Source organism: Xiphophorus hellerii, chromosome 22 (genome assembly GCF_003331165.1).
Source record: "Xiphophorus hellerii strain 12219 chromosome 22, Xiphophorus_hellerii-4.1, whole genome shotgun sequence".
Taxonomy (NCBI): domain Eukaryota; kingdom Metazoa; phylum Chordata; class Actinopteri; order Cyprinodontiformes; family Poeciliidae; genus Xiphophorus; species Xiphophorus hellerii.
Window position 1 is genome coordinate 15,545,078 of NC_045693.1, and position 202,155 is coordinate 15,747,232.

The window sequence follows — 202,155 nt, forward strand, 5'->3', positions numbered from 1 at the left end:
TCTGGCCACCTCACCATTATGATTAATGCCATGTATCCGAGTAGGAACCGGGGAAAATTAGACTATTTTATTGTAGCACTGAACCATGCAATATCACAATAAGTCGGAACATAATAAAGGTTGGCTTAGAATTAAGAAACAAAAAGTCTAAGCTCAGATCTTGATTTCATTGAGATTCTGTGGTGTGAACTGAAACAGTTTGTATCCAAGAAACCCTTCACACATTTCACAGCTGAAATTGAGGAGTGGGGTAAACTTTCCTCAGTTGTCAGAGATTAGCAGATGGACACAAGAAGCATCTCACTGAAATGTTTCAAAAGGGTTAAGACAACATATGGGTAGAGGAGTACTTTGTTGATATTTGTTATTTATTGGGTTAAAAGATTGATCTACAAGTGAAATTAAAGCACTTACTTTTCCAGAGAGAAATAAAAATATTAGACATAAATATTTGAACATTTCTTAATAAAGAATTAACATTTATTGAGGCGTCCTTCTTTTCCTCCCTTTGAAAGTATGCACATCATACTTTCAAAAAATATATATTTTTAAACTAATATTTGTTTTTGCGGGGTTTGTATGCATTGTGAAAGATTATTTGCCAAAATGGCAGAGGTTATTTTTTAAACACTTTTCATCACCATGATAATCAACATCCCAATAATAAAAACAAACTGAGATGCCATGTTGTCCCGCCCACTTTGCCTCGTTCTATTGGTTCGTTTCATAATCAATCAATTGTGAGTCACTTAGGTGTTGCTCAGCCCCCTTTGACAGGTAAAAGATGTCGCCAACCAGCACACAACGGCGACGCTCACCGATCAGTATATTTTGCTCCGTTTTGTGATTAGGTTTTGCAGTCATAAGTGATGTTGCTCGGTTCTAAAGGCAGTTTCGCCCTAAACGGCTACAACAGAAGGACCGAGTCGAAGCCAGTGTTGGATGTAGCCTAGCAGCAGCCCGTGAAGGGAAGCCATTGTTTGAGTTGTTGGCTAACATGGCAACGGAAGCTAACGCCTGTAGCATCGACGGCTAGATGGGACTTACTGGTAAGTGGGGTTGAATGATAATGTTTATTTAAATTCGGGGTTAAAAGTAACCAAGTGAAAAATCTGCATGTTTAAAAAATGCCCGTGTGAAAATGTTTCTATTGACGCCGAGTTCTGAAATAACAATGACACGGTTTGAACTCCATTCATCTCCATTTTTTTTTTTTACTGCTAGCAACATTTTTATGTTCTCCTCCTACCTAGCATGTGGTTTCTGCTTTTGTACTGCGACCAAGCCCTGTGTTTTCGTTGTGTCGTCGATAAATGCCGCTTTCGCAAATAACGGATGTAGTTGTTTGTAAGTTGACCAACGTTGCTCTTTAGACAGTGGGCCTGTTTCAGCTCAACAGCCACCGTGACATATCTGAGGCCTGTCCCACCACAGAGACTATCTAGCAGAAAGTTATTCTACAGTGTTTGGTTTCATTTGTTTCTCTACAGGAAGAATGTGCTCTAATCACTGAAAAAAAAAATATCTTTTTTTTCTTACAAGTTTTTAAATCACGTTGCCTTAAAAGTTAAAAGGGCTCCAAAATTAAGATATTTTGTGTGTTTTTACAGGACATGATGGCATTTCTTTTGTGTAATTCTTTCTGCTGCCGTTTTAAAGTCCCAAAGCTATATTTATGTACTTTTTAAAAGTGTAACTGTTAACTTTTTGTACTTAATGTTGTATAGTACTTCAAAACCTCTCAGGCATGGTAAAATGTTGTATTTCAGTATTATTGCTTAATGTTACCATCAGTTGAAATTAACCCCTTTTTCCTTAGCCACTCATTTAGGTATGCATATCTTTCCACCACTGCAATATTCTCACTAAGCGTTTTAGCACTTTTAGTGAGAGTGCCAAAACTCACTCTTATGTCTAGATCTTGTCACCAAAATCTAGACATGATGTGGGCAATAAGGACAGTCAGGCACCACACAACTGACCAACTATGTTATTGACATACAGAATTTAAAAGCATGGTACATGATGTATAACGGCCTACTAAATCTGGCTTCCAAGCAACACCTTGATACTGATATTATGACAGTTCTGATTCAATACACTATGCCGTTTTAATGAGTAAATACTTAATGAAATTGACATCAGACTTGTATAGGGCTTTTCAACTCTCATAGGGTGCTTTACAATGGAATGAGTCATTCTCATTCACACACACATTCATACACTGACGATGGACGCTACTGGATTGTAGCCACAGCGGCCCTGGTGCAGTCTGACAGAAGCGAGGCTGCCATATCGTGCCATTGATATGGCATTGAACCAATGAATGGGTGCTAAATTATTTCATAGCACACATTTAAAAGTTTTAATGTTTAATAAGGAATGAGGGATGATTATTTTTCCAACATTTATCTGTCATTAATTGGTGCCTCTCTACTTTTAGGTTTATTGCATCTGGACGGTTATTTTGCAAGACATGTTGGACCAAGATAATATACTTCATTTAAAAATGTAATCATCATTCTGCCTTCAAATGAGTTGAACATGTGTATTTCTAATTTCAAATGTTAACATTTTGTTTGACGCAAACTAAATGGAACGTGTGGGTGTTCTGGTCTACTGTCCTTACAGTTTATATCATGTAGTACATTGTTTAATTCAAGAGACACGCAATAATCTGTCAGAGGGTTAGGTGAGCCATTGGACACCTTATACCACCAACGAGCTTCTGTAGCACACCTGATCTTCTTGAATTTTGGCCAAAGACATTAATACTTTCCTGAAGGTTTAATGAGAAATTTGCATCTTGTTGCATCCAGAGGTGGCATGTCTCAATTACTCAACAGTTGAACAACAGTTTAAATTTCTCTATTCTACAAATGACTCTTGAGTGATTCTTTTTTCTTTTTTACTTAATTACGTATCCTTTGGTAAGTGTTTAAAGCATTAAATGAAGGACCTAAACTATAAATGAATCGAGAAAACCTCCGCTGAATGAGCTTGGGTACAGAGATGCATAGGCTTTAAGCAGGTTTACGGCTCTCCTTGAAGTCTGTTGTATTGATTTCTAAGTGAATGACACATTCTTTAGCATACACAAGCTTATGTGGATAAACTTCTTAAATTTTAATTGTTAAATGACATTACCCATTTAAAAGGAAAAAAAACCGCAAATATGCTGCAAGTGTCCTGAGTGGTTACAAATAATCCAAGTGAAATCGGATTTCACTTGGATTATGTCAGTTCAGTATAATATTTTTATACTGAACAGAAATGTGTCGGACTAAAAGAAGTGAACATTTTCATTTGCATCATTGGTCAAATGATATTACTGGAAAATTGGCCCTTTTTTTTTTTTTTTTTTTAATTACTGACTAATTGGTGTGTCGCTTTCTGCCAGGTTAATTTAGAACCTTTTGGAGCGATTAATTGGACACTCGCACTTAATAAAATCACAGACCTCCCTGCACACTGTGACAGATGTTTGTTGTTTGTTGCCTCTACTCGCAGCTGAGGTCGTCCTTCATGATGCGTGTCTGTAACGAGTGGAGTGAGCAGTCCCCCTCTCCGTCACCGTGGGTTAGCCTCACTGCTCCATCAACCCTCTGAAGTGCGTCTGCCATTCCCACGATGACCAACAGGAAGGAGCCCCCCTTCTTTAATGACGACAGCGTGGGAGCTTTTCAGTATAAGCTTCCCTTCTATGACACTATGGAGCTTTTCATAGAAACCCTGACGGGAACTTGTTTTGAGCTGCGCGTCTTGCCTTTTGAAGCTGTCGTTTCAGTCAAAGCGAAGATCCAGAGGCTGGAAGGTACAAAGCTCACAAAAAGAAAATTTGCTTTTCAGAAAATTATATTCTTGCAAGTATAAATTATAGTTCTTAGATCATCTATTTTAAAACTGACATAATGAAAAGAACCCAGGTGTTCCATTGAATATATATTTTCCTTGCTTTTTTTGCGATGTTAAATTGGATCGGAGTTATGTGAAATGGTTCTTCAGTTTCATCTGAAATGTAATGTGTAGTTTGACAATTTATTGGCTTGAGATAAAGTCAGGTTTCAACCTCTCAAAAGTAGTCTAAGGTACTTTTTTCCCTTCCATGTTTTGTACATTTGCTTCTCTTACACACACCTTCTCAGGTTTGAACAGGTTTTGTATTTTAATGCACTGCAAGTTGTGTGAGCACATTGTGGTCCACCAATGTACCAATAGGTCTCTGTCATTATGGCTCACATGTCTCAATTAAAAATCTAACATAAATGTTTGCCTCTCAATTCTCTGAAAAAGCAGGGGGTGCTTTTATTGAATAAAAAGGAAATTGCAACATAAAAAAGCATTTTAATTAAATATCTAAATTACATTTGTTTGGTCTATTTAGGCTGTTTTAGAAATCTATTGAATTTGTGTGTTGATTATTTTAACCTGTAAAGGTTGTTGTAGTACATCGCCTTCTTTCTTGACTCCTCCCAAACCGTCTTTAGTTTTAGTAAAGAAAAAGTACAACGTTCTCTGTGTGTGAGCTTTAAGATGTCTCTCACAGCTCATGCTGCTCAGCAATGAAGCAACCACTGTTCACTCCCTGAGACTGAGTCTTACCCCCAGCATGGAGTCAGGAGTTCATCCACACAGTGGGCTTCCCGATCATGCACACACTCGATCTCATTTCAAGCTGTGTGTTCTGTGGACTCTCAGCTTGTAGATAATTATTATATTTTTAGTTTTTAAGTGTGCCGAGCCACCCTGATTAAAAGCTTAATTTTTACAGATATGTTTTTTTTTTTTTTTTTAAATTACATAACTAACTTTTCAGTTGTGAATGGTTATAGTAGGGGATCATTTTTGTTTACATGTTGGCTTTTTCAGCAGCTGCCATATTTTGTCTTTAGGGGGCAGGCATGAGTCATGTATCATTACGTCTGAAGGCCTTCCTCCATTAGTCAAACTAGCAAATGAAACATGAACCGATCCTTGTGAACTTTGGTTGTTTTCTCTCCTCCCCTCTCTCTGACTGTATAAAGGTATCCCTGTTGCACAGCAGCATCTTATCTGGAACAATGTTGAGCTGGATGATGATCATCGTCTACATGATTATGGGTAAATCAACACTTCCTGTCATTTGGAGCCCTGGCGCCTGTGCCAAAACTTCCTAATCTCTGTACAGTTAGTCATTTGCAAGATGTTTTTTTTTTTTTTTTAAAGCTTTTGTGCTGTTATGGGTGGAGTGTGAGTCTTCATAGTTTCACACATAAATAATCCAGAGCTGTAGAGCAGCCCCATATGAGGACGTTTGGAGAACTTGCTCTTCCACTTTGATCATTTTGCAGCATGCAACCTTCAGTTCTCTGCTGGGTGCAGCTGATTGTATTGTTATGCGTGCCACTTAATTTTCCACATGAACAGCCTGCTGTGGAATCTTACCAGGCTCCTTTATCACACTGCAGCATGCATTTAGGTTTCCAGGAGTAGAATAGAGCATCTACCCCTGTAAAATTCCCACCTAGGTTTCTCTAGATCTTATCCCACCTCTTGGAATTTCTGCTTTGAGTCAGAGCATTTGGTGCAAATGTGTGGAATTTTTTTGTAGACATATTAAATCTGGCATCTACTGTTGCAGAATTGCAGAGGGCTGCACACTGAAGCTTGTTTTGGCCATGAGGGGAGGCCCAATTAACACCAGGAGGGGTATGGCATTTAAAAAGAAATCTTAACTATTTGATAAATGACTTGTATTGAGTAGACGTGCTCCTATTTTTAATCCTTCTCCTCTTGTTTCTTTTGTCAGTAACTTTGGAGGATCCTATCAAGGAAGTGGCTGACTTGATGGAGAGCACAAAGGAGGACGGTTGGGACAAAAACCAAACAAATAAGCAGGTCACGTTTGTTGTGTATCGCGAGGGCGACCAACTGAGCTTCTTCCGAGTCGTTGACAGGGGAGACGGGACCCTGACTCCCCTCTCCGAGTCTCTAAGGTTGGTTTTATTGTTTCAGTGCCATTTGAGATGCTCATTAAATAGTTGACTGAAACTCAATGTTGATTACAGTTATAAAGACTCTACTCTGTAGGAAGGTCAGTGGAGTACAAGAGTTAAAAATATCAATTTACATGGATCGGGATTTTTAGCTGCTTTTGCTGCTAACTTGGTTAAACATGAATGAGTGCAGTGTTTTAATAAAATAAAAACACTGCACCTAACTTCTTGAAACAGACAAAAGAACATTGGTTTTATAGAAATGGCAGTTCACCACTACATCTTCAGTGGCCTTCACATACCTTTGCATATAAAGGTGTTTCAGCTATATGCAAAATGTTACTTTTAATTGCATTCCAGGACCCTGCGACAAGACACCCAGAGATCCTCTACGGTAAAGATGCCACACCGGGAGCTTAAAGCAGCCGAAATAGGGCTATTGCAGTAACCACATGCTTAAACAAGAGAAAAACAAGCAGGTGTTTTTAGTTTGATATTATTAGATAACTTACTGGAAGTGCTTTTTGCTTGCCATGTGTTTCAGTGGTGGCTCAGTGTACAATGTGTACGCTGAGGAGGATGGAGAGAGTTCAGCAGCTGCACAGCATTGCCTGGAGAACTCAATCACCATGACCAAAATGAAGCTGCTTAAAGCCAAGATGGAGGACATGAACCTTAATAAAAAGGTCAGAAAACCTATCTAAATGTTAATATTTGTATTTCTCTAATGCATCTTTTAGGTGTGGAAATATCATACTTTTTATTTATTTCTGATTGTAAAATGTTAAAGTAAGCAGATTTATCAAGAGAACTTCAAATATAAAAGTTCTGCTGTGACTATATATGTGATGGTGCTTTTGGACATTTTTGGTTTACTGTTGTAAATTTTGTTCATTATTTGTCAATTTTTATAAGAAGGAAACTGAATTATTTACATTGTTACCGCTTTAAGCTTTGCAGTAATTAAGCAGCGATAGAAATCTGCTGACATCATGATAGAAGCATAGATCCTCACAGAGAGAACCTGAGCTTCAGTAGCATTTCCATGTAGTGCAGGATGTCAAACTGTGTAATTAATTGACTTTTAACGATCATCTGCTAACATTTCGAAATGCGTCTTTCTCTGTGTTCTTCCAGAAGTCTGCTAAAGTAACGCCGCTGGCGCCTGCTCATCCACATCCTGGCACCAGCTCTCTTGGACCTCCCAGCACACAACATCTTCATCGCCTCTTTCGCTCCCTCCCACAGATCAACCAGCCTTGGCAGACAAATGCCCCACTGCCTCCAATTGCTGACACCTCTCCTCCCCCTGCTGCTGCAACCTCTGCCCACGTCACCGTCCACAGACGCTCTCCTCCTTTTTCTTCGTCTTCATGTTACATGCTTCAGGAGGAGGAACCCTGGGAGGCGTGCCCGCCGTTTGCAAAAATCCGCCCTCCTCCGAAAGTGTCTCGAATGGATATTGGCAGCAGATTGATGAAAGACTGCGTTTACCCTCAGCTCCCTCCGCTCTGCACTAGAGGGGCTAGCGAATCCCCTTTTGACCCCGTTGAGCCGTCGGTGGAGGCAGTCGGGCTGAGTATACTGGAGGAGCCGGTTGGACTTGTGATACCAGCACAGCCTGGGGCGTCGTTCGGAGAACTCTCTGACCCTCTGAGCTTGGATATGTCCATTCAGCATGAAGGAGGTCACCAGACCATTGATGTGGGGGCTCAGCACCAGCTGCCGCATTCCCCCTCCCCTCTCTGCCCCTGGACTCTTGGCACAAGCGACGCACTCACCAGCAGAGCTGATGGAACCCAGCTTGGCACATCGGTACATATCAGCCCCCCCTCTCCGTTACCTGCCTCTCCCTCGTCTTCAGCAACCAGACTCCTCTCTCAGCCTTTTGACTCAACACTTTGCATACAGTCCAACCTACAAGCACAATCCTCGCCGAAGTCGGGCAGCACATCCCCTCATCCTCCAGCCTCCCTAGCAACTCATCCAGCACGCCTTCGCGGCGTTAAAGTAGAGTCACCTGGCAAACGACCAGAGCTCATTTCTAAGAGGGAAGCAAGAGGCATCACTAAGATGGTAAACCAAGCCTGTAAGGAGCCACTAGGGTCTCTGAACAACTCGGAGCTCTTTGCGTCGCTCTCCACCAGAGCTCCAGACAGCAGCAGCAGAGACGGCCTTGCAGAGAGTCTGGGCTTTGCACTGGCCTTACCTCCTGCAGCCACTGCCTCAGGACAGAGCGGCCTTGGCTCCAGGCTGCCATCCATCCCTACCAACAAGTTTCTTCAGGAAGACCTCTTTAGACCAATGTCGCCACTGCGCCGAGCTGCAGCTTCTTATAGGGTGAGCTCACACAATCATCAGTAGCCGTGCAGCTTTTTTTTTAAAGTTTATTTTAAAAGATGTGTTTTAACTGTTCTCTTAACTTTGTTTATTTGCCTTTTTTTATGGTGTAAGTGGTAACATTTGGATAAAATGGCTCAGTCCCCTGACCCCCCACCTGCCCACCCCCTTGTAGAAAAGTGTTTTCATGAGTTATGGAGATAAATTTGGAGCTGCACAATATATAAAGCCAAAATTGTCATCAAATTATCAAAGGGGGCAAAGTCGAAATCTCAAAGGGCTGCTCGGGGTAGTATTTAGTAGAATATTGTAAATCACGGTCAACACATCTCACTTCGTATCCAGTTGGATTCATCTAAATGCTAAAAATCATGAAAAAAGGGAGAAAAAGAAACTAAATGAAGTGTTGGTTATTTTCAATCAATGTAACAATATTCAATAATGTAATTCTAATTGAATGTTTTGCTAATATCATACAGCATGAGATAAATGACAATAATAGAAGCGATCAAATCACAAAAATTTTAAATTGTGTATTTGTGTATATTTTTTATTTGTGCATATTTTGTCCTTGTTGCTTTGTTTTCAGACCAGTAACTGTCTTGCATCAGCTGGAGGAGTCATGAGTTCATTTGGGACATTAGGTAAGGTAGAATTTCTTCACTTGTGGAAAAATGTGCGAGCAGCCACTTAGCTCTTGGAGACTCCCAGAAAAAACAAAGTCATTGTTACTAAGTCATATCTTGTACCGTGTTTTTAATCCTGCCATGTTTTTAATTAAAATAATAGATTTCTTTTCTTTTTAACTCTGAATTGTTACTCTGATTTTGTGCATGATTTCCTTAATTTTACATTCATAATGTAGGGCTTGTGTACAGATGCTCCAGTCCGAGTTCTATGGCCAAATAGATTTTCCCATTTTTGTTGCAGCACTGATTTAGGTTGGGTCTAATTTCGCTAAGAACAATAGACTGTATTAAATATATTTTTCTGGCCTTCATCCTGTATGCAGCTCAACATTTTTTCATTGAAAGCAGAGGAAACATTCAATCCTGTATGGTGTGTTTACTATTTTCCAATGCCTGTCATGGAGTGTTTCCTAACCTAAGACAGAATGTTCTGCAATTGATCATTAAGTAAATGCAGTGTTATTAACTCTTAAAATCAGTCCCCTTGTGTCCTCTACAATAGGCACTTGGCGTTAACTGAGATTTCCAAAACCCTGCTGAAATTGCACGTTCCATGACAGATGATTGAAAGCTCGGGATAAAACGGTGCATCTTTTCTGTATCGCATTCAGCCTTCATGCTGTCAGCTCAAGGCAGCTAAGGATCAGTTCACTGTTTCAACAGTTTGATGAAATGCCTCCGAGGCAGGTACAAATTGACTTCCTGTAGCAGAATGCTCATTTTCATTCCTAGAAAAAGTCAGATGCGGAGCAGGCTGCCAAACTACAGCTTTGTTGGAGGAGCCTGAATGAACATATGGTTTTTCACAACTTTTGTTCTGCTTGACTTTATTTAAACTCGTAGTTAAAAAAAATATTTGGAGTCTTCTCCACTGTGGAAGAAGTTGGTGAGCTGGTGTCCTGGCAGTTTCTCTGTGTACATAGAAGGACTGAATAATAAAATTGAGTCTGCTGAAAAGCAAAATGTGAAACCTAACCTTTGGTGCTGCAGTTGTTCAAAGAAGGGTGGTTGCAAAAGCAACATGACGAACAGGTGAAAATTCAGAAAAATAAAAATCTGCCCTTCATCTGGCTCGCCCGCAACCTTGCTGTGCTTTCTTTGATAAAAGAGCTTCCAGTTTTATTTGTATTTACCAAAATCCCAGCAGCTTCCGCAAATATTTTCCCTGGTAAATTCTCATTTTTTATTTACTTTAGTCTGTCGGGTTTCTTTGGTTTGTGTGAATTTTTAAGTGCATTTTTATGTTTCCAAACTGAGACAAAGATATTATGAAAATGTTTAAGAATATGGCTAAATATAGTTTCACTTACAACTAATGCATTACAATGCAAGCTTTATTTGCATTGTAAATAAAGCTAATGACACAAACAGTTTCAGTCTGTTTTAGTGTGGTCTAAAACAGACTGAAACTAAAATGTTAGCACTTGACATACAAAGGAAAACATTAAACAGAAATAGTCTGGTGTAATAAAGTGATGTATTTTGATGAAATGTGTTTTATTTTAAGGTTTTTGAGGATTGATAATAAGTAGATATTTAGTTTACCCTAAAAGACAAGGGGATAAATGATCAAAACAAAGCAATCTGTAATGAGAATTTTTTTTCCAAAATACCCTGAGATGAATGTATTGCAGTTATCAGTTTTTAGTTTGTGTTGTCTTCAACTATTCTTCCTGTTTACAGCTGAAGGAAACTGCTGCTTTCATTTCTCACGATGCCTGAAAGCTCTGAAGAGACAGATATGCCTATTGTTGTTTTTATCAGTCACTTTTTGCATCATTTTACTGCGACAGATCTAGCAGGTGCTCATTTAAAGGCGGAGTGATTTTTGATTGTGCAAATTAAAGCCAAAACAATTTGCAAACATGTCATTGTCAACAAGGAAGCACTTCAAATTTTATGTTCATCTGCATGCGTTTAAAAAATCGCTCTAAAATTGAATCAGCTCCTACTAGTTGAATCGCAGTATTTAACAAATGCTGTTAAGCTCCATCATTTCAAGCTGTGCATGATTGTAGACTTTACGTGAAGTAATTTATAAAAAAGACCACACGGTCGAGACTTTATCGCATTTCATTTTTTGAGGTGGTTCATTTTACTCTGACGTGTACCTAACATGCTAACTTTGCTCTCAGGCACTCCAACGTACCACCTACCTCCAGTCAAGGCCCCCACTGGCTCCAAGAAAAAGAGCTCGAAGCACTGCTTCCTTTGCGGCAAAAAAACTGGACTAGCCACCAGTTACGAATGCAGGTAAACGCCCCAGATCCATTTCTGTTTTCAATTTAAACACTTGCTGTCTGACTGTAAATCTTTCTCTTTCACCCTTGCCCTTGAGGCACACCCTTTTTGTACAAAGCTGTCCTTCCCTTGTTCACTTCGATTTGCTGCCATGTCGAAGGAAAATGGACTTTTTGTTTTAAAAGTTATTGGTTTTGTCATTTCTTAGCATCAATTCATATATCTCACCTTTTGTTTCAGCAACTTGCAAACATTGTGTACCCAGTTGTGTTCAGGAACACATCTGGTGCGTTTCTGGGTGCACAATAAGAATGGTGCTTATTCTCATTTGTAAAAACACAGAATAGCGTAGATTCAAACAAGCAGCAGTGGAATTTGATTTAAAAAACGAATAAAATATTGAAACAAATATTGGATTAAAGGGATTTTGTTTTTAATTTTTTATTGTGGTTGTGTTTAAGCTTATTTCCATGACGGAAATTAAACCCACAAAAAAAAAAAGAAAACATGGAAAAAAAACACCCAGGACAAAAGCAGTTTTAGAAAAGTCTGATTAAATTTGTTTTCATAAAGTAATGTACATCTAAAAAAATATTATGTTGCAGAAAATCGCAGCATTTCTTACCAGTCATCTCAGAAAGTGAAACTCATGTTATTTAGAATCATCACACTGTGACATGTTCCAGGCCTGTGTTTCATGTATGGCTTAAAGATAATGACAACAAAAAATTCTAAGTAATTACTGGAAAAAAGAAAATTATTGGAAACTCATGGTGTCACAAACTAATCAACTAACTAACTCAAACATCTGCAAAGGTTTCCTGAGCCGGTCTCTCACTCTGAGTCAGTCTGGCTTCACAATCAGGGTGAAGACTGCTGACTGACGTTCAGAAGACCTTCATTACTGTGCCATTTGGCTCAAGCAGAGGAAAAATAAATTAATTACATTAGCTAAACATGCAGGATTGTTTGGAGAGTGGAACTATTCGTTTAATGAGATCTGGGGACATCGACAGACATCTCTACTGAAAGAAAACACAAACAGCTGCAGTTACCTTGGCTGATCTGGCTTAAACCCTTAAAATGAACTAAAGTTCCTACTACATATATATATATATATATATATATATATATATATATATATATATATATATATATATATATTCCACCAGAAAATGGATTCAAGTGAAAGTGCTTCTCCTTATGATAGTTTTTTTATTTTTACTACTGAAAGCCTGAAGTTTCATACTTTCAATATTTAAAGTTTTTATGGTCCTAAAATATTTTCCATTTTGTGTAGATAAAGGTGTACCTTGCAAAAAAACAGTACATTAAATTAAGAAGAAACAACAAGAAAACAAAAGTTAAAAGCAAATTTTTTGCATATTCATTGTAATATCTTTATTCTTCTAGGTGTGGAAACAATTTCTGTGCCACTCACCGTTACGCCGAGACACATGACTGCTCTTATGACTACAAGACTGCTGGGCGACGGTTTCTGCAAGAGACCAACCCTCTTATCAGTGCTCCCAAGCTGCCTAAGATCTAAACTGCAGAGCCCGCCACCACTTACAGGGGACAAACAGAAGGACAACTCTGACAAACCGAGAGGGAGAAAATGTACTGCAAAGGCATTTTAAAGAGAAACACTTACACCACTGTGTGCTTTTTTTTTTATTATTATTATTTTACTCTGCCAAGGTTACTTAAAATTTTAATAAATACTATGTATAATCAAGTGTGGAACACTCAAGAGTGGACTGAAATGACACAGAACTAATTATCACCTCTTGACAATGTGAAAATATGTCTTTTGTATTTCTTACTTAGTTTATTCCTTTTTGTCTTTAAAATAAACTGCATGTATGTAGGTAGGTTTTCCTCTATATCTGCTGCACGTTTTGTTATTTTATTATTTTATTTCCCGATAGGACCGCTGTTGACTTCCTTTGACAAGTCTTAAAACAGATGCACTTTAGAACTATATTTCTACATCTAACTTTACTTCTTAGTGGGGAAAGCTGCGTACATTTCTGTGCTTGTCTCTTGAAGTGTTGTTATCCAGATTTTTATATTCTGTACATCTAAATGTCTTTTCTTAACTGGGCACATAAATGCATCATTTATATATATATTTTTTTCTTTTGAAAAAAAAAAAAACCAGTCCACCCACTTATTGATAAAATACTCTAATATTTATTAATTAATGCTACTTATTTAAATAAAGGCTGTTTTTGAAATGGTAAGTATGCAATGTATGTAAGTGTGAATGTCAGTAATGTGTCCACTTATTGATTAAGCTGTAGTAGAATGGGGTAGGTTATGGTCTTTGTGTCTACAGTAAGGTGGCTGCCATTAAAAAAAAAGTTTAAATTTTTTTTTTTTTTAATTGCTTCGCTGTTGCAAAAAAAACAAGCTAAATGCTGGTTAAGTATCCACAGGGGTTTGATCTAATAAAGTTTCCTTCTGTTTAAATTTCTGGTCTTTAGTTTCTACAACCTTCTATACTTAAACTTCAAACATAATTTATGGTAAAGGAAATACCGATTTCCTGCACTTACGGAAAGCTCTATAAATTCTTTTGATTTCCTTGAAGTGCTCTTAAGAATCGCAGTTTCTGTTCCTCATTACGGGCACGCTGAATTTCTTTGACCTGTGTCACTTCCCATCGTCACAAGTTTTCCATTAACAGCCAGGATGAGAAATGATTTCAGCCAGTCTTTCCGCATTAAGACCCCTTTTTGGTCCCTTGACTAGTCTCTTAGCAACAAGCTCAGCATACCAATAAACCTATTAAACACTGAAACTCCCACTTTGCCAATTTAAGCCAGAGGACATCGTCCTCGTTAATGCCGGGTCACCACTTAATGATGGGAAGCTTATGATCTTCTTACTATCTCCATCTAATTTATGGTAAGCAGCAAGAAGTGTGTCAACCAGTAAATGTTTTGGCCTCTTTAGTAAAGTGTCTGTTTCAGACTTGAAGACTTTTTTTTTCCTAACGTAGTCAGAGTCCTTTAAATTTGGCTCTTGTAGAATGTGGAATTCTTAGAAGTGTTGTTCACATTTATAAGAACTTCTTTCAATTTATATTGCCAGGAGGGCAGATGAATATCCATCCCTCTGCATACAAAGAAAACTGCATACATCCAACCCGTCAGTGAATATGAAACCACTTTGAACACCCTTATGTAGATTTTTTAAAAATCCAGTGAGAGCACCTCTTATTATTCTCTGGACGCAGTTCCTGTGCGTCAGACAAACCCTGACCGGAGATGCTTCTCAGTGTTTTTATCCCCACTTTCCTCCTCCATGTTGTCTGGCTTTGATCCACTGTAATTGGACCATGCAGATCTGCCTGGGACGCTGCTTGTTTTCCCTTCGATAATAAATGCGTCTTAACATGGCAAAGGGCACCTTTTTCTTATTCAAAGGAATTCAACCTCAGCTGAGTGGTTAAAGTAAATCTATTTTCAACTCTTGAGAGTTTCCTTCCAGTCATGCTGAATGTATGAGAAATCATTTAGCATTTTAAGGAAAACACTCAAGTGCAAATAACTCACTCAGATTCTATGAAGTTCATTTATGATTTACAATTTCCACAAATAAAGCTGTCTATGTATGGTTCGGGTTGGGGTGAAGATGATTCGGTAAACATTAGAATGCCAACACATCTGGCAACATGTGGGAAATATGCAGCATGTCAGGAGCGTCACTGTCACGAGAGGATTGTTTTTGTTCCTGTGCCACAGGGAGCAATCAGAATACATGACAGCTTGGTCTGAGTTTTTGATGTGGTTTGCCACTCTCTGCGTCGCACAAAAACAGACCAGTCAAATGTCTGTCATCTGCTCTGGGATTTTCCCGGCCTGTCTTTTGCAGCTCTGCCAAGTGCAGCAATGCTACATTTTTTGCACAGACTGAAAACGGTGGTCGGTTTTCTAAACACGGCTTTCAAGTAAAAGACGTCTCACTCTGTGATGGGTGTAGTGGCTAATTTTCAGAAACAGAAACATGAGTGATTAGGTTCTTAAGCAGCAGGGTTAGTGATTTCCCATTTAATAATTAGACCAACAGAAAAAAATGCATTACTTAAAATTACAAAAAATGATTATTTTCCTTTTTCATCTTTGATAATTGTAAAGTGTGATGTACATACATCTATTCAATCCACCTCTTTGTTAAGTTACCTTTCTCTTCAATTACAGCTGAAATTCTCTTGAAATATGGCTCAATGAAACGTGACATATTCATATTGTCAGTCTGGACAAGAAACCGAAGAAGTCTTGCATAAACATCTCAAGTTTTTTACAGCCTCCGTTTTTTTCTAGGGTTTCCCTGCATTTAACTCCATCTAACTTCTCATAAAATCTGACCAGCTTCCTTGTTTCTGATGAAAAAAAGCATTCCCACAGCATGATGCTGCCACCACTATTTTTCATAGGCATGTTTTGCCTAGGGTGTTAGTTTTCTCACTCACAGAGCATTTTGTATGTATTGTCAAAGAAATGTATTTTGGTCAATTGACCAGACCAATGTCTTTCTCATCCATGTGTTTATTGCTTGCTTCATGTGTTGTTTCAAACTACCATAAATGTAACATTTACAAAGGGGTTTTTGTAAATGTAGTTATCCTTGTCATGCAAAATAATATTGAGATTGCACAGCAGAGAAAATTGATGCTTGAATGTAGATACTGATATGTGAGCTGATAAACTCAGTGAGATTAGAGGAGCTCTAATCAGCATGATGAATGAGTCGACTGACATTGAGGAATATTGCTTAACGTGATGTACTTGAACTAAATTGGATTAATGACCTGATTAATTTCTTAAGTAGGGGTGCACCAATTTATCAGCCAGCCGATTTCTTAATTTTGAGAGATCTGTGATCAGCAGAAACTTAGATGTGAAGACGATCTTATCCCCCAATCTTATTTACCTCAGCAAAGATCTAAAAATCACCCACTGTCCGTTCCTGCTCTCCTGTGAGAGAAGTTTGACTGATGATGAGGCCAGGTCATGTCTACACATTTGCAGCTAACAATAGTCTGTTGCCAACTCAGCAACTTTCTTGCTATGTATAGTGACATTTCAGACAAAAGAAATTGGTCTCTGCCGTACGGAAGAGGATTAGGGCCACCGAAAAAATAAAAATAATAATTCTGAGTTTAAAGTCAGAATTCTGAGATTAAAGGCAGAATTCTGAGTTTAAAGTCAGAATTCTGAGATTAAAGGCAGAATTCTGAGATTAAAGTCAGAATTCTGCCTTTAAACTCAGAATTCTGAGATTAAAGTCAGAATTCTGAGATTAAAGTCAGAATTCTGAGTTTAAAGGCAGAATTCTGAGATTAAAGTCAGAATTCTGAGATTAAAGTCAGAATTCTGAGTTTAAAGGCAGAATTCTGAGATTAAAGTCAGAATTCTGAGATTAAAGTCAGAATTCTGAGTTTAAAGGCAGAATTCTGAGATTAAAGTCAGAATTCTGAGTTTAAAGGCAGAATTCTGAGATTAAAGTCAGAATTCTGAGTTTAAAGGCAGAATTCTGAGTTTAAAGGCAGAATTCTGAGATTAAAGTCAGAATTCTGAGTTTAAAGGCAGAATTCTGAGATTAAAGGCAGAATTCTGAGATTAAAGTCAGAATTCTGAGTTTAAAGGCAGAATTCTGAGATTAAAGGCAGAATTCTGAGATTAAAGTCAGAATTCTGAGTTTAAAGTCAGAATTCTGAGATTAAAGTCAGAATTCTGAGATTAAAGTCAGAATTCTGAGATTAAAGTCAGAATTCTGAGATTAAAGTCAGAATTCTGGGTTTAAAGTCAGAATTCTGAGATTAAAGTCAGAATTCTGAGATTTTTTTTTCTTCCGGTGGCCCTAATCCTCTTCCGTACTGCCGAAATCAGAATTGACAGGTCAGTTTTTTTAAAGATCGGTCAGAAAACTGCAATCGGTGCACCTCTATTTCTAAGTACTAGTTATTATTCTGAATACTCTGTAGTTTGTGGTTGCAACAGCAAAAAGTGTTTTTTAATACTTTTTGCACAGTAAAAAACTAATCTAGTACACCAAATAGAGCCTTAAAATTCTTCACTTTAGTTTTGTTGGTGTTGTCAAAATGAAGAATGGCTTTAGGCATAAACCAACACACTTCACAAACTAACGTAATTATTCAAGAATATGACAAAATAAGAAACCTTTATTTCTGCTGTAACTTTTGCTTCTATCTCCTATAAATTTAAACACTTTGAAAAAAAAAAAGGCAACATGGTGCTGAGCCTGTATAGATGTTAGAGTGAGAAACAAGTGGTCAGCGTTACCAGTCTGACAGGACCAACCAGCAGGGTAAGAAAGCAGGAAATACCCACACGTGGAACATCAGAAGGGTTCCAGTCACATAACGTCACCAGCCTCACCTTTAACCTTTATAACCTGACAAACCTGGTGATCTCTTGGAATGAACTCATCTCCTTCTCCACCGTGGACTCTTAATTTGTTTGTTCTCTCCGATGAGGCCTGTTGCCTTTGCTGGAGTTGGCATGTTAGACTCTTGCTCTTACACCATCCACTCCTTCCAGATAAACACACGCCCTGGTTTAATCATTCTCAGTCATAATACATAACAAATTTGTAAAGCTTAGGGGTTAGGAGGGTCGTTACTGTTGCATTTGCCTGTGAGAAGAGCTTGTTTCCGCCCGGAGAAGCCGCTTTTCTGTCGGCTGAATGTCGCAAAAGGCTGCTTTAGTATCACAGGGAACAGCTGCTCGTCCCTTGTGTGCCTCTCTCACATTTAACACATGAGCCCTAATCCTCTGTGGCTTCAGAGAGTGACAGCCTGCTGTATCTCTCGGACGCAGAGACACATGCATGACAATTTCGTGGACTCACTCCTGAGGAGCCCACTTTGTCCGGCCAGAGCACAGAGGCTCCGTTGTGCGACCCCCAGGGACCGCGCAGCAGCCAGAGCATCAGTAATAAGCCCCAACACAATGACAGGTTTCACAGAGACAGAGCCGTGGCTCTGAGTCAACACAGGAGACGTGAGCCTCTGCCAGCATGCCGCTGTCTGAGCGGGGGGCTTTCTTGGTGTGGAGTTGCAGGACATGCGGTGATTCACTTGAGCGAGGAAAAGTCGCACAATAAACAGCGGGCCATTCATGGCCTGAGTTACTGAGTGTACTGTATAATAGTTCATCAAACGATCTGAAATTAAACAGCTCTTTGTGGATTTCTTTTTCTTTCTTTTTTTTTCTTCTGCTGTCCTCTGAGCAAATTCATTTTACTGGCGGTGAATTAGGTCTGTTACTGATCTCATTCTCAGTCATAATACATTGTAAAGCTTAGCTTAAAGACAGTAATCGACTTTGTTTTTTGTTTTTTTTTTCTCATGGTTTTTCCATCTCACAAACAGAAACTTTAACACACAAAAAAATATGTATGGTTTTATTAATAACAATCCTCCAAAAATGTGGCATGTGAAACATGGTGGTGGCAGCATCATGCTTTGGGAATGCCTTTCTTCAGCAGGGACGGAGACGTTGTTCTTTTCCACCGTTTCTCACCCCCTTGCTGTGTCAGGATAAGAGACTGGATTATTGTAAAGATTTGATTTAATCTTCGTTTAAAATATAAAATACGAAGAATCACATTGAAGGGGCACTTTTTTCACTACAAAGTAAGTATAGATGAACAGACCAATGAACGCCTAATGTTTTAGAGTCTGGGTGGGAAAATGTTTTTTTTTTGTGAGCTCATGCTGGTGACATGAAAATCATGAAACTTTAATGTGGTGACAGTCTTTAGTCAGAGGCTTCTTTAGATGTGTGGCGTGATTGACTGCTGCTGGAGATCCATTCTGCCCACATCACCACCAACAACATCCTGAACATAAAATACCTTTCAAACAAATTAAGGAATTTAAAATACATTTTGGTTTCATTTCATTTTATTTATGTAGTTTTAGAAAGTGGGATCAGCAAATGTCCTCCAGATATAAAAACTGATTAGTTCCAGTGTACCATTTACTGGATCTATCACGCATCCGTCTTGTTTGCCATCCTAATCTGCCTCATCATCACCCTCAGCTTCATCCCTCCCCTGAACACGCACACACGCCGGCGCGGTGCGCCCTCGTGCGCCGCCTGCCCTTTAAATGTTCCTATTGCCGATTTCTTTGCGGATGTTTTCTCCGTCCCTCTTCCACCCCATCTTCAACGCGGAAGTCAGTTACGCACCGCCTCACACAGCTGCTAAACTAAACAAATCGTCGTCACTCAGTAGCCCAACGCATCGGTGAGTCTCTTTGTGTGTGTTTTATGGTTTTGAATATGAACTGAGGCTTTGTCCAGTGACTGCGTGTCCGCTGCGCCCCTGAGCTTGATTAAATCCACCCGGAGGCGGCTGAGCTGAGCTGAGCTGAGATCCGTCTGCCTGTCGGTGGTCCGCGGGGTTCGGGGATGTGATGAGTGTATCACGGCTTGTTAAGGGCGCACAGACAGTCGGTCTCCGCAGCCTGTTGTCGTTAAGGTAGGAAAATTCAATTTAACAGGACCGCTCTGCAGCAGCGTCGCTCTTTGTGTCAGTTCGCATGTCTGTCCCTAACGAATTTACGAGCGGAGTTTGTTCATTTAGCGTGCGGTGGTTGAGCCACGACACAAAGACATCTTTTTTTCTTCTTTTGTTTTCTGTAACCACTCGAGATCATCGAGATTTCGACATGGTTTATGGTGGCATTGTTAAGCAGCCTGCTGTCTGTGTTTGGAGTCAATACTGTCATAGCGTGCGTTTCTGTGGAAATTTATTATATTACAGAGTCTGAGCTGAGGATCAGTTGTTCTCAGTGTACTTGCTATTCACATGGACTGTTTCCCCCTTTTAGTAAAAATAATTAGTTAAATATCTAATGAGGCGCACTCGCCACCCCAGTGTTGTCTCATTATGGACCATAATAAAGCTTGAGAAGCGCCCTGCATAGCTACACTGTTGCAACATAATGCAGCCATTGAAAACAAAAGGCTATGAGCTGGGATTCCAGTTTTTTTTCCCCTCTCTGCTTGAATCCAGTAGCGGCACAATAACAGGATATCGGACACAATTTGACTTTCTTGAGTGGTGCATAAATGGGAACTAGTGCTGGCTTTAATTTAAGATTGCTTCTTGTTCCTGTTGTCTCTCTCTCTCTCTCTCTTGTGGTTGCAGAATCAGCTTAGGAGATGCGGCGAATCAACCATTTGCCCCTAGGTTTGAATTTTATTTAGATCAGAAAGTGATGGATTTGATAAAATTAGCAATCTTTTTCAGTATTTGACTGATCTGAACAAATCAACAAAAACAACAGTCAGATTCGGATCCCTGGCTTATCTGGTTGATTGGTGGATCTGTAATAATCTACCATTGGCCTGTTCCTTCATCTCACACAGCTTGTGCTCCCTGTACTGCATATTCATGTTGCATTAAGCATTTTTGAAGCGCTGTTGTACTGTAATGCTATGTTCTCTCACTTCCTTTTTTGTACATTACTATTGCATGCATTCACTTTGCTGCTGGTGGTGCAAACCTTTTTTTTTTCCCTTTTTTCTTCTATCAAAAGTGGCATACCATGGCCTGCAGCCAGAAACCGATTCCTAAAATACAGCCTGTGCTGTGATGCCGGGCTTGGCGTAGAGGGAGGACTAGCTGTGTTTGTGTTACATCACTGTAGCCTTCAGTGACGCCTCTTCCAGTGGTATAAAATACCGAGTGCTCGTTGCAGTTCGACAGCTCAATGTCCTGTTGTGTGCATGAGTTTACTCAAGGATGAGAAAAAGCTTTTTTTTTTTTTCTTTTATTTATAATTCCGCCACCTCGTTTGGTGCACAAAATGAAGATCAGTTGCTTTTTCATAAACACTCACGATTTTGACATGAAAAGGCTGTTTCAACAAAAGCGATAGGCAGTTTCCTTTTTTTGCCGTTTGAGCCTGAAGCTTATTTTTCTGCGACAAACATAATTAGGAAGGCATTTATTCTCAAAAAAGGAGATTATGGTGTCACATTTATGAGCAACTTTTGTTTTTCTTTGTCATCTTTAAATGTGCGGATACTCGATGTGATTACAGCAACTAAACATGCAGACCATAAGATATTTCTGGGACTCTAGTTAGTAAGATGATCCATCAAGATACCTTCTTGTCTCACGTGATAAAAGCCCAACTAGTTTTATCTCTCCAGAAGCTAAGCATTACAGGTTGCAGTGACGGAGACTTACAGTGTCATTTATAACCTTTAAATATTTCAGATTTTGTCCTGGTGCAGCTACAGATATGGGTTTATTTCCCTCCTCTTTATTTCTGAGATTAAATTACCCATGAGCTGACTCTTTTTACTATTTTTGTTACAACTGAAGGTAGTAGGTTGCACTGGATTTTATTTAGCTGTATCTGAGTACGGGAGGATAAATACAAATGGATGCCACACTTTTCAGATATTGATCTGTAAAAAGTTTGGATTACTTGTCATGTAAATCAAATGGATGGCTGTGTTTGTAACATGACAAAATAGGAAAAGAGTGCAAAAGTAGACAATCTTTTTAAAGGAGCCATCTAGAAAATCTTTTATTAGGACTAAATAATGCACATTAATATATTCTTCCCCTGGTTCCTAACTTTTTCCTTTTTTTTCTTACCCTATTGCTTTGTCTTGACTGCGATGGTGATGATGAGATTTCACCTGTTGCGGCCATCACCGCGCCGTCATGTGGTGTCGTCTATTTCTAGACGACGTGAGCCGTCGGCAGTCTCTGAAGTCATCAGTCGCTGTGACAAACCAGCCGCAGAGAGAAAAAGCGAACATAAAGCCGTAGTTAAGATTCTAGGCAGGAGGGAAAGGTGGCTGTTGCTGTTAAGCTTTTCAAACCGCAAGGAAGGAATCTGCAGTCATAATGGACTGTGTCATTATCAGCTGGAAAATAAACTCGTCGTGTCTGTGTTCAAGTAAGGCTTGTGAGGAAAGTAATTTCAAAATTGTTTTATAGTCTGCTCTGGTTTTTACTCTGAAGCTTTTATTGAGTTTTGGCCAGATGGTTTGAAGGATCCCATGTTTTTTTTTTTTTTTTTTTTTACTCATCACTAATTTACTTTTGGTGTTTTTGTTTTTTTGAAACAATGAAGGAGTCAGAGTATATAATTTTTTCCTAAACTGACAAAGACGGAGCAGAGCTTATTTTTTGGGCTGCACATTTCTTGGTCTTTTTCCTTGATGTTGTTTCAAGTAAATGAACACATTAGTTTTAACTGCTTTAAGTTAAATCCACCATGTCAGAACACGCTCACACTTCCTTTTTCTCCTCTGCTTCAAATTCACTTGGATGGAAGGTGTAATAATGTTGCAGGTAATTGCACCACATAGCTACTGCAATGATAAAAACCTTTACCAATCAAGAATATATATATTTTTCTTATTGTGTTTGCGCTTCTATAATTAAGATTGTGACGTTTCGGAAGCCCACCTGCAGTTTCGCAGCGTGTTAAGCTGCTCTAAGTCCCTGTCGCCTCGCTCTCTGCTTGTTCACTTGTAAAATAATATTGACTAGATTCTCCAAGGCGACAGGAAATTGATGGTGCCAACAAAAGTCAGTTTTCTTGCATGTCTCATTCTGCTTTGTGTGTGTGTTTCCTGGATGTAGCTTTTCCTGGACTCTTGGGTCTCAGTCAGTAGTCGGAATAAGAGCCAGTTTTTCACTTTTAATTTTAACACCTTGTTTTCCTTGAGTTATTTGGACACGCTACAGTCCTGGTTTAAAGAAGAAAAAATTATACCCCCTTAATTTTTATTAGAGGAAAAATAAGTAAAATACAATAAATCCGACGATGCATACAAGAAATCCATGTGTGTGGTTTTGCACACTTGAAGTCAGACGTTTGTACTTGGTAAAGACCAGATAATTTAGTTCTCAAAATCCCAAAACTGTCATGGGGTGTATTTTCTTTTTACAAAGACTGTACTTTAAGGTACTCTATATATATCTGGCTGTCAAAATTGTACTACTTACTATGCAGACTTGGTGGACCTGTTTAACACAAAGTCTGCCATCTGATCCCATTACGGTAGGGCCATGTCTCCTGCTCGTCTTGTAGCATCAGTGTCTTGCTTGGCTGTAACATAATGACACGATAAAGCAGCCAGAGCGCTCCTCTCTTCTGGTCTGCTGTTCTCCCGTGTCTCTTCCTAGCCGGGTAAGGAATGAGAGCATCGATCTGATCTAATGAGTCCTAATCTCCAATGGATGATGCCATCCCTCCTGCAAATTAAACTTCAGAGTAACGCTAATGGATTCGGTTAAAAACATAAGTAATGCGGTGAAAGGTCAATGTTTTCACCGATATATTGTAGAGGATCTTAAGTAGTTTTTTGCGTTCCGACTTGCAGCGTGTGCATGCTGTTGCAGGTATTTGCGCGCTGCTTGGTTGCAATCAAATTGTAAAGTGTGTGATAAAGGTGAAGGGATGTTGAACTGCTACCATACATCAGTTGAGGACAGGTGCTGGCTCAGCTGAAAAAATCATGGAGTGGCACTGCCGCAATGGAAGTACAACATTGATGTTGTCATTAGAGCTTCCATGCTCACCCAAGGCTTGTGTTTGCTGATAACAGTGGGCCAGAAAGAGGGCATGGAGGTACCCAGTGGTATATAATGGCATTTGTTTATTAAGCTTTTTCTTTTAAAGAGATTTGTCTCTTTAGCTGTGAATTTCAGTGTATCTTACTGGTATTTTATGTGACAGACCAGAACAAAGTAGCACAAAATGTTTTTACCGATACAAATAAGAAATCCAATGCAGTTCCTTTAGACTATTTATCAGGAACACAGCCAAGAGTTTGGGAATATGATTTTAGAAAATCATGAACTGAATTGGTAAATGCCTATCATAAATGCTCATCACCATCTCTCTCTGTGCCTGACACTCTGTGACATTTAGCTGTGATCTGGGTCAGATGTGGATATTGTTGGTCAGCAAGCTGAATATTTTTGTTGGTATGTAAATTGTGAAGTTGGAATACAATTGTTACTTTTGAAACAGTCCATTGCATTGTCAGTATTGCGCTCAATCATACTGCGATGAGGATAAATTGTGCACTCTTTGCCGGGAGGCCTATAGTAACTCTGAAAGAGCTGTAGAGCTCCAAAGCACAGAAAGGAAAATCTGCTGACTTTGCACAAATTTGTTCTCTAGGAAGAGTGGCAAGGAAAAAGCAGCTGACCACAAACCATGGCAGGAGGCACAACCCACATGTTGATGTTTTGGTCAGATTCAACCAAATTAAACATTATAGCCAGCATGCAAAATGCTTTGTGTAGTGGACTCACCATACTCACCATGAAACATCTTGATGGGAATCATGTATTTCAGGCCAGATGAGGAAGATGGTCAGAGTTGATAGGAAAATATACCCATATTATTTCACTGTAAAAAAGAAAAGAACATTTATAGTTCCAATCCTGCTTATAGTTCAACATTGCTTTGTATTTATTTGTCACGCAGCAATAAAATACATTGAAATTTGTTGTTGTTATGACAAAATGTGAATGTACGGTTGCAAGGTGCTTTATGTCCTCTCTGTGTTTGTGTCTAAAGATTTTTTTAAGGATATTGTTGTTTTTAGATTACGCAGCAAAGAGTAAGTCAGACATTAGACATTTGAGATGTGCTTTGGTTATAAAAGAGACTGCATTTCAATTACCATTTCATTGGTACTTTTACTGAAGTGTACAATGGCTGGTTGGAGAATATTTGCTGGTGGGGGGAGAGAACTCTTTAAAAAAAACTTGCTGTAAAGAAAAAAAAAAAACAAGCACAATTTCCTTACAGCAGACCTGAAACAATGATGAAAAATGAAAGAATATATGGTACTTTTTGACAACGTATGCTAAAGAGCAGAGGCAGAAGGTGAAGATGCCTCTGAGCAGACATGGCAGCAGTGTGAGGAAGCATCAACCCAGCTGCTTCTGCAACACCAGCCGCCTGTGAGTTACTAAAGAGGAACAATGGTTGCTTAATTAGGGTGTCTTGTTACTGTCAATAAGGTACAAGCCATGTGTGAAAACATCTAAATAAACGCCCCTAAACTAAGGACAACAAAACTTTAATTCCTAATAAAATTTCTAGTTATTTTTAGAAATTTTTATTCAGATCTGCTAATGTGGAAGTTTTGAAGTAAACCTATCAGAGACATAGATGAGAACAAAAGGTTTATTATTCAGGGGTTTTTTTTTTTTTTTTTTGCTAGGCATTAAAGAATACAAAGTCCAAACTGCATGTGAGGAGCTTACAAAGCTGGGAATTTCTTTAATTGCTAACTTCTCTTCTTGCTTTGTGGCCTGTCATGAGGGTAGCGGTGTTGACGTTTTTATTATTTGCAGAACGAGAACTTGGTTGGCCTAATCTTAGTTGTTTGAATGTCACAAGGTGCTTGGAAAGTCCGATGTCATCTGAACCACCGGTCTGCTACAGGAAGAACCACCTGCAACATTCCTCTCTTCTCTGTGTGTCAGTGGTTCTGGAGAACACGAATCTTGTGATGGTTAGAATCTGATTGCAGCCAGGGAACGACCTCCCTCATCGACGCAGCCCCGACCGTAGGGCTCCAGTCAGATTGACTTTCCTCACTAACTAAGTAATCAATCCATTAAATTGAATTTGGAAGCCTGTAGCCTAAAATGTTATGGTGTTCAGTCAAGAGTAATCAGCACATTGTAAAGAGAAAGTCACTGTAGGGTCAACAGGTGTTACATTCCTGACAAGTGCCGGTTACTGAATCTCAAAGCCAAACTTATTTTTAATGCTCTGTTTTGGCTGAAGTTACAGGCATTTTAAATGTTTTGCTTTATAATAGCAATTTGCTCCAAAAATATCTGCACAACTGCCTGGAGCCGATATATTTCTGGTAGATCATTCGATTATAATGAAATAACAGTGTTGCCGTTTTATTTTGTTGTAACTGTAACTTAATGAACATGTATTTATTTATTTATTCATTTATTTATTTTTGTTTCAACATTTCAACTGTGTTCACTTTTGTAGCTCCTTATAGCTGTATTCACTACTATGGCTAAAACTGAGAAACATGCAACAACGTCTCAAGGGAAAATAGTTAGCACAGACAGCTAAGAAAAAAGCTAAAAGTGGCCAATGTTGGTCTGAAGCAAGTGGCTCATCAACTTTGATATTGATGAGCCACAGTGCTTGCTCAAGTCCCAATGTTGTCTATATAATCCATCCATGTTTTTACTTGTGAGCTTAGCTGCACTACAACAATGACCAAACATTATCAATAGGACACCACAAGCAGGCTCCTTAAGCCTGTCTTCATTTACTTTCCCACATCATCGTGATGTTTTGCCCCCAAACAGAGCAGATTTATTTATTTTTATTGGACACCAGCAGACTCGTTTTGTGTGTTTGACAAAAGGACGCACTAAAAGTGAAAACTAAGTAAATAATTGATACAGAATAAACATAAAAGACCTGTCAAGATTAAATATAAGAACATTTTGGAGTATCTGGGAAGTATGTGGATAAAATGCTGACTACAACGTGGAAATGACCCAATTTACAAGGTCCCTGCCTAGGTTCACTACATAGTCGCATTTAGCTTACAGAAAGAGCGCCAAGCTGGCAGATATGCAAAGTAAACTGCCAAACAACATGTAGGTTTAAGACGGACATGTCCTCACCCCAACAGACGCACAAAGATGAGGGCTACCTGCAGGATGTTTTGGCACAAAATAAATTTTTTTCTCCACAATTTTGTTAGTCATAAATGGGGTTAAATAATAATAATAAAACCCAATAGCTAAAATATATTTATACTTTTTGATTTTTGTAGAGTCAGATGAAATGTCATCACTCGTATTTAGAACTGTTATTCTTTGTAAGTAAGGTGTTGCTAAAAAGACTTCTTACCAAAACAACTTTTAAGCCTACCTTTCTTTTGAAAAACGTTCAAATTCATGTTCAGAAATGCATTCTTGATCCCATAGGGAAATTCAATTGGGTTTTTTGTTGATTAATTTGTGATTTATATATTTAATATTCATGGTTTTATTTTTATTTATTTATTTTTTAATTTTTGTCATCCTGTTTGTTTTTAGTTGAGGCATGTTGTTTGTGCTGAGAAAAATGGGGAAAACTGGGTTTTCCAAAGACAAAGTCACATAACATATTTTTTTAACTTCCTCTTTAAAATTTTTAGTCATTCATGTGCAATTTACTTGTCTGTTTGTATACAATGCATGTATAATCAACTTCAAATGAACAAGAAAATCCCAACAGCCAAACAAGGCACTGGCATTTCATTATAAATTTCAAATGAGTTTTTATTACTAATGGCTTCTCAAGCTTATGACTATTGCTGCTGGTGTTTGCAGAGCCAGTGGCTGCTTTTGCTGCCTGTAATTTAAATTTGCGCACATTCATCACTTAATTCTCATCATAATACATTCCAAGCAGAATGAGACAGTTACAGTGGCAAAAATAAACCTTCAATCCCCGCTCTGCTTATGAACAGAAATGTATTTCTTTGATTAATTAAATTCTTGGTCTGTTTTGGTTATTATTAGTTATTTAAATTCATTCTGCTCAAGCCTTTATAAATTGCTTTCGAAATTTGGCTTATTAGATTTGTGAAAACTTTTTCGTGTTTCATGTTATGCAGCTGACTTACCACTCGGCAGTCAAAGCGTTTCTGACTGGTTTTTATGTGGTTCTGTTTTATCACCTGTGCCTGCTGGTCTACTGCAAATCTTTTTTCGTGTAGATATTTACGGGTTTGTTATACGTTGAACTCTTATACTTCTGATCACTTCATTATAAGATGAGAAATATTTTAAAGTGGCTGATATGTTAAACATTTGAGCCAAAATAAATAGAAGATGCGGAGAAATGAACCCTGCAGAGTTATTGGTCCGTGTACGTAAAGGTGAGCGCACAAAAAAACCCCAAAAACATTCCCGGTGCAAACATTTTATGCTGAGGAAACTGACATTTAGGAAAACCAGAAGAGAGTTCACTGGCTGGTTCCAGTTTAGTGCAAATTCACACTTAACTAGATGTCTTTTAAGGGTCACTGTACAGGGATTAAACCCGATATAATGTACATTTATTTTTCAACATGGGAAAAAAAAATGTAAACTAAAAGATAATTTAGATCATATCTGAGTAAATCCTTCTGATTGTAAGTAAAGTTTATAAAGCACCTTTCACAGACACAGTCACAAAATGCTGTACAACATAAATCACTTCAATTGTGGATGTATATTTAATTATCATTAGCATATTCATTACATTATTTCATTATATTTTCATTGGGCTTGCTGCAAGCTTTTTACTTTCTCTTATCAGGCCTCATATAAACTTATATCTCAAGACAGCCAGTCTCAATAAAGCTAGAGAAATCAGACCTTGCTTGTAATGCGGCCCATCAAGACTACCTCTTTCATCAGTGTCGCATTAAAAGCACTGCAAAGTTGATAAAAGTACTGTCTAATCTTAAAAAAAACATTCAGTCATGTAAAAAGAAAAAAAATCACAAGGCTTGAGCTAATATTTTGACTTTGCTTCATGTCTGATGGTCAAAGTGAAAAGTTAGAAATCAGTTATCGTTTTTTTCCCTATGTCCTCTCGCCGCTCCCAAATCGGGTTTCTGTAATTAATTCAGTTTGTGCGTCACGTTTTAATGTCAGCTGAAAACAATCATTAGAAACCATGTAATCATCAAAAAAGCAATTATTCTTAACATTATTTAGCTATTTTCTGTTTTGCAAGTATAATTTTCAGTAGGAGAATAAATTCAATGTGTTTTCATGGCGCTTGTGAAATTGCAAAACAATTGTGATTATAATTTGTTGTTTGTTATCCTGCAGGTTTACTGCTCAAATAAACTTATGTGGAGGAGAAATGCATACAGAATTGGTCCGCGCAGGAAAAACAACATAAGCCTTTAGTAGTTATTGTTAAATTTAAAGTGACCAATTGTGTTTGACAAATCAAATATTCCTCACATAGAAATGTGCGTGTAGCACACTAATTGCATGGAGTACACACAAAGCAGGCATCTAGATTTTATTCTGAAGATACAAGTATTGTCAGCTGTTTGGATTGAATTAAAGAAAATATATTTCAAACAGCATAAAAGCTGTGGGAAAAGCCTCTGACAAAGAGAGTTGGTAGTGTGCTGCTTTCAGCCTGGAACCTGAGTAACCTCAGCTGGGTCGTTTGAGTAAATGTCTGTTATGTTGACCTGAAACAATAGATGACCTCAGGAAACGACGCTGATGTTCTATTCATCTGAATATTTTTCATTAGACGCAAAAGCTTGTCCTAAAACTCCATAGCTCACTTCTAAATGGAGTAAGAATTACATTCTCTAAACAATTAGATGTGAAATCCAAAGAGAAGTCCAAAACAATTGTCTGGCAGCAGACTATCATGTGACTTTACCATACTGTAAATAGGAACAATGTAGTTGCTTTATAAACCACAGTGTTTTAACAAATATTACAGTTTGACTTCATTTGTTGGTAATACCTGCTTAGAAAAATAAGGGATAAACAAAGTAACATGTCAGCTGTTATTTCATGAACTGAAAATTAAAAACATGAGGTTAAAGTATTTTTTATTAGTGTTAATTAAAGATCAAGCCTTACTCTCTGTTGTAGTGAGTAAGTACTTAAAGTACTCAAAGCGTTTAAGTACTCTTGCTTGCAGTGTTCAACAGTGTTCAGTCGTCAGAGAAAAATAATGTGCAGGAAGGGCGTCCTCAAACAGAATCACAGGAAAATTCAATAACAAGGCCAATTTTTGACCCTAGGCCACAGGAACCTTTTTTTTTTTTTAGCAAAGGATCGTTCCATTACAACTAATGTTTACCTTCTCTTCTAATCAGCGTTCTGATTTGTCTGCACCCTTCTCCATTAGACTAACTAGCCACTTCTCCGACTGTGACATGGTGACTCAGCTGTGTTTTGCTACTGGATCGAGTACCGGCCTCTCAGACTGTCTCGGTGCCTGGTTTCCTGACATTCAGCACACACACACACACACACACACGCACACGCCCACACAGCGGTTCACTTTTGTTTTGTGCTTCTTCGTGGAGCAGTGCGATGGGCTCCAGCTGCCCACCGGTCCGTAACTCCTTCACAGAATTGGATTGTGACGTGAAGCAGGGAGAAGACAAACACAAGCCAGGAGGACAGACACACTTAGCTCTTGCTGCTGAAGTCAAAACAATTTTTAAGAGTGAAAATGGGTTTTGGTTTCTCCTTCAGTGGTGACTTTGTTGTTTCATTTCCTCATTCCTACGCAAAAGCAGAGCCCCTTTTTTTATTCACTTGAATGTTGATCAAAAAGAAAGACGCAGTGGTGGTTCTGAATCTATCAAAGTGTTCACGTATTCAGCAAAAAATACTGCTTATTTATTTACTTTAATCTTTGGTTAACTTCATCCTGTTTGGTTGGGTTTTTTTCCAGCAGCAATTGTTGTGCAAGTTTTCAAGGAATCAAACAGGAAGGCACCAAATGAATGCCTCATTGCTTTTCAGTGAAATTTGACATCCTACACCATAACCTCCATGACTCACTGAAACAGCATGTTCCCTGGAAAAAAAAAAAAAGAAAAGTAATAATTCAAATTCATGAACACGAACTGGAAGAACAATAGATGCGAAAGTACCAGGAAGAAAGATTTGGGATTTTTGCAAGGTCAAAGTTATTCAGCAAGTTGTCTTGAGATTAGAAATGCTTGAGAAGGCTCTCATTAGGATAGAGGTGTGTAGAATAATAAACAATTTTGTTTTTTTTTAACAAAAGTACATTCAAGTGGAAATGCAGATACGCCGATAAATTTTCATATTTCATTAAAACAAGGGAAATTCTGCCATTTCCAGCTTTAAAGGAACTTAAAGTATTCATACTAAATTGTATTATTATATCTGATAAACCAACACATGTTATGCATAATTATATTCTGCAATTGTACTTACTGCTGCAAGTCTTTTAAGTTTGCCTCTATCAGTTTTACACATCTGGAGATTTTTACCAATTCATCTTTTGAGAAGCAAAATCAGAAAAATCATCTTGGATCGGTAGTTTGACAATTTTGTTGCCCCTTATTCTCCATTGCATTTAGGCAGGACGCTGACAGGTACAACCTGCTGTGTTCTGAATGATCTGTTATTTGTACCTTTAGAGTCAATCTGCTGCTGAAAGGTGAATCATTCTCTACTCTCTCAGCAGGTTTCTGCCAAGATAGCCCCATGTTTTCTCCATCCTTCTTCTGATCAGCTTACCGGTTCCCGCAAAAGAAACAAATCCCTGAAACCTGAGACTGCCACCACCATGTTTCGTGTTGTAGTCACGTTTATTGGCAGAGTTTGTTTTCCAGCCACATTCAGAATTTTGTCTGTAGGTCAAAAAGCTCATTTTTCAACTCATGACAAGCAGAGAACCTTCTTTTACCTTTGCTTGGTCTCCTACATGTTTTGTGGCAAACTACAAGACAGACTTCTGTCTTCCTACCACTTGTGTTGTACTCTTTCCATTTACAGGCAATGAATTGAACAGTGCTCTGTAATATGGTCAAAAGATATGGTTTTATAACCTAATCATTATGCTGTTTGTTCACTAATGTTCCCTTTCAAAACCCCTCAGGTTTTCACAGGACAGCTTTATTTATCATTTACCATGTATAAATAAGGTTACTTCTGAAGGCAGTTAGTTGTTAATTTTATGAAGGCATTACAAAATCAAGGAAGTTGCTGACCATACTTACGAGAGTTTTACAAAGAAAAATGTCTTGGGAGTTTTTGGAACCAGACCATAGGTAAGATCTGATTCATGTCAGTCAATTGGGGGGGAAATTTCCCCTTTTTCTATTTGGTGAGACTGAGAAATGACCATTTAGAGTTTCACTTTGAAGTGATGACTTGTGATGCTTCTTACTTACAGTAAATACTCTCGCATTTTCTCACACTGACTTTAAATTAGGGATCAACAGTCATATTTTGCTTATGTTTTTTCTTTTTGTTTTTTGGTACTGTCCATCTTAGACCTTCATTTAAAGGTCTAAGTTGACTCAAGCATCAGATCCTAGATAGATATGAATATAATTTCAATTCGGCAAATGCGCGTTGCATTTATAAAAGCTTCCACTTGTTGATCTTTATGCTCCTCAGATTAAGCAGCAGCATTGCTTTTCAAGTGTTTAGGCCAAACCTTTGCTTCTTTTCTTTTTATAGCAGTGCTGCATGAAAACCCTCTCCAAACGGTCTCTGCTGTTTGACTCGCCGAAGCTGCACCTGTTCGCTCTCTGTTGCTCTATCAGGATATCAGCCTTGGCTAAACTCCCAACATGTAAATGCGAATCTGTACTTGTGGTTTTAGAGTTACGTCTGTACCTTTGGGAGATCGTGCTAACAGGTTACCAAGCTGTGTAACAATGTGCTGCATTAAGACGCCTCTAGCTGAATTCATGCACTTTGTTACTGTGAGTTGCTGTTTAAATCTGCCTGCATGCACTCTGGAGCTCTTGCTTCCTCTATTCTACTTCTCCCTTCACAGCATTTACTGGTACTTTGAGATTACCAAAGCGGCCTGCTCGGTTAGTCGGTTTATCTACAGAAGCAGTGACGAAGTGTTAAGCCATTTTAGTTCCTGTCTTCGTACTGAAGAATTATGTGTTTGCTTTATTTTCCTCTTTTCATTTGCTTACAAATATTTTATTCTGCTTTTCCGGTGGAATTACTATTCATCCTGCTTGTGGTACATCCAGAGTCTGCTTGCTTTTCTTTTCTTGTCAGGCAGCTTGTGCACAAAAAGATGCGAACGTCTTTGTGTCATAAAATTCTCTTTGAGTCTTGAAGCGACTGTTTTTCCTTCTAACTGGGGCTTTTTTTTAATCAGTCTCAAGTGACGGCAGCTTTTTTTTTTTTTTTTTTTTTAAAGATAGAACAGCCCTTTATGCAGCTGGTTGAGCTGTTGCATAGTCTGCTGCTGGAGTCTTCTGTCAGAAACATGTTATTTGAATGCTGCAATTATCTCTAATGAAGAATAAATTGTCATCAGATTTGATTGAATCAGATTTGCTTTAATCTTTGTGAATTAGTTTCAAACTCTAATTGGCTTTTGTTGGATGAAAGCAGTAAATGGCAACAATGCACTTTTGTGGGGGACTTTGTTTGCAACAATGCACACTAAAACAAATTTAACTTTGGCCTTTGGGCAATGTACTTACAGGCGAAACTAATATAATCTGCTCCTGGCATTGTTTCTTTTCAGCTGCTGAAAGTACCAATACAATAAAGCCATCAGGCAGTCTCCCTGCAGGCTCTCTACGTTCTTTTTGTTTGTGTTTTGTTTGCTGTCTTGAAATTTAAGGGCACCACTGCACTGCTTAGTGGACGATTCCATCTTTTCTTTTGAACATTTAGAGAGTCCCCTCCTCTCCACTAATGTTTCTAGGAGTTGATTCGCACTTGACCCCTCACTGCCAGTGAGTGAAATATATTCTAATACATTAGATTTGAATCATATCTTGTATTTTCATAAGTGGTGGGAAGTCATAGAAAAATAATACAGGTGTACCCCAAGGCTGAGTACCTAGTCCACTTTTTTTAAAAAAGGAATTGCCTTTTTGTGTCCTGGTGCTGCTGCTTGGACAGACTTTTTTGCTCGTTTCAACACCGTCATGTCTATATTTGGAGTCCTTTGTGGCATTCTTTGATAAATCTTGTTTCATTTTAATTATGAACAGCATAAGGGGACATCATGTAGCTCAGGGACAGAGCAGTTGCATCATACATAGCGCCTGCTGTCCTTCATTCAGTTGTCCCTGGTTCAGTGGTCTTGGTCCATTTACTGCATGTCTTCCCCTTCTCTCTCCTTCCTCCTCTCCAGCTACTGTTGAATAAAGGCCCTAAAAACCTTAAAAAACAACAAAAATGACAGTATATTGAACCCAAATTTTCTCTCCCTTATCAATGGGTATGATATGTCAATTACAGAATATTTGCCTTTGTGCTGTAGTTCATTACCTAGCAAGTTTCTAGTGCCACACATTGAAAAATCTGCTCTCCAAAAATAAAATTGGCCACTTTCACTTGTCAGCACGAAATGTAGATTTTAGTTACCAAGATCAGAAAGCTCATGTAGAGTGTTGGTTGCACTGGGATGATGGAAAAACAATTGGACTGAGGAAATTATAGGTTATTTGTTAGACATATTTTCCCTGCTGAGCTTCATTCTGGAGCAGTGTTTAATGCTGTTGCCTTGCAGCAAGAAGGTCTCATATTTTAATTCAGAACTGTTTGGTTAATTGGTCTATGTAAATTGCTGTGCAAGTATGAGTGTGTGTGTATGGTTGTTTTTCTGTGATGGACTGGTGACCTGTCCAGGGGAGATCTTGTCTCTCTCCTAATGACAGCTAGAGATGGGCATCGTCCCCTGTTTGATCCCTGCAATAATAGGCATGCATAGACAGCGCATGGACGAGTAATTATTACCGACATATTTAAGAGTAAGATTGCCATGTGTTGTTTTTTTCTTAAAATTGCGCAACCCGGGCATGCCGTGGTGGCGTAGTGGTTAGTGCGACCCGTATTTGGAGGCCTTGAGTCCGGCCGTCGCGGGTTCGACTCCCGGACCCGACGACATTTGCCGCATGTCTTCCCCCCTCTCCTTCCCCGTTTCCTGTCAGCCTACTATCATATACACTAGAGCCCACAAAAAAAGACCCCCTGGAGCAGTTAAAAAATAAAAAATAAAAAATTACGCAACCCTATGTTTAAACATTAACACAATTTTGTCTGTGCTTTTCCTCAAGAGCCTGCCCTTTGAGTACTGTAATGATTTAAATCTAAAGATTATTGGGCAAATGATCAAACCAGTCTTTCTCATTCAAAACATAAAAAATAAAACATGCACTTGATAGTGTAATAATTGTAATAGGTCTCATTCAAAGGCAACTGAATGCCTCTATGTTTGCCTTTATGATTAGAAGTGAATTGATTCACATTACATTTTAGAAAATTACATAAATACAGACTAGACTTGAGTTATAGGTTTCACAAGAGAACATTAATGAAATGGTTTTACATGACTACTATAATTTTTAATTTTGGTTTTTAACTGGAATTGAAAGTCTCTGTTCTTTAAATTTGTAGCCATTTTTCTGGCAGTACAGAAAATAGCTTGTTCTTTAATTATTTGGATTTTGGTTTAAGTCAATAGTTTTGTCTCCAAGTCTTTCACAAACCTTAAAATCAATAGAATAGAATAAAAATCTATTGTCCCACAATGGGGAAATTCACATTTGTATGCTATTGGTACATATTTCAATAAAATAAAATATTTTTTTTGTAAATAAAAGTTACAATGTGGACACCTGCAGCTTATTGACAGGTGTTTGCTCAATAGATTAAATGTGATGTGGATAATGTGGCATGTGGACATCTTCAAAAATGCAGTAATTTTAAAGTTTAGAAACACTAGAAGTTTGACCAAGAAGACTTTGTCAAACTTATATATTTGGTAAGGACCCAAATATATAATCCCACATTTTTGTTTTTATTTTTCTCTGACCCGTCTCTTGCACAGATAAACTGGTGCTTCCCAGTCTCCAACATTCATAAGAAACTGGGTTTATCAGATCAACTAGGCAACATAGTTTCAGAACTATTTAAAATCCAGAGTTAGTTTTGTTTCTGAGATAAGCTGAGCAAAAAAAAAAGAAAAGAAGCTGCAAAAACATTGAGGTTCAGCATTAATAAAAAGTCATAATAGCACTCAAACAAAATGGATTGCTATCTCTTATCTGCTGTTTATTTTGATTTCACCCATAACCATGATCAATATGCTGCATGGGGTTGTGCTCGGTGCCTCTTCTTTCACTGAATTTATAAATGCTTTCTCTGATTCATTTTTAAACATGAGTCTTTGCAACAAAACGTGCCTCCTTGAGATTAACAGCTTCCCACAACAAACTTGGAAGCCATTTACATGGCAAATGATGTTCTGAGGCACATCATTAAGAAAACATTTCTGTCCCGCAATCGCAAACATAGCCATGGGGAATTCATAAAGCCCTATTGAGACTTAAGTTGACCTGTAATTGTTGGTTCTGGGCAACTTGGCAACACTCCAGCTGTTTGGTGTGAAACAAAGGTTGAAAACATGGAAATGCACTTCATAACCACTGCTAAGTGCAATGAAGGATCTGTAATGCGGTGAGACTTTTACTTTTCTAAACCCCTTTGGGAGCATTATTAGAGTGCATGGCGTCATCATCTCTTTAAAAAACACAGGGAGATTTAACCTACGAATCTGTTGGGTTCAACTAGGAAACTGAAAATTGATCATTAACAATTTTAAGCCGATAGTAAACTGATACATATGGCCAGATAAACGTGGAAAAGATGCTAGAGCAAACATTTTTATCGTTGTCTTGATCCTGCAGCTCTAAATCCAATAACGCTAGGTTGATGGGGGTAGTTTCTTAAGATGACAGGGGTTTTTTTCTCCTGATAAAAATACATTTAATTTGGGTAAATTTGTTTGAGCTCTTGTAGCGTATGATGCTGCAACAAAAGATTGATCTTGAATTGAACTTTTAACACAGGGCGTAAGTGTGCAAAGTTCTTTACGTATGCTTTTATCAGGCCCGACTTGCTTTTTTTTTTCTTTTTATCTTTATGCCTGAAGTCTCAGATAATATTTAGGCTCCATGGTGGCACAGCTGGTGGAACTGTTACCTTGCAGCAAGGAGGTCCTGGGTTTGAATCCCAGCCTGAAATCTTTCTCCATGGTTCTCTCTGGGTATTTTTTGGATGAATGTTTGGCATATAAATTGGGTATGAGATAATGGCTAGATGTATGATGGGCTTTGTTTTCATATGATCAACTCCTAGAACATTCAACTCTCTAGAAACCCAAATACTTAGAAAGACTTGATTTGAGTTTTCTTGAAAATAGGTCATGAATGTCAAGCAAATTGTCACAAAGACAATTGAGGGCAAGAAGCTGACACATTATGAGATTACACACTGCTGCAGATAAACAACACAGACATGATAACACTTTAAACATTATGGTAATTTCTGATTTCATTTGACTATGAATGCTTAAGAGATCATAGAACATCACTGACTGTTGTCCACCAGTTTGGTAAACTATTGTATCTTTAGTCTTATGAAAATGTAATTTTTGATGACAGATTTGGTTTGACTTGAATGCGTTGTTGTTGTTGAGTCTCTGTTAATCTTTGTGTCTAATCAGAGTCTGATTCCTGGGATGGCATTGAGCTGAAAATTAGCTGCCAGATCAGCTACGCCGCCAGCAGTATGATGAAAGATATGACAAAAAATTGTTTCATCTTGGTTGTAACTATCTTCTCTCAGTGACAAAACAACAAAAAACTGTCTCAAAATGACAGCTGTAAGAAATTATTTAACGTTTCTTTGTTTCTCACAAATCTGTTTAAAAATCTGTTTAAATCAAAACATTTTTTGTAAGTTTCCTGACTAACCCACCGAACCGTTGGGGAGACGCCTCACCTGTGTCTGTACAGCAGTGATATTAGGACTGATTGATACGCAGCAGAGGTTTTCCGGCTGGATGCGCCTCAGAACTAGAGAACAGACCCTCACCCGTATCTTGGATCTTATCTGACAGCATGATCTCAGAGGAGGTCTCTTGGCAAACGGCGAAACAGCAGAGTTCAGCTGAGCAGAACCTGGAGGTGTCCTGGATGTGATTTACCTGCCCCGGGAGAGGACAAGATGGAAGGAAAGCCAAAATTGTCTTTGGTTAGATAAATGTCCTCCAGCTGGACAATGGGAGCTAATAGTTTTTTTTTTCCTTTCTTCTTTTTTTTTTTTTTTTACATTTCATCTCTGTCGATCATCTCTATTTTCCTGTCTGCAGGCACAATTTAAAAACAAAACCAAACCCAAATGTACAAGACATGAATAATGGTCGTTCATCTAAAGATGAATGGAGCTGCCTGAGAACACAATCGATCTATGTAGAGTTACTGATGCAGCACCTCTGGTCACATTTGAGTGGATTGACTTCTTGTAAAGAAAATGATTTAAAAAAAACCTCTTCACTTTATTCTTGAAAGTAATCCTCATGGGTACCTTCACAGCTTTTGCGGGCTTAGGGTTATTATTGCCTTAATAAAAAGGTATTTTGATTGATGATTTGCACTGCTTTTTTTTCTTCAGTGTAGATCTGAAAAAAAAATCCACTTAATAATTAACAGCAGTGTTAACTAAAGGCATCCCAAGTATGCTAGAGCAAATCTTTATCAACATTCTTACAAAATTTGTCCTATTTATAATCTACCGAGAAACAAACTAAAATAGTTTTGTAACTATTCTGGGCTATAATTTCTCTGAAGAGTGTGTTTCATCAATTACTAAAGAGAATTGTTAGTTTGTTAAACTTCTGAGACTGATTATGCCTGCTAGAGTTATGCTCCATGTGTAGAGCACACTTTTAATTTCTCTCTACTCTTTAAGCTTTTGGGGTGGAACAAAATTAATAAACACTGATGAAAATAGGTTCATGGAGACATTTACTGCCAGGTTTGTGAACAGCTGGTGGCTGATTATAAACACCAGCTTAACTCTTGAGTGTAACAAGCCTAAAGGTACTTCTGTCTGGTGAAAGCCGTCGTTCCTGTAAAATACCAACAGGCCGGTAAGAACAGAAACCGCAGGAGGTCAGAGAAAGGTGGAGGTGCTGCTGCGATCGTAGCTTGTCATTTTGTGGCTGTGAACTGTGACTGGCAGACAGCCTGGAGGACACACATACACACCCCCACCCCCACACACCTTGATGGTACATCCACAGTACTACCTGGCAGCTTGACAGAATGAGTTTAGCTTTATTAATCCTAAAAATATATCTGCTAACTAAGTGCTCTATGTGGTAACGTCTTTGTTTTGTTCAACATCCACAAATCTCTCCTTGTTATTGTTCGGCAAAGTGGCTAGACTTAAAACAAAATGCAAACACACAATTCAAATTAGGAGCTCGCTCAGTAGAATGGTGCTTTTGCCTCACAGCAATAAGGATCCCGGGTTTAAATCTGGGCTTGATTGTTGCTCGTGTGCATTCTTTGGTTTTCTCTTTTTTGTCCTGTTTTCACACAGAAGACATGTGCGATACATAACGGGTAACAATTAATTGCCTTAGATGTGAGTGTGTATGGTTATGGGTCAGCATGTTAGCCTTGTGATGGGCTAAAACAACCCACCATCCTGAATGTGATGAAGTGAGGTGCAAAAAAATTTATAGAAATGAAGTTGCTGATGCAGCAGCTCTCTGCTAATCACAGTGGTGCATGTCAGCTTTTCCATCTGCCTGCAAAAACTTGTGAGTGAACCACAGCTGTGGGAGTGCAATTTAGATCGCGACTGAGAAAATTGTGATTTACTTTGCTCATCTCTTTCATTTACTTTGTATCACAGCTCAGGTAATGACAAAAAATGCTGCTTTTTGTAAGCATTGCAAACCTTTTGTGTCAGGAACCTAGCAGGAAGTGTAATGATGCTGCTCCAAGAAAAAATCTCTGGGGGGTTCTAATATTGTCCTCAGCCTGATTTTATGAACTGTAACTTGTTGGTGTTGCAGAATATGTTTCTGTTTATCATCACACTGACCTTCAGCCATATCTCAGCATTTTACATCGGTACGTTTTGGCTTAAGAGAAGATAAGCTTAAAGGTTTTGCTTTTAGTATATAGCATTATCCTTTCTCCTAATCATCTGGTTTGCTGATCCTGTGTTCTTATTCCATTTATTTTTGCCCTATTTTGGCCCCCTCATACCTGTAATTAAACATTTCCGTGGACAAAACACACAAACACACCCTTACACACCCCTACACACACACGCCCACCCGCATCCACAGATGTTTAGATTCACCTGTTCAGAGACACACTCTATATTTGGCCGCTGTTGTCACTAAATAGATCTTGTATTAATAGGTACCATTTACTTTTCAGTGTCATATGAGCATAATGGGTTTTCTTTTGTAAATTTTCTTTCTTCAGGTGTAGAATCAGACTTCCTGGGTGTTTTCTAGCTCTCCTTCACTCCTTATTTCCTTCCTTCCCTGTTAACTTTTCCCCCGCCTCTCCATTTCATTTTTCCCCTTTTCCCTTTCTTTTCTATCTCCATCTCCATTGCAGTGGAAATGAATTTGTAATATTTTTTTATACATATATTAAGCGGAGTGTAATATCAAAAACCCTAATTTTCCTCTTGTGAAAGTATGTTTATAAGAACTCTGATTGCTGAACAGGAAATGGGGGGGGGGGTAATTAAAAATGACATTTGTTTTATACATAATATTTTCCATTTATTGTAATAGGATTATGTTTTATCAGAGAAAAACGTACCATAACAACACAAAAGTTTTGATATTTATCAGCTGTGTGTCGGATTTGTACCATCCTTGAACTATAGTTCGGTGGTTCTGCAGAAGGATCACAGAATAACCCCTAAGCTGCACTTGGGACACTCCTGATTAAACTTGTTTTTTGTACCACCTTCAGTGAGACATTAACCTTTATTCACCTGAATATAAATGTAAAATATGTAAATGTATACCCTTATGCAAGTCTTGACCTATGTACAATACATGAATACTAGCTTGCATTACTGTAGAGATCTCATAGGGTAATAATAACAGCAAGTTAACATTTATTTCAAATGAAAATTTCAAAGGCAGCATAATTATTACAACACAAACGACTTTTATAAAAGTTGTGATTCTGGCCTAAATGTTATTTTTTTTCTGCTTAAAGTGTCGTTCTCTTCTGTCTTGTTCATAATCATCACCGGCAGTAATTCCTCTTACCACTGAGATTTTGTGTTGGAGTTTCTTAATAAAACTACGAACCCTTCGCCTGCCAGCTGCTGCACATGAAGCCGACAGAGCCGCTGTTGGCGAGTTCATTTCTACTCTACATATTGATGAGGACTTGCCAGAGACAGAGGAGTGATGAGCTGAAGTGAGAGATCTAGCTTTCAGCCCGGGTCCTCGCTGAACCCGTGTGGCATTCTCAATCCAAAAGCCCACGCAGACACCCCCACACCCACCACCAACCCCCCTGCCTGCTGCCATCAACGCTGGTTTAATTTTACTGACCTCCCATCTGTCCGCTTGCTTTTTGCTTTCTTAATCCTGTCATTTTCACGTGCTGAAGCTCGAGGGTCCGCTTGGCAGACTGGCCCATATACGAGCACTTTCACAGACACACAACACAGTCGGGCACTTGTTGTGAGAAGAAGTAAAGCCTAATTGCTGTCAGTGGCAGTACAGATGGCTGCATTAAAGAAAAGCTAAAATGGACGATCAGTGTAACTCACGACGATGGTTTTATGATGCTGCTGCTGCTGAAAATACCCAAATATGAACCTCACTCGCTACTGCTGTCTGCTGTGGAAATCCTGCCTCTGATTCCACTCCTACACAGCTCTTTCTCAATCTTTTCAGGGATCAGCTCTTCAATTATTTACTACACTAGTTTTTTCCCTGTATTTTCGAACCATGTGTAGAGAAATCCAGGAGAGGATGCTGTGGCAGTGGTGAAGTGTTAAGAAAGCTCAGGTAGTTTTTAAGAGCAGCTCATCTGCATTGATGTCTATGGTGTCCCTCATCTTCCTCTTGACAATACTTCATAGATACCCTGTTAGGTTTAATGACCAATCAAGTTCAGTGATAACATGGTCATTAAAGCAGCTACTTTAGGAGGGAGTGGGCAACTACCGAGTCCTGTTGGAAAATTAAAAAAAGCATCTCCTAAAGCTTGTCATCTAGAATGAAGGGCGCTAAAACTGCTGCGATGACACCAACACCATCCAGATATCATCACTGACTGTGGAAGCTTCAGACTTGCATTAAAGCAATCTGGATTCTTCCTCCTGACTTTGGGATTTTGATTTCCAAATGATACTGAATCTTTCATCTGAAAATAGGACTGAACAACAATTTAGTTCTTTTGTTTTTCTTAGCACCGCTTTGACTTTCCGTGGCTGAAGGGTTTAACTGAATGATTGAGATAAGCTCCATTTCCATTGATCATAGAATTGAGCAAACTGGAATAACGAAAATAAATCCACTTTTAATGAAAATACGGCAATTTAAACACCTCATGTTTTGTGCACTGGGATGAGGTGGTTTTTCAACCGTATCGAATTTAGTGTATTTTTGAAAAACTGCGTTGGAAAAACTTTTTCGCATCACACGAGTCGTGATCAACAACCGGATGTTGTTGTTGGCTGAGTTAACTTATTCATGTTTGATTTCAGTTGTGCTTCTTATTTAATGGAAACGCCACAATTGCCAAATTGTTTATTTATTTTACATTAGCGTCTTATCGATAAAGTTCTGCGCACATTTTTAATGGAAGTGCAGATTCAGGTGGCCAGGTCATGTACCACATTACCTGGCCACCATCTTATAAGTGTTCCCCAAAGTCTTCAGTGGGTTTTGTGTTACAATAATATGAATCCTGCATCTACCTGGCCTTAAGTTAGCCTAATATTTTCTACCACTCTTCTTCCTTCCACTCAACATTCCATCATTTTGTTTAGTAAAGAACTTTGTCAGCTTTCAGCTTCTTTAATAATGAACTTTTGTGGCTTACCTCCTCCTTTAGGATGTCGATGACTGTCTGCTGGACAGCTGTCAAGTCGGCCTTAATCGTTGTGCTTGTTTAGAAAATAAAATGTCTGTATTAATATTTTTTATTAGTTTTATATGCTGTTATAATTTTACAAGAAATAGAATTTTGTGGGGTTTTTTTAAATGATCTGTTAAGTCTAAGGAAATTAAAAGAAATAAACCCTTGTATTTCCTTCTGTGTATCAAATTAATATAATGTAATACCTTTTGCAGCTAATTAACTGAAAGAAGTTATATCTAGAAATACAGATTATATAAATGCATTTTACATGGAGGCATATTTAAAAATATAAGTCAGAGTAGATGATAAACATTGCTGAATAAATAACATAAATGACCTGTTGGTTGACACAGTTTCATATTCATTCTTCGTGAAAACTCAACAATTTTCTCTGGCTAGTGTCGCACTCCGTTGAGCTGGATGTCACACTTTGATCCTGTGCTCAAGGCAAGCGTATAACTGAACCAGAGCTTGATTTCAATGTGGAGAAGCATAACACTGGTGGAGAAAACAGTTTCTGTTGAGTGGGATGTTCAGAGTTAAGCATGAAATGGCCAAATGTAATGGACTCTGTACCTCTACCAGAGGAGCACATCTCTGTGGCTAAGCCTGTGATGGGATCTGTTTTACTCATTTTTAACTCATGAATAGAAAATGTGAATACATCAAGCATGCAGAAACAAAGAACAATCAGAGATTCTTGACAGTTTCCCACGTCTGCCTTCTTGCAACAATGTGCAATGTTTTTTGGAACAAATCTTGATGCGGTTTCTCTTCCCTGCAGGAAGGATCGGGCGAGGTGTTGCAGTTAGAACCACCATGCGCTTTGCTCTGGAAGCAGCACAGGACGTGTGTTTGTGAGCAACCCTGGTTGGCCCCCGCTGGGATGAACATGCCACTGCACCAAATCTCCGTCATCCCACGGGATGTCACCTCCTCGCGGATGTCGGGCAGTGGGAAAGCGAAAGACAAGGACAAGCAGGTACGGGGAGAGAAGCATGAATCATCTCAAAGCTGTGCTGCATCATGAGAAACGTTCGTCATGCAGAGTTAGTCGATGGCAGCGATTGTGATCTCTGTGCTGAAAGGGGAACATCTCTGAGTAAACATTGTGTACAGTGAGAATAAAAAAACAAATACAACACGATGAACAGACAGGATCCAAATTAATTCAAGCTTTTCCCATCACATAACGTCTACAGATGAGTGTCAGAGTGTGATAAGGCGCTCTTCCCCCAAAGCAACTCGCAAATTAATATTCATCTTGCGAAACCGGAACAGTTACAGAATTTTGAGATAACATTAATTAAGCAGTTTTATTAAAGATTTATGCAACTTCAAAATAAGAAAAGAGGCACAACTAACCAAATTGGCTTTTCTCTTGTTAATTTTACTCTGAGATTATGTGACTGTTCGACTTGTCCAAAAATCTGGCTGGATGTGCAGATGATGCATTGGGGTAGTGAGTCATGTCTCCTCCGTAATGGCAGTTTGGTGAAAAGGTAGTAAATAACTCCAGTGGACGGGATCCAAAGCTATATTTTTCAGTGCTGCTTGTGGCTCGGTGGTGAATAAATATTTTAGTAAGCTGACGGCAAATGATCTCAGCTGAGATGATTTAAAATAAAAACGTAGCAAAAAGGAGGAAGCACCATGCTAATGTCGGTAGTTTTTGATCCACATACATACATTTTTTGTGGCATACTTTACTTTTTGAAAAACATTTTTTTCATACTATGGCATTCTTTTTGGCTTATTTAATGTTAATTTACATGATAGCTGTATGCAAAAAAGGCAAAACGTTGCCTGCGATAAGGGAGAAAGAGGTGATTTAATTCTGTATAACTGAAGTCAGGAGACAGTTCTCCCATTTGTTCTGTTATCGTATTGTGGCAAAATAAAAATTTCAGAGCCGGCGATTACAATTTCAGCAAGTGTTCCCTTCCTTTGGGCTTGGCTGAGAGTTTTCATCTAATGAGCGTAGTCAAAGTCTGGGCAGCCTTTCCCTCTGTGTCTCTAAAATCACCTGTCGGCTCTCTGCTGTTGCATTTTAATGACGGCACTACATGCTGGAGCTTTGTTCAGTAGCGTTGCCTGTTAGGCGAGTTTGAAGTGGGAAAGTAAGATCTCTGGGATAGAAACGGTTTCCTCCTTCATCTGTTGAGCTTTTGCTTTTGATGTAAAATTTAAAACACAGTCCAGGGTTCCGTGGGGTTCTTGAAGAAAAATATTTGATTCTGGATTTATTCCCTATTCTGTTTTTTTTTTATTTTTTTTAAAGTTATCAATTCTTAATTTTTAAATAATAAACTTATATGCATATTTTATTCATCCTTTATCTGTCACCTTTCTTTTCATTTTTTTTGGTTGGAGTTACAAAATGAAAGAAACCACAGATGAACAATAATAATTGGAAAAAAAACTTAAAGGGACATGAATATAAATTAATTAAATTAATTAAACACCTCCATGACAGAAGCCATCATGGTAGGCATCGTTCATCGCCTATACCCAGGATTATGTTTTGTGTTATAACAATCCTCTCTTCCCATCAGTTGGAGTTAAAATTCTCCTTCACCTCATCTTTGAATCTTATGTAAACTTACTTTGTAAGATCTCCTTCAATCATTTTCATAGCATTTCCGAACTTCGGTCCGCTCTCACCCGAGCAGTTCCAGAAAAACTGATCCATGCCTTGTCGCTTCCAGACTGGATTACTGTAATGCTCCATTCATTTGGATCTGTTACAAGAGTTTTCAGAAGCTGCAATATCTCCAACAGTCTGCAGCTAGGATGCTGATGAGAGTGTGAAAATACACTTTTCTCACTCATTAATGCATGCATGAAAATGCCCTTGCTTGCCTCGAAGACTCGCTCCACAAACCACAGCTCGCTCCCTCTGCTCCGCTCCTCTCCACTCACTCCCACTTGCTTCAAAAACCAGAATCCAATTGAGCGCCACTCGGGACAGAGCTTTCTGTGCCGATGCTCCTCGTCTGTGGAAAGTCCTTCTTGATGCTTTGAGGCCACAGCAACCCACAGACGGCATTAAAAAGCAAACAGACATTTCCTTTTAGTGAAGCATTCCAAACTGTTGTCAGAAACCACTTTTAAAATTATTTCTATTTTAATAATTGTCTTCAAACTCATGTAAGCAGTCATTATTATATCAACTACAGTATATTAGTCAGCCCGGTGGTTCTGTCACTGAAGTCAGGCATCATTGAAATTATGCTTCAGTTTCAATCTTGTCTCAAAGTGATCATTAAAACAAAATAATCAACAAAAACCATATTCATAAGTATTTTACCACATTCTTATTTGCAGAAATGTCTTTAGGTTCATAGAATGTTAGCAAACATCTTGGCACATATTTTAATAATTGCTATTTTAATACTGACCATAATAACTAGGGGTATAGTTATTTCTGTCACTAGAAAAACCTAGTAAGTTTTTGTGCTAAGAAATTTAGCACATGACAGAGTTTCGTATTAAGTGTTTTTAAAACTACAGCTAGCTAGGTGTGTTTAAAAAGGATATTAGATGGTTTATTTTTGTGTAGAATCTCATCCTGGCCTCTGCATACTTGGATGTTTTTTTGTTTTTTTGTGTAGCCCCAATCCAGATAGTTAACTGGATTGGGGCTGTTAGACTCTGAGATCAGCCACGGAAAGGTTACTCTAATGTCTTAGGAAATAAAAGTGACTGTCAGTGTTTCTCTTCCTGGCAGAGATTTACTGCTCTCCTTCAATTTACCAAAAGTGTAAAGGTCCAGCTCTGGGCCTCTGCTTGGCATCACATCCTCTATTTGCACGTCTCCTGGTGGCTTAGCCTCTGATTATAATTCCTACAGAGGAAATAAATGAATGAAGAGCAGCAATTTCTTCACTCCCTGTGGAACTATCAGCGGCTTGTAAAAAGAAGAAAGCAAGAAGAGAAAGGAAGATGAGTGTCAACCCAGAATACTGATTAGCTTGAAGGTCTTGGCAGGCTGTGTGTGCGTGGGTGTAGGTGTGTGCACCCACAGTTTAGTCACAAGACTCAAATCCATCCGGCCTTCTTATACAACACAACTGGTACTTTGATGCCTGGAGGGAGGGATAAAAAATGGGAAACTTTCCTGCCTTCGGAGTCTGAAGCTGGTCTTTTAGAAAAGAAAAACGTATATGTAACCATTCCTGACCTCCTGTTGGCCCCTTCATCAGCTCTACTTAAGATAGTTTGTTGAAAATTTACCCTCAGTGACTCAGTTTACTTGTCCTCCAATTGAGAACTCATGTTTGGGTTGATAAATCATCAGTTTTAAGTTTTGAAAGGAGAAGCAAAGTTCCCTGACATTTCTCATTCTTTGCAGCTAGCGCGGTCAGACTTATTTGAGTCTGTGGGTTTCGATAAGGCACGCAGTGAATGGATTGTGCATGACGTGATGGTAAAGTAAGCTCTGACAGAAGCTGGAAGGTGGAAAGGGTGAAATGTAAACATGCAGCAGGAGGCCGCTCGTAGAGCTGTCATTTCTTACGGTTGTGGAGACGCTTTAGTCCAGAATGGTTATGTCCTGCTGCGGTCTGCTCCGAGGTGGAAAATATGACGGCTAATTTGGTCAGTAATGAAATTCTGAATGTTTAAAATGCTTGCTCATGGAATTTGGAAAAAACAATGCATTTCTTCAACTTCAATTAATTGTATTAAAAAATAAGTTGATACATAATTGTTTAACCAAACAGTTGTTAATCTAAATGTAAGCAAAATACATTCCATTAAGGCTGCCTACAATTTCCAGCTCATTGTTTTTGCTTTGTGGTTTTGTAAAGTGGAGGAATTTTTTTTCTAAATCTTAAAGAAAAAAAAAAACCATCAGATGATGCATTAAAACAATGCATAACATTACTATGTCTATTTTATTTAGCGGTGTAACACTTTATTCAGTTATAAGCCTAACCTTCCAGACGAAGGTTCATGGATGGCCTCAGGACAACATGTGATCCAAGAATGAAGTCTGGATCAGATCCAATAACAATATTGGCTCCCATTACCGCAGGTCTTTTGACTTCCTCTGCGGCATTGCTCATTAAACAGTAATTTACATGATGGCCATGGATTATGCCCAGTGAATCGAAGAGCGAGCATCAGAGGATGCAGCTGTGTCTTTTTTTTTCTGCTATACACACTTATTTACATCTGGCACTGGCAGCATATTTAGCAGTTTATCTCTCTAACTCTGTGCACTCGCTTGGCAAAGTGGTGCACGATGCCAAAACTTTTGAAGCCGCATGCATTTTTAATGAGCACAGGGGAGAGCTCTGGAGGTTTCATCTCTCAGTAAGTGAGTTTCTCAGTCAAGGACAGGGAAGACTGCCTGTTTGTCTTCTGATGTTTATCGGTTTGATAACATCCGATGCCACCGACTTGCCGGGCCACTGATTGAGCATTGCTGGACGAGATCAAAAACCCGTCGGCTGCCAATAAAAAAACTTTTAACATCGCCTGTGGGCTAGATGAAGGACCTTTTTCATGTGTCTCTCTTTGTGTAGTTAATGAACTACGTGGTTTCTGAGATAGGTTGGAAGGGCTTTAGCTGAGATGACGGAGCTGTTAAATGTGTCTGGAAAATACTGTTTGCTTAAACGATGCAAATGTTAAAAAAGATATATGCAAACGCATGTTTTTTTTATTTATTATTTTGTATCCCTACAGGCGAAAATACCAATCCCATCCAGTTTGCTATGCCTTCAGGTTTGCAAGTGGAAATATCAGAATAATTACCTTGAAAGCCCTAAGACCCGTTTATAAACTAGGTGTGAAATGCTCACTTATCAGGAAGAGAAGTGTTGACGGTAAATGTTGTGTGACTGGAGTACTTTAGGAGTAAACTAAATTCCACCAGTGTCTAACTTGAAAATGTGATTGGCTAAAGGTGCTCTTCAAAAGTAAAGTACCTTCAAATTATCTCTCACATATGCCTACACGGCACACGCGTGTGCAATCTTGTTGGCATTTCTGTTGCACAAATGTAATCACGTGTGAACTCAATTTCACTCCTCTCTCACTCGCACAGAGGAATCTTCACACTGTGACACAGTTGAGTTTGTTGTGCCGGAGATGTTGTGAGTGTAAACAGGTGCAGCAGCCGGTGCACGAAGCAGAATCTGGAGAGCGGAGATAACGCTTTGGCAGAATGGGGCTGCCTTTATTCTGGCTGCTGTTTTCATAAGGATGAGGATGTTGTGTGTCAGTAAACTAACCTACTTTACATTTTACACCCAGTAAATCTGAACACCTACATACCGGCATCTAAACTGTTACTGAAAACAATCGTCTCATTCGTAGAGTGAATGTTTCAGGTTGTTCGTGAGTTTGATAGTTTAACCTTTAGAACTGAGGCCATTGGTTTCGATATTAAAGATCTACGCCAGAACCCAATGTTTAGTGTTAAAACAGAGTAACTAAATGTAGAGATGTCCCGATACTTAGCTAAAAACAATAACATTCACTCACCTTTCGCTTTATTAGTAGAACCTTTATTAGCAATGCAGTAGACCCCATTTTGCCTTGAAGATGTTCTTAATTCTTCATGGCATAGGTGTCAAACATTTGTCTGAAATTTTGGTCCATGTTATGTGAAATGCAAGGTGAAATAATCAAATAAGTGTGTTCACACCAGCCCTATTTGGTCGCTTATTGAAACACTAGTTCGATTGTCTAGAAAGTCAGGAGTAAACGAGTTCCTCAGAGGGTTTGGTTTGTTTGACACGGTGCTGTGTGAAAGTGAAAATGAAAATGCTGCAATTTTGGTCCTCAATTGAACAAAATCTACCAGACTATCAGGTGTGAAGATGACGCCCCTTCATGGACACGTCAGTGGGAGGTGGTCACTTTGGGTGTGCTTTGTGATGATTACATTTACCTTCTCACAGCCATTCACATCGCCTAGCTGTGGGATGAGGTGAGCTGCTGCTGACCACATGCACGCAAACACTGTTTGTAACCTCCTGTCTTTGATGTTGGACCAACAAAGTGAATGCTGAGATGTGCATTGTGTAACGCGTTGGTTTTCATCAGATAACTCTTGTTTTGAACCCACCATGGCTCAGCAAACAGAAAATCTGGAAGTTTAGTCGCAATATGAAGGTTGCAGATCTTTTGATCGAATCTTCACAAGTCATAGTGTCTAGATTGAAGTCCGGAGACTATGGAGGCCATTCTAGGAGAGCAAACTCATTGTCAGGTTGGAAAAAGTTTTGTTTTGTTTTGAGGTTTGTCACAAGCTGCATTGTCTTGTTAGAGGTAAGTGTTATAAGATGGATACTCTGTGATGAGGGAAATGACATGAGCAACAACTATACTAGTTTGTACAAAGAGGTTCAGTGTGGGTCATGAAAATATTCTCCACATCATCATACCACCATCACCATTAACAAAACCACTTTGTTTTGTTAATGTTTTTTTTTTTTAAATGGGTGCTTAAAGTGATACTTGATGGTTTGGTGGCATAAAATCACAGATGGCAAAAGAACAAATGCTGGAAGTTGAATTTAGTTAGAAACTTTAATACCATTTAAAACGACTTAAACTGGGGACACAATAAGTGCTATATTTTATGCATGATTTATTATAGTATATTTTCATAAAATAAGAATCTCCTCATAAGATAATTGTCTTCAGGATTTAGTTTTTTTTTCTAGTCAGTAATAAAATACAGTGGGTTATCACTGGTGTATTAAAGTTTGAAAAGAGCTTGGTGTTTTTGATAAGGTTACCTCTGGTCAGGGTTATATTGTAGACTTACTTTGTTTCTATTGCAATACTTCATAAATTGTCTGGATTTCAACTTGGATAATGAAAAGGAATAAGATGTAACTCTGAAGCATCTTTGCATCAGTTTTTATAGCAAACATGTGAATATGACAAAACAAATGGCACATCACAGATTTTCCTGGCACGGTGCATTCTGCATCCATAATATCCTAAAACTAAAAGCAGCGTTGACTGAAACAAGCTAATAACTTTTTGTTTGCATCCATTGAAGGTTTTCTGCTCTGTATTCACTGCACATACTTCACCTGCTGCTAGCATTCCCCTGAATCTTTCTTTCTTTCTGCACACACACGTTTAATGAAGTGGGTTTTAAGGGCTGCTACACGCTTACAAAAGCCAGCAGCTGGTGTTGGTCTGGCTGTCTGTGTAAGATTTGCATAAGTCTCCCAGGAGCCACTTGATGGTTAAGTGCAGAAAATGTAATTAAACGTGGAGTAGACGACATGACAGTCAGGCCTTTGAGGGCCTTGAGTGCTGTGAGGAAGGACTCGGCCTCACCTTGTTAAATATATTGTTCCTTAACCCCCCAGGATGGGTTCATGGAGTGTTTTATGTTCTTACAGTAGCTGTGACACTCTTTGTTATACTAAGTTTTACATGGTTGAGTAAATTTAATCTGTAGAGGCCTAAAAAAAAGAAAGGAGGAATGGGACGATAAGAGCTAATATTGACATGTTCCTTTGCTGATCAGGTTGATGGTTCTAAGCATGCTGGGAAAATGCTGGATATTAATCAAGTTTCCTTTTAGTTCTTTTACTGCTTTCCATTAAATTGATCAGTCTCAGCTCTCATTAGCAGGAACAAAAGCTTTCACTCACATATGAGCCGTCTTAAATAATCCAATAAAATAAGCTAATATAGAAAGTGAATGTTTCTACAATTTAAAATATAAAAATCAGATTAACATTTTTGCCAGTTCTAATGATTCCTATCTTCTTGCCACATGATTGTTTATTTGAGAGGGATGACCGACCTTTCCTGACCTGCAGTCACAAATTGAATCTCTGCTGTGACTTTATGCAGCTGGATAAAATGAGGCTAAGCCTGAGCTTTTCTTCAATCAAAACTGCAGGTGCAGAAGATATGAAACAAGATGTGAATGTGTGGAAAAGCACCATGTGTCCACTGTTTAAGCATTGCAAAGGATCTGTGATGCTGTGGGCCATTTTTCTCTTTCAAAAGTCCTGGGAAACTTGTAAAAGTGCATGGCCATGATGAGATTTTTGAAATACAAAAAGATTTGAAATAAAAATTTGGTGGACTAAAAAATGGGTTATTTTGAGGGTTTTTTTGTCGTGGGATATTAATCCAAAACATAGTCAAATGTACATAAAATGATTAATGTCTCTCAAAATCAGTCCCATTTCAGTCCTCTGACCTGAATCAATAGAAAACGTTTGGGATGAGCTGAGGAGATGAAAGTACAGAGGCTGGTCTAAGAGGTTGGCCAAACATCTCCTCTCCATATGCTCCAACACTGTGAAATGTTATAGTTGATTAATACTTGTCCTGTTGGCAAAGTACAATGTGACAATATGCTACTGCTATAAAAGAGAAGTTTATGTTGAGGCTTTTTACCCAGCTTTATGAGGGCTGGGTAAAAAGCCCTCATAAAGCTTTTTACCCAGAAAAAAGAAATGCACACATTTCTGCACACAGACATGTGTGCAGAAATGTCTTCAGTCTGACGCATCCTACAGAAGAGAACAGTAAAAGTGTCCAAATCTCAGGAGGAAACCCATTTACTTTGCATTTTCACACTTTGAATACAATCATGTGAGGGTGACTCAGGGTGTTGTTGTACCAGAACCAGAAGGAAATATATCAAAACACAGACCAACTCATTTTCAGGCAGGAGGCCTGAAGTTGGAACATGAAAAGGATTAAATGCCACATCTCCCACCTCATCAAAGCGACGCTGCCTCAGCCTCAGCTTCACTTTTGCTTTCAACATTTTTTTTTTGTTTCCTCTCATCACTGGATGATGGCATTCTGAGTTCTTGTAATATGCTGACTAGACTGTCATGAGTTGCTTGGCTCCGAACACCCCGAGAGCCCAAATTTCTCTCTTCCAGGAAACGCTTCAGATGCTTCCCTCCCTGCAGTGCGTTGTCTCACTTTTGTGACACTCGGTGGCAGGTAGATGCATCAGCTGCATCTGGAGCTGCACATCCCAGGTGGAAAACAAATATGCAGTGAGAGCACAGGCACATAACAAGTCTCTTGTGCATTGAGTGAAAGAGATACATGGCAATCAGCCGTGCCAGTTAGACATGATTCTAAGACAACTAATTCGGGTGGAGTTGTTGGTATTTGTTATTTACGATATTTTTCAACAGGATTCGTTACATTTCAGTCTCTTACATTCTGCGTTCAGTTAAATGTCCTCCACTTCCTGTCTTTTGAAGAATGTTAATCTTTCCTCTCCTTCTTTCCTTTCTTTCCTCAGTTGTACTCGCGATCCAGCTTTTAGTTGAGTGTGGTAGATCTTCGCCTGTGCACTCATTTCTGTGACCACGTTGCGAACATTTCCCCCCGGCTGTCAGGTGTGGAATGGCTGCAGTTAGACACAATAGCTAGTTGTTAAATTTTAATTGTAGACTACTTGTAGTAGCACACAAACGCACTAGTATTTATTTTTATCCAATAGACCATGGGTCTCCTTTTGTGATTTATGAAACACTTGCTTTTAAGACTTTTGTTTTATTCTAGATCCTTTATAACATGCAAAAGATACAAGCATTTTCAGACCTCTTGAACCTGTTTACATAATTTACTATTACAACCACAGTGCTTTAAGGATTTGATATAATAGACTAATATGAAACAGTGATAAAAGTGTGGTTTGTATTTCCATTGTGCCTTTTTGGGGAAAAGAGAAGCATCCTAAAGTTACAGGTCAGTAGTTCTCCGGGACTAGAGTTGAGCTTCACTGATCTAAATTATTCTATTTTACCTCTGGCTGCATGTTTGGAGTCAAAATGCCGTTTGAATGTGAAACTCCAACCTAGCCTTAAGTCAGTTCTTGCTTCGAACGTGTAGCATTCAAGTGTTTAGCTCCATCCATTTTCCTTCCAACTCTGAGCTTTTCTGTCACTGCTAGAAACCTGCTGCCATCATTGAAATGTTGCTGTGTTCACTATAATTAGAATGATCTAAATAAATATCCTTTAAATCTAACAACGCGCCAGCCATGTTTTTCTTGGACAATACCAATTTCTTCTAATGCTTAGAATGTGTAATGAAGTAGGCTGCAGATTGAAGATGGTAGAAAATAAATAACAGAATTTCCCCTCATTGTATTCCCACAAATACAACCTTTATTCAACCCAGGGTGGTCAAGAATACATGCTGTTCATTGATGTGTGCATAGACTGAAAATGCTGGAGGCTTTTTTTTTTTTAGCTCTGTTGCTTTTAAATAGAGAGGGGAAAAAAATCCAATTTAATCGTTTTTGACCTGTCGATCACTAGTCAGAGATTAAGGCAAAAGTAGTAAGTTCTGATTTCTGGGCAACTTATCTATTTAAATTCTCTCCTCTCTTTCTCAAAATTAAATATAAATTCAGTTTATGTGCACCTAAATCTCTTAGGCTTGTAAACGTAATGGACAGTGACAAATTATCTCATGTAAGACTGATCAGAGGCTTCTGTCCAGGAAATTGTGCGTCGCTCTCATCTTCTCCTTCCTTAACTTGCAGAACGTGCAGCAGCATGAGTGCACTGGTACCCTCGGCCTCCTAATGAGCTTTTCATTCAGCGCTGTAGAGGACTGTGGACCTGCGTTGACATTCACCTCCATCAACCAGAAAATGAGCATCGATGAGGCACGCCCAGCAGACACTGAGAAGGGCCAGGTGAGAGGGAAAAAAAACAGATGAGGTTAAAAAAAAAGGCATGCTATAAACACCACGAAGGAAATGAGACGAGAGTCTGTTGTTGCTGTAGAAACAGACCGTTGGCAGCGCTGAGGCAATACTAGTGGAATGAGGGAGATAGTTGGCTCCTAAACGCAGACATGCTGCAGCTTTGCTCCTGGCAGGGTCGTCAGAAGCTGCAGGATCGCTTTGGTTTTCCACTTTGCCACATCAGTGAGTATTCATGTAGTGTGCCTTCCGAGGACTGGTCCAATGTTTCAGAGCTCTGGACCTTTTTTTTTTTTTCTTTCTTAGAAATAAAAGCTTCTTAAAGCAAAAAAAAAAAAAAAAAAAGTCTTCTCAGGTGAATCCTATTTGTAAGACCAGGAACTGTGAGTACCTGCTGCCTGGTCTCTGTCATTTTGATTGATGTGTTTGTTGGAATCCACAATACTTTCCAAACAGGCCAGAGATGGCGGCCAGGGCTGTCATGTTATCCTTTGCTTCAGGTGTGACGGCTATCACCCTGCCCTTTGCATGCGTGCAGCATAAACAAATCTTCAAGGCTGTGGCCTTTGTCGACCTTGTTAATAAATTACAATGGGACCGCAAGAAAATCTCAGGCTGGCGAGACAAGATGGGCTGAAACCAGCAGAGAGGGTCTGTATAGGAACCAGATTCTTTGGATTTTACTGAGCTGCTGCCAAAAACAATGTTTTTATTTAAGCATCACATGACTTCCTCTGCAAGTTATGAAGAAATATACTTTCTCCTTTCATTGTGGACAACAAATGCTATCAAGAAACAACTACCTACTTTCTGCACTTGTATACTACATGTCTTTGCTACTATATTTGCTGTGTTAAGGCCTCACTTTCAGTTCCAACTTAGAAAATAGGTGGAACTATATTTATTGAAACAGAGTAACTCATTTTCAAGTGATTTTCACCTCAGGGGCCTGTAGCAGCAGTTATACTAATCTTTCCTAGGGACTATGTTGTGATGAATAACAGAGTTGTTGGACAACTGCATGGTAAGTGCACACTTAAAAATGTTCTTTGTGATTTTAGTTTACAAATAATTTAGAGATCATTTCAAAGCATTTTCTCATGTTCGACAATATAGCCCTTTACCATGGACAAAGAACTGGGTTAGTTTACAAAGAAAGTGTCAGGTTTGCAATGGGGACTTGTTTTTGTGTTGGTTTATTGTTCTCTGTTTGATAGTACAAGTTAATACTGGAAAGATGGATGGTATTGTCATGCATTGTGCTGAATTGATTCAGATCTTGTTTTGTTGATTGGAACTAATTTGGGTCATTTGGAAATTATAAATCTGAATGAACTAACAGTTTATTTGTGGTTTTTCTCGAGGCTCCACTTTTATTCATTACTTACATGCCCTTTCTTAGGACTCGGTTTGAAATTACTCATCATGCAAGAAACAAAGCATTACTATAAAGTTAGATCTAAATTTTAACATCCATTAAATCAGGTCAAACCACATAGTGCAATACGATATCACTGGTCAATCTATCCGTCAAATTCTTATATTTTTTTTGTGTTGTATTTATATTTACTTATATTCTATATTCTTATTCCTTGTTTCTTGCATAATTTAAGGTTTTTCTTGCATAATTTAAGGTTTTGGTTACTCACATTTGGTGTGTACCTTAGTATTTAATTTGTATTTTGTATTCTTTTGCACTTTTGCTTACTGTGTGTTAACTTTGTTTTTTGCCTGGGAGCTGCAGGTAACTTCAATTTCCTGAGGGAGTCTTCCCAAAGGATCAATAAAGTACAAGTCTAAGTCTAAGTCTAAAGTCTAAATCTGCCCATTTCATTTTATTTGTAGTAATTGTGTCTTTAGTGGTGAATGTCAAGAGATGATTTCTCTGTATTCCCAGGACCACAACTAAAAAATGAGAAGGTGCGATTTAGTTTCTATGCTCCTCAACCATTGAACCAAATCCCTGAAAACCTGAGATGTACAGAAACTGCTTATTCAATTTAATCAGAAAACGTTGTTTTCCCACTAGGGAAAAAGATAAGTTCATACATTTTAACCTTTCTTTAGCATGTCTAGGCATTCTAGACAAAAAACTTTATCGCTATTATTCTTTTGATGTCCTTTTCATGTTAGTGTAATTTTCATTGACCTCTGTTGCTATATTTTCTTTTAAATAATTTGAAGTGACCTCATTTATTAATGGTACTCTACAGATAAACAAGCTTTCTGCTATTTTTTACAATGTTCAAGAGAAGGGAAGCCAAAGGATTTAAAGTAGACATCGCTGTGCTGTCTAAGTTAAAGACATGGTGACACATCTTATATTGCGTATCTGGATGCCGATCTTTCTGATGCTCCTATACATCACCCACAATCCTCCAGATTCTGCCGCTGTCCTTCCTCACAGGCCGGGCAGCGCCACTGGACAGACGGGCCCTTCTCACTTGGATCCTGTCAAAAGATAATGCTGCTGCTAATATTTGGTAAATCTCATGTTATTCCCAGGTAAGTTATTACGACTCCTGAATGTCAAAAACAAGCTTGTTTATCAGAGTGTACCAGATAGAATATCACTGCAGAGCGACTTAGCACAAAATGGCAGAGATAGTGGAGTTTTTTTCCCCTGTTTTTGAGCATGAAGCAGAACTGTCCTTGGTTGTCTTATCTGTAAAAGTCATTCCTGTTTACCATGTTATCCAGCTCTCCTACCGTATTATGGTTTTGGCTCAAGGCTGAGATAGAGGAGCAGACAGCTTCTGAGCCTCTAAGTTGTTGAGGGAGTGTTTGTTAAACTTATGTCACCTATGTAGTGAAACAGCAGTGGGCAGAAACAGAGTTTGAGCATTTTTGTCGATGTGGTCGGAGACCCATAGATGCCACAAATCTACTTCAGACCAGTAGCAGACACTCCAGGACCCCCACAGATGTTGTTTGCTCATGCTGTAGCCAGTGAAATAAATCCAAACTCATTAGTTGATCTAAGGCGAAGTGTTGGCTTCACTTTGTTGCCAAAGCACGTTTTGACTCGTGCTCTAGCCAGAGATCGAACCCCTAGTCTGCAGATTAGAGACCACCTTTAAGCAAAAGACACCCACCAAGAATTCACCCAGAAAGTTTGTCCATCTGCTTCCTTTTAGAGACCTGACCTCGGTCATGTTCCATGTGGAAATGATTCCACTTTCCTAATATTTGCCCGACTCAGACTGATGGCTAACTAAATATTAACTATTGGATGTGAGAGTGGAACAGTGATTGGATGGAGGCTTGAGTAAATACAAGGGTGGTGAAAATGTGGAAGATATTTAGAATAGGCTGGGAAATTGAGAAATTATGCTTTGGATAGCAGTGGAAATTGTATAAACCTGCTGGGATTCCAAGCTCATTTCCTTCCAGAAAATTGACTGAAAAATTCAGCCTCCTGTTCTGCACACATCTCTTCCATCTTTCCGTCAGCCTCCTCCTAACCCGAGGTGAGATTGATCATTTCGGCTTGATAATCACAGTTTGATCAACTCTGCAGGTTCATTTGAGTTGCAGTCCTTAGTCGTCTTAATGTGAGCTGTGGTGGTATGGAAGTACGCCTATTTGGTGTGTGGTATCATTGCTGTTTTGGTTGAACCAACCCACTGAGCGAGGAGGAGGAAGAGTGAAAGTTAATCAACTGCTTGCCATGTAAACAAAGCACAAAGCACTCAGATTCTTGACACAATCGTTTATTTCATCATTGCTGGGCCTTGTGGTGCCATAAAGATGAGATCCATAGAGATTCGGATCGTCCAGCTGCACCCCCTCACAGCTGCTATAAAGTAATGAGCAACAACCCCGGAAACTTCACAAATTTTAGGAGGGGGAATGATGATTTTTGAGAGATGAAGTCAGTTCAAAGGGAATGAATGCATAGAGACTGCTGTCGCAAGCTGTAGAGTCGTTGGCCACTAGTAAGTCTGTAGTATGTTCGTATCAGTCATGCTTTTTTTATAACGGCTTCTCTAATACTATTGAGTCATTTGGAACAAAGCATCTGATTAATTCTTGCTCCCAACACACAATCAATTCCAGATGCAAATACATTTTATAATAAGTTGAACAATCAACATGGCATAGGAAAGCATGAAAGCACAGGGGAAGAAACCCGACATCATCCTCGGGAAACGTTTTCCCCTGTAAACATCCACAGCAAAGCGAGATGTGTGTTGACGGAAGACTTTTTGAAGCAGAGTCGGATCTCTCTTTATAAATAAAGGATAAAGCTATGCTTGTCATCAGCGATGGGTTGATTGAAGGTTATAGCATTTTTCTGAAACCCAGTTGACCGAATGTTGGAATAAGAAACGTGTCCAGAAACATGAGGAGATCTTTTGTTAAAAATACCTTTAACGTCATTACAGGTATGTTATTCACAGCTCTGTTGTTGATCATTCACCCTGGCATCAAATGTAGAGTGAATTTTAAGTTCGAATCTGAGCTTTTTATGTAAATCAAAACTGAGGCTTTGTCCTTGTCAGTTTGCTCGAGCCATGTTCCTCTCAGGCAAACAGATTTAACTGCAGCCTCTGAGGGGACACTATGTCTACTCAGGGTAGAAAAAGCTGGAGAGAACCAAAAAAATAATACTAACGCGATTTCTCACCAGAATGTTAATACTGTTTTGTATCCTTGTTGTCCCTGAGACATAAATTATCCAGAGTAGGTTGCTATGTATTCTGTCTAGGTATATCTGTCTCGTTACCTCTGCTCCTTGGATGTCTCACTGTATAATTTAAATTCTCTTTATTTATTATGCTTGAATTTGTGTGTAAAATAATTAATTATTAGTTTAAATGAAGTTTAAATTCTGATTCCCTAAAACAAAAATAAGAGGGAAAACTGTCATGGACCCAAAACACAAGCATTTGTTTCTCTCTTTCTTAAAACAGTAATTTCAATCAAATAGATTTTTTTTCACCACTAGTTATTCTGAAAGCCTACCCTTAAACTGAATTTGCACCTTTGAACAAGAACTTTGAGAGTATCGGATCTGAATTGACCTGTGCAGTAATTGCTCAGTGTTCCTTTTGAGGTTGGGATTTGTTCATGACCGTGTCAGCAGGGGGCAGTTGAAAGCAGCTTTTTGTCTTTCTGTCTCTGCAGGACAGGTCAACTTGACATTGATGTGCAAGCCAATGTGATTTATGATGGGTGCAAATTGGATATAGTAGAAAAAAAATTTTTTCCCCCTTTTTTAAAAAAAAAAAAAGTTATTTTCAATGCCGAGACATAGATTAAATATAATTTCATCGCAATGATGGTTTTACAATGAATTGATATTTGTTTAACTTGCATACTTTCTGTAAGAAGTATGCAAGTTAAACAACGTCTAAGTGCAAATTTCTGTATTTATCTGGAAGGCAAAAGGTACTGGAGCTTAACCTAGCTCTTTTGGAGCAGTATAGGTGGAGCGATTCATTTCGCAAGCTTCATTCTTCATTGTACAGAATGGAAGAGGAAGAGGGTGTGTAAATCAAAGTTACTTGTGAGAAGTGGATTGAGCTGGTGTGCAGAACTTTAAACCGTCTTAATTCACCTGACAAGATGGAGTGAAACAAAAATTTGTGAGAAGTCTTTTGTTAAACCTTTCTGTAGTCAGATTCCCAATGTCTAAGGATGATGTGGTAGGAGTTAGAGGGATTATATATCCTTTCTCTTCGTATCATTAGCTACTGAATGAGGAAATGTGCACAGATTTCTGTCAAGCTGGATCAGAAGTACTCCATAATTCCATCCGTTGGCCACAGTAGAAGGCAGAAATTCAAGTTTTACATGAAGGGGGGAGGAAGAGTTGCAACCTCAGGTGCCTTCGTGTGCCAAGAGCCCCCCTGTGGAGAGGTGGTCTGCTGCAGGGAAGCTGCTTACGACTCCTACATCCTGTTTAGATCTGAAAACAGACGTAGTAAAAGAGCTGCTGCTCTGGTAGAAGAGGAAGCTAATGGCTTCAGAGGATTCGCACATTATAAACTCCCAAATTAGTATATGTACAGAGCAGGTCTTCTAAACCTGGCTGGGGTCAGTGATGAGGTGCCATCTGTTTCAGCAGCAGGTGAGGACTGCTGATGTCATAGTGAGTGGACCGCGGCCTGGAAGGGAACGAGGTGGATGCAGGAGGGTGGGGAGGGGGTGTAGTTGTTTCTGGTTTCTCTCTCTATATTGAGGTCAATCTTGCAGAGCTCAGAGCAGATGATGGATTTAATGGCCTTGGATAGAGCTGCTCTTCACTCCTTAAAGGGTTGAGACAGGCAATAAAAACCAGAGTTGGCCTTTGTAACACTCTTCAAGTCTGAAATTTGAAAAATAAATGATCATATAACCGGTTGTCCCTCTTTAGGCTCCTGTCTGTAGGAAAGACGAAATGGGCCTTTGCCTGCAGCATTATCAGTAAAAAAAAAAGAAAAAAGTATGCAAACAGTGATAACTGCAAAAGTTTTCATTATGCATGGAATATTTTAACACTTTATCACATTATGACCATAAACTTCAATGTGTTTGAAATGTGATTTTTATATGATAGAGCAGTGTTTCTCAATCCTGGTCCTCAGGGACGGATCTCTGCACATTATTCAGGTTTTTTATGAATAAAACCTGAATAATGTGGCATGAATCTTTTTCACTTTCTCTCCAATAAACCCAAATATTATTCATTGCATTGAGCTGCCACCAGAAGTCACTTAGTAGGTGTGTATAATTTAGGCCTTATCTAGTAACTCAGAAATTTTGCAAAAAGCATTTTGTACTGGATTTGCACCTCCTGTTCACATATAGATAGGAAATTTCTGGTTTGGAGAAACAACTTTTTAAAAACTCTGTCTGCTATTTGTAGACTGAATATCTACAGATAAATAAAAACAATGTGATTATTAATTGCACAACAAATGTCCTCTCACAGCGCTTTAGAGGACTAACTGGTCCAATCATATGTACAGACTTAAGTAAAGCACATATTGGGCCATGTTCCCTGCATCTGTGTTACATTGTTCCAATACTGCTTCCATTTAAGTCAAAATATAAAGTAAGGCATAACCTAGAGGAAAGTTTAAATGATGTCACACACGACCAAAGCTCTAATAAAAGGGATCAGGTCAAAGCACTTTCATGTGATTGACGGGCCCAGTCAACGTTTAAACCCAAATCCAATTGAGAATCTGCTGTAAAACTTCATTTTATTTTCTAAAGCTCTCCATCCAGTCTGCCTGAGCTTGCACTATTCTGCAAAAAGCAGTGAGTGAGAGTTTCAGTCACTTAGTCTGAAGTGGTAGAAAGATACTCTGTAATGCATGCAACACCTTTAAGATTTTTATTTGTAAAACAAAAATGTGAAAATTGTGTCTTTCAACGTCAGCTATGTTGACATATCACATTAAATCAAATGAATTTACAAGCCGGTTTGCACTTTTAACATAAAATGTTACATTAGTTCAAGGTGTATGAATGCTGTGGGGAGAAATTGTTCGTTAGTGGCCACTTTGTTTAATCTTTGCAGGGTTGCTCACTCACTTTTTCCCTTCCTAACCTGTTCGCAGTAATTGTTTGATCCTACAGACACGAGGTCAGCCGGGTCGAGACTGTGAATCATGATAAGCTCTGCCGTAGATGCTCTGTGCTGCCGTCTGCATCCCAATAGCCACTAATGACTCACCTCAGACACACTCATTCGCTTGCATATTGAGCAGAATTAATAAAATTTGCCGCCCTGCGTTGTAATGTGAGAAGGAATTAAAATTAAATTTGTGCTATATGATGATTATGTACTGATAACTTATCTCATCTTAAATGTATCACTTGCCTTAGGTGTTTGATGTTGAATACTGATGGAGCAATAAATGCCGCAGGAGCTTTTAGTCTCTTTTTTTTTTTTTTTTACTTTTTTTAAAGTCTTTATAAAACACAGATGCTGGCAAACAAAACTCAGCTCTATATATCTGCTGGAAAAAAAAAATTGCATTTCCGAATCCCTTTGGTTTGAAATTTTAACAGATTTTCATGCGACATGTGGTTATGAATGAATGCACAAATCAAACTGGGGAGTCATATTGATTCAGTAGAACGAGAGGTGTGTGTTAGTGCTGATGTATTTTGTCCACTCACAGCAGCCAAGTAAACTGTGAGTCATGCGCTGCAGAGAGGCACTAGGTAGATTTAGGATCCAAAATTGTTAAATTACCAGAAATAATTACTGGTCGACCTCAGATAGTTTTAGGAATCATCAGTATGACTCAGAGTGACTCCAGAGGCATAACGTGAGGTGAAGAAGAAACTCACAGGCAGAAATTTATGGTAAAATCATGTTAATCGCATACAATAGTGATGGGGAAGGTTACTGCAGCCCTAAGAGGCAGAGTAGCTTGAGTTCAGATGACTATTTGTTTGATGGAAAAAAAATAATCAAGTGCAGCAGAGGTGTTGTCATGATGTGGGTCTGACTCTGAATCATTAATCACCATTATATATATATATATACTGTATATATATACTGTATATATATATATATATATTTTATTGAGATATTTTGCAGGGTGGCTGAATATGAAACTAGTGCAACAATTGTGATCATAAGGAACTCTGTTGCACCATTACAGCTTGCAGTCAGATCTAATAATTTTAGAAAATACACACATGTTCAATGTTTAATGTTTTGCTTGTTTTTAATGGCTGCAGTGTTTTTCACACTTAGTCTCCAATATAGAGCAGCTGCTACAACACCGCAACCTTGTTTGTTATCATATTCCTATGAAGAACAATGTGTTCTGCTCTGTCCCACACAGTAGGCTGTTGATTAGTGAGCTAGACCTTTGTGTGCTTGGTCATAAAAATCTGCTGTCAGGAAGCCAGTGACGGACGTCACCAGTGACGTGTGGACATTACATTACAAACAAATTGTGCATTTTTATTTTTGGCAGACTGACATCAGATGGTTAAAAATAAGGATTAATATAAAAATAGCAAAAGCAGCTAATACATATCTAAGAATTAACACAAAAATTACTTATGTAGGAAAGTTTTATTTTATTGATTTAATTGATTAGGTTTTTTTTATTCACTGTTATTTTATTAACTTGAGTTAATGCTGATGTTGAGCCACCAAGTCTCTACCAGCTTTATATACCTAGAAACTGACATTTTAGTCAATTTCTATTTTCAAAGTGAATCATGTTCAGTCAAATTGGATGAAGTTGGCATCTATTTCCACAGATGCTTTGTTGGGTTTATGTCTGGGCTTTGACTGGTCCCCTCTTAATGCATGAATACTGCATTAATATTTCATTGTAGCTCTAGCTGTTTAGTGTTTGGTGCCTCTAAAACAATTTTTTTCCAGCATTTCCATGCGTTTAGTGTTTTCCCATCAGCTCTTAAAGAAAAACGTGATATCAAGCTGCTGCTACTTCTACTTTTCACTATAAGATGAAAAAAACTATCAGAGTGATGGACAGTGTTTATTTCTTACAAATATAACATTTTGATGGTCAAAATGTTTGGTTTTGGCTTTTTTTCAGCAATGTCTTCACTTTTCCATTGTTCCATATAGGCCACATTTGCTGCTTTCATGACTCGTAGTTGTTCTGTAGAAAGATTCTTTCTACTGAGCTGATAAGTGGAATCCACCTCATCATAAAACCCCCTCTTACATAATCTGATCTAGATACAATATGTTAAACCAGCGACATATAAATACTTCTTCAAGTCACTGTACACTTTTGGTTTCTGTTTGCCTGTGTGTCATAAGGAAACTAGTCTGTAAGTCACAAGCTTACTTTGTAAATTCAGAACAAAATTTGAGAGCATTCTGCGCCCTGCCTGACCCTGACCTCGCAGCCCGAACAGAAATAGCCCAAAAAGGGGACAAAGTTTTTTCCCCTCCACCTCTGTCTGACCACCCTGCTGATGGTCACATGTGCGTTCTCAGCAGGGGCCCCTTTCAGCTGTCCCCATCGGCTTTCACAGTCCGAGATAGATGTTCTGCATCGGGCGCCAGAATTGAAAAGGAGGAGGAAACGGCGAGCAGTGAGCAGTGGGTTGTAGCTGGAAATCAATAAAGCTACTATGCAGCCAGCAAGCTGTTATTTCAGGATGATGAATCGATGCTTTTGTGCTGAGGCCATGCTGTTACAGTGATGGCCTACTTAATGTTTTTGCCTCTTCATTTTAGACTCTGGATTATGTACTGTGAATAGCAGAAGCTCAGAATAGAAGAAAAGCAGAGCTCAAATCATATCACTGGACACGATTCATGCAGCAAATTATTCTTGGGTGATTTTTTTTTTCTTTATTCACTTCTTATTTTCACTCGTCTTTCTTTTGTCACGTTCGCTTAATTGGAGGTAGATTTGACTAATGCAGCAGGAATACAAGTTACAGAGCTGTAGTTATCATTATGCATGACTATATTTGTATATGAACTGAAAAGGCTATTACAGCTCAATTTCATGCCCAGCAGGATACCAGACACATCCCTCTCTTTATAGAAATCAGTCTGTCAGTCGCTCCTCTGCCCCTCTTCGTTTTATCCTAAAATTCTGTCTTTATCCCTCCATCCAGCTCTAAAACATTTCACCTTCTCTTCTGCTCGCTCTGGTTTTGCAAGGACATTTTAGACTGTCAAATGTGATTGGGTTGGGTGGAGTTATTATTATATTATCTAGCAACTGCCTCTTAATCAGTGATATATCGAGATTTTTATGTTTATCCCTTTAACCTTTTACATTTTGAAGTTTGTGGTTGTAGCATGTCAGTGTAATTTATTGGGTCTTTATGTGACAGACCAACACAAAGTAGTGTGACACGGGTCAAAAATTATACATAGTTCACATTTTACAAATAAAAAAGAAAAACATGCATTTCAGTTCAACCCTGTTTACTGTAGCATTCTTAAATACAATTAGAGATATGGTACCAAATAAGGAAATGGAGCCAATTTAATCTCAGGTATAAGTCCAGTCCTCAGTGGCTTTTTAGAAAACACTGGTGAACAAATAGCTTCAGGAAGACCACAGCAGGCAGGTCAGGAAGAAAGCAGGAAAGGAGTTAAACAGTTTCAAGCTCTGAACGTCTCGCTGAGCTCTGTGCAACTCTTTGGCTTGCATGCTAATTATTATTTGTGCTAAAAAAGGAACAACTAATCAACCTGAATACACCTGGAGAGCAATCCTGAAGGAAGAAAGCTTTTGGATGATGCAACAGAATTGAGCCTTAACTTTTTCTTAAGGCTAAATTATTTTTTTTATCATCTATTCATTATAGTCTTTTAAACTTTTTCTTTATCTGTAGGTTTCATTGACTGTCATTCAAGGACAGTCATTGAATTTTGATAGTGGAGGCTTGCTAGAGGTGCATGCATGGCTACAGATGAGTTGCTCATTTATTTAGGAGGTTCTGCTTACAGCACCACAATGACACAAACAAATACAACCAGTGTTGCATTAGGATGGCTTAAGCCCGGTGCACACTGTGTGATTTCCAAAACAGGATCTAAACATGTCTCGTTGCGTGGGATCGGTACAATGGTAATTCCTGTCATGCTACACAATGAACGATGCCTGACTGCACATCCGACACATCAGATATTAATCAAACAATAAATGTATGAGTAGGACTATGGGTTGTAATGTTCTCATTATTAGAGTAAAAAGAGGGAAAGGAGGGTGCCGTGGAAGCGATCCTGACAGGGCTTCCCCATTTTCCCAGAAAATAGGGTAGCTTGATATTTGTCTTAGGTCATCACTGGTCATGATTGGTAGTTGGTGCATCTATCACCACGAACAACCCACGACCATCCATTCAAACTCACAACCAGAGATTTCCGTTCAAGCCAAAAGGACTTGACTAAAATCAACAGTAATTGGTCTGTATGAGCTTGGCTTGAATTGAAGCGTGTTCATGTGTTGGAAAGGCCTGTCAAAGTTCAGAGAAGGCAAGCCTTTAAAACGGATGTTCACAAAAGCACTACAGTGAACCTGACAGGGCTTACGCTGTTATGTAAAGACAAAATTGTCAAACTTTTCAGTCATTAGATGTGCCAAGCTAGTAGATGCATAAATTTAAAAGCGGCTTTCCAAGCTACAAACTGAGGGACTTGCGTAACTTTTAAAACAGTTCTCAATTGAGTGCGTCTTTCCAATGGCCTGACAGAAAGTGAGTCATACCCATGGAAGCGTGTGGTTGTAACATGACAGCATGTGAAAAGATGAAGGGTTATAGATATGTGCATATAGCTCCGTAACTCCTGGTAGTTGCTCTTTTGTTCCTCAGAATGTCAAACATTGAATGACCATGTCGATGTGGAAATCTTAAACTTGTGCTTAATCTACAAGAGCGATTCAAGGGCAGGGAACCAACAAGAAGCTCCTCCAGCCTTTCTGTGAAGTGCATATCACGCCACATGTGAATATAGATCCAGTGTGTTGTGTTTATTGACTTTGATGCTACAGCAACAAAGGCTGTTCTCTATAATCCCACTCTCCCATTATCTTCATGTGAAAAGGCCCTTCTGACTGTTCTGCTGCTCTGAGAGAACATTTTTGTTTTTTCAAGTGAAATAGTCGTTAGCAAGCTGAGTCACCAGCTGGCAATCTTCTCTTTTGCTCTTTACTTTTGTCTGAAAAAGCCTGTTGACTGTTTTCAGGCTGCAGACACTGGTGTTGACATTTCTGCTGTAAATTTGAAGCATACCCCTCATCTTCAGAAACTGGTGTTTTTAAATGAAGTTGGCTACAGCAGCCTTTTGGCTACGAGATATCATCAGCCCTCCCGTTTGCTTGGTGTTGCCTCATAATTCATCCGAGTTATTGCCTGAATTTAATTTCACAGCACTCATCCACCAACTGCAGCTTGTAGTTTATTCAGTATTAAGCAGGAGAAAATGTCTGATCAGATATCGGGTTCTGTGGATGTTTTGCTTTGAGCAAATGCAAGCACAAACACATCTGTTGACAACTGGGCTTGTTTGTTGAGTGGAATATTGGTTAAATGAAAAATAAAGTTAGTTTGGGGCATCTCCTGGTGTGGCAGTAAAGTCAGCTCCACAAATAGAAAGACTATAGTCCTTCAGTCCTGAACTCTATTCCTGACCTTGAGACCTTTGCTGCATGTCTTCCCACCTTCTCTCTCTGCCCATGTCCAATCATGTACAATAAATAAAGCCACAAGCAAGAAAAGAAGAAGAAAACAATCTAGTTTGCTAAAACTGTTATATGCAGAGCCTTGTAAAAGTATTAAAGTAGCAGTATTATGTATTTCCTAGCACATAGTGCCATTTTATGGCTAGGTAGGTAACATGGTTTCTTGCCATGTAAGCATGTTACCTTCAGTTGTTATAAAAATGCTGATGAACTCAGCAGATTTGCAGTTTCACCACTTGTTTGCTAATTGCTGCTGCCGCCAACCTGGAGGAGCTTCGTGGAAATAGGCGTACTTTGTGAAAGCATGCGCTTAGACGCCACTGTAATGGCTGCAACGGGAGATTCTGGGATTTCTCAAACATACGTGAGAAAAGCAAACTCCAGGTATGTTTTTGATGAGGTAATAACATTGTAACATGATATAGGGCTCAAAAAAGTACATTTGACATAATAGCCACCCTTTAAATGAAGACCTGGACAGACTCCACAACATCAGAGAAATTAATATTTATTTGAAGATTCGAGATTCAATCTTCCTTCTAGTGAAGGCATTTCATAATAATGGGCAGAACTTCCTGTAAGTTTTGTAAATCACTTCCACTGTCGCACACCCACTTTATAGTTCTCCGAATCCACGCAAAAACATAAAAGTTCTGTCACACCAGCATATTTGCTGGAAGTGTGTTTTTGGTGACAAAAGTTGTTGAGAGAGCTCAATGAAAGTAACGTGTTGCTCATCTCAATATCCAATTAAAAGGATCCAAGATGTCTTTGGCATTAAGATAGGGAAAATGAGTTTTCTTCCAGCTCATTTCATACCAACCTCGCTTCAATTCATACCTGTCTAGTGAACTATCTTTATCTGTTTTGACAATTCATGATTTAAAGTGATTTTTCACAATATACCAAAAGGCTACTGTGAAGAAATTAGGTCATGTGACTCTAATAAGAATGTCTAGCATAAGGAAGTCATGTCGAGTTATTTTAGTGAAATCAGGGTCATAATCTGCAATGTTCAGGTAGTGCTGTACCTTTTAAACCTCAGAGACATGTTGAATGTTAAAGTTTTAACTTAAAATTATACATTATGCATCAGGTGCCTCTGGTTTACATTCAAAGTCTATGTGGAGGCGCATTGAGAGCCGTAGCCGTTTGGAGCATCTAGTGTGGCGCAATTTGAATCGTTTGACGCTTCAAGCGCGTTTGGTGTGAACGCACCATAAAAATATATTGATTTTATTTCAGTATTTACAGCTCAGGTTACTGGCTATATCATCATATCGGTCAATATCAATAATTATTCTTTTGTTGTTTAAAATATCTGAAATGCTGCCACACAGGTGGTGCTGCCACGACAGTTTTTATTTTATTTTTAAGCAGCATGGTGGTAAAACTAAAACTGCTACTGAGCAAGCTCAACAGGTTGTTGCTAGGTAATCAAAGAGTAAAGGAGTTAGTTGGTGCCACCACAATAGCTTAGCTGGCCATGAAAAATTTAGAGGTTAAATCTGCCTACATGGTTTTGGATCAGAGTTCAAAATTATTTAATATTCTATCAGATGTACTATCTATTAATATAGATCACCAATTAGAAATTATTTGATTTTGGTCAAGAAGGTGAGTAGGAAATAACAAAACGGCAGTGTATGAATACAAACTAGGGCACAGTTATGTACGTGCAACACCTGTTAAAGGTTTTTTATGTGTCCTTGGTTTCAGAAATGTCATACTAAACTACAAATCTTAAGCCACAGGTTTTCAAAGTTGAGTTTCAGGGGTCACATAAGGTAATCTGGCATTTGTGTATGTATGTGTATGTACAGAATGTAACCCAAACAGGAAATAATCAGGTGATTTAATGTGTCCAGCTTGTTTATTCTTTGTTTAATCACCTAAAATGTACCCGTTTTTTGTTTGTTTCTTCAGCGGAAAAATGTTTCTTTCCTGTAGACATGTTCTTTATTGGCTTCACCTTGTGAAACAATCTGGTGACTCACGACGATATAAAAAAGATGACTTGGTGTGTTTATTGGTGGACTTTGGCTTTAATGGCCTGCTGTGTCAGCATCAGACTGTCTTAGATACAGTACGTCCTTGGGCACAGCTGTGAGGAAGATGTGTGTAATGAATTGCCACCTCAGTCAGCCCCGCTGCACCTTGCAGGCTGTAGATTGGTGGGGGTGGGAGTAACGGCATCTGTGATTGGTGGGGATCCTTGGCAGTTTTTCCACATCTTTAGGTGGCTGACTCTTTTGTCTTAAATCAGCGGGGATTGATGGGGCGGCAGGTTGTGTTAATATGTGTGGTGGTACACGACGAGCTTAATCAGGGTTATCAAGAGGCTCTTTAAGGTCCAGCACAGTGCTCAGTAGACAGTCTATTTAAAACCATCTCCTCCCTCTCTTGAATGATTCAACAGCAGTATGCCCCTCCCCCCAACTCCCATCAAGATCAGCTGGAGGAAGGGGAGGCTCGGCCAATGAGATTACAGTAGCAAACCAACACGGGGTGTGCGTGCGTGTTTGTGTGTGTGTCTCTCTGCAGCTGAAGGGGGGACAAGCCTGGACAGGCAGCAGCAGATCAGTATTTATGTGTTTGAAAAGAAAAAATGTAGGGCAGCAGCTTGTTCTGCGTCCGTCTGCTGCGTCTCTTCCTATCTTTGCCTCCGCCTTTGTTTCTGCTCAGTGACTACTGACGCCGCAGCTTTACTTCCGTATTTGTAAAGGCTTGGCTCTCTCTGGAATTCATTCCTTTTCGATCTGGATTCACCTCAAGGATTTACTGAAGGGTCATGTAAACCCCCCTGATCTGCATTCGTCGGTGTGAGAGTGTGTGTGACTGTGTGTGTGTGAGAGAGAGGGTGAGGTTACTAGAAGATCCAACAATGAATTCCTGTTGGAAAATGAAGATTCAGGTATGTATATTTTTAAAATGCAGTTCCTTTTGCTGTGTCAGTGATCCTGATCCTGCTGTTGTTTGTGTCCCCCTCACCTCTTCTCGTATTAAAAGACGAGATGTAGAAATGAGGCAAAGGCTTATTGTAACTGGTTGTTATGGTGAGGCCTTCAGTCTCTGTGGATATAATGCTTCTGAGATGCATTATTATTCTTACTCCATGTCGGTCTATGACAGAAAGAAGCTAGTTAAGAGAGGCAAGGTGAGGAAAGATGGTGCATCTGTCCCTTTGTGGCAGTGTAGGTGCATCATTTTTCCCCCTCATCTTTTTGCCTTCTTCTTTCTTCTTCATGTGCATTTTAAATGCATGTTGTTTTGTACAGTCCAGAGAAGCATCTGCCACCTTTTCAGTGTGAAAGGTTGACCCACTTTCTGCTTTGCTGCTGCCCTTTGTTCCAAATGAGTGGGGGTTTGCAGATTGTTGCCCGAAGTAAAGCATAAAACATGAGAAACCCACAAAAACCTAATTGCCCCCAGTAGGAGAGTGGTCTGTTCCTTCCTCATCCGCCCTGGCATTGAACTGTGCTCGCCTGAGAATGTGCAGGGAAGCTGGAGCTCCAGCTGCAAACAGAAGCTCCAGACAAAACCAGCGACCTCTATGGCAGAGCAGCCAGACGTGTAAAAATACTGTGCGGCTCTCACTGCACAGCTTAGCATGTCGCATCATCTACTGATGAACCAAATCGCAGAGCTTTGTGTCAAATCTGCAGCTGTTTGGAGGGAGGGGGGATTAGGGAAGTCACATGTCAGGGGCAGAGATTAAAGCTGTTGGACAGAAGCAGCCGAGGAAGAGGAGATGACACCGGGCAGGAGGGCACGATGGAGTTTCGATGACTTCCAACTTTTCCATTTTGTCGTCCTGAAACTACAAAAGTTAATGTATTTTAAAAACCCAGACAAAGTAGTGCATGGTGACAAGAGAAAAGTGTGGTAATCATTGCCACAGATTTTTAGTTAGATTTAGATGTGAACTCTGATTGGGACATTATTATCTATTAATAATAAATGTTTAATGTCTGCTGGAAGACACTAAACGTACAAAGGTGTTCCAAAGGCCCCACCTTTGTCTGAGTTTCTAGTCTTCTGCAGCATAAAACCGGTTGTATTTAGGGATTGTCTTGTTTACCTCCTCCATCTTCCTGTCAGTGTTGACCAGTTTCCGTGTTTGTACAGCATTCCCACAGCATCCTGCACCCACCCTTATGTTTCACAATAGTGCTGTTAAAGCTGCTGTGCAGTCTGAGTATTCTCTTTCATGCTAGCCAGAAAGTTTAATTTTGCTCACATTTGACCAGTCTGTTGTCTACAACAGTTTGCTGTATCCCCTACATAGCTCTAGATGGGTCTTCCTTCCAGAATTGCATTTCATTAAGGTCAGATTTGTGGGGTGTCTGAATAATTTCTTGTTCAGAGATTCTTCCACGTAAGCAGCTTCTCCAGAATCAATTGGCCTCGTTTTTTTTGCTTTTAAAAATGGTGATCTTCTTGTCTATTCCCTAGGTTTAGATGCACAACCACATCGTCTTTATGTTGCTTAACTTAAATTTAAGACGTAACTAAACGTAACATTTAGTTACGTTTAAGGCCGTAACGTAACTAAATGTAAAAATGTCACAAGGCATGAATTATTTTGCAAGACACTGACTGAGTTTTGGTTTTGGTTGTTGTTCAGCTGATTGTTTCTAACTAACCTCAAAGGCCAGCATGTTTCCTAATAGTCATTTTCCTATACCATACATACATACTTGTTTTCAGGACTTAATTGACCCAAGACAAAGCATTCAGTTCAAAAGTTGTGATGACTTTTGGATTTGCCCAAATTAAGCAATAATTGCCTGCTTGGAAGTGAGTCCTTATTGACTTGACCTCCTGGTTTCTATTTTTATGTCTATGCTTTGTTGAGCCTCTGAAGGAATAATTTGATCACTGGGTAGAACAGCATTAATAACAATGATGCAGCCATTACTCGGTACTGTGCTGGGCTAATTATCTGTAGCCTGACTTTCTCATACAAGTCATAAATAACATGAGAGAGTGAAACTGACTGCAGTGCTAATGAGGAAATGCGACTTTACTGCAGATTTTGAAAACTCTTTCCACAGATCTCTGCATATTTATTCCTTTATGGGGGAGCAGATCTGCCCTCTTCCCCTGTCTCTCTTGTATCTCACTTCTCCTTTTATGTACCGTAAACCCCCTGAAAACTCACTCCTGATCTGTTACTGTGACTCTTATTGGTTGCTGAAGTAATTTTTGGTAATGCGTCCATGAGAGCCTTTCTGACAAATATCTGCTTTGACCTCAACCTGATGGTCACTGTCTCTGCTTTTCCACATCCTGTTTGGACATACTGATGTAATTATTCCTAAGATGAAGGGGATAATGTGTGGAGGAGGGGAAAAATGAGAAGAGGAGGAAGAGGAGAAGGTGGTAATGGGAAAACCACAAGGATACATCCTGTTGAGGATAACATAGACCTTCTTATTCGTATAGAAACATCTTTTCCCACATCTGTCTTTATCTAAGGATAGTGTGGTTTTATGATACCCACTTTATATGTCTCCTTTTGGGTTACAGATTGAATTTGTTAAGGGAAAATGCCATTTCAGAGAAGAAAAGCTCTTTCAACTAAAGTCAAGTTGCTCTGTAGAAAGCCAGCACTTTGGAGCATGTGTTTCATTTCCACTTCTGTCCCCACATCACGAACTCGCAGTTTATAAAGTCCGTTTCCTTTGTCTTCTGACACAGCAATGGTTTTTAAATTTTATTTTGTTTTAGATGTTTGTGGTCAGCCAAGCCCTGGTCGTCATAGCGCTGCATAGTTGAGATTTCTCATCTGGTTCTGTTCTGCTGCTCAGCTGCAAACTCACAGTTAGTCTGCATTTTCCTCCGAAGTGACTGCTGGACGACGGCGCAAACAGAAAGCCACAGAAAGGGCCCACTTCCCTTCCTGTAGGTGCTCTTTATTGTGGCTTGCCGGAATGTGTCACTCATGCTCAGGGAGGAAACAATGACTGCTGCGTTTGCTGGAATATCTCGTACCTCTGCATGTTGGTCCATGTCAGCTGTATTTTTCTGGCAAGCTGCATATTTAGGGAAGATTTTCTTTGCAAGTGGAGGGTTAGGGTAAGGGATGACCTAATTTTTAGATTTGTGTTAGACAGAAAGATCAGACACTAAGTACAGTCTGGTACAAATCATAAGCTTTACCCAGTTTCCCCTATCAGAGTAATGCCAGTTTTCAAAACCAAACGGCTGATTTCATTGGAAGAAAAGTAGACATGTTGGTTTCACTCCCTGGAGGGAAAGTAATGGAGGTTGGGTGTCACCTAAAACAAGCACAGCAGGAAATACGTTGACAGCATATTTAGTCACAGCTCACACCCTTCATAATGGTTTCATTAAGACCCTCAGGAAGGCAAATTCCCATTATGTAATTAATCATTTGGGACTAACTTTCAAAAAACTGTGGTATATTTTCCTTCCTATTCAGCTGTCATGTATTGATTTTGGCTTATCTTATCATCTTAAGTTTGAAAACACTGTTGTAGGTAATAACAAAACAAAACTTTCAGTCTTTTAGCTTTCATGTCTCCAAGAGGAGGATATTTTTTTTTTAACATTTTCATTTAAATATGCAAACAAATGATTTAAGTCATGGGCAGAGGTTCACCTTCCAGCTGGATGATGCTGGAAATACAGCCAGGAAGGGTTTATGTCCAAGTCTGTGCATGCGTTAGTGGCACAGTCAAAGTCTGGCCCTGCATTAGACCAAAAATCTGTGACTGGATCTGAAACTTGACGCTTTTCCACATGCAGCATTTCATGCACTTGTGAAAGAAGGACCGAGCATTAGATGAAACCAAAATCTAACTCCTGTGAAATATGGTGGTGGCAGCAGCATGCTGTGGGGAAGAGAAACTGCTAGAAGTGATAAATGACTCCAGCCTCCAGAGTAATGGAGGCTGGAGGTTGAGCAAACTATTGCCTTTGGACAGCTACTGTCCAATGGTTGAATAAACATTATTACGAGTGAAAATGGCCCAGTCAAAGTCCTATAAATATTTTAATTTTAGTATAATGCAGAGTATCTGACCTGAACTGTTTGCTGTTGGGCTTTATGTTCTATTCGTACCCACTCGTGTTTACAGTCTGCAGTTTGTCAGTTTAGCAAACAGCTGCTCGCATAAGGACATCATGCTAATAGGCATCTTACTTGTTCCAGCTGTCTAAGTTGAAATTGTAGTTAATGAAGCTTCTTGCTGAATAAATGTAAAACATCTTGCAAAAGCCTCTGAAAAATGTCTTTCCAGACAAAATACAGTGGTATATTTGTTCCCCTCTCTCTTCGTCTTATTAGGCTTTCAGAGAAAATACCACAGAACATCTCTCCGCCTGGAAAACAAGACGATTGTTATAATGTCTGCTAGGACTCAGTAGACGCAGCGTGTAGACATCGCTGCTGAATGTAGTTTTCAATTGGGATGGAGGCAATTTTAACAAAATTACTTTCTCACTCTTTTAACCCTTTGCTGCTGTTTTAATGCAGCAGAAACCGAGAGCTCACTGACTTATGTCTCTGTGGTGCTTTTCCTCCATGCTGGAAGCTTGTTGTAATATTAATACTCTGTTTACTACACATCACATAATTTCAATGTGACTGAGGAGGATGGAGGTGGTTCACTGGTGGAAGCTTCCATTGCACTGCAGCTACCAATGAGGAGTATCTGCTTATTTATAGCAAAAATTATTATGATTTCTGTGATTCTTCCCATCAAGACCACTTGCTCGGGTATAGAAACAACATTCAACAAGTCTTGGCACGTCCCAGTATGGGATGGGACACTCAGGAAAGATTAAGTCAGTCTAGGAAAACATCAACAGAAAACACAACAGCAATGTTGACATGAGTGAGAACACTGTTTTTATATAAATAAAAAGTCAGGTCTTAGGTGTTTCAGGAGTTGTTCTTCCTGTTTGTTCATTTTTATTAGATTATTTTGTCTAATTCTTTCATTTTTGTGTTGTAAAGCACTTTGAACTGACTTGTTGTTGAAATGTTCTATACAAATATACTTGATTGATTAATTCTTATTTTCTTTATAAAATTTATTTTAGAATATAGTTGATTTCCTGGTATAAAATCTGGTTTTAGACGTTTGTCCCTACTGTTAACAGCCTTCTGTAATTCTCAGGAAATCAGCAGTAAGCGGTAGCAGGATTTACTTCTGTAGATCTAAATTCATTTATTAAAATAGATGATTTACTTTTGTTTAAACTCTAACATCTTTTTGATTTTTGTTGATATTTTAGTCAGTTTTTACAATCGGCCATATGAAAACTGACATTTATGTTTATAGCCCTAATATCACACAAATATGTTCAGACTTCTGACAGTAAAGTAATGTTCACACTAAAACTTTAATTCTGTTTCATTTCATTTACAAAGCACCAAATTACAACACGTCAAATCAACACTGATAACTGATCCCACACATTTCTAGTTGTATGAAATCTAAACCCGTCCAAATTGTTCAAATCGATCCAGTTCATTCTAATGATGTGGTAACTTCCACGTCAAATTGAATACTTCACTATTGGATCACAATTAAAGTGCTTTACAGTCAAATTACTGTATAATGCCAGTTGGTCCAATTATATCAAGTTATTGACTTTGCAGCAATCTCACATCCTGGTCAAGCATGCATCGACAGTGGATAGAAAAAAACAGACTTTTATTAGGAGGAAACTTCCAGCAGAGCCAGACTCAGTATGAGGGTCTATCTGGGAAAATCAGCGCTCACCAACCTTGTCTCCAATGTCCAATATGGCTGCTTGCTTATAGATTGTACAATGATAAAGTAAACAAAATCTCCTGTAATCATTTACTGTCTACAACAGCATTGCACCTGTGGCCTTGTTATTTCACATTTACTTTAGCATATTCCCTTGCTGCTCTACATTTGACAGAGAAAACAGGATTAAGGTCAAGTATCATTACTTTTGTGTATATTTTTGTTGTGCTTTTCAAGGTTTGATTGCCATACTTTGGGAAACTGAATTCTGTGTCAAGTTAGTTATTGATTTTTCTGAACAAATTGTACCCTTGGAGAAGCCTCACTTTCCGTCTTCTGGAAATTAAATGGACCACATTGACAAAGTGAAGACAATGAAATGGAGTAGAGTCGCATAATTCTCAAGTACCATCAAAAAACATGTTGGAGCAGATTTATTCTCCGGAGCAAATTAGCAAACCAGAAGTTGTGCTTGTAGCAGGTATTGTTTTAGATAACTGGTCTTAAATGGGTTAATTCAAATCAAATTTGTTGACTTTGAGGTAGATTGGACCAGCATTAGAATACATGAGGAAGAATACATCCTATTTTTCACAATGCTAAAAACAAAAAAAAATGTTTAACCTAACATCTGTCCTCAGTCTGCCTCCTGACTACGGCACATCAAAAAACAATGATTTTTTTTTTTCCATAAAAGTTAACAGTAATACTTACAATCCTGTAATTTGTTGTCAGACCTTTCCAATTTCCTCTGAAAATAACATAGGACGATGGGTTATTGTGCACCCTTTAAATATAAAAAATAAGCAAGCAGGAAAGAAGAAAGTTTTGCAGTGATCCTCGTTTTTATTTGAAGAATTCTGGTCATTTTAGAGGAAATGGGTTGTTAATTTCCAGACAACTCATTTATTTAATGTTTGAAGTTAACCCACACAAATGTAGAACATATTTTTCACACTCTTTCGACCATTTTCCACAACAACATGAACAACCACTTCAAGCTCGAAACTTCAGACATGGGTTCTCAAATTTTTGGGTAAGGATGCCACTGACACTAAAGTGAGTCTTTAGACCACTGTCTTCACTTTGCATTCTTCATTTAATTAGTTTTCTTTATTTAGCTATGTAGACATCAGCTTGACATCTGAGCAAAGACTTTTTACTACTTTATAAAGCAAATCTGCTGCTGTCACATAACATAAGACATGTTTTGTATTTAATTATTTACAATATTTCCACGTAAACGTGTGGTCAATGTATTTACCAATAATGCCATAAAGAGGAACCAAGCAGGGCGAAACTCCAGCTTTTGTGGAGAGAGTATAAACATGCAGTTGTTCTTATTCCTTTTTAGGACATGGGAACATTTTCAGACAAAGTATGGAGAAAGAGATTTCACCAGAGACTTTACAAACAATGCTTATGTTTCCAGTTTTATGTAAAAATTCAAGTCTGAGTTGTTGTGAAGAGAAATGCACCATCGCACACTCCTGTTGCTTCAAAAATCATGGCAGAATATTGAATTTAATTGTTTACCTAAGAGAAATGTTGGTTTTCCCTATATAAAACTGTAATTTTGTCAACTATTTCATTATATGTAAACATCTTTTTTAGTAATCTGCTTGACTTCTCTAAATTTTACAAACATATCTGATTAAATGCTATAGCATTTAATCAAATGTCACCCCCATCATTAGGTGTATTTGGCAATAAATTTGAACATTAGCGTTGGGCCTAAGCTCATTTTACACTTTACACTCCCTGCCAGGAATAGTGCAGCCTAGCCCATGGGTCAGATTTCCACCTGCACTTGCTGGGATGTATCAGTGACGGCTTTATCCAATATAAAGGATGCCTGCTGCAAGTAAGACAGCAAGGTTGGGTTTTAGACATGATTTGTAATGCTGCATGCAATTTATCTAATTGGTGGTGGTCTTTTATTGTTACTGCAAGTACAGCATTATTCAAGGAAATGTTCTAGACTGATCCCAAGCTAAGTATTAATGCGGTGTTCAAATCTTGAAGGAATTTTATAGAGAAAAAATGAGCAGTGATCAGTTTTTAGTAACTGATCACTGCTTATTCCACACATTCTGTGCTACTAATGTGTGGAATATTGAGTTATTGAGGAGTTCAAGGTAAAGCATAGACGAGCAGATTTTTACCCCTTTAACACTTTAATTAACCTATTCCTAGCGTGGTAATGTTGAGAAAATGCTCCTACGGTGCTAATTTCTCTCAGCCAAGCTCTTGCATGCTCTTTCACGTGTCCAGTCTATTTTCATCTGAGCTTCGCGTCACGTAACTATGATTGATTACTGATTAAGAAATCATGCCCACCTTCACTGCCAATCCTGAATGAATCGGGACATGCCAGCAGCTGTTTATCCCAGCCTCTGATGCAAGCTGAGGACACAGAGTGGGAATCAGTAAAGCTTCGTAACGCATCTTGACAGCTTTGGAAGAATTTGCTTGTTCCGCTTCCTGGCTAATGATGCAAATAGTACGACGCCATTTGATTTGGAGTTTGGACGATATGTTATGCAATTGCTGTCCTTTAGTCTCGTGGCTTAATAAATTGATTTACGAACTTAAGAGACCAAGCAACCGAGATTCACTGGAACTCTGAGCTTTGATTGATGCGTCTTGAATCAGTCCTCCTTTATTTACTCTATAAAATGTGTTGCATCTGATGCATGAAGGCTGCTCCTTTAGCAGCACTTTTCATTAGAAATAAAATGTGCTTCATATGGTAATGTGATGCGTGTTCTTAGTTTTAAAAAAACGTGCATTCTGACCGACCAGCATTTATTCTTCATTTTGTTTTCAATGTGCTTTTATTTGTTCACTAAAATGCTTCTCTCCTCTTTTTTCTTTTTTTTTTTTTACAGAATGAAAAGCCTCTAGGTCATTCAGCTAGCAGATCCAGCAATATATCAAAGGTGAGTGATAACCATACAAATGAAAGAATCTATAAATTAAAGATGAAGGCAGATGGAAGGAGCTAACAGAGTGAAAACAGCTGATAAAATTCCTTATTTCACATCACATGGCCCTAGTCAGGTTCTCTTCTCTAAGCAGTAAATCTTTTTCTTTATCCCTTTTTTCTTCTTCTTTCCTCTCATGCCACTGTACCTAAAGCCGGTCTCCTGTATTGAGTGAGGTGCCACCGTGTCAGTCCACTCGTCCCTGAGCCTCTTAAGAGTATAAACGCTTTAGTTGGACTAATAGATGTCGGGAGTTATTTTGTCACCCGGGGACAGCTCCCAGCGGTTTTATTTGATTCACCAGCCACTCGCTCTTTAGACAAGAGGAAGGTGGCATTTAATGCACCCAAGTGGCAAATTTATTGCTCATTTTCAGGGTAATGGTTGTGGTTGGACATAAATACTGTCTTATAGGACAGCATTCAGCTTCATTAATAAGATGGGCTCCTTGTAAAAACTAAATAAATAAATAAGGTAAACTAATCACCTGTGTCAGAACTGTATTAAACGTAGCCATTTCCTATTTGATTGAGCACAATTTAGAATTAAAGTTGAATATAAAATTTCATGACAGAATAATGTTTCTTCCTGGTTTATTTTTTATTTAAGGAAAATACTTTTGTGGTCAATATCAAAGATCACTGGTGATATCACATACTCCTTTTGTTGTACTTGGAGATTTTGCTACCAATATTTGCAAGGTTAACACCAATTAACAAAAAGAGAACTTGAGAATATTTTGAAAAGGCCCACAGCTCAAATATTGTGGTGTCTTACAGCTGGCATTCTAATGCATTTAAATATAATTGAGAAGTAAATTTTCTTCTGTCACTCAAAAAGCGTAACTCATATGTTTAATAGTTTAATTCTGGTGTTTATCTCCAGCAGTCAGTTAACAGGAGGCGCCTTAGACCGGTCATCAGCAGGGGCTTCCTTACACTCAGAATTAAATATTTCACATGTTTATTTCTGTGAATTTAGATTATTGTTGTTTACAGTTACTGATGACCCAAAAAAGTTTGGCCTATATAAAGTATTTCTAAAGACATAAATGTGTTTAAAATATGCTATGACATAATCCCTGATGTGTAAAGCTGCTGAGTTGTCAGCCATTAACACCCACAACAAGGCGCGTAAGCCACAAAAGGTTGTTGTTAAACTGAAATGTTGTACCAGAGTATTATTCACTTAAAAGTTAAGTGGAAGGAAATGGTGTAAAAATGTAATTGACTCAAGATTGAGTGCACATACTTGGCAGTAAATTGCCAAACTTCTCAGCATGCCAACATGTCTGCATTAAGTGTTTATTATTTTTAACATTACCCATTAGTTTTAATGGGTAATGTTAAAAACTCATGCGAACACACTTTAAGTTCTTAATTTGCTGTAAGCCATATTCCACAACTTTAATAGTAATCAACACTTGAAATATATTCCCCAATAGATCACCCTCTGTATAATGAATATACACAATAAATAATTGTCACCTTTGTTTAAAAGAAAGAGTTTCTGTAATTTTTCCCTAGTCTTATTTCCATAAATCGATTTAATGATATCCTCACTTTGAGGACTCCTGTTCACTAATTCAGACCGCAATTTCCTTGGCTGTCCGTAAGCAGACACATTGTCATTGAATGCCCTACCTAGACCACCATTCCTCTGACAAATGTGTGTGTTAAATGAAGTGATAGACATGAAATATTAAGAATGCGCTTAAGTTTGACAGCTTTAATTAATATCCAGCAGTTGTGCTGCCAGATGGTGTTTCCTTCTCCCCCCTTCAGGGAAATGCGACTGACGGACAGGTTTTAAATCGGGATTAATTGTTCTCTGGATGGACGCGAGTGCTCATCTGTTTAAAAAAAAAAAGAAAAAAAGAGCGAGTCTGCTCGATGGAGAAAAGGTTGGACTAAATTGGAAATCCAGACATAGCAGTAACTCAATAAAAGTTTCAGCAGATGACGCCAACGGTCCAACTCGTTGCAGGATTATTATACATTTTCTGCAGCGGACTATCTTTTCAAAACAATGTCTCCTCCAAGCTGCTTCAAATGAGATCTGCAAGAGTAGAGAAGTGAGATTTTATTCATATATGCATTATATTTATAAATCTCCTCGCTCTCTGCTGTATTGGCAGGATGAGATGAAGGATTTTCATATTTTTGGCAGCGACTCAAATCTTCCCTTTGCAGCAAGAACACAAAATGTAGGCCAAGTTGATTTGTCTTGCAACACTGAATCACTGTGAAATACAGAACTGATTATGTGTTCTGTTAAATCACACATGTGCCTTATTCTGAGGTGCCACAGATGCAAGTTTTCATAAATAATCATTGCTGAATTTCAGCTTCTTTAACTCATGAGCTGGAAATAAGGACAGCTAAGTGTTGCTGAATTACCTCAAATGGCTCAGAATCAAACCAAATCACATTAGATTGTGTCAGATCAGCAAAAAAAGAGAAAAGAACGCTCTTTTATCTAAATGTTGACCTACTTAACTGATATGTCTCTGTATAAATAACTACAGCTTCAGCCTGGGAGGAGTATTTCATAACAGCTTGGCACAACGGTCCACTTTAGAGCATCTGAGAGCACACACAAAGAATTTATTCATGCTGTCGACGCATCCTGCTCCATTTTTGTGTTGATGACCTAACAAGATGCTTGTGATCCTTCCAACCAGGGGCTGCTTGACGTTTTCTGCGAAGTTTGCTGTGGTAATACGTTGAACCTGCAGATTTGCAGGCATGTGCAAAACTACCAGAGGAATACCTGTCAGGAGAAACATAAGAGACTCAGAAAATAGGAAAACATTTTAGCCAGAAGGTATATTCTTTCATAAGGGTGATATTGCCTCCATCAATGGACTTGTCACTGTGGGGGTATAAAGGTGCTGTAGATAGGACGGAAATGGATTGTCATACAGCCAATTATTGTTGCATTATTTGCTCAATTCGTGTTTATAAAGGTCGCCGGAAAGAAAATGATCAGAAAATTGTGAAAGTGGTCAGATTTGAGTGCGCTTATACGTTTAGAAGCACCTCTGGAGCATTATCTGAGCACATGGTGTGGGCTGAAGATTGCCCACCGATTTGGCATGAGTTGATTTTCCACCCGGCGAGGTCAGAAGGCTTAGCTGGAACCTTTTCTCTGTTTAGCACAGAGCCAGGAAACTGGCAATGCCTCCCACATGGTTTTGGGAACGAATTAAACTATTAACAGTCCTCATAAGCCCACAAAGCAGCCACTCAGGATTCATTGGACTGCCACTGACACTCGGTGACGCATCTGGAGCAGCTTTAAATTGAAGAGCTGCAGGTTTGTTCACAGAATAGGCTCGTTTGCATTAGCGTTCTGCACAGTGTTGTCTTCCAGATCTCCACAAGGCTCTTTCTCTTCAGTTTGGGATAGCGCTCTTACAGCAGGCACCATGTAAAGTAAATTGTTCCCCGCCCTCCACAAATCAGTTTTACTTTCTCCACCGCACTTTCGGCTCTTATTTGATTTCTTTTCTGATCAGGCAATTTTTGTTCCTCAGCGGAAAAAGCCAGCTGTGCTACGAAATTACTTTTGGAGGGTTATCAAAGAAAACGAACCAAACCTTGGTGAAAAAGAGTCTCCATCTATTAAACTAGTATTTACAACTGTTTTCACCAATTTAAAAAATGACAAATTGTGGTATGTTTTTGATGCTGGCTCTCATGTTGTATTCAGTTCGACTAGGAAATCAGAACTTTGATCTGAGTGGGGGAAACCCAGAAGGATTTGGTCATTTTTGTGGTGCTTATTACAGGGAGAAACCACCAGCAGAACCTTGGATGTAAGGGTGACTTCAATGACTCAGCTAAACACAGAAACACTGAACCAGGTGAACTTTCTACTGCAGAGGACAACTAAGTGCATGCAAAGTTAATGCCCGAAAAACACAGATCACACTCACAGGCAAATGAGTGCTTTCTATCAAAGTAAAAAAGTAGGAAGAAAACCAGACTAATGTCTCAAATAATTGCAAATAATACACAGATGGAAAGTGCTATGTGGAAAATCAATACATGGAGGCAATTTTATTAATTTTTAAGAAGCTAAAATATTCTCTCTTCTAATGGAGATCAAGCTGCCACAATTAAGGCTTGTCCAAATGTACAGCCGTTTTTGTAGCTCACACACACACAGGGCCTTTGCGGAGACAAAAACATAATTCAGTGTTAAGTGCCAAAGAAATAATTGGCCAATCAAACAAATCAGCCTTCGACACCGACTACTGCTGTTAAGTTGTCCAGATTATATGCCTAAATGTTTTTCAAGTGTCTCAGTGGGAAAGGAAAATGTTAGTACATCACTTCAATTTTAAGAAGTGGTCCAGAAAATATACCCCAGCCTGGGCTCCTGTCTGCCGTCTATGGAAAAGGTTACAGCTGTCCCGTGATTGAGTTTCACAGAGACCTACCTCAGGTTGAGTGATTACACAGCCCGGTGTGTAATCACTAGAGGCGGCTTCAATATTTAAACGTCTCTTCGCTTCATCTCAGGTATGAGCTGAAGGACTTTCCCACAATACACCAGATATATTGCTCATCACTCGGACTGCGGTGACGTTTTATTAATGTGTTTTTAGTCTGTGGTACTGCACCTATAAAGACGCTTAAACTATTTTGAGCTGCCAGATACAGTTCTGGTCTCCACAGACGATGAAAATGAAGATTTAAACACGGAATAAATGAACTGTTTACTCCGGTTTGCTTAATGTTTCAGCAGGGCCGTAATAAACTAGTTTCATGATGAATCTGCATGAAGGTCAGCGATGGATGTTAATCCAGCCTAATCAGCTGCTGGCTGTGGCTTCAGGCCACACAGACCTTCCATCACTACGTCCTGCTCGTGGCCAGATGATATTTGTTTGGTTATTTTAACCCCCGGGGAAGAAATGTTGTCAGCTTTTATCAGTGGCTGCTGTGGGGACCTTGAGTGTAGATAAACAGTTTTTAAAAACACAGATTAATGAAAAGAGATAAAAGTGATAGTGTTGAATGGCGGCCGGAGAGAGCAACTCTCCCACAAAGCCTTTTTCTGGCAACGTAATCTGGAAGAGTTAATGATTCTTCTTCCAAGCTTGCTTGATATCGAGTCTTATCAGTGGCTCTTATGTAATCGTGCTGACAGGCAGGACTGGAGAGATAACTTCTGCCTCAGCTTTCTCCTTGAGGAAATCATCAATAGGACTTTTAAATTGGTGTGATATGAAATTAATTTTGACGAGGCCAAGTTCACCCTGATATTTTTGTAATATCTTTTTTTTTTCTTTTTGTTTTTAATTCTGATTTTCATATCTTGTTTGTGTCATTTTCACATTGTTTTTTTAAGGTCTCTCATCCTTTGGTCCTATTAAATTTTCACTTTTAAAATGTGAGTAAATATGGTTGCAGCTCGCTTCAAACAAAGAACGTAAGAAACGATCAAAAAGCTTCCTAACATCAGGTTTTGAGAAACGAGGCAGGTGGTGACGCGTGGGGATTAAAAAGAAAATTGAGGAGGGAGATTAGAATAAAGTAATTGTTGCTTAGTGGACACAGTTTTATTAAAACACAGAATGTTTGAGGTAAAACAGCACGTTTTGAGATGATGTTTCATAAAAGCCTGGAGATTCAGACAGATGGCAGGCAGTTAATCATTAAAATCTCAGGAATATTCTCGCCACCCTGTTGTCTGACTGTTCAGAGTCGCTGCTGGTTATTTATTGGCCAGCATTCACGACTTTACTTGAGTGAATGATTAAAAGGAGCAAAGCTTTAAAAAATGCTAAACCTCCAGTAGCTTTCTGCAATCATAAAACCAAGGAATAACTTGGATAAATCATCTGTTTGTACCAGTGTGTCTTTTTTGTTTATTTGTTTTTGGCATTTTGTACTTCTAAACAATGCAAAGTGGAACATATTTTGTGAAGTGGAAGGAAAATAATGCTCAACTTTCCATATTTTTAGATTGTTGGTATTCAGCCCACATGATGCATTGTTTTGTAGAACCACCTGTTTCTTTTTTGCAATTACTGCTGCAAGTGTTTCAGGCTATACTTATCAGCTTTACACATCATGACTGTGAACTATTTGCCTTTTTCAGCAAAAAGGCTCAGATTTTGTCAGGTTTTATTGATTGCGTCTGTAAACATCCATTGTCGGCACTTGCCACAGCTTCTGGATTATATTTTGATCTGGACTTGGGGTTATTCTAACATGATGCATCCTTACACAGGCTAAAAGTTCATAGCTACTGTACTTGAAGGATTAAATTCAACCAAGTCTTCTGCAGCATCTTTTATTCTACAGGAATTTCCTGTATTTTGCTTTTCCTCTCCAAACAACTTCCACGCTCCTCAAAGCATCATGACTTCATTGTGGGGTTTTGCTTTCATGGTGATGTGAAGTTTTAGTTCTTTGTCACAGAAAGCACGAAGACCAAAGACAGATGCTTTGATCTGATCTTTCCACATTTTTGCTGCATTTTTGCACATTTTTGCTTACATGGGTTTTGACAAACTGCACACAGGACTTGTAGGTTTTTTTTTTACACCTGCACAGCATCTCTAACTGCAGTCATCATCGCAATATAAATGCATGTAATGGTACAAAAGGAATAAATAACTCCATTTGAATATTCAGCAATTCTAGTTTAATCTGTTTCTTTCCTAAAATTGTTCAGCCCTACTTTAATGATATTCTCATTCTTATCAGCTTTTCATGAAGGCAAGATTTGTAGTAGTTGTCTGATAGTTGTGTGTTCAGTTAGTTTAAATGCAAGGCCACAGCATTGCAAGTTTGCATTTTCATATGTTGGAATAAACAGAACTCTATGAAAAGGTTGAAATTTTGTTTTAGAATTTAAATTGCTTTAAGCTTCTTCTCAACTTTCTCTCCATCCTCTCGGTGGTTTGTTTGTGCAGTAATGTTCTCCAAACACTAAAGCTTTCTCAAAATCCTGGATTTATGAGATTACATATCACACTGGTGGACCATGTGTAAATAAAAATCTTTAAAATCCCAATAAGATAAATTTTTGTTTTATTTAACTTGACAAAATGAGAATAAGCTATGAATACTTTTACAACACACTGCGGTGTTATTAATAAGCTATCTTTATATCGTGATCTTTATACCTGAAATAGTTAAATATTAAAGCAGGAGGAACAAATTGATTGGGTGAAATGGTAACCTTGGAGGACAATAAAAGAAAACCGGAACAAAGAAAAGAGTTTGGCCTTTGGTGTGGAACTGAAAGCTTTTTTTTTTTTTTTTTAATTATAACTTTGCAGCATATGCACGCAGGGATTACACATGCTGAAGGGCGTAGCTGGACATCGAGTTTTCCATTGATCCATGTTGGGTAATGAGCTATAAATTTTACTTTAGCAGGAAATGAAGTCGATGGATAATTACTCTCGTGTTGAAATAGTCTTTATATTAGATACTGAAACTCCAAGACCACGGTTTACACTTTATATGTATCAATAAACACACAAGTGTTTAACTACTGTGAGAAACTGAAGCTAGAACTGAAAACAGAAGTGGTGAGAAAGCCTATTCATGGTACTTATACACCTGTATTGAGTTATGATAACCCAAATTTAAAAGATGTACAAGTTGCGTTGCTACAACTGTAAACTTTAATATATTTTGCTGCCATTTTATGTATTCTGTCTTGAACATCCAGTAGTACTGGTAAAGGATGCATCGTTTTTAATATTATTTTACAAATACAACCTGAAAATGATGCTCTGTGAGTAAAATTAAGGCCAGTTATATAATGGTATTTCAGATGTTCACTATGATGCATAGTGAACATCCTCTTTAAAGTTTTGACTCAGTTAGATTTGAATGCAAGTTCACGTCACCTCTTTGAAGTTTTATTTGTTAAAAGAAGTTAGGAAAACGTTTATCTGTTTGTTTATATCCCATTAAATTCCGTGAACATTTTTACTTTACAATATGTTACACAAGTATAAAAGCTTCAGGTCGTCATTTATACTTTCGTCCTACCTTCACCACCTGCAGTGTCGTCTTTCCTCAGCACTGCATGTGTTCATATCTCTCTGTCTCATCACCATCTCTTCTCGTGGTTGCCCCTTTTTTTTTCCCCACCTCCTCTGTTCTGTTCTCAGACAGGATATTCGTGCCACAACTTTAAAACCAATAGATTAACTGTCAGTGTTGGGAATTTCCTCCTCCCTCTCATCTTTTTATCCTCTGCATCAGTATTCAACATGCTTTGATTCCTTCTGTAAAAAAAAAAGAAAAAAGAAAAACTAAATCTAATTGAGAAGCCGACAGCCTGATTGTTGTCACCCCACAAGACAACTACAGTCATCACTAGAAATATAACTGGGTGCGACGTGCTAGGTTATTTCAAGTTTATGTAACAGTAGAGTGTTGATGCTCGCATGATTTCATTTTCTGTCTTGAACAGCCTTTTTCTTCTTCCCTGAATTTTTCCTGAATGTTTTTGTTCTCCAGGCGGGGAGCCCGACCTCAGTCAACGCCCCATGCAGTTTCTCAAGGACGTCCGTTTCCCCGTCCAGCCAGGACATCTGCAGGTACAAACTGCTTCAAATCTCTCCATTTACCCTTGACAGCTGTTTACACCAGAGTGCCATAAATTGAATCTATTTCTGTAAATGTTACCAGTGAAGTTTCCCATCAGTGGGCGATGTTGGCTTTCCCTGCACTTTTAAGCTACTTACTGTCACTGTGAGTCTTCCAAGGATTGCTTGCAAACGGCTGTAAAGTGTATTTTATCAGATCATCACTTACAGTTGGATTGCAATAAGTTAGAATATCATTGAAAATTTTATTTTAGGAATCTTGCTTAAAAAATTACATTTATGGACTCATTACGCAGAGTGAGTCTGTCAATTTTGATGATTGTGGTTTACAGCCAAATAAAATTCAGTGTTCAAAATTCAATCTCTTCAAATTACAGTGATGGGTCATAAAGAAGCATCCTGTTCAGACTGCTATATCCAACTATATTAATGGAAAATTTTGTTGAAAGAAAATCTGTGGTAGAAAAGGGTGTGTATATGCCACAAGTATATTTGCAGCCTTGACAGGATGTTTAAGCAAAGACCATTTAAGACAGCTGGTGCATTCCTTGAGCTAAGAGAAATCTTAACCAAAAACATTAGAAATGTTTTACCTGAGCTGAGGAGAAAAATGAATGTTGCTCAGTGGTCAGACTCCCTTCTCTTGATCATGATTATTAAATAAAGGGTTGCATTCATTTCACAGAAAGGTATATTCTATATAATACGAGTTTAGCTTTGGTGAATTGGTATGCTGAAGTAAATTAACTATTAGATGATATTCCAGTTTGAGATCAAACCTTGCATGTGTCAAAGCCAGCTAAAGTCAACCTCATCTTCCTTTTTGTTGTTTCTCCATTTTAAAGCACATGATTGTCCTTTCCATTTCTCTTTTTTGTCTTTTTCTCCACTTTCTAATCCCATTGTCTATCATATGATCCTCTTTCATAAACACACACACACGCATACACACAAACCTCCAACACTACAGCAGTCAGGATCAGGACACTCAGACACAGACTGCGGTGGTCCTGTTGAACTCCAACGGTAAAACGTCTGACGGTCTTTCAGTGACCACCGTCTGCGCAGACTCCCTGCACGGCTCCAAGTGCACCAAGCAGAGAGACTGGCTGTCTGTGCTGCGCCCCGCCTCCGTCAGCATTCGGCCTAAAAACTCCCTCAAGTTTTCTCTGTCTCTGAATGACGTGGGTCAGCGCGTGGACAGCCTTTGTCGTGGGCTGCACTTCATAGATCGCACATGCTCAGAGGGAGAGCTGGATGTGAAGCCTGAGCCTGAGCTCGCTCAGTGTCCCAACAGCAAGATCCTCAGAGACGACCCGGTCGCCACATCTAAGAGGGAGAGCAGGGATGCTCCACTTTCAACCCGCACCACCCTCCATCTTGTCCCCTCCCTCACTAACAACCACAAATACATGTTGGGCAACTCATCCGGTCCTGCTCCTCCTCTTCCTCACCCCAGCAGTCTCCTCCAGCCTCTTTCCACTCCAGGCTCAAACTTCCTTCGTCTCCTCCTTCCCTTCTCCCAATCTTCCACCTCCGCCAGCCTGCAGTGCTCTGAGCTGGGAAGCTACGCCTCCCACCTCCACATCACCAAGTCCTGCAGCATGCTGCTAGAAGGCACAGAGTCAGGCTTCCTCTCACAAGGAGATGACAGTGTGTTCGAAGTGGAGCATAGTAGATCACCTTCCAAAGGCGCGAGCCAGACGACGACCCCAGAGATAGTCTGCGTGTCTGGGACTCTTCTAGCCCCGCTGTGCTATATGGACGAGGACACGGACCTGGAATGCTGTTCGTCGCCTTTGACGGAGAAATCAGGGCCACTCTCACATTATTCTCTATCAGGGGACTGCTGCAGGTGGGTGATTGTCTGGATGGTCTACAGCCCTGAAACCCTCCATCGTACAGTTAATGTGGCGGTGCTCCCCAGAGACCTGTGGAGTAGTGGAGAGTTCCTCCTCCCGTAGTGTAGTCACCCAGCCCAGCAGTGTCTGTCATTCAAAACTCTGCTCAGAGTGGAACCGGTAATCAGAAGGGCCCAGCGTAGCTTTTCAGTGTTAGTAAAAAGTATTTCCCTTCCTCCAGGTTTCTTTTGTTTTTTGCCTTGTTTTGATTTCAAAATAGTTGAAATCATCTTTTGTTAAATTCTCCATTCAGTGAAGTTAACCACTTTTTATTTTTGGTTTAATTTCACTAGTCACATCCAGCCAGACCTGTAGAATCAAGCATTCATGTAAATAGGGTCCTTTGCAGGAGTTCTCAGCTCACCAGAATTACCATAAGAACACATTAATGACTCATCTAGGAGGTCAGAAAAGGAACCAAAACCAAATTTAAGGTACTGCAGACCTCATCTGATTCAGTTAATATCGGTGTTCAGCATTCAAGCATAATAAAGTTATCAAGAAGAGCACAAGATGTTCATATTATTAAATTATTCTGTGGTCTGATTAGATCATAATACTTGGCCGTCTTTGTCTTATTTCTTTTTCTTTTTAATCTAAGACATTTAAGAGTGACAAAACAAAAGAAAACTGTAAGGGAACAATTACTTTTTCACATCGCTGAACATAAACATCTCCTTCCCAACCACCATGATTATTTTGTGTGTAGAACAAGACATTGGTTGTGTTGTCATTTCATTCCATTTATTTTCACTACACTTTTGTCTCGAGACTCTTCCATGTATTTTTTCCCCCAGGTCTGCTGCCAAGCTGTGTTTTTAAGAGTTTTTCATTTAGACTAGATCGATGGTGGGGTAAAGTGTCTCTATAGTCTCAAGAAAAATGTGATTGATTTCGCTCAGACGTTTGGAGTTGAGAATAAGGGCTGGTGGGAATGCTTAGGGCAGCAGGTCAGTCCTGAAAATGTAATAGTTCTGACATGTGAAGTGTGTTTCTCTGGTAAGAAGTGGACAATAGGTCTATTTAACACAGGTCTTGGTTCACAAGGCTGGTTGTGTGCAGCCTTACAAGGAATGATTTGATTGAAGATCAGGCCACGGCTGCATGAAACCTGTTGATTGGTAGCAATAGATAATGATTAGTAGCCGAAAGCACGACACCGAGCCCCTCTGGGTTACACCATCCATTTGTCGATATGGTGACAGTTCACTGGACTGAAGAGATTTATGTCTTTAGCTCAGACAGACAACAATTATGTCTTTGTTGCCCCCTCAGCTGTGTCCTGTACCTGCGTTCCTCTTACTTCATTACGTTAAAGCAGAAAAGCAACATGAGCTTAGATGTGGGCACACACAGGTCAGAGATCAACAGAGATTATGGGCTTCAAATAGGCTGCGTAGCCTCTGACTGTACACACGTGTGCAAACACAAACACCCTGTGCCAGCCACTCTGTCAGGTGGCCTGGAACGTGAGCTAAGATCTGAGTTCACCTAAGGAAGTACGCAAACTTGTTTTTCCACTAATCATTAGCCAGGCCTTGATTAACAACACATTGCAGCGCTGGGAAAGCTCATAAGGATTGTTCCGCATCTTGCTGGACAACTAAAAACACATCAAAGATCATTTCCGTAATCTTTCCGTTAACATTTAAAAACAATTCATGTTGACTTTATTTTATATTTTACCAGTCTTTTGGTAGAAAATGTTACACTGCTTATAAAGTTGCTACTACAAAGAATAAAACGGTGTTTCTTCTAAGTGCATTATTTTATTGGCATTACATCTTCATTCAATCACTCAGTAGGTTTTGTATTCCTTTTTGCAATTATAATAGTACTAATATGTAATAAAAAAAGAGCTTGTTGTAATACAAATAAACACGGTCTTGCAGTGACATGGAACATCTTTATATGTAATTCAATCCAGAAAACACCTTCAGCATATAATATAACCGAGTTATAAGTTAAAGAAACGTGTTAATAGATATTTAATCTATAGTAAATTTCATAAAATCCATATTGAGCATGAAAATATGCCTTCACTTTTAGACCCTCTTTTCAAATATAGACTTGGTCCAACAGTTACAAAAGTTGGCAAAAATAATTAACCATCAAATATTCACAAATTAAACAGTGAAGTGGATTTTTGTTTAAAAGCGTAGCTATTATATTAACTCAGTTGAATATTTATTTTAGTTGATGGATATATGTAAAAAAAAAAATATATATATATATATTAGCATGTGACTGACCTACACATATACTCCTACATATTTGGTTCCAACAGTTTGCTAATTTGCAGTGTAAAGCTCCTTATACATATTAACTGCATATGGTGGGAAAACTACTAATCAGTTAAAAAGAAGAAAACACACATTTTTAATTTTAGCATCCAAGTTTAGTTATTTGATCTGTGTGTTAGTATGCACGTTGTATGCTCAAAGCTCAATATCTCAAAATCCTGAACGACAAAAAGTCTTTCTTGGTTGAAAAACAAATTTTAAAACACACTTGGTGATGAGAGCAGGAGAACGGGCAGGATTTTAAAGTGTCGTGCGAGAGACTGCAGCTCAGACATTTTGAATACCTCTGGAGAAAAGTATGAGGAAGCTGAATGAGGTTCCAAACAGGAAGAAAGCAAATGCCTCAGCAGGGACGTACTGTACTCTCGCAGGGCTTGTTTCTATCTTGGCTTGTAGTCCTTGTGATCTCCCGATTCTGTTTTCCTTCTCACATTTTCATGTTGACATACTTTGGCGTCGCCTCTAATGTAGTAAAATGACTGAGAAGGAAGGTGTACTGTGGCTACCCGAGTGATGCAAATTAAATTTCAACTTCCCCTGTTAAATTCTTCTGGAATGAACTGCTGGTGGCAAAAATGCTGTCAAATTTTTTGCAGGCTTTCCAAACTGGTTATGCTGGTGTTACAGATTCACATCCCCTTGGATGACAAAACAAGAATTGTTGATTTTTATCTTTAATGATGTCAACCTGTTTGCTGTTAGCTCGCAGTCCGCATTCCTGAGCAGTACTGTTTTTGTCTTTATTTTCTGAGCTCTTGCACTTAAAGTGGAGGTGTAGGGATTTCATTGGGATTGTTTTCCCTCCTACATTTAAAAAAAAAGAAAAATCTCTATCAGAATAATAATTTCTCATCTGTTCAATTCAAACACCAATTCTTCACACAAGCACCAACATGGTCCATTTCCCCGAGCTGATTTTTTTTTCTCTTTCCTTCAATAGGAATACAGTATGCGTAGGATGAGCGTCTGTAGTTCATCATCTTATCTGTGGAAAATGTAAAGAAAGCGGCCTAACCATAAGCATAAAAAAGGCCTTCGCTGGAGATGCTAATTGCACCTCCTCTCTGGTTTAATCCGTTGCTCCTTCCACCTCCTCCTCTGTGGTAAATGACCTATTTTTATCCGCCTTTGTTCACTTTCTTTTAATCTTGTGGCGCTTTGGCCAGATCAGGCCGGGCTGCAAATAAGCATCATCCTGCATGCTCTCTTCACTTCCTAGCATGTGTAGGCGCATGTTCTTCTTCTCCTGCTCTTATCCTCTTCCAAACTGCGTGATAAAGGCGATCCCATCTGAATGCCACTCTCCCACTGCAATCTCCACCTTCGCCGTTTGTTTGCTCCCTGCTCCGCAGAGAGGTGTCCCGCAGCTCCCTGCCGCAACACGCAGAGACGGCGACGCTCCCTCATACATAACTCAGAGGGAAATGAGGGCTCAGAAAATCGACTGATTTGTCTTGTGGGTGTTTGTTTTTGATCCGTTTCTCAATGAGGCCTCTGTGGACACGCGGGTCTTGTTATTCTCCATTAGAGCAGTATTTAACTTCTTCTGTTGCCTTTGAGACGTGTGACCGTCTTGCGTGGCCAGCAGCTGGTCCATGTCACAGTATTCGCGGATCTTATCGATTTTCTACTGTCTCGTCTTTGAAATGTTTAAGAAAATGGTTTGACAGAGATTATACGCTGCACTGATGAATCATTTTCCATCCATTTGATTGTTTATTGATACTTACGGCATTTTCAGACCCCGACTCACATGCGGAGGAGTGCATCATGTCTACAATCTTATCAGGCTGTGTCATCTGCACACACACAACACTGTAGTGAGAGAATTAAGCATGCCTCTTTAATATGGATGACTAATCCCTGAACCCTGATGTCCTCAGTAGTTTGGATTTTGGACTTGGAAAAACTTGGAACCATCTAAACAAAGACAAAATTGTTGATACCCTTAAATGAAAAACCCATAGATGTCACTGAAATAAGTAGTTGTGTATATATAGATTTTAAAATTAGAGAATCAACATTGAAAATCCAGCATTGCTTTTGAATCGTGGACCAAAAGAATATCATTAAAAACTAATGAATTTGGCCTGGACAAAAGTGATGGTCGCCTTAACATTCTGTTGCACAACCCTTTAAAGCAGTCATTCCTGTTATCAACATACATCCCGATAATCTGGACATGTCGGTCTGGCATTAAAATGTCACCTGACCACTTTATGTGGAGATAAAGCCATGCCAATGCCTGGGTTGTCAGATTAGAAATCAGCAGGACCGCTGGTGTTCCTGTAATATCGCAGATGCTTCCTGTCATTTAATTGCATCGCTGTCCAGATATAAACATGCATGAGTTTCATCTGAGTCACAACTTTATGAAGTTATGTCAGCCACCGACTTTTATAATCTTAAATTGGTTACTTAACAGATGTGATATGAGAGAAAAAGAAAACGAGATATTAACCCATAACACAGCAGGACAGAAACGCATTAAAAGCTGCACAAATGTGACTTGGCATTCCAGAGGCTTTGTGCTTTGAAAGAGTAATTGTATAATGAGCAGACTGCAGCAGTTTCAGTCGGGTCCAGAAACGACAGTATAACATTTTTTGAGAGAACGCCCCCCACTCCCCCCACCCACCCGACATCCACGTATCAATAAATCACAACTGTTGAAAAAACATTATCGCTGAGGATAAAGAGGGTTTTTATCTCAAAGATTCCTTCAAAAGAATACTTCATTTCAGATAGCTGCTTAGCAGCTCTCATTTTGACAACCGCTGTTTCTTGTTGATATGTATTTTCCCCCCCACTGAGTCATCCAGGTGAGGCTCTTCGTATCTCTGTGTTCAAAGTGTCAAAGCAATGCAGACACAAGTGTCTCAGGCTCTGGAGGTAGTCTGGAGGAAACATTCCTTAATACAGCTTTGTGTGTGTTTGCATCTGTATTTAACACTATCCACAGACAATTGGATCATTTAGGATACATGTTGGCACCAGATATAAACTGGGCCTGACTGTGTTTCCTGGTCCTGTGTGTTTTGGTCATTATACTGTAGAAGGAAACATGAGCTGAACTGAGCTTTCAGACAATAGGCAGCACATTTTGCTCCAGAATACCTCGATGGTCTTAAGAGTTTATTGTTCTCTCCACAGATTCAACCTGAAGACTGCTTCATGTTTCACTCTAGGGCCATTAGGTGAAGATGGAGCTGTGATTGGTCAAAAACCTCCAGTTTTGTCTCATATAGCCAAAGGACAGTATCCTAAAAGCTTTTTCACCTGCCATCATGCATTTTGCCCAATTACAGCATTTTTCCTTTCTGATTTGCTGTCCAGACTGTTGTTCCCCTTTTGTGTCCATTAAGTCCACTTTTTCTTAAACTAAAAAAGATGCAATATGACACTAATTAACTTTGATCCTGGAGTTTCCCTCTGATTTCTTGTTATTGGCTCTCTTGTTACCATTATTATTATTATTATTATTATTATTATTATTATTATTATTATCAATTTATTCAATTTGCCATCAATTTTCCTCTTGCGTCCATGCAGGTAGGTTGCTCAGCCGTAGTTACAGGAACATGTAGCTGTGTAGAGAAGGTCTTACATTCTTTCCCTTCAACAAACTAGTCAATAATTTGGTTTCTCAGCTCCTGAGACGGCGCTTTCCTGCGGTCTAACATGTTAAGTGTACCACAAACCAAAATGCCAGACCACACAAGTAGAGTGACTGACCGGTAGCAAGATTTAGTTTTTCATGCCCAATACATACTCAGCTTTGTTGGGGGGTTTTTTTAGCAAAAAAAAAGGTCAGATTTTCAAAATAAGCTTGTCAAATCAGTTTCTAAATTCTTCATAGCACTGGGTAAAAACATTGTACATGGTGAAATTTTGATATAAATGTAAAAAAAATATTGGGTTTGAGCCACAGAATTGATGTAAATGATAAATATGCATCATATTTCAGATGTAATCCAGATTAAGGAATATTCACTGAAAGTGTTTTCTGAATCAAACAAGTCTTCCTTGTTTAATCTTATTCATATGAGACATGCATTTGCTTCAGTGGGTTTTGTGACTGTATATTCACACTTGAGCTATACAGAAAGTGTACAAGTGAAGAGTCGGGCTGAACAGACATGCTACATGTTGGCACATCTTCTTCAATAGGAGTGATGCATGGCATTTCTTCAGTTCCCATGTCAGGTTTCACAGTCAGAAATATTCCAAAGAGTCAAACATGTCTTCTTTTTTTTTATGAGTGAAAAGTGTTTGACTTCTTTCAGGCCTCTGCCCAGCAGTGTGAAGCAACAGGTATTGGATTGGCAGTGCTGCATTAGTCAGTACATCCAGAAAAAACTCCAGTCAGTCCAATAACTTCTCAGACATGTTTAAAAAACAAAAACTTTAAATTGTGAAAATTGTAGCAGTCTATGTTTAGATGGCACTTGGCATATTTGAGTCTACCTTTTTGAATCATTCTCATTTCGATTCCTTGCCCTCTGCCTTCTTTTTGTCAGTTGACTTTCTTCCAGTTATGTGTTGACCGTATATGTTTGGTTTCTCACAGGATTTGTCACTGTGAAGGAGATGATGAGAGTCCTCTGATCACACCGTGCCACTGCACAGGGAGTCTGCGCTTCGTCCACCAGGGCTGTCTGCAGCAGTGGATCAAGAGCTCAGACACCCGCTGCTGTGAGCTCTGCAAATATGAGTTCATCATGGAGACAAAGCTCAAACCACTGCGCAAGGTGCGACTGACTGTGTTTGCATTAATTTAAGGAAGAGCCAACGGACCCTCACTCCATTTCTTTGATAAATTCACTCAGGGTTTTGTTCTGGCTCCATTTCCAAATGTTCTTACTAATTTGGCAAGCCATGAAGCTGAAAAACTGTCTCCAATCTGTCACACAGATAACACAACCATGACTGTGTGCTTTGAAGCAGGGCACTGTAAGAGAGGAAAATGATTCACTTGAAATGGCTTAGAGGAAGCATACATCTTTGAGAGGCTGTTATCAATTGCTGTGGCCTGAAGATAGCCGGACACTAATTAAAATTTTTCCACCCCTCATTAACTGCACAAAAGGCCTTAAACAAATGCTGCTCTTCTAATAGCTCCTCAACCCCATGGGTGATTGTTGACGTTTTTCACACACGAGCGTGTAGAGAAGATCACGATGAAATGGGAATGATGGTCACGGCATGAGGTGTCTTTTAACTGAGGATTTAGGTCGTGCTGCGACACGCTTTTAATGAAACCTACCCTGCAATTGGACAATTTCATGACTGGAGTAATGGATCTGGGCATTTTGAAAAAGCACAGCAGTTATTTGCAGCAATAATCTGATTGCACTTACAGTTTTTATTTTTAAATGGCTGGGCTCTTTTCCAGCGTTGTTAACAGAGCTGCCTGGCAAACAGCTGGCTGCTCCCCAGTATGCTGGGTTGCAGCGTGCCATTTTTCTTTCTGCATCTTATTAACCTCGCCAAGAAATGCCGTGTAGCTCAGGTCTTCCTCTCAGCAGCTGAATGTTTTACATCCAGTATTTATCGCCAAAAAGTGCCAAGTTTAAAAGAATGCATCTGCTTTCTGTCTGCATATTTTCCATCTGCTGCAGTGGGAGAAACTTCAGATGACGGCAAGCGAGAGAAGGAAGATCATGTGCTCAGTTACCTTCCACGTCATCGCAATCACCTGCGTGGTTTGGTCGCTCTACGTCCTCATCGACAGAACGGCGGAGGAAATTAAAAGCGGTAAGCAGAGTTGCAGATATACACACACACACATAAAAATACACACACTATAAAAACTTACCCTAATCTTCAATAAATGTCTGTGTTAGACCATGCACTGTGTTGAACGAACCATTCAGTAGTGATTTTCCATAATCTACAAATCACTCACTCATGCATTTACAAGACTAAAGATAGCATGAAAGTCTCCCTTGTGGTCAGAGCTTCGTATAATTCATGTGCAGAATCACAGCAGAGATAAAGATCTTTTTAGTGGTGATTGAAAACACATTTATTCATGTTTATTATGAGGCTCTTGAAGGAAAAATGCTTAACTGTTTAGGCAGAGTGCTGTTCAGATGTTTTTCTTGTAAGGGCAGTTCATCGTGAGCTGGGGTGAAAGGAAGAAACTGAGTCGGCAAAACATCCTCACAAGGACAAATGTGGCATGACTTGTGAGCATGTGGTTCTGAGCATTCATTACGCACCATCTGTGTGTGCCAGGGAAAATTACATCTGTCGTCGTGACACATGCATGTACATTACCAAAGCTGAACAAAGCAGCTGACCAACTATTCAGCCTACAACAAATGTAATAATCCATGTGGAAAAAACAAAACAAAAACATTTTGAGGAGGACGTGGGTCATTTTGATAGCTGCTGTTAGCTTTAGTTTAGCACTGGATCAAATCTGGCAACAGACAGCATCTGTAAATACAAAGAAATTCACTTATCTTTTAAATGGATATTTCTTACGGACATTGTTTTATCTAAAACTTGCTGTTGTATAAAACTGTCTAAACTAGTTGAGTGAAATGGGCTTTTTTTTTTGCCTTATTTATTTTTGCCCCATAATAACCACTTACCTCACCAAAATAGTGTCAAAAAATAAAGGGAATTTACTGTTGTTTAAAACTTAAGAAAATAAACCAGTTTGTTGAAGAAGTTGGTTGAAGTCATTTTGCTTTTTTCTTGACTTGCTTACCAAACAAGTGAAAAATGTATCTGTAAATTTTGATAACTAACATTAGCTGCAAATTAGCGTAACATGGAGTAATTGAAATTGACTAAATTCATTCAAATTTGCCACAATTAAAATTAATGTCTAATTAGCTTAGCACATGTCAGTAAGTGTAAAGTAGGCTTTTACAGTAGTAAAGAGAGCTTTTTAAGAGTAGCAATCTCCATGACCTTTAGTTTTTGCTCTTTTCTTCAGAATATGCACAGACACAATTGTGGTAACTTCTCAGCTAAAACATTTCTCTGAAAACATTTCTTTAAACTTTTTTTTATTAATTTCTTGATTTTAAAAAAAGAAAGATGGGTCCTATAATAACAATAAACCTGAATTTCTCTAGGGGCAGTGAAAAATTTTGCAAAAGGAAGTGAAATGGGTTTCGCAATTGTTTGAAACTGATCAAATAAAGTAGCAGGTCAGGACCTCCTCTACATGTTTGATATGCTGCTTCCTGCATCCATTCTGAGCAAATAGACAGCAGCACTCTGCTTAATTGACAGCACCATCAGGACTTAAAATGTAGATGGATGCATTAATGCAGAGCCATTATGGCTTTGGCTGGCTGTACGTCTCCTGTTACTCATCGCTCCATACAGCGTTTCTGAGACGGTGTACAGATGGAGCAGCAGGCTGTTTAAGCTCAACCTGATGAATCAGAAATGTCCGAGTCTCTGAGGACTGTCGGGTTCAGTCACCATGGTGATGTACAGTAATTTCTCACCAGCTCTGCTCCTCTGCTGCTGTTTTTATGCTTTAATTTGCTCAAAGCTGTGATGACCATTCTGATATGTCTGCATAGTTCAGCACCCTAAAACATTTGCTCATAATTTTAATTGATGCAACAGGTTTTGCCTGATGACACACTTTCTCAGATGTTACCACTGTACTGTTTGACCTAATATTAATTTTGGAAATCTGTTCTTGTGTTTTATAATACGTGACGCTCTCTTTACTCATGCAGCCCGAAGAATCCCAGGTAAACATTTCCACTTTGGCCTGTTGACTTTCAGAGTGTGTTTTTTGTTTTCCCCCCTTCCCGTCAACTTTTTGTCAATTATATCCAATTCTTTTCCAACTACACTTTACACCCTGTCCCTCCTCTTTCTACCCTTTTCTGTCTTAATTTTAGGGTAAGCAGCATCTCTCCGTAGCAGAATCTAGACAAAGTCGAAGGACACACTGATTTATCTTCTATGTTATACATTGTGACTAGAGGTTTTCATTAGAGCATACGAACGTAATTTCACTCAATAATTCTCTTTATTCACAAATTTTCATCAAGCAAGGTTTATAATAAAGTGCCTGACATTTCTTTTCAGCTTGAATCGTGCAGTTATCATGCTTGCCTTCTTACTGTGGGTTTGCATATTTAAACTTTTTAACATCAGAGTGAGAATCGGGTTTCTCCACACAAACATGGAATTGAGTTTGATTCCGCTTTGTTCTCAGTAAAGACATTTTAAAAAGAAATATATGAAGGCAAAATAGTTTGCTTGCAAATATGTATACCTTTTTTTGGAAGAGAGGAAAGTAAGGTAAATATTGCTTTTTAATTAACATATTTTATCAGCAAAGATGAGATTTAGTAACTCCATCTTGAAGCTGTACATCCTTGCTAGCTGTGCTGTAGGAGACCAATATTTCAGGTTCTCTGTTGTGTATTATTTTGACAAATATTTATGTTCTCCAATTTTGTAAAAACCCTAAGGCTGCATGTGGGAGTCAAATAAATAAGCAGAAATGCTGCAACTACCCCTAGGGCAAACAAAATGTATTTATAATGTAGGCTGTCTACAACAAATACTGTTCAGTCCTTTCACTCTATCCTCCTTATTTATTTTTTGGTATTTCATCCAAATAACACCCTTTTTTAGCTTTTAATATTAGAAATGAAGATAAGGATATGGAGTAGCATTCACAAATCCCAAATTTTATATTTGCAAAGTCAGATCTTTGCTAAAATTGGGTCAAGTTAGACACCCGGCTGTTCGACATTATATTTATGCTTTTGATTTTATCTGTCTTAGTGGTTGACTGAAACTCAAATCTGTTGAAACCTTATAATAAAATAAACATATGTATAACATCTCCTGTAGATTTTTTAGTATTTTTTTTCCCTTTAAGGGCATGCTGAGAAAATGATCAAGAGTTGTAAGATTTTACTAGTTCTTTATAAAACTCAGCCACTTGCATATATTTTCCTTAGATGTTTACAACTATAATGCAAAGCAAATGTATTGATTACTCTTGATCTTGTTCAATTTAACTTTTTGTTAGAATGCAACTGCAAATTTCAATACATGTTTTGGATACAATATGACAAACCAATGCAATGTAGTTTATAATTGTAAAGTTATAACTGCTTTTACATTTTATACAAAGAAAAATCTGAGGTGTGGCTTATATATATATATATAAAATCGCAATAATAAGTTTTATTGTGATAAAACTTAACATTTTATCACAATAACAGCTGTTAATCTTTTGGGGGTGTGTATTAAACATCTTTGCACATCCACATTTACTCTTCTTTGCAGAATAGTTCAAACTCAACCAGTTATAGTTTGAGAGCGTTTGTGAATATCAGCTTTCGATCATTTACACAGATTGTTGATTAAATTTAGTCCAGGGCCACTTTTAACCCATCAGCTCTGACCTACTTTGTCCTACTGGAAGGTGAACCTCCACCCTGTTCTTGAATCTTCGGCAGCCTCAGCAAGGTTTTGTTCCATGCTTGCCTTGTGTATTGCTCCATATGTCTTCCCATTTTGCTGACCAGTCCTCCCCACAGCATGATGCTGCCGTCATGTTTTAATGTCTGAATGGTGTGCTCAGGATGTTGGATTTCTATTTTGCTTGTTTGTGTCTGAGACAGTTTAGTTTTGGTCTCATCTAAACAGGCTGACTTGTTGCAAACTACAGAGGGTTTTTTTCTAATCCCTCCATATTTGTAGAGTGACTTATTGATGGTTATGCTCTTGGTTATGCTATACTTGATCTGGAGACCTTTGCAACTCCCTCAGAGTTACCTTGAGAATATTGGCAACTACTCATTAATGTTCTTTCTCTGAGAACATACTCAGAAAAAGTATATATAGATGCAAACTCTGTTGGATAACATTAAGGCTTTTATTTAGAGATTAAAAAAGGGCTGACTAGGTATACATGACACCTTTCTCGACTTTCCTTTCTAAAAGATTTTCTACTTTCCACTTTGTTGGTTTATTGTATATAATTTGACATGTGAAAGGTTGTTTAGTGAGGCTCTCTTTGCTACGTATAAGCTTGAATTAAATAATATAGTTCTGCTTTGTGCTTGACTTGTGCACATGATTCCCTTTTTTTTGTCTGGTTCTCTCATCCCCAGGTATCCTGGAATGGCCTTTCTGGACCAAGCTGGTGGTGGTGGCCATCGGCTTCACAGGCGGATTGGTTTTTATGTACGTCCAGTGCAAGGTCTACATCCATCTATGGAAGAGACTCAAGGCCTACAACCGTGTCATATACGTGCAGAACCGGCCGGACACGTGTAAAAAGTTGGTGCTGGAGAAGCCCCCACTCATGGAGCCGAGCCTGGAGAGCAAGGAGGCACTGGCCCCCACCCAGTCGGACACAAACTCCTCCCAGTACACAGAGACAGAAGAATACAGTATGGAGGTCCTCCACGTCTGACACAGAGTTCATTTCATAAGCCTCCCCACTTGTGCTTGCAGAAACTGGCGGGAGGGAAGAGTAGCGCTCGACGTTCCCCTTTCTCTGATGGTAGACCTGACCCACTGTCCTCTCCTGATTCCACCTGCACTCTCCATCCGCACTCTGACCTTTCCTTCCCCAGGACCGGACTGTTTGTACTGACTTCTATAAATGTCACACAAGGCCTGGAGCTTGGCACTCTACACGCACTGTTCGCGTTCCCTGTCGGTTGAGCAGATCAGAGACACAAAGACTCCCTGGAAGCTCATCTTCGATGCGTTTGGAGTTGGTTTTTACCTCCTGTAAGTGTTGGATCAGAACACCACCATACGTGTCTGGAGCGTTCCACATACTGCCATCTCTGCACCGGTTCAATTCTGACCGGGCCTCGGAAATGCATTTAAGCACTTTTTTGTTTTTCTTGAAGCTCTACAACAACTCCTCTCCTCCCTTTTAATTCTCCTCCCTTTTTATTCTTGGATTACCTAAATCTTTTTGTTTTGTTCATTGGGCAGAGCACAGAGAAACCTTTTCCTCAAATGCACATACTCCTACAGACTTCACTTTGATGGCAAAAAAAGGAAAGGTGGGTAAAAGGAGGGAAACCTGCTGAAGGAAATGGAAAGGGTTAACACCCCATTCCTCTGCCCCAACACATGAACTTTTTGAAGGCTTTGAGAATGTAATCTTTTCTAAAAATGATTAAAAACATTAATAAAATGTAAAAAAAATATTTTTTTTACTAGTAACTGGACATTGCAAGAATAATTTCCGTGTCTTGAGAAGGTAATGTGAGCCTGCATTACTTTTTCTTTTTGTTGTTTTTGGGGTTTAATATCTTGTGAATGACACAGTATTTACAGCGTAATATTCCATGTGCAGTTTTTAATGTGAGCTGATGTGTTTGCTTAGTCATGAGACATTACTACTTCATGCCTTGAGAAATGAACAGCTCACTGTTTTCAGTTTCCTATTTTGTTGCTCCCACAGTACAGCCCAGAATTAATTAAACCTTCACAGCCTGCTTTGATTAAGAACCCAGCAGATTGTTAATGTGGCTTTTTAACATTTGCCTCATTTTCGCCTCTGCAGGACAGGGCATTAAGATTCCACCCGTATCCGTTTTTACAGAGAGTTTTTAGAGGACTGGAGAAAATGGATAAATTGCTGTTGAGTTGTTTCCAGACACTCACATGCTCCATTTTGTCTTTTTATAGTATTATGTCACCAGACAGACGGCATTAAGCCTATGATTTCTGGGGGGGGGGGGGTTTCATCACATTACATCCATCTACATGTTATTTGGTATAAAGGTGATCCTTACTTTTATACTCTATTTTCCTCTGAAACAATCTTTACCTTTGCAGCCTGTGTTAATAATAAGAGTGTTAATAATGAGCTGGCTGTGTCGCCACCTGCTGGGGCGCAGCTGAAATTGCACTGTGAAACAGGCAGCTGTTGATTTCTCTAGGCTCCGTTTCTTTCATTTGTGGAAACTCAGCAATGCAAGATTTTACAGCCATTCAAACGACAAAGAACATTTTTAAAAACTGTCACTGATACCAGTGTGCTATCTGTGACCAATAAGGATGAGTTACTGCTCTGCAGCAGCAATAATTTAGAAGCACAGTTTTTTGGGTGGGGGGGGGTTTGTGAGAAAACATACTGTATTTATGTACAAGCCCATGGTGATTTAAGTTCTGTTTAAATAGAAAGCATGAGCCAGGGGAGCTGTCACCACCGCAAGTCAGGTTTGATTAAGAACCAGAAACGCTTCTCAGAATCTTCAATACCCAAAAGGCTCAGTGCAATTAGACAGGTTTAAGAAAGTGCAATTAAGTTTTTTTGTTGTTGTTCTTTTACTCTAAAGTAAAGGTGTTTAAAGGTCAGGGTGTCCTCTGGGTGGAAAACGAAATTCTTTATTTTTGTGCTTGTATTTATTTTGATCAGAAATAGGGTACACTTTGTCCATTTAAACCCACCCTTCTACTTCTAGTTTTTACGCAACTTGCGTCTATCCTCTTTTTCTCTCTCTTTTTTTTTTTTTTTTCTCCAGGCACGTACAAGAGAAAATCTTTTTGGCACTTGCGTTTTGCACAGTTTTCCATTCATATATTTAGTGATTTATTTTCTCTCTTTTTTTTAAAATCAGTTGTTAGAATTTGTTTTAAATATGCAACCAGAGCTAAAAGCCACAACATTTAACTTTTAGAAATGAAATCACCTCGGACTTAAGCTGCAGTTTCCCTGAGATAGAAGATTAAACGTCCACTTTGTGGTTTCCATTTACTTTTAACTCAGGAGCTGGCTCCTTTCATGAAGTTGATCATTTTAATGTAAATTTCTCTTTGATAGTTATTTGCTTTTGACTTAAATTGATTCAGTTTGTCAGATAAGCATGAAAAGCCAGAAGTTTTATTATTGCCACTTGACAAATTACTAGCCTATTGTTCATAATTCATGCCTGGGAAACTGAGCTTCATTCTTACCCTTTCAACCTGAATATTTTACTCTCAGCTTTCTTGTATTTTCCCTTGATGTTTTTTTTATCTTTTGTTGTTTTTTTTTCATAAAACTGGATCATGTCTGAGACTAGTGGAACTTGCATAAAAAGCTCCATTTGTTTACTACTGACTGGACTTGAACATATATGACTGTTTTCCTCTCCTGTCTTATATCATTCCACATGTTTTTGTCTGTGAATTTGCTTTGAGATAGTAACTGTAAAGAGTTTGGTAAAAGTGTGTAAGTTTTTAAGAGAAATCTTGATGTGTTTTCAGTTGATTTTCAATGTTTGAACAAATATGTAGAATTAAAAAGAACATCCAAATAAAAATTAAGTTGGGTCTTTTTCACTTGTGTGTTTTTGATTGTTCCTGTAAAGCTAACAGGATTTGTGAGACTCATACAAATGCTCGAAATGCTTACAATTTCACTTCATTTAGGTTTTTCAGTCAGAATTCAGCTAAATGTATAATGTTGGGGGCTGCACAGTGGCGCAGTTGGTAGCACTGTTGCCTTGCAGCAAGAAGGTCCTGGGTTCAATTCCCAGCCTGGGGTCTTTCTGCATGGAGTTTGCATGTTCTCCCTGTGCATGCATGGGTTCTCCCCGGGTACGCCGGCTTCCTCCCACAGCCCAAAAAAGGTAAATTGGTCTCTCTAAATTCTCCCTAGGTGCATGGTTGTTTGTCCTGTCTGTTTCTGTGTTGCCTGGCAACCTGTCCAGGGTGTACCCCACCTCTCACCTGGAACACTAGCTGGAGATAGGCACCAGCACCTCCTGACCCCACTAGGGACAAGGCTGTAAGAAAATGGATGGATGGATATAATGTTGGATTACATGCATTTAGTCCTTAATTAGCCCTTATGGGGGCAGAAAAAAATATTTTCTATTTTTTGTATTCCAATTTAATCTCATCACTGCCTTGTTGATTGCAACAACATTGACTGATGTTGCAGTCATTGGTGTGTAACACTGATTGCACAAAAGTAATCAATGTTGTTTTACAACAGAATATTTTTTGTAGAGTGTTTCAAATTCACCTAAATCCACTCCGCAGACAATTGGGTGCATGTATATCAGTGATGCTTGTTGATTCATAACCCAATTATTTCAGGGATTATATGTGGAGCACATTTCTGATATCTAGTAGGTTGGGGTTATTTTCAATTATGTCAATTCAATTTCTTAATGTATGTATTATGGGTCTTGCTGTATTCACACCTAATCTCTACCAAATTCAGAAATGTTGACACAAAATCCACATTATGCAAAATCAAGCAGTAAGTGGTTAAGCTTTATGGCAAAGAACTGCATTTAGGATTCAGTTGTGTGGAGTTTTTTTTCACTGAAATAAAAAATGTATGATTTGACAATGACAGATCAATTTATTTATATTTTATTTATAGATCACCAATGTACAACAGATGTTATGTAAATGTTACTGCATAACAAATGGGTCAAATTCAACCTTAGCTTACAGAAATATAAATCAAATCAATGTAATTCATACCAGTCCATTCATATGGACAGTTTTAAATACACAGATTCTAATATTCATACAATACAGTCATAATATTCATACAATACAGTCAAATTCTGTTGGTCATATTTTGCCAATGAAGTTATTTAAGGAAGCCCAGCAGATTGTACTGAGTTACTGAATTCCCTGCAAATAGGCATTATAATATGGTCTTAACTGTTTAGCCAAACTTCTTGGTGACATGGCCTCATTATCTTTAAATTTATAAAGAGTAAATTCAGAATACAAAACAAATAGGACTTTTTCCCCTGTGGGATGATTCACAATATAGGCAAACTGGATTCATAAAGGTAACACACAAAACCTGTGAAGTTTTATTTGAAGAGCACATACCTCCAAAAGTCACTAGACTGCATTATCTTTTTTTTAAATAGGGTTATGATACGGAAGTATGATTAGCAATCCATAACAGAGAGCTATGTTGAAAACAGAGATGAAATATCAGTTTATTTATAAAGTGATAAATATCAAAATAACAGCGATTAAAAACAGTTTTTATGGAATCCGTATTTCCATTGCGCACTCCTCTGATTGGTCAATTTGTTGCTACCTGCAAACGGCAGCTGAGTCTTCCCTTTATGTTTTTCTGTTTTATATCTGTAATCATGATCACAATGTAGATGAATCAAAATTACAAAATCAATATTTTCCATAGTTGCAGAAACCTTAGTGTCTTCTGCTCTTTAATATACAGAAAGACAATTTATGCATCAGACGAGTTTCACTCCTCAAACAGCAACACTGTTTGGGATTTTGTCTGGAGACATGTTGTAGTACGGCAGCTTCTTTTCCTCGTTCCTCCTTTTGATGCTCCTGGTTATCTCTGCCAGTTCCTTCCTGAATTTTCCCATGGCGTCCTTTACTGGCTTCTCTATAAAGTGTTCGTCTGGATACATACCCAGATACAGCTGCATAGAAAGAAACTTTATTTAGGCAAAAGGCACGCAGCAATAAACAAATCTATATTCTTTAATTCAACTTTAAATGTAGATTTTAGCTCTCCCGTCTATGCAGTTTAAATGGCAGCTTGTATTTTTTCTGCGAACCTCATTCTCCTGGTACTGGCTGAGGGCCCAGACGGCCCCCAGGTGCCAGCTGGACCGTCCACGATCAGGAAGGCTCTCAATGATCATTTTCACATCGACCTGCCCTTTCTCTTTCGGAGGGGGCTTCCGCATGGTAGAAGGGGCATTGGGGATCCAGGAGCACCAGTCATACTACACATTGCATACAAAGAAGCAAAATGTGTGGAAAATCAGGTTTTTTTTTTTTTTTGTGTCTATTTTGAAAAGTAAAAAGAGATTCTTCAACAACCCACCTGTCCAAAATTCACGGCAGCATGCTGGGATGAAGCAGTGAATATAATGACAGTCAGGTACTCTATCAGTTCGTCACATGTCTTCAGAGACTTTGGAAACTCTTTGCACAGATTGGAAACAAACAGAATTGAGAAAGCAGTCTTTACAAAACCACTCAATTATTTTGCAAGCTGTGCTGTGAAAAGACCCTTGCACAAATTATGATAAACTACCGGATGACGTTACAACACCAACATTCAGGGAATGTCACCACAAGTCAACTTTTCTGCTTCTCCGAGCTCTGCAACCGCTTGTTTGTGAAGTGAATGTACCACAGTGATCGAAGTCCTGCATCCCAAAGCTGCACACATCTTTGACGAAGGCCTGGATTTCCTCGTCTTCCTGCACTCTCTCATCACTGGTGTAGTAAATACGGATCACATCAGAGACAAAACTGCCAGGAAAGGTAATAGAGGAATAAATCGCATACCCAATGCATACACAATTCATCTTATGACTTATTTCTTCAAAGGGACTTTTGGACTGGAAAGAAAATTGTTTCTCACCTCTTAGTGGCTTCCCACACCTTGTAGCCATCATCCCTGTAGAAATAGGTGGGCAGCTCCTCCGTACTGTCCATGCCACGGCTCTTGATCATGTCAGGGAAGCAGAAAGACCTGAAGGTCAGCGTCTTCATGGCTTTCTGGACAAGCTGGATGTGACCACCTCCGCCGGTTGCATTGGCCTTGATAAAGCACATAAGAAAACATCTTATCCTTCAGCATAAATGGTTTTGATTTAAGAATTCATGAATACTGTTTCTTTTTGTTTCATGTACACTTTTGGCTCTAAACCAAAATATTCAGCTGAATCTGCTAAGCTAGTCTGATTTGAAAATATGGTGTTTATGTTGTCTTACAGACATTTTTCTGCAACTCGATCAGGATGATAGAGAAACATTTCTAAACACCTGGAATTTGTAAACAAATAATAAAGATTTAATATATTTGTCTATAAATAAAGTTTAGACTGGCCAATGTACTTTTTTTTCAGAAGACTTCAGATGTTGTGAAATATCTGAAGTAATAAGTTTATTTGATGAAATCCCACCAAAAAGAAGAAGAATGAAATTCCTGCAACTAAATTTCTAAAACTGATATATACTGTACATCCACAGTTTTTGCTGCACAGTATCTCTAACTCCCAGAGATTCGTAAGCTTATGTAAATCAGCTTAATAATAAAAGAAAACATAATAAATCTGCCATTCTTTCTTGTTTAGGTTGTCTTTCGGGAACTGTAAACTGTAATTTTTCTACTTTCCTCATGGTGTAAAGTTCATGACTTTAAAATATGTTGCCTGTGGCTAAGGACCACTTGTAAAAAAATTCAACACACTCTCCTTGGAAGGAGTGTGGTTTTAGTTCTCCGCACAGTTCTGGAAATAAACCACCTTCTTATTATTTTCTCTTGTTGCTTTTGGACAGATGTTGTGCTTATTCCACATTATTTCAATGTCCAGAAACCAACCTTGTCAAAGATCCCGCACTCACAGATGAGCTGCTCTCTGGCCTTTGTATTGATTGCGATAGTAAAACGAATGTGCGGGATGAGTAGCTGAGAACAAAAAGGAAAGCAACCAATCAATAAAAACAATCAATTTATCAATCAACAAATTATCCCTGGCAGTGCTTTACCTTAAATGCCGGGTGAACAGCTGGGAGCTGTCTGAACATGGCAATACCAAACACCTCTGTCATCAGATGTGTCCTGAGCAGGTGTGTGACGTTCTGGTGGTGCTGGAAGTCAGCTGATCGTACCCAGATCTTTGCCAGCAGCCAGTCATACTGACCATCAGTGGGAAGGAAGATTGGGTTTTCATCTGGATCCTGGCCAAGCTGAAAAAGACAAAGCCAGAGTTCAGATACAGAAAGGAATGAGCTGAAATAGTCCCGCTTACAGTGGCCCAAGCTCGCTATACCTGTATAGCTATAGGCAGAATCTTGTTCCGTAGGTTCTTGTACAGCAGACACATTGGAGCTGCCAGGTACTGCTGCGTATACGGGTCTGTGGGGTTTGCATTAATGCCCTCTAACATGTCGTAGTCCGCTATGAATATGTTACCTGCCTGGAAGCAGAAGACTGCTTTGAAGTGCATTTCAGCTGAGATGATCAAAAAGTTACAATTGTCAAAGAAAAGCCAAAAAGATGAATAAAACCAGAGAAATATCAACCTTAATTTCCTGCTCAAGGGTCAAATCCCGCTCAAGGCTGACAGAAACCATCTCATTAGTGACAGGGAACTTGTCAGGGAGTTTGGTGCATTTGCAAATCAACACTGGGTTGCAACCATTCAGAAACTGATACCCGAACATGAAGTCTTCTTTCCAATGTTCCATCACATACTCTGAAACGCAAGCAAACCAAATTAATTTTTAAACAGCTATTAAATATACTTTTCATGAAGCCCATATTGCTGTACTAAAATGTTTTCCTTGAGATGTCTAATGTTTTTTAATTGAGTGTAATCTGAAAATCATAATTAAAAGAAACAAATTAACTTCTCAATAATATTAAATTTTACTGAACTTTATATAAACATAATTAATCTTAAAATGACACATAGCCTCACAAGTGTTAGCATAGCATAGCTTGGCACAGCGTAGTGTACTGTACGGTTATAAAACATAACATAATGAATATAACTTCGTAAAAAATAGCATTATACAACATATATATATATATATATATATATATATATATATATATATATATATATATATATATATATATATATATAACTTGTATTTCACATTAAAGGCGTTGCAGGTTTTCTACGCACAGATGGATTATAAGTTAGCTGCTTTCTCTTTTGTAATCAAATTTGAGCTTTTCTCATATATATATATATATATATATATATATATATATATATATATATATATATATATATATATATATACAACATTATACAACATATAATGTAGTCAGAGGAGGGCAGAGTAGCTAAAAGTTGTGGTCATATAAGAGCATCATTGCTTAAATTTTTATTCAAGTAAGTTGTAACTTATGAAATAAATGCTTACAGCAGGTTGTTAGAACAGGTTAAAGTGCTTCCAGTGACAATATCTACTTTTACAATATTTTACCTCCACATTGTTCAGCAGGCTTAGTAGACAGAAAGCAACATTAAAACAACATAGCTTCCTTATTAACAACATGTCTCACTGTAACATAAACTCCTGCATTCCTGGTTAAAATATCATTGTTCTTCACTCACTCAGTTTGTGGTGGTCAGGGTAGTCTGACGTTTTACTCAAGTAGGAGTAGTATAATACAGTAAAACTACTATAAGTATTGTTTTTTTCTTTCTAAAAGCCACTTAAGATAGAGTAAGGTGGTGATGCTAACCCTTTTAATTTAGCCAAGCTTTGCCTATTTTTACGTAATAATTGTAGTCTTACATTACGCTACATAAAATCAAGACTCACAGCATAACATTAAACAAAGTACAACAAAGGTAACATAATAGAGCAAAACATATTAGAAAAGGCCTAAGGCCCATAAGCTAGCATAGCATGGCATTAAAAACGTAATGTAGTACTGCTTAGCATTAGTTAGCTTAGTATAGCAACACATTTGCTGTAATGTAACATATTATAACATTTTGTGGTGCATTAAAATCATGTAGAATTACATAAAACAACTTCACATGAAATGTTGCTTAACATAATATAACTGAAGTTATTGTAGCCTAGCATAACTTCAGGTAACATTATCTAAAACAATAGTTCCAATGTAGCTTAGCGTAGCATAACACTACTTAACATAAGACATAGCACATGGAGCACACCCTCATCGCAAGCCTGAATTGATAATATACTTTGAAAAAAAACAGTAGCATATTATAACACCATGCATATGTTAGCATAGCAAAGCATAGCTTATGTTAGCATTGCCCATAATATAACATTGTACAAAGTAGTGTAATAATTTTAATTAATGTGAAGTGGTTTAGTGTAGTGTAATGGAACATAACATAAACTAGAACATAGTATAATATAGAATAAACAGCCTAACATAAATAATTGTAATTTAGAATATACAACCTAACATAGGAGAGCATAACATATAGGGTAGCACAGATTAGCATAGCATGCAATTACAGAAACGAACAGAAAGTTTGTCTAACCTGAGATTGTGTTTTTGATTCTCACGAAGATTTTCTCAAAGTCAGCAAAGTCGCTCCATGAAGACTGAAACATGTTCATGAAGCTGTTCACACACAAGTTCTCTATTCTGAAAAGACATCAACAGGATTCTTAATTTATTGATATTTTTAAATCATTAAAATTAGTTTTACTTATACTTCCCAAAAAAATCTGACGGCTCAGATTTCTGTTATTTTGTCGATTAGAGGCTATGAGCATTTCTAGCAACGCATTTGAAATAACAAGGCAGCTCAACATTTCAACTTTTAATTTTACGAGATATTACACATTTTGCACAATATCCTTTTATACATTGGTTGTTTGTTATGATGCCTGTCAGCAAGTTCAAAAGTCTATCTGAAAGCACAGTGCAAATATCCCATGTGATAAACACACAATGGCACCACTGTTTCTTTTCCCCAAGGTAATTTATAATATAGAAGCATGCTCTGAGGCATCAGTTCTGCATCTGATTAAGGTTTCATGAAGGCCTTTCATTTAAAAAAACATCCACAATGCAAATGTAGGCTAAGTAAACCTCTTCATTGTACTGAGATAGACATAAACCCTATTGAAAAATGGTCCCTTTATGTAGTACACATGGCTCTACTTACGCCTTACTGTAGTTTAGAATAAAGTCCACTCCCTTTTCACTGTCAAACTGGATGTCTCGGGGGAGGTCCCTGTGTTTGTTAGCATCAATGCTCAGAGGGAATCCAGGCTGCCACTCTTTCCATCTACAAACAGAATAAATGTCATTAAAACAACCTGATCTCCTGCATGTTTTGAGTAAAGCAAACTTACCTGTAGGCTTTTCTTCTCTGATCCAGCTCTTTTTGTCTGTGCTGCTTTACTATACTGGTTTTATCATCCTGAGGCAGAAATGCTAGAAAAGATGCAAAGGCAAGATGAGGGCTTCAGCAGATGAGTGAGGCAGAGTTTTTTTAAGACAGACAGATAGGTAAATACCTCGTCCATCCCGCAGGACCACTTCCTTGTCGTCCACCAGCCAACGGAAACAGGGAAATTCCACATAATCTCCACATGGGGTCTTGATAGTGACGTACCTGCAGTACCAGTCATCCTGCATCCAATATTTCTTCTTCTCAATCTTCACCAGTACAATATCACCCAAGTGCTCACCAACTTTCACATCATATGAGTCAATCTGCAGTTTAAACAGAGGCTACTGTGAAAAACATGGAAATGAGCTCAATCACTCAGAATAAAGACAATCTCAAACCTGTTTTTTGAAAGCAGTGTGTGTCTAACATGTTCAACAACAGCTTGCATAGATCTAGACAAGTCCATGTAGTTTAGAAATGTCCAAGCCATTTGACTATATTTGTGTGTAGTACAGTGACATTCATGGATGAAATTACTTCTTCAAAATGTCTAGGCTCTCTTATCTTTTATCTAAACTATGAAACAACCATAACCCTAACACCCTGACCTATTTTTTTTCTTAGTTTACTCCTTTTACTGTGCACAAAACAGAATCCATTTTTTTAAAATTATTTTTATCTTTTTGTTTAATCGTTTTTGAGGAGTGTTGCTCCAGAAATGCTTGTCACAATACTATAGGATTGCTTCAGTTTAAATTTGAAAAAAGGGTTTCCGTAACTTGCTTTACTATAAATTTAATACAAAAAAAAAAATTCCTTATACATTTATCAATTTGTTCGGTAATTTGTCAAGTATTTTTTCTATTTTTTATTTCTTTTTGTTAGTCTAACCTGCTTCATTCTGATATAAGCCTAAACTTATTTTCCTGTCACTGTGCCAAGAAGCAATGCGTGACAATGCGACTTTAAGGTTTCCAATATTCAAGTCTGTTTTACTAAATTTAACAGTCTCAGCATTGATTTAGATTAGCCTCAGAAATTCAAAACGAACTAGACATAAAATGTCAAGATGAATTTTGGATTGAGAAGCACAGTTAATCTAAACCTAAAAAAGTTTCCCTTTATAGTCCCTGTTTTTGTTTCATATAGTTTTATTTCTGCTTCTGATGTTAAAAATATTTTTATGATAATGCATCTGGAGAAGAACCATAAAATTAAATTGGATTATAAAAAAAACTCTAGTGTTTAAAACATATTAAAAGTTAATAAGTAATTTTCCATCAAAACATGCTCCTTTTTAAATTGTAAACTGGTGCTATAAGACTAAGCAGAAGAGACGCATGACTGCAGGCCTTGCAATTTCCAGAAGTTCACAAATACTTCCTCAAATATCAAGTTTACTTTATTTTACAACTTCTCTGTTTTCCAACTACCTGGCCGCTCACGTTTAAAGCACGCGTTTGTACAGAACATCAAAAAAAAGAATAAAATTTGGCATCCGGCTCCCACTTTACAGTGACTCCACTTACCGCCCCCCTCTCGAAGTCGTTGTAGAGGGGTTTGTCCAGCAGTGTCCTCTCGCTGCATCCCTCTGTACCCACCAGCGTGATGTAGACATAATCATCCGTCCCTGCAAACCACTGGCTCCCCGTGGCAACAGTGACTGTGTACGACGGCATGGCAGGTCACAAAACGACAGGACCAAAAATGCTCAAATGCCGTCTAAAGGTGAAGAATCAGCAACTGTGTTACTCTGGAAAGGCTTTGGTTCAGATGCAGCTCTGCCTTTCACTGATGTAAACTCAAAAATGCTAAAGCAGTGTCTAATGAGCCCAAAAGAGGAAGGAGATTTATTACAGTGACCTAGTCATCAGTGTCTCCACCCTTAAACTGAACAAACCCTCCATGGGTTCTTATGCATTTTCCTAATGATATAAATATGTCATCAGCTTGGAAAAACAGTGAGGAAAGAAAAGGGTCTGCACAACTTCTGAAGGGGATTTTTCTATTTAGATTAATCATAAATATGGTGAGGCGAGGTGTCAGAAGTACAAAGACATCATTGTACATTTATCTGAGAGGGAAAAACAAACAAACACACAGGCTCTTTGGAGAACATAAGGAAGTGAAGGGGCAGAAAGCTAGAAACAAAACTTGGTGCCAGTTTGGGAAACATTCCAAGCTGGCACTAGATGGTGGGAGATAACCAAAAAAAATAATAATTAATAAAAATGATAAATGTTCTTTTTTTTCTCTACAAAGACAAAAATAAAACACAGCTATAGTTTTTAATCTGGATTTTACTCATAACAAGGAAATGAGTCTTCTGTCACACTCATTCATTTACCAGTCAAATTAGTGCATGTTGTCAAACAACAACAGGCAGTGTATTCCTGTTCCAGTAAAATAAATGCAAATGTTTCACACAGCCCTGCCGTAGTTTTAGCCATAAAACTGTGACATAAAGATTAGAGGAATCCTCTATAAGTCCGAAACCCAGTCAAATGGAAAACGGAGAAGGCGGAAGGTGCGGCATAAAGGAGATGGTGTTACACATCGTTTATTCAGCAACCCAAATGAAACTTTGAATAAATGCTGAGATTCAGACACTCGTAATTCTCAAAAATGTTTTATCTGCTTTATGCGACATCAAACAGACTGAAAAGCATCTCTACAGAACATACATGAATACCTGCACATTCAGAAACAGCAGCACCGTGAAAAGAGACATGGCAGCTATCAGAGGATGATAAGCTGCTCCAGACTTTATTCTGTTTCCTGGATGGCAGCTTCAAACTCTCAACAAAGTGTGAGATTACACGCCAGGGAAGTAAGGAACACTTACAATGAAAATGTATTTATATTGAAATAAAAATACTTATTGCACTTCATTATGTTGAATGTATGAATAATAAAGTCTCCCTTTGTTCAATTCATTTTAAAACAATATACTTTTCAATCATTTATGGGTGCTTACTAGAACTTTTTTCACTTTCTGTTACGCAACAACAAACGTCAACAACCTTCTACTGAGGTTTTATGTGACAAATCAACACAAAGTAGCACATGATTATGAAGCGAGACGAAAAAATGACAAATAGTTTTCCATTTATTTATTTTACAATGAATTACCTAAAATGTCTTTTGATTTCTAATTGAGGTCATGTGATGTGATCAGGGGGATCTCCCATGTAGTCCAAAACCTGGGCCTGATCTCTCTCATGTTTGCTATGTTGTGCATGGCTTATGGCCACAGTGAACTTATCTTCTTGTTCTATCTCAGGATTGGCTTTTCTTTGCCACTCTTCCGTAAAAGTCAAATATGTGGAACACACAACTAATAATTTTCCAACTACTAATAGTCTCAGGTGATTCTCTGATTAACACTTTCCTTTTTCTTCCTTCGTTTGCTGGATTTTACTTAGGGGAGGTCAGGCTAAAGAATCAAGGGCTGATTACACATTCATGGTGCTCTTGTCACATTTTTGTTTTAAAACCATGACACCGTTCTACAGGCATTTAAAATTTCGACACTACGTTGTGTTGTTCTATAACATAAAATCTCACTAAAATACATAAAGTTTTGTGGTTGTGACGTAACAATGTGGAAAAAACAAAGGGAAATAAATACTTTAGCAAGGCACTGTGCTTTATTGTTCATTTGCAGTTAATTATAAACATGATCAGTGATCACCTTTTAGGATGAACACAGTCCAACACAGAAGAGGTTATTTATATGGAGCCTTGTTAGAAATGTTTTATCAAATTATTTTCACTCGAAAGAAAACTGGAACATTTCCAGTTTTCAGGAAGTTAAGAGCTTAGTTTCTTCAATAGCCTTTTTCTTATATAAAGTCTATTTGGGCTCCCTAAAATTATTAAAGACAAAATAAAGAACAAAAAATAACCTGCTAAGGTACTGCTGTTAAGAGTTAAATAGTCTGCTTTTTTTTTCATTTGAACTTAAATCAAGCTGTAAATTTCTTCTTTTTTTTGTCAAAGAAATGTCATTATTACAAAGTAATAGCTAGTAAAAACCATCTCAGTTGACTGAAATCTAAGGTTAAGATTATTAAATAGCAAGTAGCTACAAAACAGTAGTAATAAGTTTTGTTTGGTTGTGTCTGATCAGGCCAAATCAAGCATGTAGTGTCTATGTATGAGGTTTGCAGTATGCAGGGCTGGATAACCATTTACATCTTGTTTCAATACTGCCACCCAGTGGCAACATGTTGCTAAAGCAATAAATAAAAAGCTTCAGTGCAATTTAAACCTGAGTTCCCTGTAAAACATTATGGTTGTGCATCAAGCGACATCATCACGGCTACAAGAGACTCACTCTTGACATTAAATGCATGTTAAGAAACATGAACACGTGTGTAGTGGTATATAAAACGGAAACAAAAATTGCTCCATTTAAGACCTGAAAATTAAATGGAAGGCTGTTTTGAGATAATATAATAATATCATGTGGCACGCACAAACAGTATTTATGCTGATTTGTACTGAGAAAGCAAAAAAAAAAAAACAGACAATTTTTTTCCAAAGTACTGCATTGCAAAACTAAAGACACCCTCAGTCAAGGATGTACAAAGAAAACGTAAATGTCACCATTTAGCAGCAGCTACCTCTTACATCAACTTGGTAAACTTAAAAAAAAGAAAAAAAAAGTGTAAGGATATAAATGAGCAGCTGTACAATGACAAACACTCATAAGAATTTAAAGAACAAAAGTAAATTCTTTCATTCAATAGAAAGAAAAAAAATATGTGCTTACAATTATTGAAGTTGTGATAAATGATTAAAATATGATTGCGTTTGCTAAACATTCCAGGGCTGCTTTGGTGCTGCTTGATCAGGAAATCGTAAGAATCTTTTAAAACAAAAATGTTGTCAGTAATGATGGAGATGAAGGGGAATTACAGCCTCCCGCTGTTCGACACTATAGTTCCCCTTTTTCTTTATTATTGACTCTCCTGGTTTGTTTGGGGAGCTGAACTACAATAAGATATTCTGAGTGAACTCGCTGATTGAGCGGTAACTCCATCAGGGAAACACCGAAGCTGATCGGGTCAATGATCTGATTGGTCAGGCTCAGGAGAAGACTAGTTCAGATGGAGGACTTGCTTCATGAACTCGTAGGTGGTGAAGGCCATGGCCTGTGACGGCACGCAGCGGATGTAGTTAAGAGAAAGGCCTCGGTATAGTCCTCTCTTGATACCATATGTGTTATACACGTATTTCAGAGTCTTGAAAGGCGATCTGTGCACATGCAAGACAAACAACACTGTTATTTTCGCAATCGGACCCAGATAAGAAATAAAACACAGAATCAAAGACAATTTTCTGTTTGCTATGAGAGCAAGTATTTCAAGTACGCAGGGCGTCATTTGGAGTCTTTAAAAATGTATTCTAAAACTAAATGAAACCTCTCAAGGCTAATAAAACTTTGATATTTCTGGAAATTCTGACAAAGAGAAGTAGTTAAAGGGAGAACAATGAGTTGTGTTGGGAAAAGTATTCAAGGAACCTTTTCAGGAATGAATGGTATGTTGCTGGAGCCTGACGACTCAGACTTAGATTTAAGTTTGTTTTATAACATAAAAAGTTCTCAAATATTTGGATACTCACACATCCCATCATGTTTCAACCACAAATTTTAACACATTTCACTTGGATTTTATGTGATGGACCAGCACAAAGTAAGGCTGCAAGATATTAGGTAAGTCAGATAGCCATATGATTTACGATATATTTTTAAAAACTAAACAACCCTAAGACAAAACATAGACTCCAGATAATGAGTAATCTGCGCAGCTATTTGGGAAAAACTTAATAAAGAAAAAAATTGCTGGTTTTGCATAAAAGCCTCTTCTTGACCATCTTTTCTTCTTATGACAATTGTCACCAACAAATCCATACAGTGATGTTATACAGCCCATCACAAAGTAGTGCATTAGTGAAAAGTGAAAACTCGGTGGAAGTACCTCCTGCAGCTTTTACAGTTGCATGTCCTTTTGGGATGTATCCCTATCAGCTCTGCAAATCTATGCACTGAAGTTTTTGCTTTTTCTACTGCGGAAAAGTTAATGCATAGATAAATTGGATGAATATACTTCAAAGTAAACCATTCAACTTTTCCTCAAGCTATATGTGTAGGGTTGTTGTTCTACTGGAAGGTGAACCTCTGGCCCAACCTCTACCAGATGTTCATTTAGAATTACCAACCAATACATTGTAGTTTTATGGCTTTCTTTTAACAATAACTATCTTCCTGACACACTTTCACAAAAGTCAGATTAGCGGAGTGCATTCTTAATGGTTGTACTTTCAACAAATTCACTCAACAACTTAAATGTCTTGGTAGGTCTCGAGTTTTGCCGCATTTGATTTTAGGATGATGGATTGAACAGAGCGCTGTGAGTTGTTCCATTGTGACATTCTTCAATAACCCAACCTTTGCTTTAAGCATTTCCTAACCTGACCTGTCTGGTGTGTTTCCTTGGTCTTCAAGAGGTCGCTTCTTCACTCTCTAAGTAAACTATGAGGCATTCACAGAACTGCTTAATTTATAGTAATTAAGTGACATCTAAAGGCAGCTGGTTGCGCTGGATTTTTTGTTAGAGGTATCATGAAAATGGGGCTAAATGCAAAAGAAAAGCCACACTTTTCATGTCCATATTTGTAAAAAATTTGCTTAAAAATATATGTTTCCATTAATTGAAAAAAAAAACACAATGTAGCTGAAACATGAAAATATGAGGGAAGAAAAAAATTAAATGGCTATGGATACTTTTGCAAATATTCATTAATTTAAAGAACTTAAGTAAACAAATTCTGTTTTAAGTGTAAATTTAGAATGAAAAATTCTAAGCAAATATTCTTGATTCAATATTCAACCATTTCCACAAAAGAAAAGTTATATCATCTCACTGTAAAACCAAACTATGACAAGTCAAACCAGCAGCGATACTCACCCACATTTATCTGAATCAGGAAGCACAGTTCCTAACTGCATCCTCCTCCTTGCCACATCCAAGGGGTAGCTGGCGAGGAAAGTCCCATTATAACACAGAAACCAGAAATTATGAATTAGAGTTATTAAAAATAGGAAACCGACCCGCGTTTGACTCAGTCGGAGCTTAAAAATCCAACACGTCCATTAAGAAAAGCACTTACGAGACAGTCTGAGCGAAGGCACCAGCAACCCCTCCACAGAGCAGGTTGATGTGGGCTTTCAGAACGAGCACATCTGGGTTGTCCGACGAGGGGCGGCCCAGCTGCTCCGGGAAGTGCTTTAAGCCTTGACTCTTCAGGGTGCCAAAGGTAAAGAAGGAGAGACCTTGGAGGATGCAGAGAGAAATAAGAGACTGGCTAAACACGTGGAGGACATTATGCATGACATTTGCAAGTACCTTTGAATAACAAAATAAATGCAGCAAAACTCACCTGCATAAGGCGCCATTCCAACAAGAGTTGGAGTCAGGCCTCTGTAAAATCCAGATGCGCCCTCCTGTGGAAAGGAGATGACAAGTAGACATAAAGTAAGCAGGAACTTACAATGTGATGTAACATTTTAGTTTAAGTTAGTAAAGTTCACCAACAGTAAATCACCTTTCGATAAATGGAGCGGAAAACATCAATAATTCCAGAGTAGCGTTGATCACCCTTCACCTGGAAGGCCAGCCGGGCTCGGACCACGTCCAGAGGGTAGGTGCATATCACCGCAGTCATGCCTGAAAACACATAAGCAAAGATCATGAGAGCACAGTAAAAAAAAAAAAAGAAAAGACAACAGTCTAACAACACTATCTGTGTCAGTAAAGCATGGGGCACCGTGATAAGAGGTCTATCAGTACCTGCCATAGATCCTGCCACAAGGCGATGGATGTGTCCAGAGATCCCAATCCGTTTATTCAGCAGCTATGAAGAGATTATTATCAACAATGCATCAAAATAATGCCTACACGGAAACGCATTCATAAACATAAAACGTAATGTTGAGCCAGAGAATTAATGATAAAATATTCACTTTACCTTTTTATATTTGTCAAAGGCCATGAACTGAATGGCTCCGTAAGGAAATATCCTGACCATCATTGCACCATTACCCCTGTACAGGCCCAGGATGCCTTCTTTCTTTGGCACAGCCATGAAAGTGGAAAACACCCCTAAAGAGAAAATTCACAAGATTCACTCTGGTGATAAACTAACTTGTTAGAGTTAATTTGTTTGTTTGGTAGTTAGTCAGTAATTTACCAAGATGTTTGTAATGGGGGTTCTGGCCCTGAAGAAGAATTTTGACTCTGTCTAGAGGGGCGATGGTAGTCTTCGCACAGCATCCTGCTACACCTGTAAACAGAACAATACTCATACATGAACATGTAAACAAAATGTTAGGCTTCATGCATAAAAATACAAACGTCTCAATTGCAGCTTGTGCAGCATATTTCATTTTTTTTCTGTGACATTGTGGTATTTTAATTAAAGTGAGAATCAAATTCAGGTCCATGAGTACATGTATGTTGAAAAGCCATTGAACATCACTATCCTGTGTACTGGTTATCCTTATTTATGAAAAAAGGGGAAAAAAATAAATATTCCATAGGGTCAAAGAGTTTGGTTACCAGCATATCAAAAGGATGAACTCTTTAACCAGCTGTCATTAAATTTATTATATAACAGACTCTTTTGGTCACAGTTTTCAGTTGTTTAATTATTATTAGTGATTTTATTTACCACACTCTTCTTTTTAATCATTGCATTTGTAATCATTTTGACAACCATGTAGGAAACTGGGACTTTTTCATCTGATAAACTCCAGATTCTAGGTTAATCTGCCTAGAATACATGGATCTACTCCCCTCCCCCCTTTAACCTATTGGATATTTGCATAAGCTTGGGATAATCACTATCCACTGGTAGCAGGACAGTCTCATCATATTCAGTGCTATTCTACTTTTACATTATCTGATATAGTTTTACAAATGAATATCCATTCCTGTATTACGTTACAGGTTGGTTTTTTTGTATGAAAGGGCAATAAAGCAATATAGGAAGTGATTAATACAAATGATACCATTTTGTATAAGATTGAACCCTCCCGAAACTGCCCTAAACGTGATTAGTAAGCTGATGTATCACATCATACCTCCAGCCACAAAGGAGCGAAGCCAGTAGTAATCTCTTTTAGCAGGTGTACTACTGCTGCTAGTAGGGGAAGGTGTGGAGACAGCAGCCTCCGATGTCATCCTCTCTGCTCAGGAATCTGACACATCCATGCCTGTCAAATTTAGTGAAAGCACTGTGAAATATAAACTATTGGATTTCAGACGAATCATAAAAACACATATCATAACTGCAAAATGATCTTAATCCACAAATAAACTTTTCACAACATATTAACTGAAACTCAAGCGAAACTAGATCTTCCTGAGTCATTTCATTTATCTTTGCCCAACGGTGAAAGCTGCTTTCACAGACCGAAACAGTCACTGGTTATAGGAAATGTGTGCAAGATCAGTGTCAGTGATTAGCGTCCACGCCCACATGAAGCTTCAGCTAAATGACAACACCACATGACAGCTGCAATAAAAAAAAAGATACTTACAAACTAATGGAAACAGGAAAGCAACCAGTCAAAGCAGCATCAATAGTGAAGTTTAACTATGTTTTTCAATGGAACAAGAACCTGCACCTTCACAGCTTCCCCCCCATCTTCTCCTGTACCCGTTGAGACAAAATGACTGAAGGGATAAAGATTGCTACGAGCTACTGAAAGGTTTGTGACGATTGCGTCGTAAGACACATGTGTGACTGAGACACGGTGTAGAGGCTCAAAATATGAGGAGTTGCAACATTTGTGCCCTTCGCCCTAAGAATAACGGCTACCGGACATAAACAGTCGCAGGATATTGACGCAAGATGATGTTTCCGGTTGGGAAACATCACATGGGAGGGACCATGGAGCCGTGTGAGCTCTAGGTCTAGGAGAGTCAAACTGTGCCTTTAATGACATGGTATTATTAATACTGACTATTTCTTTTGAATGTATTCATTGCTATTTTATTTAAACGATCACATATGTAAATATCTGCTTAAACAATGATGTGTTTCCCGGTACAAATTCAACAACACATCTATCAGTTTTTAAGTTTCTAATTTCCAAGATATGTATTCCAAATACTTAGATATCTGTTTAATACTTGAGCCGCTGCTTTGTACAGTTATTTAGTATAAAACCTGAAATTATACAGAATAATGGCTATGAGGAAAAATGCTTATGGAGCTGTCTTTTGTATGAAAAGCAAAAAAAATCAAAAATATGACAAAAAATAAGTATTTTGAAACTGTATCTCGTGGTTTTGTAATACACTATTTCAAAATAGTGTAACAATTCAGATTTTTTGTAACAATCAAAAAATCAATCAGCCTTTTAAAATCAGATTTTGCGTAAGCAGATTTTCTATTTGTAACAAAAATATGTAAAACTGTGACTCAAATCAAAACAAAAGCAATGTTCACCCTTTCGTTTTTAAAGTAGCTTTTCTTTAATTCATTTTTTAACCAATTGAGTGAATCATGTTCCAGCAGCTGACAGATACCTTGAGCAAAGTGGAGGATTGTTTTGTTTATTTTTTGTCCAGTTTTAATCATATCCTATTGACTGTTTGCTCTGCTATCGATAACGCTGACTTAATATGTCTTAATTTTAGAGTATCAACAATTCTGGCTCTTTCGGCAAGCTCCCCTAAAAGTTATTTTATGACCACACAACCTATTTATAACTAGGTTTTAAGAAAGCATTCATGCTCCCGGTGTGCTGAATTGATACACGTTTATGGCAGCAACTGTCATTTCCTTTTACCTGGTGTGAAACTCTAGAATCCAATCAACCATTCCTTGAGCTGGTGGTGGATTGCTGCAGGCACAGAACCCACCACACTGACACAGAACATCCAGGGGCGCTCCTGAAAATCCTTGTTGACTCAGTAGCCACATCGGTCATGGTGTTGTCTGTTGGAGCAGCAGCTTATCTAAAACTGAGCGGAAGCGGTTAGAAAAACCTCATAAGGAAGGGCTAACAATGTCTTCCACCCCATGCAAGAAGCTGTTACCAAAGTGGAGAGTGACAAACTGCTGCATCATCAGTGCACAAAGGAACGCTCCTTCCTCAAAACAGCTGTCAACCATAGATTCTGACAAACTTAAACTCAGTAAGTGTTTACATCCTTGCTTTTATTAGGATGTAATGGATGGATGGATAGATGTAATATTATATGAGAGTTTTTCCTCATGTAATATTACATCAGTATTTTTACAATTCTTGTAAATAGTTTATTGCTATTATTTATTTACAAATGTCCCTGCACATTTCATACATCGTTCTACTCTGTTGCTCTAATTCTTTGAATCTGAGGAAGCTATAAATGTTTAAAGGGGGAGTATTATGTAAAATCAATTCTTTTTGAGCTATATATTATGTAATAATGTTATTTCTTTATCAAAAACATACCTGGAGCGTTGCTTTGATTCTTTCATACATGTTTGAGGAATCCTTGAATCTCACGGCAGCCATCTGGGGTGCCTAAACGCTTGATCTCACAAATCTCCTCCTTGGAGCTTCCCCAAGTTTCCCCAAGTTCCTCAAAACTAGTGGCAGCAGCAATTAGCAAACATGTGTTGGAACTGTGAGTCTGCTGACCTTATGACAATACTACTGCTCTCAGTCCAGTTCTCCTACTATATGACACACATATAGGTCCTTTAATATTTTTTATGCTGTAAATTTGCACTTAATGTTCAGTACTGTATTAATTTATTTTTGTTATAAATATAAACTACAAACTACAACTATCTACTGACATTTTATGCGATAAGCTGAAACTGTGGAACGCAAGAAAAAAAAAACGTTTTACTAGCTGTGTCATAAACAGACACATTATGAGTAAAAACAAAAAAAAATGTTTCTAAAACTTTGCGAGGTTATTTGATTGACTGATTACTTTTGACACAGTCCTGCTGCGTTCACGTGTCTGTACTCCATTTCGGGTTTTCCAGTCCTCACGAAGAGCTCTCGGCCAGCTCAGAGACCGTGGGCTGCGTCTGGTGGAGGGAGAGTGAGCGGGGCTGCCCTGAATGGATTGACAGAAGAGGGATTTACATTTCAGCGTAGCGTCGTGCTCCGCAAAGACTTTTCACGGTTGCACGGCTGGAAAAGCGGCGGTTCTGTTCGGTGCCCGTCCCCGGCTTGTCGGTACTGGTATCATGTCCATGTGTCACCCCCGGGAGAGGATTGAACTTAGCAGCGGTCTATATTTACCGAGGAGGGAAACCAATACAAGGTCTCGCCGTCTCGCTGGAGCGCAGTATTATTAGCGGTCCAGGCAGTGCAACTGTCTCTCCCTCTCTCTCTCTTTCTGCGGTATGTAAAGCATTTCAGTCTGTAAACGTGTAAATAAAAACCCGCTCGGGTCAAAGTAGTAAGGGCTTTGGCAAAGCGAGGTTTCCAGACGCGCAGTGCTTCGTGTTATTTAAATGACAGCGGTCAAGTGCAAAATAATAATAAAGAGCGACGCTGAGGGCGGTTTTTACACAGTAATAACCCCCTCTTCCGCCAGCCAGGAAGACGAAAACAGGATCCGACCTCCGGACAGAGCCCTCTCTCCTCGACGGGCCTGCCCTTTAAAATGTTAAAGCCTCTCCATGTTTGTTTTATGGACTTTGTCTGATTATTTCTCGTCTTTTTTTTTTCCTGTTTACGGCTTTATTGACGTCAGCCACTTGGCAAATACACATTCGAGTGGCTATTTTAGGAGGGGCAAAAGTAAAAACAAATACAGTTGGATTTAAATAACTGATCTGTAAGAAGTTATTTCAGTTTTATAGCATTTAAACTTTGTGTGGCTATATTCTTATTTGTTTGTCCCTTCTATTTTTATAGGTGATGCTCTGCAACTGCCAGCTAACACTCATTATAATTTACAATTCGAGGATAAATCATAATAGAAGAAGATTTTAAGATTTTTTTTTTTTCTGAGCAAGAAATAAACAATTACCTGGCTCCCATGCTGGCTGCCAAAGGTCCTCTCCTTTACACCCTCAGCCATGCCTGCACCTACCAAGCCAACCAGGAGACAGACACCTGCTCAGAGAAAAAAAGCCCAGAGAGGGACCAGCTCTAGGGGCCAAACCTGTAACACACAGAAAACACCAGCAGAATCCACACGGTCAACTTCGAGAAGCAACCAGGCCAAATCAGGCCGGAGTCCACGTGGAAGCGGGAAGGATCTCAGGGGGTCCCCTGGCAGAGGTAGCCATGCCGGAAATGTAACGGGATCTACTAGACTTAGACGGTCGAGCACTGTGCCCGAAAACCCCCTCGGGCCGAGGAAGTCCCAACGGGGAACGCAAGTGTCTGTTGCTCCCTGCCAGTCACCGAAAGCATTCACAGGAGGGAAAAACAGCAGGAGGGGGAGCAGTGGGAGAAGAGCTGCATCCCGGCAACAAAACACAAGTAACAAGCCCTCAAGCATCAGCATCAACAATTCTCCTCCTGATGGAAAAAATGAGAAACCAGACAACAAAGAACCCCCCAGAATGTATCATGAGGCTGGCGTTGAAGCTGCGGCAAGTCTTGAGCCTAACGATGCCACAGAGGGCAGCTCTCTTGAAACTGACACACGTGGAGGCGATGTGAAGCACAGCTGTGACGGCCTTATAACTGAAGATGAAACGTCTTTCAGCAATAACAGTGAAGGGGACTTGAAGCCAGTTACTGAGGTCACAGCTTGTGACGACAGTGATGGACGGGTAGGTGATGGGAGTGGAGATCACACCTCTGGCTCGTCAGAATTAACAGGCAGTGGCTCCCTGGGGGCACAGGGCAGCAGTGAGAAAAATGACACTTCATCTGTCCATGGTAATGAGCTTGATCATCTTGACAGCAGTGGTATGCAAGATGAGGGGGGAGCTGTCCAACAAGAGGAGGGTGAAGAGCTGGCCATGAAAGCGAGTAGGACAGATGAGAAGGCGTTGGTTGTCACAGAGAGAGATGTTCAGAGTTTGGAAGCAAAAACGGAGGTTGAGAGACAAGACGAGACAATGAGAGTGAAGGAAGAAATCGCTGTGAAGCTGGGAAGTAGTGAGAGTGAAGACATTTGGGAAAAAGGCACCCAGACCAACACTCCAACATGTCAAATCCCAGATCCAACTCATTGGAACCCACTGACGGCCCAGTCAGAGTCACCTGTGCGTGTATTCTCCAACGCAGCTACCTCATATCCCACCAAAGCTCTCTCCAACTCAGATTTATGTGAGCTGGAGGTTGTGAACCAGGCAAAGACAGATTTTCAACCAACTGTTCATGGTGCTAAGCCTCAACTCGCAGGGTCTTCGACTAACTCTGATGCTGCTCTGAAGGTGCAGACTGTTATAGTGACTAGAAGTACTCCGGTTATCATCTGTCGGGACTCTCTGCAGCCAAGAAGTCTAGGGAAGTCTGATCTAAGAGAAACGCCCGTGGCTGGGTTAGAGAAGCAAGCTTGCACACCAGGAGAGACCAAAGATGAAGGTGAAATATATAAAGCGGCACAAAAAGAGAAGTCCTTTCCCTCCTTTATGCTACTTACTGAGGCAAACACCAAACCCCCCACAGGAAAACATGAACCAAACTTTGTTGTGGATGGCACCCAGGCAGCAATGTCAGAGGATGACCCTGTGCCAAAGATCTCGACTTCCTCCGTAGACAGCAGCTCCACTTTGTCCTGCTGCTCAGAAAGCACTCGTTCCTCGTTTTCCTTTGACACCGAGTCAGAGACCGGGTGCGGCGATACCAGCTTCTCCGCTCTGCCTGGATCTTGGGGGACAGAGGGGACGGGCTCGCGCGCCTACCCGACTCTGACATCAGAACGGAAGGAGAGGAAGAAGCGCAGCAGGTGTGGGGCGTGCGAGCCGTGCCTCAGGAAGATTAACTGCGGCCAGTGCAGCTGCTGCCTCAATCGCAGGACTGGCCACCAGATCTGCAAGCTTAGGAAGTGTGTGGAGCTGAAGAGGAGAAGATCTTCATCTGTAATCAGTCAACATGATGCACAGGTAAGACATATAAATTCTTTGTGACCCCGTGTGAATAACAAACTTTTGTTAGACAATGGATTTTATATTGGGAATAAAATGAATTTATGCAGATCTTCTGCGAACAGCTGATCGGAGGCAGTTTCTGCCCTGTGGCATTGATTCTTGTGATCTCTGAGGTCTCCTGCCCACTGATAACAGCGATGATTCCGAGTTACTAGAGACAAACAGTTGAAACAGAAGCTTTCACTTTCAGATAGCAAAATTTCTCAGTTGGTGCTTTCAGATAGCTTTGTGATGTTTTCCTGTTAAATGTTATGGTTCGTCACTGAGTGAAAGGGGAAGTATTGCCTGTGCATATGTGTGTGTTTGGAGAATAGAGATCCGACTGTTGGACGGGAAGCCACTGGCACATGACTGCCGGCAGTTTAGCACATGTTTAAAGTACAGCCCTGTTTCACATGCCTACGTGAATGGGTGTGTTTGTGTGTGTCCTCAGTGTTGCAGTCAAGAGAGTAACGTTCAGCAATGTGTGAGGACAGATAATAAAGCCTCCGAAAACAAAGCCACTCAAAACTGTTGTAGATAGATTATATAAAGAATTCAAACTTAAAGTGAGTGTACACTATTTATGAGCAGCATTTGTGTTTTGGATTTAGGCTGCCTGTCGGATGTTTCAGGCTTTTAAGGTTGACAGTCTTGATGAGATCAGGGCTTTGTGGCCATCTGCTGCAGGACTTATATTCTTACTGCTGAATATAGTTCTTAATGCCATTGCTTCCATGTTGTAGGTTGCTATGTCTCTGAACTTCATGTGTGTGTTATTGTTTGAATAAGTACCTAATGCAGATCTCTTCAAGATACATGAGAAGAATTGAATTCCACTGGCATAATCACACACTGATATACAGTATATCTCTACCCATAAGCAAGAAAATTTCTCCCTCTATCCCTCTATTTCACACCTTGCATGTCAAGTAATTCTACCTTGTTTTACTGGCATGTGTTCCAGGTTGTGTACATGTATCTGCTCTTACTGTAGAATACGTTTCTGTTTCTCTGGGTCAGTCATTTTGCTGATTTATGGAGTAAAAAGAAAAAAACTAATTTGTCATTTGACCAAAACAGTTCCAGCTAAAGTCCTGGCAAACTCCATACATTTGTGACTGAAATGTTTTTCTCTGACGTCATTCTTAAGCAAAGAATTGGCATGTAGACATCATCTAATGCGGTGACTATCAACGTCTTTATGGTAACACTTTAATAAATACAACATTTTAGGTACCACTCTACTGTCATACTAATACAGAATTACAGTAGCAGTTGGACATTTTCTGTTTGTTTTGTTTTATCACAAAAAGGAAAAGGAGAAAAACATCTTTGTCCAATTTACGCTGTGTGTTTGAACAAAAAATGTCAGAGTTTGAAACTGTAAAAACAAACAGGATGGTCGACTAAAACCAGAATTCCAGAAGGGATTTTCAAGCTGCAACCAGAAAACGGTTCTGTTCAGCTTGATGTCTCAGATCCTACTGCAGACTTCAGAAGTAAACAAAATTTAGCAAAAGTGCCTTTGTTGGCCAGTAGATTGGAGGACCCTACATTTTTAGGTTGTTAATATTTAGCTGTATTTTCCTTAACTAACCAAAATAACTTACCTGATAGGGACAGTAAATTCTACTTTTACATTCTCATTGATCAGAAGAAATTACTTTATTTGGCATCTTAACCTGCCTTAGCAATAACACAACACACAACCTACTTACTGTGAAAAGAAGACTGAGATTTCCAGGAAAGGAAGCAGTTGTAGGTAAATCACTCAGCATTACACTGTCTATATTAAACACAGCAGCATTTTCGTTTTCAGTCATTTCTTTGACCTCTGTCTCCTTTCTTGCAGACTGGCGCTGCCTACATTAAAAACGTTACCAGTTGCGTTTTAAATCATTTGCGTTTTTATTGCATCACTGTCGCCTTTCTTGTGGATTAATACGCAAACGTGACAAACAATTTTGAGTTTTCTCTCTCTCTTTCTGTCTGACTAACCCGGCTCCAGTTCAGGATGTTGAGTTGGCTGAAAAACACATCAATCAGTCAGTCAGTCAAAAACCCAAACAGTCCAGATGGTGCGTTACAAACCAAAAAGACACTCACGCAACAATGCATCCAATATCATTGACAGCCACTTGTCATCACAAAATTATGATATAACGACGTTTTTTTTTCTGACTGGTTAAAACCTGATGTTGGTTACAGGAAGATTTAAAGTCCAGTATTTGCTTATTATATTTTTGGAGGTTCATTTATCATATTTTACCTTAAGAGCAACAAAATTGTCCAAGATTTATTGTTTTCACTTGTAATAAGTCTTGTTTTGTTGCTTTTGAGAGAGTTCACAATATTTTTTTTCAATAACATTAGAACAACAGAACAGAAAAGAAATACATTAGTAAAAACGCAGCCTACATTTAGAATCTTACAAATGGAACAGCAGAAACTTTATTGAAAACTCAGAGTAACTAACCTCTAAACGAGTATGTGCACCGTTCAGTGTCTGTGTCTAAGAGGTGTGTTTGAGTGTGAAAGTCCACGTGTAAGCTGTATACAAGCGTGTACACGTGGACCTACTGAGTCATAAGAGTTGTAGCCGTGACAGTAGCAGATTAGGGCTGATTATATAACTACTACCTTTTTTGTTTGTGGGGACCTTTGTCCATGCTGTCAGAGTAAGACGGGGGTTTGGGAAGGAATGGTGATCCTGAGATTTGCTGATATATTCTATGGATTGCTCTGAATTGTGTATCAGTTTGTATGAGTAATCTACTGATTCAGTGACACACTAATCTGGTTGTGACTTTTAATACAGCACATTCATGCAGTGGTGTTAGTGTGCATGTTACTGTTAAAGGGCCCTCACACAGAGTCACGCTGAACTGCTGATCCAGTTTGATTCAGGCTGCACAGCCGGTTGTTGTTTTGCCCTGACTGACATCACATTAGCCTGTGTTTACACACAGGAAGGTCTGTGTCTGTGGCCTTAAAACTGGTTTTTGTTTGGTTCTGCACTTCTGCAGGGGTGGAGCCTGCTTCGAGAGCTGCCAGCTCCCACAGTCAGCCTCTCCGTCTGTATACTGTTGAACTGATCTCAAACTCCATCTTTCACCAAATCCTACTCAGAAAGCAGGTCGAGCAAGGTTAACTGTGTGCCTTTACAGCTACGTGAGTTCACTTAAGGTGCGTTAGTGTGAGTAAATCTGTCTATTTACTCATCGGCCAGTCCTGCTCATCAAGCTCACACACCCTTCCAGTGAATGTTTCAAGCTTCATAAAGGTGCAGAGGCCAAAGAAGACTTCATGTAGGGGCATGTAGATCCTGTTACTGGTTTTACCATTGTATAGCTTTGCTACCCGGTCATGAAATATTAAATGCAGGCTCAAAATACTTGCAAAACACAATTTAGATCTCAGAGCGAAGAGTGTGGCTTACTAGAAAATTATTTTTTGTGGGAAAATATTTTTCTTTTTTGTAAGTATCTTTTTATCTTCTACTTTGATCCTCACTGGTGGACTTGTCTTTTTATCGGCAAGGACAAGAATAGGATTCGTCCCTAAACACACATTTCCACACTTATAGGAACAGGATACTTCAAGTCCCAGAGTACCAAAGGCTGCTGTTTGCGTATCTGAGTAAAACAGTCCTGACATGTTTGGAGCTGTAGGCTACTTAAGCTGACTCAGTTTGTACAGACTCACAGTCAGCTCTCTCAAAAATTACATTTTCTATTTATTTTATTTTTTGTTCACTTGCTTCTCATATTTAATGAAAAGTGTAAATTACTATTATAATCAAAATGTTTACCCTTGTATATATTTTCATTTTTTTAGTGAATTGATTACATATAAATGAATTTGTTTTAGGACAAATTCTTTCATCCTCCTGGTTATATTTAAAAACATAACTTGGATGCTTCAACCTAGCATGAAAGCTCAATTCAGCTTCTCTTGCAAAGCCACTTATCTGTCACAGTTTCCACCCTCCTACTCTTGTTGCAGTGGTGCATTATAGCTAGAGGAGTGGTCCAGCAGTGACATCAGGTGTATCAGGAAAACACTCTTGTCTGGAGGCTCTTATTGCGAGAACATGCACTGTGCTGCACAGGTTTGTAACAGGTATTTAAAGTTGCGTCTGTAATTGAAGGTTATCCTTGCGCACAGCTGTGTATTTGTATTATCGCAAATATTTTTTACCTGCTTACAGTGCAGACCCCCCTTACATCAACTTGCTCATTGTTCCCAGATGGCAAAAGCTTAATGCAAAGTAAGAGCTGTTTGTCGTGGTTGCTCTGAAACCCTATTACCCCTCTTTTAATAGATAGTAGCAAAGGTCTGGAGTCCTTACAGTTTCTATGGCAACCTCTGTGTCTGCTTGCTGACATTTGACCTGCCATGATTGTCAGATGCATTATTCTCAGAGTCATAATGAGGATTAGTGGAGATAACCCATAGACGTACAGCTGTGGCTTTAAGGCTATAAACTCACTAACCCACATCCTGGTAATGAGGTTAACTTGCTCAGATCCTCCAGCTCTTAGTGGACCAGCTAGCTAAGGTTTTATTACACAAGAGATGACCCAGCTAAAGAATACATATGTTTCTCTTGGAAAGATACCTTTTCAGGAGTCGCATGTCTTTAGGTCTTTCAAATATGTACAGCATCATGCGAAAGGACTCATTTCCCTGTGAACGTTTTCCAGTTATTTTAAAAGGCTATTTTAATAGGTCGTTATGTGGCAGGCTAGTACAAAGTTGTGCATAATCTTAAAATGGAATGAAAGTGATATGTAATTTTAACAATAACAAAAAAAAAAGAAAATGAACTCTGAAAAATGTGGTGTGCATTTGATTTTTCAAAATCATCTTTCAGTGTAATTAAATTACAATTTAGTGGCTTGAGGCTGGATATTGCCTCAAGCCACTATATATATATATATATATACTGCTCAAAAAAATAAAGGGAACACTTTAATATATATACTATATATATATACATTACTATTTTTTTTTCTAATGTTTTCTATAATGACAAGTTGTTTACATTTTTTGACTCCCTAGAGTTACAAAAATGCTTAATTTTAATCTTTTTTGGTTTTCTATAAGTATTCAACAAATAATCTTTGGTGAATGACCTACCTATTTCATTAGTTGCAATGTTAATTAATTTCACTTGTAGCAATCTGTTTATTTAGCTCTAAGTCTTGTTACTTTGTAGAGTATTGTATTTTACACTGAAAAGCAGCAGAAGACTTTTGTCTCAACTCAGAGATGTTATGCTTTCATAAAGTAAATCTTCAGTTTGGATAAAAGAAAATATTTCCAGTTTTGATGTGCTCGTAAACTTTCACACAGCTGCAGTTTGTGTGAACCGTTTTGCCATGTATTGTTGTATGGTTGCTGACGTGCAAGGTCAAAATAAACTGTAATGGGAAGGTGAGCATTAAAGTTGAACAACACAGTATAGAAAAAAAGGATTCTGGTTTCTTCCATTTGCATTTATTTCCTTGAAAATTCAGTTTTAACCTCGGAATAAAGACAAGGCTTCAGGATCAATTTGATGTTTTGGACAAGGACAAAGGTAAAAAAAAAAAAAGCTTCCATAGATATGTTGGAGTGGAGTTAGTTCAAACATCACTTGAATTGTGATTTCCATAGTTTTTTTGTCGTTTACTACAGTGATAAAGTAATCCTTTTCCTTATCTATGGATGCCACCAAGGCCCTCATGTTCACAGTCTAAATAAATATGTTGGTAGAGCAGCCACTTAAGGAAAAGATAAGGAAAATCTAGTTACAAGTGTTGCCCAGTGTGAGCTTCTCCTCTACAAAAACCCTGTCCAAATATGCAAGTAAGACAATGGAAGTGAGCTAACTGCACATATTCACATCCTTTTCTATTCTTTTGATTACATAAATGTGTGGGACAGCAACCAGTCAAGGAAGTAGGGGAAATTTGTGAATTATATGTTAGAGACACTGCCAATATTTTAACATAGACTACTTAAGATGGCAAAATTCATTTAGCATACTTTGCAGCTTGACTACATCTCTTCTTGAGCACAGAAACTTTTTTTTTCTCCGAAAAGTTTTTGCGGCGCTAGTGGCTCACATTTTTTGTGACAGTAGGCAGGCAGGAAAGAGGGCGGAGGACATGCAGCAAAGGTCACCGGGAGTCGAACCCGCGACGTCTGCGTCGAAGACTAAGGTCTCCAAACGTGGGGCGTGCTAACCCCCTGCACCACCACAGCACGCCCCACAGAAACTCTTTTTTTGTAAATTCAAATTAATTCTGTAAACAGCAGACGACGTATAATTCACTATTTGTCCCTTGTGTTATGTCAAAATACCTACAGTGCCTTGAAAATATTTTCATACCCCTTTAACATCATACATATGATGTATGCATCATACATAATCAAAGTAATGAGTTATTTTAAAGTTAAACAACATGCAGAGGACATATCATGTCCCATAAATGATTTGTAGAGGACATTCATAACTTTATTTGTGACAGAAAACTACCACTGCTCAACTCACAGTCCCTTTAGTGAAACATGGTGGCGATGTTTCAATTGTTGACTGTGTATTCCATGACTGTGTTTTCATGATGTATGCAGCACTTTGAACTGCCTTGTTGCTGAAATGTGCTATACAAGTAAACTTGATTGATTGTTCTGTCAAAATAAAATTAAGATAGTTTGATGTATGAAGTTTTACTGCGTTAAATGTGAGAAAGTTTTAGTGCTCTGTTCCTGCTCTGTTCAATGCACCTTCACCTGAGTTTTAAAATAACCATGTTAGTGTTTATCTTACTACCTTATTTCTAAGTTGTGTACAGTATTTGTTCAACTTTGATTACATTATCTTACCACTATGTCACTGTGAGTCTCTGTCGGGTCCTGGATGTTGAGAGCTTTGAAGTCCCTGGATAAGCTTTGAAGTCGTGCCACTTGGTTTCTCTGGGTGAAAAGAAATCCTGACTTTGCCCTCTAAAAAGAAATGCCACTCAAATCCTGCCAAGGGCTCCAAATGGCCTCCATTTGGAAAACCCAGAGAACTTAAAACAATTTCAACCTGCAACCTGAAATACAAATAGATCATTTTGCATCCTTATTGTGCTATTTTTGTGTGATTTCTTTGCAAAAATGCCGTCCTCAAATTTATTAAAAAAATATATAACCTTGATGTTTTTTTCCCATATGTCCACTTTATCTCTGAGCTCAGTCTGTCAGGGACTGCAGTCTCTCTTTCATGTTCTCCATCCACACATGTGGATTTGCATGCATGACCGCACGTGTGTATTCGTCACAGTTCATAAACTCATTCATTCACGGTCAAACAGCAACACGCTTATTCAGCATGTTTCAAAAGCAGTAACTTGGGTAAGCTTTTCCTTCGTGATTGTAGGAGGATCTGAGGGATCCATCTTGTGTTTACGCCATTTTTTCTCTGTTAACCATTTTTAAAGTGCAGTAAATCAATAACAGTAAAACTTCAGAGTTTAGGTTTTAGATCTGTTACTGTGGTTTTCTGGTCTTTCATTATTAATCAGGAGGTACCGACACAACTTCAAAATGCTCAAAGGAGCATTTTAGGCAGAAATTAAAATATAAAGATGAAATGTTGTCAAGTCAGGAGGTTACAGTAATGTCATTTTTTCATTACTCGAGAGAAACACAAAAGAAGAATAGTTTGAGCATGGCTACTTTCAAAACTGTAGCTTTGTTTATTTTTTAATTTTCTAAAAATGCATAGCGTAATGAACAGGAGGAAGCTTGCCAAACATGTTTAATTCTTTGTCAATAAGAGGAAAATGTGGAATAAAATCAAACTTTTGAACTCAGTTTTTATTTTTTAAGTCCTACCCAAAAATATAGCAAATCAACTACATCATTAAAGGCCAACAAAGACTGAGACTTTCCTGTCCATGACCTTTGCTTTCAGTCTGGTAGAATCAGTCTAATTATGAGTCGGGTTCTGGTTCTGCTAGAGATTTCTTCTTGTTTAAGGGGAGTTTTTCCTCTCCACTGGTACACTGCTACATGCATGCTCAATATGAGGGTTTGCTGCAAAGTCAATGACATAATGACACTATCAACATGAGGACTAAATGCTGCAACTCAGCGATGCCATATGATAGGTTTCGATAGACAGAAAATATTTTACTAATTTAAATATTAACTTGAACTTTAGTGGGTTGTTTGATAACTAGCAAAAGTTGGAATGAATGTAATATGACATATTGCGTATGTTCAAAACTACAAGTTAATATATTGTGCAGTTCTTCCCATATTGACTGTATTCACTTTGGAATTATAACAAATTTTAACTTGGCATCCAAAGTATATTTTGACCAAATCATATTCAAGGCTTATTAGTATCTCTTGTTAATTAGTTGTAAGTATTGAGAGCCAGACGTTAAAAATTCCAATTCAAGAAGCCAATAGATTAATTGTCACTGACTTAGTTCATGCAAACAGATGTGTTTTACTCACTTTGACTATATGAAACTTCTTGTCAAGACTTCAACAAACATCAGAAAAGTATTATTTTTTATTGTTTGCTAAGGAATTTCAACAATACCAGACAATACCAAACAATTGGTTGTTTAGACACAATTTCTTTTTAAATTAAATTCATTGGTGTTTTTTAACTCTTTTCCAGTGAAGTAAGATGCTAATGCTAAGCATACCAAAGTGCACCAAGCAAGACCTTAAGCTGTTTTTCCTATCAATTAAATTCATTTAGTAGAGAAAACGTTTCTATTTGTGTGTGGCACAAGGAAGCACAGAGTGATACTCCTAACCCCTACTGTGAACATTAACTCTAACCACAACCATGAGTGTTTGCGTCAATTAGATTTGGCATTTTAGTCTGCACTCATTGAAACACCGATATAAATCCACCAAAATCAAAATTAAGGATGAAGGGGGGGGGGGTTTCACCATAGTGATTCTAGACCTTAACAGAGCCAGTGCTAGAGATGGTTCCCACTGGTTGTATAAAATTACTGGTTTGGTTTTGCACAGGCAGGGAGCCCATAAACTTCTAGTAAACATTTGATCCTTGCTCTGATCTGAGTTTCTGCAGAGCATCTGGATACTGTCAGACTACACATCATTGTTGTTATCCTTAATTCACTTTAAACAGGTCTTACAATGAGCAGATTGGTTGTTAAATGCCTTTTTAAGCATTGTGAATGTTCTTTGTGAATGTTCTTCACATAACTTTACATTACCTCTATTGAGTCTTGGATTGTTGTAACCTGGCAGCATTGCAACGAGAGTTTATAACTATATTTAAAATAATACTTATTAACATCACCGGGCCATAATAAAGCAATTAACAGTTGAAAATAGGGATTAAAACTGCAGCTGTAAGTTAAACTTCTATCTCAGAGTAGCTATGGCGATTTTGAAGGATTAAAGATGGTTGGCTTGTGTTATTCTAGTCCTAATCTGTTATTACATTAGAGTTAAAACTGAGTGTTTATGTATATTTTGTGCATGGATTTTTCTTTTTTATTTGTTTACAAAAAAGGAACTAACTCAAATGTTGTAAGTCCACCTCTAGCCACTGTTATAGAAGAACAAAGAGGTTTGTTGGAGAGCAGAAAGCATTATTGAGACCAAGCTACACAGCAGACAGAACACAAATAAAGTTGTGGAAACGGTTAAAACCAGGATATATGCGTATTTCACCAGTGGAAATTAATAGAATTGGTGTCTGCTGTTGCATCAGCATAGCTTTAGCAACAGTCTGGTGTAAAAACCCTTCATTTACACTTAAAACTTCAGCACTAAAAAGCCTCAACACCAGTAGCAACTCACGACTGTTTTTGGCTTATCACCTCTTGCAGATTAATTGATGATATCTCACCAGTCTTGAGACAAAATTCCTTTTTTTGCTTGGTTGCAAATAACTCAGACTATCCTAAAGATTCAGTCACATTCCATGCAACCTGCACATATGGTTGATCTGTGCACATCTTGAACCACTCCCCTCATCTTTTGGACAGACTGTTGTGGAGAAAGTGACCTGATGTCCTCTTTATGCTGTTGGCTCCTACAGTGTGGGCTTAGGGTGTGGTGTTGAGTGTTGCATATTTCATTAAAGAAATTGTATTGTAGTTATATAATACAGTCTCGTGAGATGGAACTAAGAGCAAGAATGCTTTCTATCCCTAAAATAGCCCCACTCCTGGGCACTGAGCTATTCAGACAGGAAGTCCGTTTGTCTGTTCTGTTTTTTTTATGTGCTGTGGGTGTGTTTGTAGACAAAGAGGAGAGCATGTAAAGGAATTTTCAGAAAATCACAGAGAGGGCTTTAAGTCACAGTCTGAGTCTGCAAATGCAATCATGTGTCCTTTATCACCGGTAACAGGGACTTTGATTTTAAGGTTACAATCTTTTTCACTCAAGATTTACTTGTTATTCTCTGAATGTGTTGGTTTTTGGCCTTTGACTTGCACACATAGGTGTTTAAAAATATGTAGTTGGTTGAGAGGGGGCACATGATGAGCAGCATGATAGCAGAGCCAAGCTTTCCCTTTTTTCTGTAGATGCCTGCACTCATTTTATTTGCAATAAACATACAAAAACACAGAAACATCCCTGTACCGGATTCTAACACTTGCTTTTTCTGCATGTGACTCTGAACTCAGAGGGTTCAAACTTATAGTTTTACACAAACAGGAAGAACAAAAGATTAGCACATAATCAAGTATGAAGTATTTCAATGCAAACGGGAGACACATTTACATTAAAATCTACAGTAATGGCTATAATGACCAAGTTTGGCAACATTCCCGTTTGGCCTCGACCCGCCACTGGGCTGGTTTCCAGTAGGTCAGCTGCTACATGTGTCAGAGACACTTTATGACTTTCTGTGCTTCACTTGCCGTGTTTGTGTACCATAACTTATTGTGATTAATGTCTAGATTCCTTATTCTTAATGCAAGCTTGGCTGTTGATTAAAGGGAAGAAATATGTTGAAGCCTTAAAGAGATCAAGTTGGTTTATTGTTGCATAACAAATTGGACAAACTGTGTCGTGTGTGCTTATTGAGTTAAACATGTTTTACAGTTTAGTGAAAAGAGATACATATTTTAAAACATTTTTAAATAAGTCTAGGATGTACCGATCAGAGATTTATGGGTGATTTTTCATTTCTAGTTTCTAAAAAGTTTTGAACTGCCACCAGCATTCTTTTCTTCAAATTGCATTTTCTGTGTAAGAACAACAGCATAAAACATAATAAAAGGATTGAAAATATTTTTCTAATCATCCTGCCATATACACTCATTTAGCAGAGGTAATGTCATGCGATGGTGTCAGAAAAGCTGTCAGTAAAAACATGCAAAAATGATTTTGAGCATGTTAAGATTATTGTAGTACAAAAGTATGTGTCTTTTGCATTCCTTGTTCATGTGTGTGATTTTGTACTTTTATCATGTTCGAAATAAAACGATGATTGATTTAATTTTACAATTTAAACATGTTTTGCAGTCTTATATTCCTTAATTTAACCAGGTAAACCCCGTTGAGATCCAGATCTCATTTTCAAGAGGGACCTGGGCAAAAAATTTGCAATACATAGCAACCTGGTTACAAGATAAAAACAACTTATATTAGTATACCTTAGTGTTTAGAATAACAAGGCATTCTACATTAACATAACTTAAACATTTAGTTTCTTATCTACTCTCCTAAATGTTCAAAAAGGCAGGCAGAGGTTGAAAAGCTTAAAAGATAAAGGAGATCAACTTTTCTGTATGTTATTCATCCCTCCTGTTATCTCCGTGAAGTCCTGCTCTCCCTCGTTCTCTTGCAGCCTGAAGGAGGTGCAAACATGTTTAAATTTTGTAGGAATACCAAAAATACTTTTGATGTATTAGGTGATTGACTTTATTAAATCATAGTTGCCCTTGGTATCACAGTAGGCAAGCCATAATGAAATATCAATCTGTGGTATTGAAAGTTTTTACACAACCTCATCTTTTGACAACAGTCTTTTTAAAGATGCATCATTTTGAGATATACTGAAGTTTTAAACTGCGCTGTTATGGACTGACGCAATACTGGTTAACTTTTAAAGCTTAGGTGATTGTTTAAACCCTGGAATGATTCACAGATCTGTCCTGAAATGGGTCTGGAAGTCTGAAGGAAAGTATGACTTAATGTACGGATGTTATTGTGTAAAGGTCTGAGAAACACATGTTGACTAATAGTAACTTGGGAGCAGTTGGTAGGTGTGTATTTTAGACAAACTTGGATTGTTATTTGGGTTGTTATTTGGGTTGGTGCAACTTGTTCGCAATGTGAAACCTGTTAGGCTACCTGTCAAAGCAGAGTTCAGTTGTAACTGCTGTAATTATTAACCCCAGGAAAGCAGTAACGTGGAGTATGTGTTTCTGATTGAGACGTTAAGATTTTTAACTAACAGAAAAACAGGTAATAATCTCCTTTATGATTTTGGCTACTTGTTTCTTTGTGTTGTGACTTCAACTTAAACACTGAATCTTGTGTCTTGCGTGTTTCTGTGATGAGATACTAACACATATAGGATGAATGCAGTGCATGCCTTACAGTATTTACCAGAATTTAATACTTCAGGATGGTTTCGATGCGAGTTCAAGATCTTCTGGTGTTGATAGTATTGTAAATTCTGAATCTGATTCAAAAGATTGGAATCAGTCTTCCAATTAAGGAAAGTTGTAAAATTGTTGTTTTGCTGTATATTTCTGTCACTGATATTACAGACAAAAAGTTATTTTGTGTTGAAAAAGTGTCCTCCAGGACATATGTGTGCTTAAAACTGTTTATTCTACAGATGAGCTTGTTTTTATGTTTGGGTCAGTTTGGCATATTTCACCTAGTTGTGCTGTTTGTATGTCATCTCGCTGCCATGGTATTCACTAGCATAAGGTTTTAATAAAATGTTTGCTATGAAACCACACGTGTGTGCAGCCATGCGGTACAGGAGGTTGAGTCTGATAAGTTGAAGTGTAACCGACGAACCAAGACAAAAACAGTCCAACAGGGAATACAGAACGCTCACTTTATCAGAGGCTAATTGTTCAAATCTATGTTGCTAATGTTAGAAAACAGAAATAAATAAACAGTAATAAGTAAAATGTGCAAAAACCATATTTCATCCAAACCGTATCATTTTGGTCGAGTTATTATTAAATGATCCGCTGTGTTTACTGCAAATGTCATATAGCTTTTACTGCTCAGTTAGTACAATCTCTTCCTCCACAGTGGAGCACATGGTTGAGTCTGGCTGCTGGAGTGTTAACGACGAGCGCTGGCTCTGACTGCACTTCAGGCTCCTTTGTCCCGGCGTGACCCCAACTTCTTGGCCTCATCGTCACGTTGAAAAGGAGGATTGGTTCACCCTATTGTAGCTGTGTTTTTTCTTTAACCGCAGCTTCTACTCTGAGAATTCTTTAGGGCGATGACAAAGATAAAGGGGAAATTTTGTTTATGTTTGTAAGATGCATCCTCTGCACATTTTACTTTATGGAATCACTTAAAAGCAGCAAGTGAAAGTAAAACTGGCTTCAAGCCGATAAAACAGACTGCACTTCTTCCTCATTATAGATCCTGCACTAAAAAAATCCAATGAGTGTATAAAACAACGGAGACTGTCTGTAGTGATGCTGACTTTTTCTACAAAGAATAAGTCCACAGAAAAAGATTCATGCTCTGTAGAATAAAATTTTGTCCAGAGAGAAAAAGATTTATTCGACAGAGTATACTTTTGAATAGCATTTGTAAAGTTTTACAGCTAAAAATTTCAGCTGGAGTATCTTTTCACCAATTTTACCCCTGCAACATTTTTATTGATTCTTCTAGATGGTCAATCCAGCCAGGATTTAAATATGTGAAGTTTAAATTTTAACTTGTTAATTTGTTAAAAGAAGATTTAAATTTGTCAAAGAATATTTAAAGTGTATTCCTTTGATTGCTTTCCACTACCTCATGTCTTGAGGACAAACCTAATGTAGCGATGCATTAATTTAGTTGACATTTTTCATATACAGCAAAAGCAAATGTTTGTTTTATATAATCTCAAGCGATGAAGTTACACCTAGTTCTTCATCTAGTTAAAAGTTTACTTAGTTAATAGGCAGAATCTGTGTCTTGGTAGGAAAATATTAGAATCATTCAGCCAGAGATTGAAATTGGAAAAACAGGTACAAAAAAAAAAAAATTCACAATTTATTTTCCAGTATTTTGAGTTTAATAAAGCCAGATGACACTTTTGGAACTTGTGCTATAATGTCATTAATGGGAATAATATTAAAATTGTTTCAATTTATATTAGATTCAAAACTGTGATTGGCAGATCTGACCTTAAAAAAATCAGAAATCAATATTATCCTGAAAAAAAACATATCAGTGTGTGCAAATTTCTTTTTTTTACTTTTTGTACTTTTGTTTATTTATTTATTTTGTAAAGTGCCTTAAGATTGCCTGTATTGTTAATATGAGCTCTCTAACTAAGCAGAAAGCAGGATTTGGGATGTCAGCTCAGTTGAAATGAATCTAAAAGAAACAACTCAAGCATCAAAAAAATCAAGGGTCAATATTTCAGCTGCGAGTGGTTTTGTGTGATCCAGATCCAGCAGCGTCCGCTCCACAGCTTTCCTGCCGTCTCTGTGCGTAGGGCTGGAGTAAAAGCCCACATAGGGGATCCTTTGTTTAGGGAGAGTCTAGGCATGGAAGATAATTTACAAGCTTCTGAGGTCCCCATCCCATTGGCTGATGATGCTCTGTCTGCATCTGCAAAAGGCATCCCATATGTGTGCGTGTCTATATGTGTGTGGAGCGAGGGGAGTCTGACCACGCTGCCATAGCCCCACTTTGTCACAGCTGCTCACGGTCACCTTAGTCATGACTCCCGGGTGTTTGCCCCACGGACGGCAACTGTAGCCAGCGTTTTTGTTGAATCTGGAGGAAGCCGTAGCAAGATGGCCACCGGTACCTTTTAGGAGTATCCAGCCTTAAACCTGTGGGGCTTTCTCTGCTGAGGACAGATGAGGTAAAAGCAGCTAGGGCTTCTCACCCTGAGGCGCTTTGTCTTGCTGCAGATGAGCCGCCTGCAAAGGAGCTGCTCTGTTGTCTGTTTTTGTCACCCAGGGATCAGCTGACAGCAGTGTTCTGCTTGGAAGCTGGTGTTTTTACTCCTGCTTAATCACTCAGGACTTTTTCTGTGCTATCCGGGGGAAGTTTTATTATCTAAGCACAAACCGTTTTTAAATTTTTCCAGTTTTTTTTTTTTTTTTTATGTTTATAGGCTCTTGACATTCTGAAGAGCACCCCTTGCTTCCTCTTTTCTCGCTGGGATTGTTGTGGTCAGCAGTATTTTTGCACGTGCTCTTTTCAGCTACTTAGCGAGATACAATAAATTAAAGCTTACTTTGCCAACTGTTGTAACTTGGCAAGCCATACTTCTTTGACTGGTGTACTAATAATGCTATTACTTTACGGTTTGTCGAGAATGTCTTTTTGTTACTGATGTCAGCCATACTTGCATTATTTCACAGCTGCCTCAGTGCAGACTTCCTAACCCTCTGATGTTTGTCTGAATAAGGCTTTTTGTTGCTGTTTTTGGGGTTGTTATGTAGAGTACTCGACTATGTGACACCCAGCTCAGCCAGACAGGAAACACAGAATGAATGAAGGAAATTCTCACATGTTCAGAGAAACGCACATGAAACACTATGCTGTAAGCCAGGAAGGAAGCATGCTTTTTCATTGTTTCACTCTTAGTGCTGTAAAGTGACAGCTCCAGCAATGTGATCTCTGCACAGCCACAAAGTAAGGAAGACAAGGACAGCTGGATGTGAGTTTTGAATTTAAAATGTTTGCTTTTCCCAGTAAATCAGTTGAATTTGTCTTTAAGCTGTTCTTTTGCAAATGAAAACAAACCCGTGCAAACCTGCTCGAAGACACATGACTCTCTTGAGACACTCTGACTTGTTAGCAATCACAAAGTGGTCACGCTTTCGTTGCTTGTTAAGCCTCTAAATGCATATTTGTGTGCATGAGTCTTGTCCTTAGCTGCTCTTGCCTGCATTAGTCATTCCCTTAAAAGGAGCATATTAACATTTTTACAACTTTTCATATTCAGTTGTGTTTTTGGCTCGCAGCTCATGTAGTTGCATTCATTTCCACCGAGAAATATTTTAAAAAGCAAACACAAGACAGTTGAGAATACAGCTGAAAGTTAATATAGATTTATTTGTAACACCACAATTTGATATCAATGCATAAGACGATCGCCATTGGAAACAGAAATAGTAATCGCAGTCTCTCCAGCTCATATTTAAGTTTATAGTGAAGGTTTATGTGGTGATGTATTCACATCAGGCGAAATGTTGTCTGAAAGCAATAGATTGGAGACCTACGACCTGAGAACCCACATACGGATAAAAAAGTGCTTTATGAAGAGACCAGTCTGCCTGTAAAATACTAGTATCAAATGACTGCTTGTAAACAAAATTGTAATTCGAAATTTTAAAACTCTACCCAGTTCTTGTTACTTTGACATAAAAAGACATGCATGGTCACGTTGCCCCCAACAACTGTCACCAGAATAGCGTACTTTATATTAACAAAACTTGAAAGCATCATTCCAAGGTACCACCTTTCATGCTACTCACACTCTCTCTGTCCATCCATAGGTAGGTTCCCCACAATATGTTGCTTAGTCCTAAAATGTCACTTTAAGGTGATGCTGCACATTTAGTTGAGTTGGCTCAGACTCTAAAGTAAACCTGATTAAGCTGAAGCTAATAATTGTTGCTAAATATGCGAGTGGACTGTTTACGACTATTTAAGATGTATTGTGCTAACTACGAACAGATATACAGTAAAATCTACTGTAAAAGAAAGTATTCCATTGCTCCTGTTGAGGCTTTCCTAATATCACTCCACAACCAATTACAACAAGAGAAATTATCTGAGATTCTAAGTTGGTAATAAATGCAGTACACTCACTCAGAGATAATGTAAATTAATCTCCATGTTCAAAGCAAAGAGGGGAGGTTTAAGCAACACATTGGGGTGCATACTCCCCATAAAAAATGTTCAGAGCTTGCCTGATAGATCAGTTATATGTGGTGATTGAGCATCGCCCTTTCTAATGCTACCCTGGGCAACCACCCATATGGCAAAACATATTAGAAGCCACCACTCCTTGAGCTATAGAGCAGCGTTCTGAACTGTGTTTAGAAATTTTACAAAATATTTCTGGAAATAATTCCATGTCCTTTTCACATCTGTGTGTCATCATTGATATATGGTGCTCACATCCTGCTTCTACAAGAGGAGGCTATAAAAGCTTTTTTGGGATCAAATAATGTATTACTATGGAAAACAATGCAACAGCTGATTATGATTGATTTATGGTTTAATTGACCTGTATTACAATGATATTTGCCATTTATGAAACAGGGGGACCTCTGATGTTAGCCCATTGAAATTACTGTATGACTGGCTCAGCTCTTGGACTAATAAAAAAATCTAATAAGGATGTGTTTGCTTCTCAAACAGAGTAATACTTTAGAGTAAGAGTTACTTCAGACACCCTGAGGCAGCTCAGCACAGAAACACATTTCTAACACATCACAGATCCAACTCTCCCTCCAGAGACCCAGTGGCTAAATGAGAACACATGACTCCTCATTTGCATCCTCCATTTGGCTCTCTGTAATCATAAAGCATATAACATAATGAAAAACAGCAGCTCTGCTTTGATGTCGTTTTAAGATTATAAAAAGTTTAATGCGAGAATTGTTGCATGTGCATGCATTATGACACGTGTGAGTCTGCTGCAGTGCTGGAAGAAAGCCAGTGCTCCTTTGTCATTGAAAACAGCAAGTTGTGACACCCCAGCTCTTCCTCCTTCGTTTCTTGTGTGCCTTTTTCTGCATGTTCCTGGGCGTCCTCAAAGCATCAAACTGTCTTCAAATTTAGGATTGTTCAGTAGGAATTGATGTTATCTGCAAGAGAATTTGGTCAACCAGCAAACGAAAATATCATTACAGAAACATAGGCCTATCATTACAGCAATTTTGCTGTCCAATAAATTGTCCCAGAAATTGTTGTACCGGTAATAAAAATAATGTTTTGAAAGCATTTTCAAGTAATACAGTGATAATGTCATAATAATACAACTACACCCTCTCAAAGATAAATCTGCTTTAATTGTGTAAATAAGCCATAACACTGGCCCTGGAAGATATTTTAAATATCCAAAAAAAAGTAAATAAATAACTAAAATGACCAAGAATAATAACATGAAAATGGAAATAAAAACCACACACAACTAAAATCATAAATGAAATTGATTATGAGGTAGAAAATGGAAATTATTGGAATGGAAATGATCAAACTCATTTTAATTTATCATGGGATTAACTGATTTATTGCTTATTGTGACAGTCTTACTGATATAGATGTAGATACTCCTTCCTGACTTCAAATATTAGTGTTGTGCTTTGTTCTATCTTTATTGTAATCAATACCAATAAAATCTTAAACAATTTTGATTCTTCACTTTTAATATAGAGACACATGTAGTGGAGATAAACACAGTAATGGGAAACATACAGTGATCAGGCATAACATCATAACCACTGACAGGTAAAGTAAATATTCCCAATGATCCTTCATCATGAGGAGATAATTATATGTCCTCGTATGTCCAGATGAGACAACAAGTAAACATTTGCCTTTAGATTTGATGTTAAAAACAATAACAAATGGCCAAACATAAGGAGTTGGGTGAGTTTGGCAGGGGCCAAAATGTGATGGAGCCAATGATTGGGTCAGAGCATCTCTAAATCTGCAGCTCTTGTTGGGTGTTTTCCCAGTCAGCCATGGCCAGTATCTGTCTGAATGTTTTCCAAGGAAGGAATTGTGATGAATTGGCAGCCAAGACTCACTGATGCACTGGGGGCGTGAAAGCTGGCCCGCTCCACCAGACAAGCTGCTACAGCTAAAACTTCAATAAAGGTTAATGCTGTTTCTGAAAGAAAGGTGTCAGAACGTACTGTGCATTTCAATGTGTTGCAGACCAATTAAGGTTACTCACAGCCACAATTTTATTTCTTGGTCTGTTTAAATATGACTTGTGAAACACAGACAACACTGAAACTTCATTTGCACTTAAATGTGTCCATTTTGGAGCAAAGTGAAAAATCTTTTGGTCAGCAACCTTCATAACACTGTAGCCAGCAACAACGGTGTTCAAGCAGTTTCCAGTTTATGGCAGATTGGATACTTAGTGGTTTCTCAGCATCCGAACCAATTTCCTTACGTCTGAGGGGAAAGTTTGGGTCATGTTGTTAAAACTTACACAGACGCTGGTGTTCCAAGAAGAATAAAACTCCCACAAATAGATCCAAGCATGTTTTTAAAAGACCATATCGACTTCTGGAACGGACTTCCAAAGCCCTAAACTCAATTCCAAGAAAGTTTGGGCTCTGTGCCTAAAGATCTCTTCGCCCCAAGACAGCATATGATTTAATAAGTGAACTCCACCAATTGAAATTCATTTTTAAATGTCTAACATTAATATTGCATTCAAGCCCATGGAGAGTGAATGTAAGCTTTTACAGTGAATATTCTTCTGAACTCATGGCAACCCTGACGTGATCACATGTGGGACATCACAAGGCTCAATTCTTTGTTCACCACATGCCTCCATAAAACAAAACACACTGTGTACATCACAACCAGGACATTTCTGAGTTGCTTACAGCAGGCCAGCTTTTTGTTCAGATGATAGTGCTGTTCTTGATATATAGCTAAAAATCTGTTTGACTTCTTTTTGGATTCGCTGCAATACAGTAAAAGCACCCCATAGCTGTAATAGAGCATCAGAGTCAACTTGACCCAGATGGAAAAATGTTGATAAAAGACATAATTATGTGGTCAGCGCATGTGTTTTCTATTTGTTCTGTTAGTTCAAAGGCGTGTGGTTTGCATTGAGAGGCTGTAAGGCTGGTGTGTATATCTCCCTCTCCAAACAGTTCTAAATCAGTGACCGTGGAGTTTAATGAGAGTTTATGCCAGGTAAAAAATGATGAAGAACATAACCTGCGCACCGCTGCTGTCCAGCTAGTTCATTAGCGTGAACATGGGGCTTACAAAATTGTGTACGACACAGGTTATGATATTGCACTGTAACCTCCAGTTATAAATTCTATCTTCAGCTTAGTTTTAGCACATTATTGGTGCTTTTCAAAAAACTTTGTTTTTAGCTGCATATTTAGTCATACTTACCTTGCTGAAGGACGCAAATCTGAGTCTTATAAAGCAGTGGTCCCCAACCACCGGGCCGCGGACCGGTACCGGTACCAATTGGTACCGGGCCGCTCAAGAAATAATGAACTACTTCCGGATCTTTTATTTTGAAAATCCTAAACCGGATTTTACCAGTTATGTCTTGCTCGTCAAAATTGAGCCAACTTGCAGCAGAATGAGTAACAAAACAACATTGGAGTACTGCGCGCGCACCCCGTGCTGTTTCATGCCATGTCACATTTTCAGGGCTGAGTCAAGAGATTGAAAAACAAGAATATGTTTATATTTGTACAAAATTCTCAACAATATTTAATCCACATGTTTATAATAGAAATACAATGTCTGCCTTGTTCCTAAGATAACATCTAGAACAACACAAAACCTCCACAGACACTGTAAGATGGGGAAATTATTGTTTGCATGTAGTAACAGATTACGTTGAGTGTGTGTTTGCCTAGGCTTTTGGGGGCAATCAATGTGCAATGGTACTTTGGACCTTTGGAGTATTGTTACACTTTTTGTCGTCAATAGTCTTGAATGATGTGAAAAGCTGCACTGCACCACTCACATGACTGCATGCACATCGGCTGACATAGTCTGTGTGAATGACTGCATAAATTTGCACATTTTTATGACATGCTCAGGGAAACACCTCTGTGTGAAGCTTCAAACACAACATGTACATGCATGCTGCACACATGAACTCAGCGAACCTCAGATAGCAGCGATGTCATAAAGTGCGGGTGATTCTAAAATGTTTACTTAGCTCTTGGCTACCTCTGGGTCGGTACCTCTCTCCACACTCTGCAGGATACCTGAATCTTCACCTCAGCTGTGGACTAATGCTTTTAAATATCCAGGTTCACAAAAGTGTTCATTCATCTCAAAACCTGAAATTACCCCAGGAAATCTGGGGTAATTTCTATGTCTGTATCAGCTTTGCACATCTAGAAACTGATGTTTTGGCCTATTTTTCTTTGCAAAATAGTTCAAGCTCAAGCAAGAGATTTTGTGGAGTTTCAAGAACATCAGTTTTCAAGTCTACATAAAGATTTTCAGTTGGCTCTAAGTCTGGATATGACTGAGCCAATCTAGCACAGGAATATGATTTGATGGATTGAAATTCAGACTGCATTTTTAATATTCTGACTCATCAGAAGGGTTTTGATGGGAACCTCCACCCCAGTCTTTTGCAGCTAATAACAGATTTTACTACAGGCAAGCTTCTTTTCAGCTTGCCTGTCTCTCCTGAAAAGAAACATCCCCACAACACAGTCCTTCCATCACTGTGCTTAACCATGGCCTTTTACAATTAACTTTATATGCACATCATTTGCCTCTGCATTTTAGCATTTTTGATGCTCGTCCTATACTGGAAGGCGGTCTGTTGCTCTGTGTGTCATGACTATTTAGTTCAAGCTAAATCACTGTATTCTGCCAGAGATTGTTGAGTCAGCTTTCTCCTTCATGTTTCTCCTCTGCTTCTCAGGTGGCTCCTGAAATTGGCTCAGTAAATGGCAAAGGCAAGGAACAGATGGATAATACCTATATGGCAGCGGAGGAGGACGAGGAGGAAGATGGCCACATATCTCGCACTCAATTTCCCGTCATTGTCCAGTCCTTCACCAACCATGGTGGACAGCCAGCACTTATTAAAAGAGAGTCAGAGATGGATTTGACCAATTCTGCACTTCACCGCCACATATGCTCTTCTGTGACTCATCAGAATGGTTCTGATGGGAGTTTTACAAAGCCTAATGGTGCTAATATGACCAACGGGTCTCAGTCTGATCTGAAATCAGCATGTAAAAAGACTTCAATGGCATCGGAGCTTCAAAGGACTATTATTGCCGCAATCCCAAAAGACAGCTCAGAGAACGGGCCAAAGGCGTCTTCAGATGATGTGTCACTTCCACTAAAGAAGATCAAACTGGAAGAGCCGTGGCTGTGGATCACTGAGCAGACTACCACACAGCTGACTAGACAAGACGACGATACGTGCGAAGATCCTCTGTCGATGTTGGCAGCAGTTGTCTGCCTGTCCGTCACAGAGAGGAAGGGATTAGAGGAGAAACTTCTCGGTACACGTTCTTCCATTCTGTGCTCCATTAAGACAGAACCGCCAGATTTGCACTTTGTCAAAACAGAAAAAGATGAGTTGAAGAAAAGCACTCCTGCTAATTTGCAAAGGACTCCCCAACCCATCAAAAGTGAACCTCCTCAAAGTATCCTGTTACCCAGTGTGCAGTCCTTGGTGGAGAGGAGAAACCTTAGTTTTGATCAGGCTATTGCTATCGAGGCCTTGACTCAACTGGCGGTAATACCACAAAGCCCCTCAGGTCCCATTAAAGCTGAAAGTAACGGTGAACACCCCATTTCCTCCAGTTCCCCAGGTTTCAACACAAATCCTGCACTGCAAGCAGCTAAACGTGCATCAGCCATCCACTACAACAAAGTCTCGGTCATCAGCTCACCACTACACCAGACTTCAGTGATACGCCCTCCTGTGGCCAGGCAGGGGAATGTCATTCAGTGCTCCAGAAGGCTGAGCTCTGACACAAAGCCTTCTGTTGCAGAAATGCGCTCAAACTGCAGGGGGACAGGGCAGGGTCAGGCTCCTTATGTCATCCATTCACAGTGTAGCTATAAGGACTCCAGCAGGGGTCATGAGCGGTTAGTGGAGGACAGGGAAAGGTGCGTGATTAAAATGAGGAGGAACAGGGATGAGGAAGAAGTGGCAGCTCAGCTGGCAGATCTGGCCTTCATCATCCAGGCGCGGCACAATCAGCAATCCGACAACGACCCCCCTAAGGGAACACCTGTTTCAGCTATAAAGTACAACTACAAATCTCAGCAAAGCCCCAGTCAGAAAAAGCCTCCCTTAAAAAAGATCAAAACTACGCCGTCCAAGCCCAGGAAGAGGAAAAGCGATGGATTACAGGAGGGAGCGAGTCGTAGGACCGCGCAGGGTGGGGAGACGCCTCACAGGAGCCGAGGCCAGAATGGTCTCCCACATGGGAAATCAAGTCGTCAACCCAAGAACAATTTCTTTTTGCCTTTGGCTCAAATTGATCTGAAGAAATACTTGGCTGAGGCTCAAGAAGGAAGGAGGCAACTGATCCATCAAAGTAACATTCACAGTGCAAGTCTGTCTCAGAATCCCAACAATCTGTTAACCACAAACCACACTGGTGCTAGAGAAAACCACCAGTGGTCACTTCCTAATGGTCTGCCTCTCCAACACAATCAATGCAATGGTTTCATTGCAGGACCAACAGAGAGCCACGTGTTATCTCAGGTAGCGCAGCCTGTTGGCGAGCTGCAGCACGGCACTCATCCTAACACTAGCCCTGCAAAACCAGCTTTCATTAGCAACGTCAATGGGTTCCATGTTCTGAGTAACGGCTTCTCAGGGCCTCCTGATTCCCCTCCTCCAAGCCAACAGAACTACTATAAGCTAGAGACGTCCGGGTCTGTCACTGTCCTGTCCACAGCGACTGACGGGGCTCACACTGCAGAGTCCACTCCAACCAGGAACGGTGTCAACAGCTTTCTGGAGTCTCCGATGAGTTTCCTGGATACCCCTATCAAGAACCTGCTCAGTACACCTTCCAAAAAACTGGCAGATCTTCCTTCCTGTCAGTGTGTGGGTGAGTTAGCTCTGCTTTATATCATTCACAACATAATGACACTCATAAAGGAAGACTAAAGTTGTGGAAAAAGAAGTACAACAAATTCATGTTGACCTTAATGTTTGTATATCACATAAGAGAGGTTTAAGAATATAAGAGGACATAAATGCTCAAGATAGTGACAATATCTGTATCAATTGCAGTTACCTACAATTTCCTGACTCATCTCTTTCTTTTTCAGTTTTTCTAATTTGCTCACTATTCTCTGTGAGGTTAAGCATTTCAGCCACTAAAAATTTACATTTGACATGGAAAACAAAGGCATTTAAAGACCTATTAACAGGCCAGATATATTTGACAAGCAGAGTGTGAGGGCAAGGCACTTGATATATGATGTCCGACTAAATATTTTTTCAGTATTGCAGTTTTATAAACAATATTACTGTAGTTCAAGGGGTATGAATAATTTTGCAATTTACACTTCATCCATATTAATACTGTGTTTCTCTGCCATGTTTGGATCCACATGAACACTTTTGAATGCTTTGCAGACCTTAATTCGTGTCTTTAGCCATACGGTGTCTGTTTTTTCACAGACCAAGTTATTGAAAAGGAGGAAGGCCCTTACTACACTCACCTTGGGGCAGGACCAAACGTTGCTGCCGTAAGGGAAATGATGGAAAACAGGTACATTGATTTGCTTTAATAAAACACACTTTGAGAACCTCCTGGTCACAAGAAGTAAACAGCAATGTTTCAACTACTCTGAGTAAGAAGGAAGTTTGGTTAAGGTATTTTAACACTTGCCCTAAGTGTCACACTACAACACATGTCCCCAAAACACAGAAACACACAGCGTGCTGAAACAGGAAACTGTAAAGCAGAGACCATTTCAGTTTAGATGACAGCTTGTTTCGAAGGTCCTTGGCTCCATCACTGTCCAAGTTGCAGCACGTTCTTACTGGAACAACAATAAATAGTTACTAGGTTGAGAGAATTTATAGTAGCCGATAGAGTCAGGATACACAGAGTTTGTGTAAAGTAATGTAACAAGTGTCAGTTTAATGAAGTGTGGCTAATGTGGTCTGACCCCCAGACGAGAGCTACTGTGGCTACAAATAGAAACTATGTGTAGCCAGGTGCTAGGAATGAAAAGGTTACTGGTTTTAACCGTAATTACATTTCTGAGTTAGTTATACTGTTTTAAAATGAAATTACCATTAAAACCAAATCAATTATCTTTAGTAGACTCAGATGATCTTCAGGGATATAATTACCTCTGAAGAGCACTGAGTGTAAAATGTTGCTGGTTTTTGAATTTCTTAACTGCACAAAGAGGAATTTCTGTCTTGTTTTATGATGTCTTAGATTCCTTACTTCAAAAAGGAAATAACATGACTACTTCTCTGCAAGTAGTTGCCTATTTGCTTATGCTGAGTGAGGTTACTGTTAGCACTAAAATTACAAGAGTGGATTGTGGGTTCAGTCTGCCGACTAATTTTCTAACTAATAAAGGACAGATTTTAAATCTGTTAATATTGGGATATTATATTGCCAATATAATATCCCAATATTATATTGATAATATTGCTAATGATCTACTACTAATGATCATATGATCACTAATGATCATAATAATGGATATGATGATTACATTTAAGCTATTGACTTCAGTCAAAGCATATTGAATATTATTCCATATCCTCTTTTCAAAAGGATAAACATTGAACCTTCTTAAAAATACAGTGTTTTTTGCAATTATAAAGTTGTAATTGTTTTCTTTGATTTGCCACACCACACCAGTAATGCAGCAGCATTTTTATTTTGAAAACATGACCAATTAATATTCATTCAAAAATAAAAATAGGCACATGTCACTGCCTTTCTTGGCCTCTAAATTGCTTAAAATCTTAGTTGCAAGTTGTTTACTAGGTGTTGAGACAGAAATATGTGGTTCATAAACTGTTTTCAATGCTATAAAAAAAAGTTTGAAACATATATTCTTTAAACTGTTACAAACTCCTACAAATAAGTGGCCAGCAAAAATCTGTAAGTAGCGTTGAATAATTTAAATATGATTTCAAATGTTATTGATTAACAGAAATAGAAACAGATCTGATCTAAGTTGTTCCAGATAGCAAGAAAACTGAAATGTTCATTTACTACACTTACAAATTGGAAGTCAACTTTAGCATCGTGGAGCCTCTGGATAGAAAGACTTTAGATACATCTTATTTTGTCAGAAATATCTACAATTGGATAAAAAAGGAAAAGCTCTAGAAATTATGTTTATGAAAACATTTTTTTTTTAAATAGAATTAGTGACATATATTCAAGATATGGAATATAGGATTATATTGTGTTATTGCGTTACATGCAGAGGATGACATGTTTGTTTTTCTGCTCACAGGTATGGTGCCAAAGGAAATGCAGTGAGGGTGGAAGTTGTTGTTTACACTGGGAAAGAGGGCAAGAGCTCCCAGGGGTGTCCCATAGCTAAATGGGTGTGTGATTGCTGTAACGCTTATAATCCCATCATTTTCTCATCTTGATTACATGTTGAAGCTAGTTGTGTGTTTAAGGAAAAGAGCTTCTTCCTTTTGAAACATGATTTTGTGTGTGTGTGCGGTCTCTGCTCACCATCTGACTTGTTACATCCTGATCCACCCACCAGGTGATCCGACGTGGGAGCGAAGAGGAGAAGTTGCTGTGTTTGGTCCGACAAAGACCGGGCCACTACTGCGACACGGCTGTGTTGGTGATCCTCATCCTGGCGTGGGAGGGTATCCCTCGAGCTGTGGCGGACCACCTTTACCAAGACCTCACAGAGACCCTCTTTAAATACGGCTCCCCCACCAGTCGCCGTTGCGCCCTCAACGAGGAGTGTGTTGCTTTTTTTATCCGCTGTTTTCCAGTTCAGCTACTTCATCCCGACCGTTTCTGTCCCGTCACTGATCAATCCTTTCTGTCCCTGCAGTCGCACGTGTGCATGCCAGGGTTTGGACCCGGACACCTGCGGAGCCTCGTTCTCCTTTGGCTGTTCCTGGAGCATGTACTTCAATGGCTGCAAGTTTGCCCGCAGCAAAGTGCCCCGCAAGTTTCGTCTGCTTGGAGACCTCCGGGAGGAGGTTAGAGGATGTTTTCATCAGTTTTTCAGTCCATTATAACTCCTAAAATTCTGCTAGAAACCATTAATCCCCTGTTTGAAGTCATAATGTGTTGTCTGTGTCATGGGTCTATGTTTGATTTGTTTTACAATATAATAAATTACACTTCACTGTTTAATTTGCTATAAATGTACACCTTTAAAACTAAATGTCTTCCAGCATTTTGCCCCCTAGTGACCAATATTGAGTATTACGTTAGAAGACATAAAAAGAAAGCATCAAACAAAAGTCATTTTTCAGCAACCAAAGAAACAAATCCTAAATTTGTTGTTTTTAGGAGGCGAAGATTGAGAACAACCTTCAAAGTTTGGCCACTGATCTCGCTCCACTCTACAAAAAACTGGCTCCTGTGGCATTCCAGAACCAGGTATGAAACATTGAAACTGTAGAATTATAGCTACCAGAACCCCCAGAATTGGGGTTGTTTTGAAGCTTTTGCTGACTCTGTTACTTTTATTTATTTATTTTATGTCTTCTGAACCATCATCAGTGGATTAGAGAATGTTTACATGCAATCCTATAATTTGCCCCAGTTTTTTTCCGATAGCACTTTTCAAATGTCTTATTTTCCTTCTACCTTTCACAGGTGGAGTGTGAGGCTGCAGTGGACGCTTGCCGGCTGGGCAGGATGGAGGGTCGTCCTTTTTCAGGGGTCACAGCTTGCGTAGATTTCTGCGCTCACGCTCACAAAGACACCAGCAACATGAACAACGGCAGCACCGTGGTAAGCACTCAGTCAGAACTGTTACCAGGCTGGTTACTGTTGGGCAGTGCCGGCTGTGCTTTACAAAAGTATTAACATCTCTTGGACTTTTTCAATTTTTGACTAATTAAAGCCACTGACTTTATTGTGTTTTGTTTGTAATTTTTTTTGTAATAGATCAATGTAAACTACTGCATATCTGTAAAGTGAAAGGAGAATGACATGTGGAGACTGAAATATTTGCTAATTCTTCTTCTCAAATCTCAACCATATTGGAAAGGGAATCTCTGTAAATATTGCCTGCGATTCGCAAATTGATTTAGATTTGAATTTTGCTTGAGGCATTCAAAAACATGAACGTACTTTTATATAGATGGATCACAACCAATTTTCATTGTGTCACTGGTCTGTATTTGTTAAAAAAATTACAAGAAAAAAAGGGCTCACTTTCTTACAGTAGCTTTCTTACCAATAACTTCACGCCTTAGAAGAAGACAATTGGAGTCATATTTTTCAGAAAGGAATGAAACTCTTGACCTCTTCCCGGTGTGCTTTATCAGGTTTGCACTTTAACAAAGGAAGATAACCGTGCGGTGCGGAATATACCTGAGGATGAACAGCTTCATGTGCTCCCACTGTACAAGATCTCTGACAAAGACGAGTTTGGTCAGGTTGAAGGCCAGTGGGCCAAGATCCGGAGTGGAGCTTTGCACGTTCTCTCCTCCTTCCCCAGGGAGGTAAGTGGTCAGTGAAGCTCTGCTCAACGTTTAGGGGGAGAAGAAGTTCATTTGATAGCATATTTCAGCAACAATGCAGTTCAAAGTGCTTTACATCATAAAAACACAAATACACAAAGTCATAAAATGACACCATACAGTCAACAATTGAGAATACCAGTAACACACATTACATTTTGAGGAATGCCATTATTAAAATCATCAATACACATCAAATATATTGGTCAATGTTTCATTTATTATTGTTTAAAAACAATTCTAAACAGGTGGGTTTTTAGTGTACATTTAAAGGAACTCAGTGTTTCAACTGTTTTGCAGTTTTCTGGAAACTTGATCCAGATTTGTGGTGCGTAGAAGCAGAATGGTCGATGGTCAACACTCTATGTTTGGTTTCAGTCGTACTTTAACTCTTTAAATCTTTTTATATCCTGTCACAATTTTTATCCCATGCAAATGTTATATATTTTTTGAGGAGTTTATGTGACAGAACAACATAAAGTTGCAGATAATTGTGGAGTAACAGGGAAATGACTCATGATTTTCCCTTTTTACAAATGAAAATTGTTTTATGCTGCACATTCCACATGTAAGCATCACTTTTAATTCATTCAGTTTAGAGTTGAAGGCGCTACATGGAACATTGGCTTCAGACACACTCTTACATGTTTACACTATAGCTTAGTATTGTTGATGCAAGACTTTTGAAAACTTCTATGACTTTCAGAGCAAGAAGTCTGACTTTGGGCTCAGCGTTCCAGTTAATTTTCCCAACTCATAATAAATCCAACTAAGATTCTGGGGCAATTTTTTAAATTGACTGTGAAAATTTATGTTTAAATGTTTTTTTCTATTTATTGGGGCCATTTGTTTTCAGGTGCGTCTGCTGGCTGAGCCTGTGAAATCTGCTCGTAAGATAAGACAGGAAGCTCGTCTGAAGGCGCAGGCAGAGAAGATGGAGAAGAAGCTCGGGATGTCTTCTCTCACTCCTGGGAAAGTCAAATCTGAAACCCCCAATAAAGGTAGTACAGTACATCTAATTATCTGAATGTTTTTGCTTTTATAAGAAAATTACAGAAATTATTTTATAACTGTGATAGAAAAACATGTCATTTGTTTTCCCCAAAAAGAGCCTCAAGGCTTCTACAGCTCTTACGGAGTACCACCGAGACCCACCAGTGTTGGCAGATCCACACCGGAGAGAAATCAAGCCACTGCTTACAGCCACAGCATCAGCAGCTGCTCTTCTCCAGGGGCCGGGATCACTTCGCAGCGGGAGGTCCTCCCCTCCAACCAGCACAGTGTATCAAACCTTCAGTTTAAGCATAATGGCGTAGCTGTCGGCTATCATAATGCTGGTGCCACTATGAGTGGTTTAACTCCAGCGTCTGGTGAGCAGGGTCCTTTACTAGAACGTATACCTCCACAGGACATCAACAATGACTTTCCCTTTAAAGCTGAGCCCAGCGAGATGCACTGCTCCGCTCTGCACAGACTGTCCCCCTCCTCTTTCTCTGCCAGACCTACCTCTGAGGGCCTTTTCAGCAGGCTCAATGGACTTCTTCGGGCTGCAGAAAGTGTTGCAGGAGAGGTCAGGGGCCATGACTTCCCTCCAGGCCAGTCTCTCCCCTTACAAGCCCCGCCTCGCGAACCGCAACAGGCGAAGCAGGAAGAGGTGTGGTCCGACAGCGAGCACAACTTCCTGGATGAGGACATTGGCGGTGTTGCTGTGGCGCCGTCACACGGCTCAATCCTGATTGAGTGCGCGCGCCGCGAGCTCCACGCCACCACCCCCATCCTCAAGCCAAACCGCCGCCACCCAACTCGCATCTCCTTGGTCTTCTACCAGCACAAAGCCCTGAACGAGCCAGGCCACGGGATGGCGATGTGGGACGCCAAGATGGCCAAGCGGGAGCGGGATCGGGAGGAGGAGGCGGAGAGACTGAGGATGGAGGAAAGCGGGGGTATGGGGAAGAACAGAAAAACATCAGGGGCTGGGGAAGGAGAGGAAGACGAGGATAAGGAGACAGCGGAGACAAGAAGGGTAATGAATGTCCCGACACGGCAGGCTTTTACTGCGCCGACAGGCGGCGCTATCACCGTGTCTCCTTATGCACTTACGCATGTGACGGGCCCTTACAATCGCTGGTCTTAGTCGGCATGTTTCAACAGACTCACTCGAAACTCCTACACCGTGGTTCTGCCTTACCTCATTCACCTTCAAACGGCTATTCTCATCGTCATCGTGTTGCTTTTTTTAATTGTACTTTTCTATTGTCTGCTAACTTTGTCCTTCCTACAGTCTGCCATCTTTGGTGATGGGAAGGACCAAAGTTTGTTGGCTTTTTAACTGTGAGTTTCGGTGCTGGTTTTTAATGTAAAGACATGGTGCTTTGAAGCAAGATGTTTTTAAACTGGTTTTATACACATGATTTAGAACAAAAAAGATGTGATTATTTATTCCGATCATAATTTCTATTTAATTTCTGATATAAGCCTGTTTACTGCAAGATGTCTATGATACCCTGCTTTATATTGTACAGTAGGAGTGTACTTTGGTGCCATTCTCACTGTAACCTTGGTTTAGCAATTTTGTTACTTCACATAATTTTATTTACTACAGATTGTCACATGTAGCATTATGCGTTTTCCTTCCACTGGCTCCGTCTTCTGTTGGTGGTTTAAAAAAAATCTACTTTTTTCTTCATTTAGATATTTTATTTCTTTAATTCACAGCTATAAATGGCATATTAAGAAGCACTTTCCCTTAACTTAACTTGAAAAGCAGGGCATAAGCCTGAATTGTATGTGCTGACAGAGATACTATACAGTAAATTTGACAGTTAAAAATTAACCATGTTTTATTTTACAGTATTTCTGCAATAATTAGCTTTTTATTCAGTTTGAGTACACATATTTAATGAAATTCTGTTCTCACCAAAGTAATGAATCATGAGAAACTATCGAGATTAGGTTCTCAGTTCGACCAGAGCCGGTCCAAGGCTGTGTGAGCTCCTAAACAGAGTTATTTAGATGTGGGGACCCTTGTAGCTCTGCTAATGTCCCTTTGTTACTATTGTTAGCTAGCAAAATGTGCATGTTAGCTAAAGCCTAGCTTCTGGCCAATGAATGTGCATCCTTTGTAGCAGCAGATTGTGGGAGAGACCTTGAGCTAACATTTTAACTAATGTTAGCTTATCAACAATTTCAGTAAGTTTGCTAGATTTCATTCTCACACTACATTAAACATGGTCGACCACTTTTGTATAGCTTATCGCTTTACATAGATTATTTTCTTATATTTCTTTTTTACAATATTCACTTTTATTTTAAAAATAAAATATCTAGAGCTACAATTTAATATGGACACAGAAGTTAGCTGGTCAATGAAATTAGATCATTTTTAGCTTGATTGGTGATGTGGACGTAATATTTTATCACAGTATTTTGTTGCATCTATTTCGTGATGATAAAAACTTTTAAGAAAATTTATCACTGTGCTTTTGATTATACTTCTTGAATTGCATGCAGATCTAATCCGAACAAGTCCTTCTCTCAAAGTACAATTTAACCACTACCAAAAAGCCTGCTTCACCACAACAGTTATATTAATTAGAGCATTTGAGCTGTTTAGCAGTGCACAATATTGGATTGAGTCATATTTTGACACATGTGCAACAGTTACTAATGCTCTTACAGATCCTACTGTAAGAAGAGAAAAAATAATTTAAACAGACAATGTAACAATACCAACTGACCGATTGCGAGGTTTGCTAAGTTTATTAGTGAGAGGTTGTCCTTGCTTTTGGCAAAATATTCATAATTACACAAATGAAGCCAAGACAGAAGACTCTTGAGTTATACTCAGTGGAGACTCATTTGGGGAGCCGACCCAAAAGATCAGAATCTTGGAAAAGAGTTGAACTCGCCCTCACTAGTTATGAACTGTACTAACCCTTCAGATTGTTACTATAAAATGCTAAAGGCAGAGAAAATGGACGTCTGCATTATATTTTTGCTTTGCATCAATTGCTCTCATATCTTAGATTGCTCATGCCTTGGGCCGGTTCTGGTATTCCACTCTTGGAAGAGGCGTCTTTCATAGGGAACAGGTGTGATTATAGGACTTCAAAATCTAACTGTATATTTTATTGGTGCTATCTTACAAGATGCTATAAATGTGTCAGATGTCAACACAACACCCTCTTGTAAAACCACTTGAACACCATGTCGCACTCAAACAATTGCTTAAGATGTTTTTTCAAGTGCCCAGCTCTTGCGAAGACCTTTGTTTACATATATCTTTTTACAGGGTCTCAATAAAGGGGCTGGGAGTAGCTCCTGGGAATTTTTTGTACCCATTAAAGAGAAGCTCTTTATTTTTAGGAACTAAGATGATTGCAACTTTAGCACAACCCTTCACTCATATTCACACTAAGACAGATGACATTACATGTTTATCTGAAACATTTGGCAGACTTGGTTTTGGTGCTAAAAGAAAAGATATCAAAGTGCAGATACTGAGTTAAACTGGTTCTAAACTGTATAAAGGTGCTTTTTCTAGAACTCGTCCTTGTCGGACGTGTTCAAACATTGTCTGTATCATTTCTTTTGTCAAATATTGACAGACAGGGGACAACAGGATGAAGCATTAATACGTTTTTCAAGTGCAAGTTTAAGGTGCATACTGGTGCAGTTTTTCATTTACAGTTTAAATGTCTTCCACATTTAAAGATTTCTCCAGCAGCTCTTAAAAAATCTGAACCTACATGCAAAAAATAAATAAATAAATGAATGAATGTAAACTGTTTGGAATCCACTGAATTTTAAACATCACAATAAAATGAAAATTGTATTTTTAAATTTTTTTTTTTATTATTATTTCTTTTGAACGGACATTTTCTGTCCACATGAAACATTTTTGTAACGAGCACCAGCATTTAGACAGACTGTAAATATGTATGTGAACCACCATTGTTTTTACTGTACTGTTAAAGGTGTTTTAGACAATGGGTGATCTTGCTTATTTTAAAACTGAATTACTGTATGTTGCTAAAAGTATATCCAGTTTAGACTTGAGAAGAGACTAAATTTAGCATTCCTTTTACGGATGGCTGATCTCGTTCAGGATTGTGAAATAAAGTCATATTTATATTTTGGACCTCATCATGATTTACTCTTTGTTTTTGTTTCAGTTTTTCATGCTACCTTCAACAACACATGGCTCACTGATAAGTTCCAGTGTATTGAAATACAATTTTAACCACAACTTTACATACTGTTTATTTTTAATATTTAGTCATCTATCCAGTTAGGAAGAAAATATATTATTTTTATTTGCTAAGTTACAGACTATTTGAGGAATTTACTTACAGTAAGGTCATTGTCTCTTTATGCAATTTGTGAAAGTCCACATGAAGTCATAGGCTTCAAGTTGATTTAATACATTTCAGGGATGCATATTTGCAGACGTAGTGTAAGGCAACGTCACAACACACTGGTTCATGGTGTGAAGCAATGTTTTTTTTCTGTTTTAAGGCACAGTAATTGGAAAGGATACGCAGGATAAAGTGCTACATAGTGGAGATAGTCATATCAAAACCTTTATAAAGTCACAAAAAGGATAAATAATCTATTCCAGAAAATGTATGGGGTGGTCATTGCTACCCTTGCATCTCCCTGTTGTTAATAAATGTATCCTCATCTGGTTTTGAAACATTCAACAGAATCATGCCACGAAGATGGGGATGCAAAGCGTTCCGGTCAGTGGTTATGTCAGCCAGGGGACAATATTTTACTAAATCTGTCTCCTGTGATTGAAAGATGAAACCAACAGATGGTTTCAGACTTAGATTTCTAAAAGGTCTCTTATATACACTGGAGCAGGATCATTTAAGGCTCTCAAAGAAAATGTTTAAATGGTTTCTAAAAAATGAACAAATTACCAGTCCTTTCATGAGATAAGTAATATACTTGCCAATTAAATAGTTTTTAATTGTAGGCACTACAGCAATAACTTAGGAAGGATCATAAGTCAGGTGATGTACACAAAATGTTTTTATCAAATGTATAATGACAGCTGCTCATGACTTTTTGTCAACGTTAGTCCTCGTGGAAAGTATGATAATTTACTAAACCACATGTGACAAAGCTGCCTCTTACGGGTAATAACCAAGGAGGGAACTGAGCTCTAGGCACCAGGTTCCAAGTTCATCTGGTTCAAAGTAGTTTTGCATTACAGTGAAGAGCTTTTAGTCAAGTACAGACACATCCAGGACATAAAACTATCTATACACAAGGTAAGAGAGGTTCTAAATTGTGGCATCTATTGTAGATTTGTGATCAATGGTAGAAAATGAAATAACCAATTTATATTTTCAACATTTCAAGTTACATTTACCAGATTATACGTCAGTAAGTCACATTTTTGTTTCGAAATTGTGAAAAACATAAATAATGTTCTATTTTAGGTTTGCGTATAAGCAGAGTTAAATTAAAATTTGTGTTCATAACACTATGGAGAGACTTTTGTCGCCAAGTATTATTTCTCACTTATTCACTTATTGTTCACGATTACCAATCTAATAAACAGTTTTTTGGCTCACGTAAGTCGTTCCCCCAAAGAAATACTGTATTTCATTATTATTATTATTATTATTATTATTATCAATAATAATAATAATAATAATAATAATAATAATAATATTAATAATAATAATTATAATAATAATACTACTACTACTACTACTACTACTACTAATAATAATAATAATAATAATAATAAATAAAACTATGCGGAGCTTGATTATATCCTTTAGATCACTCAAGTCAAACTGGAGCGGTGCGGCTTCCGTAGAGCGGATTGAAGCGTCGCACGGGCAGATCGTTTCTACAAGTCAAGATGGCGACATCGGAGCCGGTAAGAGAGACGAGACACAGATGAAAATAACCTACTGATGCGCGCGGAGAGGCTCGTTGAGTCCCCGCTTTAGTAGTTGAATTTAATTTCCGACGTTTCCACGTTGAACGTGGCGCTTGTATTTAGGGTAATTGGCGATGTTTCGCATTAACAATATCGGCGTGGATTAGCGTTAGCATGCAGTGCAATGTGCCTGACTTTGTCGGTAGGGAGGGACTGATTGACTGAGCGTCGTTCATTCATACTTCACCCAGTGGTTTGCCTTGCTGTTGCTCGACATTAGACTCAAGGTACAGTGGTGGTCATGGCGGGAACATTTTTATTTTGCTCCCTTTAATTTATTGATGCAGTTAATGGCGCTAAAACACGTGTGTATCGAGCTTCTAACTAGCCTAGCACGCCTGCTAAAACTAACGCTAGCAACCCTTAGTTGTGAAGTGAGCTAAGGTTTTATCTTTTTCTGGCACTTATTACGAGATTTATTGAATTGGTTTGATCTGTAGGTGTTATAAACGTTAATTTGGTGACTCGCGTTCAAATGTGTCCTTCAAAAATACAGCTTGAAATGTATAATAATATTGTCAGTGTAGGGCCTATGAATGGCAGAAGTCTTCCATAATGCAGATATTAAAACCTTGCAGGTGTCTCAAGTTTCTGTTTTAAAAAAAAATTGATTTAACTGATGAGTTTAAAATATCATCAAAATGTCTTTGTCCTGCTATCATCTTTCTACGTCCCTCCAGCAGCAGCAGTCAGAATGTGTTTCTGAGTTTATCATTGGCATTTCTTTTTAACTGGAGTTTATGCTAATACATATCCATGGTTTCAGCCTTGGCTCTGATGTGTCAAGTGGACATGTCCATGGCGCTGTCTGTGGTGCTGAAGAAACGAGATGTAGATGTTTACTTAAAGTTAACATCCATTATCTAATCTATCTTTCTAATTTTGAATGTAGGCACCCTGGTAAAAGGTAGCCGGTTTCCACTGTTTCTCTCATATAACTTATCTTCTTTTTCAATTTTACAAGTACACTTGATGTCTTAAGATATTGAAGTCATGAGGATAAAAGTTTGTCAACCCCTTACCGTAGTTTCCTACAGGCATAGAAGTAAACATAAACTTTAATAATCACTTGATTAGTACCCTTACAGTGGTTATGTCTGCTTTACTTTTATTTCTTCTTTTTTAATATTGCAAAATTAACATCGACACAGTCTGTCTGTCCGTTCTGTTTTGCAACATCTTGGGTGCTCTGTCGTGTGAAATCTGTGGAACTGCTGAACATTCAGAACCACGTTTCAAATCACGTGATGAGTCTCTTGGTCCTGTGTGAGGTTTGGCAATGACAGTGGGCAAAATCTAAAAGAAGATCATAATGCAGATGATGATCAAATCATGTAAACGCAGTGGATGCACTTTCAGCTCAGTCTGTGCTAATTTGGATTCACAAACCCCCATTTTGTTGAACGCAGCGAGTGGGTTAGTCATTCATCTGGAATGAATTATTTAATTTGTGGGGAAGAGGGGGTGTTGTCTTTATTTGTATCCTTATAGCTTGCCTCTGCCCTCCGAGGATTTTCTATTCTGTGTGAAGGACAACGTGAAAGTGAAATTCAAATTTTACACAATCTGATTATGGTTAAGAAATATTCTTGTACAACAGAGAATCAGAAGCCAAGTTCAGAGCCGTGCTTTGAGAAGCTTGCTTAGTCATCTCACTGTTTCATGTTGGACGTCTAAGCTGGGTGACTGATTAAGTTGGCAGGATTTAAAGGCTAAATTGTTATTGAAAATATTATTAGTAAGTGTTACTCATTTTTTGTAGCTCTGATTAAAAAAATGTGTTGGTGCCTTTCTCGTCTGCAGTGCGCGCAAAACTAGGACTCATTCAGATTCATGAATTCTGTTTCCTCTGCAGCTAAATGATGTGTTTGTGTGTTTATCTCTGTAGAAAGCAGCTGAAACTGAAGATCAACAGGCTGATGGTCAGGTTGTTGCAAATCCTGAGCAGTATATCAAACATCCATTGCAGAACAGGTGAGAATCAAACACACTGAGTTGAATAGGTAAATGTTGGAAAAACATTTTGAAAATCAAACTTGGACTGTTCTACTGAAATCATTTCATGTACAAATGGATACATTTCTTCCTCATTTAACTGAGTTGGTAAATTAACTGCATCCTTCTTGATGGACATTGCAAAAACATTTGCTAAATGTTATAGAGCAAACAGCAAAGCAAGAGTGAAACTTTCCTGTTTCTGTGGTGGGACTAAACCCATTGTGTGTTTTAGTAATTCAAGCTTCAGGAACTTGGAACCTGTTTGCAATTTCTTTCATCTTGTTCTATTTTTTTGTCTCTTTAATACACATTTAAATCACACAATGAAGCTTAGCTACACTGTTACAACATAAGGAGACTTGGTAATCTCTTTACGTTTTAGTGTGGCAACATGATTTTCTTACAAGGTACTACTTGAAACTACCAGCTGCTTGAAAGTATGAAAAACATATTTTGCTTCTGAAAATGTGTTATTTTGGGGAAGTAAAAGAACATGCAAATATAGGTGCAGTTAAACAAGCCTTAAAAGAAATAAACAATACTATAGATTCATGAAATACAAAGTGGAGAAAATCAGAATGCAGATTTTCTTGCATTGAAGAAAATTTGATCTGTATTGTTCAGCCTCTCATAAAGAGATCAGATAAAGGTCACATTAAGGCAAAAAAAATAAAAAATCAGAATTGGGTAATTTCAGGTTGCAGTATGAATGTAGCCAAAGTGACACATCAGACAACATCAATAACTATTGATTTGTTTTTTTGTTTTAAGTATTGGAAATACTGCCAAACTGGTGGCATGACCTTTCTTGTTTTTTAACTGTGTTTTATCCACAGTTTTTTTTTTTTATAGCAGTTATGAGATGCGGTGACAAACCCTGAAACTGCTACTGCGCAAGTTACGCAACAGATTGTTGCTAAGTAACCAAGAGTGAGTGCATGAGTTAGTTGATGGCACTCACTTTGCTTAGCTAGCTGGGAAAGGTTGAGTGGCTAAAATCTTTACTCTGCCTACATCCCCCAGAATGCTGTGCGGTTCTGCATCAGAATCCAGTGAAATTGTTGAACATTTTATCAGCTGTATTTTCTATTGACATCGATCATGTATCTATTGTGATATAAATCTATTGTTATTGGTTTGTTGCCCAGCCTTACTACACAGTATGACTGGGTTTTACGCTGCTTATGGGTGGGTTTAATGAAACAGCTGTAGGTCGTGGGGGCACTGAGTTCGCCCGGTGTCCCCTGTCTGCCCTCGGCCCTCTCCCGGCCAGCCCCGCCCCTCCTGGGAACATATGAAAGAATAAATGGTCCCATTGTACACAAAGGCTGCGTTTCTAGTGCTGCCGATGGTTTTCTGCGTCCATGTGTGCTTTTGTGAGAAGCTGTTGTTTCTGCTGTGCACTGAGGTCATACAATATGAAGTATAAACCTCTTTAGACCAATTTGGCTCATAATATTAGATAAGAGGTACCGTATTTTCTTTGCGAGAGGTACCGTATTTTCTTTGCGAGAGAAGCAATAAATTGCCATGTGAACCTAAAATTGCTTCCGTTTTACAGATGGGCCCTGTGGTATTTCAAAAATGACAAGAGCAAAAGCTGGACGGAGAACTTGCGTCTCATTTCCAAGTTTGACACAGTTGAAGACTTTTGGGCGTAAGTTTCGTTTTTATGAAATGATACAAACTCCTACAAATACAATGTGGAATCATTTATGTTTATTTCAATAATGTACTGTGAACTGTTTCTGAATATTACAAAGATACTATTAAATATTTCCATAATAATATATTTTTCATGCTGAATATATGAAACCTTCCATCAAAATGCAAACACATACAAACCAGCAGGGCTGTTTTAAAGTCTTTATTTGGCTCCCGTGTTTGCAGCAAAAGAGGCTTGATATTTATGTTTGGATTTTTCTGAGTTTTGTTGTTTAATGTTAAAAATTCTTCTGATCTTTGTTGCAGACTATATAACCACATACAGCAACCAAGCAAACTTGGTTTTGGTTGTGATTATTGCTTGTTTAAGGTAAATCTACTTCTTTTTTCTTTTTGTCCATTTGTATGAATATTTTGTGCCTACAATCTGACATTTCTTCCTTGTTATCATCTGATAATGTTTTATTTATTATTTATTTATGTTGAAATAAAATAAGAGTGGGTATTATTTCACTTCCACAGTCTGGTTTTCATACATACTAGCATATCTGAAATCAGCTTTTTCAAATTAGGGACTTGAGTTTAAGAAGAGAACAAAAATATGAATGCATCTGAAAGAAAGGAACACACTGTAGTATTTAATATAATTGTAATTATCTGTGCCAGGATGGGATTAAGCCAATGTGGGAAGATGATCGGAATAAGCTCGGGGGTCGATGGCTGATGACCCTCAACAAACAACAGAGGCATAACGACCTCGACCGCTACTGGATGGAAACGGTACCGCCGCTGTTTTCTCCTCAAAACGACTCCCTGTCATCTTATAGCATGGTTTGTTTAGGAAAAGATGAATTGACCCACGTTGTCATGCTGAACCTTACAGCTCCTGTGTTTAGTTGGTGAGTCATTTGATGAGGCAAGTGAAGATGTATGTGGAGCAGTGGTGAACGTCAGACCTAAAGGCGACAAAATATCCATCTGGACAAGCAACTGCCAAAACAGGGAAGCCATCATGACGATAGGGTAAGAAAGAAAGTCACACCAATATGCAGGACTGTGCAAAAATATTCCTAATATTCCTAAAACTTGTTCACGTTTTTGCACATCACAACCTCAAACCTCTGTCTTTTTTTTATGTTTTATGTCATAGAACATCACAATTATTGTGATGTGGAAAAAACTGACCCTTGGGTCTCAAATCTTTATTAAATAAAATTCCGAAAAGTTGATGGAATATAATTAGGCCTGTCGCGATAAACGATAAATCAATTAATCGTATGATAAATTAAAACTATCAACTTCATTTTAATTATCGGCATTATCGTCTCTTCCGGCCTTTTTCTCTTTCTGTTGATGACACTGAATAAATAAAGACTCAACTCTGGTGCTGTCCACCGACCTCTCCCTTCCTCCTTAGTGTAATGCCCAGCGCACACAACACGATCTTAGAGCTGTCGGCCCATTTTCAAAACCTGAGACCACACATTAGCCGACAGAAATCCTAGGTATAACGGTTCGATCCTGCCGTGTGGTGTCCAACAATGGACACAAAATAATGACTACAAGTCCAGTTAACTAATTTTAAAACCAGGCATTAATCAATGCTTTACTACAGTCTACCAGCAATGCATGTGGCTAGTGTCAGCGTAAAGTCCTGACTGAATGAAAATCATTAGAACCTATTTACGTCACGTTAACGAAGAACAGCTGAAAAGTTACCGGGTTTATCAACTGCGGTAGCAATTTCGCTCCAACTCCTCCCCTTGTCATTTCTATATTCTTTGCAGGAAATGTTGAATAAACATTAACATTGTTTCCACATATCATCTCCTATGTCTGCTGGACTTCGGTTGCCATGTCAGCTGTTTGGGATTCCCCTCTGTAATTTCCCCTCAGAAAGCATGGAGGAGAATCTGCGCTTTCTGATTGGATATCTGTCACATTCAAGTCGGGGAAAACCCCTGATTTGGATCAAGCGGCCAGGACAGGACGATCTACCATAACACACCACACACTACAGGATGATCGGTTAAGAAATCGTAACGACAATCTTAGAACGACCAACGTTCTAAGATTCTCGTAAGGGGAAAAATAGGGGCAAAAAATTGTGTAGTGTGAACTATTGCATCAGGTAGTCGATGTGCCCATCTTCTCTATTTAAATCTAATTATTACTGAAGGGCAACATAGTATACAGACTTCATAATCTGCACTCTTTTGGTTGAATGCAGTATTTATTTCCACTTTGGCTTTATGTTGTTTAGGTTTTATTTAAGTAACTTTTTTATTAATGGAGACTGAGAATCCATTTTATTTTTGTTTTTGGTTGTTTTGTTTATTTTGTTTATCAGTTCCAGTGTTAAGTGTTCTTTTGAAAATAAAGTGTATCTATCTTTGGCAGGAAATTACATGCATTATTACATAATTTCCATTAAATCAGTGTAAAAAAGTCTTCAAACAATATTATCGTTTATCGCAATAATTTTTGAGACAATTAATCGCTTAGCAAAAATTGTTATTGTGACAGGCCTAAATAGAATTATATCACACCTTATATTGGTCTAACATCAGATCTCATTGAAATGCATTGAAAGTTGTATTTTTTATGCGACTGGTGTTATAGTGCTGGATTCCAACGACCATTAGGTGGTGACTGTGAGCTTCTTTTCCTTGTCTCTCTACAGGCAACTTTACAAAGAGCGGTTGAACATCCCTATAAAAGCCATGATTGGCTACCAGTCACATGACGACACATCCAGTAAGAGCGGCTCCACCACCAAGAACATGTACTCTGTTTGAAAACCCTTCCCCCTGTTTCAACTTGCTGTAGATTTAAACAATTACCAGTCTGCATCATCACATTAACTTTTTGAGTTGTCAACTACTATAGTGTATTTTCCTTTTATTGCAAACAAATATTGTTTATAGTGTGTACAGTCTGAGCTTCCCCCCAACACAAGGAGTTATTAGAACCAGGCTGGCTGGAGAGTCTGCCTCAAGATGTCTTAAATGAGCAGAAGAACACAAATAATTTCCTTTTAGAGTTGAGGAGTTGTGTTACTTGTATAGTGACCTCCCACAGCCATGCTGAGAGCAAGCTTTTTTCAGCATTTGACTACATTGAGTTGGGAAAGAACCCCCTTAACCTTTTAAGGCCTTGTGTTTTTCTCATGCTGAATGTGTTTCTTCTCCCACAAGAAAAATTCTAGACACATTTTTGTTACACAGAATAAGTTTTAAGGACAGTTTTTAACTTGATTTACTCAGAGCATGAGGTGGGCTTTCAGGTGCATCAGCATGAAGAATCTACAGTATATTATAGTTCGGAAAAGCTGTGGTCGCACTCCAAAGTGGAAGGTATGAATTTTAAGGCCATTTGTTACTTCAGCCATGCTGGAATTGTGGAATATTGCTTGTAGTACTTCTTGTTTTGTTTTCTTCCAGTTACATTTATTTATAATGTATGGATTGCAGTTACTTAGTTACAACGATGAAACTTGTTTTATTTTTCTTTGGTTACAGTTTATAGTGAGGACTACTGCATACAGATGACATTTTTCCCGTGTACCATACAGTAATATTGCTGATAGAAGGTGTGCTTTTTCACTGTTTTCTTCCTAACAGCAACTGTAGATTATGTCGCACTCCTCAATTGATGCGAAAGAAAGATGATATTCATTGTGAAATGACTTTGCTCATAATGTATCTTTATTATCTGTAATTCCAGGATGTATATTACCTTCTTTCAAGTAAAGGTTAAGTGCTTTGCATTAAACCACAATATTGTTGTCACTTTTGTGAAGAGTTTGAGTTTTCAGTGATTCAGCATTAAACCCAATCTTAACAAAATAGGATTACGGTAATTTGGGTAATTTGCTTTTGAACAACTGCAACGAGTCCAAAAGCCTTACAATAAATTGTTTAATGGAAACTTGGTGATGATAAGATGCCACCCTTAGTCGTAGTTTGCAAACTACGGGTACACGTAAAAAAAAGGAAAAAAAAAGTATTTTGAGAATGTTTTTGCACTCATTTCAGAAAGCGAGTCCCATTCATACATTTATTACAGGAGTGAAATATTTGATTATAGTATATTTTTTAATTCAGGTGCTTGAAATCCTTGAAAGTGCTTGAATTTCAATTAGGTGTTTCCAAGGTATGGAAAGTGCTTGATATACAAATTGGAAGGTTTGCTAATGTTTGATTGGAAAACATCATTTATAATTGAAACCAAATATTTAACCCTGTTATGTATTGTAATTTAAAGTCACCCAGACATACAGATGACAAAACTCCAAAATTTCATCTCTGAAAATTTTAATATTACACAAATTAAAAAAAATTTTTTAGCCACACCATATGCTGAGGCAACAGTTGTCAATGCTGCTCTCCTGGGTATGGTTCAGGTCATTTGCTGCATGTCTTCTGTTAGCTGGACTCTTGTCCAGCTACTGTTGAATAAAGGTCGATAGTACCAAAATCCATCTTTAAAAAAAGCACATTTTTAATGTATGTATGCTATGTAATGTCCACATTATGGCCTACACAGTCATGGGGAAGACAGGTGACACCCTGCACAAGGACATTAAACAAAAGGGTCTTGCTAAAGGAGCTGGTTGTTCTGAATGCTGTATCCTTGCATATTTATAGAGTTGCCTGGAACAAAAAAATGTGGTATGAAAAGGTGAACCAGCAACAGGAATAACTGCAGCCTTGAGAGGATTGTCGGGCAAAATATTTATTTAATCATCACAGGTCTGCATAAAGACAACTATTATAGAATTTTGACGCTTCCTACAAGCTCTCATGTTACTAAATGACCTGACGTTTTCAGCAAGACTGAGGACACTAATGTTGAAAAAGAACAAATGAAGAATAGCTGAGGAGCTGGCTATTATGGGTTAAAGCTAAGTAAACTCCACTTGAGGAGAATTTTAAATTGTTCATGGTTTTGGGCAAACGACAAAGTCACCCATGTGTTTAGGAACTCAAACACAATAAAACACCTTCAGAGATCTTAATCTAATTTTATTTGTAAAATAAAAGTCTATATGGGAACGATAATTTAGCATTTCCAAGATGACTCCTGGTTTTATGTTTTTCCAGCATGGTCGTCCCTTTAAACTAGTGAGAAAAGCAAGGAGGACTTCACCACAGTATTTACCCTACTCGGTAAAGTCAGTCTTGGAACACCTGATCAGATATAATCAGGTAACGTCATGGAAGGGACAGACAACACCTTCTGTAAAGGAGGTGATGACGTCTGTGTGTTTTCAGTGAGAATGAACCGCATAAGTCTTTATTCAAAAACGTCACTCAGTCAAACAGGATCTTTGGTAGTTACAGGGACTCCGCCCTTCGATCCAAGAGCATCATAGTCTAACCTGTCTATCAGCACAACACATGTAATGACTTCTTAATTCTATTAAAGTGCCTAAACGTCACGCCTGTACCGAGCTACAAGAGAAAATGTGTTTGTTGGTACATGCTGTCCACATTCTAAAGGTTATTGCACTAAAAAACACACAGGCTTAAACCATTTCATCAAAGCCAGATGACTTGGGTAAATTATTTCTGGTGGGTACAGTTTACACAGCTGTGAAAAATTATTCACAACCCTGTTCACATTTTGCTACGGTACAACCACAAATTTTAATGCGTTTTATTAGGGTTTTATGTGATAGACCAACAGAAAGTACTACATAATTGAGAAGTAGAAGGAAACTGAGACAAGGTTTGCAAATTTGTGGCAAAGTGTGACATTTGTGTTCAGGCATTCTCACTTTTATTCCCTACATAAAATCCAGAGCAAGCAATTACCTCTGAAAGTCTCCCAATTAGTAAATGGAGTCCATCTGTGTGAAAGTCATTCTCAGAATAACTAAAACCTGCTCTGAAAGCTTTTGAGGTTTGTTAGAGAACATTAGTGAAGACCAAGCAACACAGCAGACAGATCAGGGAGAAAAGTGATGAATCTCATGCTTGAAAATGGAACAGATATTGCACAACTTTAAATTCACAAAAATATGACAATCCATCTAAACTGGCGAGTTCGGCAAGGAGAGCATTAATCAGTCACAGCCACAGCTACAGTGGAATGGTTTGATCAACGCATAGTTAAAGGTTAGAACGGTCCAGTCCAAATCAAGACTTACATTCAAAGAACAATCTGTGGCAAGATTTTTAATTTCTTATCAATTCAATCTGACTGAGCTCGAGCAATATCTCACAGAAGAATGGGTAGAAATTTTAATTTGTAGACGTGGAAACCTCGTAGAGCAGTACCACCAAAAGTGTTGTGGCTGTAAATGCAGTGAAAGATTGTTCTACAACGTGCTGGCTCAGTGCTTCTCAATACCTTTCCACACTGCACGTTTCAGATTGGGGTATCATATAAAATCCCACAAAAAAAAAAAAAAGAAGAAGTTTATGGTTAATGTGACAAAAAATGAGAAAAAGTTCCAGAGAGGGAATGATTTTGACAGGCATTATACCATCCAAGTATGTGATTTGTTCTGTTGCTGTTAAAGTGGGAGAGTTTTAATAAATACATTACCTAAGATACAGAAATGCCCAATTTAAGGAAACTTTTTTCAAGTAACAGTTGAGCTGATGAAACAAAAGTAAACGCAATCCAAGCCATCAAAGACTAAAACGATAAAATAATATAAAACACTATTGAACCTTCAGCCAGGGTCCAGCCACTGTGGTTACTGATGTCCTACGAAGTCTTTCACTGCTGTTTGTGCTTTCCTGCTGGAACCTGGCCGCCTTATATCAGGACATGGACAATATCAAGGGCTTTTCCTCCTCGCGTTTGGTCAGCAGATTTGAAACCATGAAGGACGAGAAGAAGAAAAACTCCACTGTGTAGGTGAGCTCAAATATCTGCAGGTTGACACTGAGGGTCCACTCGAAAACTGCAGACAGGAGGTTGTAAATGTACTCTTCCTGGACGAAAAAAATGGTATCTGCAGGTTGTCAAGTTAAGGATCTGAAGGACAAATTCAGACGATCACTGGAAAGATTGTTTATGACTGAACTGATGAAGGATTAAATATCTTTTTTTATTTTTATTCACTCCCTCACTGACCTGCCTGGGGAAGATTTCGTGCTTCCTTCTTGTGTCGTGCAAGCTGCTGTAGTCAGTCCCACTTAGTAAACACAGTTGCACTGCAGACCTATAAAGAGCTTTGAGGCTATAACTTAGGTCTGACTGTTATATTCTGCCTTCAGATATAGTTTGAAATCATCAAGTTAAATTATTGTATAATCGTGCAAATGATAAGCATTTCTTTACTAAACAAAGCCGATGTGGCATCAGACACTCCAAAAGGATACAGCAGACAGTCACAGTGAACTGAACCACTGCGAAGAAGACGCGCAGAGGGAAGAGGAACCTTTCGAACCCGGTCAGAACACACTTCGCTGTCAGGGCGCAGAGCAGGATGGTGTAGAAGCAGGCACACGTGAAGCTGACAGCGGCTCCGAGGTAGTGCAGGAGAGTTACATCACCTGGCTGTGGAGAGCAGTAGCAGGTTTTTCATTATGAAAACAGAGACACATTCTTCTTAAATTGCAGTTAATCATTAATTCTTTACTAATGCTATTAGTAAATTATTTTTTTTTTCCTTCTTGCTGTTCAGCTCAGTCTTTTCCTTATTGGAAAAAAAATTAAAAAGAAGGCATGTGGTTGGCTCGGTAGTGGAAAATAGCAGATCGTTTAATGCTCCTGATGGTAACAGGTTTTCAATACATAAGTCTGGGTTCAAAAGTAAAACACTGGTTTCTGTGCAATATTATAAGCCGTGTAAGAGATTACAATATGCCTCCTGTGCTGGAAATCTTTAGAGTGCATAAAACAAATAGTGACCTGCCTTTATTTGCTCTTTCAACACAGGTGTAAACTGAAACAGTTCCACTTTAATATAAGGTAAGTATTCGTAGGATAAAATCTTTTTGTACAATTCATCCTTCCGCATAGCAGCCCCAGGGGGGTTTCTGCTCACTTTTACATCGCTAAATTCTTGTAGGAAGTAAAGCACTGCTTACATTGCAGTTTCCAGCAGCAAAGGCCCCGGCGCCTGCCACAAGCCCAAAGGCTAACGCTATTTTGCTCAGCATGGAATGGCACATGTGTTTCTCCATTATGTGGGCATGATGGAATACGGTGAACAGCACAACTAAAGACAAAAACAGGATTAGCATGACACATATTGGAACATGCACCATACCACCTTACAAAGTATTCATACCCCTTTGACTTATTTGTTTTTTGTATCATGTTGGGTTTTTAGTGGGTAGTCCATAACCTCAAAAGTGTCACATGTATTTCTATTCATTTCTTTTCAATTAGATGCACCTAATAAAACACAAGTACAGTACCAGATATCTTTGAGAATCACCTAGTTATTAAATATATTATATATGTGTATCATTTAATCTCAGTTTAAATCCAGCTGCTGTGTGAAGGCCTCGGAGGTTTGTTAGAGAACACTAGTGAACAAACAGCAACAAGAAAGACAGAAGATAAGATATAGAGTTATTTTAGGTTATAAAACAATATCCCAAACTCTGAATGTCTCACTGAGCTCTACTTAAGGCAGCATCTGAAAACCGATCAAGGGTTTCACACCTGCAAACCTTCAACATATGGCTGTCCACTACCACTGACAAGACGAGCAAGGAGAGCATTTGCTATCCATAAATTTGGTCTTTGTGTTAAATGGAAAAGAAAATGGCCATTCTCGAAAGAAAGCTAATAGGAAATCTGGTTAGCCGCAAACATGTAGGAAGTGGTAGACAATTTGGTTAGATGAGAAATAAAGTTAAACTTTCTGCAAACACTGTGTCCGAAAATTAACAGTGAACATCAATGAGAGAATGCCATTCCCCATGATGATACATGGCTGAGGCATGTATCAGCTCTGAGGCAGCATCAAGATAAGGGGAGGTTTTTCTTTAGTTGGGACAGAAAAGCTGGTCAGAACTGATGTAAGGAGCTAAACACAGAGAAATGCCAGAAGAAAACCTGTTGGAAACGGCAAAAACTCTGAGGCAGAGGCTCGCCTCCCAGCAGTACAATGACTCTAAACATACAGCCAGCATAATCATACATAAAGCATAGAAATGGTTTAGGTCAACGCACGTTCTTGTGTTACAATGGTCCAGTCAAAGTCCAGAATTAAATCCCTTTTTGGCAAAGCTTGAAAACCGACATTCACTCAATCTGACAGACTTGAGCTACATTTCACAAAAGACTGGGCAAAAATTTCAATTTCTAGATGTGTGAAGCTAACACAGATTCACTAAAGTACTTGCTGCTGTAATTATGCTGTTTTAGATAGTTCCCCACCAAAAAATGAAATGCCTGTTTAATTTTCCTCTCCCTTTAATTGAAGAACTTTATGATTGTGAAAAATGGATGAATGAAAAATGTCATGGGATGTGAATACTTTTTAAGGCACCTTACATGTGAAGCACAGGCATTTTGCTGCTGAACTCACATAGAAAGGTTCCCGCGTTCATTGTTGCTGAAAACAGTGAGCTTTCTGGAGCAAAGGTGCCACTTCCACTGGAATAAAAAAAAAAATCATGTTTTATTATTTATGTTAATGATTCAAGCCATGGGAATACAAAACAAGACATTAATTCTCCTGACTTTTCACCTTATTGTAGGAACAAAGCAGCATCCTATGGTCATGTTCCCTCGACAGACATTTTTACCACTCCTACAAAAGACATTGAGAACTTATTAGTTAAGACTTTAAAAAAAAGTTAAAATACCAATGATACTCAACTCACCAATCATTGAGCGAACACACATGATTGTTGGAGTAGGCCATGCCATATCTGAAAAAAATTGCATAAGTGATAAATTTAGTTATATAATATCATGGTTGAATTCCAGCTTTAATTGGATTTAATAGTTAAATTACTGCCAAGAAGGTTTTGTAAAGGTTTCATTAAAGCACAAGGGTCTTCTTATTTCTTTTGTATCAAATGTAGACTTATTAAACCAGCTTATTCATTTATTCAGTCTATGAAAACTTTAAACCAGAGTAAATTAACAAAATATTTTGCCTCTCAGTAAATTTTACTGCTAAAACCGAACACAAAGAAAGACAGAATAGAGGGGGGGAAACACCACTCCGCCACAACTGACTTTTAGAGTTTAATTATTATCAGTATGAATAACAAGGAAATATCTCTAGGTTTTTCTTGCTCATCCAGTGAGCACACCCTGGCACCCTGAACAAGCCAGGTCACATATTTTCATTTCACCATCTAAAAGATACACGCAACTCACATCTGACTAAATTTGAGCCTTTCTGTTGGTTTTGTCTGATTTAGACAACTTTTTAAAGATTATGCCGTGCCTCATCTGCACAGAATCATGCCAGAGTTATCTGTTATAAATATCAGTCCTTCAATGTGTTTTTATTTTTCCTATCCAAGAATATATAATCTGTATTGTTGTCCTGGTAACCATGACGTGGGTTTGACATGCTGCCTTTTGTGGAATCTGTCATATTATCAGCAGGAAGCTGATCAGAAGGTGAAAAACAAACAAAACTGTTGTAAACTTGCCATTTAATGCCAATACACACAGAGCAGCAGAGACAGCAAGCTGTAAAAATGAAATGTTGCCCTTTAACCAGGATGTAAAGACATTAGAGACATTGTCAATAAAGACTTACATGCTCCATGTTCCAATGAAGGACACCAGTGTTAGTGAGATGGGAAGGATGATCCAGAGCACCATGTCTCAGGGTTAAGGAAGAAGAATAAAATTAAAACCAAGGATTCCTGACGTCTTCAACACACTCGGTGTCAGACCTCTTCAGAAGTTTGTGGATTCCTCATGGAGCCAGCATTAAATGCCCAGGTAAAAAATTCATCACAAAACCCCTCAAAACCTAGGTGGTAAATAAATGCAATGCTCCTTTTTTAATAAGCTGTAATTCTGGTGTTGTTAAAGTAAGTCCACCACAATCACACAATCAAGAGCACAGAGCTGCTTTATATGAGCCTCCTTCTGTTTGTCTCTGCCACTCCTCTGAAGCACCACCTTATTCTGAGAGAAGAACGTTGGGAAACACTGGGTTGGCCTTCTTTCTTTAACCACATAGTTTGTATTATTTCAAAGACTCTCTGTAGGCTTTGTCATGTGGAAAGTTTTTTTTTATTGTTACAAATGTATAAAAGTTTGGTACGTGAACACCAGCTTAGGATTGTGCCCCAAAATACTAAACTTGCTCAACTTTTCCTGTAAATCAGTGATGAAAAAAAAAATGTAATGAACAACTTTCCCTTTGTATTTGATTTGGTATTAACACATATTACATAGATAGATAGATAGATAGATAGATAGATAGATAGATAGATAGATAGATAGATAGATAGATAGATAGATAGATAGATAGATAGATAGATAGATAGATAGATAGATAGATAGATAGATAGATAGAATTTTTCCCCAACAATTATTATTATTATTTATTTATTTTTACGTTTACTGCCCTACAGTGATTTTTAATTTAAAATAAAGCATATGATGACAGACTGCTCTGATCAGGCATGTGTGACTTGGACCAAATGGGGTCCTCAACTTCAAAACAAACAAAATGTCGGCGCACATCAGATGGGGACTTCAACGGTTATTACGGGCCCGAAACAAAGCTCTCTTCAGGTTTGACTTGTTTTACCTGTCTTTCATGGTGTGTTAAATGTGTTATCTAACTGATATAACAGATGTAAATCGTAGCAAAGGCCTTTGTAACGCCTATCATTAGCCGCATCTTTGTACGTGGGAGATTTAGCAAGCTAACTTCCTAACTACGAAGCAATCGACCGTATTAACGCGCAAATTCATTTGTGTTTATATCAGAACTGACTTAAAAATATTTTAAGCCCTGTAATATCACTTTGTAACATTTATGTTATATGTTCTTGACAATTTAAAGAGTTTAAGTTATCGGCTAGTAGTCAACTAGCACAGATTGTCGGGCTTAGTATGAGCAGAATTATTTTGCTAGCTTTTATTATTATTATTATTAATATTATTTTACATTCGAACCTCACAGCTAAAGAGTGGTCGTCATGTCTCCCAGCTAAAAAAAATGTATGACAAACTTTTCACGTTTCTACCAGGCTACCAGATCGTTCACAGACCACAGTATTAAGCTTCAGGGGAGTTCAGAGTCAGCCAGGGACAGGAACTACATACTTCTCAGGTGAGACACCATAGACTTAATCATCCTGTCATTCAAGTAGAAAGTGTTAAACCCAACCAAGCAGCTTGTTTTGTGACGTTTTTCAGCGAGGAACCTGTCCATCCAGACTCAAGAAACTCCAAACCCCAAAAGCTTGAAATTCCTCCCAGGGAAGCCTGTGCTTGGAAGCGGTACGCAGGACTTTCCTTCTCCGAGCTCAGCTGGATCTTCATCTTTAGCCAGGTAATTGGTCAAATATACTGCTGTACTCTGACACACTGGTTCTAAATAGTATGCCCAAAACATAAAATTAAATAACACAATAATATAGCATTCAAGTTGAATCAATAATTATTCATATCACAATTAACACTTCTGATGACCAGCAACTGAATTAAATATGTTTACTGTTAGAACACTAAAGCAATGATTGAAAAACTTTTTTTTAAAAAAAAGAGACAAAATACAAACATAAATTGCACATTTTAAAATACACTTGCATTATTTGTCAAAAGCATACAGTATGTACACACATTAAGCAAAAACAGTAATCAGCTGCCTTTACTGTTCATTGGTTCTTCTTCTTTCTGCTGCCAAAATATCCCCAGCCTGTCCAGATATAAACTACTAAATCACTCAATGTTAGAGGTTTAACATTTGGTTCACCCATTTTGCTGCCATGTGTAAAGATCAAAGCAGCAGTCCAAGTAAAAACCCCAAAATAGTGTTTTTTGGGGATTATTGCCAGGTCATAATTTTAATGCTGTGGCTGATTGAGTATGATCATTGCTGTCCTCATTTTGACTCTGTCAGGATCAATGCCCATTACATTATAACCAGATATAGTTCTAAAGATTAAATATTATTAGTACTTGTCTGGAAAAAAAACACAACACGCTGGTTATGACTTTAATGTGTTTCTATTTTTACTCTTTAACTAAACGTTTGTGACTCCTTCAGGGACCTGTTTGAAATTGAGGGAGTGAAAAGTGTGTTCTTTGGCCCTGACTTCATTACTGTCACTAAAGTAAGCACTAAATATACAGCTCATCTCAGTGAGAGTATTGTTTGTAAGCAGGATCACACGAGATGTCTTATTTTTACTGTCAGACGGACGAGGATGTGGAGTGGACGGACATTAAGCGGCATGTTTTAGATGCTATTTCCAAGTTCTTTGAGAGTGGGAACCCAATATCAACAGGAGCCGTGCACCGTGAAAGCAGTGAGTTTTAGTTAACAGCCATGGCCAGGTTGTGGCTTGTATGAACACTTTGACATTTTACAATATTTTATGTTTCCTTTGGAACAGCTCTTTCTGAAGATGACGATGATATTGTATCTATGATAAAGGAGCTTCTGGACACCAGAATTAGGTACAAAACCTACAAACTTGTCACTGTCTGCATGTGTCTGTTTCACCCAAGTAAATCACTATGTGATTATGTAGATATTGATAAGAAAAGGAAAAAAGATACATGTCATGCTGACAGTTTTCCTTCTGCTGTTATGAGATAAAATTCTTAATCAGTCTGTCCTCCATGCCTCTGTTCTGATTAAATGTGTGTTATCTCTTTACCTCACAAAGACCTACAGTGCAAGAGGATGGAGGCGACGTCATCTATAAAGGCTTTGAGAACGGCACCGTAAAGTTAAAGCTGGTTGGATCCTGCACAGGATGTCCCAGCTCGACGGTTACTCTGAAAAACGGAATTCAGAACATGCTGCAGTTCTATATACCAGAAGTGGACAACGTGGAGCAGGTGTTTAACTAAATAACTTTTTTTTTTCACCTGCAATTTGGGTTTGTGTGTGAGTAAAAAGCAGTTTGTACTTTTTTTTAATAGTTGATACAATAGAACTATTTTTAAAAGCTATTTTATGGGCACACAAGAAGATTTTTATATAGATATTTTAGTAATGGCACATTCATGAATTAAAAGTAACCTTAGCAAAAGATGTCATTTCTTTCAGATACAGACCCATTACATTACTAAAAGGTTCATTTATTTCAGTGACACAGTTCATAAGATTAAACAGATTATATATATTTTTTTACTTTTAGAATGATGTTTTAAACTTTTATTTTTGTTACATTTTCCCACTTACAGATAATTAAAACATGACATTTAAGATTGAAATATTACATCATACCAATGGAAACATTTTAAAAACAAAACATGGGCTTAATGAAAAGCGTGTTTAATACCTTTTAATGCTATACATTAAGACAATAACAATAAAATAAATGACTTATGATGTGGTAAATTCATAATAAAATGAATTTAACCAGTATTTTTGCCACAGAGGAAAGCAGTAGAAACGTACTGTTCAACTCAATAAGAACACGATATTTATTAAATTCCTTGCCTTAAAATTCTTTAATGTAGTTGAACCTAACAATAACTCTGGGACTAAAGATGTGAAATAACTGTGATAAGCAATTAATACTTTATTTGTTACTATACAAGTTTAAATGAGAATGTGGTTACAACAAAAGCTGCACCAACATTCATTCGTTCAATAAACAATAAAGAAATGATAAATTGCAAGTTTAAAGTTACATAAATTAAAAACAAAGCAGCATACAAACCACTATCAAAAATATTTTTTAAATTATTAAAGGGGGGTTACATTTGCTCTAAAATCTTTGTCTTACAACTTTCTTATATGTTTAGGTCTTATAGTGTAAGGCAACACAGTCACAATTACATTACTAATGTTTCATCTTTTGCCTAGGTGGAAGACGAAGTGGATGAAATTAATTCAAAGGTTTTTGAAGAAGTGGAGCGTAAGCTACAAGAATAAGAACGTCAGCGACAAACAACTTGCTTATGAATTCTGTCAGAAGAGAAATATCTGTAAACATGTGAGAAAACAGTATTTCTGTTGTTGCTCATACTGAATGAAAAACATGCAGAGAGAAAATTATTTCCAGAGTTTCTTTTGCCTCTGAACTAAATATTCTTACTGTAATTTGCATTAATATACTTTATGCCCCTGTTCCTAAACAAAGATGACATACTGTATACAGAAAATGTTGTTTTTGTTGCTATAGAAAAGTTTTTTTTCTGATTGTTGTAAATGTAGTGTTGTATTTATTTCTTATAAATATTGTACATTAAGAAAGAATATTTTGCTAAGATGATGATGATGATTTTGTGAAAGTTGATGACAGTGGTTTATTTCCTCCAGGAAAATTAGCCAGTTATTTGCATTTGCTCCTGCTTCAAACATTATAAAAGAAGGTTAAACTTTGGAAATTATTACATTATTTAAATAAATGAATGGAGAAAAATGATTAGATTATCGATTGTGTGATAGTCGGTTTATCATATGAAACCCCAAAGGTTATTAATATGCATTGTGTTCCGCTTTGTAATTTTACTATATCACATTAAAGTTTACTTTGACTGTTTTTTCTATTGTGTCTATCCCTCATCTCAGATGGTTTATTGTGAAGAAAAATGAGCTGCACAGATTTTTTTAAAAAAACAGCAGATTGACTGTGAGAGCTGCAGAGTAAAGTAATACCTATGTGACAATGAAACAGCTGATTTTGATAAGAACATGAATGTAGTTTCCTCAGGATTTATTCAGACATGCTTTTGCAGTTAAATAAGGATGAAGCCTCTCCTTATCTTATGATCTTCTATATTATGCGAAAGCTGAAATCTGTGCACAGATTTTAAAATATCTCTTTTTGAGCCAACTATAAGTATTTGTATATATTATCTATTTGCCTGCTGCTATAAAGCCAAAGTCATCAAAGGTTAAGTTGACATTTTAAGGGTGAACGGACCATTTTTCTCATATTTCCAAAACTCAAAGTGCAATCTGACTTCAGGTAATTTTCCCACTTTTCGAACTCAGGAGAGGAACTGTTTGTGAAAAATTTTCCTAAACATTGTCAAACAATTGTCAATTTAATTGTAATTTTAAAACAAATCTAATATGTTGGAGGTCATACGTTGAGAAATTTAACTGAGTGAAATATAAATAGTACTGTAAAGTGGCTTAAGAACAAACGAGCATAAGATTATCCCAAATACAGTAAATAGGTAAACCAATTTATGCTGACTTTGCCACATGGATCAGGGTAACCTTCCTGCGCATGCGCAATTTGCATTAACAATCGCCAGAGGTACATCGGTGAGTGTTATAGTATTTTATTTAGCCAATATTTAATTTCGCTTTCTGATCATTTATTATAGTCATTATTAAAGCGGACAGGACGGACACTGTTGTTTTACCTCGATTTTTCGCGGTTTCAACCTTTTGTCGTTTACTGCTAACTGCCAGGGCCTCGCGCTCGTTATTGAACTAGCACGAGGCTAACATGGCAACAAAGCTAACGGTCTGGAAATGCTAGCTGTCTGTTGTGCAGTTGCAGTCCCACTGTTGAATGTGCTTAGAGCTGAATAAGGTGCGTTTGGATAATGTATGGACAGTCATAAGAACGTTGCGTGCAAAAATATTTAATAACAGGCCAATCACTACAACAATTGCCGCTTTAGCTTTCGCCGGACAAATGTGAGAATTCGTGCTACTTTACCTGCTAAGGCTGCTCAACTGTCAGTCCGTGGCTAATGTTAGCTAGATTGACCGTCGAGTTCGCTGCTGTGTCAGCCTCTGTTGAAACCTTAGAAAACTATTTATAAAATGTATTAGGAGCTTTCATATATTTAGGCCATATTTGTCTAAATTATGAAAAAATAGTGCAATAAATATCATTTTGTGATTTGCCACTCTAAAGCCTGTTTAATTTGCGAGCTTTTTAACAGCTGCTTTGTCTGCGTTATTTCAGTAAATTATTTATGAAATTATCTATAATTTAATCGAATTTCTTTAATGCGATTGAAGTACACTTGCAGTAAAATAAAACCGTTCCGTATAATAATTTAAATGCTTTTTTTTTTTTTTTTTTTTTAAAGCTGAGCCTCTCTGTTTCCCTCTGTAGTGCACTGTAAGAAGCTAGTTTACTTGTAAACAATCTCAGTAACTGCATATATCCGGGGACATCTTGTGGCTAAAACCCACACCGATTTCAGTGGAGTACTACCACCTCCACTTCCTTATGTAAATAAACTTTATTTGTCTAAATTTAATTACTGACTCTGAGGTTAATGGACCTTTTTTTAACTCCAATGGCACAACATAGTATTTGCAAAATTATAGATGACTAAATTTAAAACGTTGCTCACCTATACCCAAACATTTCCATCTTTGTTATTAAAAGATAACCAAGACAGCAAATAAAAACCCAATGAAGCTACATGTGGTCATTTTTCATACTCACTTCTTCCTTTTAATACAGTTCAAATTGTGTATCCATTGACGTTACTAATATTAGTAAACAAAATTAATCAAATTAGTGTTGTGTAATCAAATTTACTAATCAAATTAGTAAACACTAATTTGGACTAGAGATAAGAAAATGAATGAACATGGCATATTCATTAAGCTTAAAAAGTATAGATTTTTTAGCTTCAGAATTGTCTTTGATGAGCATAAAAACGCTATAATTAGCATTGTTTATAACAAAATTAAATTAACATAACATGATAAGTGGTAAGCACGTTAAAACTATGGATAATAGTTATTTTATCTTGCTAACTTTGTTTTAAATGTATCCTTTATTTACATCAAAAGTAATGGTCATGTCACCTCTCTAATCTCTTGATTGTGATGCAAATGATTTTATTTATAAGGTAATTGTGCTTTATACCATGCTAAACATTTGTTTTGGACTTCAGTTTGTCTTATATTTGATTTATGTTTTTCAGCAGCAAACAGAGACCTGGTAAACAGAGTCAGCCCTAACCCTGAATGAGTCATGGCCCAGTTCGGGGGACAGAAAAATCCACCGTGGGCAACTCAGTTTGCTGCCACAGCTGTGTCTCAACCGGGTCACTCAGGACAGTCTCTTGACCTCAACAGCCTACACTGTAAGTAAGGCAAGCCGAAGCCTCCGGGCAGATAAACACTTGCTCGTAGGTTTCTCAGAAAATGACTAAGATGTTTCACTTTGGCACATTTTGTTTCTAATAAACGGTCTTAAATTTCTTTGATTTTTTTTTTTTCTACCTATTGATTATATAATATGATTGCACCAATCTGAATTAAATTTGTATGCATTTACCAGCAATTGGAAAGCTGATAGTTGGGTGAAGGTTTATATATTAAAACATAAAAGCAAGCACTATTGGTGATCTCTTAATCAGCAGTATTGATGTACTTTTAAAGATAGCAGTTACTGTTGGGTCTTTATTGGTTCTCCTTTACAGTAACATTATATATGTAGTGACATCTGTCTCCTCATTGTTATTATATTTATTATTGTTTAACTCTTGCAGCTCTAGGGGTGCAGCAGCCGTCTCTCCTTGGAGCGTCCCCCTCTGTGTACTCTCAGCAGTCAGCCTTGGCTGCAGCTTCTCTCAGTAACCAGTCTGCAGCAAACTATCAGCTGTCTCAGCAAACTGCTGCTTTGCAGCAGCAAGCTGCAGCGGCCGCCGCAGCAGCTCTACAGCAGGTCAGTCACAATAGTTGTCCAGACCTCGGGCAAAGATCTGTTCATTTTGTCACTGTCTAATGTAACACTTTAACCACTGGCTATGATCCTGTCATTGTTTGCAGTCACAGATCAATTCAGCTCTTCAGCAGTATCAGCAGCAGCAGCAACAACAGCAGCAGCAGCAGCAACAACAGCAACCTCCCCAGCAACCACCTCAACAACTGTATAATGTACCTCATCAGGTGAAGAACAGTCTTGTATCACTTTTTTGAGTATCTGGACTAAGTTTTGTCTGAAGAAGAAGGTATTCTACATTTTTATTTTAGATTTCTTGCAGCAGCGTATTATAACTTAGCTTTGTTTTATTCATTTTGTTATGCTAATATGTAAGATCATGTATAAATAAGAGTTGTCAAAATGCAATAAGAGAGACAAGACAACTTTGCTTTAAGTTAATAAAATGATCACATTTGTCATTCCTTTTGTTCATTTCACAGCTCCCTCAGCCCCAGCAGGCGCTGATCTCTCAGGTAAATCCAGAGCATACATACCATACAAACTGCTTTAGCGTTTTTCTTTTAATGTTTTCTGTTGATTTTAAAGAAGTAGGAAAACATTTATTACTATTATATGTCACTTTCTGTCCTTGTAGCAAACAATGTGTCTATAAAGTTGAGAGTTTTTAATAATCTCCATCTAACCTTCAGCCCCCCGTCGCATTGCCCACCAGCCTGAGCTTGTCCAACCCTCAGCAAACGGCCCAGATTACTGTGTCGTATCCAACGCCACGTTCAAGCCACCAACAGCAGACGCAGCCTCAGAAGCAGCGAGTCTTCACTGGTGTTGTCAATAAGTTACATGACACGTTTGGCTTTGTAGATGAAGATGTCTTCTTTCAGCTAAGGTGGGGAAGTGTTATTGTCAGACGGTCTGTTACCTTGTAGAAATGAAATACTAGATATAGTTCTATCTATTTTAAGCTACTATAATGTTACACTTTGTGTGTAAATGTCCTTTTTTAAACCTTCCATAGTGCTGTGAAAGGAAAAACTCCCCAGGTCGGTGACAGGGTCCTAGTGGAAGCTGTGTACAACCCTAACATGCCCTTCAAGTGGAACGCCCAACGCATCCAGACTTTACCTCAGCTGGCAAATCAGTCGGTGAGAGCATTCACGGCTTTATGTGCTCTGCTAGTAATTTTCATTTCAAAATGCATTTAAGTCATTCCTGCTTTGCTCTTTTTTATTTGTCTCATTTTCATGAATAACAAATTATTAAAACACTGAACTTCATATATAGAAAAGTTGACAAGTTTCAATGAATTTGTTAGGTTATTACCTTTTAATTACATTCTCGTTGACTTTAAATCAGATGTTGTTGCACATTATTTAAAAAAGGGGATATAAAACCAACTTATTTGCGACTGGTTGAGTCTCTTAAGTAGAGTTTGTCTAGCTATTTGCTTAAGTTTATTTGTCTTTATTGCTCTGAGTAGATCTTGTAAAGTTTGCTGCCTGTCCTCTCCAGCATGCCTGGTGTGATGAAAATGCCAGCTTACTTATTTTATTTCTAAATATCCAGAACAGGATTTCCCAGGTTCATTTTAAACTTTGGAAGACCTTAACCTTGTCGTTTATACTGCATCACTGTTTTTCTTTTTTTTTTTTTTTTTTTAAATCCTTTTATCTCTCTGACCTTTTACTGTTGTGTTCTCAATCCCTCCTAGCTTCAGCAGCAGCCTCAGCCTTTACCTCAAGCTTCCCCACAGCTCGGCAGCCTTTACAGTGAGCCAGGAATGCAGCTCCGCTACACAGATATGCACTCTGCTGCGGACAACAGACAAAATGTAACCATCTAGTCCTGAAATACACACTCTTGCTCACCCATTAGATTTTTGTGTCTGTTTTTGTGACTTTTGTTTTACGTGCAGTATTAATGGGTGATAACAATCTTAACAGTGTTTTTTTTTCCATTTTGTTTCTATATTTCTCCTACAGAAGCTGCTGGTTTACTGTCATTATGGAGTGGGGCCTAATGTTTCCTTAGATGTTAATGTAAAATGTAGTCATTGTTTGTACTGAAAATGTTGCTGATGAGGAATCATTTTTGCAGAAAAAGGTGTAAAAACAAGTCAAAGGCATGACGGTTTATAAATTCAAAGATTTCCACCGACAGTTCCTCACAGTTTGAGGGATTTCAGCCTGTGAAGGAAATCCTCAAGTAACTGAAACCTTGATTATTTCTATTATGTTATTTTAACATAGGTTCTTATGGATTCCACTGAGGTTTTAGTTGCACAGTGGGTTAGAGTAATCAGATTAGATTTGCTGTTCTTTTCTGATCACCCTTGCCACAGTTTTGCACTGATTCAAAATGCATTGAGTTACCCATAAAGCTTTATAGACCTAAAAATGACTTATTAGACCAATTTATGTCATGTGAACAGAAACTGTTATCAACTGCATGCATTAATAGACACAAACATTATTGTTTGTCCTTTTTAAGAAAGATTTACCCAGTTGTTAAACTTGCATGCAATATATTCTTGGTTTTGAAGCATATCCATGATTACTTATACCAGGGGTTCCCAAGCCTTTCTATGCCGGTGCCCCCTAAACCACATTAGACTCTGGCCTGGGACTTCCTTTGTAAACCCACAGACAATGGTACAAAATATTTTTTTTTAAAAACCATTGACTTTTAGTCACTATTCAATAATTTGAATAATGAAGTGGGATGATAACAACCAACTAAAAGTGAGTTTACTTGGCCATGAGTCCTTAGGGGATTTTTTGCAGCAGTGTCCTCCACAGCAGGGCTGCTGAACGGTCCCCCTGTTTGCTTTCTTGACAGAAACATTTCAATTTCTGTCAAATTGAAATGTTTCACAGAAATGTTTGAAATGTTTGCTTGAGGAGCAAAGTAGATTGATGAATTTGACAATCATAAAGATGAGGGTGACGTATAACATTTTAATAAATTATTTTAAGTTATATTGTATAATAGTAATTTAAAAAGTGATTAGAATTTATATTAAAAACAATTCTAATCAAATATGTAGAAAGAAACTATAAAAATACTTGGTGTGTTTATTTCACACTAGGAAAATACACCAAACTATACACTGCACTGGTTATTGGCAGGACTGAGAATGTGGGATGACATGGCATTTAGCATTTTTCACTGGCACATTGGTGACATTTTATTTGATAAGTCGAGACCATTGCCCATGAGATGTATCGCTGCAAAGAAAAAAAATAGCTGATGTTGCCTAACAATGTGGTATAAAACAATCATAGATTCACACCTTGTTGATAAATGCACTATTGCACAGTAGGAACTGTGTTAACACCTTAGAGTTCTAACACATTAGCGGTTATGGTGAACTTTAAAGGTGTGATAACCGAGACTGAGGGTAAAAATAAATAATTACCCCAAATGTTCCAGTTCTACCACATTTCTACTAGGGCTATATTTGGGGATAATGTTTTTTTTTTCTTCAACAGAACTTAAATCACTTCTGGTTAAAATTTGTGCAGTCTCTCCTAAAAGGACCATTGAAAAATCTTTTATGCCAAGCAGTGTTTTTGTTATGGTTTTAGTAGTTATGAACACATCTGTTTTTGTTTTCATATATTTTAGTCTGTTGTAAGTGTTTGGGATTGATTAAAATAGAATAAATATCAGCACGTTTTACACCTTGGAAAAAATAGCAGATGTTACATTTTTTTGCTAATATTAATGTGATACTTTTTTCACAACTGTTGTAGAAAAAAAAAAAATCACATTCCGCACTTTAGCATTGAACTTCCTTACATTGACATCTGCAGCATTCACTTTAAAAGATAAGCATTGCTTGTTCTGTTTGGAGGTAAATCATCAAATTACAAAATGCAAAAATATTAGTTTTCATAATTATGTTTAAAGTTTAGGATAAAGAACAAGACAGAATGAAATCTAAAGCTCTTCTTCTGTTTTAGGACATCCTGTATGAAAAACGAGATTTCTCCAGGTCTTTGTTTCAAGCAGCCCTGTCAGACTTTCTCCCAGCTTCTGTCTTCTGAACAATCACTGATCCACAGTCTAACTGTTTTAGCAGTTGTTTTGTGCAGTCTTTGGCCAGTTCGAGGTTCATTCTGTTCGACCTTTTTCTAAAAAAAAGACATTTCTTTCCCAGATTTAAAAATCTTTTCATGCTTTTTCTTTTTTCCTCCCCTCCATGTTTGGTGTAGAGCCAGGCTCAGGCTTCTAACATGATCAAGTCAGCCCCAACCATGCTGCAGTCGCTACCTCCCCCAACCACGTTCAGTGTTCAAGCCCAGGCCCCCCCACCCTCCCTCCTGCAAGCCCAGCTGTCTGCTGCCTCTCTGGCCCCTCTCCTTCAGAACCCCCCTCAGCCTCTGCTCCCTCAGCCTCCAACCAAAGGTACAATCTCATGCTTTTGGTTTAGAAGTTGATGCAGATTGCTTACTTTCATTATGATTTTTTAGATCTGATTTTAATTTCAGTTTGTAAAACATTAAACCCATAAAGAAGCTTCCTCTTTTTGTGATGTGATGAGTGTTCACCTCTGTGTCCAGATGTATTTGCTGGCGGTTTGCTTCAGCCCCCTGTGAGAATAATGCCGCAGCCGCAGACCCTCCGACGAATCGAGCCTCCGACTCGTTTCACCACCCGAAACGATCGAGGTCCTGAACTCATCCTCCGGACTAAGGAAGAACGCAGGTGCGACGTTTTACAGTCTGAATGTAGCTGTTGGCTCTGGCTCTGTCTCCGCCACATGATTTAATCACTGGAGTGTTTTCATGCAATTCTTCAGCAGAGACAGAGACCGTGAGCGGAGGCGATCTAGAGAACGCTCTCCCACCCGCAAACGATCTCGAGACCGCTCACCGAGACGGGAACGCTCCCCCAGACGTCCACGCAGAGTGCTCCCACGCTACACGGTCCAGTTTTCCAAGTTCAGCTTAGATGGGTGAATATGATCGCTGCTTATTGGGTTGAATGCGGGAATAGATCAAGAATACTTACCAGTATTCAGAATGTGATTCTGAATATGTCAAGAATGTGATTGATGTTTCAACTGCTCCTTATTTTCTTCTTCAGCTCCAGCTGCGACTTGATGGAGCTGCGGCGGCGCTATCAGAGTCTCTACATTCCCAGTGACTTCTTTAACGCAGTTTTCACCTGGGTGGACGCCTTCCCTCTTACAAGACCCTTCCTGTTCAGTAACGTCTGTAACTTCCACATCTTGCACAAAGAAGTAGATCCTCCAGTCAAGAACACAGCTGTGCTGGACCCTCCTGACGTTAACCACACATACAGCGCAAAGGTACAATATTTACTGATAAATATGTTGAATATATGCTGCTTTTTTAAGCTTATAAAGTAGTTAATGTAAAGAATATTTTAAGGTTCCTTTCTGAAGACATTTTGTTTTTGTTGACGGGTTAAAACTGTGGAACAGTTTTTATGTTATGTTCTGTCAGGAAACATCAATAACACTCAAAACTATTCTGTCTATAAATACTAGCTAAACAAATCAATCTGACTCGTGATCAGAGTCTAAAACAACCTGCTGAAGTTTCAAAGATGAAGACAGGCAAGCTCTCGGCTGTCTGATTGGGGTTCAGTTAGATTAATGTACAGCTGTGTATTTCTAAACAAAAGAACCCAAAGTGGTGTTTGTCTTTGTTTCAGGTCATGCTGCTTGCTAACCCCAGTCTAGAGGAGCTTTACCACAAGTCGTGTGCTCTGGCCGAGGACCCCCAGGAAGTCAGAGACTCCTTCCAACATCCTGCTAGGCTCATTAAGGTATGTCAGACCCTCTCTGCATTTTCACGATGATGTATAGAAGCTGTTCCATTGCTGAGCAGCTGTGTGGAAAAATAATGACTGATCTTGGCTCTTTGAATTTAAAAATGATTTTACTTTGTAGTTGTGGATTCTTTGAGGTATGACTATTTCTCCCACCTGCTGGCCTTTTTTCATTCTTTTTATGTCTTTATTGTCTCCGGTTTCCACTCTTTTAACCTCTTCAGCATTTTTCTCTTCCGTATTTCAACCTAACTGTTGTGCTTTCTTTTGCTCCCCTTTCTCTTCGCCTTCAGTTTTTGGTGGGCATGCGAGGTAAAGACGAGGCCATGGCAATCGGAGGTCATTGGTCTCCCTCTCTGGACGGAGCGGACCCAGAGAAGGACCCGTCTGTCCTCATTAAGACAGCCATACGCTGTTGCAGGGCACTCACAGGCATAGACCTTAGTCTGTGTACTCAGTGGTAAGTACTGCTCTTCTCAGAACTTTCATTTATCCCCTATTTACAATATTTAAGCTTAAGAGTTAGTTTAACTCTTAAATTTTATATAAATGATACATTTAATTTTTTTCTACATAAAGCTTGTTCAATATTACTTGTCTCTCTTCTGCATTACTATTATTATTCTGCTGTTAATTTGCAGTTTATTATTATTTGTTGTTCATTATCCTTCTGGAACTTGTGTGTGTTGTCTTGGCTCTCTCCGTGAGATTCTGCTCATACGTTTTGTTGTGATAAAACCCAAACGCATGGACTTGGTGACTGGAAGCTGTAGCCTGGAGCAGAAGACCATTACTTTGTCTTTTTTTATTTCATCATTTGTTTTCTATTCTCCCTGTTAAATATTTTATATATTTAACTGGCTTTCAGTGTCTCTTGATTCTGTCTCTCTTTGCACAACTCTAATGTAGTGCATTAAGTGTATCCTAGGTTTAATGCAGAACGCTCATCCAGTAATTGGCTGAAACTGTAACGGGGTTGAGTTTTGGGGTATTATTATTATTTTTTGTTATTGTCTGTTGTTGTTGTTTTCAAAATGGCTGCCGCAACCTGTGACAACAGATGAAGAGCTGCAGACTGGGTCCATTTGTCTGTGCTGAGTGTTGTGTGGGAGCCGGGTCAATGCAATGATTTCTGTGATCATTCAGTAACCGGATGGGAGGGGAGTAGCTGTAGAAGGCTTGCCCTAGAAAGGCTCGCCTTTGATTCTGTGCCGTGACCAGGATGTTTCTTTCCAATGCACCCTCTTCCTTTGCGACAGGTATCGTTTTGCAGAGATTCGCTATCACCGGCCGGAGGAGACACACAAGGGGCGGACAGTCCCCGCTCATGTGGAGACAGTGGTTTTGTTTCTTCCGGATGTTTGGCATTGTCTTCCTACCCGCTCAGAGTGGGAAGTGCTGTCACGGCGACTCCGGGAGCAGCTGGCTGAGAAGCTGTCGGCCGAGCGAAAGGAGGCGGATGGAGAACAGGCACTGAACCGCTAATCCTTCTCTTCTCATTTCCGCTTCTCACAGGAAGGCACAGGAATTACAAAACAGAAAACACACACACATCGCAGATACACAGCAGACATAAAGCACAGCGCACCCTACAGACACATCAGTACGAACACAGGCATATTAATGCTCCACCAAACCTCACCTAGACTTCTTCTGTTTACTCCTTCTCCACCTGCGCCCCTTTTTCCTCCGCTCGAACTCCTCCATTCCTCCATCAGCACCTCCACCTTCCCTCACATCCAGCAGACACATACAGTGGAAGCAGTGAGACTAGGTTGTGTTGTGCAGGCCCCAGTCGCAAATGGCAAAGCAGCTTCCAGTTCCCTTAACACCTTGTGATTAGGTGCTGTCCTGATGCTGTGATTTATTTTATTTTAATTTTCTGTTAACTTGGACGGCCTAACTGGGCTTTTAAAAGCTTATTCATTAATTTGTTTAATCAATTTGAACCAGCGGTCAGTTCTTAACTCTGGAACTCTGAATTTCAAAACAAGCTGGAAACTGTGGAGCCACTTGCGTGCACATAATGTTTGTTGTAGAAATGTGTATATTTATAATTTTTGTTTTTTTGTTCTTCACATCAATTTGATACCTTCTGACAACGAAAAGAGAATCTCCCCAAAGTCTTGTTGCTTGTCTGTTCTTATTGTTGGATTCAACGCTCTCATTTGGACTGTACATAGAACTTGGTTTTTCCAGGGCCGTATTTTGGACAGAAGTCTCCTATATGATGTAGACATGTAAAACTCCTAAGTGGGAATTCCCCAGACGTAGAGCATGTTAGGGCTACCCTATCCTCAGTTCACCTGATGTACCCACACGCCTTTTGGTCATACCTCTCATTGATTTTTGACCTTTTTTGTGTTCCACAGATTGATTGATTGGCAGCTGGGGGAAATTTCTGTTGGTTTTTTTATTTTTTATTTTTTTATGAGAGCTAGAGAGCTTCCCTGTGTACGCTTCAGTAGCAGTGGACTTAAAACACAGCCAAGCTCACTAGAACAAGGCAGTGAAAGACAGATGAGACCTTGCTTCTTGCACGGATCAACTTTGAAAGCTTATTAAATCCATGAAATGTGCACTGACTGTTGTCCTACCTCTCCCCCCCCTCCCGCCTTCTCTCTATTTGAATAATTTTCTATCAAGGAGGAAGAGGAAAAAGACGACGAAGAGTCTAAGGATGTCAGTATTGCCACTCATTGGACTAAACTTGACCCGAAATCAATGAAGGTAGGGTTCAAAATGAGAAGAAAATTGATTCTAGAACAAAGTTTCTTATATATATTTATAGTTGCATGTGAATAAACAGTGTTTTGCTTCATTTTTCATTATTTTAAGTTAAATGTGCAATAAAATGAAACATATTTATGTTTGCTCCTCTTGTAGGTCAATGACCTCCGTAGAGAACTTGACTGTCGCACTCTGAGCTCAAAGGGATTAAAGTCCCAGCTCATAGCACGCCTCACCAAGCAGCTGAAGGTGGAGGAGCAGGTGGAGGAGTCCAAAGAGCCCGAGAAACCAGAAGTTAAAGTGGCAGAGGAAGAGGAGCCGCCTCGCACCGAGGACGACAAAGAGGTACTGGCTCGACTGTTCATGAGAAAATGGTCTAAAGACGTTTTCAGTCATCTGGTAACGACTTATTAATGACATCAACACATGAAAGTGCCTAAATGTTGAACATGAAGGCAAAACTAGTAATTTAAAATTGTAGGAAAATAGTTTAGCTTCTTCGTTTCCCCCGGAGTTGAAAAAAAAACATGTTTTAGTGAAGATTTTAATGTTTTATCGGAATTTTTTAACATAGGCTTCGGTCATAAGGGTTCTCATTGATGATGTGAGTAATTTTTCTAAATTAATATGAAAAATTTATGAATTTGAAGTTGTATGAAAGTTTAATATGTACTGTTTTTTTAATTTATCTGATCGTGTAAAAAATGATTGTCGTGTTACTGCTCTTTCTCTATTACTTGGCTTAAATTGTGCCTAAGGTTTAAAGCAGTGTTTCCCAACCCTGGTCTTCAAGGCACACTGTCCTACATGTTTTAGAGATTTCCCTGCTTTAATATGCCTGATTCAACTGATTGCAGTTCAACAAATGCCTGTTAATCAGTCATCAATTGAAATCAGCTGGACTGATGCAAGGAAATACCTAAAACATGCAGGGCAGTGTGCCTTGAGGACCAGGGTTAGGAAACACTGCTTTAAAGGGTGAATACTTCCATTGGATTTTCAGTCTTTTCCAGGAAAAAAAAAACATTTTTGATGTTTTCTTTTATAGGATGATGAAAAAAAGAAGCAGGAAGAGCTTGAGCGTCAGCGGAGAGAAAGGCGCTACATCCTTCCCGATGAGCCCACCATCCTGGTGTACCCCAACTGGGCTGCCAAAAATGGCAAATTTGACTGCAGCATCATGTCCCTCAGTGTGCTGCTGGACTACAGACTGGAGGACAACAAGGAGCATTCGTTTGAAGTAAGACTCTCTTTGCCTTTTAATGACTCAAAAGGAAAATTTTGAAAAAGGAGAAACTTGGATACAAAGTTGAGATGGAGAATAAAAGAAAACACTATAGTAACTACAGTATAGTTACATTTATTTGATAAAAGGGTGGAACGAAGACATCCCTCCCTGCTTTTATCATCAAGACCTCTAACGTTGTGTTTATGTGTAGATTAATTAGACACACTTTTACTACTGCAGAGGTTTATTGTCCTGCTTCCTCGCAGGTTTCCCTGTTTGCTGAGCTGTTTAACGAGATGCTGCAGAGAGACTTTGGCTACCGCATCTACAAAGCACTCGCTTCTCTTCCTGCAAAGGATGAGAAGAAGGAAAAAAAGGTCAAAAGGGAGGCAGACAAGAAGGACGCTGAAAAACGGGACATTAAAAAGGAAAAAGAAGAAGAGATTGAGGAGCCGGTAGCAAAAAGGAACAAAGATGATGAGGAGGAGAAAAGAAAGGTAGGTTTAAAAAGCTTAATGCTTTTCTTTATCTGTTAAATGCTTGATAAGTGGCTGTAAAATAATGAGTTATGTTTTGACCCAGTATGATGACAAAACCATCAAAAAGGAGGAGTCTCGGGACGACGATGAAAACGAAGACGAGGGCAGCACAGCCAATGCTGAAGAGTACGACCCCTTAGAGGCTGAAGATGCAGAGGATGATGATGACGACGACGATGGTAATCTACACAGCTTTTGTTTCTCTTCTGTTCAAATTTAAAACTGCTTTATTTTATTTTAATTCAGGTGTTTATTAAATCTGACCCCATGATGTCTAATATGTTTATTTTTCTTTTTGTAAGACAAAGACGACGAAGATTCCAACGACAGGGACAGGAGAGACCGCAGAGACGACCGCAGGTCATCGAAGGACAGATCCTCTAAAGACAAGGTTGGGCCTTCCTCCTGGCAGCTGGATCGTTTTGTTACTGATGTAAAGAAACATTGTTGTTGTTATTCTTGTTTTCTGCACCAGGAGAAGAAGCAGATGGTGACCCAGAACAGAGATCTGCTCATGGCGTTTGTCTACTTTGACCAGAGCCACTGCGGCTACTTGCTGGAGAGGGACCTGGAGGACATCCTGTACACTCTGGGTCTGCATCTTTCTCGCGCACAGGTGAACAAAAGCACAATATTTTTAACTTACTGGGGTCTGTTGCATTATGTTGCTGCCTTTTTAAAGAGATTTGTTGTTGGTTTTTGCCTCATGTTGATTTCTGCTTTTAGATCAAGAAGCTTTTGAACAAACCTGTGGTCAGAGAGTCTTGTTACTATCGAAAACTGACAGACAGGGGAAAGGATGAAGCGGCGGCCTCCCTCAATGAAGCCCATATAGAAAACCTCATAGGTGAGTCGTGTGTCTAGTGTAATAAAACAACCAATTTTAATAACAAACAGAAGCGTTTACTAATGCAAACTATTTGTCTTCTTTTCCTGTCAGGCAACAGAGCTCTGCTTCCCAGTCCGAAAGCTCATGCTTCATCAGAGGCGAGTGAGTCTGGTAATCTGATCGTGTACAATGGAGCCATGGTCGACGTCGGCAGCATGATGCAGAAACTGGAGAAGAGCGAAAAGGCTCGAGAGGAGATTGAGCAGAAGCTTATAACTCAGGATGCCAAAATGGGTAAACAGTGGATTGTGCCTTTTTGTAGTTTTGTAGGAAACAAGCTGCACAATACCAGATTCTCTTCAGGACAATGTTTGCATTCAATTTAGAATTTATTACTGTTATACTAGAGATAACACTGTTACATTGTAATTTCTGACAATAAAATGTAATTTTACAGCTTACAAAGCAGCAAAATTATCCATATAGTTTATTACTGACCACACTGGGTTTAATAACAAGCATCGCAACTATACTGTGGGCCAGTATTGGCTACAGACACCAGTTTAAATTGTGAGGTAACGCTAACTAAAAATACTACATTATCACTACAAACTCTAACAGGGGTCAAATCAAAGATTGTATTGCTGTCAGGTTGTTTGACAAATTATGTTGACTGTTAATTACAATATATAACACACAGTAAATATAAATCTGTTTACTTGGAATGGAAACGAGACAAATAAGGCCTAATTTTGCAAAACTCCTACCACTAGATGGCGTAAAGGTCTCCCAGCATAATGTATAATGTGAATTTGTGGAAATAGTCCAGAGGTGAGTTTGAGAGAAATTTGAAACACAAAAAATGCATGGCATGATCTAATTGCCACTACTCCAAACTTCAAACAGCAGGAGGAAACTCACTAAAAGCACTTGAAACTGCGGGAATTGTTGAACATAAAGTTTTAGTGGTTCTCAAACCGCAGCGTTTTTATCCTACTACCCACTAATCTCCACATTACGGTGTTTCAAATTAAACTTTTTTTGTAGCTGACGGTTTAAAGTTTTGATGGTTCTAGCATTTTGCGTGAGTGAGGCATCCCAACACTGTCACATCTTTGTTGGGCGTCTGTAGAGTTTATGACTGTTTGTCGCAACCTTAGTCACTGTGTTTGCTGTAGCTAAGGAACCATCCCTTTAAAGAGCTTAAAGGTGTTTGTTTTACCATAGCTTTCTGGTAAAGATCGCTCTCACTGGGAAAACAAATGTAACAGGTTTTACTTTACTTTATTACTGACGAAGATTATTGAGCATATAATAAACATATATGCTGTAAAAAGTTATTTACTATGAAGAACAAGCTTAGCTTTTTTTCCAAAGTTTTTTTTTAAATTATAATTGAATAGTGGTTTGACTTTTTTCCTGCATTAACTGTATTGCTATTGATTAATTTCATTATTTAAGAAAGAAATGGAAAGAATGATCATATTTTGTATATATAATAAACCTAGTTCTTTCAATCTTCATTCCTATGTTAAAGCAAAATTTAATGCTTCACTGATCCATCAAAACACTTCAACTGCAGCGTGTTTGAATCCGAAAAGTGTAATATATTCATATTTCGGTTATTAAAATTAGAAAAGAATGAGAGCACGTAAATAAATGATGCAAACCCATTGTTCTTCCTCTCTAAACGAGTTTAACATCTTGTATCTCAAATGTTTAAACTTTTTTTTTTCAGCTTAAAAGAAACAGAAGCTGACAAAATTGTCCAACTTTTTTCTTATCCTGCGTCTCTTCTATTTTGCTAAATTTATGTTTTAAATTAAGCCAAACCTATATTGTTTTTTGCCCTCATCCTTAAATGTGATTTTTATTCCCAGAGGAGGATGCAAAGCTTAAAGCTCAGCTAGAACACGCCAACAAATCCCTAAGCAAGGAGTTGGAGGAAGTGACGAGCGCGCTCAGCCGAACCGAAGAGACTCTGAGAGCCGTGAAGGAGAAAAAAACCATCTATTATGAGCTGATGAGCAACTCAGCCAATTCCTTGATGACCACGGTCAATGGGCTTTTGGATGTATTAAAGAAGGTGCGCAGTGGTCAACATAAGGCTCTATAGGCTCATGTTTTGTGTGTCGCCTATAATAAGCTCACACACTCTGATTGTCACTTCTTTCAGGATCAAGAAGGTGATTCTGGCGAGAAGGCTGCAGGCGATTCCATTCAGACGTCGCAGACAAACGGCGCCGACGAGTAACTTCGGATAGATGAAGCCAACCTGTAATGTTGATCTCAAATTGTAAATATACCCTGAAAGTGTCACTTGAATCTGTTTTAATTGAGCCTTTTGTCTCCCAGGTATGTGTATAATTTAACTGAGAAGTTTAGATCCCCTGCGTGAAGTTTGACCCCCATGTTTTGTTGACTTTTCCCGTTGAGTCGTTTTAACCAGGACAAAGCGTTGAAGCGCTTATTTTCAAACTGACTTAGGTTCAGTTGCTAACATTTTGTTTTGCTGTTGCTTTAGCTTTGTCATGGCCAATGAAGTGCCGTATTGTGGATTTAAATGCCAGTATGTGTGAATGGTACTTGAGTTTTTTTGTTTTTTTTTAACAAGCAATAATGATGCTATTTATGTGCTGGATAATTCAGAGAGAACTATAATGAAAATAAACTGACTGGAGAGAGAAGGTCTGGAGGAGCTTTTTTGTGGTTTTGGTTCAAATTTCTCTCCCTCTCCTCTGTTTGCTCCAATTATGTTTAACATTCAGTTGGTGGTTCATCTGTTTGACTAGTTTAACAGGTTTCTGATGTTTTTTTTGTTTTTTTTAACACGTATGGCTATGCATGGCTCCTGCCTCTCTTGGACCTTTGTTCTGACTGTATCCACCCACTGACTGCTCGGCCAGCCACAGTGCATCCTGTCTTTACTGTGACAAGCATTTGCTGATTTCTCTGATGAAAGGAAACGCGACATGAACCCAAAGTTAATCTCAATGAATGTGTGTTCAGCTGAAGGAATGAGCATTTTGAAATCCATCTCTGAACTGTGTGCTGGTTCCGGTTGTTTCTAAGAAAATTAAAAAAAAAACAAAAAGAGGCTTGATTACATTTAATGTTCTCCAAAGTAGGCGATTTTATTTTTCTATTGAAGATGTACTCTTTGGATGTCTTGTGCAAGAGTAAAGTGGTCCTTTTAACACTACATTGTGTCTGTGTGTGTGTGTATTGCTTAACAATAAAATATTGTGTGTTTAAATGTATTTTTTGGGGGAAAAAACAGTCATTCTAAATAAATTATCAAAGAAAATTGGAGCAGGAGACGTTGCATCCCTCGCCAGAAGATGGCAGCAGAGTTTACAGCCTGTGAAAAAGCAAACAGCTGAAAAACCCAGGATTCACAAGTTATTAAAAAAAAAACAAGATCACTTGCCAATTCTGAATGGTTGCCAAAATGGAGACTTTAATTAATGTTTTGGGCATAAACTATTTCCTCTGAAAATAGTTCATAGTTTTACTTAGACATTTTTGAAGGAACTGCAATTTATTCATTATTCACTCAATCTTGCACCGATATGTACTGTAAGTCACTCAAGCAAATGGAGAACTGAACTTGTGAAATTAATTTAAACTGGAGTCAGAAACTTTTATGATCTAGTCATTTTTGCTCCAGCTAATTTTTTTTTAAAGGAATTGAAATTTTATACTTCTATTTGAAGGATTTACAGTCTAAACCTTGAAAAAGGATTGTAAAACTAAAAAATGGACAAAAAAACTTCCGAACAGTGAAGACACTGCAGACTTGACTTCCTTCAGGTAATGTCAGTGTTCAAGATTCAACAATGAGAAAGAGGATGCACAAAGATGGCCGCCATGGGAGAAAAAACACCAGAGACCAAAAACATAACAAAGTCCTGTCACACATTTTGCCAAAAACATCTTGATGACTTAACAAAATATTCTGTGGAATGAGGAGACAAAAGATTTTTGGAAGGAGTGTGTCCCGTTTCATCAGGCTCAAAACAAAATACATCACTTACTAGTAAACATGGTGTGATGGTGTCTTGATCTTTGAAATGCTTTGATTATGCAGCAAAACAGTGAAAATAAGTAATCTCTTGTGTTTTTCTTCACTGTTTTAGCTACAGAAAAGGAAGCAGATTTAATAAATTTGTCTTTGCAACAAGCAGTTGTGAAAGTACCTAAACATCCCAGTTAAGTTGCTTGTCTGTTGTGTGTAAACAACAATAGATCACTGGGTTTCGCTGCCTTATGCTTGAGCGATTCATCAGTCAGGTTTAAGTGGCTTACAAACCTAAAACAATGTGCCTGTGAAAATTGTCAGGTATTAAAACTGAACTGAAAATCTGTTTTTAAAAAGCAACAAATGCTCAAACAAAACGGTTGATTATTATTTACACTTGTACATCTTATGTTTCCTTTTCTGTTGGTGTTGTACCTGCACGTACAGGAACCTGTAGGTGCAAGGCAACGCTGAGCAATGACTGCTTATCCAGGTTTGCTGGATAAGCTATCAAGCTATAAAGCTCAGATCTTTTTGCTATAGAGGGAGTGTTTTGGTCAAACAATGAAAACACAGAAAAAAACAGGATTCCTACCCGTTTTCCAGTTCAAAACTCCACGCAATTCTTAAGATTTGCCCACAAATTGTATCGGATTCTGAACATTTAGCTAGTTGGATGCTGTGATCTGCATGTTAAATAAAAGCATGACACAACACAATGCTGAACATGGTGAAAAAGAAGTAAAGGGTTATTTCACTACTTTTATACTAC

The 202,155-nt window shown here is 38.5% G+C and overlaps 9 protein-coding genes and 1 long non-coding RNA gene across 24 annotated transcripts; 6 read left to right on the forward strand and 4 right to left on the reverse strand.

The window, feature by feature from the left end:
• The first annotated feature begins 747 nt into the window (after positions 1 to 747).
• On the forward strand, positions 748 to 13,720 carry zfand4 (zinc finger, AN1-type domain 4). 3 transcript variants are annotated; one of them, XM_032552987.1, is made up of 11 exons: positions 748 to 1,049; positions 2,444 to 2,511; positions 3,511 to 3,814; positions 5,025 to 5,100; positions 5,621 to 5,688; positions 5,789 to 5,975; positions 6,520 to 6,661; positions 7,113 to 8,315; positions 8,905 to 8,959; positions 11,140 to 11,257; positions 12,659 to 13,720. In XM_032552987.1, the coding sequence occupies exons 3-11, from the start codon at positions 3,631 to 3,633 to the stop codon at positions 12,792 to 12,794; spliced, it is 2,169 nt and encodes a 722-aa protein (XP_032408878.1). In that variant the 5' UTR covers positions 748 to 1,049; positions 2,444 to 2,511; positions 3,511 to 3,630; the 3' UTR covers positions 12,795 to 13,720. The 3 variants fall into 3 exon arrangements, with proteins under 3 accessions (XP_032408878.1, XP_032408877.1, XP_032408879.1); XM_032552986.1 differs by lacking the exon at positions 2,444 to 2,511; XM_032552988.1 differs by lacking the exon at positions 2,444 to 2,511 and having other exon boundaries at positions 7,116 to 8,315.
• Positions 13,721 to 19,375: 5,655 nt separating this feature from the next.
• On the forward strand, positions 19,376 to 105,627 carry marchf8 (membrane-associated ring finger (C3HC4) 8). Of its 7 annotated transcripts, none has more exons than XM_032552899.1 (9): positions 19,376 to 19,531; positions 43,754 to 43,951; positions 54,485 to 54,640; positions 79,436 to 79,486; positions 88,033 to 88,112; positions 96,896 to 97,076; positions 97,947 to 98,082; positions 100,041 to 100,055; positions 102,447 to 105,627. In XM_032552899.1, the coding sequence occupies exons 2-9, from the start codon at positions 43,856 to 43,858 to the stop codon at positions 102,749 to 102,751; spliced, it is 1,020 nt and encodes a 339-aa protein (XP_032408790.1). In that variant the 5' UTR covers positions 19,376 to 19,531; positions 43,754 to 43,855; the 3' UTR covers positions 102,752 to 105,627. The 7 variants fall into 7 exon arrangements, with proteins under 7 accessions (XP_032408790.1, XP_032408792.1, XP_032408793.1 ...); XM_032552900.1 differs by lacking the exon at positions 19,376 to 19,531 and adding an exon at positions 19,573 to 19,765; XM_032552901.1 differs by lacking the exon at positions 100,041 to 100,055 and having other exon boundaries at positions 19,377 to 19,531.
• Positions 105,628 to 106,650: 1,023 nt separating this feature from the next.
• Positions 106,651 to 115,053, reverse strand: alox5a (arachidonate 5-lipoxygenase a). Its single transcript, XM_032552349.1, has 14 exons — positions 114,698 to 115,053; positions 113,293 to 113,491; positions 113,128 to 113,209; positions 112,938 to 113,060; positions 112,305 to 112,411; positions 110,347 to 110,519; positions 110,094 to 110,240; positions 109,810 to 110,010; positions 109,643 to 109,729; positions 108,680 to 108,858; positions 108,446 to 108,567; positions 108,134 to 108,234; positions 107,862 to 108,032; positions 106,651 to 107,723 (listed from the first exon to the last, which is right to left on the reverse strand). Exons 1-14 carry the CDS (start codon positions 114,845 to 114,847, stop codon positions 107,544 to 107,546), a joined length of 2,022 nt encoding a protein of 673 aa, XP_032408240.1. The 5' UTR covers positions 114,848 to 115,053; the 3' UTR covers positions 106,651 to 107,543.
• Positions 115,054 to 115,703: 650 nt separating this feature from the next.
• Positions 115,704 to 126,241, reverse strand: slc25a16 (solute carrier family 25 member 16). 3 transcript variants are annotated; one of them, XM_032552352.1, is made up of 11 exons: positions 126,227 to 126,241; positions 124,036 to 124,210; positions 122,320 to 122,451; positions 121,428 to 121,520; positions 121,206 to 121,339; positions 121,028 to 121,091; positions 120,783 to 120,904; positions 120,618 to 120,681; positions 120,348 to 120,510; positions 120,146 to 120,214; positions 118,274 to 118,430 (listed from the first exon to the last, which is right to left on the reverse strand). In XM_032552352.1, exons 3-11 carry the CDS (start codon positions 122,417 to 122,419, stop codon positions 118,274 to 118,276), a joined length of 966 nt encoding a protein of 321 aa, XP_032408243.1. In that variant the 5' UTR covers positions 122,420 to 122,451; positions 124,036 to 124,210; positions 126,227 to 126,241. The 3 variants fall into 3 exon arrangements, with proteins under 3 accessions (XP_032408241.1, XP_032408243.1, XP_032408242.1); XM_032552351.1 differs by lacking the exon at positions 126,227 to 126,241 and adding an exon at positions 125,174 to 125,282; XM_032552350.1 differs by lacking the exons at positions 124,036 to 124,210; positions 126,227 to 126,241 and adding an exon at positions 122,779 to 123,121 and having other exon boundaries at positions 115,704 to 118,430.
• LOC116712550 (uncharacterized) lies at positions 119,155 to 119,906 on the reverse strand. The gene is made up of 2 exons (XR_004337561.1): positions 119,730 to 119,906; positions 119,155 to 119,698 (listed from the first exon to the last, which is right to left on the reverse strand). It is a non-coding gene; the product is annotated as an uncharacterized LOC116712550 (long non-coding RNA).
• Positions 125,396 to 162,015, forward strand: tet1 (tet methylcytosine dioxygenase 1). Of its 2 annotated transcripts, none has more exons than XM_032552348.1 (12): positions 125,396 to 126,031; positions 126,112 to 128,261; positions 150,103 to 152,263; positions 152,842 to 152,932; positions 154,656 to 154,749; positions 154,920 to 155,128; positions 155,223 to 155,373; positions 155,690 to 155,779; positions 155,999 to 156,136; positions 156,676 to 156,852; positions 157,727 to 157,871; positions 157,980 to 162,015. In XM_032552348.1, the coding sequence occupies exons 2-12, from the start codon at positions 126,276 to 126,278 to the stop codon at positions 159,002 to 159,004; spliced, it is 6,267 nt and encodes a 2,088-aa protein (XP_032408239.1). In that variant the 5' UTR covers positions 125,396 to 126,031; positions 126,112 to 126,275; the 3' UTR covers positions 159,005 to 162,015. The 2 variants fall into 2 exon arrangements, with proteins under 2 accessions (XP_032408239.1, XP_032408238.1); XM_032552347.1 differs by having other exon boundaries at positions 125,396 to 125,592.
• A 1,652-nt stretch (positions 162,016 to 163,667) lies between these two features.
• eif4e1c (eukaryotic translation initiation factor 4E family member 1c) lies at positions 163,668 to 171,285 on the forward strand. The gene is made up of 7 exons (XM_032553460.1): positions 163,668 to 163,768; positions 165,720 to 165,805; positions 167,391 to 167,486; positions 167,801 to 167,864; positions 168,161 to 168,274; positions 168,378 to 168,517; positions 170,178 to 171,285. Exons 1-7 carry the CDS (start codon positions 163,751 to 163,753, stop codon positions 170,290 to 170,292), a joined length of 633 nt encoding a protein of 210 aa, XP_032409351.1. The 5' UTR covers positions 163,668 to 163,750; the 3' UTR covers positions 170,293 to 171,285.
• Positions 171,286 to 171,793: 508 nt separating this feature from the next.
• Positions 171,794 to 178,846, reverse strand: LOC116713325 (transmembrane protein 150A). Its single transcript, XM_032553459.1, has 7 exons — positions 178,194 to 178,846; positions 177,298 to 177,345; positions 177,162 to 177,224; positions 177,000 to 177,067; positions 175,546 to 175,676; positions 174,835 to 175,012; positions 171,794 to 174,464 (listed from the first exon to the last, which is right to left on the reverse strand). The coding sequence occupies exons 1-7, from the start codon at positions 178,256 to 178,258 to the stop codon at positions 174,271 to 174,273; spliced, it is 747 nt and encodes a 248-aa protein (XP_032409350.1). The 5' UTR covers positions 178,259 to 178,846; the 3' UTR covers positions 171,794 to 174,270.
• A 214-nt stretch (positions 178,847 to 179,060) lies between these two features.
• On the forward strand, positions 179,061 to 183,123 carry LOC116713133 (NFU1 iron-sulfur cluster scaffold homolog, mitochondrial). Its single transcript, XM_032553134.1, has 8 exons — positions 179,061 to 179,185; positions 179,647 to 179,729; positions 179,816 to 179,951; positions 180,669 to 180,735; positions 180,819 to 180,930; positions 181,018 to 181,081; positions 181,294 to 181,468; positions 182,445 to 183,123. Exons 1-8 carry the CDS (start codon positions 179,121 to 179,123, stop codon positions 182,511 to 182,513), a joined length of 771 nt encoding a protein of 256 aa, XP_032409025.1. The 5' UTR covers positions 179,061 to 179,120; the 3' UTR covers positions 182,514 to 183,123.
• A 643-nt stretch (positions 183,124 to 183,766) lies between these two features.
• ccar1 (cell division cycle and apoptosis regulator 1) lies at positions 183,767 to 200,564 on the forward strand. 4 transcript variants are annotated; one of them, XM_032553130.1, is made up of 26 exons: positions 183,767 to 183,857; positions 185,492 to 185,653; positions 186,062 to 186,237; positions 186,342 to 186,461; positions 186,717 to 186,749; positions 186,927 to 187,123; positions 187,253 to 187,379; positions 187,946 to 188,065; positions 190,452 to 190,644; positions 190,800 to 190,944; positions 191,039 to 191,194; positions 191,326 to 191,551; positions 191,920 to 192,033; positions 192,330 to 192,496; positions 193,296 to 193,506; positions 194,683 to 194,766; positions 194,923 to 195,111; positions 195,815 to 196,006; positions 196,261 to 196,491; positions 196,577 to 196,712; positions 196,836 to 196,924; positions 197,009 to 197,149; positions 197,260 to 197,380; positions 197,474 to 197,656; positions 199,243 to 199,448; positions 199,539 to 200,564. In XM_032553130.1, exons 2-26 carry the CDS (start codon positions 185,542 to 185,544, stop codon positions 199,614 to 199,616), a joined length of 3,747 nt encoding a protein of 1,248 aa, XP_032409021.1. In that variant the 5' UTR covers positions 183,767 to 183,857; positions 185,492 to 185,541; the 3' UTR covers positions 199,617 to 200,564. The 4 variants fall into 4 exon arrangements, with proteins under 4 accessions (XP_032409021.1, XP_032409023.1, XP_032409024.1 ...); XM_032553132.1 differs by having other exon boundaries at positions 191,042 to 191,194; XM_032553131.1 differs by having other exon boundaries at positions 183,836 to 183,857; positions 185,495 to 185,653.
• The last annotated feature ends 1,591 nt before the right edge of the window (positions 200,565 to 202,155 follow it).

Coding starts and splice junctions, on each gene's coding strand:
- tet1 (XM_032552348.1), top strand. CDS start 126,276: ATGCCTGCACCTACCAAGCCAACCAGGAGACAGACACCTGCTCAGAGA. Junction 155,129..155,222: donor CGTTGCGCCCTCAACGAGGA/GTGTGTTGCTTT, acceptor CTGTCCCTGCAG/TCGCACGTGTGCATGCCAGG. Junction 155,374..155,689: donor TTGGAGACCTCCGGGAGGAG/GTTAGAGGATGT, acceptor TGTTGTTTTTAG/GAGGCGAAGATTGAGAACAA.
- alox5a (XM_032552349.1), bottom strand. CDS start 114,847: ATGCCGTCGTACACAGTCACTGTTGCCACGGGGAGCCAGTGGTTTGCA. Junction 113,492..114,697: donor ACGACTTCGAGAGGGGGGCG/GTAAGTGGAGTC, acceptor TTTAAACTGCAG/ATTGACTCATATGATGTGAA. Junction 110,011..110,093: donor TTCTGCCTATAGCTATACAG/GTATAGCGAGCT, acceptor TGTCTTTTTCAG/CTTGGCCAGGATCCAGATGA.
- eif4e1c (XM_032553460.1), top strand. Junction 167,487..167,800: donor ACAGTTGAAGACTTTTGGGC/GTAAGTTTCGTT, acceptor TCTTTGTTGCAG/ACTATATAACCACATACAGC. Junction 168,275..168,377: donor ACCGCTACTGGATGGAAACG/GTACCGCCGCTG, acceptor TGAACCTTACAG/CTCCTGTGTTTAGTTGGTGA.
- ccar1 (XM_032553130.1), top strand. CDS start 185,542: ATGGCCCAGTTCGGGGGACAGAAAAATCCACCGTGGGCAACTCAGTTT. Junction 190,645..190,799: donor CCCTCAGCCTCCAACCAAAG/GTACAATCTCAT, acceptor CTCTGTGTCCAG/ATGTATTTGCTGGCGGTTTG. Junction 193,507..194,682: donor AGGAGGCGGATGGAGAACAG/GCACTGAACCGC, acceptor TTTTCTATCAAG/GAGGAAGAGGAAAAAGACGA.
- LOC116713133 (XM_032553134.1), top strand. CDS start 179,121: ATGTCGGCGCACATCAGATGGGGACTTCAACGGTTATTACGGGCCCGA. Junction 179,952..180,668: donor GGATCTTCATCTTTAGCCAG/GTAATTGGTCAA, acceptor TGACTCCTTCAG/GGACCTGTTTGAAATTGAGG. Junction 181,082..181,293: donor CTTCTGGACACCAGAATTAG/GTACAAAACCTA, acceptor TACCTCACAAAG/ACCTACAGTGCAAGAGGATG.
- slc25a16 (XM_032552350.1), bottom strand. CDS start 122,419: ATGACATCGGAGGCTGCTGTCTCCACACCTTCCCCTACTAGCAGCAGT. Junction 121,521..122,319: donor TCGCTCCTTTGTGGCTGGAG/GTATGATGTGAT, acceptor TTCTGTTTACAG/GTGTAGCAGGATGCTGTGCG. Junction 120,682..120,782: donor TCCGCTCCATTTATCGAAAG/GTGATTTACTGT, acceptor TCCTTTCCACAG/GAGGGCGCATCTGGATTTTA.
- marchf8 (XM_032552899.1), top strand. CDS start 43,856: ATGAACATGCCACTGCACCAAATCTCCGTCATCCCACGGGATGTCACC. Junction 79,487..88,032: donor GATCCAGCAATATATCAAAG/GTGAGTGATAAC, acceptor TTTGTTCTCCAG/GCGGGGAGCCCGACCTCAGT. Junction 88,113..96,895: donor TCCAGCCAGGACATCTGCAG/GTACAAACTGCT, acceptor GGTTTCTCACAG/GATTTGTCACTGTGAAGGAG.
- LOC116713325 (XM_032553459.1), bottom strand. CDS start 178,258: ATGGTGCTCTGGATCATCCTTCCCATCTCACTAACACTGGTGTCCTTC. Junction 177,346..178,193: donor TTCATTGGAACATGGAGCAT/GTAAGTCTTTAT, acceptor AATTTTTTTCAG/ATATGGCATGGCCTACTCCA. Junction 175,677..176,999: donor GAACGCGGGAACCTTTCTAT/GTGAGTTCAGCA, acceptor TTTTGTCTTTAG/TTGTGCTGTTCACCGTATTC.
- zfand4 (XM_032552987.1), top strand. CDS start 3,631: ATGACCAACAGGAAGGAGCCCCCCTTCTTTAATGACGACAGCGTGGGA. Junction 3,815..5,024: donor GAAGATCCAGAGGCTGGAAG/GTACAAAGCTCA, acceptor GACTGTATAAAG/GTATCCCTGTTGCACAGCAG. Junction 11,258..12,658: donor GCCACCAGTTACGAATGCAG/GTAAACGCCCCA, acceptor TTATTCTTCTAG/GTGTGGAAACAATTTCTGTG.